Source organism: Carassius carassius, chromosome 5 (assembly GCF_963082965.1).
Source record: "Carassius carassius chromosome 5, fCarCar2.1, whole genome shotgun sequence".
Lineage (NCBI taxonomy): Eukaryota > Metazoa > Chordata > Actinopteri > Cypriniformes > Cyprinidae > Carassius > Carassius carassius.
In genome coordinates this window covers 22,543,911-22,832,268 of record NC_081759.1, presented here as the reverse complement: position 1 = coordinate 22,832,268, position 288,358 = coordinate 22,543,911, and the positions used below count along the sequence as shown (strand labels likewise).

Below are 288,358 nucleotides of genomic sequence, written 5' to 3'. Positions count from 1 at the left end.
ACCTGAATTTGACCTCTTGAAATCAACCAAATAGTCAGGAGTTTGTACAGCTTGTACACCAGTTCTGAATGTCTTAAAGAAAAGTAGTACAACCCGAATTCCGGAAAAGTTGGGACGTTTTTTAAATTTTAATAAAATGAAAACTAAAGGAATTTCAAATCACATGAGCCAATATTTTATTCACAATAGAACATAGATAACATAGCAAATGTTTAAACTGAGAAATTTTACACTTTTATCCACTTAATTAGCTCATTTAAAATTTAATGCCTGCTACAGGTCTCAAAAAAGTTGGCACGGGGGCAACAAATGGCTAAAAAAGCAAGCAGTTTTGAAAAGATTCAGCTGGGAGAACATCTAGTGATTAATTAAGTTAATTGATATCAGGTCTGTAACATGATTAGCTATAAAAGCTTTGTCTTAGAGAAGCAGAGTCTCTCAGAAGTAAAGAGGGGCAGAGGCTCTCCAATCTGTGAAAGACTGCGTAAAAAAATTGTGGAAAACTTTAAAAACAATGTTCCTCAACGTCAAATTGCAAAGGCTTTGCAAATCTCATCATCTACAGTGCATAACATCATCAAAAGATTTAGAGAAACTGGAGAAATCTCTGTGCGTAAGGGACAAGGCCGGACACCTTTATTGGATGCCCGTGGTCTTCGGGCTCTCAGACGACACTGCATCACTCATCGGCATGATTGTGTCAATGACATTACTAAATGGGCCCAGGAATACTTTCAGAAACCACTGTCGGTAAACACAATCCGCCGTGCCATCAGCAGATGCCAACTAAAGCTCTATCATGCAAAAAGGAAGCCATATGTGAACATGGTCCAGAAGTGCCGTCGTGTCCTGTGGGCCAAGGCTCATTTAAAATGGACTATTTCAAAGTGGAATAGTGTTTTATGGTCAGACGAGTCCAAATTTGACATTCTTGTTGGAAATCACGGACGCCGTGTCCTCCGGGCTAAAGAGGAGGGAGACCTTCCAGCATGTTATCAGCGTTCAGTTCAAAAGCCAGCATCTCTGATGGTATGGGGGTGCATAAGTGCATACGGTATGGGCAGCTTGCATGTTTTGGAAGGCTCTGTGAATGCTGAAAGGTATATAAAGGTTTTAGAGCAACATATACTTCCCTCCAAACAACGTCTATTTCAGGGAAGGCCTTGTTTATTTCAGCAGGACAATGCAAAACCACATACTGCAGCTATAACAACAGCATGGCTTCGTCGTAGAAGAGTCCGGGTGCTAACCTGGCCTGCCTGCAGTCCAGATCTTTCACCTATAGAGAACATTTGGCGCATCATTAAACGAAAAATACGTCAAAGACGACCACGAACTCTTCAGCAGCTGGAAATCTATATAAGTCAAGAATGGGACCAAATTCCAACAGCAAAACTCCAGCAACTCATAGCCTCAATGCCCAGACGTCTTCAAACTGTTTTGAAAAGAAAAGGAGATGCTACACCATGGTAAACATGCCCCGTCCCAACTATTTTGAGACCTGTAGCAGAAATCTAAATTGAAATGAGCTCATTTTGTGCATAAAATTGTAAACTTTCTCAGTTTAAACATTTGCTATGTTATCTATGTTCTATTGTGAATAAAATATTGGCTCATGTGATTTGAAAGTCTTTTAGTTTTCATTTTATTAAAATTTAAAAAACGTCCCAACTTTTCCGGAATTCGGGTTGTAAATAAATTACTACTTTTATTTATCAATGATGAATTAAATTGAAATTCAAAATTAGAAGTGACTGAAAAGACATTTATAAAAGATTTCTATTTCAAAAGCACTGTTTTCAAAAGCGATAAGAAATATTTCTGGAGAATCAAATCAGTGTATTGATGACTTAATCAAGTAATCAGATTTGCCATCACACAGTCAGAAATAAAATATACTTTCAAATATTTTAAAAAGAGAAAATTGCTATTTTATTATTATTTTTTAAACAATATTACTGTACTTTTGATCACGAAAAATACAAGACTTTTGTAACACTTTACAATAAGATTCCATTTGTAAATATTAATTAAATCAATGAATACAAAAAATACTTCTAAATAATTTATTAATCTTAGTTCATATTAATTTAACATTTACTAATACATTATTAAAATCAAAAGTTGTATCTATTAGTGTTATTTAATGGACCTGAGCCAACATTAACTAAGAATGAACAGCTGTATGTTTATTAATTAGCATTGGCAAAGATGAATAAAAACTGTAACAATGTATTGCTCATTATTATTTAATGCATTAAATATAGTTAACAAATGGAACCTTATTGTAAACTGTTACAGAGACTTCATTGATTTAAAAATAAATTCAATTAATATAGCTAAATGTTAAATAAATATCATTACACATGCATGCAATACATGTTTAATGAAATGTTAATTGCTCCTTAATGGACTAGAAATTAGTAATTAGAATGCACCAAAGCATGCAATATGATAAGGCTCCTTGTGAAGTTAAATATGCATACTTGTTTTGTGGAATCAGCAGTGTTGTTGTACATTCTTATTCTGGATGATCAATTTGGCTAAACTGTAAAGCTAGAGACACGGATGTGATCAGTTTGAATCGTCATGCCAGGTTTGCTTTCAGTGTGACCGGAAGACAGTGAGAGAGTGTGTGGCCCCTAAATCCACTTTCCCACATGGAGATAATTAGCCACCTTATCAGCATAGGACACCAGAAGACCCCCACTGGAGTGTCAGGTCAGGGAGTCCAAGCAGCTGGGGATTGGGGGAAGATAAGATGAGAAAACGACAGAGAGAGAGAGAGAGAGAGAGAGAGAGAGAGTGAAGGAGGGAAGAAGCCTTGTAAGCCTGAGACTGAGACTGAGACAGCTTCTCTGGCCTATCAGGTCCACCAGGACCCATCAGCCCTCATTAGCATAAATTCAAATGACAAATGTGGCCGACGCTGGCAGAGACTAATTAATTCACAAAGGGGGGAATCGCTGGCATTAAACATCAAATCTTCTACTGCCAGAGGACTGAACAAGTGTTAAAGCTCTAGAGCGAGACTTTGCTTCTCCTTTTTTTGTTCCGTTTTCTCCCATAATACATTTCAGCGTGGTTTTCTGAGAAGGAGAGACTGAGGGGAAAAACAACAGAGAACGAGAGACTGTAAAAGCCAAAGTCTATATATGCGGGTAAGGATCTCGAGAGCTGACATGACTGTTGGCATGTACATTGTGGCACTCATGTGCTGTCATATAGCTGATAAATGTAGTGTGATGACTGAACTGTGCTCAAAACGCACATGACATCTTCACACAATCTTTACTTTCTTACCCTGTCCTTCTGTGTGCATTTATCTACAGCATATGCGAACCTCGCTGCCCTCACAGTGAAAGGATAAGGGCACCCCCTTGTGTTTACCATGCTGAATGCAGACATATAATACACAAATAAACAAACCATAATGGCAAGATATTTCTGTTATATTTGAAAGACAAGAGTTCACAATATTTTGAGTATTAAATGATGCCTGACATACTTGGAAAGGTCAAATGTGCACAAGCAGTAGGCATGAATTAAAAATGTTTACATAAAGGTTTTTATTATTTTTATTTTTAAGGATTATCTGATATAGATAATACATATTAACATGTATACCTAACATGTTAAGAAAAAACAGTCAAATTTTTACATTTCAAGTCTGGATACCAAGACCTTATAGGTGGTTTTTTTTGTTTTTTGTCCCAGAAATGCAGAAGAAAAAAGTTGCAGAAGTTTTCTGTTGTAGAAGTGGGCTTCCAAAATCTATGGGTGTTACATGAAGGATACAAAATCCCAAAATATATTAGATATTTATTGTGAAATTATTTCTTGATTGTAGCATTAAAAAACCTTTATTACATATTAAAACACCAACTCATTTATGTATTTATCATTTATCATGTATGGTTTAATTTTATTACTAATTAATAATACTTATTTATATTATGCATTATATTAGCTTTATTCTTTTATGTTAGAACCTCTCTCTGTGTATATACACATACATATGTACTGGACTGTATTTAAGCAAAATTACTTATTCACAATTTAGTGAATAAGTAATTCACTTTAGTTTTTTTCTTAAGTATAATTTGAAAATAGATTAATTTGCTTTCATGAAAGTTTTGTACTATGTATCAAACAGTGTAAATTAAACTGCCAAGATAAATTTACAGTTGTAGAAGAATACAAATTGTATTAATCTACAAATGTTTTCTTTTATACATTTTGTTTTAGTGCTCATAAAGAGCTTAACTGACAGCAACATCTGGATCAGATCAAATCCAGGTGTTCATGGAAAGACAGCGATTAGCTTGTGCTCACGCTCCCGTTGTGCATTTGAGCGCGAGAGCAAGCGAGATGTATAGAAACTGAACCAGGTGCACTACTTATTCTAAGTCTCATAAAATTCCCCATAATTTCCTAACTGCTGCACAAGAGCTTTGAGTACTTTGAAGTCATTCCATGAAAAGAATTATAACATACCCTTTCCATCCCATTATGTAGGTTTACCACAATAACATATCATAATTTGGTAATAAATACTTCAGTATGTATAACACGCACACTGAATGACAATCCTGGGTGCTAAAGAATGGCAGTGACCCACTAATATGCCGGAACAACACCTGCGAAATATATTGTCCTGAGCGAGGAAGGACAACTGTGATGGACAGTTAAGCCAATTTAAAAGCCTTCACCATACTTGACTTTAAAGGAAGCTTTGAAACAGCACCACAACTATTATGGTCCCAAAGCTTTTTATTTTCATATGAAACCATTACAGTTTCCACATCAAGTATATATGTTACACCCAGTGTTTAATGGTCATAGAATACGCTTTCGTCAGGCCCATCTTTTATTTTTTATGATATTCCATAGTCTAATGGGCACATATATAGATCTTGCCATGAATATTGTCTATATGTTTGCTTCCATGGCAATACTTAGTAGTCTGGCTGGCAAGCTTTTGTATGGTGAATTATCATCAGTTGTTCAGGTAAATTTGCAAATCCCTTTTAATGCTTATACTGGAAAATGATCAAACATGAATTAATCAATGCAACAAATTTACTAAAAACTTCAGAAACTGTACAAATCTTAAGATTTGTGTTTGGCCTATTTAACCAGATAAACGCTGACTTCCCCAGGTAAGAAAATAAATAAAAATACACTTCAATATTGGACTTAAAGTGCTCTATTTGTACGCACTAATTTTGTACTTAACATACTAAAAATTATGCTTTAGTACTTTTTAAGATAAACTTAAGATCAACTAAGTATCCTCAACTATTTTGGGACACCATGAATATGAACAAAAATGCACTTTTAACATACTATCTCTTTATTTAAAAAATGTATTTAGTCACCACTTGAGTGTACTTTTGTATGAAAGATGTGTTCAAGTGGTTGTACTCTTTTCCTCACCAACTGCCTCATCAGTGGTTGTCAATTGGTGGGTGACTACAAACAAACAAACAAAATGTGTCCAATAAAACTAGATATTTTATTAAACAAATTCTGCATTGTTAGATTGCCACTTAATAATGCAAAAAATTGTGTCCTGAAGTAAAACCATTTGGTAACCGAGCTATAGCACTCATGTATCTATTATTATGCACCACAATTTGCAGCAAACGTAATGATAGTTTTTTTTCTAAAGGAATCTATCATCAATAGTAATAATGAGGTAAAAAAAAAAGTACCTAAATTGGTAAATCCGCTTTGTCTTCCCTACAGACTGTAACCCTGTGTGCTTCCTCACCCCGATCCCTCAAGGTTTCTATTGTGGAGTGTTCCACCGCCCTTTGTTTTGAAGATGAGCCCTTGGCTGTCTGAGTGGCAGGGCAGCGAAAGAAGGAAGGAAGAAATGGTTTCATGGCTGAACTGACGGCTTGAATTAACGTGTCTGAAATGTGCATCATCTGCTAACACTTGGACATGGTGTTGCTGTGGCTCTGGGTAAAGCCTCGACTGCCGCCTGCTCTCGCATTACCCATGATCCTGTACCTGGAAGCGCCAGGCCCTGTCACTTTGATGGACATCTGCCTGGGCCTTCCAGGTTTCTGTGAGCCAAAGACATGAGCCATTCTGACAGAATGTAGGGTGTCATGCGCCCATCTGGCAAAGATCTGAAACAAAGCGCCAGTCCTACTGCAGCATCTACCAGTGTAATTAATGAAACAGTCGAATCAGACTGCAGACATTTATAGTAGCTGCATTGATATTCTGTTTTATTAACAGATTTTTTAAGTAATATTCATAACAAGGGTTGGGCGATATTGCCAATATTTGGCTAATATGCAATATATGTGTGGCGAGGTGGGCGTGGTAAGGCGGAAAGCTGCAGTGGGAGAAAGAATGTGGGGACGAGGGGTAATAAGGAGCTCAAATGATTAATGATTAACACCTGTTTGTAATTCCAGTGATTGGGAAGAGAGGAGTTATAAGCACCCAGCAGACCGGGGAAAGGGAAAGATAGCTGGAACGTTGGGAGAGCCAGAGCTGAGCCGAGTCGAGAGTGTTTGTGTGTATATATGTGTGAAGGCAGAGAGCCGAGCCGAAGTTTACTTTTGTTTATCCTGTTTTATTGGATTAATAAAGAGCCTTTTTCGCTACGCCTGACTTCCTTGTCCATTGTCTATCGAACTGTTCTACAATATGGTATATATATAGGCCTTCTCTACATTTGGATTCAAAAAGATATATTTCATTATATACACACACACACACACACACATATATAATATATATATATATATATATTATTATTATTATTATTTCTGTAACATCCTGCCCAATTTTGTCCAATAAACCAATGTTTATATTAATGGCAATGAAAACAGATATAGTTAAACTAGGCTATGCTATCCATTATGTGCAAAGAAGGGGCTAATAATCACATTACATTCTAAGATTGTAACATTACAATTTTAAAACAAAAATAAAGCTTTTTAAGGCTGAAGTTCAATTCACTAAACTAAAAATTAAAGTAAATAAACAAGTGCACAGCTTAATTGCATTTTATTTTTCATTACCCCATTACAGCCATCTGCTATCACTAAATACACTTACTTGTAGGTTTAAAATTCTTCATTTTACACAATTATTGTGCTCCATCTGTTTGGCGTGCATGCGCGCTGCGGTGCTCCTTCACTGAAGTCAGTCACGTTTAGTGGAGAATCGCATGTAAAAAGCTACGGACATCAAAATGGAAATATTTCCATGACTTTCTAACATTCACAGATGGAGAATACCTGTGATACTTGTGAAATTTAAGTTTAGCACTGAGGAAAACAGCACACCTCAAACGCATTAAACAGCACACGTAGCCTATCAAAGCCGCTTTAAACTAAATGTGTTAACTATCTTACCAATTATTTTAGAGCCCTTAATATAAAGCATCTCATGTTAAAAAAATAATAAATAAATTGATTATGCATTTATCCCACAACAGCTCACTCTATGTCCTCTGCTATTATTCAGATGAGCTTGTATCAAACTACTGCATATGGGTTACTATTAGTATATTAATAACTGAGTTTTTAAAAAGGATATTCAGTTTACTATCAGCAAATAATAATTTCATGTTTCTTGCAAATTAAGAATTTTTTTTTATGTCATTTAGTTTATTTTATTCAATTTACTTGCAACCCAGTATTGCCTCATACCATATCGCCTATTAAAAACATACCGATATATTGTTCTAGGGCTGAAACGATTAGTCGACATTATCAACAACGTAGACAAAAAAAAAAAGGTTCACAATTATTTTTGTTGTCGAGTAGTCATTTTATCTCATTTGACTCAATGTCTTGCAATAACGCGGTTTGACCAGTGTAGCGCTGTAGTGCAATACTGTAATTCAGCCCTCCGGGATGCGCTTCAGAGCAAACGCTGAACCTAAGTAAGGCTGCTGAATGGCGTTTGGATGATTATGTAAATATATGCTGCACGTTTTTCATCTCAATATCGAAATAAACGCAACAAAAACTGACCATGGTGTGAAAGCAGCAGTCTAAAACGCATCTGATTACAGCAATGTGGATGTTTGAGGCGCTTTCAGTTAGTCACAACTTGTCAACCTAGTTAATGATAAAATCTTTTTATTGTATTTGTATAAATTTTTGTAAATTAATTGTATAATAATTGTAATTTCATAATATGATTTTCAAAAGCTGAATAACCTTTATTTATTTGTTACGTGTAACCCAATATTTTAACTAATTGCAAAAGCTGAATAATCAAAGTCTACTGATTAATCAGTGAAATAATCGACAATTAGTCGATTAATCGTACTGATAATCATTATATTAATCGATTAACAAAACAATCGTTTGTTGCAGCCCTATATCGTACAAACTCGAAATACCGCCCAACCCAATCATAACACGAGGGGTGTTAATTTGCTCCTTTTTGCACTCTACTGGACATACAGTTGGAGGGCCATATGGGTGGGTTGAGGACAAAATTTCCAGTTAGAAAACAAAATGGAAGGGGCAACTCTGCTGGACTGTCCAGATTTAGATATGAATTAGGGATGCAACGATATTACAATTCTATATTTTGAAAACAATAAAAACACTAAGAACAGTATAGTTTTAAATGCTACAATTGAATTTAGCACCATATAAAATAACATGAACTGTTATGACAAAGCATTATAGAATTTTCAGCAATTTTTACTCCAGCCTTCATTCTAATATGCTGATTTGGTCCTGAAGAAACATATCTTATTATCAATGTTGAAAAAAGTTGTGCTGCTTTTGTACAGAAAGTTCAAACAGCATTTACTGAAAATGGAAATCTTTTATAACAAGTCTTTACTGTCTATTCTCTAAGAGCATCATGCCCATTTGGCCTTTTTGAATCATAACCATTTATCTTCCACATTCTGCACAATGAATGTTCTCGAAGGGCCCTCATCTGCTGAGGCCTTAGTGTAGTGGCAGCGACCCGTTCATCAGCCAGCGGACCACACGTCTACACACCGGCCCCTTTACTGCTTCTTCCATTTGAGTAATGGAAACTGCAGCCCAATGACAGAGGAAGTGAATCTGGGCCTGTGATCCACAATAACTACCATCAGCCTCTTCCAAATACATATAAGAGCAGCAATGAAAACACTCCAGCCTGCAACCCTTCGATAAATGGGAGGAAATCCTGTACATGTCGAGCGTATTAGAGGCGTACTTGAGGTTTCTGTTAAATTTGGATCGCTCCGAGCCAGAGAAATGCGATGCTATTTATTAGAGATGACCAAAGCCATATGGAAGCGATCATCGGCCTCATGCACAGAGGCAATTTGAAAGAAAAACGGCAGTGCTAATGAGGGTCGTACTGATGGTTTTATGTTCTGAATCCCACTGTGCTTGCTCCGTTACCGTATAAATGCCGACTATAATTACGATTGCTTGTATACAACAGAGTGCATCATGCTTTTGTGAAACACACAATAGACTGCATTTCTGTTAGTCTTTACTCACATTTTAGGCATAACAAATAGCAGGTGTACGCTCAGGTGAAAGCACATTGTTCTTGTGCAGTTGGCCAGCTGCTAATACTTAGCACTTACAAGCTTTTCATCCCAGTACCATTTCCACTGACTACTAGTGTGAGAATAAAGACTGTATTATCGTTCAGATATTTGTATTTAGCATAAAGACAAATCATCTCCTCACCTCTGTCTGCTTTGTCTTGTTTTCTAGACACTTTTTAAACAAAGTTTCACCAAGTTAGTATTGCAGTGATGATGTAACGACATTATACTACCTGTAATCCAACGGGTCTCGTCTTTAGACCTGTCAAATTTAGCCGAAAATACCTGTGGCCACGCTGTTAGCTAGAGATACGCCGTTATATTTACCATAGCCAATCAGAGAGCAATAAAGCATCGTTATTTATTGGCATGGCCTATCCTGTTCCACGCATCTTACTGAAAGTGGATTTGAGGGGGTTTGTTTCCTGTTTATCTGCCTGCACCCTGCTGCTATCGGTCAGGTTCAGGAGACGCCTCCATGGTGAACTTGCCATCTTTTTTTCTGCCCATTATATCACGGTATTAATCATTAGCTCTTTGCCCCCTATCAGCTGGCTGCACAGGAATGGATGACACATTGAATTACTCCAAAGACATGGTCTGTGTTATGCAGCTGAGGTGCTGTTAAGGAGAGTGTATGACACGCTAGTCTATCCATTAAGAGCATATTTTTAGGGAAATTCTCAAAAATCTGAAATGTCGACTGAACGCTTGTTCTCACTTTCTGTGTATTTCCTGTCATAGTTCACAGATCTGTTTTAATGAGCAGAATGGGAAGAAGAACAGGTTTAAAGAGAGAGAGAACGAGAAATGAAAACTTTCAGGTTTGTGATCAAGCTCTGGAAGATCTCATATTTGCATGCATGGTTTCTCTGCTGGGCTTTCTGGTCTTCCCTCTCGTGCCCTCTCTCACCCCTGCTTCTCAAGAGAGATGCCAGACTAGTAACTCATTATTTTTACTAGTGAAATGTGTCCGCTCAGGAGAAGACAGTGTCTGGCAGCAGAGGTTGAGCCACAGCCCCATCGTGATTATGTCCAGAGAACATTTGGGCCCTGAACACCTTCACATCATATTATTTACCCACCCAGTGTCTGACATATGGACTACTTATATCATTTTCTTTTTTTCCAAAGTTTTGTTTAATGCACACCATAAACCATAAAACTATTAACTATAAATTAACTATAAATTACCCCTAGTGAATATAGATGTCCAAAAGAGATTCTCCACAGTAGTCTAAAAGGCATAGTTCATGCAAAAATGAGAATTCTGAAAATTACACTCTAAAGCCCCAGATGCTGGGTTCAGCTTGTTGGGTCATTGTATTGGGTTGTTTTTAATATTTTTGCATAGGTGCTGGGTCATTTTAATGCTAGGTTATTTTTTTCTACCTAACCACTGGGTTGACCCTGTCTCCGATGAAACTTTTCAACAACGCAGCTGCTAAAGGCATGAGCTTTTTAAGATCACAGGAGAGAGCATTTCTTAGCGCTGTCGCTGCCTATTTGGTGTACTCTTTTGGTGAATTAAAGGTTTGTATACATTTTATTTCATTTATAAAGTCTTTAATGTGGTGTAAATTATATTATTTTACGCAATGCAACATTAGGGCGAGATGCAGGCAGGCAGCTGCGTCAGCAGTGGCTGTTTCATGCTGGAAACCCCTTTGCCTAGCATAACATAAATTGATTTTATTTGTTATAATACTGAGTATAATTTAATTTGATGTTAAAATATGTTCTCAGTACTGTTTGATTTTTTGCAGGTTTCAGAGTCTCAGGTTTTGCAGGTTTCAGAGTCTCAGCTACGAGTGAATCTTTAGGCCGTGGTCTAAAGTTTGCAGTTCCCTTCACCAGCACAAGAATTAGCACTATTTCTGTAAAAATGTATTACAGAGAACAGCTAAATACACTTAAATTAAAATGCTACTTGTAAATGTGCCTTTTTAATTTCTAAAACGCTTGTTAAACGAGTTTAAATGTTTGTAATATTGTAAACTATGCTGTATTCACCCAAATAATTGCAATTTGTCCTGTATTTTGTCCATGGGTGTTCTTGCTTAATAATAAATGTTCATCTTTTGATTATTGCTGTTGCCTAAAGTAATTCTGTGTGTGATTTTTAATTTTCAACTCATTTTAAGCCAGCAATATTATAATTTTTAAACACTAGATGAATTAAATTAAACAACCTAGCATGGTGGGTAAAACGTTAAAATAACCCAGCATGTGTTCTGTTCAAAATGTACTCAGTGCTTGGTTCACAAATAACCCAAGTTGGGTGTTATCCAACCCAGCATTTATTAGTGTAGTTTTTTTTCCGTTAAAGTTCAACATTGACTTAAAAATGTTATTAAAATAATATTATTAATAATCATCATCATCATCATCATCCCAAACCTGTCATTGTCATTAATTACTCACCCTCATATCATTCCAAACCCATAATACCTTTAAGAACACAAATTAAGATATTTCTTATGAAATCTAAGAGCTTTCGTAACCTCCATAGGGAGCAAGGCAACTACCACGTTCAAGGCCTAGAAAACTAGTAAGGAAATCGTTAAAATAGTCCATATGACATCAGTGGATCAACCCCAACCGTAATGTCAATAAGCTATGATAATACTTCTTGTCTGCAAAGAAAACAAATATAACTACTTTCACATTCATTCAACGCTTTGTTCTCCACGTGTCAGTCTTTGACATGCATTCCCAAGACTACTACGATGCATGCATGCGGTGTTGCTGACGCAGGAGCCAGTGTTCTGACGTAGAATGCCCATCTCTCCCTTAGTTCATTGTCTATATATTCTGGTTCAAATAAGTAAGGCTGGGCAAAAAATTGCAAGTCATCCTCTCTGATGAAATCTTCAGACGTTAAGATGTTTATGAAGACTTCTCGTAGCTTTATAAAATTAAGGTTAAACCACTGATGTCACTGTGACGAGTGGGGCGGGGCCGAGAGACGTGGGAACAGAGCGAGGCCGGTGGAGTGATTGGAAATGAGTGACACCTGCTCGACCCACCGGTCTCGAGTCCCACGGAGGAGATGGAAGGTGTAACGATAACAACTCCATGATCATCGGGAAGAAGGAGGCGGGAACCGGCAGACAATCAAATATAAACTTTAATGACAAAATAAAGATAAAACAGCGCGTCAGCCCCTCATGGACGACTGACTCGCACAAATAAAAACCAAACACAAACTAAAACCCAGGCCTGGTCCTCTCTCGTCCTTCACTGTCGTCGCTCCAGTTTTATATCCTTCCATCTCCTCCGTGGGACTCGAGACCGGTGGGTCGAGCAGGTGTCGCTCATCTCCAATCACTCCACCGGCCTCGCTCTGTTCCCACGTCTCTCGGCCCCGCCCCACTCGTCACATACCCCCATCGCCCCTCGCAGGCTGGGGGGTACCCTCGAGACTGCGCTCTACTCCCCCCCCCCCTCCCTCCGAGGGGGACCGCTCACGGGGACCTTCGGGAACCTGGGGGTAGGACAGACGAGGCGAGAGAAAAGGAGATGGAAGGAGGAGCGACAGAGACGAGAGAGGGGAGAGAGGAGAAAAAAAAAAGTTTTAAAAATTCTGGTTCCCAGACGCACTGCTGCTCAGCCCTCTACCAGCTGGATGATCTCCTCCGCGGTGCCACTGGACGGACGCCCGGTGGACGGCGACGGCTCCTCCGGTTTTGGGCAGCCGGCAGGATACCCCCGTTCCCTGCTCCTCCTGAAACCGTCAAGGATGGCAGCAGGCCCCAGCCCCCTGGCGAATGGCGCCGACTCCTCCGCTCCCTCACGGACGCCAGCCGCCCCTCCACATCTCGGGCGGCCGGCAGCGAGCTCTCCCGTCCCCGGCAACTCACTCCAGCCCACAGCCTCGAGCGTCCATGGCGGCACACCTCCTCGCCTGCTCGATGGCACCGCGGATTCACCACAGCGGCGAGGAATCTTCAGCAGCGCGTCCCTCCTTCTCCCGGGCTTCGGCATCACTGTAACGATAACAACTCCATGATCATCGGGAAGAAGGAGGCGGGAACCGGCAGACAATCAAATATAAACTTTAATGACAAAATAAAGATAAAACAGCGCGTCAGCCCCTCACGGACGACTGACGCGCACAAATAAAAACCAAACACAAACTAAAACCCAGGCCTGGTCCTCTCTCTTCCTTCACTGTCGTCGCTCCAGTTTTATATCCTTCTGTGATGAGTGGGGCGGGGCCGAGAGACGTGGGAACAGAGCGAGGCCGGTGGAGTGATTGGAGATGAGCGACACCTGCTTGACCCACCGGTCTCGAGTCCCATGGAGGAGATGGAAGGATATAAAACTGGAGCGCTCTGTTCCCACACTGTTTTGTGTTTATTTTGATCATTAAAATATCATTTGATTGTCCGCCAGTTCCCGCCTCCTTCTTCCCGATGATTATGAAGGTTTAATTCGTTACAGTCACACAGACTATTTTAACAATGTCCTTACTACCTTGCTGGGCCTTGAACGTGGTAGTTGAAGTGCTGTCTATGGAGGGTCAAAAAGCTCTCGGATTTCATTAAAAATATCTTAATTTGTGTTCTAAAAATGAATGAAGGTCTTTTTTGGAACGACGTGAGAGTGAGTACTTAAGACAGAATTTTCATGTTAGGGTGAACTAATCTTTTAATAATAATACCACCATGTCTACATCAGATATTTCCATCATCATTTTCCATCACAAAAGCTAGAGGCTACACTGGAAGCAACAGAGTAACTGTTGAAAATTATTTGTCCTGTATGTCAGTATGTAATCAATGAAGCATCAGTTTACAGTTGGGGATTAGTCGTGATAAGTTAAAATAAAATGACTTCAGTGATATACATAAATAGTAAATGCTCCTGTTGCTGACAGGTTCCTTGATTAGAGTGTATCTCATATATAATCTATAAAATTCATAATGAACATAATATTCCCATAAAAGCATACTACAGTCATGGCTAATAGTTGTTGCAGTGACATAAATTTTGTGTTTTGTAAATTGGCTGCTTAAGCTCTTACAGTGTTCATTCAAATTGTTTCTAGATTATTGTGTAGAGTGATCAGATGCATTTTAAATAATTGCTAAAAACTTCATTTGCCAAAAAAATGAACTTTTCACACACACACACACAAAAAAGCATTAACTGGCCAATCATATCAGCAGCACATGTGAAGTAGGGATGGACTGGGAGGTAAAAACGGCCCTGGATTTTCTCCCAAACAGGCCCACACAACTACAAGCAGTATCACAATATTACAGCAATCCTATCGCATCTATGGCAAATAACTTCACAAAACCCATGGTGACCCTGCTGACAAAAACAACAGAGACCACCACAGAAATTCAAATGATTTCCACTACAAATACCATTACAAACCATCAACTTTTAACCATTAAAACCATTAAATAATGGGTTCCTGAAGTGTGTTTTGGGACATATTACATTATGATTTAGTGGCTTCAACAAAAGCCACCAACCGAAGGCGACCAATTACCAGTGGAGACCAACAGGCACCATTACAGTTTCCAATAAAATTTTAATTATAACCAGTATAACTAAAAATTTCAGCAGGGGATTAGTGTGGCGTCCCTTTTATTGGCTGTCAATGTCACTTAATCTGACACTTTTTCTTTGATAATGAACCATCCAGGCCAATGGAAAGGCGTTCTGGACTTCTCCAGAACATCCAGATTGCCAGTGTGATTCTATGTGAAAGTGTGAATGAGTGCTAGTCAGGTAAAATTACTATCATACTAATTAGATTATAAGAGCAGACTGATTGCTATAAAATGAGGGAAGAAGTGCTTCCAATCATTGTGTTCTTGTTAGCAATGGTTACTTCCAAAGAAACACGTGCAGCTTTCATCACTATGCATCAAAATGGCCTCACATGCAAGGAAATTGCTACAAAGAATATTGCACCTGAAAGAACCATTTACCAGATCATCATGAACTTCAAGGAGAGAGGTTCAAGTGCCAGGACCATCTCCTCCTGAGGAGCCAGCTACAGATTTGTGTCTCCAGCAGTGCAGTGCTTGCTCAGGAATGGCAGCAGGTTGGTGTGAGAGCATCTGTACGCACAGTGAGGCCAAGACTTTTGGACAGCGGCCTGGTGTCAAGAAGGGCAGCAAAGAAGCCACTTCTCTCTGAGAAAAACGTCAAGGACAGACTGAAATTCTGCAGGAAGTACAAGGATTGGACAGCTAAAGACTGGTGCAAAAGTTATTTTCTCTGATGAAGCTCCCATCCGACTGTTTGGGATATATGGAAAATTGATTGTTCGGAGAAGAAAAGGTGAACGCTACCATGTGTCCATCCATATGTGGGGTTGCTTTTCAACCAAGAGCGTGGGCTCTCTCATAATTCTGCCCCAAAACACTATCATGAATAAAGAATGGTACCAAAATGTCCAGCAAGAGCCCCCATTTCAGTTTTATTGGGACTTCAAAGATAACTCCTGATCACTGAAATAATTACAGCCATGTATGGGACAAAACCATGGTAACATTAATACTATAGTAGTATTACAAATATTAAAAGTACTAAAACAATTAAATAAGGAAAAGATACAGTGATTTTGGAGTGTTACTCTCATTGTAGGTATATTTTTGCAGTTGTAGTAGTTATGAAAGAAAATGTAAACATAATAAATAGTTCCCGGACTCTGCCTGAAACTCAGTGTCACCGGTTCCAGAGACTTTACAAAATAAATATTGTGGTAACTCAATGGAAATAAAACGGAAAATTGTCATTTAGACTCCACAGGGCACTGACCAAAGGCTTTTTTTTTCTCCATGTGATGTCCCAATTTCAGAGCGTTTCCTCATCTTGAGAATAAAATGAGCCATTTGGGCTGCTATGGAGCCAGACTGTACCAGACTCAAAGCCAATATTGTACTTCTCTCCTCTTTTTTTTCTTTTAAGTAATCTTCTAAAGAGAAAAGAGCAAAAACATACTTAAATTAGTAACTTCTAACATTCCCCTGTGGTTTCCAAATGTACAGATCCATCCACAATAAAGCAAAGATTTAATCAGACAGCGAAGAGGGGGAAAAAAAGGTTTTGTACTCCAGAAACAAGATGACGTGATGTCTGATGGCGACAGTAGAAATGGTATCTTGAAAGAAAAATCTCCCCTTATGGAAATCATGTCAGAAAAATCCACAAAATGAAATTGTGGGCAGCTTAAACAAACCATATTTCCCCTTTTCCCTTTGTTCTTCACTCCAAGAGAGAATGACTGTTTAATCCTCTAGTCTCATTGTTCAGCTGTGTCTGGGTGGTTGGTTGAGGGAAATTACTTTTTCACAGTGATGGTATAGAGTGTGATTTGCCAGAGAATGTTTCCGAACTTATTGCTTCTGAATTTATTGTTCATAATAAGGCTTGTCTATTTTCATGCCATTTCACTTTCAGTTAAAATCGTCCCATCAATAAATACACTATAAATTGTAAGACAACACTGATAAATCTGTTCATAAAAGAGGTTTAGAGGGATCAGTTTGATCCGGTAAGAAGCCAAAACTTGGAAGGTCCTTGAGTTTCAGTTCACTGGGTGGTTAAATGGTACTGTTGTGGTCCAAATACATCAATGCCCCTTACCATTTCAATCAAATCACTAGTGTAAAGCATTACATTAGAGACTAATGAAAAGCAAACCATTTCCCATTCCAGGCATTCAAAAACAATATATTTAACCAATTCAGAGCTGAAACAATTTCCAGTAAAGCTGCTTAAATTAATATTTCATCCAAAAAATTGCATTGTTTACTCACCTGTATGACTATGTGGAACGTAAAATAAGATAAATTTGAGATTTTTTTGGTCATCGTTCTTTAAAATATCTTCTTGTGATCTGCAGAAGAAATAATGTCATACAAGTTTGGAAAGACATGAGGGTGTATAAAGGATTTAACAATAATGTGGACTGAAAAACACTTTACAAACAAAACTGAACAAAAGAACAGACGTGATCTGTAGCAAATAGAAATGTCCTAATAAATTGCAGAGGCCTGTTGTTAAGAGATCTACACTGAGAAGAACAAATGGAAGTGCAGCAGCATGAAGGAGGATCCCTTGTACCCTTTTCATGACATGTTCACACTCCTAACTTCTGGAGCGCAGCTAAAGAGAATCCAGGCTAAAACCACCAGACTGGAAGTTTCTTGTCACAAACTGTCAGACTACTCAAGTCTGTTTGACAGAAATCCTTGCGTCACCCAATACCCGACTTTCCAAATCTGATGCCTGATCCCAAAGCTCTGTTCAACCACATCAACAGTTTATGCCTCCCTCACTATAGTCACACAAGAGAAGGAAAACAATTCCATTCCAGGATAGCCAGACTACTGCAGTGACTATGTCTGGCATTGCTCGCTATATAGGTGTCCTGCAGGTTGCGGCTGGAAACTGGGCTTATTGGGCATACTTTCCTTGCATATCCATATGACAGCTCAGTATCTCAATATTAGTGAAGGCAAGTTGAATTTACCAGCTTCCCATTTCATTCACCAAAAGCAACATTTCAAAATCCTCCCTGTCCCAGCTTTCATCTTGACTTTGGAAATAGAAATTGCATTGAGTGGTCTGTTTTTCTCAGTGAATTATTCTGGATAGCTCAGTTCTGACACAACAAACCAATATTCCAAATGGTGCCCAAATCCCATTAAGTTGTCCTTTGACACAATGCCACATAGACTACTGGGTAACAGTCCTGAGCACTTTTAAGGGAGGCCTTTATATTTAGGTTGCATAAAGTCCAACTAACCCATATTATAAAAATAAATAAACTATCCAACGACTCCAGTTCAGAGAATTCTGTATGCTTTTGACTTATTGCTGTTAGACCTACTATAGGTGTGCAACCTATGTGAGTTCTGGCAGGCACTCACCACACCATAGAGCATAAACGTCAAAATTCAGACAAAATACAATCCTGGGCTTCTTTAATCTCCCCACAACAACTCACAAATAGGCTACACTTGTAGTTTCTGACTTTGTCAGACGGTCTTTCAATATATTAAAATACAAAACTTATCTGGGAAAGTTCTCTTACGAGAGTTCTCTCGTACTGCGTCTAAGCTAAGACGCTACGGAAAAAGTCTCTTTTCACGAAATACTGAAGCAAAAAATTTTCCTTAATTTTGAATTTTTGTAAAGCGCATTTGCAGCAGTACACAGCCATAGGCAAGACGGCTCGCTCGCTCATTGGCTGCTCTGCGGCAAGTGCACAGCCTATCGAGCGCAGGCTGATGCAATATTTCAGACCAATAAGGGCGCTTCGCGCCCTTCATGCCACTTCCCGCCGAAACGGGTGTGGCCCAACCCTATAAAAGGAGCTCGAAAAGGCTGACTCACCTGATTTTTCATCTCTTCAGCGAAGCTCACGCATCGCTGGATCACGGAGGAAGCAAGCGCCGTCTGAGAAGCATCTCAGCGGGACGAGCCATTCTGAAGCTGCTGGCCTTCGCCGCCTTCTACTGCCGTTCCTGCTGCGCTGTCCGGCACACATATCCTTTCAATTCTGTTATATCCAGCTGTTCTTTATGCGTGTGTGTGTGTGTTCGCCCTGTGACACACACTTGTAAAAGAGCTTGCGTCTTTTTTAAGATGCCTTCCTGCGGCTCGTCAGAGCCCCACTCAGCGAGGGAGACCGGTACGTCATCTGTGTCTCCTGCCTGGGTGAAGATCATGCAGCGCTCGCGCTCGCTGACGGCGGATGCCCTCACTGCGAGCTGTTGCCATGGTGACTTTGAGGACTCGCTTGGACTTTTCTCTGAGCCTGCATTCTCCGCTGCGCTGAGGCGCCGCACTCTGCTAGCTTCGGGCAGTGAGGGTGGGGCGAGCTCCGAGGATCTCGCGCCTTCTGCTCAGAAGCCCAGCAAACGAGCTGACATCGAGAAGGAGCCGAGGCGAGTGCTCACGCTGACCGCGACGAGTCTCGGCATCGAGTGGTCTGCACCAGCGCCCCCCCTCGTTCCCGGCTGGATGGTAGTTTCCTTTCGGATGAGCGTACTTCTCAAAGCCCGCCTCATTTCTTCCTGAGCTTCACGAAGAGGTGGCAAAGGCTTGGAACGCTCCATATTCAGCGCGAACTCGTTCGTCTGTCTCACTAGCATTCTCCACACTGGATGATGCTAAAAACAGGAACTACCAGTCACTTCCACCGGTGGAACAGGCGATAGCGACGCACCTTTGTCCGCCCTCTGCTGGACGGCGGACGAAAGCGGTGTTGCCATCTAGAGCCTGCTGCATGACGTCACCTCTGCTCGCGCGAATCTTCTGCTGCTGAGCAGGCTGCGTCTTCCGAGTTCCGCTGTGGCCGAGCTCTCACCCAAGCGCGCCGCTGATTCAGTTCCAGGAATTGTGACTGTCTCAGCGTTTTCTGCAACGCGCAAGCCTGCAAAGTTGCCCGCTTGCCTGCACACAAAAGCCGTTATCACAACAGCTTCAGCAACGCAGCTCGAGACCCCCGTTCTCGCTCTACCGGCCGTCGCCCCGCGCCCGTGGGGACCGCGGCAGAGGATTACGGTGAGGCCGGGAGCCCCGAAGTCATCCTAGGAAAGCGCCGGTGTACGAGTCGCCGCGGCCGAACTCTCACCTAAGCGCGCCGCTGTTTCAGTTCCAGGGATTGTGACCGTTTCAGCGTCTTTTGCAATGCGCAAGCCTGTACGGTTGCCCGCTTGCCTGCACACAAAAACCGTTATCACGGCTACCCAGTTATTTCCCGAAAGAGGTGTAATTTCTGGTGTCCCGGCCATGGCCGATGGTGCTATAAATGTAGTGACGATGCCCACTGCTCAGTGCCCATCTCCACATATAAGCACAGCCCTTCACACAGGGCTCGTGCCCATAAAAGCGACTCAAGTCGATCGCGCACTGCATAGTAAACGTGCCCACTCCTCAGTGCCCACAATCACTATGTCACACGCGTCATGTGGTTTCTGTAAAATCGAAACCCATGCACGTTCGTCCGGCCAAGGCCGATGGTGCTATAAATGTAGTGATGATGCCCACTGCTCAGTGCCCATCTCCACATATAAGCACAGCCCTTCACACAGGGCTCGCGCCCATAAAAGCGACTCAAGTCGTATGCGCGCACTGCATAGTAAACGTGCCCACTCCTCAGTGCCCACAATCACTATGTCACACGCGTCATGTGGTTTCTGTAAAAACGAAACCCGTGCACGTTGGTCCGGCCACGGCCGATGGTGCTATAAATGTAGTGACGATGCCCACTCCTCAGTGCCCATCTCCACATGTAAGCACAGCCCTGCACACAGGGCTCGCGCCTATAAGATCGACTCAGATCGGTCACGCGCTCCACATAGTAAACGTGCCCACTCCTCAGTGCCTACAAACACTATGTCACACACGGCGCGTGGTTTTCTGTAAAAACTAAACCTGTGCACGTACGCTCTGCCCAGGCAGACAGCGAGTCGAAAGCAGTAAATGTGCACACTTGCAGCCCACAGTTACTTGCAGACATCACAAATCCCACGGGACCCGCTCAGCCCTCCCTCAATCGGTTAAGCGCCGGGACGGGGTCGAGGAGGAGCGATCTGCCCGCTGTGATCAGCGCACTCCCCGCCTCAAATGCCACAGGCGTAACGCCCATGTTACAGCACATCGAAGCGCCGCCGTTGCTCAGTCAACAGAGCGCGCTTCGCATCCAGCCCTTAGCCATTCATGCAGATGCATGTTCAGCGCTTCCAGGGGTTTCGGATTGGGTGCTAGGCATTATAAGGAGAGGCTACTCGCTACAGTTTTTTCGACGCCCTCCGCGCTTTTTAGCGCGCGTCGAAACCACGGTCAAAACAGAAGTAGCACGCATACTTCGGGCCGAAATATCAAAACTGTTGAGCAGAGGGGCTGTAGAGCCTGTGTCTCAAGCTCAAAGCGAGGGGGGGCTGTACAGCAGATACTTTCTAGTGCCCAAGAGAGACGGGGGTCTCAGGCCCATACTGGATCTAAGATAGCTGAGCAAGGCATTGGTGAAACGCAGTTTCAGAATGCTTACGACCAGGAAGCTCCTCGCGCATATTCGCCGAGGGGACTGGTTCATGTCAATAGATCTGAAGGACGCGTATTTTCAAATACAGATGGCGTCAAGTCACAGGCGATATTTGAGATTCGCCTTCGAGGGCCAGGCATACCAGTTTGCAGTCCTGCCGTGTCTGGTTGACTGCGTCTCAAGGTCAATCAGGGCTGCGTTACAGCCCTGAAACCCTGGACAGCAAACGACTGGTACCAATCAGGTGTAAGCCTGGGGACTTCCTCGAAAGTGAAGATGGTGTCGACGGACGCCTCCACTTCGGTATGGAGAGCGCTGCTCGAGGGCAGACCGTCCTTTGGCCTGTGGTCAGAACGGGAAAGGCTCCAACATATCAACTGTCTGGAAATGCTGGCAGTGGAGAACGCGCTGACGCGCTTTTGTCCCCGAATCAAGGGACACCACGTCTTAGTCCGTTCGGACGACATGTCTGCGGTGTCCTACAGAAATCGCCAGGGCGGTCTCGGGTCCCGAAACCTGTGCAGGTTGGCAGAACGCCTCCTGGTTTGGGCTCAGCGCAACTTGCGCTCGCTGAGGGCAGTTCATGTGCCTGGGCTACAGAATCTGGGTCCAGATTCCCTCAACACGCCGTTTCGGGCTCAGGTTATTGCCCTGTCTGCCCTGTCGGTGTCAGGAGAGGATGGAGACTCGAGTCTTCTTTGCCCTGTTAGGGTTTTAAGAGCTTATGTGTCTCGCTCCGCTGTCTTTCGACAGACTGAGCAGCTGTTTGTCTCGTTCAGTGGACGTTCCAAGGGAATGGCTGTCTCGAGACAGACTCTATGCAGATGGATAGTTGACGCCATAGCGTTGGCTTACGCTTCCAGCACACTCCACAAGGAGCGTCGCCTCGTCGTGGGCGTGGTCTACTGGGATCTCTTTGCAGGATATATGTATGGCGGCAGGTTGGGCCTCGCCGTTTGCATTTATCAGGTTCTATAACCTGGAGGTTCCCGCCTTGCAAGCAAGGCTGCTGTCGGTATAGCCGAATCAGGGCCCTGATGGGAATTCTGAGTTGGTGAGCATTATGCGCTGCCGACTGTTATATGGGCAGTATTGCGTAAGACCCGCATTTCCACATTGGTCAGGCCTTGCCTCGACTGTGTGATGTTATATTGCCGCATCTACGGGTGCTGCTAGATATGGGACGGAGGGCTCCCCCCCTCTCCTGTCCTGGACTCTCTGTGAGTCCCTCGGGTGACTGTGCACTGTAAATCCTGGGCGTTGCTTCAGGTTTATTGGTGTGTGATCCCTGCGCGCACGGCGTTTTACATGGGGTTCCCGTAGCGTCTTAGCTAAGACGCAGTACGAGAGAACTCTCGTAAGAGAATGTACTCGGTTACTAACATAACCTCGGTTCTCTCTAGAAGAGGGAACGAGTACTGCATTCTCTGCCGTACGTACGATTCACTATGGTTCGCTTCGGCGATGAAATAAATCAGGTGAGTCAGCCTTTTCGAGCTCCTTTCATAGGGTTGGGCCACACCCGTTTCGGCGGGAAGCCTGCGCTCGATAGGCTGTGCACTTGCCGCAGAGCAGCCAATGAGCGAGCGAGCCGTCTCGCCTATGGCTGTGTACTGCTGCAAATGCGCTTTACAAAAATTCACAATTAAGGATTATTTTTTGCTTCAGTATTTCGTGAAAAGAGACTTTTTCCGTAGCGACTTTTTCCGTAGTGAATTTTCATTTCATGCAGACTTTAAAATGACAAACAGAACACCTTACGGTCTCGTTGACCTCAACCACATCGCAGATCTGAAAGACTGAAAGTATTTGTGTAGTACTTTGGAGGAAGAGGTCATCATATTGGTGTTGTTGCACCATCAACCATTAACCCACAAAACCTGCAGCAGCCAGGTCAGTTTAAGGCTCCATTACCATCCTTTCGCTCACGATAATCTGGTGGTGATTGGCACTTCCCTATTCCCCCCTCAACTCAGTCCTTCCCACACGTGTCATCTTGGCTCGCCGGAGGGCAGATAGGGGCTGTCAATTAGCAGATAATGTAGGGAGCAGCTGAATGTCAAACAACGCTTCCCCGGTGGCGACCGCGCATCAAATGTCCGTCTGGCTGCCTGCGGGATACAATGTCTTGTTACTGAAGTGGGGTTAGAGGGAAAAACAGCCAGCGGGAGGGGAGAAAAGTTGACGAAATCTGGCACGTTAGTTACAGGCTCTCGATCACATTCACTAATGCAAGATGACATTATAGTTCAATTGTACGTAGGTCCATGAAGAGATGTCTAGAAACAATGCAACATTTGTTTGGTCTTTCCTTTCCATTTTTACGGTTTCAGTTCAGTTGTCAACTTTATGGTCAATAATACTTTTCATTGTTTTCTAGGTCCAGGAATCAACATATGACTCACGCAAAAAGCCTGCTGTGGCTATTCCATACAAAATCAATAACCACACTGAAATATTACAGCAAATCCCCACCATCTTTGATGTAAACCACGCGGAATATCCACAGTATGAGAATTCAAGCCAAAAGGACAAAATCCATTTCTAAGTCAGTCATGTAAGCTTACCAAAATCTAATCAAGCTTGTTTGCGAACAGAGCCTGTTCCGTTTTTCTCATGGAAACTCCATCATTTCATTGGAGCCCTATCACCTTTAAAAATAACAGTAACCACCTCTTGTAGGTCAAGTCAGACAAATACTCCCCTGGATATAATTAGCCATCTGTCAGCAGCCATCAATTCACCCTGACTGAAAGCCGTGTCAAACAGTACTTAGGAATTTCAACCAGATCTGTGACTGCCAAACGTATGTATTTCAAAAGACACAGTGCCAGAACAAAACTTGGCCCAAAAAATATTTCAAGAGATTTGTAAGGAAATTAATGTCACATCCAATCCATCATGACTAGCCTAAGGGGAAAAGGCTTGTGGTTAGTGATATGTGAGAAAAAGTCAAGTTTTTAAAACGAAGGAAGTGCCAACTTCTTTGGGGAATTTTAAAAAGGAGGGACTTTTGCCAAATATCACTGACTTTAGTTTGATGCTCCTCTACTTCAGCTCTGTATTTCCAATGTGACTGGAAACGTGCTGGTATAACAGGGTCAATGTCTCCATCTTGTGGTTGTACTACTTTTGCTCAGAGGGGTATAAACACCAATAGAATAGTGAAATTCTCTCTTGACACATTGCACAACTACAATTTAAATAATATCAACAAACACAGAAAGAGAAGAATAACACAAAGACTCAATGTATACAGAATTGAAAGTGAGTATATTGTTAAACAGGTGCCTGGGCATTACAACAGTTGTTATCAAGGCATTGTGAGGTATTAGTTTGTTTACTCTCCAAGATGCACTAAATATAGTGTTAGCTCTGCTCATTTTGCCTGGATTCAAGGGATCCCTGAGCAGAAACATAGTGCACATATACTGTACATGCTCACTTCAACTGTAGATTCAGAATACATATATTACATCGCTGTCCATCACATTCACACAAACACATTCTACTCTCCAATTCATGATGTGAAAATGACATGTCAGCATTATGAAAATTACATTAAAAAAGTCAAGCAGCATATTTGTAGTTTGGCAACTTAAATGAGTGACTTGATGTTAGCCATTCTCACAGCTCCACCATCATCTCATTTTATACATCATTTAATTTCATACATTCACAAAATATGTTTTGGAGGCCCTTTGAATTATGTCAGATTAAACTAGGGCAGTTAATTATTGAGAGGGAAAAACAACATTTGGCTTTCACGACTACCTACGGTCACCCACGTTGACTTATGTGCTTCAATTTAAAAATTACTAATACAAATTAATCAAAGTCATTGTGCAGTTTGCAAAGAAGCACACAGCAAAGAGAACTACTAGTACGGAGGCAGTGTTATGAAACTAAACCAAACAAAAATCATTGTTCAACATCTTTCAGTAAAGGCTAGTCAGTTTTCCGGACTAATATTACTGCCGCTGAAAGATCATGATTTTTTGTTTGTACTGTAGATAACGCACTTCGATCACACACACACAACACTGTGAGCCTACAGAATAATAGAATAACACTGCATCCATGCTGTGCTACATCAATATCTCATGCAGATACTGCCATAGAGAACAAGTCAACAATTGGCTACTAATTTATCTTGTCTCCCATTTCTTTTTCAACACATCGCTTTCTCTTCAAAGACAATTCATCTGAAACAGATCAGATTACGTTAAGAGGTGACTGGAAGATTATGTCTGCTACAATGTGTCTTACGAGGGATTTTTTTTTTTTTATCTCTAGACATACCAAATCTTTACCTGTGGAAACCTTTGTATGATGATACTCTTTATGAAAGGTGCAGTGTGTAATTTCCACATTATTAGTGACCAAAATGGAATTTAAAAAATAATACTGAGCCAAAATAAGAAGTTTCTCCAAACATTTGATCCTGGAATGTGGAGTCCAAAACCATTTTATATTATTATTTATTTATTTTTTTTTTACCCAAACGAGTTATAGTAAGCACACGGAGTTAAAATAAAAAAAATAATAATAATAATTAAAAAAAAAATAATAATAATAATAATTAAAAATGGTACAATAGTACCTAAAATTAAAATGAAAACGAAAGCAAAAGAAAAAAAAAATCATATAAAACTAATTCAAAACATGAACTATATTAATACTAATATTATTATAATGTATTATCATAATATATTATTAATTAACTTTGTCACAATCTAAATTGCAACAATACATGATCTTTTTATTTTTTTTCTCTCAAAAATGCATCAGTAAAGTCTGTGTGATTGAGTTGACCAATGAAACGGGCCGTGGTGCTGGATTTGCACTTAACTGGTTATGTATTTATTTATTTATTTATTTTAGTCCTTTAGATATCTCTACACATTATTGTTGAAAATTACAAACAGCACCTTTAAAACATGACAATGTCTACTATTCTTCTTGATGCTTTGATGGATATTATGCAGCATTTTTTCATTATTTTAATCCTTGATCACAAATAATATTATCAAATTGTATACTGTATATCATTAGCACGCTGTATTGCTCAGTGTTTTCATATATTGAGGTCTGCAATGACATGTTGTTGCATAGTAGTCCTTTTCATCACTACTAGCAGGCACTTCTCGAGTTGGAGGCTCGAAGTGCCAGGCTGGCTAAGGACTTCACCAAGCAGGTGGAGGCTCTGTGGCAGGCTCCGGCACTAGCGATGTAGTTGGAGGCTAACCGGTGTAGACGCTTGCTCCCAAAAGTGTTATAATGGCCAGGCATGACCTGGTCAATCTCCTCTTTATCGACCATCTTAACCAGCCTTTCGCAGCTACGAATGTAGTCGCTTATCCGGCTGTATGGAAGCCAATCAATCATGGATCCATCATAGACCACGTCTCCACTGAACAGCATTTTGTTCTCCTTGTCATGGAGACAAATGCTGCCTCTGGAATGGCCCGGCATGTGGAGAACAGTAAGCTGTCGGTCTCCAAGGTTGATAACGTCGCCTGGAGAAGGAGGAAAGGAAGGAAATGTGGGAAATGGATATTGTCACTGCATTGCAGCACTGACACAGCAGAAGCTGCATCGACTGATGAACAAGACCAGGATTTGTGAGGTATATTATGCAGAGGTAAGGGTTCATTTATAATTAGTACAGCTGAGATATCCTGGTTCAAGAACAAAAATATTGACGTAAAAGGTTTTAATCATACTTTCAAAAGCAAATATGTGTGTTTGCTGGATATAAGCTGACAATGATTACATCTGTCCAGGCTATGCCTTTAAACATCCACAAAAATGTACAAGAAGGGTTAAAGGCACAGTAATAATTCAGAGTACACACACCTTTTCCACAATAGATTTCCATGACTTTTACAGTCAATTACTGGATAAGAATCCAGATATAATAATTTATTTTGACTGCATTCACAAAGACTACTTTCTTACTGATTAAATGTTTTCAGCTAAGCATCCATTTTTAACTCTATTTAAATTTAACTATATATACTTAAAAAAAAAAATTATAGCCTGAATGCACTGTAAGTCGCTTTGGATAAAAGCGTCTGCTAAATGCATAAATTTAATTTAATTTTTAATTTAAACATGTACAATACAACACAATACACACTATAGACATTCTGTGTGTCACCTTAACATCTGGAGATGCACTGACATGAAAAAAAGGCCTAATGTATGATGTAATCTTATTCTGCTGAGTTTCTGCCAATGGTCCACTATAATGGTGTTTTTACCATCAAGGAAATGAAGCCATATTAGACAGTGGGCTTGCTTTTCACTAACCACTGACATGCCTCTGGTGAGTCAATCATGATCTGATTTGTTTCGATCTTTTTCAAGAGCTCTTCAAATATATTATGCAAGGCTGTCCAGAATGAAGTCATGCAATTCAGTATGCATCGGTATTCTGGAGTAATTTATGCAATAGTGTTTCAATAGTGTACACACACACACACATACTTAGTGTTGTATGCATTAAAATGATATTATAGTCATGCAAACAGTATAATAGCCCACCTTCTTGTAATATATGTGTTGGTGTGACCGCCTTGACTCTGTACTGTCTTGCTCGCCATCCAGGCGATGGATCCTCCACGATCTCGCGGTCAGATAACCATGTCACTGTCTCAAAGTTGTCCCCGTTAGCCAGAGCATCCACCTCCGCCTTGTGCACGCCCACCTGTTGAAACTGATGCAGCCCACCCGAATGATCAAAATGCACATGCGTGCCAATGGCTAAAAGCGGGTTCTTGCGCTTTGAATCGTCCCCTAGCAGCCCTTTACTATTGATGTATTCGGGCAGACTCCGTAAACCCAGTCCGGTATCTATAACCACGTCCTGATGGGACCCGCGTATGAGCCAGATATTCGCCCTGTTCCCCGATTCATAAAACCGCTCCTGGATCCAAAACACGCCATTTTCCAGCGACTTATGCGCGTACCAGTCAGTCGCAGGCATCTCTAACACATTCAAGAGGTTATTATTGCATAAAAGATTAAATACATGGCTGTTAACCTAAAATTTTGGTTTCAAATCCTAGCTGCTGTAGTCGCTGACACCCTGTTCGGCAAGCGCAGCACGTCATCGAGAGTAACGACATGACGTGCTGGAGAGTCGAAATACTATTGGTCAATGCGGCAATAGGCACCACCCAAGTCATGCATATTAATCATCTAAAATCCTATTTAATTCTAATTGCATACAGGTAACGTTACTCATTATATTCGTTCAAAAGCCGTGACAGAACAAGGTAAGCAATTGCACCTTAAATAACTGTTGCTCCAATGCGTCCAGCTGCCTTAATGGTACAGTTTTAAAGAAATATTGGATGTTGCCATTATTTACTCACCCACGTAACGTAACTTACATGTTTTGAACGCAGTGGATCCTCATTTCCAAAAAATAATCCATACGAAATTATTTTGCGTCTTATGAAGCAACATAATAAAGTTGAGATTTTGAAGTAACGTTAATTGTCCAAAGATAATCTTCCTCCAGCGAAGTCTATTACCAAATCAAGATTCAAGATTTTTATTCGTCACATACAAAATTATATATAGCATAAATAACCAGCAGTGAAATGTGAGTCATCGCTAAATATCATTAGCAATGGCATTTAATTAATAAATGGCGCGTTTTAGGTTTAACGAAACGTGACGCCAAAAAAAAAAACACTGGTGCTCGCACGTCACGTGATTTACCACGACACAATGCGTTTACAACGCCACAAGTAATTATGTTCAAAAACAACTTCAATATTTTTATACTTTGGCCAGTTGATATTTTATCAGCAATTGGATCACACAGGAAATATAAGGAATATTTGACTGACCAAAATGGCTGGAAAAGGCAGAGGAATAGCAGCATTCACTTTCAACATCGAGGCCCTGGGTCTCTCCAGAGGGTCCATGCCAGAAACCCAGAGAGGGCCAACTCCACTCTTCCCAGTGAGTTGTCTTCTTCCTAGCCTATGCACCACATCATCTGGGATATAATTCTGCGCTCCTTTTCAGCAAATTGAATATAAACCAGTGCCGTTGAAAGCTGGAGAGGATGAAGATTATATGAGAGCTTTGAAACAAGAGATGAGAGGACGAATGAAAGATCTCCCATTTAACATAAAACCCCATGCAGGAAAGGGAGGTAAGTAGTAGCCTTTATTTAATTTTGGTAACACATAATACCTATTGCTTCATACTTGGGGTGTTAGTATTTCTGAGATAATCATATTGTAAAAGTGGATGACTATGAGTGAGAGCACTGACTGGGCAATGTTGTGTTTTAACAGTGGCCTGAAGACATTAAATCTATTTAACGAAGTTTAAGTGAAATAGTTTAACTGATTAGGGAAAGTATAATCTTGAAAATAGTTGTGACTTTTTGTTATTTGATTGTTTTATTATTTTTTACAATGTTACATATAGTTGGTTGAGTGTACAATCCTATTGTACACTCAACCAACTGTATTTATTAGTGCTGCTGTTCATAATGTACATAAAACCCTACATGCTGCTGTTCATAATGTGTATATATTATTATCCTACATTGCATTCTTATTTATATTCTGTACATACTCTGCTTAATACTGTATATAGCAACTCCACTGTACATTCTGTAAATCATAGCTTCACTTACTCTGCACTACTATGTATATAAAACACTATATTCTTGCACTTCTGGTTAGATGCTAACTGCATTTCATTAGCTCTGTACTTGTACTCTGCATAATGACACTAAAGTTGAACCTAATCTAATCTAAAATAAAATACGAAAAGTCAGATTTAGAAGTGATCTTTTTTTTTTTTTTTTTTTTTTTTAAGTGTTTGCCAATGTGCTCACCAGTATAATTCACAGATGTGGAGAGGTATAAGGAGAAATACACAAGAGAAATTAAAAGAATTGAAGATGATAACTGGACACCAGGTAATACAGGAATAACTTGTGATTTATTATTTAAATTGGCTAATTTCAGACAAATGATAAACTTCCTTTTGTAGATTGGAACCGTCTTCCAAAGGAGCTGAAGCCACAAAAGAAGATTATTAAAAAGAAAAGAGGTCATTTCAAAAATTCAGAAACCCATCACTAAACAAACAGCATTTTTGAAAAACCTGTAAATGATTTAAATATTTACAGATACTACGAAAAATACAAAGATCTCAAGTAAGGACAAGGTGGAAGTGTTGAATAAACTTGATGTACGTTCATGTTGTAGGTCATCACATACTAATCTTAATAAATTAACTGCATTTATACATATTTTTGGATTGTGCTGTTGTCTCATTTGCGCTTGTTTTTCAGGAACTTGAAAAGAAGGGAGATGTAAAATCAGATGAGGAGGATGAAGCAGAGGGAGGGAAGAAGGAAGATGAGGAAGGAGGGGAAGAAGAAGAAATTGAAGGAGAATATGATGACGAGATTGAAGAGGTAAAAGGTTTTTAAGATTTAACCATTCTTCCTCAAATGCATCTGTCACATGTTGTACGTGAAAATTTAACAGAAATGTATATTTTTAATTGAAACTTTAATCTAACTATAACACTTAAAGGGGTCATCGGATGCGACATGCACTTTTACAAGATGCTTGAACTGAAATGTGTGTTTGCATTGTGTGTACACATTCACCCTATAATGCTCAAAATCTAACCAGCGTGTTTTTGTTTTTTGTTTTTTTTTAATCTTGTTAAATTAGGGGTGCACAATATATATCGGCCAATAATTGATGTGCATCTGGTCAGTAGCCAGGTCTCTAATCAGCGGTAAATTCCATCATGTGCGTGATTTACAGAGTAGCCTTTACTACACAGAGCCATTGTTAACTTGACAGTGGCGTTTCAGCAGACTGGACTAGCATCTTACCTTGGACCCGCCCTGAGTGAGCTTTCATCAGTCCGCCATATATACGGGGGTGCACATAAGTGGTCCGCATGCGCGACCAAAATAAAAAATGCGTTATATAAATATGTTCTGACAGCGCATTTGCGTACCGACATGGCTGACAGCTGTTAATAAACAATTACCATTTTAGATCACAAACTGTACTATGTAAGTTTTATTTTCAACCTGAAAGCATAAATCTAGGCTATGCCATGCCGTTTTCAAAGCACAATGCAAAACTGTGACATTCATCCACTGAGCTCTTTAATCAGCAGCAGCGCTAAATCCGGATGTGCGGATACTTACTTGCCGGCAACCTGCCAAAATAAAAGCCTGCTGATTTTAAGTTTAAATCAGCAAATCAAAGCGACTTAAAATGGGGCAATACATAAAGCGATTCTTCTTAAAGAAGCAAACAAAGAAAGTAGTAGTAGTAAATATAAGCATTTTATTTTTAAATTTACTATAAAATGAATGTATTTATTTAATACTAGGACTGCCTTTTATTTTTAATATTATCACACAATTTAGTTTATTTACTATTATTTTATTTAAAAAAATAAAATAAAGTGCAATAATATAACTATTAATTCATTTTTTATATAGTTATATTTAATGGTTCACGCTATATGCAGTGTGAGGACCAAACCAAATCTACAGGTTCTCTTATGAGAACCAGGCTGAAAAAAATCTATATATATATACATTTACTCCCGACATCAGAGCCGCTGAAGCTGCAGTGGATTACATTTGTTTCTGAAGCGAATGCACCCCCGATCTACCTAGATTTGTCTATGTTTGTGTGTAAGGTTTTTTTTATTTTTAATGCATCTTTGCAAATCACTTTTCCTAATAATGTGCGAATTAGGGAGTTTTATGATGACTGCAGCTAAAGTAAACCATCTCTCTGAGAGTGGCGGGGTCAGCAGAGCTCATTTGCATTTAAAGTGGAATGCAATAAAACGGCGTACAGTAGACTGAGCTGTTTATGACTTTATAAATGGTGTTGTTTTACACTACTACTGAGAAATTTTATCCAAACTGTGTTACAGACTTTTCATTAAGACCCTAAAGAATCATATCAGCTTGTGGAAAATGGGCATCCAAGGACCCCTTTAAATAGTGAATGTTTAAAACTAAATGTCTGTGCAAAGCTAAAAGCAACTGATTTGACAGCACAGAGTATTTTAGTACATGACAGTCATGTTTGAATAATCAATAACATATGTACTTAGAATTCATGAGCACTTAAAGCGCTCAATGCATGATAATTTTATTTCTCCCCATAGGAAAATGACTACATAGCAAGCTACTTTGAAGATGGCGATGATTACGGGGGAGGAAGCGATGACAACATGGATGAAGCCACTTACTAGCAAAAAAATACCCTCAATTTAAAAAAAAAACATTAAATCATAGCGTGCAGAAGAATTATGTATCAATAGGTATGTACTATATAAAGGCACTAGATTTATCAGGTATAAAAATAAGATTCAGATTAATTATATAGATTATTTTCTATTATGGTATAATTTAAGATAAATGATTATAATTCAAAGCTTAAAAATGAGGAGATTCTGATACTAAAATATAATTCCTTTATTTTCAACCTGCAACTACAGGATGAAGGCACATACTGTTCAAATGTCATTAGTGTACTCCATGTTTCATAGAAATGCTTACATCTCTGCTACTTCAATGGAATCTAACATGTCTGAGAATCTTTTACAAATCATCCCTGTACTCTTGCTAGAAGAAAAAAAACAGGAATCCATTATGGTTCCATTAAGTTTTTTTTCTTTTTCACAAGCAAAGTAAAAAAAAAAAAAATTTGTATACCATTAGTTGCAATACTGAATCTGGATTCTACATTTTCTAAAATAAATTACCATGTTTATTTCCCTGACAACCAGACAGTGGCAGCAAATATCCTACACAACATATCAGCTGTTTGCCATTGATGCAAACTACGAACTTAATAGAGGAACAGAGATACACTGGCTCATGAGGGACACACACAAAACAAAACCAGCAATCAACTGCAAAATGCATCAAGGACAATTGCTGACAGGACTGGAATCATTTCATGATTACTCGATTCTCTCACGCATTTCAGTTAATTTAACTTAAAATGTGGTTCCGCTTATACTGTCAATTAATGTCTCCAAATCAATTCCTGGTGATTTAAGTGCTCCTTTAGGTTTCCTCTTCATGCTTAACAAAATGTTGCGGTTTAGGAGCAGGCTGTAGGTGAGAGGCAGCACTGGTCCGTGCTAACCCATGAGGCTCAGCAGCAGCTGCCTGTGTTGGTCCGGGCCTGATAGAGTCAATGGTAGTATGGTGGCTAACATCTGCTTTCATCAAAACTTCATAGTATAACAGGTAAAAAACAGGTGTAACTATGCCCACGACCAACATGATGGCAACTGCGGTCCACCATCTCATTCCCCAGTCAGCACCATAGTATGGGTCTTTCTTTTGGGCTGGTCTACGCTCAGGATCTCCCAAAAGCGGATGCTCCAGCAAGGACACAACCTCGTTCAGGCCGCTCCTGGAAGGGTCAGATGACTTGACGAGAAGTTGAATGTCCTTGTCCTTCTCCTGCAGGAAGCACTCCACACTGTCCACAGATGAGGAAGAGGATGTGGAATCTAAGGAAGCTCCAGAAATCAGGATCTCTGAGATTCTACGAGTACAGCCTGGTGAGCTGCTTTTGTGGGGAGTGGTGTTGTGAGTTTCTGTGAATGAGCTGAACTTTCTCACAGGGATCCTTATGGAACGCAGTGCAAAAAAGTCCTGTTCAGTTAGAAGGTTGTTGGCCCGCTTTATGTCTGCAACCTGAGATAACAAGAATGAAAATCAGTACTATCTCTGACGACAACAACCTTACATATTTATATATATATTTGGGGGCAGGACTGCTTTGTTTTTACATGTCAGAGAACAACTAAGAAACATGGAGCAATGGGAAAATACAGAGTGAAGCAGAAGGCAACATAACTTGTGACGTTGATGTAGAATTCAGTTTGTGGTCGGCACAAACAAATGTAAGTCTAACAAACAAGGTGCAGACACAATGTAAATAATGTACAGTGTAGAGCTTTACTGATTACAATGGAACGTTGTGAGGTTCAGAATGAAGTAAAACCAGTGACAACCTTTCTGTGATTATTAGGGGAGAGCAATTTCTAGGCTATAAATACATTGATGTATTAATTCTAAAAACTGCAATGAACGACAGCGATAACCATTAATCCAAGATTGCCACTGTGTAACGTATACCACAGCATTAACTTTTGCTAACTAAGGGAAAATTAAGTACCGTATTTTTCGGACTATAAGTCGCACCTGAGTATAAGTAGTATCAGTCCAAAAATACGTCATGACGAGGACACAAGTCGCTATGCTATGGTAGACTACAGGAGCACTGAGCAGCATAGAGCGCCCTCTCACGGCTGTAGATGGTAATGTTTTCTCGTTCATGTCAAATTAATTTTGATAAATAAGTTGCACCTGACTATAAGTCGCAGGACCAGCCAAACTATGAAAAAAGTATGACTTATAGTCCGGAAAATATGTTAGGTATGTGGAATGGAGATGGAAATATTTTGCATATTTATAGATCCACCTCTCCTCTATGACGTAAAGTTACAATCATTGTCGCGGGGAATGCATTACAAGTAACGAGTATGATGCAAAACTATCAAAAATGAAATGTTAACACCAATATCTTTTATGTATTTAATCCCATTTTATTAACCACTGTCTTTGCTGCTGACCTTGTTTTTTTTATTTATATTGCTAAAGTGTGTTGAAACAACTTCTGCATTCTACAGTACAGACATGGATTTACTTTTCCTCAGGCCGAGGCTTATTCCTTGGACTTTATGGTGTGAAAGGGCTTTCACATTTGCTAAAAATTTAACTTTTTATATTAAAAACAAACAAGCAAGCTTAGCCCATATTCAAAAAGTAACGCAAAAGTCATAACTTTGATTATCGAAGACAAGTTTTAAGGGACAAAATTTGTGACTGCAGGGGGGATTTAAAGGGATAGTTCAACCAAACCTTCATTCATCTTCAGAACATAAATTTAGATTTTTTTTTTCATTTAGTCCAAGAATATGACCCTTCATAGACAGCAACGGTCCTACCACGGTCAAGGCACAGAAACGTAGTAAGGACATTGGTACAATAACCATTCATTCTCTTAACAAGGTTTCATTTGATTTCAAATAGTTTGTTTTAGGACCAGCCGGAATTTGTTAATTTTAATCATTATAGCTGTATAATCTCTTAATACTGAAGTTGCAAATTTCACTAATTCAAGATCATCTGCACTATGCAGAAATTGCCAAAACTCGATACATAAGTGTTTAGTCAGATCATTATTTTTCCAGGTATACATTGTTTGATGACGTAGAACTGACGTAAAACATACGTGCTTGCACCTTGTTTACATTCAGAGGAAACCAAAATATCATCATCTTACTCTCCAAAATGGTGCCAGGGTAACTCGGAGGAAAGTAATTGTTAAATAAAGTCGTTATTTTTGTTTTCTTTGTGCACAAAAAGTATTCTTGTAGCTTCCTAAAATTACAGTTGAACCACTGATGTCACATGGTTTATTATTTAACCGATGTCCTTACTATGGTTCTGTGCCTTGACTGTGGTAGGACCTTTGCTGTCTATGGAGGGTCAGAAAGCTCTTGGATTTTATAAATATCTTAATTTGTGTTCCTAAGATGAATCAGGGTCTTACAGGGTTGGAACGACATGAGGGTGAGCAATGACAAAATTTTCATTTTTGGAATAAACCTGTCCCTTTAAAATGAACATTTTAGATTGAATTAATAAATAAAAGTATTATTCTAGATTTCAAGTATAATGTTATACAACAATAAACTTTACATTCACATAAGATTTCATGGTCATGCCTGTTGCATTTCTATGAACATACTGAAACAGAAAAACAACAAGGGAACTCTGACTTACAGTACAGAAATATTGCAGAGAAATACTGATCAGCGTATCTCCCTCTTTTATGTCCCGTATCAAGTAGACAATATCGTCCTTGCGATCTGTAGATGTGCTCCTGTGATGCCTCTCCCTGCCTCTGGAACGCAGCTCAAAGGTCTCTCCATCCTCCTCGGAGAAGTCAGTCTCTGAGTTGTGTCCAAAAGCAGACATGTGACCACCTGTGGGTGGCTGCACTGTGGTTGCAAACTGGAAACCATTGTGCTGGTTCCTTCCAGTCATTTTTCACTGTAAAAAGAACAAAAGGCAGATGAATGAAGTTTTTGTTGGACATGCGTGTGCTTCACAAACTACTCTGTTTGGTGGTTGTGAGGTTAACGTTACTTGGAAATAGCTGAGGTTAGGAAAAATTGGATTAACACTGGTATCTTAGTTGGCATACTCTGCAGTGTACAACAGCTAGCACTGCTGATAAAACCAAATTCAACCTTGGCCGACGTTGACAGAAGCTATTTTAGGAATTTTTACTAGCTAATTTATGTTGAAACAGCAAAAAAAATTAACCAGTTTTTCCATGTGAACTGGATTTCTTACGTGGCCTGGCACTCGCAGGTAGCGCTGACTAGCAGCTACACATGTATTAGCATGTAAACATGACTTCAAAAGATTAACATACACGTTTTATCTTCAAGAAAACAATCAAGACATCTGACCTAACAGTTTTTAAGCACACGAAGCAAACGCGAAACAGCTAACTTATGAGTACTGAATAAAATCACTTAATAAGGTTTATAAAAAGGCTAAGTAGCTCAGTTAGCATTTTATTTTAGCCAGCGTTACGCAACACAACTTTAATATCTCATCTGAATAAAGAAACGAAATAGTATCTTGGAATGCAGAATAATGCCGCAATTCCTGTAAACATATCACTCTGTTATTAAACAATACTTAACACCCTGAAATCCTCTATAGTAAACAGGGTCAATGATCTCGTGCTAACGTTAATGATGCTAACCAAACTTTAGATCAACAAACGGTGATTTACTATCCATTTCGATTTCAGATAATAAACTAGCGCTCGATAATCCTCTGTTTACCATTTTGGTGCGGTTTACCTGAGAAACGAATGTGGTCCGCTGGCCTTAGTGATTATGGCATTCTCCAGTTTCCGCTATGTGCCTCATTACTTCAGCTGCTGGATTACTGGAGACAGACTGAGAAGCCACGTCAACACAGAGACAGCGTGAGCACGCACTGACATCATCGACATCGTTCTGCGTTTCCCTTACATCATCAACAACTTCGGGTACGTATAAACATGATGATTATTCTTAATCTTGGGTTATTCCTGTTATAAAGTGACTTTTATGTCCCAATGATTTATTTAATCATATTTTCTCTAAAATTAATCGCATATTTATAAGATTTGGCTTAAATTGTATATGTAGGTCTTCTTTAGGCCTATCACTTAAAAAGGGATAATAGAAATTAAAAATACTATTTTGTATTTGACATACCTTTTCATTGATATATGCATTAAATTGTATTATGTCCTCATTGCAAAGTAGTCAACTTCCACAAGAAATATAAACCATAAAATGATTTTTTAAAAATTGTTTTAATTATGTTACTAGGCTAAACTACCTCTAATCATACATATAAATCATTTGAAAATGTTTTTTTTTTTACAATGTTCTTCAATAACCGTGTCCCTGAAATCATTTTCCACCCTGTTAGTACATACTTTCACACCTTCCAAATACCGACTGCAATTTCATTGAGACCATTTTATATAAGTGACATAATTTATTTTTCCCACTGGAATTCATCTGTACAAACTGAGGTAAGCTTCAACTCTCACTCCTAACTTTTTTTTAGTTATTGAAATGTTATCCTGCTTGTCCCACTCTTAAAGTTCCACCCTGTTAGGCTACATTATGGAGAATGTTTGTCCTATCAAAAAAATATAAAAACAAATCTGACATAGTTATAAAACTTCTGTTTATCTGTAGAAGGTTAGCTAGCTAAATGTTGATCACTTAATGAGCTATGGCTAATTAAGCTCAAAATTTTCCACAGGGTGGAATGTGCTAACAGGGTGGAAATTCTAATAACGAACCTGTTAACACTGGTGTTCCACCCTGTTATATGCTCCTTTTCACCCTGTTAGACAAGTCATTTTAAATAATAATTTCATAGCAACATTAAATGTTTGGCATACTTTTGTCTTATTTTGTGAGGTGAGGAGCACTAACAGCATATATATGTTTTTAAGCAATTTTTGTATTATTATTTAGAACCCTATTTGCAAAAATTGGCACAAAAAGTACCCGTTCTTAATTATTAAGACATATTCTATTCATCAATAATTGTTTTGTCATTGTTTTTCAAAAAAAAAATAATTATAAGATGGCATAAGGGACATACTATCCAAGAAAAGCTTATTATTGTGTAACATTTACATTCTTAACATGTTGTGGTAACTATCTATCTATATGTCCCTAACAGGGTGGAATATGTTCATGGCCAGAGTCTGAACAATTTAGGTAGAATGCAAAAAACATAAAAATCATGTAACTTTTTTTCCAACATTTATGAAGCCAAAATGTTACCTTCCTTCTAGGGCATCAGTGAATGTTTGAATCTTTTTTAATAGTTAACAGTGCCTCAGTTGTCCTCAGTGTAAAAAAGATGGATCTTAAAATCATATGAGTCACTGCTGGAAAAGGTTCAAATATGCAAAAGATCCTGGAAAACTAAAGATTCCACAGGACGTGGAGGATTTTTCTGAGGAACAGAGCTCAGTTTAACTGTTCCAAACAAACAAGGGACTTATGAACAACCATCAGAAAAAATAAATAAATAAAAATAAAAATACAAATGTTGTGGATCATCCAGGCAACCACACACAGTATTAAGAAACAAAGGTTCCCATACTATTTTAATAATTTCTGTTTTTTTTCGTTTGTTTTTTTGTCTAGTGGACTACATCATTAATGTAAAATATCTTACTCAGGACAGTACTAAATAAAAAATAACGTGCATTTTGTATTATCTCTCTTATTTTGTTGAAATCATTCACATTTTCACAGATTCTTCAAGGGGTTTCCAAACTTTTGTATGGGGTTAGAATTGTTGCTTTATTCCAAATAAATAGATTATGATCCACAAATAAATGTAACAAGATTCACAAAAATATATCAAATTCACAAATAAATGTACAGAGTTTCACAAAAAAATATAAAACTCACAAATAAATAAAATGAGATTTGCAAATAAAAATATATATATTTACAAATGTGTTTAATGTCACAAACACAACTCTACCTGGTATTTATTTGTGAACCGCTGTCTGTGCATTTATAAATCACTGCACGCATTTGTGGATCGGTTCCTGTGCATTTGTGGATTTGAAACACTTCTAGCGTCGACGTACAGATAAATCCACAAATAAGTGGACTCCACCCACCGTTTACTCAAGCCAATCAAATAACGGCCACATTGAGCTGACCAATCGTAGCACGTTATCGCTTCAACCAATCACGTTTTGGCTTAAATCCAGGGGGGGGGGCGTCTTGCCTGATCGGCCATGTTGTGCGTACTTGTCTGTAACGTTACTTGTGGACTTGTGAAATGTCATCAGTCGCTGCCCAAGTACTGTTTCCCTTTTCAAAGTTCACATCTAGCCAAGTCCAGTTCAAATCCCCGGATGTGTTCTTGCTCCGCTCCTTTTACCGAGGATGCATGGAGAGGTGACTTGTGCGGACTTGATACGGGCCATAACCCAGAATTCAGCTCGAACCAGGTTAGCATCAATGGCGGAGGAGAAAACTCACAACTGTAAGTTATACATTTCGAAATACTATTGTTGTTTTATCACAAAATGTAACGTAGTTCTAAGAGTTTTGATGCCAGAATGTTGTTTAAACTTCAAAGCTACCGTCGAATTTTGAAAATTTGCTCAGACTATTTCGTTACGAGTTGAAAAGTAGCCTAACCCTCGGCAAGTCCTCCTAAAAAGTAGCTAGGCCCTGTAACATTTTGTAAAATATGGGGCTGCCTGTGTTGATTCTGTAGTGGATAAACATTTGATATATTTTGCTTTGGGTATATCTAATGGGCAATTGTTTTGCCTGAGGGAAAAGTTTCCTAACTAACGTTTGCCTAACGATACTTATATCAAATGCAAACCTTATTTTAGAGTGCTCTTGTCATTTTAACCAAATAGTTTGCTTGTCTTTATTTAAATTTTTTTTACAAATTCTTTTATAATTGTATTATTTTTCATCAACTTAAATTAAGCATTATTTTTTATCAAGGGACTGCTGAGGAAACTCGGGCCTTGATAGAGTGGCGGGCGGCCAACGAAAGGCTTTTCACCGGGAGGTGCAATTCCTCCAAAAGTTGATGGGAGTGAGTATTCATTTTGAGTGCTTGTATAATTCCCTGCATGTCTGAAGGTTTGGAGCTAGATTTGGACAGTCTTCATCCATAAAAATGAATACGTTATTGAAGTGGAATCATGTAAATCTTTATGGTTTTGTTTTGCCTATAGGCATTTTGTTCCACTTCTGGTTTGGCCATAACTGCCAAACAGGCAAAGAAAAAATTGAATAACCTAAAAGATAAATACAAGGTAATCTGCCTGTTTCTCTACTTTCTGTTACTGAAAGAGGCTTACCAAGATGTGTGTAAAGACTTTCCGGTCATATTTGAAACCTAACATAGATGCATTGGCCCTTACATTTTATTTTGTAAAATGTAGTTTACTCCGTTTACATTGTTTACTCTGAGACTGTAAAAAGAATAGTTCACCCCAAAATGAACATTCTGCCATTCACCTACAATTTTAAGTTGTTTCACACCTGTATACACTATTTATTTATTCTTTTTTTTTTTTTTTTGCTTTACACAAAGGAAGAATATTTGTAACCTAAGAGTTCTGGGGCACCACTGACATGTGTAATTTTTTGGTGCCTCAAACTGTTAGGTTACAAAAATTCTTAAGAATATCTTCCTCTGTGTAGAGCAAAAATAAAAAATGTCTAAAAGTGTGGAACAACGTGAGGTGAGAACATGACAGCATTTTGCTTTATTTCAGGAGCTTAGGGACCCACCCACAGGAAAAGGGGTAGAGGCCGGTAGTGTGACTGCTGCCACCTGGCAGTGGTACACTGCAATGGATGCTGCACTCCAGGGGCAGCACTCAGTTACTATGCCCGTAGTTGTTGCATCAAACCCACTGCCACTACAGGTGGCTCAGTCAGCACACCAGGTTCAGCCCCTTCTGTGGAAGCCAGGAGTAGCCAGCAGTCAAGAAAGAGGCGACGGGACAGCCAGGCTCTTCTTTAGTTTCTAAAAGAACAGGCAGAGAGGGAAGAGGAGAGGGAGAGAGAAGCATTGGCGAGAGAAGAGGAGAGAGAGAGGGCAGCAACAGCCAGAGCAGAGACATATGTCTCTTTTTGAAAAACTTAATAAATTCTAAATTAATGTTGTTTTTAATGATAAATGATTTTATATAGATTATTTGAATAAAAAAAAAATAAAAATGAATGTTTCAATTTCAACCCTGGCAAATCATTGTTATAGCAACAGTGTATTCTTTATATTTACAACAAAAACACAAATAATATAAAATAATGTAATATCCAATGTCTATAGTGGTATACAATTATTTACAATCATGCAGTTAAATCTCAAGAAGAACATACCAACATTAAGAAAACGTATAAATGTATCTATACCCATCTACTTGCACATTTATTCATACCTATCTTTCTAATTAATGTCATAGCTATTTCAACTGTTTATGTTGCTCTTTTAATGAACATGACAACATCTGGAAAGGTTTACTGTCTAGATGTAGTACTGTTCAGTTAGACACCCAGGCAGTTCCACGGGAGAAGAAAGCTGAGCAGCCAGACGTCCTCGGAGATGGTTCCCTGATAGGTCCCTCTCACCCACTGCTGCATTCTCACCATCCTCGCTGTCTTCTTGTCCTTGGCTTTCCTCCTCCTCCTCCAAGAGATCACCTCCCATCACACAGATGTTGTGGAGGATACAACAGGCACCAATCACCTTTGGGGCGAACAGTGGCCTGATCTCTAGGGCCCGCAAGAAAATTGCACGCCAGTGAGTTTTTAACATCCCAAAAGTGCGCTCGATGATGTTCCGTGCTTGTGCATAATGCCTGTTGTATCGGGCTTCAACTTGGCCTGTTAATCAAAAATCGTGTAGAAAATGTGTAGTGTATTGCAAATTCATAACAGTAAAAATTTGGTTTATCGTGTGTGTGTGTCTGTCTGTCTGACATAAAAAAAGTGTTCTTACTTGCGACAGGCTGGCGGTATGGGGTCATAATTGCAATAGGATGCTGCAAGCAAGGGTATCCCCCATCTCCCAAAAGATAGTATCCAGCTGGTGAATACAGAGCCTCCTGGTACATTGGTGATCTGCGCAGCACAAGGGCATCCTGTACAGAGCCTGGATTGCCAATATACACATCTATAAATATGCCTTTAGCATCACAGGTGCCCTGTAGAATGATGGAAGGGAAGATCTTTCTATTTATGTAGCATCTTTTTTGTGGCATTGCAGGAGGAACAATCCTGATGTGGCACCAGCAGCACAGCGGAATGCCTCATGGCCAGCAAGGTGAGCAAAGCCACCCCCCACCTCATCCATTTCCTCTGCTTTTGGAAAATGAATAATTTTGTGGAGGATGGTCATCATCTCCTCCACAACATTGTGAACAGTCCTACAAACTGTTGAAAGTGGCATGCTGAAGTCATCTGATGTGACCCTGTAGGATGCTCAACAGGCAAGCCAATAAACCGTAACAAGTACTTCAATTTCACGGCTCCATCCATGGGCTTTTTGACGGGGCAGCATCTGTACCAGCATGTTGATGCTGTTCCTGGAGAGCCTGAAAGCTGGCTTTAAATCCTCTCCAGAAAAAAACTTGACCAGGATTGGTACCTGGTCATTGATCTGTGAATACCTGCGAGTGGGACTTTGTTCCTGTTAAAATATATAGATAATATATTAAGAATGTTTTTACTTTTGTTGTATTATGTATTTGTTATATGTATTGCTTTTAAAAAGTTGTTACTATATGTACTGTCGTTGCATTGTATTTATTATATTTTTGGATTTAATATAAGCTATATACTCAGTTGTTTTAAGGATTTTGTCTAAAATTTACTAAAATCTGCCATAATTAAATCTCCCTCTAACATTTGCTCTTTTCGTGAAGTATTTCTTTATACTCTATTTCGGTTTCATTCATTTATTGATAAGCTCTAGCACAACATTCATCCCAGAGTCTAAAAGTTGTAGCCTATATGATTATTATAGATATTAAATTGTCCTGTTTGTGTTAATGCAGTAATATGATGTGCACCTAGCTATATAAAGATGATAAACTATCAACTTATTTGAGCACCACAAAGACAAATAAAAGGTGTGTGAAGTGTAAGCTAGTTAATTTAAATGTTATCAACTGTCAAACCTATTGTACTTGTCAGTTTATTTGGTATACTGAAAAATCTAATGTTGTCTCATTACATCCCTGCAATAGTTTACATAACTTTTTGTGAGATAGTACTTTGTAGTCTGTTGATAGGGTGCCTATATGATACATTATAATAAATTTTTATTATGACTTTTCATTTGGATATACCTAACTAAGTCCACATAAGTATATGGGCAGTTTATGAAGAAAGAATAATTAGAAAAACGTACAATGCTAGAGAGACATGCTAATATGGCACGTCTCTTCGCCATCCTCCGCTGCATCCTGGCTTTTCTTTGAAGGATTCGTCTCCTCCGTTCGGCAGCCTCCTCTTCAGCATCTTGATAAATGATAAATAGCAATTGCAATGGCAATCCTAAGCTGTTCCATTTTGATTTACACTTATTTACAATTGATTTACACTTTTCAACCGTATTATTTAAATTGTAGCTGAGTGGGTTTATTGCTAGATTGTTCTTAATGAAAAGAGGCAGTTGTTTCCACATATTTTATTTATTTTGAACGACGTAAATATAATCACAGTATTAATGTTACCTGAACCACATATTAATGTTTAATAGTTTTTAAAATAAAAAAGAGACAGTCGTTTAATATTATATTCAATTTCATTATAAATATAAAGTGAAAATAATCAGAGTAGGTAAATATTAGTTTTTTAATACTAATATATTTAATATATTGAAAATAAAAAAGAAGTTAATTCAAGTAAAACATGCATGCTGAGTGAAGCTATCAAGTACGCTGCCGTTCCATTTGTAGAATGACTGGACTCGCGTCCTCCCGTCCTCGAGAGTTCGTTCTTCTGAGTCCAACTTGGCATGTCCAAACTCGGAAGGACGGAAGTCCAGACTCTGCGAACTTGGTATTGAGAAATGCCCTGACTGTCTGTTGTTGGTCTCAAGTTCGGTGTCTATTCCCGCAGTTCCCCTGGCTGTAAGCCAAAACGTGATTGGTTGAAGCGATAACGTGCTACGATTGGTCAGCTCAATGTGGCCGTTATTTGATTGGCTTGAGTAAACGGTGGGTGGAGTCCACTTATTTGTGGATTTATCTGCACGTCGACGCTAGAAGTGTTTCAAATCCACAAATGCACAGGAACCGATCCACAAATGCGTGCAGTGATTTACAAATGCACAGACAGCGGTTCACAAATAAATACCAGGTAGAGTTGTGTTTGTGACATTAAACACATTTGTAAATATATTTTTTTTATTTGCAAATCTCATTTTATTTATTTGTGAGTTTTAAATTTTTTTGTGAAACTCTTTATATTCATTTGTGAATTTGATATATTTTTGTGAATCTCGTTACATTTATTTGTGGATCATAATCTATTTATTTGGAATAATGCAACAATTCTAACCCCATACTTTTGCATGCCACTGTAAGTTAACTGTGCATTGGTTTCAATGGGTCTACAATTTACTTTAGTTTACAATGCTTTTGGGAAACGCAGCTCTGATCAGTTTTCATCTCTTCCCCAGTAGCTTGCTGAGGGTCTTACCTGAAGGACTGATTTGCTACTGTCCAAAATCAGGTGGTTTGTCTTCGTCTGGCATCTCAGCTGAGATCTGTCCACTATGAGTGACCCTAGCAGTAGTTGTGAAGTACCAGTGGCGTAGCTCAACATCGCTGATGCACACAAGCCCTCACAGCATGTCAAGCTGCAAACCATGTGACCCTAACCTACCCTAACTTAACTCTTCAAAAGCAACCAAAGTCAACCAACCACTCAAAACACCCTAACATCAATGTAGCAACACACTTAAAACAGAAGAGTACTGCAAAGCAAAACACTAACATCTGATCAGAAACCTTTGTAAATGCATGCCAGGACACACGAAACTACGCAAAATCTCAACAACCATGTTGCAATGTGCTAACAGCTGCATACAACATCTGAAATCAGTGCACTGATAATCACCAAAAACTTCTAAACAACCACATAGCAATGTGCTAAAAACATACAAACTTAAACTCTATAACTATGTACAGTATTTACATACGTACTGTACCGTAGGTCCAGGGGCGTAGCCATCTTTTAAGGAGTGAAGGGGACAGAAATTACACACACACACACACACATAAATATATAAAACATTACGATATAACATTTCTGCAATCTATATAGCCTACCTAGTCAACAGTTTTTTAACAGTAAGATTTTTTATGTTTTGAAAGAAGTCTCTTCTGCTCACGAAGCCTGCCTTTATTTGATCAAAAGTACAGCAAAAGCAGCAATATTGTGAAATATTTTTACTATTTAAAATAACTTATTATTTTATTATATATTATATTATATATTAAAATATATTATATATATTTAAAATGCAATGTATTCCTGATCAAAGGTGTATTTCAGTGTCACATTAATCAGAAATCATTCTAATATGCTGATTATTAATATTTAAAACAGATGAGTAATTTTTTTCAGCATTCTTTGATGAATAGAAGGATCCACAGATCAGCATTTATGTGAAATAAAAAGTTTTTGAGTGATGATAAAGACATCATTTTACAAGAGATTTCTATTTCAGATAAATGCTGCTCTTTTGAACTTTCTATTCATCAAAGAAACCTGAAAAAATTATACGCAGCTGTTTTCAACATTATCATAATACAAGTTTTTTTTTTTTTTAGCAACAAATCAGAATATCAGAATTATTTCTGAAATGTTCTCTAATTTCTAGCTTTTAATTGGCTTAGAAATCTATAACTGCTGGACAATAACAAATAATAATGATTTGTTTATATACTACAAACACTTTTCATCACATAATAAGACAGAATATTTTATATACTGTAATAAATGCTATATCAATTAGCACTGTATTGTTCATACTTTATTTATCACCTGCTGGAGATTTTTTTGGACTTGAAAAAATCTAAACAGAAAACAACTGTTTTCATACAGCGATAGCTGGACGCTGTTGTTGTCCATATTAGGAGTTTCCTGTTATGACTTTCTGCCCTCCGGCTTCGAGTATGAATGAAACGTCCCCCGTGTCCCCCGCGTAATCTATGCCCCTGAGTAGGCCCCACTGTAAAGACTCTGTGTCTGGGCTTCTTTCTTTGAGATTCCTCCGGAAGGGGCTCTTTTCTGGACAAGGCTTTTTCTGCTGGTTGTAGAAAAGCTCTCAGTGATGAGCACACGTCCATCAAGATGTTCTGTCTCCACCAGTTGAGGGTCTCCCAGAGAAGCATGGTTTATGTTGAGTCCACTCCCAGCTCAAGGCATTGATTGTGAATCAATATGAATGACAGCGGAAGGCTGCACGGTTATCAAATAGAGAAATCCAAGGATAAGTAATTATTTTATGTTTCATAATTTGTGTTATAACTGGCACAAATGTCATTCTTACAAACCGTTCAAGTTCAAAACAAAGGGGTGCTCTGTAACGTCTACTATTTTTTCTCATCTCATGAGACCAAGTCAGTCATTTTGTCTCTAACAGGATCTAAAATGTTATGGTGTTTCTAGAGTAGGCTACACTGAGAAGTGCTTGGTTGCCACAGTGAAGTTTAGTAGTAAAGCTCTTATATAGGATAGGGCTGAAGATGTGAGGGAGTTATGCATTATCAATGCTGTTATGAACTCACACACCACTGTGTGATGCAATACAAAAACTTGAAACAGAAGATGCAACTCTCTCCTGATTCCCTGCATTCTTGGGCATTTTTTCAACATGACAATGATGATATGCATTCTCCCAAGGTGAAAATCCTTCAGTGGACGTGTTATGCAACACTTCCCATTAAAGACCAGAGCAGTTAAAGAGGTCATCATCTAGAAGTTAAAGTCAGGGTAGATGTTGTCATGAATTTGTATACTTAGTGCCAAGAAGGGTCAGTGCGTTATACTTAAAAAAACAGAGAACATACTAAGAACTGGAATATTATACATTTGTTGTATTAAAGGGGTCATATGATCCAATTTAAATTTTTCCTTTCTCTTTGGAGTGTTACAAGCTCTTGGTGCATAAAGAAGATCTGTAAAGTTGGAAAGACTAGGCTATGTATCAAATCCAAAGAGATATTCTTTATCAAAGTTAAGACTCTGGCACACCCCCCAAAATGGCTCATTCAAACACCCCCCCCCCCCCCCCCCATGTATACATCACTTTGTGGAAATATTTGCATAATGCCACCAAAATGGTTTCAGTAACCACAGTTAGTGTTGAAGCAGCCATGTCAGGGAAGATGCTGTGTGTAGGTGAAAGCAAGATACATTTATTTGGCCTTCCGAACGTTGATGCATTTAGGAATCTTTAAGATTACTTACAACAGAACAGCAATGCATTTTATGAACCTAGGAGAGGAGGTAATTCTGACTTTGCTACGACAATCTAGCGCTTCTGAATCAGCAACTGTATGTATGTTTTGTTATTAGTTTAAGTATTTAAAATGTTCAAAAGCGTGTGTGTGCGCATGTGTGTGTGTGTGTGTGTGTGTGTGTGAGAGAGAGAGAGAGAGAGAGAGAGAGAGAGAGAGAGAGAGAGAGGGAGAGAAAGAGAGAAAGAGAGAGAGAGAGAGAAATGGTCACACAGTGGAGTCAGCTAACCCGTCTGTGGCTTGTGTACTCCAAACACATATGAGATTCATCACTGTGTCTGTCACACCACTCTGTTCCTCTTTCGGTTTGAACTGATGGTAAAACTAAGAAAATTATTAACGGTCTTTACATTTATATACAGCCCCCGGGAACGCCCCGTCACGTGATGTGAATTTAGCCCGTGGGGGAAAATATTGCGTTGGCGCCAATTGAAATACACGGGACAATCATGCCAAAGTGTTGCTGTGTCGTTTTCTGTACCTCCAATAAACTAACAAATTATGAAATGAAGTTCTACATCCTTCCTAATAAACATACAGAACCGGAAAGGATGACAAAATGGCTACAAGCAATAAAGTTGTGAGGATGAGGAAGTTGTGGAAATCCCAAGACTAAGCATGTGTGTGTGCAGTCGGCATTCATCACAGGCTGGCTACGTTAACATTGTGTTCTATTATTAACGCTATCAAAACTGTAAGGTGGTTTCAGAAAGTGGCATGTATATATAATTAGCCTTATCATTCTACCTTAAGCAAATGTAACGTTAGCCTAGTGTCGAACATAAACCTGTTTACCCAAAGTGTGTGGACACATAACAACTTAGTTTTGTGTCAGAACTTTTACCCTTTCATTGATACATTCACCCCGTCTGTGTTTGCGAAACGATTGAATCGCGGAATCCAGTCAAAAATAGAACTTGCTGTAAGCAGAACGTCACGGAATTTGCCTATTTTTAGAATACATCTATATTAGGGCTGTAAAATGAATCAAATATCGATATGGACTTGTGTATATGAATATTAAAGTTAAAAGAGACTAAAATTGTTCTACGCGTCTCTGGGAATGAGCGCTCAATATGTGCATATTTGACATTCAGATACGATGTTCGCAGTGTTTTCCCCCACGCCGACTCCGCCCTCGCCACGCCTCCAGCTATGACTAGATGCCGACTGTATGTATTTTAAAAGATAATGCTCTCGATTATGGAAAGAGGTGTTGCATTTCCAATGAGTGCTTGCGGTTTTCACCCAATCACAATGCACTGGATCAGTTGGCCAATCAGAGCAGACTGCACTTGTCAGAAGGAGGGACTTTGTAGAAAACTACCATTTGAGAGAGGCGGGGCAGAAATTTGTGCAGTCTGTGCAGTATTTGAAAATATATATATATATATTTTAATATTAAAGCATGTCAGCATAATCTGTTATACCAAATACACAAAATAGTGATCATATGACCCATTAAAATCTAGGGTGTTTCTGCAATCCTTCATTTAAACCAAATCGGCTAATTTATTTATTTTACATAAACTTTATATGTATTTTACATAGATTTTTAACATACATTTCTCTGTTTTTATTAAGTGTATGTTGAATGCATTTGAATTTTGCCATTTTGTCTATGGATTGTGTTAGTGATCATTAAGAAAATACATCTTTAAATATGGGGGTTTGCCATGGTTGCCAGGGTAGCGGTTTTCCCGCACAATTGGGCTATTTTAGAAAAGGAGTTGCGGGAAAAAATACAGAGTTGCGGGTTGCGGTTTTTTGGGCTACTTTCATAATGTTCCGCGGCCGCAAAAAAATAAATAAAAATAAAGTAAAATAATTGTTGACAAAGATAAAAGGGAACCTTTTATTAGTGGGTGTTGATCCCCGGGAATGAATACTTGGCAACAAACGCTGCTTCTCGGGAGATGCGAGTAGGCGCGCGTGCCACATGTGCTTTGACATCACAAATCAAGCATCGTGATCGTCAGTCACATCATGAGAGCGTTGTAGTCAGAAGCGTCGGTTCGGTTGTCTGTGGATGAACAAGCAGCATTCTAAAATGTCAGGTAAATGGGGAAAGTATGGAAAGAAGTATCGCAAAGAATGGGAGACAGAGAAAGGATTAAATGAGTGGATTCGAAGTGATGATATTCCAAATGATGATAGAAAAGCGTTGTGCAAATATTGCAAATGTGAAGTAAGAGCTCACCACAGTGATCTGGTAGCTCATGCTGTGACTGAAAAACATAAAAAAATGCGGCTCCTTTCTTAAATGCGCAGAACATTATTTGACACAGGCAGTTCCTTTCTAAGAAATAATGCACCTGTGAAAGAGGCAGAGTTGACGCTGGCTGCCCATGTTGCTTGTCACTCAAGCACTTCAACTGTTGACCACTTAGGAAGTGTTGTGGAAGAAATTTCGAAGGCATTAGTTTACATGCACAGCACTAATTAATTCAGTGATAGGACCAGTAGTACATGAAGACCTTTTGGAGGATGTAGGAAGTGGACCATACTCTCTAATTGTTGATGAGAGCACTGATGTCACGACCAAAAAACAACTGTGTATAGTCATCAGATATTACAGCAAAAAGCCCTCACGAATCATTAGCACTTTTGCAGGAATGATCAATATAGCTGGTTATTCACTTACCATAGCAAATGCTTTATTCAAATTTCTGGATGAAAACAAATTGTCCATACTGAATTGCATCGGTCTTGCAACTGATGGCTGTAACACAATGTGTGGGCAACATAATTCAGTGCTACAGAAATTCCGTGACCGCAATCCTCATATTGTCTACATAAAGTGTGTGTGCCATTCTCTTCAGCTCTGTGCATCAAAAGCCGTCAGACATGGTTTCTCAGACCTACAGTTGGTTTTCAAATGCCACCCAGCGTCTCCAAAAATATTCGGAACTGTACAAAACCATAAATGTAGGTGAAAGCCCACTGAAGATTCTGCAACAGTCTGACACTAGGTGGCTCGCTATTAGTGAGTGCATCAACCAGATCCTTGCACAGTATGTGGAGCTTAAGTTGCATTTTCAGTTGACAAAAGACAGTGAGAGGAGCTATGCCAAATGTATAGTGACAATATTAACCTGATATACCTGAAATTCCTCCAAACAATTCCACTTCACAAACCTGATCCTGCAAAACTTCTTACGTAACTTCTAACATTTTACCGGTCCCTGCTTGAGCGCATAGGTTTGCCGAAGACATTCCAGAGCTGGCAAGACATCATGGAGTTTAACCTTTCTGATGAGAATCTTTTGCCACTTGATGCCGTAGACTTTGGGGTGCAGTTCTGTCTTGCTTTGTTTGAAGGCAATGGAATAAGTGACCTAGCTGAACAGGACATGAAACGCACGTACAGGGACTACGTGCTAGAGTTATCTAAGGAAATTAGGAAGAGACTTCCAGATAACATTAAACAGTTAGAGGCTCTCAAATTCCTGTCACCGAGTCATACTCTGTCGTAAAGTAACCCAAGGATTGATGATCTTCCCTTTTTCCACCTCTTCAAGGGAGATGTAGGAAAAGCAGAGCAACAGTGGAGAGTAATTCACACTCTGGAATGGAACAATGCAAAAGATGGTAAAACAGAGGACTTCTGGGTAGAAGTTTCTGCATACACAGATACTGCAGGTGATAGAAACTTTGAAGATCTTGGGAATTTTGCATTGAGTCTTCTTGCTCTACCATTCAGCAATGCAGCAGTTGAGTGTTCATTTTCCCAAATGTCACTGATAAAGAACAAGCTACGAAACAGGCTAGAGCAGAAATCTTTGCTAAATATAATGAGGATTCGAGCTTACATGCAAAGAAGAAACATATGCTGCCATGAATTTAAACCATCACCACGGATGCTTTCTCTCTTTACTGCTGAAATCTATTCAGCACCACCTTGAGAAGGGTGGGGAAGAGAGCACCAATGTCTAAAATAAAATTATTTGTAATAATATTGATAAAAGCCAGTGTATGTTAATTTAGTTTAACAGTGTGTTAATTTTAATATTGATGCTTGTGTGTAAACAGAACAGCTGCAGATCTGGAGAGAAAAGCATCGGAGAGAAGTGCTGAGAAGAGAAAAAGTAAGTACAAGTTAGTACTTCTGACTAGGGTCAGAAAATATCAGAGAGGATATGTTCTTATTTGACCTTTATTGTATGAGATTGTGTATTAAAAAAAACACAGTGTGTGATATTAAGAATTTGAGTAAGACAAAAGGCGAATACTTTAAACTTAAACTTATATAAATTTATTTTAAGGCCCTTTGTGGGAATCCAGCCGTTGTCTAATCTGATTGGACACTGAAAAATTGGGCTAGTTTTCATTCCATTTGGGCGGGTTTTGAGTTGTCATTGGGCTGGAAATATTTCTGGGACCTGGCAACCCTGGAGTTTGCTCATTTATACAATGCACTGTAGCCTAAATCAAAAATAGGTAATACTTAAACGTCCGTTTTAAAATACACCAGCCTCTATTAAATCAAGGCTGATATATTAAAGTGGCTAGTGAAAGTCCTGTCTAATCATGGGTGTTTGTGGGAATCATCAGAGAGCTGCAGTGCAGCGGTGAGCCACAGGTTGATTTTAGAAATGGCATTTACCTCCCCAAATAGCCTCTCCGCCTGAGGAAGACAGATCGCTGGGTGGAGCTGTTCCCTCGATCTGTCAAGCCCGGAGGTTAATGAGATTAGCACATCCCTGCTCAGACAAGACAAGGGCTCTACCCAAGTCCACTAGTTGAGACGGGACAAGCGCCTAACGGACTGCATGGCAGCGCATGTCGAGCTGTACGCGCATCCACACTCACACCGCATGGACTGGAGAATCCACGCAGCACCCTGTAAGAAAACCCTCTCTTACCCAAACTGATTGAGCTGTTCAAGAACAACAACTGTCCAGGATCAGTGGAAGCGCAGTACGATGTATTTATCATCACATTGACGGACACAGCGCTGAACGGTTTCATTTACCCCGGACCTTTTGTCGTTTGCCTTGGAGTGTTACAACAAAGTGTTAGGTAAGTAACTTATATATCGCACTGCATGTCCTTATAACTTGTTTTGTGCAACAATTTGGTGAAATAGGGTTCCCCGGTCAGCGCGACACAAGGGCTTCAAAGCGTAACGGTCAGTTTACAACAGTTCATTCTACACGAGATATTTGAATTATACGTTTGCAGGGTTTCTTTCTTATTTTAACCTGATGGACGCTTAATAAGCCGTATCCTACAATGGGCAAAATATTTAATTTGAACTATTTTAAAGGCCTATTTGCTTTGGCTTTATGGTCAGAACGCACTGCTCTTTAAACTCGCGTACACTTTTCTTGCGACTCCTTGAGCCAATTATGACAGATTGGTTTGATAGTCTTTTCCTCCTCCCGTGATAATAAACACATCAGATACAATCGTTTATAAACATGTTAACGTTCAATCAATTCATATCGGTTGCGGATGGGAGGCCATTCTCCTGCGCTTCCATGGTTACTGTGAGGGTCTTCAGCGCGCTTTGTGTCTCTCCTCGCGCTCCCACTGAGATAAAACAACAGTCGGCGGGGCTCCTCCCCACTCAGGGGCTTTGAGATGGGACGCGCTCGCGAAGCCCCCTGTCATCCGAAACTCAAACTGTGATTTCTCTCCTCATCCGTTTTAATGATACGAGGGCTCTTCTCACTTTAGTGTCACTATTTTTATTCCGTTTTATGTAACACTACGTGAATTAGTCATAGTTCTGAAATGTTATCTGGTGCTAATTATCAGTAAAAATCAGTGACGTCATCTTTTATAGGACAATCTGGCTACTTTTGGATTATAATTATTTGTTTATACGCAAGAGTGATCTTATACTGTTTTGACTAAAAAATAAAATTCCGTGGCCACAACTAGTATTGGTTGCTATTGCCTTATAGGCCTAACAATTAATATGCAGTGAAATATATCTGTAGTTTAATTATGCATAAGTCACTTGAAATAATATTACTTGTAGCCTATTTGGACTAAAGATCAAAATGGCGTAGTTTCTTACTACCCACACTGGCCAATATTATAGTTATTGTAAACTAGACACATTCAACATGGTTTTATCCAGTCTTTCTTCTGTTTTAATGCATCAACTGGCATCTTTGGTAGTCTGTTTTATACTGTTTCGTGTTTAATTCATTAGGGGCGCCCTTTATCTACTGAATAGATGCACTGTGGACTCAATGGATTGAATGATCTTCTTGCACCCCCCTTATACAGCTTCAGTTGAGCATCATTCAGTGCATGTGATTCACGGCTGGGTGTAACATTTGCAGTGGTAGCCCCTGTTTTTGTACCTCCCCTTAAATAGGGCCTTACATGTTGAGAAAACAGAGAGGATGTAATATAAACACTAAATCCAGTGAGATGTGCGAAGGCGCTGCTCACAGATGGAGCGCTCTGTGATTGATGCCACAAGGAAACGGACCACACAGGGTCCCGCGTGATGAGACAGGTCCTTAAGACAAAAGAATAAACATTAAAGCTGAAGAAGCTACCTCCCTTACCACACAAGCCTATCCAAGTCTTCTTTTATGGGGAAGGCTGTTGTTAGAATTGTCTGCAATGCTGCGGCAGAGAAACATGTTTTAGTTGTGTTTTTCATTAAACAGCCTTGTTGTCTTAATTGTTTTCCCAATGGCTCTTTCCTAATGCACTCTCCCTTTGTACTTCACCAGCTGAGTCTGTTCATCGACAACAGAAGCCGTCTCTTCCGTATGTCTGAAGCACAATTGTGTTGAGCAGATTTTCTTGAGGCAGTGTTTTATTACAAACCAGTTGGCACGACTTACTTTTTGTGTATGTGTAGGATATAGGACAGGTAGTGTACAAAATATGTACACTTTAGTTACTAAGGGGACATGTAATTCAGTGTAACAATAGTTTGAATACCAAAAACCCTTTTCAGACATATTTAGAACAAGAATCATTAGATGACATTAAAATACTCTGTTTAAGGATCACAGTGTAGCCCCAAAATACTAATTAATTGTCATGTTAAATATTTACCAAATCTTTGCCACTATCCTTCAGACCACTAGGTTTACCAATTTGTCATCAAGAAGTTTTTAATAATTAAAAATACAATATAATTTAGTATGATCCCCTATTCATTTATACTGTATATTTTAATAAGTACAGGTCAGAATAATAAGTCTGTGGTACATAATTATATATGTTACGTCGAATGATCATAGAACATTATTTCACCCATATTTTGTCATTTTGTTTTCACAAGAAAGTTATTTGAAACATTAAATTAGACACTGCATTAAAGCAGACACACTTGCTTGGTTTCTGTGCATATAAATCACCATATGGCAAACATGAAGTTCTCAGTAAGCTTATATTATATTATATTATATTATATTATATTATATTATATTATATTATATTATATTATATTATATTATATTATATTATATTATATTATATTATATTATATTATATTATATTAGAGAATTGTAATTCTTTCTGTTGATCAAAATATGCATTTTCTTAGAATTTGGTATCTCCATATCCAACATAAACTACATTGATATACTGTACTTAATAAAAGTAGCTTTTATTAGTTAAATGGTTGATTCAAAAGTCAGACTTTTAAAATCATAACATACTGATATTGCTGGAGCTGAAACAAAACTACCTGCACATGTTCCAGTATACAGTGTTTGTTTGATATTTTGGAGATTTACAGTTTTGCCAAAGTATGTGCTTAAAATATGGTATAATGATACACATTTTTACATTTCTCTTAAACAGCCTTTTTTTAATAAAAATGTTCACATTTTTTTGATATTGAGATATTGATATTTCTCCATTGTTGTAACATTGAATGCATCCACCTTTTTTTCTTAACATATTTAAATTGATAAATCAAAGTGCTTTTGTAAATGGCTAGTTTCATGTTTGTTTGAAACCTGTCCTGTCTTTTTAATGTCAGTTTAAAAATCCATTTAGAAACAAAAACCGGGTGAATACGATGCATTTTTTCAGGTTTACATCACTTTTAATCAGTTTTATAATTTCACACCTTCTTAGCAGAATTAGCAGGGTTCCCACCAGCCTGTGGCCTCTGCGAAAACAAAATCCCTGCACATGTCACCGAGCATGTGGAGAAACTGAATTCACTTCTGTAAATGCTACACAAAGACCCCAGACCCAAAGCAGTAAAAAACACAGTGGGAGTATGTCACTGGTCTTCGACGAGTGGGTTGGTAGTTCATTCGCAGACAAGGCTAAATTCAATTTCAATTTTGATAAATGTAGACCACTTGACTCGTAACAATCCATCAATGTCATTCACGCAAAATTTTAATATAAAGAATCATACATTGCCTAATGCTGTTCTCAGTGAGAAACCATTCATCTCCTCCAATTTTTTGTCTTTTGTTCTGTTGCTTATTTAAACTCCACCTAACCAAGGGTTTTGTTCAGTATTATGCAGAAAAATGCTAAATCATACAAAGCTCTTTGTTGTTGTTCATACACTGTATATATTAACATTTCATTTGCTAGTTTTCCATTTTGTAAGGTGAAACATAAAAGTTTATGCCATTTTTCAGTCCTGAATAACTGATTTTGCTACATTACATGATTCAGGTCATGTTATATAAAAGGCAGACATTGACCTTTTTTGGTATGCTAATCGGTATGCATCTTCAGCAGTACGCTGACAAATTACGCACAGTATTTCAGTATCTGTTTATTCTGGAGCTGAAAATGGAAGTATGGCAGGATATTCTGAAGCAATGGTCAAATCCAGCGGCAATCCTGAGGTCTCATTATTTGTCATGATCTGCCACAATTGTGCCATGGAGTTTGTCTTTGGTCAATATTCACTTCTCTTTGACCTTTCTGAAATTGATTTTGTTCTTGTACTGGTCTACATATGGCTCAGTCTCTCTTGTTTCTTCTTTCTTTCTCTATATCTTTTTAAATTAAATTCTCTTGATTTGATCTTACTTTGTTTTATTACTTGTGGTATAAGCAAGCTTGTTCTTAAATATTTTTCACCAAAATGTTGCATCACAAGCTTGATTCCTATTCAAATTGAATATAGCGTGAAAACCCTTAAATCGCTCTGTAACTCTTGCATACATTCTCTATTGCACATGGTTCTATAGAACAACTTTAAGCATCAAAAGAAAAGCTTTAAACCTTTTTTTTTCTGTGGGGTATTGAACTTGAACTGTGACCTTCACTGTCGGTCCTTAAAACTGTTTCATGGTGTGGAGTCACGCTGTGCCCTCTTAACGCATGAACACTGTGTTCTCCCCCCGCAGAGCTTGTTTGCTCGCTTCTGTTAAATGTGATTTATTCAACACGGATACATGGGGCATTAATCCATACCACAAGCTATTCTGTAGACCTTTTCCAAGATTTCTGGCTGATGAATGATCTCTTGAGGAATTCGGTCCAATTGTCCTCATAGTAGATAGTGTTACATTTGTTACATAAATGGCTAAAATAAACAGAAAAGATCTGATCCATCCAAGGTTTAATGTTGATTGATTTGTGGTGGTCATATGAGACACTTCGTAGGGTTGAGACCGTTCCAATAAGTCTGATGGTGTAATCAGTCACCATCATTTGGCTTAAAAAGTTCCTGTGCCTTTTTCTTTTTCACTTTTCAAATGAAAATTAAATCTGTACTTCTCCCTGCATAAATGCTTGATGTGCTTAATTGTCAAAGTTCTGCTAATTACACATTAATGTGTGTAATTTCTGTGCCATTTTTGACACCAAACAAAATCACAAATAAAATTTAGTATATACGGTAATAGAAACTAATGCCAACCTGCCAAGTAATGACAAACAGGTAGTTGGTGTGTTTTTTTTTTTTTATGGTCAAAAATTTGAGAACCTTATTGGTTGGAAAAATTAATTATTCTAATTTATTTGAACTTTACATGTCATCATTGACTGTGGTAAACTGTGGTAATCTGTCAAAAACACAATCTTGCTTCTTGGTTTACGAGTTTAATTTAGTGTGTTTTTCAGATTAAAATCAAACAGATCTCTCTCTACATCTTTTAATGGACTAATTATAAATGATCAGAATTGGAATTTAATACTTGTTATAAAGTTTTTATGTCTGTGTAAATCTCTAAGGTATTGTTATGTGTTTCGTATATAATAAACATGTTGTGGTTATGCCTTTTTTTATAATTTTATATAATTCTAGAAAAAAGCATATTTATAAATTGTATTTATTTATTTATTTATTTACTTACAGAAACTACTTCAAGGACCTTACCTTACTCCCTCTTGAGATGTTCATTTATTGATACTTCATCCAGGATTCACTGGCCTGTGGTTGGGGCAATAAGGACCCTCCTCCTGGCTGTTTATCTCCTTAGCGTTTATCCTAATACCCAGGGGGCCACAAATCTATAGAGCCTTGTTTCCCTTCCTTGAGCCTCTTGTCTTATCTTGCTATTGCCTGGTGAAGCAGCTTGCCTGCCACAATGCATGCTGGTCAGGGATCATTTTTATATCCATACTCAGCCCGTAACTCTGAATCCATCATGCATAAATGTTGAGGATTTGTACATAAAGCGGTTTGTTGATTCACAAAAGTGAAAGTAGTTTGAAGGCTGGACGTCTGTTATCTTCAGTGGGCCCTGAGGCGAGATGTTCTGTTGACCCTCATCTGTGTTCCCCTATGCCCCCCTCCAACCCCCTCACTCCAGACTCTCGCCTGCTTTCTGTCCTTTTGCTTGCAAGTATTTACCCCATTTTGGTTCCTCATGGTGAAGGAATTTCAGAAGTGGAGGAATTTAACAAACTGGGACTGTGTCTGTTTCCCACCTCCCACCTGTTGATCAGGATCTATACTAGTGTGGACACAGGATTCCATACCATTGTCTTACTCTTTACTTTGATTATAAATAAACTAAAAATAGTAATTTTGAATTCTTTCTTTCTTTCTTTCTTTCTTTCTTTCTTTCTTTCTTTCTTTCCATCAGTCTATCCAGCCATTCCATAATTATCTTGTTAGTTTTAGCAGGTTATGTCTAGTATCGTTTAGGCTCTTAACTGTCACCCATCCCCTCAGAGGGACTCCTAAGTTGACTTCACTATATTGCAATTAAATCCGACCCTAATCATGACAAACTATATTGTTACAAAAGGTAGAAAAGACTCTATCTAAAGGCATTTTTCATGTTTACCGTTGGTAGGTTGTAAAGATTTCAATAATATACCATGTATGTTAAACAAAAATTTGTTTGTGGCTGCTTTAGTCAGTTTTGTAGATATTATGTTTTTGGTGTCGTTTTTGTTTAAGGTAAGCGTATAATTTATGCATCACTAGTGTCACTAAAGAATAGTGTGAAAATAATGACTGTTGTCAAAAAGGTTTCCTGAACACTCATTGAACTCAGCCATTGAATTTAGGATAGGATCAAGACAAGTATTAACATGAACAGGTGTACATTTTTAAGGATACAGTGGACAATAACGTGGGAACCCAAACTTTACTGAAGACTCAATGGGTCCGCAGCCACTGATTCAGAGTCAGTGAGGGAGCTATGCTTGATCAGGGATTTGCTCTGTCCTCAATCCAGCCATCTGTCCTGCGGCTGCCAAACTCAGCAGATTGAAGAGGCCAGGACAGAAATTTCCCACATCTCTCGCTCGTTAAATGAGTAATGGGAGGGAAAACCGAGGGAGAAAGAGAACTATCTGTCTGAATGGGGGCTTGATTCGGTCTACTGGAAGGCTGAAGTACCAGCGTTTTAAAAAAAGAGTGGGAAAAGAAGAAAAACTAGAGAAAACAATGTTGCAAAAAAAAAAAGAGTACAACACAGTCTCCTAAAATCTTTAGAGTGTGTGTGCGCGTCTGTCTCTGAATCGTGAGTGCCCTGCCTTTCTCAAGCGCACACACCCCCGATTCAGTGTGCGAAGCTGAAAAGAAAGGCAATTAGCATTTCAGCCAAGGTCCGACTGGCTACATGCGATGAAGCAATAAGCTTTATAATTTGCTTTTCTTCTCTTCGCTGCCATTGAGAGGCTTTTCCTTGTTTAATCCCTTGAAAGTGCATTTCTCTTCACTCTCATCCATTGTTTGCTGCTGTAGCCCATCGGTCATGGAGTTCTGCGGCCTCGGGAACATTCACCGTGTGAAATTCAATGAGACCTTTTCTCTAGTCCTCTACCCATATATTGAGCGGGGGAAAAAAGTCATTGTGTTTTTTGGAACAAGGACGCAGGATGCAGTTGGCTCAAGTTGAAAGGGTCAGACGACGGCCTGAGGACAATACCTTTGAGAGATTTGCTTTCTTTCTTTTTACTCTCCGGCCAGCAGACTTGATTGGCATGTAGTCCCTCCACTAGAAGCTAATGTTGGGTTGAGAATAACATATGACAATAAAGAAACACAGCTTTTGGACATTCTTGTTATCCGGAGCAGATATTTTCTTGTCCTCTGCTTTCATTCCTCAGAAAGAATGGTATCTGCTCGTCCTCAACCCTCTCGGCACCCACTCAAATACACACTTTTGTGCACTAATTCTAGGTTCCCTGTATCTTTCAAAATAAACAGAAACATTTTGGGCAACGCTCACCAAATGAGTTTCTCGCCAACGAAAAGCTGTGGTCTTCAGATACTCTCTTCAAATGTAATGATGTATGTTTTAACCAGACTCAGTTATTAAATGTTTTAAGTTTCCCAACCTCGAGATGTTCAGGATATCGGCCCCATCTAAAAATACTTGAGGGGCTACAACACAAGTGGCAATTATTGGCTTTTGAGCTGTCCATATATGGGAGCCCTGAAGGTTCCCAGAACTTTCTGAATGAGGTCGGTTTCTGAGGTAACAGAGCATGTTGTCTCGCTTCTGCTGCTTCATGTGTGTGTTGTGTTGTTACGACATATCAGTGTAATATCACCACACTGAATGTGGTTTACTTCAGTTTATTATTCACATATGAGCCTATGCACCACAATGGAGTCTGGTTATTATTGTGCCTTTTTAAACTGATCAAACACGTAATTCGGCCAGTATCAGGTTCAGTATCCTTCATCAGTTTTTAAAGTATAATGAAGCAGTGACTGAGCTTTCGGTGTTACCGCTACAGGAAAGTCAGCCTGCCAAGTTGCTGAGTCATAATTGATCAGCTTTGTCCAGCATAACCCCAAATGACCTTGAGCCAAGCTTAAGATAGACCTAGCTTAAACCCACACTGTTCATTGCAGTGATGTACAGTAACCTATACATAGTGAAATTAAGTACTGCTAATATTCATAATGGCTCTTTTCCAAAACATAGGTGCATCAATATCTACTACGTAGTTTTCATGCTTGGTGTAAACGGGCCTTCAGAATGTTTGTTAAATGCTTTTTAGTAACAGTTGTCAATCTTGCTAAGATTGGCCATTTGATTTGGTATATATATATAAGAATACCATACATTGACCCAGTTTTTGAGTTGAGAATGTCTAATGTTGCCTTTAAATGCTGCCTGCTTAGTGCTTAGTATGATATGCTTTTGGTATGTTCACAGTATTTATGATATTTTCAAAATGATTCAGCTCAAAGGCTTTGTGTTTATGTGCGGTTTTCTCATTTTTACTTTCTTAATTTATACCATAGTGCACTTGCCAGCCAAACCATCAAGTGAAAGCCTTAAAAAGATGAGAGGCGAATGGTTTGAATCTGTTGATGCATCAGTTGCAGCTTTTCTTGGCTAACTTGAGCTACGTGGGACATGAGTTTACTTCTGCTACCATGTCATGTGCTGTGATAAATGTGACTGCACATTACCAAAGCTTACCACAGTCTCATCAGACAGGGTGTTACAGAAGTAGACAGACCATTAGATTAAGTCAAGCCTGCAATTTGGATTCAGCGCATACTGTTATTATTTTGAGCTCCAAGCAAAAGTGGCTAAAGTATAGGAAACTTTTGAGTATTTCTTCTTGAAAATAGTAATTAGAAATGTTACGAGAGAGTCTGAAAACATTGCATGTAGTACACCACATTGACTTTGCTCGGCTACATGGAGTCAAAGTGTGTGACCTCACCGAAGGCTTAATGTATTGCATAACACACTCACACACACACCACTCTCCTTGTTGCTTAGTACTGGCTGTGAAGTCTTGCTGATTGAATAATTAATGTTAAGATTATGGATCCTGCTGCCGGGCAGGGGTAACACTAGAGGCGGCTGCTGGGCCAGCAGCGTAGACCCGTAACCCTACACTTTATCACATCCTCAGCAGGGTGATCCAGTGTAATTGCTGAAGTCTCAGTTACGTTAAGAGGCATGGCTGCCATGTGAACCCGTTGCATGAGGTGATGGGGTCAAACTGTCCTTGGGCTTCACCTTTCTAAATATCAAATGGATGGTTCACCAAAAAATGAAAGCCTGTGCCACAGTGCCAAACATGAATCAGTCTTCTGTGGAGTACAAAAGAAAATATTTTAATGAATGTTTCATCTGCTTTTGGTCATGTAGTAACAAAAATAAAATAAATAAATGAATATTATCTTGTCGATCCACCAGAAATATAAGCGTTTACCCTGTAACTGCAGTAAACAAAGCAGCACGGCACCTGATTTTGAAACTTGCAGTGCTCATTTTCAATAAATTAAACTATTAATGCCTTTTGAAGCGTAAGCTATATCTCAATTTACATGTTTGTTTTGTTTTTGCTGGAGTACCACCTGGGTTTTCTCCTCCCGTTTATACCAATGATGCTTGTTTCCTTCCCGTGCTACAACCTGCGCAGATATCAACAGCACTTCTTGGTTGTAGGTTGCCAAGTTGAGGTCACAAGTGGGTTGATATTTGTATAATGAGTGTCGATTGTGTGAGAAGGATGAGTTTCATGCAAGATCTGGCAACTGGACAACCTTGGAAAATGTTGACGTGATTATTCATGTTATGAATTATGTATGGGCAAAAACACAAAGATATTCTTCAAAATGTATTTGTTGTGTTCTGCAGATAAAAGAAAGTTTGGGAACGACATAAGGGTGTCTAAATGATGTCAACATTTCCATTTTCATGGGGGGAACTGAAAGTATAATGAATAAATGAATCCTCTAGAGTTACACAGAGTGGGCAAATTTCCCACATGCTAATCTACTAATCTGACTGAATTAAGTAGTTTACTCAGTCAGCATCAATGATAATTTACAGAGTCCATTGTAATCAAGTTTCCTGGCATCGGAAGGCATGCATTTTTATTGTAATGAGTAATTCCAGAATGCTATCGGGGGAAACCACTGAGAAGATATAAATCACCCCAAGCATTTTGTTTTTGAAAGTGGAGTTGAAGTATGCTGAAGGATTTGGTTGACTGAACAGAGATAACCATATCGAGTGAAAAAAGAGACCACCTGAGGCACTGTATTGACTTAACAGCACACTTCCCAAGTGCAGAAAGACGTATGTATCTCCCACTGGAAGCAGCTTTCTACTGAATATTCACCCAAAATTCATGCCCTCTTTCATCTTTTTGACATTTTTTGGGCATTTGGGCCATATCTGATATGCGCTGCATGGCAAAAGGTTTCTGCTGTGGGCCTCCTTTGCGCCTGAGGGAAAAGAGAGAAGCTTGACCTCCTTCACTGTGAAAACCATCTTCATTTTGTCTTTAAAAATGAGACATCCCCACAATAGACTGTCCTGGGGTCAGACTAAGAGCCAAACCACCAGTGTTTTGGCGGCTCAGTGGCCTCCTGGTCATTGATAAATCGGTTGATGTTCCTCAGGCCAGCATGTCCTGTGGTGATCTGGCAAAGGGTGAGTAGTGTCTTGCAGTGTCCGTCTTTATCAATGTCAGGCGATGCGGCCAAAGAGGCTGTGGTAACCTCTGGGTTGCCTGATGGCCTGAACATCTCCTTGAATTGCTTGTGCGTGAACCTCCTGAGGAACAAATAAACAAAGATGCTTTGTAAGTCAGTCAGGCCATGTTAGTCAGGTCAAGTGCATTTATTTATGAGTGCATGAAAATACAATGTGATATTATGGAACTAAAATAAAATTGTTAACTTTTAGGTTGCTCATTTATTCAGTTATTTTTTTCTTTATATTTATAAAGTATAAGTCTCTAAATATTAAAGTCTTCTGTCCATTTTCAACCGATAAAATGGTTGTATTTTTTTATATTTTGTAACATAATTAAAAGTTTAGATTTTCCTGTAAGTTTACTTTTTTTTTAATCTATTAATTTATTCAAAATACATAAACACTCAATAACCAAAATACACCTCTTGTACGTTGAGCATGATTTTAATTTTATATTCTTAGGTGTCATAAAGAAAAAAAAATCTTACTGATATCATAATAAATTGGTAACTGAATACATTTTTGAGGGGATGAAATTCTTGAACAGAAAACGTAAGTTTTGATTATCATTATTATTATAAATCAATATTTTAAATGCAACTGCTTCAGTTCTTATTACTATTTAAAAACCTTTTCTGTCATGTAGGTAGACCAACAATGCTATGTGGTATAGCTCCCCAACAATTATGGCATTTATGAATATCAATCTGTCTGTCTGTCTGTCTGTCTGTCTGTCTGTCTGTCTGTCTGTCTATCTATCTATCTATCTATCTATCTATCTATCTATCTATCTATCTATCTATCTATCTATTTGCTCTCATGTCATTTACCCATAAGCATGAGTCGATAAAGACATGAGCTTATGATGATGATTAACATTGTAAGAGAAGTCAAAATTGATCACAAAAGTGTATCTTTTTTAATATAAAAGCTTTGTATTAACAGAACTTGTAGTACATTATGCATTATTCACATAATCTAGTTTGCATTCATTTCAACTTGTAATTTGGATTTATTTGTAGCATGCTAAACATAATCACGTATAAAGGTTTACTGTAAACAGAGATTAGGTATTATGTAGTCTATTTTATCCAATAATGTAAACTAACAAAAATAAATAAGAAAGAGGTGCTGGTACGGGTGCCGTTGTGTGTCTGTTGTATATTCAGTCTGAACAAGTCAGGAAGTTCCCAGCTCTGGGGGAGAAGCAGAGTTGAATACCAGGCTTTCCCCTCTACTGTCCTGGCTTTGTACCCTCACCCCAGGCCTCAGCCCACCGGCGGTCGCTAATCCAGTTTTGATAGCATTCATGGCCCCCACTCTGTGCCGTCCTGCCTGCCTGCCTGCCCGCCTCTTGTCATCAAGACACAACACACACACACACACACACAGACACACACACAGACACTCGCCAATGATTTAGATGCACACACATGCACACAAACACCATGGTGGGATAAATTGTACCAAAATGCCTATGGCTGCATTTCTGTCTCTCAAAGTTTTTTTTCTGGATTCTCTCTAACTCAATAGAAATTAACCCCTCAGTAATCTGAAATGGCACCTTAATTGATGAAAGCTGTCTGCTCCCAGCAACCTTGTGGCTAAAGAATAACCGCATGATGTAGCAGAAATGGAACATATGAAAAGCTGAATTTAACCAATGTCCAACTTTCCTTGGTAATCGGCTTTTCTAAGAAAAAAAAAATGGGGAAAACAAGATGACTTCATTCAGAGCTTGTGTATTTACCATGTAATTTAGCGCAGATAAAAAAAAGTGTGTATGCTTCAAAGCAGCAAATTATTAAATAGATATCATTTTGAACACATTCATGTTTTCAGTTTTGTTAGCCATGACAACTATCTTTAAAAAGGAGACATTGTCTGAGGTCATAAAACTTAATAGCCTCTTTCCCTTCAAAAGAGATGACCACAATAAATGCTTGTCTGAATATTCTTCATAAGTGACAATAACTTGCATCTGATCTTCAAGGTCAGGAACCTTAACCTCCTAAAGGGATACTCCATGAAAAATGAAAATTTTGTCATTAATAACTTACCCCAATGTAGTTTCAAAGAACCAAAACCCCAATGTAGTTTCAAAGAACCAATTTAAGATATTTTGACACTGTCAAGGTCCAGAAACGTATGAGAGCCAACCAGTGACATTATATTGATTTGAAGACTCATAAAAGGATAATTCACCATTGCAATTAATTATCTCCAAACCTGTATGCTGTTGTTTGTCTGCAAAACATAACAATTCAGAGGAATTTTTGAGGATGTTTCATGCAGTTCTTTTCCAAACAATAACTATGTTTCCATCCAAAGATATGAATTGAACTTGTGCGCAGATCTAGAATATTGGATAACATATTTGCGAATAAAGAAAACAAAAAGACACCAAAATCGTCTCCTCCTGAAAACTGCCACTATATATCACTAAGAAAAGTAAGACAAGCCACTGAATTTAATATTTTTTATATATTACAAATTACTTGCGCCTCAGAGCGTGCAGACTAAACACATTAAATCCGGTCATTGCTTTCGGAGGTGGATGCCTGATCTGGGAATGCAGTCATGTAAGACAGTTATACAGTTATATATAGTCAAGTTACCCGTTCCCATTGTGCAAAGTCACATGACTTTTTCGATCATAGTTAATGCACATTTTTTATTACCGGATAAAAAGTGTATTCTACTCAGTTGAGAAAGTTTGAAAACATTGCATGTTGTACAATGCAATGTTCTTTGCATCAGTTTTTTATGTGATTTTTTTTTTTTATTTATGCGCATCTTGGTTTTTCTATCCAGCGTTTTTAATGCAATATTCCAAAAAGTGCATACAAATTGTTGGGTGGAAACATAGCTAATAACAGCTCAAAAAATAAAAAATAAATAATAAAAAAATAAATAAACGACATCAGGGTAGTCTTACCTATAGGTAAGGCCCTCCCCTAGAATACAGATGAGCCAATGGCAGTCGAGTATCAGCTGCACGGGGAGCGGAACTCGGACATTGGGTTTATGCTTCATAAAAGGAAAAACAATGTGCCTGGGGTACTTATAACAGTGATTCCAGGTATCCTGAGAGCATAGGCAATGGAATTTATTTCATTCCATTTCCCAAACCAAAACAAAACGGAGCAAAATGTCCCAAAGCATTCACCCCCAATCCCAGTGAAGTCAAAAATGTTTGTTTCCTGGTTGTCATACTATCATTAAGTTACAATTTTCATCTGCTCGAGCAGAACGTTAATGTTATCTGCTGCGTTAGGAAGGTATCTCTGGCTAAAACTAGCTAACGTTAAAGTTAATGAGGACTGTTCTTGCGTCTTGTACAGTGTATGGCAAAAACGTATAAAACGTCTCTTCATATTAAACTGGTTAAATGTAAATTAATTTAATCGTACCCTGCGATACATGAACAGTGCTGATCTGGGATCATGACGAACGTAAAATGAGGCTTCTCCCACTTGCATTGAGATCTGTAAACCCTTGCTTCCAAATTAAATCTTTTAAATATCCCTCCATGTCCCACTTGAATGGTGGTCCTTCTGTGTCCAAAATGTATCAAGAAGATATAGGGACAAGGTTTTCACACTGACAGCTGTCATTGTAAGAGAGTTAGCAACAGTGTTTGTTTGTCCGAGTTAGCAACAGTAACTAAGGGTGGCGGGGCTTACCGATTGGTCAATTGTAAATCTCATCTGCCTAATTTATATTTATGCACAGAGAAGTGTTCTCATCCAGACGAATAGTTCCTAAACGGTATATATTGTTTCTCTCTACAGGAATGCCAGCTGTTCTTGCTTTAGCTGGCCTCGTTCTGATGCTGCTCACCACAAGTGTCAGGTCTGAGTCGGCAGTGCTGAGGTTCCAGGGCCAGACTCAGTTTGTTGTAAATGAGAGCAGCAGGGCCATAGTGCGACTTGTGGTGGAACGAGTTGGAGATCCAGTTAATGTCACTGCTCTGGTTCTGGTAAGTTTAGGAAAACACTCTGCATGGATGGTTAATCCTTGTCACTACCAGTTTTGTGTGATTTATTATACTGTATATGTAGCAAAACAGTTTTTATTAAATTTCATTTATTTTTTTTAATTATAGAAAATACTGCTTTATACTCTATGTTATGTTTATATTTTGAAAAGAACCACCAGTAAATCCATATAGTGTGTGTGGTCCTTGTAATGATTGAATGAATGAATGAATGAATGCTCACACAGGGGTAAAATGCAGGGGAAAATAAAAAATAAATAAATACATTTTTAAAATAAAATAAACATTGTTTAGAGAAAAAATATATATATTATGTGTGAAACATTGGCTGACATTTCTGTGAATTAACAGAATAATAAAAAATAAATACTTAAAAACATTTAGTCTGCATTGCATTGAAAATCTGTAAAATCTGTCAGTGTCACCAGTGCTCCTGTTTGCACTGTTCCCTGAAAATATCCCACCTACAAGAGCATGATGAAAAAGAAAATGTCATAGGAAGCAGAGTGAAATATATTTGATGTATTGATGCCCCATAGAGTGCTTAGAGCTAACAGTACTTCTTTACTGCCAGATGTGTTAATGCCTTAACAGCTGCTTGGGTCTCAACACCCAAACATATGTCTGGTAAATCATAGCACAGCACATATGGCCATAATTAGCATAGAAACACAAATATGCCTTCTGTCAAAACAGGCAGTGCCTGTTTAGCACGCATGGTAAGTGGGCAAGTGTTGCCGGTTCATTGAATGCCATGCATGAATTCACAGCAGAAAGAAGGATCTAAGAGCCTGTTTTGTAGTGGCTTACAGTGGGTGGCATCAAAGCATGCGCTGGAGGTGGCAGTTGTCAACCAGATGGTACTGGTTGAGTGTAAGAGAGGTCAGGGATTTCCCATCTCACACTTTGAGATGTTTTATATAGCACTGTTTTGTATAAAACACATCTATGATTTAAAAGAAATGTTCTCAAATCCCCAAAATAAAACCATTGATGACTGCTCTCATTAGGGTGGCCATATGCGCCGTTCATGCGGGACACGTCCCAGCCAGGATTTTAATAATGCCTAAAATATCCAGGTTTTGGCTATTTGCACTGTGCAGGTTGATCGTTGTGTAACATACATGAGGGCTATAAAGAGCAGAGCAGACGGCTCCTTATGCTTTCGAATCGCTTTCACGTGTTTGTTCGTTTGTTTGACTTGAAGCATTGTGGCGCACTTTGTTGTTTTTTTTTTTTTTTGGATTTGTGCGCAGCGACGCTTCAAGTCAATCGAACAAACAAACACGTGCGTGTATTTACATCGCTTTGATCGTTCCCTCTGGATCTCACCTTCTCACACACAGCCCCATGATTGGTTGATTATGTACAATATCTTCATGTTATTGGTCAAACTGCTCTGGATGTTTTAGGAAATATTAAAATCCTGGCCAGGACGTGTCCCATATAAACGGCGCATATGGCCACCCTAGCTCTCATGCTCTTCTTTTCAAATTGATGTCACGTGTTTATCCAGCTTCAGGGAGAGGACACTGGTGACTTTGAGGCCACAACTGCAGCTGCTTTTCTCCTGTCCTCTGAAAGCAGTAAAACCATCTTCATCGCTGTGAGGGATGATGACATACCTGAAGCTGATGAGACCTTTTTGTTCAGCCTCCGCCTGCAGGTAATGCTTAAACCAGGAAACTGTTATAGCCAAAGATTGAAAGGGTTAAATTCAAATCCAGTAAAACATATTTTATTTCAGCTAATTGCAAAAGCAAAATTTTTAACTTAAGTTTAAATGTAGGTTTTATTTAACTTAAAAAGGGGTCATGAACTGCCTGATTTTATTTTGTACTGTTCTTTGAGGTACACTTAGAATGTTATCAAGATTTTTACATCGAAAAACAGAATAATTTAGAAGTTATAAGCAATTTTCTGTCTTGTTTTTGACCCCCTCATCAGAAAGCTTTCCCGATCCTCTTTTTCTCCAAGTCACTTCCTATCAGAGGTCCACTTTCCTATTAACCCTTTAACGCGTACGCTCACACCGGTGTGATTAATTTTTTCAGTGCGTCATGTCACCAACTGCTAAATTTAAATCCGCTTTGACTGGCGCAGAGCCAGATCAGACGCTCTGAGTGTTTGTCATATTATCACAAATATTAAGTGTTTTCAAATATATAATACTTATTTTAAGTTTCAGACATTTAAATACACATAAGTACTAGCAAAACCATACATGGCACAGAAATATTCAATCATTACTGCCGTTTCTATAAACATCAGCATTTATTTTACATTTGTAAAATAAATGCTGATGTTTATAGAAACGGCAGTAATGATCCTTACAAATATAATCAGACTAAATTTTTTTATTGATATCATATACAGATTGTGTAGGTAACTATAAAGTTTACTCTGCTCTTCTCCCAGTTTATCAAAGAGCTACTTTAACATGTTTTGGGAGGAGAGGATGAATGTGCGTGTTGTAAATCCCACAGCTCGGAAACAGCGCAAACTAACATGGTACCCTTCACCTAACACAGTCAATATAAAGTCAATAAAAGTGTTTAAACTACCAAATATATTTTCTTGCACATATTTCAGAATTGGAATATCAGATATTTCATAATACAGTGGGCATGTTTTTTCATATTTTAAATAAAACAGGAAAATTAAATTAAAGCAACCTGTGTGTCATACAGATCTATTGTGGCTGCGTTGTGTTACATGACAAGCATGAATTCTATTGCCAGTCCTCTCAGGATACCTGGAATCAGTGTTACAATTACCACAGGCACATCATTTTACATAAACACCACACAAACACCATCAAACTGATGAAAGTATTGGATCTTCCAATATTTCTCTATGGCGAGATGTCCGAGTCCCGCTCCCCGTGCAACTTATACTCGACTGCCATTGGATCATCTGAGTTTGAGGGGAGGGGCTTACCGATAGGTCAGTTGGAACCTGACGACTTCCGTATCCCGAATGTTCTCTTTCTCAAGCTCTGGTTGATGTGTGTACACGCTCTCCCTGGATAAGTGGTGATATGGGGAATCCCACGCTTTAAAATGTCATACAGGTCCATAACCCTGAAAGAATGTCTTTGGCACAGAAATATTCAATCACACATCCAACTCATTTTCTGAGACTTGTAAGCATTGGCTAAGTGATAAAATTACTACCTTTTATAATACTACAGTATTAACTTTGAATGCACACATTTTCATTGTTTTTCACAGTTTCAGATGTGTCTCTGTATGTATGCGACAGAGACAGAGAGTCTTCTTATACCTTCTATGCTTCCTCAAAGTAATGTCTCAGTAGTGGGAATCCCAGAAGGGTTGAAATTCTTGCTCGAGTGGAACAGCACCGAAATCTTGTCAACTCTTCAGCCACAGCGCAATGGCCCATAAGCCAATGCATTTTCTTTGATGAATTCCACTAACTCTGTACTCTGTAAGGTTAGGTAATGTCCCTGCACTAGCATTCCAATATTACAGTAGAAGTCACCTTCAAGCGAAATAACCAACTATGACAGCCACAACTGGCACTGCCATAAGATTAAAGAGCCATTATGCAAAGCTTATCACTATATGAAAAGCACAGACCTGGAAATAAGCTTCCTATAACACGCAAAGAAGAACAATCTCCTAGGAGCTTGATTTATGCACTACCAACAGCACCAAACAGAATTGCACAAAAAAAAAAATTCTTAAAGGTTTCACAAAGGTTTTATCCCATTAGCTGAGCCAGAAGTTGACACATTAGACTGCTTAACCAAACAGTCACTTGGTCTAATTCCTTAATAATTGCATGCATTATTTGTATGTTTACTCACAGGAAAACTTCTAAAAACAAAAACAACTTGTGTGCAGACATGAATTTGTTCTAAACCTTGTTTTAATGTTATTTAATTGAAATTATTCTAAATGAGAGACTATGTGCCCAAGGCTAGTAATTTGCATAAAACACACCCAAACCATCTTCATGAAATATTTGTGTATAAATCTGTGGTAACACTTTAGGGACCAATTCTCATGATTAACTAGTTGCTAATTAGCTTGCCTATTAACATATTGGCTGTTTATTAGTAGTTATAAAACATACTCAGCATGTCCATATTCTACATCCACAATTTTTCCAAATACCTAAACTTAACAACTACCTTACTAACTATTAATAAGCAGCATATTAGGAGTTTACATAGGCAAAAGTCATAGTTAATGCTTTGTTAATAGTGAGAAGCGGACCTTAAAATAAAGTGTGATCAGTAATTTTATAAGGTGATCAAGAGTATATGATTTTTAAGTATCTGTGGTTTCAATTGTTACTAAATTATTTACATTTTAAAAATCAATTTTAGTATAAAAGTTGATGTATCATGATTTGTTCAAGAAAACATTCATGCACATTACCTGCACAAATCTGTGTGTATGCATGATTGGTAAAAGAGACCCTATGGTTAGAAATTTGAGTGAGGAGAAATCAACCTACAATGGGTTATTTTATCATCTCAATAAAATCAAACTGATATGAAGGAGGTATGACACTCTCATTTCTGTGTTGTCTAAGAAAGTGTTTCTCATAGAAGTTTCTCATTTGAGGGCCTCTTATTACTGTGCTTTCTCAGTCTGTTGACAGTGAGTGATTAATGACAACAGGTCACGACTCCACTGTCTACTTGTCCACTGTTTAACAAATGAACCTCAGGCTGGCAGAATGGGAGAACTTAAGGGTGACAAAAGACCACTGAAACCCAATGAAACCCAATCTGAATGCCCTAAAAGGAAATCTAGACAGTCCTTAAGTGTGATTTACAAAACTCATATGCTAATTATTGATAATAATAGTAATATTAATAATTATGTGGTAAAGAAACATTTTCATTCTGTATTTTTTTTTTAATTATGAAAATCTAATTAAATAAATGCTTGTTACTGAGGGAAAAGGAGGAAGAGTGTTTGTGTGCTGTAATACTGAGTCAGACCTTAGTCACAGTTAGCGTGGGGAATTGTCTGAACGTGTGTATTCCTTGTCTGTTTTCGTACAGCAACAAAAGCAGTGCGGCTGAAAGAAAGCTCTGTTACAGCTGGGAAAAGCTTATTTGAAAGGGTTGCTGAAAAGAGGGAGCATATGGGTTTACGTTCTTACGTGGTCATGCTCTGTTTATCTCTTTCTGTGCTCTGTATCACAGACACTTATACACTCTTTAAAAACTACAATGTTTAATCTGAAATTCAAATTAGTGCATTTATGGTGGCATAAAAAAAGTATGTGAAATGGATTTCTGCATGAATGGTTATAGAATTTGGATTTTGACAGCAGTAGACAAGTTATAATATATTGATAACTCTAACCAAGCAATGCTTCACTTTTTAGAGCTCATCAAATGGTGTGACAGTGGGAACTCCAAATACTGCCACCATCACCATCTTGTCTAATGACAATGCCTTCGGAATAATTTCCTTCAACTCAGTAAGTTTCTTTCTCCATTATTTCTTCAATGAACAGGGTGGAGAATCTGTTCTGAGCGTGCTGAGGAGGGTTGACTGTAAGCCTGAACTGTTTTCACTTTTTTATGGGGATGGGTAATTAAACTCAAGGGAGTGGGAAGGGGGTCAGTGGATGGGAAAGTGAGAGTGAGGGGAGTGTTGTGGGTCAGATGCCTGAGAGGAAAGGTTGCTGGGAGTCCAGGGAAACTACTGAGCTGCTAAGAATTTGAAGAAACAAGGCAGGCAATTTACTGAATGGATTAGCTGGTTAATGATGTATACTTCAGTGTTGTTATGGAAACCAACTGCTCTTTTCTTTTACCATTACAAAAAATGGTCTAATAATATAGCAATAAACAAACAAGTAAATAAATAAATAATAGTCCCTGGTGCTGGCTTGATTTCACTGAAAGCATCACTGATCATATCACATATCACTGATGTGCTGTGAAATATCACCGGTCCCTGGGACAGCAAAAACCAATCAGAAAAAACTCTTCTGCTATTTACTTATTCAGGTTTGCTGAGATCAAATTGGCTGTCATATTTTGGAAAGCAGGGTTTTGGTAAATAAAGTGTTTTTATGGTTGCAAAATAGTGAAAGTTCAGAATTCAGTAACATTTCTTTTAACTTACAGTCATATAATGTTGTTTCCTATTAATGTTTTATAAACTGTCTGAATATTTATGCATTGTTAAATTTCTAAATGAAGTACTTTGACTGTATATATTATTGGGCACTGGTGTCCGTTCCTGCTCGTGGATGGCCACTTTCCTGCAGAGTTTAGCTCTAACCTAACTGCCTAGGGCTGCATCTTAATATGCATACTTCCCTACTATACAGTAGTTTGAAATGACCAGTATGTCTGAATTTATAGTATTTGTGAAACAGTTGACAAAAAGGATGACATAATTACATAATACTTTAAAGTGTGCATTCACACTGTACTATCCCATGAGGAAGCTGTAAGTCACATGGAAATGTAGGATGTCCAGATTACATTCATTCTACACACATTCATACTTTATAAAATAATCTTTGACGCTTATACCTCCGCTTTTATAGACAAGGCTTAAGCCTAGTCCCAGACTAAAATACATGTCTGGGCTATTTCAACTGAAGAAACTTGCACTTGAGTGATCTCAAAATATGTTCAATTTATTGTTTTGCCTCAAGATGTACACCAATAATGTTTTAATCTAAGGCATATTTATCTAAGCTACTTAAATGTCCTAATTGAACTATGACCTAATCCTGGTTTAACCTAAGGCCCCTGGCTTAACCTAAGGTCTGTGAAACTGGGGCAAAAAGTACTATTTCAAAGAAGTACCTACTTGGAAAGGATACCAGAACAGACATAGTCTAAATTTCTAATAATTCTGAAGTCTGAGATTAGTTGGTTCAGAGTGTTTATTTAGGCTTATAGCTAAACTCTGCAGGACTTTGTCACTAGACACTTTGAAACTCCTGCCACATGACATCTATTTTTTAAATCTGTCATTACATATGTAAATCAGTGAATTATTTTTTTCTCTCTCTCTCTCTCTGTTTAGACCTCCCTAATTACTGTGGAGGAGCCAAGAGGTAGAAGCCAGTATGTGCCTCTCACTCTCCTTCGAGAGAAAGGAACCTATGGTACTGTAACTGTCAACTTTGAGGTGAGCATCTATCTATCTGTCTGTCTGTCTGTCTTTCTGTCTGTCTGTCTGTCTGTCTAACCATCCATCCATCCATCCATCCATCTATCTTTAATTATTTATTAATTCACAGATTTTTGGAGGTCCAAACCCTGCAAGTGAGGATCTCAGTCCAGACATGGGGAACATCACTTTTCCTCCTGGTCGTGCTGTTGTAGTTTTCAGCATCATGATACAAGATGACAAGGTACGGTTTCTTTGTTGAATAGACATAAAAGAGATCACATGAATAATGATAGCATTATTATTACATTTCTGGACCGTTGAAGAGGAAGAATTGCAAAATAATATATTATATATATTTCTCAACTTTTGTGTATGCCATAAAATGACTCTAAAAAGATGATTTAAAGTCAAAGAAACCATCATTCTGAGACAAAACAACAACAACTGTTGTCAAGTAGATTCACAATAAGTGAATGACTAACATAGAAGATGTTCTGAATTAATCTATCATAATATGTGTTGTTTTTAATCTCACATGTCCACTAGCTTCCAGAAGATGACGAGATTTTCACAGTGCGGTTGACAGAAGCAGCTGGCGGAGCTTTACTCAATCCTAACAGAAGCAGTGTTCAGATCAAGATCTCCCGTAATGATGCTCCCATCCGCTTCTCCAAACCCACACTGGTTGTCCCGGAGAACATTGGTGTAATTTCTCTTAGCATTACACGTGGTAGAACTGAGGATGGTCTTCTGATCGGTTCTGATGACAGAACGGTGTCCGTGGCCTATACAGTCATTACAGGCAATGGGGCGGCCAGTGCTACTCCACTGGCGGACTTTGTGGATCTACAATCAGAGAGGATAGTTGTTTTCCCTCCAGGTGTCCATGAAACAGAACTCCGCTTCAACATCAAAGATGACAACATTCCGGAGATTGCAGAATCTTTCCAAGTGGTTCTTTTGGAAGAGAACTTATTGGGTGATGCAGTGCTGATTACTCCTAGTATTGCACTCGTGACTATTGAGCCCAATGATAAGCCTTATGGAGTCCTGTCAATCGGTCCTTCCCCCATACAACCCCACATCATCAATGAAGACCTGAACCCAATGTGAGTAGAATACTGTTTAAAGCAGAAATATTCAACCCTCTTTCTGTACACCCACTGTCCTACATAGATTTGCTCCAGCCATGATCAAACACACATGAACCTGCTAATGAAAGTCCTCGGGATCACTTGGAAAATCACAAGCAAGTGTGTTGGAAATGAACTTTGCAGGACAGTGGTTCTCCATGAGCTGGGTTGAAGACCTGGGTTATAGTGTTATAACACTTGCATTAACAGGTCATTATTCAATTAATAGTGGGTTACTTGTCTTGGTTATAAATCATACTCCTTATATATTTTCCAAATGCACATGGCAGATTGGCACTCTTAATGAAATTTTCAGTCCTGTTAGTAGTTACTACTCATTTTTATTTTTATTTTTTTTCAGTTTTACAATATAAATTTTCCAAACAATTGTTTAAAAATGTATAAAATTAATGAATATAATATATGAAGAATTCATTTGCAAAAACAGATAACTAAATTTTCACAAATCATGTTTTTTAATTATGCATTCCAAATAATCTCAGTCAAACCGCAGTTGGGTTATTTTGATTAGGTAAAAAAAAATCATAATAAAAAAAGAATTCAGTTTTTGCCAATAAACTCTTCGTATGCATCTATACAGTACAATTTTTCCAATGTTCTTAATAACAGTATCTTATTCTGACCAAAACTGCATTTATTTGAACAAAAATACAGTAAAACGGTGATATTGTGAAATATTGTTACAGTTTGAAATAGCTGTTTTCTATTTCAATATTGATTTTGGTGGTGGCAAATTTGATTACTTATAATCCTTCAGAAGCATTATGATATGACAATTTGCAACTCAAGAAATATATATATATATATATATATATATATATATATATATATATATATATATAATAATTATATATATTTTTTTATATTATATACATTTTCATTATATAAAACTTTAGTTATAACTTTTAATATCAATAGAGCATTTTTTGTAACATTATAAATGTCTTTACTGTTACTTTTGATCAGTTTAATGCATCGTTGCTGAATAGTATTAATTTACTGACCCCAAGCCTTTTAACTGTAGTGTATGCCATATAAGATTTATAAATATATAATTACTATTGAAATACTGGTATCATTATTCAGTTTTCAGTTTTTTTTTTGTTTTTTTTGTGGTATTTCATTTCAAGTAATGTCAGAAACATTACTTGTACTGGTAACTGGTCATCATAGTCTGGTTTCATGTTGTTATCCACAATATCTGTAATATTGCTAATCTGTGTTTCTGTTTCAGATACGAAGGCATCATCATTGTGAGGAATGGAGGAACTCATGGAGCTGTTTCAGTTAGGTGGAATATAACAAGAAACTCCACGGATTGGACTCCAGTCTTTGCCGACCTTAATCCTGCATCAGGTACCCTAAGGTTTGCTGAGGGCCAGATGAATGCCGTACTGCCTTTAAATATCACTCAGGACAACCTTCCAGAAGAAGCCGAAGCCTTCATCCTCAGACTGATCCCAGGATCTGTACAAGGAGGGGCCGAAGTGGATGAGCCGATGGAAGTGAGTGCTTGGCTTGTGCTTGGTTTTTAGTTAATGCATTTAGAGAATGTGTTTGGATCGCAGATCATAGATCGGTGGTGGCTCAGTTCTGAGGTGGATTTAGTTATGAAAGATGAAAGTGCAAGTTGATGTTGATGACAGCTTGAAGCGCACTCTTTAATTTTTGGAAGGAAAATGTTATTATTCATAATGTGCCCGGGCACTGGTTGTCTTACATGTTGACATGTCACCCACTATGATGATATTCTAGACTTTTATGCTTAGTTTCAGACAGCCGTGGTAGCAGATCCCTTTTGGACCTCACTCGGAGGCTTGTGGTGAGACATCCAGGGAGGTTGTTGTCTTACTCTGGCTCATACCCCTCGTCAAGGAAGGAAGTTCTCAGATCAGAGCTGGTTCTTAGTTACCATCTGGGCAGCACTTAGTCCGTTTAAGGCGGATGTGGCGTAAAATGAGACACATGTGTCTCTCTGACACAGCGGCATCACAGACTGCTGGTTACACTGAGTGTCACTTGGGTGTTCCCTTCATGTGTTCCCAGCACAAAATAGCCCACAGCAGAGCCTGTGGGTGGCTGGCTGTTCTCTTTATAACTTGTCTGTTATAAATGCTGTTGTCTGTTCACACTATGTGTGAAAGGAGAGAATAAATCTGACCCGAGTTTATGTTTAAACCTATCAATTACCCATAAGTGTGATCATAAGTTTATGTTAGCTGAATTGACTCTGCAGGTTGTGACGACTAATTGTGAAGAGCTTATTTATGTCAGCTGTTCCTAAATTCACTGAAAAAAGTAGCTACTACAGATATTTAGAGAGGTCTTGTGCCTTGATCTGATGAGGCTTTGGTAAATGACAGAGTCATAAACTAGCTCATGAATGTTATTTTTACACTCTTGTGAGGTCTAATGAAAGAGAAGGGCTTTCTGCGATTGGTTCACTGTAAGTTTTACACCGATAGTCTAATGTTGCGTTCACTGTAATAAGTGGTGAGATTTGTTTATAGCTATGTGTTACAGGTTTCAACATAGAGAGGAAAAGATCAGGTTATTTTAGAGTTCATCGCAAGAGGAAACAGATTTTTTTTTTCTATTAAAAGCATCTGTAATTTTTTTCCTCAATGTTATGGTTAAAGTTACAAAACAAAAATGATTTTTACAATGTTTTCATTGGAAATTTGGGCAGGACAGTTCATAGGATTTGAAATGTCAGAAATGTGTAAATATTTTGTGTGAGTGAACAGAAATGTGCTTGTAATTTTGTTAAATAGTTTATATTTTCCATTCAAAAACACCTTTATGTGAGCGTAACATAGCCAATACTTGAGCTCTGAAGTTGTCTACAGTAAGTCATCTTTTTTGCAGTGGGATACAGTATTAGGAGAATTAACCTCTAGTTGTGCAATACTAATGTATAATCCTAAAAGGGATAGTTTACGCCAAAAAAAGAGCATTCTGTCATACACCGACCTTTATGTCGTTCCAACCCTGTATGACTCTTTCTGTTTGTTTTGACAATCTAAGTCAATGGTCACCAAAACTGTTTGAATACCAACATTCAATACAAATATCTTCTTTTGTGTACCGCATATTTCCAAAACTTTATGCATGTTAATGCATATTCTGAAGAAATGTCATGCCCCATAAGTGCATTACTGTATGTTTGGTTGCTGAAACAACCTGAAAGATGAGTTTAAATGCTTGAAATGATTGTCTGTAACCTTCCTGAATGGAAACCTGAAGTCAGTATGTTGTTCTTACTTCACAGATGGTGTTCTTCATTCAGGACAGCGATGATGTCTATGGTCTATTTGGCTTTCATCCAAGAGAGAATCAAAGTATTCAGAGTCAACCAGAAGGACGCTTCTTGTCACTTAGCTTCCTGAGAGAAGGGGGGACCATGGGAGAGGTGCGACTTACCCTAACTGTCCTCTACATACCTGCCAGACCACTGGACCCATCACGAGCCAGGGATGGGGTGCTGAATGGAACGAGTGTCAACAGTGTGCTGTTCAGTTCCGGTCAGTCACGAGCCCAACTCATCTTGCCAATACGCAATGATGCTTTCTTGCAGAACGGGGCTCATTTCCTCATTCAGGTAGGATATGTTTGTGAAAAATAACTGAGCCCTGCTATCTAAAAACATAATCAGTTTTTTGTTCATTACTTAGCAATGTTGCGAAGGTTTACACTACACTTTAAAAGTTTGAAGACAGTAAGTTTTTATTATTATTTTTATTATTATGAGGAAATTAGTAATTGTATTTATCAGGGCTGCACTAAATTGATCAAAAGCATTTGTAATGTTCCAAAAGATTTGTATTTCAACTAAATGCTGTTTTTTTTAAGCTTTCTATTCATTAAAGAATCCTGAAAAATATTAGCAAGTAAAACTGTTTTCATCCCTGACAAGAATAAGAAAATGTTTCTTGAGCATCAAGTCAGGGTATTATAATGATTTCTGAAGGATTATGTGGCACTAAATTTATAATATTAAATTTTGTTTGAATATTTCACATTATTACTGTTTTTACTGCATTTTAGATCAAATAAAGCCTGTGAAGTGCTTGTTTGACAGTCAGAGCAGTTCATTGTTTTATGAAATGATTATGTTCTGTTTTATCAAAAGCATGTTTTGACACTTTAAAGGGATAGTTCACCCAAAAATTATGTCATCATTTACTCACCTTTGTGTTGTTACAATGCTTTATGCCCCTCGTTCTTTTTTGGACCACAAAAGGAGATTTAAAATGGATTCATGTCTTTCATTAGTTGGACAGTGTGCAGTTGGTTAACATCTCCCCACAAATCCCATCTGTGAGTCCTCGCTTTGGAGGAGCTTTGAACATCTCCCTGATCATCACACCTGATATTGCTAATGGAGAGATAGGCTTCACCAGTAATCAGACAGTGGTGGCGCTGGAACCAGAAGATTCAAACATCAGCTTGGTATAAAAACACTCTCCTGGACAATTTTTTCTTTACATATTTCAAAAATCTAAATATATTTAATTTGGTGTTGGAAATCAGAAAAAAATATATATAATTTTAATATGTTCTCAGACTTTCGTACCCTATTGTATTCTTGGATGACGAAATTATGTGAAACATGATTCTCTCTGTCTCTAGATAACTCTTCAACTGAGGCGAGATGGGACGGATGGCCAGGCATTGGTCTTCTGGAGTCTGCGACGCGCTGGCGAGAACAGAGAAGATGTCACTGAGGGTGACATTTCACCTTTCACTGGATCGGTCCGGTTCCTCTCAGGACAAAGTGAAGCAGTGATTAACATCACTGTAATGGCGGACAATATCCCAGAGATCAATGAGACCGTCATTCTTGCATTAGACAGGTCTGTTTAACTTGTTATAATGACATTGAGATGTTTTAAAGGGTCATTTCAATCCAAATACTTTATGGATCCATTATATTGTATGGTGGATCAAAGTGTTGGTTGCCTTCTGAAGTTTTACATGATGACCCCTTTCAGTCTTTTCCTTTACTCTGGGAATTATTTTGTAATCATTGTGCTGGGACACTATTTGTCCTCCTTTCACTTTCCCTTCACAGGGTAGAAACCGCTCGCTTTGTAGTGTACTTCGGGTAAGTGCGCACTAGAAAGACTGTGCCTTATTGTGTGCTGTGAATAAACTCTTTTTGTGGAAAGCTCCACTCTGAACTTTCAGGGGCTTTGTTTTAACGTTTCGATGGGGTATGTCCCTTTTATCTGGGTGTGTGAAATGAATAGTAAGAGTGTGTTTGTATATGTTGGGGGTGACCGCACTTGGATGCAGGCAAACGCTGCTTGTACTCATTTAGCACCTCAATTACGGAGTTCCTTTATCCTGTCCTGTAAAAACATCAGTGTTTGTATGCATGCAGCACATCCTCTGAATGCATTTGTTTAGAACACTTCTTCTGCAAGCTCTTTGTCAGCCATTTTACTAATTATCTGGAGCCTTCAGTGATGGCTTAGACTAAGCCAAGCTTGGTTTAAAGTACACAAGACCCCTGGTGAGAAGGAGAGGATAGTGGGTTACTTTAAAACATGACTTGTCAAATCAGCATAACCAAGAGGCCTTAGGCCAAGCAATTTAAGATGCTTTCAGATGCTGGTGTGACCACACTCATACATATCCAAAATATGAATCTGACAAATAATTTGTCATAGAATACTGGTAATCATTGTTCCTTGTGTCAGGCGTTTAGCCCATACTGCTTAAAACAAAATGATTGTGCATTATAATCTACTGTACTGTAATATGTCATAGTACATTTTTTTCTGCTTTCTAATAATATAACTTTACAGTCTCACTATACTGTAGCATATGTTTGTCACCATATTGCTCTACAGGACAAATGTGGACAACCAGATACTTAAACCAGGTTTCACTAGCCGAGAAATTGTTATTCTGGAGAACGATGACCCTGGAGGAGTATTTGAGTTTTCACCTGTCTCTAAAGGACCTTGGTTTATCAATGTAAGACATAGTTCATTCATTTATTATTTCATTCATTCAGATTAAATTTTCTTTATTTTCTTATTTACTATTATTTTGTATTGAATTATTTATATTTTATATAAATGTTTAAATTAAACATCAAATATTAAGTACTATTTTTATGGATATGTGCTTGTATACTTTGTAAATGGTCACCAGTATAATTAGTATAATATAGTCCCTATTTTCATTCATCAAAAGTCAGAAGTCATATAGATTGACAAATTAATTAAATGTTAAATAGAATATTAAACTATAAGACTATGAAATAGACTGCAGTACAACTTACCATTGACACAACTGACAAATTAAAATTGAATTAATAAAATCTTGATGTAAATAAATACAGTATAAATATTATTAATAAAACATTGTTTTAATGTACGTGTAAACAAACAGCAAAATGTAAAATGATTTTAAATGGAGTTTAGCATGCAACTTTCTTTCATGTTTTTCATTGCATTTACTTGAACATGTGACATGTTTGGATGATTTGTTGACTATGCAGGAGGGGGAAACAGTAGAACTGAGGGTGATCAGAGAGCAGGGGCAGCTATTAAACCAGCTCGTAAGATATACAGTGATTCCTTCTGGAAATGCTCAGTTCTATGGGGCCACTGGGATTCTAGAGTTCCAGCCAGGGGAGAGAGAGGTGATGGTGGCCCTGGTAGCCAAGCCTGATGGGATACCAGAGGTAAGTAGTTCAGGACTAACGAACAAGGCTCACTAACATTTATTATGTCCTCTAATTAAATGACCCTGTGTTACTTAAAGGATGATCTGCATAATTCCTTACTTCCTTTAATGTTAGGCTTCCTTTAACACTTCAGAAATGTTTGGAAATTTAAAATGTAAGGAAACCTGGCTTCTAAAAGATTGTCTGATTTTTTGTCTTCAGCTAGATGAGACGTTCTCAGTGGTCCTAAGTAGCCACAGCACGCCAGCTAGTCGCCTTGGGAACCGAAGGCAGGTCAACATTACCGTTCGTAAGAGTGATGACCCATTTGGGGTCATTGAGTTCATTCAGCCTGGCTTAGACTTCACCATCAATGAAAGCAAAGCCATGGATACTCAGTCAGGTACGGAGATCTTTAAGCTACAGCTTCTGGTCACTTAACTTTCTTCTCTTTTAGAATCTGTTTAAAATAACATCATTATGTTTGATAGCATCCTACCCCATTGGGAGAAGCAGGGGTAGGTTTGGGAACGTGTCAGTCTTCTGGATTCTTGAGCCAACCTATTCGGGAGACATCAACCCAGTGCAGGGCGAGATTGTCTTTGCCGAAGGGGAGTATCTAAAGAACCTCACCCTATTTTCTATGCCAGATGAGGTAAGCTTCAGCAGCTCATAATATCATAACTAGATACTTATGTTTAAAGGAGAAGCATATCTGTAGTTCAGATTTTTATTTTATTTGATGCAGATCCCAGAGAAAACTGAAAATTTCACCATCACCCTTCTGAATACAACCGGTGGAGCAAGACTAGGATACATTCTCAGTGCAAGGTTAAGCATTCGTGAGAATGATGATCCAATATATTTTGCCGGTATGTTTGTCATATGTCAGTACAATGTACATATTAATTTGAAGACAAAAGGGGCCTTCGCACCAGAGGAAACTTTTCATAGTTCCTAGAATTATTGGCGGGAAGTTCCCACTTTTTGGCATGTTCGCATCACAGGAACTATAAATGTGTTTAGTATCAGGAACTCCGTTTTGGGAACTAAATTAGCTTCTTCTTCAGAGTAGGGTCTAAAACAGTTATATAGGAACTACCAGTGACGTAAGTGTATGCTGATTGGCCAAATGCATATGAAACACTGGCTACCCAGCATTTTTAAAAAGCAGTGTAAAAATATTTACTCCACGAACATGGAAAACATTTGTAAATTCATAAATGTTGCGAAGAAAAACAATGGTGTTAGCCGCATCAGAGTTCCTGCTGCCGGTGCGAATGTAACCAGGAAAATGATCAGAGGGAGAATTTGGTTCTGTAGTAACCACCATGCTGGCTGTTCTTAGTACTATGCATGTTCTTAAAACTATGAAGTTCAAAAGCCCCTAAAAAGTATACAGTGGTATAGAAGCCCATTTCCAACACTGATTTAAAAAATTTTAAAAAGGTAATTGGCAATTTTTATCTCACAATTCTGATTATTTATTTATTTTTTAAATTTGAATTGAGATATAAACTTGCAATTGGGAGATATAAAGTCAGAATTGTAAGATATAAACTCCCAATTCTGAGAAATGAAGTCAGAATTGCAAGATATAAACTTGCAGTTCAGATTTTTTCAGAAACTCGCAATTGCGAGAAAGAAACCTTTTTCCCCTTAGAACTGAACTTTCTAACTTGTAATTGGGAGTCTATTTCTCACAGTCAGAACGGCAAGAAAAAAAAAGACAGAATTGTGAGATATAAACTCACATTTGTAAAAAAAAAAGTCAGAATTGCGAGTTTATTACTCTTTTTTTTTTTTCAATGGCAGAAATAGGCTTCTATACAATGTCAGCAATAAAGTAATAAAGTTAGGGGTGTCCCCGACTAAGGATTTACATAGTCGAATCGGAATTTTCTGATCTTGCCGATAGTCGACTGATAGTCGAATCATATGTTTGGGAGCGGGGCTTAATACATTACCAAGAGACAGTCATAATAACTGACGTTAACACAGAAAATTTGCAACGAATGCTTCACAGATACATAAAATTATGTTTTATGTTTAAAACATTTATATTAAATGTCAGCGAAACCTTAAGAATTCCTAACATTTTTTACAATAACATTCTCATTATAACATTATGACATTATCACAGACTCTGCTGCCATAAATAATACGATTATATGACCATGCAGTCAATACAGATATTTAATAAAAACATTAAAAACAAGCAGGGCTGTAACATAACCCATTAAAAAATGCACGCCAGGTCTACACCGGACACGAGTGGCGTGATCTGACAAAAGACAACAGAACCCAGTGATGGATACACTGGACACGATCCCCATCAGTGAACTGATGCTAGTTCTGTTTATGACGAAATGTTCTGACACTGTGTTCAGATGATTTGACACTGTACTGTAGACTAGAAAATATATTTCCACTTGCTAATGTCCTCCGTCCATGACACTGACTCACTGCGGAGCTGCCAGTTTGAATCTGAACAGCTCTTAACACTGAGTGGATGGTTAGATGCATGATGGGCTAGTATTAACAAATAAAAAAAATAATAATAATAATAAAATAAAGGTCTTTCCAGCAATAAGGTAATAACATTACAGTTTTTTATCATCTTGTCTCAGTTATAAATTTATAACAAACTTGTTTTTAAAAATTTCTTTGTCATTTGAATATTGATTTTAAAATCGATTTAAATCATAAATCAGATTTTTCTTTTAGGCCATATGCTATCGCCCAGCACTAAAAGCAAGTAAAGAAGGCTCCCTTTAAAATCACTTAAGTTGTCAGTTAATAAATCTCTTTTTTACATTGTGTGCATTTTGTTGATTATAATGAGAGAACTTGAGTTTAATCGTGAGAACGGTTTTTTAATCCGTCCATTCTTTAGAGTTTCAAAGATTTTTTCTTGTTTTAGGCTAATTAGGCATAAATAATGTGAACGAAATTATACAGTGCTTCACGTTTAAACATGCAACAATTTCTTAATCAGTTTACAGACAAATGTCTTTTTCCCAAGAAGTTATCTGTCAAAATAAAAGACATGTAATGAATAACAAAAATGCATGTTGTTTTATTAAAGGAATTTTAAAATATAAATTAAAATATAGGCATAATATATGAAAATATTGACATTGCATATTAATCCATGTAGCCTACCACCCTAAAATAGGCTACCATTTTTAATGCTCCGATGAATAGTAAACCACAATTTCTTTTGAGTAATATAACACATAATTCATATAATATTAATAATACTGCACACCTTTTAAATGTATCAAATCTAAAATATGGTTTAATACCATGTAGCTTAGAGAAAATATAATCACAGGTTCAGGCACAGGCTTGACATTTATCCTGCTTGAATTCATTCTAAGAAATGCACATAACTTCATAAGTACCAAACTTTCATATGTGAATATTACATATTAAATATATTAAATATTTTATCTATTTTTTTTTAACTGTTTTTCTTTCATTTTCCGTAAATGAAGCCGTCAAATGTAACACATCAGCGAGGCAAAACTGACGTCTATTTGGGAAAATGTGCTTTAATGCGCTTGTTTAATAACTTGTGGTTAAAGCGCCACTCAGCGGTCAAAAGCTGCAAATGCAATTTACAAAAGCCGCGGCGGCGGTACGTGCGGCGATAAAAAGGGCCTTTAGGCTGTCCACCTACTGTATATGACAGTAGTTAATGTTCTGCATTTCTGTTTTGAGCTGCATGCGCTGAAGATGACTAGTAGAATGAGGCATTTGATAGCAGGTTTTTAATCAATTGCATTTAACTTATCATTTATCTCATACAGAATATGCTTTGTTATTTATACAACATAACGTTAATATTACGACTTATAGGTCTTCTTACGACTTTATCTGCACAAAATACCTGAATGTATAATTTAATAATATAGTTTAATAATATTTAATAATATAAGTTTGTGCTGCTCACGCTGCACGCTGAAGAGATAATCACCGTAGTACTTACAATGAAGTGCTTTACTGCTGTGCAAATTAACAAAATACAAATTATATGAGATGAATAATATATACAAGATATATATATGTAAGCCCTCTGAAAAGATTTTAAATAACTTGTACCCTACCTGATCTAAAAAATCCAGTCTTTCACTCTTTCTGTGTCAATTTGAGTCTTTAAGATTTAAATCTCTGCCGCCAAGATGCTCTTCTCTGGTCACGGATTATGGAAAGTGGAACTTTAATCTATAGGGGTGGTTGGATTTAATCACGTGCATTAAAATATTTATTTAAAACGTATATCTTTTCAAATTCTTATTTAGAAGGATTATCTTAATAGGCTGTATATTAACCTATTCGTTAGAAAACCCATAGTTCTATGTGAAATCAGACATTTGAGCCACACCCTTATAACCAAAATTGCATGATCATAACACCTCAGCGAATATTCGACTGTGAGATTGGTAGTCCAAGCAGGCTCCTCCTATCGAAGCATCAAATCTTGACTATTCGGGTCACTCTTAAATAAAGTCATAGTGTGACATATAATTTCATATTGTGGGATATAAAACAACAATTTTGAGAAGTAATGTTACAATTATGAGATATCAAGTCATGTTAAAGCCACAATTGTGAGAAACTGGTGAAAAGATTGGGGACTGATATAGCTGCTCACCATAACAATATTAAAATAATTTAGAAATTTGTTCTTTGTTTGTAATGTTTTCTAGAACCTGTGGTTCAGAGGGTGCAAGAAGGGGGCGTGGCCAATTTCACCATTCTACGAGCTGGACCTGCTAACTTTATCACCACAGTGAAGTATCTTTTTGAGTATGGTGACGCATCATTGGGAGACTTCACTCCACTGAGTAACGACTCAGTGTTGGTCTTTGATTTTGGAGAGTGGATGAAGAACATATCGGTTTTGGTGGTAGATGACGACATACCAGAGACAGATGAACCATTCCACATAGTTCTCTTCAATACCACAGGTTTGTCACATCCTCAGCTTTCAATTAACCATAGATTCAGTGCACTTTATGTTACAAAGTTTTGGTCCCTTTCAACATGCATTGACTTTTGCTTTGTGCTGCATTATTTTTGGGTGACTTCTTTTGCTAGCCCCTCGAACCCCCAACTTTTAATTGTCTATGTTGCCCGATTAGCTTCATTAAATTTCCACTTCATGAGACAAATACTGCTCTTCAGCTCTGCTCTGTAGAGGCAATAAATCCACCCTGTTAAACATTTGTTTTGATTTGCACAGTGCTCTGTTGATTGGCCTCAACTTTCAAAAGCCCTCTCTAATCCTTGTATTGTGGAACACGCACACATTCATGAAAAGGGCTGGGTGACTGTAGAAAGTTAATTACAAAACTGTCCTTCTGCAGATCACAAAGCAAACCCACCAAGAGTTTTCTGTCTGGAGGCTTTACCACTTGCCCTGAGGGATTGTGTTTAAATACATGTTGGGTGTTATTATGACATAAAACTAGAGCTTTTGAAAGCATGATATGATTGCCATGGTTAGCTTGTACCAATTACAACAGTGTTTCATCTAGAATGATGTTTAGCATAACAGTTACAATGTGTGAATGTTAAACAAATGTGCTTCCACAGAGAAATTTGAAAAGGATTCTGCACAAAATGTTTGTTTTCTTCATTATAAATCTTTCTGGATTCATGCATTAATGAATTTTTATCATGATAAATAAGAAGCATATAAAAAGTATATATAAAAAGGTTGGTACCAATGAATAGCCCAATGATGAATAATTGTTTTAAATAAAAGTAACATTTCACTTTTATATATTGAAGTAACATGTATGTTGTTATTGAATTAAATGAATGCAGCAATAGTAAGCATAAAATTATAAAAAAAAAAAAAAACATGAGAGTGATGCTATACTTATGTGTGGTTGTATATGGGTCTTGTCAGGTGATGCAGTGGTATATGGTCGAGACACTGCTACAGTGGTGATTGAGGCCAATGACGATGCTAATGGGATATTCTCTCTGGATTCCTCTCAGAAACCAGTAGAGGAGGGACGAACCAATAACTTTTAGTGAGTCTCCAATTCTCTAATCTCTAATATACATTTGAACCAGATGTAAATTTTACAGCACAGATTGATTTTGATTCAAATCATACAACACTTTCTTTTAGCTTTTGAAAAAGAAGTATTTATGTTTTACTCTTTGTGAAATAATGTTTCCTTCTGTGTCTCCAGTGTTCTTCGAGACAGAGGGCACTTTGGAAATGTCACAGTATATTGGCAGCTGTTTGCCAAAAACACCCCCCTTGAACCTCACCAAGAATTTCTGAACACATCTGGTTCTATAGTATTTTATACAGGGGACAAGACAAAACCTATTGTTCTTGAAGCCATCTCAGACAAGCTCCCAGAGTTCAATGAGTTTTATGAGCTCAGACTTACGAATGTCTCAGGTAAAGTCAATATCAGAAGTCAATGTTTTAGTTTTTAGGACCCAACATTTTGATACATGCACTACACAATTTGTTGTCCAATCAAGTACCCCAGAATGCCCCTTCCCATTTTATCACCTGTAATCAACTAAATATCACATCAGTTGTTTAAAAAAAATTGGGATAATCCCTTTGAAAAATCCTGCACAATGTTCCATGAGACCTTTAATTTTTATAGTAATTTCATATGTGCAAATATATTACATCTACTACATTTCAAATGTTGTCTTTAGGTGGCTATCCTGGTAAAGGAGGAAAGTTGGCAGAGAAAGACCTCAATGCATCAGTTCTCATTCCCTTCAATGACGACCCATTTGGAGTTTTCGCTATTGCCCCTGAGAGTCTGGAGCGTGAGGTAGCCGAGGACGTCTTGTCAGTCAACGATATGTTTGATGTCACATCCTTCACCATACTTCGTCAGCAAGGAACCTTTGGAGATGTGCGTGTGGCCTGGGAAATCCTGTCAGGAGCTTTCCCACATGGTCTTCCGCACATGGAAGACCTGATATTGATTGCTTCTTTTCCTCAGGCTGTAGAGCTCCGACCACATGCCAGGAGACGCCATGCAGGCACCGATGCATTCTTCTTCTCTGGACATCCAGGAGCTTATGGATCCATCAGTGAAGAAACCCATCTGCAGGTTCCACAGAACCTGGCTAACTTTACCCTGTCAGTCTGGCTGATGCCCAGTCCTGATACAGATGGATTTATTGTCTCTAAAGGCAATGGGAATGGAACTATCTATTATGGAGTTCACTTACAGACTAATGAATCCCACGTTACTGTTATGCTTCATTACACAACTGTAGGATCTAACAGCACACAGGTGGCACGAGCTACTGCAACTAAATTTGTAGAGGATAATACATGGGTTCATGTGGTCATCGCTGTGGAAGATGGAATAATTGAGTTTTATCTGGATGGGAGCCCAATCCCTGGGGGGATAAAGAGTCTAAAAGGAGAAGCCATTGTAAATGGTGAGTAAAACTGTTTCCGACACTGATTATAAATCAGCATATTAGAACGATTTCTAAAAAAATCATGTGACACTGAATACTGGACTAATGATGCTGAGAATTCCGCTTTATATTATATTTTAAATTATATCAAAATAGAAAGCTGTTATTTTAAATAGCAATAATATTTCACAAAATTAAAAAAAAAAATCTGCATTTATAAGCATATGAAACTTTCTTTTAAAATCATAAAAAAAAAAAAAACTTACTGATCCTAACCTTTTGAATGGCAGTGTATTGACTCATATAAATGAATAAATAACTAATTTATTTTTTATAAAATGTATATAAAGTAAATAATATACCTGTTTCTGAGTATATCCTACTGATGCCACCCTCATTTTACGTCTTTATCAAAATCATTCTCATCATTTGACATCATTTGCATCAAAGGCTTTTTTTATTTGATTTTAGCACCACACATTTTAGCCTTTTAACAACTGCATTACAAATTAGGAAACCACCACTGCTATAATTCTTCATTTGGAGTTCTGCTTAAAAACAAATCCCTCATGCTTGTGTTGGTCAAGAAATGACATGTGGTTCCTCACCTATTCTTGTGGCCCATATCTAGTCTAATGAGAGCCCTATGCCATTGTTTAGCTTTTCACAGGAATACTGTATGCTTGACCAAACATTGAGCCGCTGGACATTGTTAGCAGCATATAAAGGCAGCTGGCATACTCTCTCTCTCTCTCACTGGAAAAACAATAGAGCCCCTGCTAAGACTTTTTTTATACCATCTTGAGTGAAGTGAATGTACACATGAACTGTATGGATATCTGAGATGGTCTCTCACTTGTTAGCATTGTTGGTGATTACAGCCTTTGTTAAATGTTCTTGTTTGGGCTCCATGAAGCGTATTTCCTCAATTTATACAGTTGTGTGCCTTTGAATGTCTCTCTGGTGGTCAGGAGGTTACTGCTTTAAGCTGGTGTATCCAACGAGGATGAACTCTTCCAATTTTCTTATTCCAATTTCACCGCTATCACATTTCTCTTGTTTCTCATCATATAATGAGTTATCAGAGCCCACTAGTACGAAGGCTATGTCTATGGTGATTGGAAGGGAAACAGATATGTCCCTAAATGTATTCCTCCAAAGACATTTCACTGTGTGGTTTTAGCTGGGTCAGACAGGGCTAGCTTGAAAATGCTGGTTTGAGCACAGTACTGTTTCTTAGCCTCAGTGTGTGTTCTTTTTCAGTGCTGCATGATAGATTATGCACATTTATGATGCAGCTTGATTTATTTTGGTTCATAAATCCTTAGTGAGTTTTATTGCTCATTCTAACCCTTTATTATTAAACTTTGGCAGATAACTCATCCAACACTAGTTGTGTTAGAGATATAAGTGATTCCTCAAATTGCAGGTCTTATTGAGGTGTGCTTGTTTTCTAAATAAAGGAAAAGTGAGATTGACCTTTGACCACTAATGCCGCGTTTCCACCGAAATTACCTGGAACATTTGTACCAGGAACTTTTTTTCCCAGGAACTTTTTTCCCCCCAGACCTGTTGCTTTCTGCGTTTCCACCGCGGTGTAAAGTACTGGGAAGATTAGGCAAATAGACTGGTGACGTAGGTCTGCACGTGTTTCTCAATACAAAGTGCGCTGATTTTGGACGTGCATTCACGGTAGTTCAGACTTTGTGCATTCGACTCGGGAGTGTGATGTCCGCGACGACACAAATCCGGTAAATCTGCAAACAGCAGCGTACTTGATAACTTCAGTCAGCTTGCTTTGGCTACTGCTATTTTCCTCTCTGTATATTTACAATAAAACGAAATAGGATATCAAATACCACTGCCTCCTTTCGTTTTCATTTAAGCATAATAACAGCTGCAGAAATGTACTTAGTTCAGGGATATGTGTATATATACAGCCATTACAATGAAACAAAATATTATATAGATTTGCCTTTTTTATTTTATTTTAACATATAGATAAATTGAATACAGACCAAAGATAACCTGTTAGATTTACCACGCAGCTGAATTATATTTTATGTTTAACCACTAAAGAGATATCAGAGCCAGCGGCACATATCAGAAGGTCTAGCCGAGGTAAGGCTGCTTCTCGGCGGATACATGATCACTGAGCTCCTGCTGATCGTGTGGAGCTCACCGTCTCTGAGATCGGCGAAACAAATTTTTAAATAGGCGCTGTCTTTATAAATAAACCACAGATTTGAGTTTTAAACAACTACATTCTCGCCTGAAATACTTTTAAAATTACATTTCATGACACAATAGCAGTAATATTTTGAAAATGTTGATCCGAATAAATGGTGGTTGAACTCAACCAATGCAGCGTGAACTCAACCAATCAGCATGTTTAGCGCCCAAGTCCCGCCCCCGAAAGTTCCGGAACTTTTTAAAAAGTAACACCTCGCCAGCAGGGACTTTCTGAAGGGCATTTTTTTACCCGGAACTTTATTTAGTTGCTGGTTCCTGTGGTGGAAACACACCGAGTACCTGCCCAAAGTCCCTAGATCCTGGGTAAAGTTCCTGCGGTGGAAACGCGGCTTAAGCAACCATCTAGTAAAATACTCTAGCCTTGCATAGAAAAACCCTCAAACCCCTCAGAAGAACACATTAGCTACCTCATATTAACCGTGTGCCAACCACCTAAAACCCTTTAGCATGGTTTGCTACAGACACTATAGGCTCCTAATGTAATGTGATGCAACAAACCCAAACATTTTTGAGATTTCAGGAAATATGCATTTTATTTTATTACACATTTGTATAAATAAGACTGTTATTTACTTATATAATTATCTTATATAATTCATCACGTCTTATTGAGGAGAGTTGTGCTATTACTTTTCGAACTTCTTACTTTCACCTGGTTATAAGGAAGAGAAAAAAATCCTTTAGACTAACACTGAAAGACCAACCTGAGCTAAATTTAGGGACAAAGATTTTTTGACATTGACCAGTAAGCATTCACTCATAAACCACTCAGAATACCCTAGCTTTGCTTAGAAAAACTGTAAAAACGAAACGCCTTCGCTACCACACATTAACCTACTGTACAATGCTTTAGTGTCAAATACCTCTCACATTATCTCCAGGAATCCATTCATCTGAAGCACTCTCAGGTAACATTCTATCACAAGATCTTCTGGGGTGTAAACATGCAGCCAATGGGGTTGCAAGCCAAGATGTTTACCCAAAAAGCCACACCATCCATCCATCCATCCTTATGCCTTGTGTTGAATTCTTCCATACAGATGCTGCACCTATTAGGATCGGTTCCAAACCAGATGGTGAACAGCGCTTCACTGGTCTTCTACAAGACCTCCGGCTGTACTCCAGCTGGCTCAACCGCTCCGAGATTCATGAGCTCCACAACCAACCAGCCAAGAACGACCTTCACAATGTGTCAGGGTACCTGACATACAGGCAGGAGGAGAAACTGAAGTCGTTTTTAGTCCAAGTACGGGACGATCAAGAAGAGGAGGGTGAGGAGGTTTTCTACCTACAACTGGTGGCTGTTCAAGGTGGAGCCCGTCTGCCAATGCCCGGACCTACTGCCATCCTCAGGGTCATGAAGAGTGATAATGCCAATGGACTTTTTGGCTTTACTGGTTCTTGTATACCAGATGTAGGTGCAAAAAAAAAATCTTATATCTTCATATAATTACATTATGCTTGTCAGCTTTTTATTTTATTTTAAAACCAAAGATAAAGCAATGTCACTGTATGGCATGAACACATAACAACTTTGCAAATGTCAGTGCAAATGCAAATGCAAAAACTATAAGACTCATAACAAGAACTAGTTCTTACTATGCAAAACATATATCCAGTGGTGACATCCAGTGAGAAATTTGTAATGTTGTCTTACAGATAGCCTTCTGACCAGCACAATTAAGGTCTAATGAGTTAACATCTAACCGTATTATTTAATTAAGTACCCAAGTTGCTTCTTTGTCAGTGTTTGGTTAACCTTCCCTCCGAAAGCACGTAATGTGACCTCTAGTTGTGAGACCATGTCTTCATGTATATTTAATATGTCTTCACGCCTGGATGGATGGAGCATGCATTCTTCTCTTCAAGGAGATTGGATGCATGGCATCTCCAATGACTTGTTCGATAAACAAGACAGATGGTCAGTGAATTCCTTTAGAGGAGGACCTCTCAACTACTGACAGAAAAGACACAGCAGCATGTGCTTTCTCATATGCTCTAAGCAAATAGAAACAAGACTAGGCAGGAAAAAGGAAAGCGGACATTTATTAACTAATTTCCTTTCTATTTAACCAGTAACATGAAATGTAAAGACTGTAAACTGTGTTCAATGATCATGTATCTCAAAATCGGCAAAAATACATCTGTTTTTCTTAGTTAGAGTTTATAACATTTCAGCCTAACAACATCTAAACTCTTAATGGTTTAAAATGATTTTGTCCTGAAATTATTATTTGTGTGTGTGTGTGCTATTGTTGGTTTACAATGACCTTTATCCTGTCTTTATCAGATATCTGAGGAAGGCTCGATGATCTCCTGTGTAGTGGAGCGCACACGTGGCGCTCTGGATCATGTCTATGTAAACTACACCGTCACTCAGGTTGATTCACCCGCAGACTCGTCAAATGCCTCGGACTTTGCCAATGTTACAGGCTCCATCCATTTCCTGCCAGGCCAGCGCTCTGAGGTAACAGGATTAACCTCTCAAGCAGTTATTATTAATGACCACAGGACCACCAATTAAGGGGGAACATTATAATATTCCCATTAATTTGTAATGGCTGGACAACTGCAATTACATGCCATTGCATTACATCTGTTCACATGATGATTGTATATTTAAACACAGAAATAAGTTAAAAAATTAATTTGAACTTGTTTTAAATAGCAAAAAAGTTTGCATTGATGAATTTAGTTGAGTCTTAATTTTATTTGTATTTCTTTAACAGCCAAACTGTAAATGTATATGGCTCCATCTAGTGGTGGTTTTAACCACTTTGATTAATTGACAGTGTAAATCCGCTAAGTAATGGCAAAGCCTCACTCATAAATGCCTTTATATTTGATTTCTCTTGTCTCCTAGGTTTTAAACCTGCTGGTTCTAAATGATGACCTGCCTGAGGTTGATGAGCACTTCCGGGTTAGGCTGGTGTCAGCTGAATCAGGTGATGGGAAACCAGGTTCCACTCCTACCAGTGGAGCCAGCATCGACCCAAACAATGCCATTAACAATATTACAGTCAAAGCCAGTGATCATCCATATGGTAAATTGTTATATTTGCCCTTTTAGATTCATTCTTTCATTTATGCTGCCAGATTGTCATAGTTGACTAGTTATTAATGCAATTTCAGGCCTTCTGCAATTTCAAACTAGCCCAGTGCCTGCTGGTATGATCAGACCCGCACTAGAGGAGGCCCATGTGACTGTTCGAGAGGAGGCTGGTGTGGTCAGTCTGCTGGTGGCCAGAGCACAAGGACTGCTGGGAAGGGTGATGGTGGGCTATCGTACGTCTCCATTCACAGCTGCTGGTTCAGAGGACTATGAGGTACCAACAATTCCTATAAGACTATGAGACAGTTGAACACTTTTTTTGGGGTTTTAAACATTTTAAGTAAAATTTAGGGTCGGTTTATTTGTTTACTCAGTCTTTCATTTATTTTTTATTTTATTAAGCAATATTGCAATAAATCGAAGATGACATTCCTAATGTTTAAAAAAACAACTTCAATTGAAACAAGTGATTCTTGAGCACCAAATCAGCACATTTAATGATTTCTTAAGGATCATATGATACTAAAAACTGGAGTAATGTCTTGCCATCACAGGAAACAATTCAAATTAAATTGAAAAATATACTAAAATTACAAATCTGTTGTTTTAAATTGTAATAATATTTCACCATATTAATGTCATTGACCTCAAGGTTTTGAACAGTGTATATGTTTTTGGTCTTTGCTCTCTTATACAGTACAGCAATAAGAGTCATTTTTCATTAACCAAGATCCCCTAATAAAATTCCTTTGTATATTAAAATGGCACAATTCCTTTCCGTCTTCTGACAGGACACAGAGGGATTTCTAGACTTCTTGCCTGGCGAGAGATTTAAGTTCATCAATGTGACTATTATAGACAACTCGGTCCCAGAGTTGGACAAAGTCTTTAGAGTGGAGCTTTATAATCCAAATGGAGGAGGTAAGAAAATTGGTCAGTTCAGATTGATTCTGTGTCCTCTCTTTTACTTTCTTGATTTTTCTTTCACTGTTTCCGCATGCACTGTCTCCTGTGGGCTCCATTCATGCTGTTTGTGCATGATAATGGAACATTCTGTGTGATTTCAATGTGTACTATGTGTGATCCCTGTCTGGCTCCTGTGTGCTCCTTAAGTGGATCCATTATTTGCAAGCGAAGCCAGTGGAAGTGGCGAGAGTGACATTGACTTCTTTCTTCCGTCCTTTCACTATCATCATGGTAAGATTCTTTTTCACACAGATCTTTCTCTCATAGTTTTTCCTCATTTCCATTATTTGCTGTTATACCAGACTGGATTCTGTTTGGAAAAAAAAAAAAAATATATATATATATATATATACACTGGTTTGACTGTATATTAAACTAAAGTGGCGCTTCATATTAACAAAGTAAAAAGTGGTTTTACTTATATTTGTTTATTATTTCCCAACTGCTTGAATTGCTCCTGCTTTGGCATTTCTGTGGCACTTTATGCCCCATTATCTATCATTTGGTCCTTGGCAGATCTTTTCAACAGAACTTCTTTAACCAATGCTTATTCGCTGCTTACTCTTTGTTTTTCTTTCTTTTGTTGATTTATTGCATAATTGAGGTCGCCCCTTACACAAGCTTTATTTTGTAAGTGCTAGATTAAAAGTTGTAAAGTTTAAGAGCTGCCCATAACAGTCAAATCCCCAGACTCTGGATTGTAGAGTTCTGCCAAGCTGTTTACATAGTACTAAGGCCTGCGAGCAATACCAGGAAAAACGTGGGAAAAGCAAATAGCCTTTATGTTTAAGGGAGGCCAATAGGGGTAAATGATGTTTTGAAAATGTCACTGTTCACCTCTGTGACGCTTCTTAGTGCCCTTCTTTAGGGAGTCTTTAAAAGTAGTAGTAGCTGTAAAAATGGGTCTACTTATTTTCTTCTCTTATATTATGGCTTAAATACTGATAAATGTATTTTCTGAAGCTAACCTGGGCACTGCTGCTCGTATCATCGTGACCATTGCTGCTTCCGATGAGGCTCACGGCGTCTTCCAGTTCAGTGCCGACTCTCTGACTGTGAATGGCACAGAGCCTGAGGAGGGCAGGAGTACTGTTGTACTGCAGGTCAGTCCCAGTTATAATCATCACTGTGTCATGATGACCACTGTTTCTTTTGTCCTGTCTATGAATTTATTCAAAAAGTTATTTTTTTATTATTTTTTATACTGTATGTTACATGCATAGAGAATTATAATTATTTATCAGAAAAAAATATATATATAACAATATTTGAAAAAACGAAATGATTCATGTGGTGCAATAAACAAGCAGAAATTATATCATAGACAAGATCTTGAAAAAAAAGTTCACTGCCTTTGGGTTTTGTAAGAGGCCTCTTATTCTCATCAAGGTGATCAAAAATACATTAAAGGGTTAGTTCACCCAAAAGTGAAAATTCAGTCATTAATTACTCACTCTTTTGTTGTTCCAAACCTGTAAGAACTTTGTTCATCTTCAGAACACGAATACAATTTTTTTATGAAATCTGAGAGCTTTCTGATCCTGCATAGACAGCAACAAAACTGAAATGTTCCCAGACCCAGAAGCGTAGTAAGGACATTGGTAAATAGTCCATGTGACATCAGTGGTCTCGATTAATGGGGAGCACATGATTTGGAGGAGAAGAATTATTGAATAAAGTTGTTAATATTTCAGTGTATTTAAACATTTATTTTGTTCCAGTGATGGCAAAGTATTCATTACTCCAGTCTCCAGTGTCACATGACCTTTCACAAATATACATTTTTAGAGTCATTAAAATAAATAAATAAAAGTAAAAAATGATTTTCATTGAAAACAAATTGTACAGATGAGAGAAAAAGTTAATGTTTAATATAAGTAAGTTTCCTGTTTTTCTCAGGTGATTCGTACCTTTGGCGCTCTGTCCAGTGTGACAGTGTACTGGGAGGCAGATGCTAATTCAGAGGGAGAACTTGTATATAGATCTGGCAATGTGACCTTTGAGGTGGGCCAGACTGTTGGAAGCATCTACTTACTGATTTCCCAAGATGACATTCCAGAATTTGACAAGAGCTTCAGAGTCCGCCTCTCTAATGTTTCTCATGGTCGACTCGGGAAGGAAACTACTGCCACACTGACTGTATTGGCCAGCGACGACCCTTATGGACTTTTTGTTTTCTCTGACAGCAGTAGACTGATCCGTGTGCCAGAAGCAAATGCTGTCATCACCCTGAACATACAGAGGAGAAAAGGCTTAATGGGAAGGGTGCGAGTGACATATCGAACATTGAGGGACACTGATGCAGCTCCATATAGCACACTGGGAGTAGGTCGGGCCAGTGCAGGGAATGACTTTGTGCCTGTTGTGGAGTCTGTGATATTCTCTGTTAATCAGAGTGAAGTAAATGTGACCCTGAGGGTACTGGATGATGAGGAACCGGAGAGAGCAGAGTCTGTGTTTTTGGAACTTGTCAGCGTCACTTTAGTTGAAGGGCTGCAACCCAGACCAGGTAAAAGTTACTTGTAAGGTGTCTTGAATTATAAACTATGAAATGTGCAAAGCATTACTGCTTTAAACAAAAAGCAAGGATGTGTACTGAATGTAACTTTTGGTTTTTCAGTTGCCCTTTCCCCTCGACTTGGCCCACGGAATGCCACAGTTGCCCAGATCATTATAGAGGCCAGCGATGATGCTTTTGGGGTGCTACAACTGTCTTCCCCAGCAGTGAGTGTGCACGAGTACTACGTCGGACCTATAATCAATGTAACGCGTATTGGAGGGATTTTTGCTGACGTGTCTGTCAAATTCAGAGCAGTTCCATTGACCGCTAGAGTGGGTGAGTTTTAATGACAAATGTAATTCTGTTGTCATGGACGTTGTGGAATGTTATTTTCTCGAATATTCTAGGAATTAATTTTTAAGAAAAATAATTTTCTGTTTTAACATGGTTTAAATTCTAATGTATAAATGTGTTTTAAATTGTAGTATTTAACTATATAACTATTTTACTTGTGTGTTTCTACATATTAAATTGAATGAAATATTAATGGAATTAACTGAATATCTATTTTATATCAGTATATTTCTAAATCATATCATATGATTTTGAATGGCATATGTAGGTGAAGACTACAGTGTGGCCTCTTCTGATGTGGTTTTGCTGGAGGGAGAGAGTAGCAAGCCCATCCCTATCCTCATCATCAATGATGTGTTGCCTGAACTGGAAGAGACCTTTCGAATTGAGCTTCTCAACCAGACCACAGGTGGCGCTCTCCTGGGGGACCTTACACAGGCCATCATTACCATCCTACCCTCAGATGATCCATATGGATCTTTTGGTTAGTTTTTATGAATGGCCTGCTTGTCATGGAAGTTCAGTAATGGAACATGTTCAGTGTTTTACATGTTTTTTTGACGGTTAGTTTTTCAGGCTGCACCCATCACAGTCGAGGAGCCAGCAGTGAATGCTTTTGAGGTGTCCCTACCCATAGTGAGGAATGCTGGAACTATAGGTGATGTGGATGTCCAATGGAGAGCCACAGTCAATGGAAGACCTGCCACTGGTGATCTGCGACCTTTGTCTGGTGAGGTCAGGTTTGCTCCTGGAGAAACCTTAAAGACATTGAAAGTTGAGGTTTTGGCTGATGATGTTCCTGAAATTGAAGAGGTGAGTGTTGGTTTTTAAGCTTTGTAAGGATGTATGAAAACTCTACATTACTTGAGCGTTTCTGTTTAATTTAGGTAATAAAGGTTGAGCTCATAGGTGCCACCAATGGTGGTAACATTGGGGCTGAAAAAGTAGTCGATATCATTGTTCCTGCCAATGACAACCCTCACGGAACCATATACTTTGAGCAAGCAGTATACCGCATCCAGGAGCCACTGGAAGGGATCTATATTGCTAACATTACAGTTCGAAGGAGGTAATGTGCCTGTTTTTCCTATGTCTTTAATTTTGCTTTGAATGGTATGTTATGTTTCTTCTTTGTGTGGTTTTCACTGCAGTGGTGGTAACTTTGGGATGCTGGAGATCATTTATAGCACCTCTGAAGTTGATATCGTAAGCAATGCTCTCAGGGAAGGCAGAAATTTCCTGGTTTACTTTGATTCTCCACTGGCTGGAGCGCCATCCAATGCCCTCCGCAGACCCATCAACATCACCACAGACACAAACGTCCTGAATTTCTGTGCTGCGTTCTGCCTTAGAGAGCGAGCTTGCCAAGCTTTCAGCTTCACCAACACCCCAAGAGCGAGTTGCCTCTGGGTAACGTCTGGGGCCAGACAACTGAGTCCCTCCCCACAAACCTTCACCTATTTAAAAAACACCACAGCAGCCTCTTCGCTGTTTAGCTCGCAGGCTGTTGCTGGGAGCGACTACATAACCATGACGGCTCAGACCGCAACCATGCTAGACAGATCGCAAGTCGCTAACCTTACTGTACCCATCTTGACTGACTCTTTGCCAGAGGTGGATGAGAGTTTTGTGATTAAAATCCTGAGTGTTAGCTTGGCCAACATGACCGCAACTACAAAGAACTTGCCAACAATACAGCAGCCGGACACAGCTTTGGTGACTATAGCAATGAATGGAGATGCGTTTGGAATATTTCTACTCTATAGCATTAACCCCAATGCCACACAAGATGGTCTGTATCTCGAAGTGAGAGAGGAACCAAAAACAACAGTGCTGCTGGTCATTGAGAGGAGAGGAGGCAGTATGGGACAGGTAACAGTGGAGTGGAAGTATGTTGGCGGCAGTGCCACACCCAACGCTGACTTCAATGGAACGGGGGATACCCTCATCTTTGCAGAGGGTAAGTCTGCTTTGTGCTTTTGGTGGTACTGAAAACACTTGTCACAATAAGTCAGGAGATTGACTTTATTTACTTTAGATTAAGTTTTACCGAGTTTTTAACCTTTTTTTTTTCAATATTCATACTTTACTCTGGTGGAATTATTTACATAATGCACCTTTGGCAGCTTAAATCAGGGATATCGCTGCTTTGGTCTTTTTAACGCAGGGTTAAAAGTGTTGATAATACCGTTTTTGTAAAACTGTCTGTGAATAAGGGAAATGCATTTCTATAATTTGAAAAAATAATATCAATCAAACATCTATCTTGGTTAATTCAATAAAATAAAGGATAAATTGATATAAATCATTCTAAATAAATGAATTCTAAAAAAACTGAAGTCCATTTTCAACATTGAAATTGCCCCCTGTCTGTGCCTTAAAGGTGATGTAAAGAAGACCCTTGAGTTTGTCATCATGGATGACATGGAACCTGAAGACAATGAGACTTTACAGCTTGGGTTAGTGAGCACTGAAGGTGGCAGCCGTATCCTTCCCAGTTCGGACACAGTCACCATCCTCATCCTGGCCAATGACAATGCAGCTGGTGTGGTGGGCTTTCACACAGCTTCAAGATCTGTCATCGTCAGAGAGGGTCTGTGTTTTTCTTGTTTTTGTTCCACTTTTACAGTTAAGGCTTGTTCACACCACAAATGATGTCCATAACACTGCGATGTGACAGAAGGCAATATAAGAGTTTCTATTTAAATGTTCAAACTCTTTAAAGCGGTGGATTTTTGATTGTCCAAGAATGGTTTTCATCATTCATCAGTTGGAAATAATGTAATAAAATGAAAATAATTCTGATTCCAACAACTTATGGTTATAGTCATCCCTGGTGTGAATGGGCTTTTAATTAAAGAAGTCATCATAATGTATTTATTCATGTTATTTCTCAACAGGCAGAGGTGGTTTTAAGAGTAACATAATTGATTTAACTTCTGTTACGGGTATGTGCCCAAGTGTAGAGGCATTTTAAACATGTTGTAATTGGATAATTATAGGCATCAGGTTGTGCTCCATAGTAACTAGTAACATAGTACCAAGATGTGATGAGAGAAGTGGGATCTGCAACAGCTGCAACATTGGGAAAGATGGTTCGTGTCACCTTGCATGCATGACAGCACACGTGAATTCTATATCCCTATATAAGGAAAAGGAACTCACATCTCATAAAAATTAGCTTCTAAATCAACTGAGGTTGTATTACTTGAAGTTTGTTGAGGTTTTATTAAATCCAGTAAACCCAATGCAAAATCCACGTCTTATTATACCAGATAATGGTTAATAAGTAAGGCTAGATGTTCTTTGTATTCAACAGGTGAGAGTTTGTCTCTGCTGGTGGAGAGAACAGCTCCCGCGGTTGGAAATGTCACAGTGGAATGGAGGATCGAAGGCCCTCGAGTCTCAGTAACTTTTACAGACACCTCTGGAACTCTGTTCTTCTCTGAGGTAATGAATAAAAAAATGTTGCTTTACCAGATCATTTGATCATTTCTTTTAAACTTGTGAATTCAAAGGACAATGAACGATTAATGTTCTACCTCAACTACTATTTCAGGGAATGTTAAATAATACTATAGTGTTGAGGCTACTTGAGGATACCATACCAGAAGAAAGAGAGGAGTACAGAGTTATCCTAACAAATATACAAACCAAAGGTATTTATCAGAAACACACACAGGAACTTGTTTTCCTTGAAAGTTTAATGCACTGTATATTGCAAGTTCATCTTATGTTTAGCAAGGCCACTAAGATTTATTATATGCAAGTTCATCTTATGTTTAGCAAGGCCACTAAGATTTACTATTAACATTTATGAATGTAGAATTTTCACAGTTTTGCTTCTCAGGTAAATGATCTTGTTTTAAGGATGTTTACATATTTCTGTTTAAAGAATTTTTACTATGTTAGCATTAACTGTTATGTTATTGTCTTGTTAATTTGGTAATTACTCACAATCTGCACTTCAGCTTTAGTGTGCACTCACATTTCACTTTAAGAACACTTTAGAATGTGTTTAAGTTGTGCTTATTCTGGACACGATATATATATATATATATATATATATATATATATATATATATACATATATATCTTTTTTTTATAATCATGTATAATATATAATTCTCTCAGGGGTTACCCAGACAGGCATGGCAGCTCTGCATGCTCAGGGTCGTGAAGCAGTGGTAAGCGTGGAAGCTAGTGACGAGCCGTTTGGTTTGCTCAGCATTGCCCCCTCATCCTTAAAAGTGACCACAGATGAGAAAGACACCACCATCAGGATTTTCCTAAACCGAGAGTTTGGTGCAACAGGTTAGCTACGCTTGCAAAATCATTCAAACAAAGTGTTGTCCTGGATTATGGGGATGTAAATATTGCTACTTTCCCCTACAGGTGCTGTAAATATCAGCTATGAGACTGTGCAGGGCTCCTTGCAGGACCTCAGACAGACTGAGGGAGCTCTAGCCCAGCCAGGCCTGGACTTCAGACACATCTCCAGTTCTGTGATCATGCAGGATGGACAGACATCTGTGTCCATCCCTATCACCATCTTAGATGTATGATGCTGCTGATCTAACATTGACTACATTCTTACAGTTTTCATTTTAATGTTAATGAATTATTATTTAGATGCTTATTAATTCTCAGGCATATTGTATTAACCATAATTAAATTAACATATTTGTATTTGTTGTTAACAGGATGACATCCCTGAGCTGCAAGAGTTTTTCTTAGTCAATATAACATCAGCTGTCCTCATAACCACCCTCCCAACCACCCCTAAACTAAGTAAGATGATTAGATAATTAAGCAAATTGATTTTGTTTTACATAATTTTTCACTTTTCTGTGTTAAATGAGTCCCATTTAATTAGGTTTTAGGTTCTTCTTTCAATTATAATTTCTTCTTGAATCCTGTTGCATTCTTTCATAGAGATTTTCTTTACATTGAAAGGTAATGGTACTCAAACATGTACTTGATATGCTCTAGTGCTTTGTGCTTATTGTCATATTGTCAGTGGCATTTTGTAACTAGAATCTGTGTTTGTAAGGTGTGAGCTCGCAGCAGTGTGAACTCTGTCATTCCCAAATACAGTCCCCACTCCTCGCTTATAATCAATGATTTGTGAAGACTCTTGGTAGAAGCCTTTTTTTTTTTGTACATGACTATTGGTGTAGTAATAGTTGATGATTAATAATGTTGCAAGTTACCTGTTTTTTTTTTATTGTGCTTTTCCTGAAACCCCAAAGCATGCTGCCATTGCCTATTATCCTTACCCTTAAACTATTTTATTTTATTTTATTTTTCTGATGTATTCCTGTCTTTCCAGGTACTGAAGGCCTTGTAGCAGAGATCATTATTAATGCTAATGATGGAATCCAAGGGATCATTGGCTGGCAAAACATAGAGTACGAGCACCCTTTTGTCTTTTTTTTTTTCAACTTATGTGAACCATGGTATCTTTAACTTTTATGGTGAGTAAAAATCTCTAGGTAATGTATGTATTTTCTCCTCAGCTATGTGATTAATGAGACAATTGGCGTGTTAACTCTGGTGGCGTACCGTGATGCCGGGATGTATGGAAATGTGTCCCTGTTCTTCTATGCCCAGAATCTCGAGGCTCAGTTGGGTCTGGATTTCAATGCTACCCCATCAGTGAGTCACAAACACTCTTTCTAGTTTTTAAATCCAATGAACTATTCAGCATTTATTGTTAATAATTATTGACGATATATACCTACACAGATGATCCATTTTGTGGATGGAGAACGGCACAAGTTTATCGAAGTTCAGATTTTAAATGATGCCATTCCTGAAGGGGATGAGACCTTTCAGTTAATTCTGGCAAATCCATCAGCAGGGCTGCAGCTGGGAGAAAACACTACAGGTCTGGTATGCTGGGAGACACTGAACATTCATGATCGTCCATGATCAGTACCATATAATTTTTCTCTAATGTGTTTTCACAGCTACCGTGACTATTCTGGCCAATGACGATGGCCATGGAATCATATCCTTCAATAACAGTGAACATTTCCTGCTGAGGGAGCCCACTTCATTGTCAGGTCTGGGGCAGAGTGTGGCCACCCTCTACATCATACGAGACCCTCCTCAGGGTGTATTTGGTACTGTATCGGTCCAGTTCACAATCACTGATGTCAATGGATCCCTGTACACTGATGATCTCACACCTTCCTCTGGCTTTGTGGTACTTGAGGACGGAGTCAGATTCAAGGTACAGTATAAAAAGATCTTACAGAGCAATGAAAATTTTATGAAATAGTTAACCAAGCATAATGAAGGAACCATTTTTTTTTAAGTTGAGAAAATACATGTAAGAACCAGTGTTTTGTCAAAGAAAATAGTCTTCATATTTGTTTTCTAGACTTTGGAGATCTGGGCTGTTCTGGATGCTGAGCCAGAAATGAATGAGACATTCACAGTGACTCTGTCCAACCCTGCCGGAGGTGCTCGACTGGGAAACTCAATGCAGACTTTCATCACCGTACTGCAGAATCAGGCTCCTCTAGGACTCTTCAGAATATCACCATCTTTTAACAGGTACATTCACAGCCTGTTTTAAACAAGCTTGTTGGACTCATACAACCCCTGCTTCTACTGTATTTTTTGTATTTTCCAGGACTCTAGACACCATGACCGTGGAGGAGAATGACGGTACGGTGTACCTGACAATATCTCGCAGTAATGGCTTGGAGTCAGCCGTCAGTGTGGAATGGGAGACCCGGTCAGGAACAGCATTTGGCATGAGTAAGAAATTGCACTAGTAGGCTTATTTTGGTGTTTTTCAAAAGCTGTTTGACCACTGATTGTTTAATGTATTTGTAGGAGGTGAACAGCCAGTGTTGGCTGTATATCAGTCTGTCAAGGATAACTTGGCGTCAGTCTGGTGTGCAGTGCCCAATGAAGACTCTGCTGTGGTCCTGAGGCTGCTCAGAGGTCCAGCTCAGAACCAGGCTGTGCTCTACAAATGGCAGGGTGTCTTGGTACCTGTGGAGGTATGCTTTAAATTCAGTTAAAACATGTTGCATGCAAACTCTTTGGCCTGTTCTGTTCCCCTCTGTCCTCCCAGTCATTTCACATTTCAGATACATTGTCCTATCTAAAAAAAAAATGCATACAGAACAAAAAAAAGCTCAATGCTCTGTGTTTTGGTAGAAGAAAATGCACTCAAAATTGTAATGCTTGTTCAGTTTCCTAAATATAGCAGCTAATGCTAATAATCACTCTCACGGACATTTTCCTGGACTGTGCCCAGCTGGTGGAATGACCTCCCAATCTCAATTCGTACAGCTCTTTTTTCAAGAAAAAACAACTCATTTTCAAGAAACATCTAAAGACTCATCTTTTTTGCCTGCACTTAACCAACTAATACTAGCACTTTTCCTTTTCTTGTCTTTTCATTTATTAAAAAAAAAAAAAAAAAACCTGGCTATGCGTTCTATACTAGACTAACTGAGACTCGTCATGGCACTTGTATACTGTTGTTGTTCTCTTGTTGACCTGACTGCTTCTATTGTTCTCATTTTTAAGTCGCTTTGGATAAAAGCGTCTGCTAAATGATTAAATGTAAATGTAAATGTATTCATATAATCATACAATGTAAATTTGGTTCATTTCTGTGTTTGGGTCAAATTAAATGTTAAGAAAATACATTTGCAGTCTGTGCAACCAATATCATATGAAGTTCAGGCAAAAATTGATTGATTGATTGATTGATTTGAACTCACTTTAAAATCCTTTTTTTAATTTTAATGCATGTATTTATTTTTTATTTTGTAATTTATTTATAGTTTTTTTAAGATTGTAATCATACCTTGTCAATGCAAGACAATAAGTATTTCTTTTATTTGTTTGTTTCTGTTTTGTATTTCTTTTCTCTCTTTCACTCTGTTTCTCATAGTTTGTCAGCATCCAGAATCCCAGCTCTTGTGTGGGTTTTACAGTCAATGGCTCCAGCTATGTGGCAGTTTCCCATGCACACAGCAATGTGTCATTAACTGCCACAATCAGTTTATTTCGCCTTCAGGCAGACCTCAACCTAACTCAAGTGAGTATGCTGCCAGTTTATCTTTTTATTTATTTGCCATCGACAAAGCTACATGTGTGCTTATCCTGTAATAGACTTGTGATTCATCTCACTTTAGTCAGATTTGTATTTTCTGATGCGATATATTTATATTGTTCAATGTTGTCCCCTTTTGTAGGAGCAGACTCTTACTGTGAACAGTTTCAGCGTTAAACACTTCTCCACTGAACTCCAGCAATATTTGATTGCTTCTAGTGAGGTATACTCAGTCTGACATGTAAAATACAAACTTGGAGTTCTAATTGGAAGCATTCAAATAGCAATCATAAGAAATACTTTACTGAGATCATTCCTCTCTGTCTTAAGATTTTTGTGTGGGATGGAGGCTCATTCTCCCTTCGTCAAAGTCTTGACTTGCAAGACATTACCACAGCCATACCCTTCAGACGAGGCAGCAGCAACGTACAGCACCTGGCTGTGTGCATGAACAGAACGACATCACCGTGTTTGGTTTACCAGTGGAGTAATGGACGTTTCCAAAACCCTCAAACCTTAGAAGTCAGTGCTCGAGTCAATCAAGTGGAATCATTTCAGATGGGAGGAGATACGTTCCTCCTCATCATTACTGAAGGTATCATATGTAGTGTTACAGTTCAAGAGTATTTTAAATTTGAAGATGTTTCGACACTGTATGAGCATTGCTGCCCTGTATCAGAATCTAACATTCACATTGTCTTTATTGTTCACCATGAAAAGGTCCAAGCTCAAAATGTGAAGTGTTTATGTGGGGTTCTCAGCAAAACTTCTTCCAGCAGACACAGTCCATCTCATTTCCCGGCCTCTTTTCAGTCCACCCCTTTACCCCTCCTTCTGGAATATGTGAGTTGCCAGACAAATTTTGTGCAGTCTGTTTAAATAATATCACATTTAGTGTGTTTCCACTGTTAAGCGTATTTTTACCTATATTTTGTCTTTACCAAAATTATATGCCTTAGTTTACTGGTATTTCAATTTACATGTCATAATAATAGCACTTGCTAAACAGAATTGCATTGATATTCCTCAAAAATGGTTGGGTTATGGCTAATATACAGACTATTTCTTGCACCAACATTCATACAAAATAATTTTTTGCACTGCTTCAAGTACCAGTTATTTATGTATTTATTTAGTTTTTCTTAAAAATCATTTCATTCCTCAAGGATGCATTAAATTAAAAGTGATATTAAATACTTTTACATTGATAATATTTTTTGTTTTTGTTTTTTGTTATGTTCTGCTTTATTCTTTTGAACTTTCTTTTTGATTCCTTAAAAAAGTAGTACATGCACAAAATAAAACGGCACAATCATTTTGTTTGCATAAATTTTGATTTGTCTTGTCTCACTTGTATATTTAACTATTTGTTTGCCTTGCAAGCATATCTGTTGTTTAGGCTTTGTGTCATTTACAGTATACAGCAAAACTATCTGTACTGAGAAATTAGATTAACAAGTTTCTTTTTGTCGTAGCTCACCTGTTGCTTGCGGGTCTAAGAGGTTCAGTACTGTACTCATGGAGGTCAGATCTGAGGCAGTTTGCTGAAGTACTGCAGTCTCTGTCTGCACAACAATTCCTGTACCTGCTTGTTCCTTCTCTCAATTCTACTAAAAGTCTTATCGTAGCCACTGGAGAATCAAGTTCTGTTGTATATGAGCTGACCTCAGTTTCCAACCAATCTGACTTCATCCCCAAGTATGTTACCATTCCTAAGTAAACAGTTTGATTTCTATATTTAAATGTTTGTCTAATGCTGATGGTCATTGATATTTCCATCTCTTATCCTCAGTTCAGGAGAGCTTTTTTTCCAACCTGGTGTCCGTGAGCTAGAAATAGCAGTGAATGTAATTGATGATGATGTTCCTGAGGAGGAAGAACATTTTCGTGTCAGCCTCAAGAACCCCAAAGGAGGGGCAGAAATTGGCTTTCGTGGTCAAGTGACCTTGTTCATTCCAGCTAATGATGATGCTTATGGAATTATAGGCTTTGCACAGGTATAAAGATCAGAATACATTGTGTGCTTCACAGATGCTGTTATCTGAATATGCAGTACAACTCACAAAACCCAATGTCATGGCGTGATCTTTAATAGTGTAAAAGTATTGCCAGATTTAAATCCAAGACATTGGTGCACTGTTGATGATACCAGGAATATATTTGTATACAGAACTCTTTAATGCGAGAGGTGGATGAGTTGGAGGATAATAACCCTGTTTCTCTGAGCATTGAGAGGAGGAGAGGCAGGTTTGGCAGACTAACAGTACACTGGAGTGCCTATGGTAGTCTGGAGGACATTTTCCCCACTTCAGGAGTGGTAAGAGCTGCTGCTTTCTGTTTTTAATTGTTTTAGTTATAACATTTGACTGAACTGCATGTTTTAAATAGTACATTTGTATCGCAGACTGTTGTTCTAGTCCAAAATCACAATTCTAACTATAAGCTGCCATTTGTAGCAGCAGTTACATATGTAATTAAAAGGTTCAAGCATCTGTTTACAAAAACATTGTACTATTTAAAGCACCTGTTATTCATACTTATTATAAAAACCTCCCAATTGGGACAACAAAATGTCCACATATGGTATAACCACAATGTACTATGAATTACAGACCTCTTTACATCCTCTCTGTCTGTTTTTCATGTAGGTGACATTTTCTGAGAGCCAGGCTGTTGCTACCATCTCACTGAGTGTATTAGCTGATGATATTCCAGAGTTAGCAGAAAAAGTCACCCTTGTCCTGACCAAGGTCATAACGATTGGGATAATTCAGCTGTCCAGAGGAGCCATGATCGACCCTCAGCGTACCCAAGCAAACCTGACTATTAGAGCGAATGGTTCACCCTACGGAGTCATTGGCTGGCATCTCGATTCCCAGTACTTCATTACGCCAGAACCTCCAAGTAATCCATTTGTGTTTAACTTTGTCTCAGTTCAACGTAGCACAATAATATAATCAACAGCGTATGAATGGCTAAGACAGCCAAAAACATTGCTGTGGTGTGCCAACACAATATTTAAGTCAACATGTCATCATTTCCTGCAATCCAAATTACTGATAATAAATATATACAAATGTCTTAGTCCTATACTTAGTCTTGGAAGTAGTTTAGAAATGTAGTGGGGTTTTTTTTTATACATAATTGCTCAATTCATTATAATATGAAATATATTGAAATACACTGATGTAATTATTTACATTTTTTTATTGCTTTCACTTCAGAGAGCCCAAGCAACATTACACTAAGTATTGTGAGAGATCAAGGAGCATCAAGGGATGTATTAGTTTACTACACCACCAAAGCGGCCCTCCACCTGCCACCTGTTAATCAGGCTAGTGAGGGAACTGACTATGTAGCCAAAGAAGCCACAGTCATCATGAAAGAAAATGCTACTGTTGTCTTGGTATCTATTACCATCTTGCCGGTGAGTATTAAAACCCAATTAATCTGACTGCTTCACTGAGATGCCATCTAATAAAGAAGATTTCACAATATTACTGTTTTCACTGTCATTTTAATTAAGTAAATGCAGCCTGAATATATGAATGAATACATGGATCTTCTTGCAAAAACATTCCCAGTTAGTCTCAGGTCACTCATTCTGAGGACACACTATGCTGAGGCTGAACTACTCATACAGCACAAGCCAACAGTCAGTTACTATAACCACCACAGAAACCCCACTTTATTTTATTTTTTCAGTTTGTTCCTGGAATAGCTTGTGCCTTGTAAATTGCAGTGGTCGTTAGATATTTTTTGCATATTGTCCAGCCCCAAAAACCACATGTTGAATTTGTTTGGGCTGAAAGTTTATGACTCAGACTACTGACATAAATCAACATGTTCTTAGAATGAATTGTACATAGGCTTTTTGGATGCTTCTTAGAATCTGCTAAAGAAATTATTCCTTATATTAAGATGTATGAGGTCTCTTAGGGGTTTTAACTTATGCAGTATGTGATATGCATGCAGATAATGATTAAAATTGGATTAATCCTTGGATGGTATACGGTTTATGTGTTTGCTTTTAGGATGATGTTCCTGAACTGGCTGAGGCATTCCTTGTAAACATCACTAGAGTTGAACTGTTGGGTGGAGACACAGGAGCAGCTCAGCCCAGTGTGAGGAGACCTGGTCTGGAGATAGCTGAGGTCACCATCCAAGAGAACGATGATCCAAGAGGAGTCCTAAGTTTTAATGTCTCAAAGGTTGATTCACAATTAATTCTAATTGTGTTTTTTGTACCAGTTTTATTCTGAATGAAGAATGAACATGCTTCTGCAATCCCTTGTCTTTTAGGATGTTTCTGGGGCAGTGCTGGCATTTGAGGTACCATCACCTAGAAACATCCTTCGCTTGGCTGTCATGCGATTGGCTGGTAGATCTGGTAGACTGGTGCTTTACTGGGAGGCACAAACGGTCACAGCCAACACTGAAGATTTTAGTCCTTCCTCTGGAAACCTTACCTTTCAAGATGGACAGGTAAAGATTAAAATCAGAAATATATATACTGTATAATTTAATATGTTACTGCTGTATGTATTTTTAAGTTCTATTTTATCTATTATCTATTTTTAACAGACAGTGGCTTATATTGAGATCACCATTATTGATGACACAGTTGTGGAGTCCACAGAGACGTTTATGGTGAAACTGGTTCGAGTCATTGGAGGTGCGAGGTTGGGGGACGAGACAGCTGTGGTAATCAGCATCCCGGCCAATGATTCACCTTTTGGTCGGTTCGGGTTTGAAGAGCTAATGGTAAATAATATTTATCATATTAGTTCTTTTATATTACCATTTTGCTGCCTAGCCTATGTGCTTTAATTGTTGTACTTGTGATTTTTTTTGTGAGTGGTCCACTCTGGATATCTGAGGCATTTCTGTATTAACTCTAAAGTAACTTTTTGCTTGAACTTCTTCATGGCAACTTTTTTTGGGAAGATGTAAGCCTGTGATTAACTACTGCCATTAGATTAGAATGCCTTGTGGTTACTTTATAAAAGCCTTAAATTGCTCGACTGAAAAGATGGACCTTAGTAACATGCTTTATCTTGCCTCAGGTGTCTGTGTCTGAGCCACGGTTCCTAAATGACCCAGCTTCTTTAGCTACACTGACCGTAGTGCGTAGCTCAGGAGGTGAAGGAGTGGTGCATTTGATATGGCTTCTGCAGGAAGAGGGCAGAGATGACCTAAGCCCTCGTAATGGAACTCTCATTTTTAATGGAGTAAGTATGGGTGGTGAATATGAATATGACAATTGTCTAAGGGATAGTTTAACGAAAAATGAAAATTATGTCATTAATAACTCACCCTCATGTCGTTCCAAACCTGTAAGAACACAAATTAAGATGTTTTTGATGAAATCTTTGATGAGAACTTTCTGACCCTACACAGAATGCAAGGGTACTACCGGGGTCTTAGTATACTAAACCACCACCACGACTTCATATAACAGATTCTTCTCTTATGGGACAGTCTGCCTCCATTCACAAGAATACCACGACGCATGTAATTGCATCAGCAGCAACACACGCATTCACCGTGGTACTCTAGTGGAGGGGCAGAAAGCTCTTGGATTTCATCTAAAATATCTTATTTTGTGTTCTGAAGATGAACGAAGGTCTTACGGGTTTAGAACAACATGAGGGTGAGTAATGCATGACAGAAGTTTCCTTTTTTGGTGAACTATCACTTTAAATTAATTGAACAGCACTTTTACCTATGCCGCAGTGAGATAATCACAGTTGTTAAATTATCTTATTGTTTGTAGACTGAGTCAAAGAAAACTCTGGTGGTTCAGGCTTTGGCCGATGCTGTTCTGGAGGGAGAGGAAAGATTCACTATCCAGCTGCTCTCTCCAAAGAATGAGCCTGTCATTGATCCAGTTAGAGGTTTGTCAGCATATTATCACTACTGATAACATCTGGGAAACAGTTATTGTTTCTTGTCTTCAAAAATGTCTGAACGTTAATGTTTCCCTTTTTCATAGAGCAGGATATTTCAGTATATATCGTATTGTCTATATTCTTGGAGGTCATATTTTTACATCAGTTACTTTTTTTTTTCATCAGGTATTGCTACGGTTGTAATTCAAGCTGATATGGGTGCCCTGGGAACTGTAGGAATAGCTGATTCTAGCAGGAATGTGTTGATTGGCGAGCCAAGAAACAATTACAATGGAACAGCTCTGGTCAGGTAAACTTCTCACCTTCTCCAACCAACAGAGGTTACTGTATCTTTAATTTTTCACCAAACAGAATTCACAAACAAAAATGCCAAAACGGATTTCCTTAACAATGCCCTAATCTGAAGATGAAGTGTGTCCTATCAATTGCAGTCTTGTAAGAGGTCCAGGAATCTTTGGTGAAATTCAGATCTTCTGGAACATCACCACAGCTTCAGATACAGAGTTTGAGGAGACCTCTGGGAAAGTTGTCATGAAAGACCGCCAGTCTGCAGCTACAATTCAGCTGACGGTAAAACAGCTAAGAAATACACATGGTCACTCTAAAGTTTGGGGTTGGGGTTGTAAAAATGAAACTCTCTTACGCTGACTATGACTATGACTATGATGCATTCATTTGATTAAAAATACAGTAATACTGTGAAAACAGTAATATTGTGAAATATTTACATTTACATTTTTTTTTAAATGAAAAGACAAGAAAAGGAAAAGTGCTAGTATTAGTTTGTTAAGTGCAGGTGAAAAAGATGAGTCTTTAGATGTTTCTTGAAAATGAGTAAAGACTCGTACGAATTGAGATTGGGAGGTCATTCCACCAGCTGGGCACAGTCCAGGAAAGGTCCGTGAGAGTGATTTTGAACTTCTTTGGGATGGCACCACAAGGCATCGTTCACCTGGAGAGCGCAAACTTCTGGAGGGCACATAAGATTTAACAAGTGAGTTTAGGTATGTTGGTGCCGTGCCAGTGGTCGTCTTGTAGGCAAGCATCAGTACCTTGAATTTGATGCGGGCAGCTACTGGTAGCCAGTGTAACCTGATGAGGAGAGGAGTAACGTGAGCTTTTTTTGGCTCATTGAAGACAACCCTTGCTGCTGCTGCATTCTGGATCAATTGCAGAGACTTGACAGTACATGCAGGAAGGCCCGCCAGGAGAGCATTACAATAGTCCAGTCTGGAGAGAACAAGAGCTTGGACAAGAAGTTGGGTGGCTTGCTCTGACAGGATGGGTCTAATTTTCCTAATGTTGTATAAGGCAAACCTGCAGGACCAGGTCGTTGTAGCAATGTGGTCTGTGAAGCTTAACTGATGATCCATCACAACTCCTAGGTTTCTGGCTGTCCTCGAAGGAGTAATGGTTGACGAACCCAGCTGTATAGAGAAGTTGTGATGAAGCAATGGGTTAGCTGGAATCACCAGGAGTTCTGTCTTCGTAAGGTTAAGCTGAAGGTGATGGTCATTCATCCAGCTAGAAATGTCACTCAGGCTGAAATGCGAGCAGCTACCGTCGGGTCATCTGGTTGGATTGAGAAGTAGAGTTGGGTGTCATCAGCTTAGCAGTGATAAGAAAAGCCATGCTTCTGAATGACAGATCCTAATGACGTCATGTAGATGGAGAAGAGAAGTGGTCCAAGTACTGAGCCTTGAGGAACCCCAGTAGCAAGGTGTTGTGACTTAGAAACATCACCCTTCCAAGACACACTGAAGGATCTGTCAGAGAGGTAGGACTTAACCCACAGGAGTGCGGTTCCAGAGATGCCCATCTTGCTGAGGGTGGACAGGAGAATCTGGTGATTAACGGTGTCAAAAGCAGCAGACCAGGTCCAGTAAGATGAGTACTGAGGATTTTGAAGCTGCTCTTGCCAGTCGCAGGGCTTCAGTAACCGAGAGCAGAGCAGTCTCAGTTGAGTGGCAACTTTTGAAGCCAGATAGGTTGCTGTCCAGGAGGTTGTTCTGTACAAGGAACATAGAAAGCTGGTTGAACACCCTTGCTAAATAAAAGTATTAATTTTTTTAAAAACTAAAATGGTACTAACCCCCAAACTTCTCCCATGTAAACTATAAAAAATTGTTAGACTGCTAAAATTCAAAGGAAAATTTATTCTCTCTCCCTGTTACCTGCAGGCACTAGATGATGAGATCCCAGAAGAAAGACGTGTCTATCAGCTAAGACTGAGCTCTCTAACACCAGGCTCAGAAATCAACCCTGACAGACAACTTGCCACAATCACTATGGCTGCCAGTGACCTTCCCCATGGGCTCTTCTCCTTCTCCCAAGCCTCTTTGCGTGCCACTGAGGAGGACAGAGCTGTGAGCATGACATTAGCACTGATGAGACACAAACCACAACCCAGAGGACCTGTTCCTCTTGACTGGGAAAGTCATTGAAACTTTTTTAAAAATCCATAAAGCTATAGCCTAGCAACCATTGATACAATGACAAAAAACACTGGAAAGTTTTCTTTATGAAAGTCTTTGTGTCACAATTAATGAACCCAAGGTTGAGTTTAATGGAGTAGTTCAGAGGTAATAAGACTATATTGAATTTAAAAATGAACACACAGGGTAAGCTCTGGCTATGCAAAGTTAGCTTTGATCATTACAGTTTTACTAGAATCAGTTGTAGGAGATGGGAATGGTGATATCTTTGAACTCGTACTCAAAGGTAGTTGTTTCTTCAGCATTGTCTTGTCTCTTACCAGGTAAACGTAACCATTGTTCGCTCCATGGGCCTGTTTGGCAGCGTGTGGGTCAGTTTCCACACAGAAGGCAGAAATGCGATCAGTGGACAGGATTTTGGACAGTCCTCTGGTCGGCTGCTCTTCAGGCCTGGGGAGAGCTCAAGGGTCATTACGCTGACTATTCTCGATGATGACCTTCCAGAAGGACCAGAGGAGTTTTTCCTCAACATTACACTAGTAGAGCTTCTGAATGCCAGGTAGAATTTAGCCTACGCTCTAAAACCCAAGTCATGCGGTAGCTTGAAATAGCATTAGCTAGCTGCTTTTATGCATACTGCAAATTTATTTATTTCCTTTTTGTTTTCAGTTCAATGGATTTTACAGTGAGAGAGTACAGCCTACAGATTGACCAGCCTCCGGCTATTGGCAATCTCTCCTCCCTTATGGTGATTATCCAGAAAAATGACAATGCTGAGGGCATCCTGGAGTTTGACCCCAAATATGTCAACATCACTGGTACTTTTATGCATTCCTTATTTATTTCTTTTAATATTTTTTTTTGAAGAGTCATTAAAGTCTTAACTTAAACATGTATAGTTAAACTTCTGGCCAATAATTATTTTCATTTTATGGATGTCAACCGATAAATGGCCAATTTTAAAGATCAATTTATTTTTTATTTATTTATTATTATTAGTTTATTTATTTTTTTGGTTTTAATACTGTTGTTAGTTTTAAATGTTACAAGTAATTTTAGACATCACAACTTTATCATGAACAATATGATAAACAGACATTCATTTTGAGACTTTACGTTTAATCGTTTTCTCTGAATGTTTAGATTTAAAAAGTAGAAATTATTTTAATATCTAAAGAAAATCACACTAAAATTTCTATTGAATTAAATAGAAATTAAAATTAGAAATATATTTTAAAAAGGTAACAGTGACAGAAGCATATTGCAAAATGAAACTTGAAACTTAAAAATGTTTTTAAATATTATACTAGTATACAGATAAAATAACACTGGTATGTAAAAGTGCATGGTGCATACAAATATTCGTTGTCAGTCTCTCCAATTATTTTTATGTCTCAGTTGAGGAGGATGTAGGAGTTCTGTCCATCCCTGTACTGAGGCGGGTTGGATCCTATGGCCAGGTCACAGCAGAGTTTATCTCCAAAGGTCTGACTGCTCAACCTTATTCAGATTACATCCTGCTCAATGGCTCCGTCACCTTTGAGCATGGCCAAATCCTCCGCTATATCAATGTTTCCATAGTGGATGACACAGAGAGGTAAGGATTGGGTTATTAACTTGCTATATACTGTATGCTCTTATTTGATGTTGGTTAACTGATTTAATATTGTACTGTTGATAAGTTTTGTGAACTTGTAGCATATTTCATTGAATAATTTCTTGTCTTCCACCCAGTGAAATGAATGAGATATTTGAGATGCAACTCACTGGTGCCACAGGAGGTGCCATACTTGGAGCTCAGCTAATTGCACGAATTACAATTGCCAAGAGTGACTCGCCAAATGGTGTTGTACGATTCATCAACCAAAGCGCCATCACTGTTCCAAACCCAAACAGCACCCTCAGACTGACCCTGTTTGTAGAGAGAGCGGATGGGCTGCTGGGAAACGCCACGGTGAGCCCCGTCTAGACTATGACCTCACACTTCCAGAACCATGAAATATCATTATTATTATGTGAGGAAGCATTTGGAGGACAGACAGACCCTAAACTGGATGTTTCCATCGATCTGTCTGTAATTAAAAATGTGCTAAATGATGATTGTAAAATATTTTGATGCATCAGAACATGAACAGTACAGACCTTCATGTTTCTTGTACATTTCATTTAGGAAAATAAACAAAATGAAGAGTTGATTCGACAGTGATGATGTTGATCATTTTATAGAACTTTTTTATAATATTTACAAATTTTTGATGCCATTTTAGGGGACTTGCTGTGCAGTCTGAAAGCAGTCACCATGGTTTCAATGTGTCTGCTTTTGTCGTATCCTCTTCCTCTGTTGTCTCCCTCAGGTAATATGGCAGATTCTAGGTCCAAACTCAGATGAGGTTTTACCATCAGTAAACACAGACATTGGTGAACCAGTGAACGGGACGTTTAGTTTCAGAGACGGGGAAGGGGGTGTACGCAGCATTGAGTTGAAGATCCTTCCTCATGGTGAGGTGGAAGTCCTGGAGAAATTCATTGTCACGCTCAGTATCCTCTCTGGAGAGATGAGTGTTGATCCCAGAGCTGGATCTGTCACACTCACGGTACGTCCTCGTCCTGCTCAGCACAGAAAGTGATGACCTCTAAAAAGCAAAGAATAAAACTGTAAATACAGCAATGTATCATTTTAGCAACGGTGTACAATGTGTGCGTTCTCTAGATTGAGAAGTTTGGAGACCCCAATGGCATAGTGCAGTTCACCGAACAGGACCTGAAAGAGCGCATTTACAGTGAGCCTTCTGACAGCGAAGGACCCCTCAAAATATCCCTCCTTATTACACGCAGAGAGGGTGTCATGGGTAACATCACGGTAGGAAAACAACTGCTAATTTAATATTCAGTATTTTGTTCAAACGTTTGGTGTCAGTTAGGCTTTAAGAATTTTTTTTTTTCACAACAGCAATAAATTACATTTTAAAAGCTGTTTTAAGTTGTAATATTTCACAATATTACTGATTTGATGTATTTTCAAGCAAATAAATGCAGCTTCGGTGAGAAAAAAAACTTATCAACCTTATACTTTTCAGCGGTACTTATAGTATGTATATTTGGTGTTTTTATGTAATAACATTTGATGTAATGTTCTTTCATAATGTTCATAAATTGGTTTCAATTGGCCCAATAATTGTTTGTTTTTATTATCCCCCAGGTATTCTGGGAAATCCTCAGTGATGCAGACACATCAGGAGACTTTGCTGCCCTGAAGGGTTCTGTCATTATCCTGGCAGGACAGCGTGTGGCAGAGATAGTCCTCACCCTGCTCCCCGACTCTGTGCCTGAGTTGGAGGAGACATACATCCTCCGTCTAATCTCTGTGGAGGGCGGCGCAGAGCTGGATGCAAACCGCAGCAGTACCCGTTTGAAGGTCCGGGCCAATGACGAACCCCACGGGGTGTTTGTCCTTTATTCTCAAAACCAGTCAGTGGTTGTTAACGTTGCCAACCGAAGTAGACACCTCATTATCAGTGTGAACAGGCTGGCAGGGGCGTTTGGCAATGCCAGTGTGGGGTACAGAATCGGTTTTACCACCCCTGGTCAGAGTTTTACAGAGGACACAATCACTGGGAACATACTGGTGAAGGACGGAGAACGTGAGGCCAACGTTAGAGTGCCATTTAGTAGCCAGGTGTGTGATTTGTTGTATTTTGAATTAAATATGGGACTGTAAGAAGCCAGTTCATTTTATTAAGGCCCGTATTGATATTTTGTATGTTTCCACTACAGGTGTTCTTTGCGACGGGCTCTAACTTTAGCATTGAGTTGACGGATGTGACTCTGATTGGACCCTTGCTTAGTTCCCCTCCCAGAATTCAGCTGGAAGCAAAGCTGGCCATCGTTTCTGTTCCTGAAGTGGCAGCTAATGCTGAGGTGATATTGCATTCAACACCATTCTGATATCACCACCAGATGGCGCACAATTAATAGATTAATACTGGTTTGTCAATATTGTGTTGTCCAAAAGTCTTATAAAAGTTGTGATTTAATCAGTATTTATTTATTTAATTGATATAATATTTATAAAAAAAAAAAAAAAAAAAACAATGCTTGAAGTGTTGTTAAATAGATATTACGCCATCTCACAAAAAAATGGTCCAGGATGCATTTCATTGCAAAAAAGACATATACAAAATAAAATAAAACGTATGTTATGCTTATGACTTTTTGTTAGTATTTATTCATTTATTTATGCATTTTATTAAAACATGGCTAAAATGTCAAATGGGTATTATGGAATCTCACTAAATATGGTCACATTGCACTCCAAAAATCAAAAGACAGTATAAAACCTGTTTGAATATGTTATGTTGAACATAAAAGATGATATTTTTTAAGAATGCTGGTAATCAAACAACTGATCGTCCCCATTGACTTTCATGCTATTTCTTTCAGTAATTTGCTATAAGTTTGATTGCATCATATAGTAATTTCTGTTAATAGTGTTCATCGTCTGTTTGATTGCATCTTCAAATGGTTTTTCCGTACATTTCTGTCATATGTACATTAACTGACAGTCACCACTCATGAGCAACTACTAAAAAATATATATATTGTACAAACTTAATTTTCTGTAAAGTTGAAAAGCACCATTGAAATAAACTTGAATTGAATATGGAAGTCAATGGGTACCAACAACTTGTTGCTTTTTCAAAATTCTTCAAAATATCTTCTTTGGTATTCAACATAAGACATAAACTTACACATGTTTGGAATGACAAACATGTGTACCGTATTTTCCGCACTATAAGGCGCACTTAAAAGCCTTTAATTTTCTCAAAAACCGACAGTGCGCCTTATAATCCAGGGCGCCTTATATATGGATCAAGACGCTCTGTCAAAATGTTGACATTCCCTTTAGCACAGCTCCATCTAGTGGACGCATAACGCAAACCCAATCAACATTTGACTGCAGTATCTTCTATTCTATGCACCTTATAATCCGGTGCACCCTATATATGAAAACAGTTCTAAAATAGGCCATTCATTGAAGGTGCTCCTTATAATCCGGTGCGCCTTGTAGTGTGGAAAATACGGTAAATTGGAGTAAATTATGACAAAATTTTCATTTTATGGTAAACTTTTCCTTTAATTATAATGAAAATAATGTCACAATGCAAACAAACAAATCAATCAATTATTCCTTTAATGAATCATTTTAATGAATCAATAATAGTCCTAATTTACTATACATGGTTTCTCATGGTACTATAGGTTGGATTTGCCTCTTTGGCCCTGCGTGTCTCAGATATAGAGAGTGGCCAGTGTGAGGTGCTGGTGACACGGACAGGCCTGTATGGAAACGTAACTGTCCGATGGAGCTCTGGGTTTCCTCCTGGCCAAACTCCACCAGGCTACCAGCCAGGGGACATCTCGCCAACATCAGGTTAGAGAGAAATGACTCCATATGTATGAGAAAGATCCAGAAATAATCAACTGACTCATCATTAGTCTGATTTTTATTTTTCTCTTGACCTGAAGGTACAGTAATGCTTGCCCACGGTCAGAGGAGTGAGGTGATCTCTCTCAGTGCTGTTAATAACATGTCAGTTGTCACAGCACACGCTGTTTACCTGACCTCTGTAGAGTCAGATTCACCTGGTGGAGCCCGTTTCAGGTAACACTGCCTGCTTTCAAAAACAATATCCCCATTTTCATTAGCATATCTATAAGGTTTGATGTATGTGTTGTATGTGCAGGACTGGTTATACAGTAGCTGAGGTGGAGCCTTTAGGATTATATCAGTTTCGTCCTGTTTCTCGGCAGCTGGTCATTGAGGAGGACGTGCAGACCATCACCCTCTATGTCCAGCGCCTTTATGGCTTCCGCAGCAATCGTTCCAGCATCTCCTACAAGACGTGGCCTGGCACTGCTCAACCTGACAAGGACTTTGCATCGGTAACAGACGGACAGCTTCTGTTCGATTCTTGGCAAACATCTGCTGCCATTCGCTTGTCTATTCTTGACGATTCCCTAACTGAACCAGACGAGGATTTTTACGTGAACTTAACCAGCGTGCGTGTTCTCAGCGCCAGTTTGCCTTCAGTCGAAGCTCAGCCTCGCATTGTGTCTCAAAATAGCATCGCTAGAATTACCATCCGTGCTAACGATGTGGTTAGTGGATTTTTAAGTATAGGGCCAGCAATAATACAGATTTCTGAAGACAGTCAGGAGGGTGCCCCGCAACAGAAGCTTGCCTTAAGAGTACGCAGGTCGGCAGGGCTCACAGGAGTGGTGAGTGCCAAAATCAGAGCCTATGCAGGACTCAGAACCCCAGAGGTGGATGCAGCCCAGTTTCATCGGGAGCATAATGGCACATGGGCCCTGGAAGGAGAAGACTTTACCTTGGAGACCCAAACTGTCACGCTGTTGGAGGGACAGAATGAGGTGGAGGTCAGTGTCCTCATACTGAATGATCAGGAACCGGAGGGGCAAGAGGCTTTCTTAATCTACCTCAGCGAAGCAACAGGTGGAGCACAGATTGTCAGCGTGCCAGATGAACTGGGGTTCACTTCATTTGCCAAAATCATTATTCTGGGTAAGAATCTTCAGGATCTATCGACTGTCTGTCTGCTGTCTGAATGAATATCCGAATATATATCCATTCACATTAAATTGAATATTTTCTAAAAAATAAATAAATATATACAAATTTAAACATGTGTTTTCTAAAAGTTGAAAACAAATGTGCTGTCTAAAACTTTTGAGGGAATTGTGATATATATATTTTTTCAGGGATTTTTGATGAATAGAATGATCAAAAGAACAAAAAATTTTGAAACTAATATTTTGTTACATTGTCTTTATTGTCACATATAGATTTTATGCATCCTTGTAGGGGTGAGTGATACATGGCCAAACACGACTAAGCGGTAGAAATTTGTCAGCCGGTAGAGATTTTGGACTATCGTCCCTATCACTTTTGTAACTTTCAATAAGAAGAAATATACATTTAATTTATACATATGCATTGTTTTTGCACATTTAATTTACACATATGCATTGTTTTTGCACATTTGATTATTTTATACAATTTATGTAACATTTCTTATTTGTTCTACTGTAGTTCTTTTTTTTGTCCTATTGCTTGTAATTAGTTTATTATTCTTATTTAATCGCTGACTTTATTTGTCTTCAGTGAGCTTGAAGTTTTTTTAATTTAGGCTAGTTTTTGTGATATTGACACTGGTGACAAGAATTATGAAATTTCTATGGCATCAAAAATTCATAAAGCTCAAAAATCATAAAGACCTGATTTAAAGCAAAAATATCTATATTGTGATATATATTGTTACCATGAAACAAAATGACTATCTTTTTTATTGTCTATCTATGATATCTTTATATAAGATTTTGATCAAATCACCGACCCCTACATCCTTGCTGAAAAATTTATTCATTTCTGGAAGTAAAAGAAAGAATGAAAGAGAAATCGTATTGACTCCAAACTTTTAAGTGACAGTATATATTTTTGCTCAGCTACTAATGTGTCTCTGTGACAGGGAGTGATCTTCAGAATGGTATAGTTGGCTTCAGACTGAGCTCTCAGTCTGGTCAGATCCTGGATGAGGACTCAGAGAACAGGACAGCAACACTCTTTCTGGAAAGACAGGAAAACAGGTATAATACTGTACATGTTAAAGATGATGTTGTGCTTTCACTACTGCAAATTAATGTTACTCAGTTTTATATATGCATGCTAAAAAACACTTTTCTACATGTTTCCAGAGCATTTGAAGATGTACTGGTGTTTTGGCGGGTCACATTTAGCGCTACAGTTCACTCGGTGGTGAGTCATGGGGTGAATCTGACCAGAGAGCTGCAACAGACCTCAGGCACATCTATCTGCAGAAAAGGAGAAGTACTCTGTGCCCTCAGGTTGGAGGTCCGGCCAGACAAGGTATATTTAAAGCAGATTTTACTTTTTAAAACATATTAGTTTAAAACATTTTAGTTTTGTTTGATTTATTTTGTTTTTTGTTTCTTTTTTTGCTCATTTCTTTCTCTGCTTTTGGTTGTTGGTTTTGTTTTGTGCTCTTTTCTTTTCAGTCTCATTCAGTACTTTCTGTCTGTTTTGATAATGCATGCTTTTATGTAGTGCTTAAGAGGAATCCACTTTTACAGCTTCTCTGGCCATCTTACTCATTGTTTTTTGGTCGGTGTACTGCAGGACCCAGAGTATGAGGTGTGGTTCCTGGTGGAGGTCTATAAAGTGGGCGAGGGTGCCACCATAAACCAGACTGCCCGTTTTGCCAATGTCACCATGGTGGAGAGTGATGACCCACGGGGGCTGGTGTATTTCGCCCAGGGCTCCAGACTACCTGTGGTCACCCTCAAAGCCACAAGCGTCAGTCTTCAGGTCTACAGGGATGCCAGTACAGCATCAACTATCTCTGTGAAGTACCGCATGCAGGTGAGATTTATTTGGAAAAGGAAGCATCTCCAAAGATAACAAAAGATATTCAATAAGCACAATAATATACTGGATTTCGAATCAAAGAGGCACAGAGAATACATATACAGTACAAACTCAGCAAACTCAGAAAGAACATATGCTTTATTGCTTAGTTTATTGCAGAAAATTCAGTTATTCTTATGGATTGCTCATTGGCTGTAATCAAAGAGCAACTGCATGTCCATCTACCAGTACCCAGCCTACACCCCTCTCTGACCTCTTTACATAATGTGATCTCATTAGTGATTAGAGGACTGAGATGATGTCAAATTCATGAGCTAAGATGATGAATGTAGAGAAGATAAGAGCTATGAGCAATTAGGCCGCTGAGTTCCCAGCAGATACATCAAAGGCAATATATATATGGTTGCATAGTGGAACTGGAAAAATAGGATTTGACATGTCGAATGTGGTTTAATGCCCAAAATACATCAGTCTGTGGGAATGGTTTCTCATGGAATTTTTTTTTTCTCTGGCACACCCTTTCCTTTCCTTTAAGGGGTCATATGACATTGCTAAAAAGAACATTATCTTTTCTATTTGGGGTGATGTGATGAATGTGTTTATGGGGTTTAAGATTAAAGATGCCTCTCTGCAAACATGTGAAAACTTTCGTAATCACTTTATTGAGAAGATCGCCAATTAGGGCTGGGATAAACGATTATTTTTTAAACGATTAATCTAGCGATTATTTTTTCGATGCATCGATTAATCTAGCGATTAATTTTTCAGACCGATTCGATTTCGATTATCTCCCCATTAATTGACTACTAACAATTTATACATGTTGATTTACATATCTGAATGAAAAAAAAACATGATATTCCTTAACATTGCAATATATGTTTATTGCTCTTAAAATTACAAAATAAAAGACTGACTAAGAATGCGTTACTTTGCACTTGTATAGAGATAGCATTCAATAAAACCTTGAAACCTTGAAAACACAGCTTACTGAAACAAGCTTACTGAACACATAGGGCCTAGCTTACTGAAAAAAAGTTCTTCTTTCAGATGAAAATAACAACAACTTGATGTCTAGTATTCAATAAAAAAGTTCACCCAAAATACTTGTTTAGAGCAATTGAAAGAATACAGTAACCAATGTAAACTTGAGGGCTTTAAGCTAATACAGAGTGCTTTTCCAAAAAAAAAAAAAAAAATTAACAGTGGGAGCCAGCAGCCTGTCATGGAGAAAACAAAAACCCCTGAATGCTCCACGTGAAACTTTGGCGTTCCGCCCTTTTTCTATCGTGTCTAATGATTTTGGTTAATATGCACGAGGGAGGGAGAGAGAGAGAGAGCAAGACAGCGCTCGTGTAGTTTGAAGACTGTGAGTGCGCGAGCGCGTGAAACTTTGGAGTTTTTCTATCGTGTTTAATGATTTTGATTAATATGCACGAGGGAGAGAGAGAGAGCAAGAAGCGCTCGTGTTGTTTAAAGACTGCGCGCGTGCAGCCGGGGCTCTCTCTCGTATGCGCCCTGTCAGGCGCAGCACAGTCATTCTATTCTAAATCACTCACCGATCAAATAAGGCTTTGACAGCCGCCAAAAAAAAGATCAATGCAGAAAAACCCCTGGATTGGTTATATAACGTTGGACAGAATGTAGATCCGGCCATCGCGTATATTCAGCGCACATAAAGTAAACGTTTTGCAAATGTTTTTTAGAGAAATAAAAACAGGTCGACGCATATTTTGCGTCTACATATTTTTTGCGTCAACGTCATCGATGACCTCGACGCGTTGTCCCAGCCCTATCGCCAATACTAGATCTTGCATTCAGGTACATGTTTATGATCCATCGGTCTCAACTGTTTCATGCTTTGCTCTTTTTTTATCAGTTTGAACCTGTGTCTCTCACAATTTTAGCTGAGATTGTTAAAAATTTGAAGTCTACTAAAGCCCCTTTCACACTGCCATTCCGGCAAATACACGGGTAAAGTGTTCCGGCAATTGTTCCCGGGTCACTAGATTTTGCACTTTCACACTGCCAGTGATTACCCGGGATATGTGCGTGCTTTCACACACAACCCGTAAAGATCCTGTAACGACACGTGACATCAGGGCGTGATGTGTAATGTACGAGTCGAAAGCGTTAGGCACGTTATACTTTCACTGAAGCAAGCAAACGATCTCAGCTTCAGCGCGGATAGTGAGGAACTAACTGATCTCTGCTTTATTACAGTTTGCACATATTTTTACGTCGCGAACTTTGATCTTCCTTCAAAACAGCCGGTAAAAGAGTCGCGCAATAACTCGCGTCATCACTTCGGCACGGCATTAGATCTGGCTTTTGTTCACACAGCGCTCGTCCGGGGTTGAACCAGGCAATGTTACTAGGTCCCCGACCCGGGTTCAATGCCGGAATCAATCCCAGGACGTGTTTGCTTTCACACAGAAGGCGACCCGGCAATGTTTCGGCAATTTGCCGGGTCCGACGTGCAGTGTGAAAGGGGCTTAACAGTCCCCAAGACATTATTCCTACACGCATTTTTAAACAGGTTTTTAATGTTATTGGCCCAAGGATTTGGGCTATAATAATAATTTTGGCTATAATAATCAAAACAGGCTGCACTATAGCATGTTTAAAAGAAAATGGTACATAGGCCATAGACAGGGAACAATTCCGCAATTCCGCAAATTTATCTGCCAATGCAACAAAATAATAAGAGTGCTTTAACTCCCCTCCTAGCCTGTCTGAATGACATAAAAAGCTGGATGTCCCTTCATTTTTTAAAACTTAATGATAAAAAAAACAGATATCATCAGGTTTGGGCCATCCGATATTTTTGTGCCTCCTAACCTCAGTCTTGGTCCACTGGCCCCATATAATAAGCCAGTTATGAGGAATTTGGGTGTATTATTTGACAAAACTTTTAAATTTGATAAAAAAATAAATGCTGTTGTCAAATCCAGTTTTTTTAATCTGAGATTTTTGGCGAAAGTAAAGACTTTTCTTTCTATCAATTATCTTGAGAAAGTCATTCATGCCTTAATTTTTTCACAGCTTGACTATTGTAACTCTCTTTATGAAGGACTCAGTCAGACAGCACTGCAGCATTTGCAGGCAGTCCAGAACGCGGCTGCTAGACTACTGACAACTACATGCAAGCATGAACATATTACACCAATTTTATTGTCGCTTGAGTGGTTGCCGGTACGTTTCAGAATTTAATACGAACTTTTATTGTTTGTTTTTAAATCATTAAATGGCCAGGCTCCAAAATACCTTGCTGGCTTATTAAAATGGCACACATCTGCTAGATCTCTTAGGTCCTCTGATCAACTGCTCTTAACAATTCCCAGATCAAGACTGAAACTTAGGGATGATCGGGTTTTCTCAGTTGCTGCATCTAAACTGTAGAAAATATTACCTCTGCATATCAGAATGGCCCAATCAATAGCTATTTTTAAAGCTCACTTAAAATCTAATTTATTATCCCGTGCTTTTAACCTTGATTAGGTCCGGAGGCATGTTTTGGACTAATTGTGTATGCATGATATTTTTGTATTGTTTGTTTTATGTATAATTGGTTTTAGATTAAAGTCTGCTGTACAACACTTTGGGCAAATGTTGTTGTATTAAATTGTGCTTTATAAATAAAATAAACAAAAAACAAGCATAATGTACATTATTGTTGCTCCTATATGCCCTGCCTTTCTGAAACACGTCTATTTTTACAAAGCTCATCATTCTGAAAAGCGAGGTGTACACTGATTGGCCAGCTATCCAGTGCATAGTGAATGTCTGAATACCTCAAGCGTGTGACGGAAATGTTACGCCCCTTAACATACAGTGATGCTGTAAACCAATAAAACCCATTACAAACGAGGCATTTGTTGCATCCAGTGGGGACATAGTTACTGATTATAATGACTTATACTGTGTTTTTATGCATTGCATTGTGTATCATACCACGTAAACATAAAATCATTTCTGAATTTGTGATCGGAGAAACAACAAACCAACAAGTGCTACTCTACACTGCTCAAAGAATCGTCAGTGGCAAATTCTTTAAATATGAAAATGTACTTACAATCTGTGAGTCAGAAGCACCAGACTGTCCTTGCAAAGTTGGAATTGACCCGCTTTATGTAACAGCCTTTGAGAACAGACAGGAAACAGTCCTCTATAAATGCATCACACAGCATCACATACTACAGACTTGAGTGAGGAACGGGCGGCAGATTGAACATTTGAGAGGTGTTCTGAAAATCTTCCCACACAGTGACGTAGACATGTGGGGGCATGTTTAAACGAGGCATTTCAGGAGGGCATGGACAATTCTTAACTTTGATAAAGAATATCTCTTTGGATTTGTGACTTTAGTCTTTGCAACTTTACAGATCTTCTTCATGCACAAAGAGCTTGTAACACTCCAAAGAGAAAGCAAAACTTGAATTCGCATCATATGACCCTTTTCATTTTTTCCGTTTTCCTTGCCTACTGTTTTACTTTTAGACATAAGGAAATAACTTTTTATTTCTGGTATGTTACATATACTTCAAAGGAAAAAAAACTGAACTTTTATCTGCATGTTTATAATATCTGAATTTGAAAGTTTTAACTGTCCACCTCCATCAACCTCTTTCTGTGTGTACAGTTACTGTAAAGGTTGTCAGAAATAGATTTTTTTGGGTGTAAATATCCAATTATTAACTGTGTTATCTGCTCTCACAGGAGCTTCAGAAAGCTGAGTCTATTGGACCCACTCTGATCTGGCCTGCTGTTGCAGGGCAGGACTTTTTCCTGGCGGAGGGCACCCTGACTTTTGATATTGGACAGAGAAGTGCCGGGCTGGACGTGGCTCTCACGCCGAACATTGGTTCTTCCAACCCATCACCCAAACGTTTCCGTGTGGCTCTCTCTGATGCCACTGGTGGTGCAAGGGTTCACCCAGAATTCGGGGTGTCTAACATCACCCTGGTTTCAGACTCAGAGGCTCAGGCAGTATGGGCCCTGCTGGACCAGTTACATCAGCCTCTGGATGAGACCATCATCAATCGGGTCCTTCAGGGGCTTATCAATAAAGTCAGTAAGGAAATCACTCCAGAGCAGCTAACTGCAGTGTTAGATGCACTAAGCAAGGTAAGCCAATGTGGAAAGTGTTTGACATTAACTTTAAGTGTCAACATTTTTTTAAGTCTCCTAAAGTTAGCTCAGTCTGAAGAAAATCCTTTTGAGGATGATGTAATGTCTTCATTCCATTTTAGGATTAAATACTTTGAGCTTTTTTTTTAATTATTTTATTATTTACTTTTATTCAACTAGAGTACATTAAGTTGATTAAAGTGACAGTAAAAACATTTATAATGTGTTTAACATTTATAATGTTTTTGTTTTTTTACAAAAATGCTGTTCTTTTAAACTTTCCATTCATCAAAGAATACTGGAAAATGTAGCAGTAGCTTTGCTTATAATGTGAAATGTTTCTCAAGGTAGCACCACACACATTTTCTAAATGTGATTTTAAAATTGATGTAGCTGTAATGGAGTTTCCAGACTTTTTAAAATTACCCTCACTTCACAGATTCTGAAAGACGCTGAGCAGACTCCACTTAAAGACAGCAGCCGTGGCCTGACCTATGACCTCTTGTGTGCCATGGCGAACCCCAGCAGAGTGGACACTCGAGGCCTGAGCCAGCTGGCTGAGGTGGCAGAACGTTTTGCCTTCAGCCTGCTTACAGACGTCGAGTGTGGGGCGGAAGGAAAGAGGTAAGATCTATCTATTGTCATTATTCCATGTTTTTATTCTGTTTTGTTTTTACCTGAGCTCATTCTTATATGCATTGATTTTGTTTATTCTTCAGAGGCACAACCATACTGGATACCTGCCCGTATTTCACCATAGCTGCTCACCTCTGGTACCCCACTCAGATCAACGGCCACACATTTACAGGGAAAAACTCAGACACATTCACCCTGCCTGTGAACCTGCTGGAGGTACCAGCCCTTCCAGCAGGCAGCATGGCCCCGTCTGCTTGCCGTAAAGTGCACTTCACCGAGTACAGTACTGAGCACTGGTTCCTCACCAACACAAAACCCAGTGCATTTAACAACAAGGTGAAAGAGTGTTTCTCTGTGTCCCTCAGTGCTGAACACTGTATTGTTGTGTTTGTTGTAGACAGTTTCACAAAGGGAATGTAGCTTTTGTCCCCCATGTGTCCAGCAGATGGCACTGTTGAGTTGGAAATTTTAAGTTGTCTCTCTTTCTTTCTCAGTTTAATTGTGACGTATGTGATGTATGTAGTGGCTTCACAAATCATGTATGTGTACTTATTAAAGTAATAATTTTATTTGCACTTGGAATTGGGAAACTGACTACAACTGTCAGTGTTTTTTTTATTGTTTAATCCATTCTGAATAATCTGTGTGTGTTTGTGCAGGTTTTCTCAGTCAGTCTTCATGGCAGAGGCTCTAAGCCTCTTGCTGACAGTCAAGAGGTTGTTTACCGCATACACACTCCTGACCGACGTGGAAAACCTCGCCAATCTCTCTGCCTCCTGTGGAATCAGGCTGCCGAGAGGTAATTACAAAACACATGCATATAGCTGCATGGCAAAATTTTAGATGTGTACAAGGATTGGAGCTCCTTTAGTATTTAGAAACTTACTATACATATCACATTCTCATACTCTTCATTCATACTTGAAAACACATTTGTGTGTACATGCCTGTTTACTAAAAAAAACACTCATCCAAATGAACTTGACCAGCCATCTGGTGGTAAAGCTTGCCTTGTCCATGTATTTCACACTCATTGGTGAGAGTTTACGGGGAAGGGCCCGTGACCTGCCATGACGAAGTCGTTTAAGGCCTGTCTCACACATTCTGTAGGACACACATGTGTTTGTGTGTATTTGACCAAGAAAGTTCAGTACGTTCTACAGGGTGTGTTCTTGGCCAGGAAGCCTTTCTAGAGGACATTTCACAGCTTTTAGCCTAGAATATTAGCCATACAGTTTGTCCCTGAATTATCTCCAGGTTGGAGTTGATGTAGAACAGATCCCTCTCAGAATTATGCTTTAGACAACAGATTCTCTCTCTCTCTCTCTCTCTCTCTCTCGCTCTCTCTCTCTCTCTCTCTCTCTCTCTCTCTCTTAATGTTTGGACGTTTTTTTCTCAAATTCATAGCCATTTATTATGCAGCTGTGATTTCTTGTAATGTAAATGACATCCTAGAATGACTAAATGATTTCCTCAGCAGACTTAGCTCAGTGGCAGCTTAATAGCTGGAATTCAGAGTAATGAGAGTTCATTTGGAATGATAAATTGGTGTGTTGCATAAGTTTAATTTAGACAAACAGATAGTCAAGTCCAATTTTACAATTTTCTGTGTTTCTCCATTGGGTGAAATTTGTTGCTCTGAACTTAATCTTAAAATATCCTGAAAAATTCTGTGTCGCAACCTGGACCAACGGCTAACTGAGCCTTCATATTCAGTAACATTATTTCCCAAAGTACTAGGAATAATTATGAATTAGAGAGGCACAGTGCATCTGTCCAACAACGGCACACAATAATGACAAATTTGAGTTTTTAATGTTTTATTTCAAATTTATCTGGACAAATAGTATGAAATTACATACTTTAAACTTGCATCAAACAGAGACAATTTTTTTTCTTTTAGTGTGAATTTTGTGCTCTTTTTTTTTTTTTTTTTTTTTTTTTTTTTTTTTTTAGTTTTGTTCTTTGTTTTACATATTTGTGTCCCTGGACCACAAAACCAGTCGTAAGTGTCAATTTGAAATAAAATGAGAAATCAAAACTTTCCAGTGATATATGGTTTGTTTTTGGTAGGACAATATTTGGCTGAGATACAGCTATTTGAAAATCTGAAATCTGAGGGTGAAAAAGAATCAAAATATTGAGAAAATTGCCTTTAAAGTTTATCAAAGAGCAATGCATATTATTAAACAAAAATTAGGTTTTAATTTATTTACATTAGGAAATTCGCAAAATATCTTCATGGAAAATGATCTTCACTTGAAATCCTTATGTTTTTTACGTAAAAGACAACGTATTGTTGGCTCTTGCTTCATATATAACCCGTGCAACCAATGACTGGTTTTGTGGTCGATGGTACCTGTTTTTTTTTTTTATTTGACATTATCCGTGGCATGTCATGATCACCCTGATATTATTTCTCCTGTCCAGCTGGCTATCTGATGGTCAGTTCTGTCGTGTGGTGGACGACAGTCAGAATTTTGTGGAGTGCGCCTGTACCCATCTGTCCGTCTACACAGCATATGCAGAGACCACAAGTTTGGCTTCATTCAATGAGGCCTTCTATGCTGCTGGCTTCATTTGTATCTCAGGTAATTCATTACAGTCTACATGATTGTGAGGGTACAAATCCCACCAAGAAATCATGCATTGCTCAAGCTTCTGTCTTTCACCCGCAGGATTTGCTTTGGCCGTTGTGACTCATGTGCTGTGCTCTAGATTCCTAATGTTCGCTGCCAAACTCCTCACACACATGATGGTGGCCTGCTTAGGGACTCAGGTAAGACCTAACGTAACCAGTAATGTGGTCAGCCAGTTAAATTTCGAAGGCAAACTGCATGCATATTATAATAAATCAGCTACACCAACACTGAAACTGCATGTAAATTCATGCTGGTTTAAGATGGTCTCATTTTTTACCAGTACTCCCATTGTTCCTGCAATGTATAAATAAACTTGTCTAGTGTTTGTTACCTAGGGTTGGGTATCGATTGGGTTTTTAACGATACTGGTGCCATTTCGATAATTTTAAAATGGTACCGGTGCCTAAACGGTGCCTGAACCGATACTTGGATAACATTGGATAACATTAAAGAACATTAAACATATTTAAAATAAATCCATAGCTTTCTCACGCTCATTGAATCCTCTCATTTCCCAAGCTTCCCTTACTCGAAGGCTAATAAAAGTATTTCATGATCTGGATCATTGTTTAATACAAGACCACTCTGATATTTCGTTTAAATGAGTGCTGTCTGTCACTCTCTTTAATCAGTTCTGTGAATGACTGGATGGTCATTCTTTATAACTTAGCAACAATGTTGTTTGTAAAGTACAGTCTTAGGCACATTAGTATTTGCACCCCAAAAAAGGGTTTTAAGCCAGTTATTTCTATCTTTTGCTGTAGTGTGGCAGTAGGAAATATCAGTTTACATTTCCAAACATTAATTTTGCCATTCATTTTAATTATAATCTAGTGAGATTTTTGAATGCACAAGCAGTCTGACAACAGCCAGTTCTCCACATGGAGATCTGATCTCACCATCATTGAATCTGTCTGTGATTTACACAAAGAAACTGATGAAACTGACGAACTAAATTTAAACTGATATTTTCTACTGACACACTACAGCAAAAGATATAAATAACTGGCCGAACACCATTCTTTTGGCTGAAAATACTAACGCACAGTAAGACTTTTGCACAGTAGTGTATGTATAAAGTAAGTATAATAAAATTAAGTATATTTAAATTAAATTAAATTAAAGTATAATTAAAGTATGTGTTAAGGGCTAGTTTTTCGCTGGAGGAAACAACTGACGAGGAGGAGACAGGTCTGTCGCCGTTTTCATATGAAATTTAAGTGGACCGACTATGAGGTGATTGTGTGTACAGTTTATGGAGCTAAATGCTATAGCTCCGCTAAAAAAGCCAAGCGACACCCATGCTTCTTGCATACATTTCGGAGAATCAGGACCAATTTCAATCGATCACTCAGGCATTTAAGAGGCACTGAAATCTGCGTTCTGATTCGGTTCGGTTCATAACGGTTCCATCGGTACCGGTCCCAGGTTTCGGTACCCAAAAGTAGTGTTACGTCAGTATCGTCCAGTAACTGATAATGTGATAGTGAGGCTGAAATCCACTTGCAATCTGTGCTTGGGAATCAGCATCAGGATCTAGGACGCTGCTCCAAAGAAAAGTGATACAGCTATTACATCAACATGACGCTTTTTGCTGCGTAATGTGGCCTAGTTTACCGGGAGGATGTTTGGTTTGCCGGTGAGCAAAGTAAAGGTACACTGTAATGTAGCTGAGTCCCAGGAGTTGTGTTAAATTTAGTAAAGGCTGGAAGTAAATGTTTTGTGCGTACTTTGAATGACTTGTCGAGGCGGTCATGAAATGTATTATGAATTACAGTGCTTTCTTCTGCCTATGCGTCAATGACATTGTACTGTAACCTGAATACACAAACACGGTATCAGGAACTACTGCAAGAGTCACATCTGTTGAAAACAGGGATTAAAAGTAGATAACTCAGGTTCAGTTTAGTTTTGCGTGAATGGACAGGTGTCGGTCCTTGATCTTTTTCAGACCAAGCATATTGGGAAACCCAAGAACTTCAGCAAGCCTGTAATTTCAAATGCACACGGGTGTACCCAGTCAGATTCGGTTGGGGGAGCGGGCAGATAACATTTTCGAAGAAATATGTCATTGCAGCTTGGGCGAACGCATTCAAATGGCCTCGTGTGTTAAACCCTGACAACCGAATTATCCCTGTGCACCCATCCCTCTACAAAGAATGGGGGGTCATTTAGTCAGTGGTCTGATACTTGAGGACCGGAGTGGGAATTTTCCACTGGTCCTGCTCACTTATAGAAAAAGAAAAAAACAAACATGGCTCTATTTAACAGGGCTCAGAAAAACCCGGTCGCATTCTGTCATCCGCTAATTGTTTCGCTTTTCTTTACCTCGATGGTGCTGAATGGAAAATTCCAGTCTGGCCATCCCAAGAAGTTTATGCGTCATACAGGTTCGGTACCAACAACAGCTGGGCTCATGTTTTGTCAAAGGATGTTGAATGGTTATGAAATAAATATCCTCTAGACTTGGAAAAGTAAATTCCGGACTTCCCAGTAAGCACATGAGCATCACTAAGATCTCTGTGAAAGAGTGCATCATTTGGACATTAATGTGTGCTATTTAAGGCATTATTTATATACGAACATCTGATAAACAGCTTTAAAAGAGTATTTTGAAATGCAACAAAAACATCTTCAATATGTCAGTATAACATTTGAAAGGTTTTTGCAGCATGTTGGAAATACTTGAAACAAACACTTTAAAAAATACATCTTCTAGATGAAAACTGGAGGACCTCACACAAAATGAAAAGTCTGTCACTAACTTCCTGTCTTCTGTGGACATAAAAGAATATTTCTATTCTGTTCTATTCTATTCTCTATACTGGAAGTCTGTGGCTCCAGTGTTTTTTGGCTCCCACTTTCTGTTCTTCAAAATATCTTTTATGTTTAATACAGTTTTGGAACAAACCTCTGAATCCACTAGTAAAAATGCTTCTGTTTTTCATTTTTAGATTCATTGCAAATTATATCATCACCATAACAATTTAAGTAAGATGATTGTCATGATGACAATATAATTTGCTATAAATCTAAAAATTATAAAAAAAAGAAAAAAAGAAAAACGGAAGCATTTTTACTAGCGGATTCAGAGATTCATTGTAAATTATATCGTAGCCATAACAATTTGAGTAAGAAGATGATAATGATTTAATGTAATTTCCAAATTGAATTTATTTTCTGAAATCTGAAATTATTGTACCAAAGGCATATTGTTGCTGTATTTCTTAGACATTTCAGTCTATAGTCTTTCTATAGTTTTTATAATCAGATTGACATTTGACATTTTGATCTACGATGCAAAAAATACAGAAGAAGAAAATGTATTGTTATCCACTCTTGAACCATTTAATACATTCAGATATTTTGTTTTTCTCTTCAGTGGCCTTTCTCTTCTTGACTACCTGCGTGACAGTATGTAGGTGAGACAGGTCGACAACTCAAGACTGTAGTTAGTGGAAATTTACCCAGACTAGCTCACCTGGCCCAAAATGTCAGTGCAGATAGGGCTGTTCTTATGAGCAGCAGTAACACACATTTAGCGAGGGTAATCAGATAGCGAGCCGCGGCAATAAAAAGCTTTTCGGGAATGTGGCCTTTAGATTCATATGCATGCAGCTCATGTGTGAGATGGACACAAACACATATGGAGATGCTAACACACATGGCCACCCATACAGTGGAAGCACACGAAGGCGACATAGAAGATATAATGAATGTAGTTTTCCATATGAAATTAAATACCCATCCCCTTAATTATTTGCTGAACTGAATGTCCCAGAATAAACTGATGTTTTTTTTTTATCCGAAAATCAGTTTTGAGAACTTAGACCCACCAGTATCTTATTTATCTGAAGGTTAGAATTTTATGTTCACTTAACATACCCAGCATCATGTGTATCATACAGTCTCTTTCTAAATGTGTTTCTTGTCAACTCTGTGTGTCATTTGTGTGTCACTGGGATTTGACTGGGATTGTTCTAGTTTCTAGTTTGCAGTACTGAGTGATGCAATTAAAGGGTTAGTTCACCCCAAAATGAAAATTATGTAATTAATTACTCACCCTCATGTCGTTCTAAACCCGTAAGACCTTCGTTTTCATCTTTGGAACACAAATTAAGATAATTTTGATGAAATTGGAAAGCTATCTGACCCTCCATAGACAGCAACTCAACTGAAATGTTCCCAGGTCCAGAAACTTAGTAAATACATCGGTAAAACAGTCCATGTGACATCAGTGGCTCAACTTCAGTTTTGCGATGCTACGAGAATGCTTTTTTTTGCACTAAGAAAACAAAAATAACATAATTTACTCAAATATTTTCCTCCCTCGAGTAACATCTTTCGACATTTTAGACAGTATTACAATGCATACGGACGCTTTCCCATAAGTGTAAACAACGATTATTATGCAAATTATGTTCATGCATGTGCTTTCCCCCCGAACGTAAACAACACTGATTACGTCCAATATGTTCTTGGGTACTCTCCAAAATGGTGGAAGACTTAACTCGGGGGAGAAGAATGGTAAATTGTTATTTTTGTTTTCTTTGCGCTAAAAAAAGTATTCTCGTAGCATCGCAAAACTGAAGTTGAGCCACTGGTATCACATGGACTGTTTTACCGATTTATTTACAACGTTTCTGGACCCGGGAACATTTCAGTTTGCATGGGTGTCAAATATATAACCAGTGTAATTTTTTTATTTTATATTTTTCCTTTTTCTCTCTGACTCTCTGTCTGAATAAACTAGCTGCAGACTTTCATGTAAAGGCCTTCTTTGCTAGTACAATAAAAAAAATTCTGGTTGTACGCACATAGTGATACTTCATAGCTCAAAATAAATTGTTACTGTGATATTCTGGAGGTTTATTTCCATAAAAGGAACATACATTTTTCCTTTTGACATTTGTTGTGATCACATTTGTTTGGAGATGGAGATGGAAAAAGTTGAGTGTGTCCCGAGTTACGTATGTGATGAGGCTGCACTAGAGATTGTTGGAGATGCATTAATGTCTGCAGGATAGCAGCCTAAAATTCCTGGGAAGTCTTTTCAGAGCAATTTGATTTGGTGGACAAAATTGGATTATTATCATTATTTATTTATTTTTATCAATGGAAGTTGTGGTTCTCTCTCATGAGAGATTAGACAACTAAACAAAATCACTTGTAATTTATGAATTAATTATTAAATGACTCACTCACTATGTACTTGTTTCATTACTGGATGAATCAGCATTCTTGAATGAATCTCTTGTATGATTCAAAGTCAAATACACTTTAACAGCCCCTTTTCGCCACCTACTGGAGTAACTATGTAATCAATAAATCTTCATCTGAAGTGTCAAATTACTTTCAATAGGTGATTTACTCGATTTTAATCACTACCATACACATTGTACACACACTTTATATCTGAATCATAAACTTTTATCCAAGTACGTCTGTGGTTTGAATGTTTGTAATAGAAATAATGATACTGTGTGGCTGACAAGACTGTGAAGCTGTTTCATTCATGACAGCTGCTCTCTTTAGGTCAATAACAGCGTGAACACAGATTTAAATGTTCAAATCACGCTGCTGTGATTGTACGCTGCATGGATGAACCAAGTGATCATGACATTGATCGCACACGTCAAAGGTTGAGATGGAAAAGAAAGAGATGAATCATTGTAGTTTAGGAATAGGATCACTTGGTGTTTGAATCGTGTTCACGATCTTTAGCGCTCTATTAAATTAAATTGCTTTGTCATGTTGGTTGTGACGCTTTATTTGGCTTCTGATTGCAAATGTAGCCAAACTTTGGAGCATGTCGATTAGCGAGCACATTCCTGGCAGATCGCTAGGTCCGGTCCTCACAGATGAAGAAAAAAAAGCCATAGGAATCTCTAGGAGGAATCAAAATTATTATTTGACAACAAGTATCCGATTCCTGACCTTAACCATCCGATTCTGGAATCAGAAAAGATTTCCGATTCCAAACTATAGTTAGACTCGGTGTAAATAATAATAATAAGCCTCTTAATGAATACAGTGAATTTTGGTAATGTTTTAAGTCTTCAAGTGTTTACTCTCAGCTGGTCGTGGGAGCTGCATTTGAGAAAGGGAATGTCCATTCAGCGTGAATCAATAAGCGGGAAAGTGATGCTCATGGTCTGACTGATGTCAAGAAGTCTGGGAGAGAAATTTGCTTCCTTTAGCTGGACTTTCTCACAGGCATTGTTCTGTGAGAAAGTCCAGCTAAAGGAAGCAAATTTCTGAACCTCTTAAAACTCCCCTCTGCCCTCTTCCTGTAATGATTTAGGTGTGTGTGTGTGTGTTTGGTACTACTTACAACACTGAAATACACACAGAATTATAAATACACACATACAAACTTGTACTGCTTAGTGAATCTAAACAGTTTGATGCTCCCACGGTGCAAACAGATTACAAAAGAAGGCAAAAGGAGGTGTTCAAGAGGTTAGAATCTCCTCCCTAATTAAATTGTACCCATGTCTGATTATTTGAAGGACAAGGAAGGACATGCTTATTACTCATAACGTTTGCATGTTCTGTAGTACAGTAATTTCCACACAGACCAGCTGTTAATAATCTGTCCGTAACAGTAACATGACTTCGCCACTTTCTGTGGATTTGTTTCCTTGCAACTATTAAAATTTTGATTGACCAAGCCTCTTCTCGTCAATTAATAGTTAGTTGGCTATTGAGGGGCAGCCCTACTATTTTTGTTGATGAAATACAGCAAAAACAGCAACTTGTGACTAAAATAAATTGATCAATTAAGTCAATATAAGCTTCTTGTTTATTGGACTGTTTTATAAAATCATTATATTTTATAAAATCATTATAGCAATCATACTGATCTATACTTATCTAGGCGTAGTAAAAATAACCTACTCTGTCATTCAAAAGTTTGGGGTCACATTTATAATGTTACAAAAATGTAAAATGAATGCTGTTCTCTTGAACTTTCTATTCATAAATTTTTTTTTGGGGGGGGGGGGGGGGGGTTGGGTTAATCATGGTTTCCATCAAAATATGAGCAACATTTTTTCAAAGCTCACATCAAGTTTCTTGAGCACCAAATGGTCGTATTTTAATGATTTCTGAAGGATCACGTGACACTTAAAAATGGGGTAATGGCTGCTGACAATTGAGCAGTAAATTCAGCTTCCCCATCAGAAGAATAAATGACATTTTAAATGATAATAAAATAGAAAATTGTAGCAATATTTTACAGTATTACTGTTTTTACTGTGTTTGTTATTAAACAAATTCATTTATATACATAAAACAAAAAACAACAACAAAAACAACACACACACACACACACACATTACAAATCCCAAACATTTGAATGGTTGAGTGCATAAAAGGGGCTGGTACATAAAAGGACACAACATGACCCTTTAACTGTTAATAGTGTGTCTCTTTGAAATGCACATTTAAGGTTTCTATTTGAAACTGTTCCTTTAATGAGTGTACTATAAGGAACTTTGGATAAAAACGATTTATTCTTCATGCTGTAACACCATTGGTTTTAATGGTGATCTTAGCACGAACACAGTTTTATTCTTGTAGTGTATGCTCTTGTGTCTGCTTTCCATATTGTTTTTACTTGAGAGCATTTGTTTGAGAGCAAATACTGCATGCTTCGAGATGTCATCATCTGGTGTGTAGTTTGATTAGTGTGTGTGCTTAGACTATGTCCTCCTGGAAACTTCGGCCAATGACTCTTTTCTTTTTCCTAGCACTTATTTCCTTCCAAAAAAAGCACTGTAAACGGATGCAGAGAGTTGGACTGACCTTTAGCACAGTTCTCAACAGCATAGACAGCACACTAATGTTGCCTTTTCAGCCCACATATAACAAATTATATTATCAAAAAAAAAAAGGTACACATCAGTCATTTATTAACATGTTATATCGAAGAGCCATGTTATTCCGTCTAATAGTCTGATACTATTAATGTCCTGTGGTACTCCTTTTTTACTTGGTTTGTTTTTAAAGACACTCTTACATAAATCAGCATCATTGCAGGACCTTAAAAGTGTCACACTTATATGTGAGCAGAAAAAAACTGTTCATTATCATTGTGGCTGCATACCACTTTTTGCATAACACTTTTTATTTATTTAAATACGCTTTAAAAGTTTGATTCCAGTTAAACAAAAGCAACCATCACTCACTAATTCACCCACTCATAATATGTCTTTTAAAAAAGCATGTAAATGCTTTAGTCGGTCTGGAATTGTACTTGTCAAAATCAGACTAACAGACCTTAGTTTATACGACTGTAGCTCAGCTTTACATTGAACTACTTTTGACCTTAATGTTATGTGTTTGCTCTAAAAGACAGAGGTGACACTTGACGTTTTTTGAAAAGACAAATGAAAACTGTACAGTAGCCGCGCAAAACCTCCAGTTTTGTACTTAGAGTGACTAATTTGACTAATTTGTATGTTCTTACCTAGCAGCTTTATCTATTGTTCATAGGCTCCACTTCTTTATTAGTGTTTAAGTCCTGCCCCGTCAGACTAGCTCTTAATGCAGTTTAGATTTGGCGGCTGACCAGGACAGTCCCATCAGCACAGGTCTGTCAGCACGGTTCCTGGATAACCTCTGGACTCAGGGAGCCTGCTTGCTCTATTTTTAGATACCTGGGAAGCACATAGTTTATTTGACCTGGACTTTGGAGGGTGAGACAGGGCAACGCTTCGCCTGATGAGCTGCCTTTTTGTTTGTTTATTGACTTAAAGAATGAGGCTAAGAGCTGGCACATCTAATCACTCGTGCCCATGTGAAAATGCACTGTATTGCTTTCTAGGTATTAATTTAAAAAGCTCAGTTTGAGAATTACTTGTTCAGCCTTGAAGGGATCGACACATAAGATGTGTTACAGCCAAACTGGAAGTTGAGTGGTCTAGTTTCGCATTTCCACACAGTAAAATGTGTGTACACAATACAAGGACAGAGCCCAGAGCACCGAAAGAAACAGGCAAAGCCATTGTGCATGTTCCAGAATAGATAAAGGGACCAGGCTTCTATCAGATTTCCAAGAAGCTCCTGAAGTTCCTGAGCTTTCCAAATGGTCTCTGACAATTATTGACATCCTTCACAAGGAGTGTAAGTCACAAAAATGAGTAGCCAATAATCTGGCTGTTCACAGAGTGCTGTATCCAAGCATGTTAATAGAAAGTTGAATGGAATGAAATAGTGTGGAAGAAAAAGATGCACAACCAACCGAGAGAACCGCAGCCTTATGAGGATTGTCAAGCAAACTGGATTCAAGAATTTTAGAGAACTTCACAAGGAATAAACTGAGGCTGGGGTCAAGGCATCAAGAGCCACCACACATAGAAGTGTCAAGGAATTTTGCTACAGTTGTCGTATCCCTCTTGTTAAGCCACTCCTGTACCACAGACAACATCAGAGGCATCTTACCTGGGCTAAGGAAAAGAAGAACTGGACTGTTGCTATTGGTCTAAAGTCTTTTTTTTCAGATGAGAGCAAGTTTTGTATTTCATCTGGATGTGCTGTAAGATAAGTGAGGAAGGAAACCATCAACAGCCATTTCATTAAACTTCAGGCCTATTTTAGCTTATTTTGTTAGTTCTCTTTGACTGTGTGCAGTCTGCATGGTGATGTGGCCAAAACAAACTGTCAACACTAATTATCCTTATGATAAACTGTCTAAATATGAATGTTTACTCTTAGTTATCAGTGTAGGAACTGTAAACCACTGATCTTCCTATAAGCTGTGTTGATGCATTGTGGCTGTAGGAGTCACTGTAGCTCCTTTCACAAAAAAAAAAGTGATCCACTGTATTGTAAAAGAAAACATGGTAATAAATTCCCCCTTCTTAACCCTGGGGTCATGTATCATATGTGTAATCTAATAGAAATGCACATAAATATGTATTAAGAGTTCTCCTTTTCACATAAATGTAAATTAATTAGGATATGTGCAAGGAAAAGCTGGAAAAACACAAAGCACATTGTAAAACTGTTCTGATATGATGAACGGCCTTCTGTTGTTGAGCACCAAATGATATTGTGATGGCACAAAGCTGCAAATCCAGCTTTTTTCGTGACACCAGGCAGCACTGTACTGTGGACCAAATATATATATATGTGTGTCTGTGTCTATATATATATATATATATATATATATATATATATACAGGTGCTTCTCAATAAATTAGAATGTCGAGGAAAAGTTCATTTATTTCAGTAATTCAACTCCAACTGTATTAAATAAATTCAGTGTACACAGACTGAAGTAGTCTTAAGTCTTTGGTTCTTTTAATTGTGATGATTTTGGCTCACATTTAACAAAAACCCACCAATTCACGATCTCAACAAACTAGAATATGATGACATGCCAATCAGCTAATCAACTCAAAACACTTGCAAAGGTTTCCTGAGCTTTCCAAATGGTCTCTGACAATTATTGACATCCTTCACAAGGAGTGTAAGTCACAAAAATGAGTAGCCAATAATCTGGCTGTTCACAGAGTGCTGTATCCAAGCATGTTAATAGAAAGTTGAATGGAATGAAATAGTGTGGAAGAAAAAGATGCACAACCAACCGAGAGAACCGCAGCCTTATGAGGATTGTCAAGCAAACTGGATTCAAGAATTTTAGAGAACTTCACAAGGAATAAACTGAGGCTGGGGTCAAGGCATCAAGAGCCACCACACATAGAAGTGTCAAGGAATTTTGCTACAGTTGTCGTATCCCTCTTGTTAAGCCACTCCTGTACCACAGACAACATCAGAGGCATCTTACCTGGGCTAAGGAAAAGAAGAACTGGACTGTTGCTATTGGTCTAAAGTCTTTTTTTTCAGATGAGAGCAAGTTTTGTATTTCATTTGGAAACTAAGGTCCAAAGTCTGGAGCAAGGGTGGAGAAGCTCATAGCCCAAGTTGCTTGTAGTCCAGTGTTAAGTTTCCACAGTCTGTGATTATTTGAGGTGCAATGTCATCTGCTGGTGTTGGTCCATTGACTTTTTTGAAAACCAAAGTCACTGCACCCATTTACCAAGAAATCTGGGAGCACTTCATGCTTCCTTTTGCTGACCAGATTTTTGAAGATGCTGATTTCATTTTCCAGCAGGATTTGGCACCTGCCCACACTGCCAAAAGCACCAAAAGTTGGTTAAATGACCATAGTGTTGGTGTGCTTGACTGGCCAGCAAACTCACCAGACCTGAACCCCATAGATAATCTATGGGCTATTGTCAAGAGGAAGATGAGAAACAAGAGACCAAACAATGCAGATGAGCTGAAGGCCACTGTCAAAGAAACCTGGGCTTCCATATCACCTCAGCAGTGCCACAAACTGATCACCTCCATGCCACGCCGAATTGAGGCAGTAACTAAAGCAAAAGGAGCCCCTACCAAGTATTGAGTACATGTACAGTAAATTAACATACTTTCCAGAAGGCCAACAATTCACTAAATGTTTTTTATTGGTTTTATGAAGTATTCTAATTTGTTGAGATCGTGAATTGGTGGGTTTTTGTTAAATGTGAGCCAAAATCATCACAATTAATAGAACCAAAGTCTTAAACTACTTAATTCTGTGTGCATTGAATTTATTTAATACATGAGTTTCACAATTTGAGTTGAATCACTGAAATAAATGAACTTTTCCTCAACATTCTAATTTATTGAGAAGCACCTGTACATAAGATTTTTCCCACGTTCTTAATTAATAAAATTAAAACCATCAGTGCACCATTTTCCACAACACATTCTGTCAAGCACAATTTACCAGTAAACAGGCATTCATTCACATCCTTCTCTTCACTATCTGAGGCAGAACTAAACTTATCCTTTCTAATCATCCTAATACCCTATTCCATTTCCTTCAAGCCATTTCTCTTGCAGTTGTACCTGCTCTCACTCACATCATCAAACCATACCTTCACACTGGTGGTTTTCCCTCAGCACTTAGACGGGCTCGTATAACCCCACTACTCAAGAAACCCATCCTTAACCCATGTCTTTCATGGCACTTTTCCTCTGCGTGGTACGACTCGGCTCGGCATGGTTTGCGTTTCCACTGCAGTTTAGTATCGCTTTAGACTGGGCGGGATTAATCACATGTCGTTTAAGTTGCACCGCCCCTACTGCCACATCTCCTAAAATAACTTTTTCATTCCGCATTGCCCCATCAAGCTCTCATCTGGATCTGCTCCTCTGCTATCAAAGAGAGGAATGTCTATACTCCCGCAACAGACAACAAAACTTTTTGGTTGTTAAAAAAAGGTGTGCTCATTCAAAACAGTTGCATTCGATCCTTAGCGGGCTGTACTGATTTAAATCTAGTGGTTCTTTTGTGTTTGTGTCGCAAGTTCAGTGACGCAGGTAGCGACGATTCTCTCCTACCAATCCGTGATCAGCAGAGTTTACACATCACATTTTGGTAATGGTACGGTTCTGGATGAACAACTCTTGGCAGGTCTTCCAGCTAGTTCTATCAAACCTTTACAATTAATCCAAAACATGGCAGCAAGATTAATTTCTAATGAGACAAAAGAATGCACGTCACACCTCTGTTTATCAATTTGCACTGGCTACCAATAGCTGCTCACATAAAATTCAAGGCATTGATGTTTGCCTACAAAACCACCACTGGTCATTACTTTAGACTTGCAGTATGTGTCCCCTAGAAGCTTGCGTTCTGCAAGTAAACGTCGCTTTATTGTGCCATCCCAAAGAGGCAGAAAATCACTTTCACAGACTTTTAAATTAAATGTTCCCTCCTGGTAGAATGTCCTTAGCCATCCTCAAGAATCGGCTAAAAACACATCTCTTCCATCTCTTCTCTTCCTTTTTGATCCTCTACCTCTAGCACTCTCTAATCTAATTCTATTCTTTAAAAAAAAGTTTCCCTTTTAGACTTGCACTGTATTTATTTACTGCTTGTTTTCTTTATAAAAAAAACTCTGTGATGTTTTTAGAAAAGGACGGATAAACATTTTATTCAACATTTTATGTCTACATGCATAAATGATAATATGATGTGGATCTCGACATGACAGGAGCTGATAAACCTGAAGGGCATCTCAAAGTGAGATTACCATGAGCTATGATTTAATGTGTGTTTGTGTGCTGTGTTATTGCACATTGTGCATTATTGTACATTATTGTAGGTCCTCTGTGCCTGCCTCTCTCAAACACGTAGTGTACTACAAAGTCCCTTCTTCTGATGAGCGCAGTCTGCACCGATTGGCCAACCATCAGTTCAAGCCTGAAAGGGGAACAGAGTTGCATGACAGACACAGTGATGAAGCTTGTTTGTGTTTGCAGTACACAAGTCACAGACGGTTAAGACCGCTGTCTCCACTGTGTGACCCTTTCTCTCTCTCTCTCTCTCTCTCTCTCTCTCTCTCTCTCTCCCTCTCTCTCTTCAACACTAACTGCGATTACTGAAACCACACCGTCTTTCTTTGCGTGACTTTAGTCTTTACAACTTTACATATCTTCTTCATGCACCAAGAGCTTGTAACACTCCCAAGAGAAAGGAAAAATTTTAATTGCATCATGTCACCTGTTTAAGTCACTGTTTGTTTCAAGGTGAGTTATATAACCATTAAATTAAGTGCTTCTCAATTAATCTCCTGGTTGAAGATTATTAGCATTGTGAAATCATTCATTAGTATCCTGCTTTCTAACTTTTACAGAGTTACTTTCAATCAGTATTCATTTTTTTAATGATGCGTCAATCGTTATTCTTCAATAATAGTTACTTTAGGGGATTTGGGTCGCATATACACAGTACTGAATGTACTGAATGATTTTTTTTTTTTTTGTATGCCATTATTGTTATTCTGAAGGTCTGTTTATGACTGTGTTCCCATGGTCACTTTTATTTTGGCTGGATGGTGTGTCCGCTTTGACCCGAAACGTGTCAGCGTGATAGCCAACACTGAGGCCAGCTCTTCTGTTTACTGCAGTCTGGCATGAGATGAACGACAGCATGTGTTGTTTTGAGGAGGAGACCAGTAACATTACCAGGTAGCTAGGAGATTTGTGACAACAGCAACACAGTGTCTATGAGCTTAGAAGTGAAGGACTAAAGCTTGTTTGGTTTTATCATGCTCAGACACTTCAAGGAGATTTGACTAAGAATGATAAAGTAGGCTTTGAAGTCACTGCTGCTGTGTTATTCAGCTAAAGCTGGCTTGAAGAGGATGATTGAAGTTCCTGTCACCACTTTTCAAAGTCATTTAAACATGTAGGTCTTTAGTAACCGTTCAGTGTTGTATTATTATTTCTTTGTTGCATGCCTTTATTAAATATACAGCGGAGCCAAAGATGTTAGGACTATTAAGGCATCTTTAAAAAAGTCTGAAATTCATTGCATTAAATACAAAATATCAAACCAAATAGCATCTGTAAACTAAATTATGATAGAGCTTTTCTGTGACTTTTAACCACCTGGTACAAATATTATTTTAAGTGTTGAAGTTTACACCATTGTCCTAGCAGAGATTCCAGTTATTACAGTTTTTGTCTTACCTGGTTTCATAGACAGGGCTTATGTTAAGCCAAAATTAAGCCATAGTTCAATAAGGAAATTTAAGTAGCTTTTATAATTATGCCTTAGATAAAAACACTACTGGCGTGCAACAACAATTAAACTTAAACTATTTTAAGATCAGTCAGTGCAAGTTTCTTTCAGCTAACACAGTGCAGACTTGCATTTTAGTCCGGGACTAGGTTAAGCCTTGGCTTTGAAACTGGAGGTATATGTAATGTAATGACCATTAAAAAGTGAAAAGTGTACTTGGGCTATCTTTAAAATAAACTCCACTTAGTTCGATATTTTGTTAAACAATGCAGTGATGTTTACAAAGTGTGCCTTGTGTCTGCCAATACACTATTGGGATCAGTAAGATATATTTTTACAGAAAATTAATACTTTTTCAGCAAGGTGACAACAGTTATTTAAAGTTGTAATTATATATATTTTTTCTGTATTTTTGATCAAATAAATGCAGCCTGGGTTAGAATAAGAAAATTCTTTTAAAAAGCATTACAAAAATCTTACCAACCCCAAACTTTTCAACAGTAGTGTAACCATATTCTCTGTTACTGTGTTCTTATATACATGTGTTGTGAGGTATCGACAGTGACATGCTCTTTAAATGTGTCTTCTGGAGTGTCTTTTGTTATAGTAGCAGTGCAATGCAAATTCAAATTTGTTTTTATGCCATTCTTCGATTAAAAAAATTAACTGTCAAACTGTCTGCGTATGTCATCAAAAAACAATAGACTTCCAAGTCCCTGCGGAAAGCAAGCTTGCATAAGGGGTTGAAATGTACAATCATGAACAAAAGAAAAAAGGGGCCAGGTCATCCGGACTAGTGCCAAGGGTGCAATTATGTCCCACTGAATGTCAATGGTCAGTGTGTATGTGTGTATTTGTTAGTCTGCGCACTCAAAGAGTGTTTGTAAGTCAAACATCTAGTGGGAGTTATATGTTTCATAACTAAATAATGGTGCATAAACATGAGCTGATGATGTTAAATGTTAGAGCGTATATATGTTGTGATTGTGTAATATCATTTGACACTAGTTGTCTTTTTCAATTAACACAAATGTTTAATTAGCTTAACTTTACTAATTATAATATTTGAACTTCACTGAGAATATTTTATGTTTCATCATTTATAGTGCTTCCTTCAGGTTCAGCGAGGATCTGAGATCTAAATCTGCTGTAATAATTAAACATTTAAAAGGATTTTTCATCATCTCACATAAACAACTTTTTCTTCCGTCTGAAACCAGATTGCGAAAATGAATTAAGAAGGATATAGAAGGTAAAGACTTCTTTATGAACAGCCGCCCGCACATCTAACATTCAATATTTTTTCATGAGTCACACACAGGTGTGGCCTTCCCACACAAACCCACTAATCACGTCCCACAGCTATTTCACCTTTTCTTGAGGAGTCCCATATTCACGTAAGTGTGTGCCTGAGGCACTCATCCGCAACCACTTTGGTTGATGAAAGTCTGTCTAAAAAAAAAAAATCCCAATCAGTCCTGACAGTTTGGGGAAAGCCCTGTCATGAGCAACAAGGGATTTTTTCCAGATGAGAAGGAAGGCAGAAAGAAGAAATTATAGCAGAGATAAAGGTGGATATTTGTGAGAAATTTGTGCCTTTGGCTCCCACTGAACAAAAGTAGCTGAGGAAACACCCACGATTCTGCGATTCCACCAGTCTGGAACCAGCTAGTTCAGACCGGTAGCTGTTAGAGGAGGGGGGTGGGACAGGAAGTGGGGGGAGAAAAAGAAAGAAAAAGGGCAATTGAGAACCAGAATGGTGTTATGAATGACACATTGAAGATTCGGACCGTCTGGTTGACGTGAATCATCTCTCACGCTCTGCTGGTGATGTAATCTTTTTGGCCAGGGCTATTATTAGCGCCTAGTCAACATCAGCAGCAGATCTCTGAGAGGAGCATATTGACCCTCTGAGGTGTTCTTTGATGATGATTTACATTGCCACATTCTCTTTTTGGATATCCAGATTAGGGTAATAGTATGCTTATAATTTTTGTAAAATTTCCAAAAATGTTAAAAAGAAAATGAGACATATGTAAAAAAAAAAAAAAAAAGTTTGTTCATTATTAATTATTTCATTAATTTGTTCATTTATTCATTTATTAATTTTCAGTTTAAATTCACAGAAAATACTGTAAGTGTAAAAATAAAAATAATTACATACACTACAATGAAAAAATCTGAATGCCAATTTATATATATATATATATATATATATATATACACACATATACATGAATAAAAAAATTCTGAATGAATTCAATCAATTGGGATGACAGTTGACAGCATTAACTTGAAATATACATTTACCCTAAATACAAATGTAAAAAATACACCCTAATAATTGTTTAAACTTTATATAAAATGTTTTGTTTTGTTATGTTTTCAAATGATTATTATTCTGGTGATGTTGCTCCAGTTTAAAACAGTGTAATTCAGGTTGAGCTTAAACAGTGATGCAACTTTTTGTTGTTCTACTTGTTAAAAAATAGGAATGAATCATGCTAATTGCATTATCATGCTTGCCATTTCAAAAACGAAAAAAACAGTAACAAAATGTTTCTTTTTTGTTAGTGCAGTCATAACAATTTAACTCACACTAGTATAGTATATGGAAACAGTCCTCAGAGAAGATGCAGAAAAGCATCATCTATCATGCAGTGGAGCTGAGATTGATTTATTCTTCAAAACTAATACCACACCTTGAGCCAAATATATATCTTGCTTATTGCTTGATGACTAACACATATGCATCCTCCCGACAGGAAACAGCCTAGCCGGCTCTCCTTTCTAAAGGGGGAAGGCAGATGGATTCCTGCAATTTTTCCATTCACAGTAAACAGCACTACATGTGCAAATTTCCATCAGCTGGCGATGATAGCTGTTTGAGTGTTTTGTTCACAGATAATATATATATCATTGAGCTGTTGAGCTAGATTATTTTCACACGTGATTGTTTTACACAGTACATATGCCCACAGGACTGGTACTGAGGTTTACCTGTCTGACTGATGTGTGTGGAAATTAGCCCGAGGCCACAGACTGCTTGACTCCTTTATAATCAGCTCTGGAAAAGGGGGGAGGTGCATCTGTGACTAACACAGTATCTATATATAGTTACACTCAAACATACACCAATGGAGTACAGAACTGGAGTGGCTCAGACTGCAGCAGACTGCACAAAAACACAATAATTATATATATATATATATATATATATATATATATATATATATATAAAAAAGAGACATTTGTGCTCATTGGAAATATGGAGTTCAAAATAACTTTGTAGTCTACATAATCCACTTACACATATTATATGTTTTAGTAAAGGTTTTTGTGTGTGTCTGTGTGTCTGCGTGTCTGCGTGTGTGTGTGTGTGTGTTAATGATCATGGAAGCACAGAAGCACATCTAATATTACTTACATCGAGATTAGATAAGCTGTTTCTAAGTTCAATATGTACTGCTGCAAGAGTGAATTTGTTTTTACTTAGATCAGGTACTCGCTCCAGATATTATGGCTAACAAATCAACATCTGACACTTGAGAACGAGTCAACAAGTTTATCGTCATTCACACTGTAGTGACATGTGGTCAGTTCACTGCCAACTTGTGTGATGGGACTCTGCATGGTTATAGAGTGATGTTTGACAGATCCGATTAAAGTCAAGACATAATGTTTTCAATGCATGGTGTGTGACTGTTTTAAGCTCAGTGTCTTCCTCCAGGTAGAGTCAGCTGTGAATTAGCTGCAAAAATGTTATTTAGCTTTGCATTCCCAGCTGCTTTGTAACCATAGCAACTTTAATGTTTAATGTTTTAATGTTTGAATATTTAGTTTCAATTATTTAAACCGGTAGCATAATGAAACAAGTGCAAAAACAAATTTATATAATTTATATAACTTTTTAAAAATAAAATAAAAAATAAAAATATTTAAAAACCCATTAAAAATTATAAAATTTTACACGTATTTTACATCCATCATAAAACCAAAGTAGGAACCAAACCAAACCAACCACAATAGAGAATGTCTGTCTTCTTGGGCATTAATTCAGATAAGACAGTGGCCTTGTAGAGCTGTCTGGCACTAATCCAGCATTGTCATTAGAAAGCTGATAAAGCTGTGAGCGACTCATCAGTCTCCATAATGACAGCCCTGACACACGTTTCTTTGTCTTATCAGGAACCAACTAGCCTTAGAGAGAAAAAAAATATTCCTCCTGACATAGCACTAAATATTATAATCTGCTTTCTTCATGTCATAAAACATGTTTATACTGTATATAATTTGTTGTAGGCTAATAATGTATTTAATAATTAAATATTTTAATCTTTATTGTTATTTTTATTATTATTATGTGGCTGTATTTATTTATTTCTAATAGCCATTTTACTTTATAATGCTATAAAATGTGTTAGATTGTGTTTTGTTACATTGGCAGATTTTACACTTATGTACTGCGCACATGTACTGTTTACACCCGTATTGTTTATGGGACAGCGCGGTTCAGTACATCCGGCCTATAATCACAACGCATATCAGATTGGATGGTCTATTTTCTGCCACTCCCTGTTATGGGTTTAAGTGATTGCACTGAAAGGATAAGCAGATCCACATTATCAAGTGCATCTGGTCTTGGGGGCTGTCTCTAGGCCAGACAGATCCCAGACACAGGGTCCTCTGATCTCTACTGTGGCTCTCTATCACCCTTCTCCAATCTCAAGCCCCTTAATGAACTGCTGTCCCCCAACCAGCTTTGGTTATGTCATCGGAGGCCCGCCCGTTTCACATGACAGAGGTGCTGATGTCTTATTACTCAGGAACTATTAAGCTGGAGCCATGTTGCCTTTATTTATACACATTTCAGCAGGATAAACAGTCGACTAGGGGCTAGTGGTGGAATGATATATGAACTGAACGGGTCGTTCGTGATGAACTGAGTTAGCTGCTACTTTTAGCTTCAGAAGTCTTTCTGCATGTCCCTTTTGTTACAAAAGGCAGCTGGATCAATTGTGGAGCAGAGAATCGTCCAGAAAGGTTATTAGAGGAGGGGGATGGTGCCCCTGCCATCAGCAGCTAATGTTACTGATGTGATCGTCTGAGTGTGTGTGTGTCAGCAGATCATATTGAATGGGAACCCGATCGCATCTCCTCCCTGTTTACTCACCCGGGTCTGAAGAGCCTGTAATGAGTTTATAGTTTGAACGTGATTAAGTTTTGTTTTACTGTGACCAGTGTTGGGGAAAGTTACTTTTAAAAGTAATGCCTTACAATATTGCGTTACTCCCTAAAAAAGTAACTAAATACGTTACTTCGTTACTTTTTATGGAAAGTAATGTGTTACATTTATGTGTTACGTTACTTTCACATTACTTTTTAAATATGAGCAGGGCTTGATTGTTTTTAATATAAGAAGTTCTATTTATAGCAAATGTAAAAGCCCTTTCACACCAAAAAGTGTAATGAATAAACCTCAGGCTGAAGGAAAAGTAAATTCACGTCTGTACTGTAGAACACAGGAGAAGAAGGTTCAACACTCTTCAGCAATAAAAAAAACAATGAAGCACAATTGTTAGTTTATCTAAAGTCATTTTTTAATTATTAGTATGGTTGAACTGGATCATTAAAGGTCAGCAGCAAAGACACTGTTAATAAAATGGGAATAGATACATTTGTGTTATTTAATATATTTAGTTATTGCAGGTTTGCGTCATATTCTGAGTTTGCATTTCACGGTTTTGATTAATTTTGATGAATACTAAATCTGTTTTGTTTTTTGTTTTTTGTGAGTGGGATGAATTAATGCACATTCACATTTATTCTAGAACTACAGTAACACACAGCGCACACAACGCCTCCATACTTCCAATTTCTCCCAATATGGGAACAGGAGGCTTGTCAGTCAAAAAATGGGAATACAAAGTAACTGGCGTTACTTTTTTGAAAAAGTAACTCAGATATTTTCTTGTAAATTAAAAAGTAATGCGTTACTTTACTAGTTACTTGAAAAAAGTAATCTGATTACGTAACTCGCGTTACTTGTAATGCATTACCCCCAACACTGACTGTGACACAGAAGAAGTTTCCAAACATACATTTTTCAAGGCCATAAAGTATTTGTGTTTTCTGAATAGAGAAATTCTTTTGAATTAGTTAAAAATGGGTCACATAAAATTAATATATATATATATATATCAATTTAATGTGTCCTTGCTGAATAAAAGTATTATTTCTTTCAAAAAATAGAAAAGCATACTAACCTCAAATATTTGATATTTGCACAGGCTCATTTTCTTATGAAAATCTTGTTAGTCCTGTTCAGTAGCAAGTGTAAATATCACACAGGCCCCAAAAGGATTTGTAATAATTTCAAAAATATCCCTTAATATTGTAAAATGTAAAATTTAAATCATGACAGACTATTAATGAATATGTTTGAGCGAACAAGGCTTTATTTGAGTTTTGTTTATGAGATTATTCCATGAACCTGCTAATTTACACACATACAGTACTGAGTTTTAGATTTTTTTTGGCAGCATTACCACATTTCCATGCCAGAATCACTCTTCCCAGCATGCACCTGATGGACACTGCTCATTGTGGACGTCCCTGCCCTTTTTTCCTTCCTGCACTGACACCTCCCTCTCACACCACGCTGTCCTCTTGACTTTTATCCCAACAGTACCTCGTTTAATGCCATCCCGTACGTAATGACCCCACATTTCCCTTCACTCAGCAGCCAGGATGGGTTTTCCACAGGCACGGTTTCCCCTTAATTTGGGTTTTCCAACAGGGACTCTCACCACTTTAAAAAAAACACTGCGTTGTTTGCATTGAAAGGGTTTCAGTATTCATGGACTGGACCGTTAGCTCCACATTGAGAGTCGTCTGCCAATTTGTATTTTTTTTGTATTTGTCTGGAAGATTGTCCACAAATACAGTCCAGAGAGGTCACAGACAAGGTGAAATCACTTAGTTGTTTTTGTTTGAAAGATTTTGCGCTGTTCCTGAAGTGTACTTTGGGCCATAGACTTGGATTATACTGTATCTTGTCACCTTTCAGAATCTATAATCATGTATAATATATACTATACATCCTGTTTCCAAATGTCTTCATTTCTGAAATATAAAAGTTTTGGAAAAAAGCTAGATTTAAAGGAAATATAATGTAAATGTATGTAAAATTGTTATTTTTTTTTAATTAAAATGTTACAATTTACAATGAAAGCTATATTCTTAAACACTCAGTAGACACACACACACACACACACACGTTTGTTTTTGTGAAAAGTGGGTTCATCCCATAGGCGTAATGGTTTTTATACTGTACAAACTGTATATTCTATGGCCCTACCTACACCAACCCTACACCTAACCCTAACCCTCACAGGAAACTTTGTGCATTTTTACTTTCTCAAAAAAACTCTTTCTGTATGATTTATAAGCGTTTTGAAAAATGGGGACATGGGTTATGTCCTCATAAGTCACCCTCTCCTTGTAGTACCTGTGTCATACCCATGTCATTATACAGAGTTGAGTCCTGATATGTCACAAAAACAAGAGCACAATGATTTGTCAACTGTTGGTCTTTTGGCTGTCCATCCTGAAGTGTGATGTAACAGTCCTCTAGACACCCGGTCAAGACCTGACAGTGTCAGCTCTTCAAATTTTTATCAAAAATATTTTAAGTTTAAATGATTTAGAAACAGTCGTGGACATTTGAGATGCTCTTCTGGGACTGATAGATCTGAATGCCGAGAGTCATCTAAATGTGTGATTTCTGCTGAGTGTATGAGGACACCAGGGCCTCTGCTGATGTATCTGTCACTCTGTGTTTCTCAGATTTGTTTCCTGGTGTCTGCATTCCGTGGACGCATGTTCTCAGAGGACAGTTGTGCTGCTCTTGGCCTCTTCTTCCATTACTTTCACCTCAGTCAGTTCAGCTGGATGCTCATACAGGTAAAACTTTATTTTTTCACCTACTGTGTTTAGTGTAGTGGGTTTTTGCACTGACAACACTAAATACATAATCCCACTATGTTAATGAAATTTATTTGAGATAGGGTCCTTAATTCATGATTATCTGTAGATAATCCTTACCTTCTTAAAGACAGTTCTCACAAAAATGAAGACATGTTAAAATGCTATTTCATACCTACCTCTTTTGGAGCACAAAAGAAGATATTTTGAATAATGTTGGTCACCAGACAGTTGCTGGTAATCATTGACCACCAAAGTATGGAAATAAATACTGTGGTCAATGGATACCGGCAACTGTTTGGTTATTCACATTCTTCAAAATAAATTATTTCATGTTCAACAGAAGAAATCAATTCATACATGTTTGGAACAATATGAGGGTGAGTAAATAATGACCAAAATGTTATTTTGGGGTAAGCTCTCCCTTTAAGCAATTGAAAGTGAGATCAGGAATTTTTCAGAAGAAAGGTTTTGCTACAGGGCAGTTGAAGGTGTGGCATAAACTTTCCTTTGAACAATAGCTTACTTACGCAGAAGGTAAAAAATAAATTTCACAATATTTCGTCAGTCACACTCCTTCACTGTCACTGTTTAGTACATAGTGTTTGGTATATCTTACCTTCAAGACTGTCTGAAAAAGTTTTACCCTCATGAAATTCCAGAAGTTATCTGAAACCTAGTTTCTTGGTTTTACTTTTTTCTCTAATTTGTATCTGTAAATTTGATTAAATCATAATCTCAAAAGAGCTTTTGAGAATTCAACAAATATCAAAGGCCTTTGGTTTTTACTTGTTGCTGAAGATGATGTTTGCACATAAATATCACACCATAAACAGGAAGCTTGTATCAGAAGGTTGCCTTACTAAGACAAGTATCTTTTTGTAGTGTGCATGTGTGTGTGTGGTCCAGGTATTCCCGGGGATCATATGTATGTCCACACAAGGATAGCAATACCTGAAATCTTGACATTTATTTATTTTGTATTTATTAATGCAAACACGCATAATGTTTTGTGTGAGGGTTAGGTTTAGGAGTAGGGTACAGTAAACAAATTATTTCTGTAGAGAGTCTACACAAAACAATCAAAAACTGTATAAAAAAATAGTAAATTATGTTTATCTGAAAATGTAACAATGCAAACAAGTTTTCTGTAAGGGTTATGTTTAGGGTTAGGGGATAGAAAATATTGTTCGGTCTACGGGAAGTCCCCAGAATTCACAGAAACAAACGTGTGTGTGTGTATGTGTGTGTGTGTGCGCGCGCATGTGTGCATGTGTATCTTTTCATTGTCGGCTTAGGAATGGGCATGATTCATACGCTTAGTTCAATCCATTAGAAAACACATGATTTATCTTACGTGCAGCTTGACATGTTCCAGCTACGTGTGATTCTTCTGGTGGAGATTTTTCAGGCAGTTGTGCTAGCACGACTATAGTAGCTGATCAGAGACCTTTTAAAAATCCATTTCATAAATCTTGCTGGACCCTTTCGCCTTCTCCTTTTCTTTCTACGGTAATCCCTTCTAAGCACAGAAACCTGTCTCTGGAACTCAACTCACTCTGGCTATGAAGGTTGTCTTGTTCTCCGAAAGCAAAAACAGGATTTGGCCCTAACATGCTTAATGAAATGAAAAAAGAACATGGCCTTTAATCCCTCAAAAACTCACACAGAACGCAAACATCTGGGTTCATGTTGCATTAAATTTCTCCCTTTAGTTGAAAAAAGACATAGAACTGAGCACTGACCCTGGAGGAACCTCTCACCTAAATTGAACTTCTTGAAATCAAAGGTGTTTTTTTCTCACATAGTGGGATTATCTTGTTTTTCTCAATGATGCCGAAAAACACCAGGGGCTTAGCTGTTTACATAGAGAATGTAATCTCTGTTAGCACTTGATACACTGGTGTTGCAAGATTATGCAAGAGAACATGAAATAAACTAACTGGCTAATTACAAAAATAGGTTTTAGGATTATGGTGCCAAGAGTTGTGGAAGGACCAAAGTGTAAAGGCCAGTATGTTTATGTATTGTAAGTGTGTTGATGTGCAGAAGTGGGTGTGAGTTTATGAAAACACACATGGAATAAATCAAACAAAAGTTGTGTTTGGTGGAAAAGGTAAATCATGATTCAGACTGGAAAGTATTTGCATCCAGCAGAGAATGATTTGAACATTTGCTTGCCTTTATTTCAAAACAGCTGGCAAATGAGCCTGTAATAAACCTCTGCAGAACTTATGTGATGTGATAATTACATGTGACATAATTGTTTTGTTTGCACTTTTCTCATATATCAATAACTTTCAGCCAAATTTCATAATAAAAAGCTGAATCTCATTCAGTAAGCACACGATCCAGTTTAATTAGAAGGTAAATGCAAATTTTCCAGATGATGATAGTCTCCATCCTCTACAATCTAGAACTCGGAACCGACCTGCATGATGTGAAATAGAATAGTACAAATTGCATTCATCATAGATCTCAGTAGTGCGCTGATACCTGATTTGCACAATTCCTTGAGACAATCTGGAGCTAAAGCCATGTGAGTTAAGTCTTTGTTTGTTCTAGACTGGAATACACTATCAGTCACACTAACAAATTTTAAAACAGTAGACATCAGAAGGCAAATGCTGTCATGTCCTTCAGACTATAAATCTGGGCAAATGTCATGTATTGTATTCTAGCCTTCAATGGAAATAGTACAGATGTTCTACGCCTACTTTAAAGGAGTACTGAAAGAAATACAATTTCTCAATGAAAACTATTGATCTAAGAGTTCTTTCCTATGCACTGGGACTCATGTTTCAGTCTGTGCTAAAATAGCCTTTCAATAGATCCCAGAGATACTCCCTATACTGGCACTGTTAAAGCGCCAGATCAATGGAAGTTGCGAGATGGGGCAATCTCAATGGCGGAGTGCCAACTTCTTCCATAATTGCAAAGAGGCTGGAGAGGAATCGCAAAGAGTTTCGACACCCAAATACTACATCCTAATACTAATACTACATCCTGCCAGCTTCTCTCTTCTCTTCATCTCTTATTCAAGTTCCCAGCACAGCAAAACAGAGTTGCTGCAGTTCCTATCCATTTATGGAGCTAATACTGATTGAAGTAGGTGCTACATCAGGACTTGATTTTGATGTTGATTTTAAACTTCCACTTGTAGTACCTCATCCCAAAATGTGAAACAGGCTAACTTAACACATAGACCAAGGAAGTATTAGTTCTTGATAGCAGTAATATATGAGGTAAAATAACCAACAGATGTCTATTTGGTAGTTGGTTCTTGGTGTCTAGTCTCGTCAAAACATTAATCAGCTATCCTTTTTTATGAAGCTGGTTTGTTTATAAACCGGTAATGTTTCCATTTCTTTATTTAGTATTACTTGTGTTTTCCTTCCTAGGCCATAAACTTCTGGCAGATATTGGTGATGAATGATGAGCACACAGAGAGACGCTATCTTCTCTACTTCCTGCTCAGCTGGGGACTTCCTGCTCTGGTCATCATCATTCTGGTTGTAGTCCTGCTGGGAGGCTTTGGATGGAGCATTTATAGTGTGTTTGGCCTGGTGCAAGGAGATCTGTGAGTTCATGAATATGTGTCTCTCTCTCACGCACACACACACACAAACATGCTACATTTGCATAACCAAATGGGGACATAATGGACAATTAAATGTTCACATATAAATGCTCACAATTTGGTGCTGTTTTTTTTTTTTTTTTGCTCGTTACTCGTTTCCTGTGTTAATGCGCTGTAAGCAATTTTCTTTCTCATATACACTCTCTTCTTTGCCCCATTTACATTGATTGTGTGCGGTCGGGGTCTGTTATTGGTAAGTCGGGAAGAGCTGCTATTTTTAGCTCTTCTGTGTTTATGAGGTTACAAGCTGTGACTGTGCATAGGTTCAGTTTTGCCTCAGTCAAGCCTGCAGTGATAACAGAGGACTATGGACACTCCTCTCCACCCTTTCTCAAAGCAGCTCTTAGCACGTAAACTCCCAGCCGACTCATGAAAGCCAAACATCTCTTTCTCCAAGAACAAAAAAATGATGTCACCTCACCTCACAAGCCAACACAGTTCTCGCCTTTTCCAGCACCATAAGGCTTCAGCCGCCTGGGAGGAGTCAAATGCTTGTAGACATGCTTGTAGAAGCACATTAGTTTAAAGGTCAGATTTTAATTAACACACGTAATGTAGCATTACAAGGTTTCTTAAAAGAGTCATGTTATGAAGAATCAACTTTTCTATTTCCTTTTTAGAAATAAAATAATTTGTTGTTCTATAAAAATAACTTTTCATGGTTTTACTTCCACAGATCAACATTTCTAACGTTTATTTATTTATTTATATATTTTTTTATTTAGGCTATATTTCAGTTAGTTAAACCTTTAATACTTAAAAAAACAAAAAAAAAAAACAAACGTACACAAAGTAATATTTGTACGGCCCTGTTCAAACATAATGTTTTTGCATTCTGTGCACTGTTTTTTTCCTGTGTAAATCTGAACTGGATAGACGTGTTTGACTTGTGTTTGTGTCTCTAGTCTTTTACAGCATTTATCGTATGACTTGTTCTAAGTCTCTAGATAAAGTTCCTGATAATCCTTTAACTAAGAACTGAAAAGCTGTTTAATTGAAGAGGAAGGCCCATGTTGGTAGCTCTAGTTACTTTGCAGGTATCACAACTAGAAAAGTGATTTGTGCATACAGACTGAGCTACTTGTTTATTTTTTGTTTAAAAAATGTGTTTTTGTGTGGCATCTATGTGAAGATATACAGTATGTTATGCTAAACCAGGCAGTGTTTCAAAATTATGATCAGATTAAGTCTAGTGAAGAATGAGCTGTTTATTTTCCTACAGGCATTTTACACGCTTTAAACTATATTATAGCTACACTGTGCCATTTCTGCTCTATAAAATGAGTACGGGCTGTGTTTGTCCATTCTCTTTGTCTGGCCAGAGAGATGCCAGGCCTGTGAGCAGAATACAACTGCTGCTTATTTTGATACAGATCACGTCATAACAAGATTACTATGGATTGAGTTTCCCAAAGCTTTTCTTTTCCGAATACCAGACAGAGACTCTATAACTGCATACAGGACAAAAACAAATGCCGACTGGAAGAAATTCCTCAGATAGAAGGAGAAGAGTCAGAGAAAGACAAAAAGAAAGAATCTCAGTAGAAATAAAATTAAAGAATACAGAAAAACAATCACCAGACTTTGTAAGGATGTCCATCATGTCGTTTCAAACCCATTTTAATCAATTTCTTTCTTCCACGGAATACTAAATACATAAACATCCAACCATAAACCTTGGTACCAATCCTCTTTGTGTATTCACAATATTATTTTTTGTCTTTTTTTGTAGATGCTTCATTCCCAACGTATATGCTGCACTTTGTACGGCCGTCCTGGTTCCTCTGATTTGTTTGGTAGGGGTGCTGGTGATCTTCATCCATGCGTATCAAGTCACTCAGCAGTGGAAGGCTTATGATGATGTCTACCGAGGCCGAACAAACAGCTCAGGTTTGTATGCTTTTGTTATTACAAGTTTTGTCAAATTAATTAGCCTCAAGGTTTCCTGCCGTTTTATTGCGTGAATAACCTGGCACTGCAATGAACATGTTACTGGAAAACGGTGCTTTAGAAGTAAAGAGCTGCCGATAATATCAGAGAAACTGAAAGCAAAATATGGGAAGGTGCTTTCCCTTGGAAAGTTTGTTGATCTCAATCGTCAGATTGCTCAGGGCTGTGCTTTCAGGAATATTGCACAGCCTTCCGAATAATTACACACCTTCCAAATAATGTTTTTTTTTTTTTCTGTTGTGGTATGTTAGTCTTTTTTTAAAATGCCCACAGCTGTTTTGAGTAGATTGGATTAAATCTATATTGTAACTTGCTGCTCAGTCCCTGAGTAAATACATGTTGTCAGTATTGTTTTAAAACTTAAAATCTTAACTGGCTGATTATATCTTTAGTGTTCGCAGCCTCCACCTTACTGCTTAGCCTCAAATCTACCTATATCAGCAGCACCTTTCAACTAACATTTGGACAATTAACATGTAAAACCCTGGCTTTCTTTACTTGTTAATCCACCGTGATGGTTTCATTGTTTACCCGTAACTGCTGTTCTGAGTTTTAAATGGTGGTATTGTACAGTTTGCGTGTGGGTGGTCAGCCAGGGTTGCCATGTGCAATATTAGCTTTCCTCTTTGTGCACAGCGGGCTAATCCTAAACCACTCAACTTTATTACAGAGGGATGCACCATCAGCCCACCATTTGCTCACAAACACAATGACCTCACTGCAGCACTCCCACACTTGCTGTTTCATATTGCAGGACACACAGGCGTAAGCGAATACATTATGCAGCAAATTTGCTTCTTCATGCCGGATGTGTTTAATGACTTTCAAAGAAGCACAGTCAAATAAATATGCATTTAGAAAACCAGATCTTTCCGGTTAACTCTTAGATGTTGATTCTGTCTGGGTTGTTGCTGTTTGATGACATGTCAAACAAAACATTCGGCTTGGGACAGGGATGAAATGGACACAATGAGTAAAATAAAATTTCCTGGTTGACTTATGGGAAATACAGAAGTGAAAAAAAGTTCACCCAAGAGATGGGATGCAAGTTCAGTTCTGTAAAGGTCAACTTAACCATATAAATCAAGTAATTATTAACTAAAAGACAAAATGTTATCAAACTGTGTCTTCGTCTGTGTCTGTGTCTTCAGTTTCTGGTTTGCTGCCAATTTAATTTATTATGCATGGTTTGAACATGGGTTCTGTGATCAAGCTGTGAAAACCAGTATAAATCTATTTGATGACCATTTGCTTCTCTAAATGCATTACAGCAATTGTTCCCGAAACCAGCTTCTGTTTTGTTAGAAGCTCATGGATCATTCTGACTGTGACTTGCCTTTGAGATATTCTGATGTGCTCCATAAAATGTCAGGATATTTTTCAGCCTCTGAAGAACCACATTATAGAGCCAAGATATTAAGAAATCAACCTTTAGCCGCTAGGCAGAGGTGTTCTTTCCAAGGCCTGTGGGGAGATAATTACCACAGCCCTATTTAAAGATTTAATTCGGCTTTTGCAGTTGTTCAGTATGGTCTTAAAGGAAGTAGTGCTTTTTGACAATGCAGTCATTTTCTTGGAATAGCTTTATTGGCTCAGGATTAATCCTTCAGCTCTCTTAATGAGGCATGTTTATGTGGCAGAGTATGACTGCAACAGCTCACTGTTTGGGGGGATTGATATATACATTATGAATAAAATGTATTTATATTATTTAGAATTTTTGGTAAAACTTTTCAATAAGCTAACATTAACATTAGCTAACTTTAGCATTTATTAATCTTAATTAATGAATACGTTTCCTACCATTAACAAAGATGAATAAAAACTGTAACAAATATTTTGCTCAATGTTAGTAAATGCATGAACTAACCTTAAAATATAAAAACTAAAGTGGCATCGCTTTATGCCATTCCTGGACCTAAATATGGTCTGTTTAAAAAGTAAGTTATTTTCCTCATTCATTAGACATAACTGCAAAGTCCAGCCAAAAACATCTTGCATAACTTGAAATTTTATTATTATTATTATTATTATTATTATTATTTTAATCAAATGCAAATAAACTGTATTTGCTGTGTAGCCCAGTCTGTAAACAGACTAGTAAACTCAGTATCTAAGGCTAAGAAAATTAAGACTGTTTAAGAATGATAAGATGTCCTAAATCAAATGAATACTGCTGTGAGTGATGGCCATACTAGATGTGCTTTGCAATCAAGGAGGTTTTGACAGTAAACAAAGGGACAGAACTCACAGATGTTATTGTACTTGGAACCAAATTTAATCTGGGTCTTACAGTACTTTTTTTTAATCTAGTGAACAATACAGTCAGTATGGATGTCTATCACTTTGCTTCCAGTGTTCAGACTATGTTTTCTCTGTATTTGCTTAGGAATGACTTGCAATGCAGACACTTAATCCTTAGGTCATGCATAATATCCATGATTGCATAAAATGTTTACAGCCTGTACAGTCATAGAAACAGGGTATAAGAGTCTAAATCACTGTTTATCACTATCCTTTTTCACCCTTCTATATCTCATATCTTTATGACCTTGCTTAACTGCTTATATCACTAACACTATACTACTGTTACATAATGTTCCCACGATTTGACCCAAAGTCTAGATTCTGGATCCATTGCTTTTGTTGAAAACAATCATCATAAATTACCCTGTTAAGTTAAATGACATGGAAACTAAGCTGAGCTGATTTGAAAATGGCAGCAATGGCCTTTTAGTCAGTACATGCATTTTGTTGAAAAATACTTCAGAAAATCTATAGATTTATAAAATTCATTAGTGTAATGCATAGCATCTTATTGCTTTATTTATTGAAATTATTGTGTATCTAGAATTTTCTTTAATACAGGCAAATCCCAATTTTTTTATTTGATTTGATTGTGATCCCACCTCTGTTTTAATAGTGGATGGAACTGATTTAGATTCAGGCCAAACCTCTTTTTTTATGCCAAACACTGTTAGTTTTCCCTAGAGAGGTCTCAGTTCTCCGAGAACATACTGTATGGAACGTCTGGTCAGAGCGCTGGCGTGAGGCCAGACACGCTTCCCACACCCACAGTTCAGAGGAAGGAGCAGGATGTCCACATGTCACCCACAAGCACACGTACACACACACACACACACACACACACACACACAAAAGAATATCAAGTGTTTGATTCCAAAGAGCATGTTGATCTAGTATGTGCTTCCATGTTAAGCCTTTGTTTGTTTCTTCTCACAAAACTGTTGGACACCTCTAGTGTTCCAACAGATTTACTGGAAGATTTCAGCTCTTCCCGCGCTCTCATTCTTTCATCTCTTTACCACAATCCTCTTCTTCAGCCACCCATAACTCTTTGAGTTGGAACACTTTTTTCTTATCATTGAAGCTGTTGGCCGGGCAGATGTTAGCTCACTCAAGAGGGAGACAAAGGAAGGTCTTTCATCCTCGGAGTTGAACCACAGCTGAATGTTGTGACAGCTGCTATGGCATCTTAAACAGGAGCCAGAGTGCTGTCTCACATTTAGGCCCTGCTGTTTTTCCCCAGTGGTCCTCAGTGCTTGCTTTCTTACGCTGAGTGTCTTCTCCTCCTAAGAGAACTATAGTTGTCTGTTGTATATGCCATTATATATTATTAACTGATACCATGACTTCACTCTAAATTGTCATATATTTATCTCTTGGACAGTTCGCATATTTAACATCACCACTTCAAAAATTGGTCGACAGGTTCTTTTTTATTTTAATGTTTTTCCTGTACTTGCACAGGAAGTAGTTTCTGAATTGTTTACTATAGAACATAAACAGTTTTTAACACTTTGCCACATATGTTTATGAAATTATTACATTTATTAAGCATGGATGCATTCAACTGATTAAAAATTATATTAAAGACATTTTTAATGTTGCAAAAGACAGTAGAAAATGTTGAAAGTTGAAAATGAAAATGACTGTTGAAAATTCAGCTTTGCCATCACAGGAAAAATTTAATTTTACGATATGCTAAAAAAGAAAAACAGTTATTGTAATCGGTTATATTATTTCACAAGATGATTGTTCTTACTGTATTTTTTAACACTAGTGTATAAATGTAGGTAGTGAAAAAAAAACTTTTTAAGAACCAAATGCAACATTTAAATGCATTTTTATGTTCATTCAAGTTAAACTGATTTTATGGCTCACTTTAGTTGTGATATATGAGTGGAAACATTAGAGGTATTTTACAGCACTTTATGCTTAAGACATGGATTAATGAGAGCCTGGTTTTCATTGAGAGAGGAAGTGATCTAGCCAGTTCCTTTCCAATAGAGAGATGGTTCCTCAAGGTTTAGGAACCTGCTGCTTCAGAGGCCCAGACCACAGCCTGGAATGTGCTTACACAGATGGAAAGCCAAGGCAGTCAGGGAGAGGAGGGAGGGAAAGACTTGTACAAAGTGGAGACTGATATGCAGAACAATAACCGGGGGAAGAACAGAGAAATACAATAAAATTTGGATGTTTTTGATTTGTGGAAGAACTGGGAATGGGAGTAATACTTCTTTAAAAAAAACCCGCATGTAATAGTGTTATGTACATGACATGTAAATATAATGAATTACACTAATAATAATACAAGGTGCATTTTGATCATTAGCATGAAATAGATTGACATGTCCTTTGGTAAGAAATGCTATACACATTCTAAAACAATTTTAAATTGTCCTTGTAACGAATTAAAACTCCATGATCATGGGAAGAAGGAGGCGGGAACCGGCGGACAATCAAATCAAACTTCACGTCCTTCACTGTCGTCGCTCCAGTTTTATATCCCTCCATCTCCTCCGTGGGACTCGAGACCGGTGGGTCAAGCAGGTGTCGCTCATCTCCAAGCACTCCACCGGCCTTGCTCTGTTCCCACATCTCTCGGCCCCGCCCCACTCGTCACAGTCCTTTTTTTAGATGTATGCTTTCACTACTTCATTGATATAGATATTGCATCTATTAGTGCTTTTGTAACATATACACTGAAAAGTGTTACCAAATGTTCATGGCAACAGCATCAGTAAAAGTAAATAGCAACCAAAACATCATGAAAGTAAATGTAAGATAGTTGAGACAAACACAAACAGCAGGTAAAGTTAGACAGGTGGAAGCAATGACCGTGGAATTTTTGTGCTAACCTGGTGTTAAACTTCGGCTCTGTGCCATGTGTTGTCTATCAGATGAGGAATGTGTGGCCTATTTTTCATTGCCAAGTCTTTCATAATGTTTGCCTGCTTCTGCTGGCAGGTCTTCCACTGAATAGCCCCAGAGATGTGTCAGTCATGCATGGCCTGACTCTGCTTGTCTTTGCACTTCTGGTGTCATCAGAGCCATATTAACATCAAAGCAGCAGCAGAACAGATGTTAATGCCGTGTGCATTAGTTCTGCTGGTGAAATGCTCTGGGACGGCACAGGACGCTGTGTTCTCAAACAGCAAGTCATGTCCCTAAAGGAAGCCTCATTTTGGATTGAACTGATTCTCATCACCCTCATTCACTCTAATGAAAGCCAGTTATAATCTCATTTGCTGTTTTTGTCATGCATGCATGCATTTCAGCAATGACGCTTGGAGAATTTGAGGATTATTTAAATTCTCTTGAACTTGCAGGGTGTTTGTTTGTGTTAATTTGATTAGATGCCGGCATGCACAAACAAGGCTGCAGGTGCATGCATGATTGTTTTCCATCATAAGGGATGCAGCACAGGGAAGCGCCAGGTTGTGGAGGTTAAACTGATGAATATTCTTTTTCCCTAGATGTGTGTTCTGCACATCTGCTGGTGCATCTAACACGCTTCAAACATGTGCTAGAACAAATAGAGCAAATGTGTTGTCTAATTTCAGCCTCTAATTGGCCAATAGTGGCCATCAAAGAAAGATGCTGATATTTGAATATTCTATTTGTTTCAATCAATTTACTAAGTTGCACGAATTGTAAATCAAATAAGCGCTGAATGCATTTTCTGAAAATAAAAAGAGAATACAGGTCTTCTGCCATTGTTTGGAGCCCTCGAAGTGCCGGGCTGAGCTCATGTCCATGTTTATATTGTGAATAGAGAGCATGATGGATGAGTCAGCCTGTTCTCCATTCTGGAGCTGTACTTGTTTGTTCCCTCATTAAATGTATGAATTAAAAATCAGGGTTCTCACGAGGTCGAGGAGGTGAGTAGATGCAAATAAGCCCTGCTGAAAGAAACAATGCCACAGTCTGCCTCTTCCTCGCTAATTATCAGCTACAGTTTTGCCTGGTTGTGTACTTTGGCCAACTTAGAAATTATAAATGCATTGCTGGTGAAGGACAGGTGTTAGTAGAGCAAAAAAGGTAATATATGAGAACTATAAAGGATCATTAGGGAATGGGTGGCAATAAAGATTTGTCATGAAAACACAAAACTGCATTTCAAAATCTCTTAAATTTGTTTTAAACTGATTGAGATATTTGTGATTTTTGGTTTCTTTATTTATAAGAACCAATTCTCACTTTAAACAAACCATTAACTATGACTTTTGCCTCAATAAACTGCTAGTTTGCTGCTAATTAATAGTTAGTAATGTTGTTAAGTTTATGTATTTGGTAGGTTTAGTGATATTGAATATTGTCATGCAGAATATGTGCTTTATAAGTACTAATAAACAGCCAATATGTTAAAAATAGGTATGCTAATAAGCAACTAGTTAATAGTGAGAATTGGTCCATGTTTGGCATAGGTCACCAACCATATTTAATGTTGGTTACATAATTTCTAGTGGTAGTTGCGGTATTGTGTCATTGCTTATTTGCATAAATGGGTTTATAAGTACTTTATCTGTTGAGTATTCAAATCCACAAAACATGAAAATTCTAAACTCTTGTGCTTGTGTTCATAATGTCATGACTTTGAGTAAATGATTACTTTATGTTGATGCTAGAATGTCAGGTTTTGAACTAGCATGTTTGCAACACATATTTTTCTTCCCTCCCTCTGAGTGAATGTTTCAGCAATTAAACTAACAATCATTTTTAAAGTAAAACACTCAGTCTGGTTAAAGTCTTTGTGCCAATATGCTTGAGTCAGTCTTGGCAATGAGAGGCATTGTTTGCCCACATGAAGAGCACTCGTGGGCAAAGTACTTTGTACCCATGGCTGCCCTCATTTACCCCAGAACGGTCTCTGGACTGTGACCTGCTTAATGAGACAACTCATTTTATTCTCCTTCCTTTGTTGTTTTGCTTTGTTTGTTTTCCCTGGGAGCCATCTTGGAATCCTGCCTCAGGTCAATTAACGTGCCCACATGGCTCTTATGCCAGAGCGAGCACAGTTCAAAGAGCTCTTGCTGCATGTGAAAAGCTTGTCTGAACTATGGAAAAACTGAAGCATGCCTGGCCAGCTCGCTCTGTAACTGAAAACAGCACCCATGGCTGCTGGCATTGCTGCATGCAGCACAGATAAAACAGCACAGTCAGCATCCATACATCTGAAAAATGATGATGAGCAAAGCTCTTGTGATTTTTCTAGAAATATATTAACTTCAAATGATGCCATCTTGCATTTTGGGAAACATTTATTTATTTTCCAAATGAGCTTATTTGATCTTACAAACCCAAAATGAAGTGTCTTTCTGTTTGTTCTTCAGAGGTGCCCATGATGTTGTATCTGTTTGCTCTGGTGACTCTGGTCTGTCTTTGGGCTGGATTGCACATGGCCTACAGATATCTGTGGATGCTGATCCTGCTTGTTATCTTCAACATCTTTCTGGTAAGAACATACACACAAAATGCCCTCTCATGCATACATTTAGAATAGAGTTTATACTAGCCATCTAAAGACAATAAATTATAATAAATATCAATAAACTGTCTTATCAAGGCCAAATAGTAATTGCTTGAATGTTTTTCTCTCTTTTTTTATACCGTTCTTTCTTTCTTTGTCGAAATTGATCAAAAGTGAAAGTAAAGACATTTATAATGTTTTAAATATTATAATGAATTTTGTTCAACAAAGAATCATCGAGAAAATATGTAACGTTTGTTCATGAAAACAGAAGCATATCATACTAAATATTAAAATAGAAAATAGATATTGTAAATGGTTAGTATATTTCACAATATTACTGTTTTACCTCTTCTTCTTTTTTTTTTAAATGCAGCGTTGGAAAACGCAAGCAGCTTTTTTAAAAAATGTTAACAATACCTTTTCGAATGGTAGTTTAGTTCGAATGGAAATGCCGTTATTGTTGATGCTTTTCACAAAACAGAGAAAGTTTTGACTCTTAAATCATCAACGTGTGCAACCTAATCTTATCTCTAAAGTGTTTTATCATTGAACTCAGTGTGAAAGTGATGAAGTTGTGACCCATGGTCAGTTCTGACCCTCAGAATCACATTCAGTTATACTTAATTGTTCACATCTTAAAAGCATTAGATAAGTCCTAATCCTGAAGATAGATTAATACAGGTAATCTTCACATTTGAGGGCCCAGTGGGCTCTTCGCCTTTAGTTTAAGACCTGCAAACAGCTGTCTTATCTCTGAATACAAATGCATTACTCTCACAACCACCTCACTATCTGCTCAGTCTGCCAATGTATTGTATAGTTTTTTCCTGTACTATATAAATAAAATAGACAGATACAGTAGTCCACTGATTTCTAGTTCTCCACCTCTTGCATGACATGATCTTAAGATACTGGCCAGGCTCATTTACGTGGAGGTGGACTATTCAGAGTCATTGTATGATGATGATGAGAGTCTGTTTATCTGTTGACTAGATGAGTGAAGTCCACCGTGGTTGATAAAGCTGGATAGAGTTATCACCTGATAAACCTCAAAGGATGTTTCTCTTTAACACCAGGGTTGTGTTGTAAGGGGGAAAAGAAGGTTTGAACTCCAAATTGTATAAGTTCAAATGTTACATAACTGTGAAGATACAGTCACATAAGCAACATTTTGCAGCTAACCACAGGCTGTGTAATGTAGCGATGTTTAAAGCACCGCACACAAAGGAGCCACTTTCAAACCAAGCAGCTTTCTCTTGGTCCTAGTTTTTATCTTTATTTTAAAAAAGAAAACTGCATCAATTAGAAGTGCAATGGATATAGTTAATTGATATAGTAAAACGTAGAAAGCTAAATATGGTTTGCAACATCAAATTTTACATGCCGTGTTAGATGGCCTTCCCTGATGCAAGTCTGAGTAACAAGTAACATTTTAACAGAAAAGATAAATACTTCCTCCAGTATTTTTTCTTCTTCAATATTTCCTCACTGTTACAGTTAGTGTAAAGAACAACCAAACATACAGTTGAGCATATTTGTTCTACTTGTTCTACATTACAGACTGACTGACAGCCGGTCAGAGAAGCTGTTAATGTTTCTGACAAAGCCAAAACATGACTGGGTTGGACATGATGCCCTTCACCTAGAAAGAACATAAATAGCACAAAATTTTGTTTTGACTCCCTTTGAGTCAAACTCTAAACGCCCACATAAAAATGTCAGCAGTCCCTACAACAAAAACATGACCTCCTTCTGTGGAAAATCTTCACAAACATGTGGGAGGCCCATGCAGACATCCATAGATGTGTTGCTATTTGGCTGACAGAACCTTTTCAGTTCTCAAAGGAATTCTTCAGCAATCATTTATAGGATGTGTTTGTAATGTTTTAGTTTTAACTCTTCGCTGCACATTCCCTGTTATTTCCTGCAGTCTGTTTTTAATAATCAAGCCCTGAGCATCTGTTTTCATGGGTGCTGTTTTTCCTGTGATGCTAATTTTCCATGCCCGTCCTCTTATTTTCTCAGTGGCTGTTGCCATAAATGTATCATTTAAACTCTGTTAGTTCCTGTCTGATTGGGAAGCCTGTAAACAGCTTCATATTAACCTCAGCTGATTTCAGGATGTGACGATCTATAATAAAGAGGGTGAAAAGGGTATCAAGACATATGCAATAAGAAACCCTGCCAAGTGTTAATAAAAAAGGAATGGAGATGTTGTTGATCACCAGCAGTGCACTGAGTCAGATTAATGATTACATCAGATCAGATTAATCATTTAATCACTGCATGATTCATTCTTTAGTAGTCAGCAGCATTACTATTATTTATATTGCTAAACTACTATTCAGAAGTTTGCAGGTTTCATGAAAAAAGAAAAAAAGGTATCACAAAAATATTAAGCAGCACAACTGTTAATAATGTTACTTGAGCAACAAATCTGAATATTAAAAAGATTTCTGAAGAATCGTGAAAAATCATGCAACACTGGAATCGGAGGTATAAATTACATTGTAAAATATATACATTTTAAAATACATCATAATAGAAACATTAGAGGTGAGCATTACAGTCTTCTTTTAGATACATAAAAAAAAATGTATTGACTACAAACTCTTGGTAGTATTCTTGTCTTTCTATTGCAGATGTGTGACTCGGCATATAGCCAACGAGGTAGTTTTCCAACTTCTATTAGTACTTTCCATTTGTTTTAAAGAAATATGAGAAGGAACAAAAGAGAGAATCAGCACTTTCTTATTATCTTATAGAAAATACTGGAAAAGAACAACAAAATTACTATTCACTCAATAATATCACACCCTCATGTTGTTTTAAACCTTTATGACTTTTATTTTTATTTTGAGTCCAAATCTTAAGAATTCTGTTATTTTCATCCAGTATCTGTAAATAATGACTTAAATGTTAGTGTGTTCTTCACACAAGACTTAGAATATGACATACTGATCATATAGATGACTTTTATTATACTTCTGCATTATTTTGATGGTTCTGTTATGTAACGCTTGAATGAATGCAGATGCAGTTGAGTACATTTAGATGGACTATTCCATCTAAATATCCAGTGGTCTCTGTCTGTTTCTTCCACACCGTTTTTAACAATGTGCATTGTGTTAACTCATTTCCATTATATCGTAGGTAAAAACCAGACCTCTCTGTTCTGACCTGAGAACAGTTATATGACTAGCAGAAGTAATTGAGCATGCCGCTCTGGCCTCTGGACATTTGCGTGTCTTTCAGGTAGCAGTGATAAAGCCTCATAGCGAAGCACAGGCTGCCCACTTATAGTCTCTAAATAAGGCCTGAAATCGATACTCTATTTTTGTGAGTGGTATGTGTGTGTGTGCTTATATCCAGTTTACTTTACCTGTCAATGATGCTGAGCCACAGTGGTTTCAGTGAGGGCTGGATAATGCTTATTTTTCAGTTCAGCTTCAAATAAATGTTAAGTTCACAGGAAGTAAGTCGAGTCCCTAATATGTGTGTGTGTGTGTGTGTGTGTGTGTGTGTGTGTGTGTGTGTGTGTGTGTGTGTGTGTGTGTGTTATTCTCTTCTCTCTTCACATTTTCCACATTATATAAATCATTAATAGAATGCATCAACTCATATCACATAATTCACTTTCTCTATTCCTCAGAAACTTTCTGTATATTTCTCTGTATTTCCAAAAGCTCAGCACTTTCCCCCTATTATTTTAGTTTCACCTGCAGTCTGTCACCCACATGTCCCATTTGTTTTGACATTTCTGGTGTTCATGTGATATTTGGCACAAGTGTGTGTACAGCGATATTTGGTTTGGTGCTGCTACCCAATAAAAATCGTGGTTGGCCAGACCCTCATTGACAATGATGTCAGAAGGAGGGAAATTATGTCTGTTGCAAAATCTGGAATTTAAGACCAAATGATTAATTGATGATGTTCGTTCTTTTTGTTGAGTTTGCACAAACACATTTGGAATGTCAAACAAATTGTCACTTTAGATGTGATAATCAACTTTTTGTGATATAGAAAAAATTTTATATATATTTTGCTTTTAAATAAATTGTATTTGTAGATATATAAATATATATGTATGTATTTGTATAAATATATATGTGTATTGTCTATATTTATTATGTGTATATAAATACACACACAGTATGGATTTTGAAAATATTTACGTTTATACATTTAGATATTCATATTCTTATATTTTATAATACATTTAAAATATTTTTATTAATATATATACAATTATTTCTTAAATATATACAGTACAGACCAAAAGTTTGGACACACCTTCTCATTCAAAGAGTTTTCTTTATTTTCATGACTATGAAAATTGTAGATTCACACTGAAGGCATCAAAATTATGAATTAACACATGTGGAATTATATATGGACTTATATACATAACAAAAAAGTGTGAAACAACTGAAAATATGTCATATTCTAGGTTTTCAAAGTAGCCCCTTTTGCTTTGATTACCGCTTTGCACACTCTTGGCATTCTCTTGATGAGCTTCAAGAGGTAGTCACCTGAAATGGTCTTCCAACAGTCTTGAAGGAGTTCCCGGAGAGATGCTTAGCACTTGTTGGCCCTTTTGCCTTCTGTCTGCGGTCCAGCTCACCCCTAAACCATCTCGATTGGGTTCAGGTCCGGTGACTGTGGAGGCCAGGTCATCTGGCGCAGCACCCCATCACTCTCCTTCTTGGTCAAATAGCCCTTGATGCCTTCAGTGCGACTCTACAATTTTAATAGTCATGAAAATAAAGAAAACTCTTTGAATGAGAAGGTGTGTCCAAACTTTTGGTCTGTACTGTACATGTGTTTGTATTTATATACACATAATATACACAGTATACACACATATAAAATTCTTTATTTTGGATGTGATTAATCGTGATTAATCATTTGACAGCACTAATATAAATTCTATATATATAGATATAGGGCTAGAAGGTGTGCTAAATTGTAAATATATATTTGTACCTTTGATTATATTCACAATATCACATGACTTACTACTTACTGCTTAAGTAACAAATCTATTGATTAGGATCTCATGGAGATTCTGCACCACTTCCCTCTATAGAATAGAGGAAATAACTTTATTCATCTGATGTGGCAGTGCGTTGAGCTCATCTAACTTGTGATTTCATCTTTTTCAGGGTCTGTACATCTTTTCCGTCTACTTTATCATGCATAATCAGTTCTTCTGGCCAGCTAAGGCAACCTACACCGTGGAAATGAATGGACACGGCAGCCCAGACTCCATATACCAAAGCACTGGTGCTGCTACCGTGGGTGGAGGAGAAATCAGCAAGTCCACACAGAACCTCATCAGTGCCATGGAAGAGGTGCGTCTGTTACTGTGGGTTTTGATAAACATTTCTAATGAATAGTTGTTGCGCTTGCTTTATTTGGCAGTGACATCTGACAGCATTTCATACCACACATGTACTTTTGAGATTACATTGGTAGGCTTTAGATTTATGTGTGTTTGCATAACCACCTATTTATCATCCTCAAGCTGAGGTAGAGGACTCACAGACCTGTGTTTGTTCACCGAGTCAGCTCATGCACACACAAACTGTAAGAAGAGTGTTATGTAATAAAGAGGCCTGGTGTAGAAGCTCACATTCCACTGAGCCGTCAATGTAAACTATTCACAGATCCGGGAATGAGGGTGCAGGGAGGTTAAGAGGGGAGACGTAGGACTGTAAAGAGCGCACAGGCTGCCTGGGAAGGATGGGCAGTGATCAAGAAAGGCTTTTAGAGGAGATGTTTAAAAAGAAGATATTTCCGTTTCCTTCAGTCTGCAACTTTAATGTTGAGCTGTTTTTGAGACTCTACAATTTATTAGTGAGTCTTCACTAATTGAAACTATTAAATTCAATAGAATATATATATATATATATATATATATATATATATATATATATATGCATTCCAAAATAAAAGTTTTTGTTTACATGTGTGTTTATTGTGTATATTATGTATATACAAATACACACACATACAACATATATTTAGAAATTATGTACATGTATATATTTATATTAATATAATTAATATAATTTATTTAATATATAAATGTAACATATTTTTCTTAAATATACGCATGCCCTACTTTATTTGAAAAATAAATAAATAAATAAATAATACAGTTCAAATAAAAAATTGTGCCTAATTGTGATTAAAGGTCTATAATTAACATTATATTAAGTATCAATTCTCCAATGCATTTCAATTTTTAAAACAGTTCTGAGTCAATTCTGTTACTTTTCCTGATAATTAGTACTTATAATTAAATTCATTAATTTCTAAGAAAAACAAATGAAAGAGTCATTTTTGAATGTGTTCGGGTTTGCCAAAGAATCATGAAATGTCTAAAGATTCCCACCCGAAATATTTAAATATTAATTTGGGTTGCAGTATTATAATAAAACTTCAAGGGGAAGTCGTGGCCTAATGGTTAGAGAGTCGGACTCCCAATCGAAAGGTTGTGAGTTTGAGTCCTGGGCCGGCAGGAATTGTGGGTGGGGGGAGTGCATGTACAGTTCTCTCTCCACCTTCAATACCACGACTTAGGTGCTCTTGAGCAAGGCATCGAACCCCCAACTGCTCCCCGGGCGCCGCAGCATAAATGGCTGCCCACTGCTCCGGGTGTGTGCTCACAGTGTGTGTGTGTTCACTGCTCTGTGTGTGTGCATTTCGGATGGGTTAAATGCAGAGCACAAATTCTGAGTATGGGTCACCATACTTGGCTGAATGTCACTTCACTCACAGGATGACAGTAAAAAGCTTTTAGCAGTGCTTCACTCCACTTTTACATAGTTCACCCTACTTTTTGTACTTTTTGTCTGTGCCACCAGTGTTAAAAGTTTTCAGTATGTAGGTGCTGATGATGAGACTTATGTTAAGTTTAAGCTCCAGAAAAGTAGATAAATATCTAGATAAAGCTTATACAAAAGGAGAAAAATCCAAAATGGCTTGTAAAATGTTTGCTTAAGCCAATTTATAAGAGAACAAATCAATAAGATTGTGGTAGGACTGTAATTTTAGGGACATTGACCTCTAAGTGCAGACTTGAGAGAACTGAATTAATCCGGTTTTGTTCATGAAAGCACTGACTCCTAGCTTAAAGCGGCTCTTAGTGTCACATGTGGCCTCGAGACAACAGGCAGTTGGATTGGGAGGAGGTGACTGGTTGAGGGAGGAGAGGAAACAGCGCTCTGGAGGGGTGGCCGTCTCCTCAGGCTCTTCAAACAGACATGACTAGGTGCCTGGCGGTGCTCAGTTCACTCGGTGTACATTCTGTTCTGATTAAAGGACTGTCCATGGGCTATTGTACCAAAATGAGGTGCCTGGGACATGGAGGACAGGAGTGGCCTCTCCCTTCGTCCTCCTGGGAAAAAGCACCCAGCCAAAGGAAAGGAAGCCATTGCCATTAGGAAGCACATTAAGGGGAGGGAAAGTCAGATGTACTGTTTCACAATGTTATGTTTAATGGGGCTATTTGTTCTTTACTTTGATGATTGAAATGAGAGAAAAAAATAGATTTATGTCACAGGATGTAGTCAGAAGGTTATTGTGATCATCTCTTCATGCCAAAAGTGAGCAGTTTCTACAGTATTTAGTTTTGTGTGTGAGAACATTAGAAATTAGTTAACTGGTAGACAGTTTGTTATACCAATTATATTACGATACTTCATCATCAGTTTGCTGTATTAAACTGATCCGAGTGTGCATTTTAGATGCTTTACTGTAACGTTAGATGTTGCTGAGGTGTTAATGTGAGAATTATCATTCATCGATTAGGAATAATTATTGTTTTGTCTATCAGGTTTTTGTGACAACTTTAGAAAAAGGATTTATTTTTTATTTTTATAAAACTTTAAAATTATATATATATGTGTGTGTGTGTGTGTGTGTGTGTGTGTGTGTGTGTGTGTGTGTTTTAACCCATGCGATCAGAGTCATCGGACTCTGAGAACACCCGGCCGTGATCAGACAGATGTTTTTTGTAACTTGCAACTTGTAAAATTAGGAAAAGAAAAGTGTGAGCCAAAAAAAAAAGCGATCTCTCTCTCTGCCGTTAGAAGCAGAGCGCGCAGACTGAGAGTTAATGCAAGTGCACGCACGTTGGAATAACAAGAGGAATAACTTTCTTGTTGGAGGATTGTAATGCATCACAGGCAGTCAGGTACACGGAAGAGAGACAACGGCTCCTTAAATTAGGTAAGACAAAAAGTTGTATTTTTTGCAACAGGTTTATTGACTTGTAATAGCAATTTAAGGTGGAATATGTGACAATCGGGTCCAGTCGGGTCTGTGTCTTCGCGGCGGGTTCGGGTCCAGCTTTCAAATAATAGGTGGGTCCAGGTCGGGTCCGGGTAGGCATTTCTCGGATCTACACTGGTCGGGGTCCGGGTCCGGATCCGGATCCAGCTTTTGAAATAATAGACGGGTCCGGGTCGGTTCACTGTAGTAAATTACGGGTCTCTTTCGGGTTTGGGCATACCACACCTGTGATGTGGATGGATTATCTCGGCAAAGGAGAAGTGCTCACAAACACAGGTTTAGACGGATTTGTCAACAATATTTGAGAGAAATAGGCCTTTTGTGTACATAGAAAAAAGTCTTCGTATGTATTTATATATATATAGAGAGAGAGAGAGAGATCAATATAGGCTATTTACACTAAGCGCAAATAGCCATAGATTCTATTTACACTATTAAAATAGCAGAATTTTCTGCTATTTATACTTCTTGTTGCAAAAAGGTGGCAATTATCTGCACTTCAGTATTGTAGTTCAAACAGTATGCGATAATAATGTTTTGAATTGTATCATTTTAATTCCAATTATTAAATGGATGCCACCTTATTGGTGCAATAAAGCCCTCCCTACACCTACCCAATACTTTATTTTCAACTTCTTGATTATTTCCTTAATTTGTATTGAAAAGAAAAGCCTTTAAGAAGTGCTACAAGATTTGAAAATGGAGAAAAAAAAGTTTGGCAAAATGCGGGTTCGAATTCGTGTTGATCGCTTCAAAAATAATTATTATACAGTTTCCTCACCTATAAAGCTCCAGCTATACCAGAATTAATTACGAAACATCTGAATGCTTGTGAATGCTGACTTATCCTGGTAAAACTCTATAGACATTCCTCGTAACCTCTGAATGACCCCTGCACCAGACACACCGGTGAATGGCTGATTTTTGTGGCTCCTTTAAGCTTAGACTGTGTGCAGAAACTAACTCAACTGCAAAACGCATTTTAATGTGGTGAAGCTTTGACAAAAAAAAAAAAAATTATTATATTTTTCAGATCTCTGCAGATTGGGAGAGAGCTTCACTGAGGCCCAGCAGTCAGCCCAGCAGTGTTTTCAAACAGAGTCCTCAGGACGAGACCTACATCACAGAAGGAGGGTTCATCAACACTAATCTGGTGCAGGACGAGGAGTCACAGGAGTTTGATGACCTCATATTTGCCTTAAAAACTGGTAAGCCCCTTTATTCCAAAAATATACCTAAATCCCTACAGATCTTTAGCAATTATAATAATACCTATTAATTTTTTATTGCTGAGTACTAGTTATGTGTTTTTTGTTTGTTTTGTTTTTTTATTTGGGAACAATGTTTTACCTACAAACAGGTTCTGGCCTTAATGTAAGTGACAGCGAGTCAGTCCACGGCAGTCATGATGGAGGTAGTGTGGCTAACTCTCAAATCGTAGAGCTGCGGCGGATTCCTATCGCAGACACACATCTCTAACCTCACTATTTTTTTGTACTGAAAATAGTAAAATAAAAACAATAGTTGTTTTTGTTTTTCACTGTTTATGCCTTTGCACTACATCTTGTTAGTTTTTAAGATGTCTTTTTATACGTGAATTTTTATATATATATATATACATACAGTGCCATAAAAATGTTTTTGCTCCCTTACAATATTTTGTTTTTGTTGTTGTTGCATTTGTCACACTTAAAAGATTCAGGTCATCAAAAAATTTTTTATAAAATATTACACAAAGGTGACCTGAGTAAATATAAAATGCAGTTTTGAAATATTTATTTCATTTATTGTGGGGTTGGGGGGGATGTCCAAACCTTCCCGGACCCTACGTGAAAAAGTAATTGCCCCCTAAATCTAATAACTGGTTGTGCCACTCTTGGCAGCAACAACTACAATCAAGCGTTTGCGAAAACTGGCAATGAGTCTTTCACATCGACATTGACTTGCCCACTCCAAAACCTTAATTTAGTTTTTCTTAAGCCATTTAGAGGTGGACTTTCTATTGTGTTTTGGATCATTGTCTTGCTGCATAACCCAAGTGCGCTTGAGCTTGAGGTCACAAACTGATGGCCAGTCATTCTTCTTCAGGATTTTCTGATAGAGTGCAGAATTCAAGTCATCCAGGTCCTGAAGCTGCAAAGCAGCCCCAGACTATCACACTACCTCCACCATGTTTGACTGTTAGTATGATGTTCTTTTTTGAAGTGCTGTGTTGGTTTTACGCCAGATGTAACGGGACACACCTTCCAAAAAATTCAACTTTTGTCTCATCAGTCCACAGAATATTTGCCCCAAATTCTTGGGGATGATCAAGATATTTTTTTGGCAAATGTAAGAAGAGCTTTTGTGTTCTTTTTGGTCAGCAGTGGCCTTTGGCTTGGAACTCTCCCTTGGATGTCATTTTTGTCCAGTCTCTTTCTAATTGTTGAATCATGAACGCTGACCTTAATTGAGGCAAGTGAGGCCTGCAGTTCTTTAGATGTTGTTCTGGGTTCTTTTTTGACCTCCTGGATGAGTTGTCGTTGCACTCTTGGAGTAATCTTGGTAGGCCGGCCACTCCTGGGAAGGTTCACCACTGTTCCAAGTTTTCTTTATTTTTGGTTAATGGCTCTGACCGTGGTTCACTGGAGTCCTTAGAAATGGCTTTAAAACCCTTTCAAGACTGATGCATGTCAACTATTTTGTTTCTCATCTGTTCTTGAATTTCTTTAGATCTTGGCATGATGTGTTGCTCTTTAAGCATGCTTCACTTTGTCAGAAGTGATTTCTTGATTCACAGGTCTGGCAGTAATCAGACCTGGGTGTGGCAACTTTCTAAAATAATGAGTTTAATCACAGTTATTTCATGATTTAGCAGGAGGGGGCAATTCATTTTTCACGTAGGTCAAGGTAGGTTTGGACAGTTTTTTTCCCTTAATAAATGAAATCATAATTTAAAAACTGCATTTTGTGTTTACTTGCATTATCTTAGTGTGATATTAAAATTAGTTTGATGATCTGTATCTGTATGACAAATATGCAAAAAAAATCAGGAAGGGGACAAAAAACTTTTCATGGCACTATATGTGAATATAATTATCACTAAATTAATTTGTGAAGGTTTTAATATTGTTTTGAATGGAAATGTCATGTAGACTGAGTGGCAGTCTGATCAGTGAGCCCATTATTCTGCTGCTTGGTTTGTGTAATACCAATAATAAATATTCATTATGTATTTTTCTTTGACTGGATCTTTATCCCACATATGTACTTCATAGTGAACAATGAAAATATCTTCTGGCATTAAAATAATAGTGCTTTTTCAGAACTGATTACATTATTTAAACCGAGAAAAAAACAAACAGGGTCTGTGTGTGTGGACTTACCGTATGAGTATGGAGCTTAACAAACCAGTTCTACATACTTTGCAAGGAGAAACAGAAACTTGTTTGTGTCTTTAGGATAACTGATAAAAATGATAAGGTTTATCAAACCAGGCATTCATATCTCTTTTTTCTTTTTTTTAAGAAATAAATGTCATGAATGTGAATTTATAAACAAATTTATTTGTTTAAATGAATTGAAAATGAATAATAAAAACAGTAATATTTAAATACATCTCCAAAATAACATTCCATGCTTTGTTTCAATTGCTCATCTAAATTTTTCACAAAGCAAATTTCACTTTTGATTTCTGTACTATTTTTACAGACTTGTTTTTATTTCCAGACAAACAACCCACAAAACAGTAGACATGTGACTCATCTGCTTATCTGAACAGATGGGCCAAATGTGTAAAACGAGTGACCATTTTTAAGATCAACGTTGTTTGTTGGTGATGTATTCTGGCTAATCAGTCAACACTATGGAGATTCTTTTACTTTGTCTTCCTTTCTCCCTTTGTGTGTTTTTTTCTTCTTCACAGTTTAATTAACACTCCAGTAATATGCGATCATGTCCCTGAGTAAAGATCTGTTAACTTTTTTTGTGTGAAAAATAACCTTTTTCGATGATGAATGGAAGCACACGAGCTGCACATTTGAACAGACCAGCAAATGTTTTCTGTTCAGTCACAGTGTGGTATATTCTGTCATTCTGACTGATCAGTTTCATTTCCTTCAGCAAGTTTCTCCCTTCCCTGAGGGGACTGGAGGAAAAACTGAATAGATGACCTTCTGAATATATTGCTCTTACATTTCTGGAGAAAGTTCAGACATGTCGAAGACTTTTATGTGTGTGTGTGTGTGTGTGTGTGTGTGTGTGTGTGTGTGTGGGTGTGGGTGTGGGTGTGTGTGTGTGTGTGTGTGTGTGTGTGTGTGTGTGTGTGTGTGTGTGTGTGTGTGACTGAAATGGGCAGCAAGGGAAACCACTGTGGACCAGAGAGGTTTGCGGTCTGACCTTCTTGGATGATATAAGCATGGCTGCCATCAGCTACATGAACCCACAACTCTGTAAGAGCTAAAGCAGCCACTATGTCCTCCCAATAATTAAACAGTTTTTGCAATTCCTCAATCACCAGAATGAGGCATAACTCACGGCATATTATCGTTTGTTCTTTGCACCGTTTAATTTATTTTGCCTTCTGTCACACTCTCTAATGGGTGACTGTACAATTTTTTTTTTTGCATCTTGTGCATAATAAGAATAGCTTATGGTATCCTATAAGTACTTACAGTTATTTCCTCTCCATCTGAAGCCATAATTTGTACCTGGAACACTTCAAGGCAAATCTGTATTTTCAGATATTCAGTATTTTGTAATTATGTGGACCACAAAACAATCTGGAACTAAAAAGGTTTATTCTGAGCTAGATGGTTGTATTTGGTTTAGTTGAGACTAGAGTATCAGAAAATCACAAAAAGCAAATTGTGCCCATATAACACTTGCAAGAGTCTCCATACTCCCTCAAAAATTTTGTATATACTGTGTATGCATATTGCAAAAACATCAAATATATAGTTTCTACTTACAGACATCATTTTTAAATAAAAAATTATATATTTATCTGTCATTTTAAATTAAAAAAAAAATTTCACTTGTTCCTTGGTGGTACAGTATTCTTTTCCTTGTTATAGACATTAGATTCAATTCTTTTTGTCTGATTTTCTTTTATATTTGTACTTTTCTGCATCAAAACAGATACGTTTGTAATGTTGTGATTCACTTTGTATCTGGTTGGTTTGGTTCATTGCTTTTAATGCTTTAACAAAGACTTTCTAGAAACCCTATCAGAAAAAATAATGGGAAAACATGCTGCTGAAAAAGTAGATGGGCACTGCTGCACTTTATACTTAAAAAAAAAACTATTGAAACTATTTGAATGATGTTTTTGTAGTACTGAAGTGAAAAGAATATTTCTAATCGTTTCTCTCATCTCATCCTCCATCTTGGGTTTTTTTTTTCTCTGAGGTTGTCACAGTGCATTCTGGGATTTTTCTTTTTCTCCACAAAAATATATGTGATGCTGGCATATAATTTGTCCAAAAGAAGGGATCTTAGAAAGCAGTGTAATTATGCTGCTTTTGTGTAGGAGTTTTCTATGATGCTTTTAAAAATGTGGCCAACGTAGGAAGCACACAGAGCAAATAAACAGCTCTTCCCGTTTCTTCCATTCAAAGATGTCTGCTCTCTGTAAATCAAGCAGCCCCTTTATGAACCCACATCGTCCCTCTATCTCACCCAGCTAAAGAAAACACATTCCCATGGCCCAGGCCTGCTGGAACACCCCAAAAACAAACAGATCATCTTTAAGGTCAGGGGGCTGTAACCTCTTAGATTATGCGCGGTTGGATTCGGATCAGTTCCAGATGATTGTACTCCAGTCAGCAGGGAGACGGATAAACTTCAGCATATGGCCTGTTTAACCATCTGATTTGCATCTGCTGTGACACAGTGTGAGTAGCTCGGCACAAGCGTTAGTGTGCACTGCTGGAATGTGGAGTGCACTTGAGTGAGCCACGGGCCAAAAGCAGCACCTGAGGTTTAGATGCTGTTTTCAAGTTCTTATTACCAAAATTTCCACTCATATATTGGGTTTGGAATCATGTTGTATTGATAGGGATGAAAGAGAAAAGGTAGTTCACAAAACATGAAAATCATTTACTATCATGTTGATCCAAAACTGTAGTAAGGGCTGCTGAAAATTCAGCTTTGCCATCACAGGAATGAATTACATTTTAAAATATATTAAAATAGATAACAGCTTTCAGTAAATTTTCACAATATTAATGTACTGTATTTTGATCAAATAAATGCAGCCTCTGTGAGCATAAGAGACTTGTTTTTATGTTTTTTTTTTTTAATCCTAATTATTATTTTGAATCACAGTGTACAAAATCAATAGGGACATAAATAATGGATTCCAATTACTTTCATTGTCTGGACAAAAAAAAACACTCTTCTGTGCTCCACATGCGATTACTTTTACAGTGTGTTTGTGTAGAGTGTTCTCACTACTTTGATATTCTCATTGAGTTTATTGCATTTAAGGCCTTCTAAATAAACTGTGTGTTATTAAACACAGGGACGCACAGCAGCACACAAACATGCCAAATATTATAAATTAAAGGATTGCAATTCATAAAGTTTTTTTAGTTTTTTTTTTGTAGGCTATATATATATATATATATATATATATACAAAAAACTTCATTTCATTACTGTGATATATCGCATAACCGAATACTGGCACAGGTAATAGTCTCCTCAAATAGACCTTTACTATTATAAAGACGAGCAAGATGACACATCATGGGCCAGTCTGTTATGTAATCATGTCTCTGTAATGCTACATGATGCCCCAGTCAAGAACCTTAACCTTTCAGTTCTAGTGATCGTTTTGATACCAAGAAGGAAACTGATACTGTCTTCAGGTCGGGTTTGCCAAGATGTCCAGACACTTGCTCTGCTCTGGATTTCCAGACCTTTGGCACTTGGACCAAGGTAAGATCGTTTCCAACAACATCAGACGTCATTGTGGTGGGCTAATATGTTGTCTTGGCCTTGAGAAATTTGGCCTTAGTGCGAGTCTGAAAACTTATTGGAACACTATTTAGCTCCATTGCAATACATATGATATTTACATCAACTGCAGGTTGGTATAGTATACTCTTCATTATATGGACTTCTCTGGAATTCCATAACAGCATCTTATGACTCAGAACCATTGTATAAATTAGGAATACATTCAGAATGTTCTGAGTTTAGTTCATTATAGCGAACAGCTAAATCTGGGTCTTGAGCTGTCAAGTCTTGGTCTGGATCTTTGGGTGTCTGGTCTTAACTCTGGCATGCAGAAATCATGTTAACACTGTACAGATCTGAAACTGTATGTCAGATGGTCTTGATAGTTGATGTGTTATGCACTGAGGTCAAGAACGTTGGTGTCCTGTTTATACTTTTAACACCTCTTCAAAGATCAAGGATTGGAGTCAGTCTTCCTGTTTTGTTCCAGATATTGACCTCAATTAGTGAAAGTCAGTCAGTCATTGAGACTAAATCTGCTGTAGCATTCTGTTCTGCACTCTCTGGAATCTCCTCTATATTTAGAGTAGCCGGTACAAAGCACTATAAATCTCAAACTACTTTTTGCACAGTTGGCACATTGATATTGCTAAATCTGCAATGCAACAACAGGCTGCAAAAGCAGTTAAGTAGGCTAAGTCATGGTAAATATTGTCAAAGTTATAAAGTATGTTCTGCATGATAATGTATTATACTTTATTGCTGTAATGAAATCCCCCGAATTTGCAAAGCTTGCTAATTTCTCAGCTCTGCCCGTCTTTACATTTAAGAAGCTGTCTATATGATGGCAGAGGATGAGAAGCAACAGTTCTGACAAGGCATTTGAGCTCCAGTTTAGGTGTGAAGACAACAGGCCTTCAAAGATATCTTCTGCATGCCCAGTTGTTCAGCATATTTAAAAAATAACACAACCCAAGTTACAAAAAGAGGTTGTTTCTATCATTTCCCCTCTCCTTTTCAAATCTTATTCAACTCATATAAAATCAGAATCAACTCTGTTCAACTCTTGTACAGGTTAAAAGAGACCTAAATTGTTTTATGACTGCATCAGGTCACCATGAATGACCTGTGACAATAGATTTACCCAGCTTGATTCGATGCATCATGGGTTCACAAACTTGCCAGATATATTTAATCTTGAATCCAAATGTTATGAGTAAGTGTAGAATGATATAAGGTTACAAAGAGAATGGCTTTCTTAGTGGCACTTTAATTCAATTGAATTGATGATTCGTTGGCAGAATGACGTTAAAACCTGATTTGGTTCGTCAAAAGAACCGACTCATTTGTTCATGAATAGGAGTTCTCTGCGTACAGCGTGAGAAAAAAGCACTATTTAATTTGCGACATGCTTGTGGTGCGTCATGTGAAATGTGCAAATACTAGAAAATGCCCACCAAAAAAATGTATTAATTTAATCTGAGAATTTAATTTTTCATAATAGTGCGCGACCCACAAGACCCATGTTGAAAGTCTCTGCTGTGAAGGCAGAAGATTGTCATTAACCTACATGATGACTGGAAAGAACTGCAGTTAAGGAGAGGTATGGAGATCAGGGAAGCCTGACATTAATTGAAATCTTTGGCAAAGTTCCTCACGTACACAGCATAATTTATCAGTCAAGCAAAGAGCGTTGGCTAATGTGTGATTACACGGTTTGTACGAGCTGTCCTTTGCTCTCTTTTCTTCAGCCACTTATAAAGTAGGTCAGATTTTTAAGTGAGTAAAAATAAGACACTGGTAGAGGATGCTGTTCCTGTATTGTCGGATGCTGCAGGTAATAAGTGGTCTTCAGTGGACGAGACCCTGTTTGCAATGATGGTAAAATACGATTGACCATCAGCAGAAAAATTACCTACTTCACAAAAACAACAAGTGTTCGAAGGTCAATGATTAAACCATATTATAACCAAATGTTAGTTATTTTCTTTGCATGGCTGGTAATTATTTCAACATCCGACATTATATTGCTTATTTCCAATAATGGCTTACCAATCAATGCTTTACAATGTGGTGCTAAACGAAACATTTGGTGAGTGTGTCTGAGTGTTACAGGAAGACAGAAAGACTTCCAGTAAAGTCTGTCCCTGGAACTGTTTGTTGCTTTCTGCTTTACACTGTGGCATCTTTCAATAAACCTCATACCAAGCGGGTCAGACCATTCATGCACCTGTTGTCTCACTGTACAGCACTTCACAGCAGAGAGTGAGCAGTGTACACTACACCATGAGGAAATAAATGAAACATGACTCTGTATTTGTAAGTCAATGCATATCCTTTCAAAGTACTTGAACACATTTAGACATGCTTAAAGACACTATACAGCTGAATAAGTTCACATATTCTTTATGTGCTATATTTCTTTAAAATAAATCTCTCTTGGCTGTTTTATAAATATGTTATATAAGGTAATGTTAAAATGTCCAAATACTGTATGTATGTGTGAGATTCTGCACTTTTCTCAGTTATGCAATACTGTGTTTTTTTTCCTCCTACCCCGCTTTAACATTTATTCATCTCATGTGTCTATCACTTCAAAACTACATTGACCTCACATTACTGGGTTGCGTGTAGTTGTTGTAAAATCATAAAATGTCCTTCTCTTAACCTTCAGCAGTACTCTGAAATCTACATTCCTTGAATATGAATGTGTCACGAACTACCGCCCACAACAGACAAACGCCAGCTGAAACCAGGCTGCTGTTTCAAATTGCTTTTAGTGGTAAAACGCAATTGTTGGTGGTTGAAGCGTGTTCTGCTGTGTGTTGAATCTAATATCTAATGGATATTTTGTGACATGTTCATGATGATGTGCTGGAAATACCACTGTGAAGCTTTGATTGTGTTTTAAATTCATTTTATTTTATGACTTTGTTTTATATCTTTAGTTGCTGTTTATTGTTACTGTTGTACAGTACATGGCCAAGAATATGTGGACACTCGTACTTGTCAAACATTTAATTTTGAAACCTTGATTAGCTCTTTATCAAAGCAGGGTTGTTTTTGTACTTTTGTATTTTATTCTGGATTTTTTAACGTTCAAAAGAAAAACATTTATTTGAAAGCAAAATCATTTTTAACATCATAAATGTGTTTACTGTGACTTTTGATCATTTAATTCATGCTGAATAAAAGGAGTAAAAAATGTACTCCTATCTTTTGAATGACAGTGTATCATATTTTCCATAAAAATATCAAACAGCACGAATTTCAAGAAATATTCAAATTACAGTAAAATTAGTACAAATGTGTCTACATACTTTTGGACATGCTCTTTAAAAATAGATCTATTTGGACATATCCATTAAGTATAGGACAAATCTGACCAATTCTATACTTCATTCAAAACCTACAACAACTCAGAAATTGAGAATTTTGTAGTAAAGAAATAGTTCTGTAATTTCCAACTGGAAAGGATGAGGAATTCTGTGTGCTTTCAAACTGTTGGGAAAGTCTATAACTGAGAGTAACAGTCATGTGTAATACATTCCTTTCACACAACTCTGTGCTGCTGACTCAACCTATCACAATCACTCTCTGACTCGCAGGATGTGAGAGATTGAGCTTTATGCTGGGAAACGAAGGGCCTTTTTCATTTGGCAACACTTGCAGAGGCTGATTTTAAAGAAATGAGTCAGTGAATCACTGCTCTCGTCCATAAATAACCCTGAATGATGTCCAAACGAGAAGAAACACCTTAAAGCAGGGGTGTCAAACTCAATTCCTGGAGGGCGGAGCCCTGCAGAGTTTAGATTCAACCTTAGTTAAACACACCTGATCCAACTAATCAAGTTCTTCAGGCTTATTCGAAAACTACATAGTATGAGTGTCGAAACAGGGTTTGAACAAAACTCTGCGGATTCAGGCCCTTCAGGAAATGAGCGTGACACCCCTGCCTTAAAGCAACAGAGGAGGAAGAAGAACACAGAACACTTTACAAAACATGAGAAGAAGAATAGAGAAGGGCCAGTCAATACTATTTCTGAAAGAAATATGAGATATGATAAAAAGTTATTGTTTAAAAAGTATGGTTTAAAAAAAACATGCTGGAATCAAATAAATATGATTTTAGAAATCTATTATTTTAACATCATTGATATACTATCATAACTTTTGTTAATATTTGAAATCAGATTTTATTTTCCAATTTTTATTTAGTTATAGTTTTAAGCATAGTTTTAGAGGTTTATTGTATTTAATTTTAATTATTTAAGTACTTAAACTAAGCAGTAATCAGAAATGTTGGTGAAATATGTGAAATAATATCCATTTTTATTTTAATTAAAAAAAAAAAAAATTCTGATGACAGAAAGATGATGAACACATGGATTTCTGGGTTGAGATGGACAGGAAGTGATTGTTTTCTCAGAGACTAGAAGGGGACCAGTGGGCAAGGTGTGGCATCATGTAGGTGTGTCCACTGACCTGGCTTCTTATTGGTCGGATCTGGGGGCATAGTATTATTACGTAGAAGTGACTCCTGGATTCAGTGCTTAATCATGTTACAGCCAGGAGAGAAAAAATGAAGAAGGAGAAGGAGCTGGAAAGAAAAGGGTGGGGGATGAGCAGACAAATCATTTGAAGCTGGAGTATGGTTACATTGTATTAAGATTCAGAGCTTCCTGTTTGTTCAGCATGTTTATAAGCTACAAACAGTAATCACATGAACCTAAAAGCTCCTACTTTCAAAACAATACTTTGCTATATTTTCAGAGCACATGTTCAGTTTAGAACAGGTGTAAATGTATACTGGGACGTTATGCATGCAATTCAGGGATGTTACGCAGAGACATTCCACTATTTTCACACTTACAGGGCTTCATTTCAGCATTCGTGATGTGGATATTGAGTGTGCTGTTACTATCTGGCTTTTGTACAGCTGTTATATCATTAGAGCCCTGGAGGATTGTGGGAGATATGTTGGCAGCATAGCAACTACTAAATTTGCACATTTAACTAATGATTTAAGGGGGTCGGATAATGAGGAATCAAATTTACCTTGATTTTTTTAGATCCTTGTGCAATAAAAATATGCGGTATCTTACAAAATTAAAAACAACCTTATCAGTGAAAAGAAAAAAAAAGGGTTATTAAAACTAAGATGCATCAGCTCATTTTACAACTGTATGGTTTATATGAGGTTGTTTACACCGGGCAACTGCGAAAAACACATTGTTTCATTTTAATGGTCAGAGGAAAAGTGTAAATTGTCTTTAAGTTATTATTGATAAAAAAAATAATAATAATAATATATTACGTTAATAAAATTTAATGTAAAATTAAATGTACAATTTGAATAATAACAAAATTAATGATAAATTATCATAAATATAAACTATACTTTTTAATAATAAACAGTATTATACATAAATTGTAAGGTAAATAAATAATAATTATTATTATTATTATTACTATTATTAAATCATTATGAAAATGTATTATATGACCCCTTTAGGTTAAAAATGAATTGTCACATTCACTGGGATAAGAAGATGCTAGTCTCAGTGGGTGGTCCTCTCTGGGGCAAAAATAAATCTGACTCTAAAGAACCTCCATTTCTGGGAAGCTAGGGCATGGATTTATTGAGCTGTCCACAGCTGTAGCTCAATCAAGGGAGGTGGAGGTGGACGAATGCAGCTTTGGGACACAAATGCACCCCACCCCCTCATTACATAACTACTAATTGTTATTATATGAATCGCCCCAGATTGTCTGTACCATTACTCAAGTGTATCTTCATCAGCATTTAATATGATGGTAATAATAATTAATTTGATAGTACCTTTGCGAGCTAAACCCTGGCAGTTAATCAGCTAATATCCACCAATGAGAGTATGAGTAACTGGGATAATTTTCAGTTTTAGGTCATATCAGGAGTCATTTGAGGTTGTTGGGCAGAGATGTTTGTTGGACCCAATGCCTCATTGTGTAAGTAGACGCTTACTCAGATGTCATGGAAAATTAATCAAGCGAAAATGTGTTAATCAGTTAATCAGAACAGAAAATGGATACTTGAGCATGTGTGCATAGGTGTCAAAAGAAGGTCAATGCAGTGATGTTATAACTAAAACTATTTTGTCATTAACTGAAATAAAACTAACAATATATACTGTATATGTCAGTGTGGCGAGTGGGGCGGGGCCGAGGGACGTGGGAACAAGGAGGGAGGCCGGCGATGATTGGGCAAATCAGTGGCACCTGCGGCCCACCGCCGGTCTCGAGTCCCACGTAGGAGATGGAAGGATATAAAACTGGAGCGACGACAGTGAAGGACGAGAGAGGACCAGGCCTGGGCTTTTAGTTGTGTTGTGATTTTTATTTGAGCGCACCAGTCGTCCGTGAGGGGCTGGTGCGCTGTTTTGTGTTTATTTTGTAATTAAAGTCTTTGTTTGATTGTCCGCCGGTTCCCGCCTCCTTCTTCCGGATGAATACGAAGGTTTAATCATTACAGTCAGGTTGTGCTTCTCCTGATGTTATATTTACATTGCATGATAAAGGTGATAAAGGATATGAATCTCCCAATTATTTGTTCATTTTCCATAAACAATGTGTAGATGATACAAGGTATTAGTGCAGTATATAGAGGGCTTAAAATATGAATTGATTAAGATTCAGCAGTAAAGCTGTACAGAAAGCATATTTCCTTGAAAAATATCCCATTCCCATCAATTGCTCCACAAGTGCTTGGGTGCAAAAAGAAAAGAGCACAAGGGAATTATTTAAAGGTGTGGAGAGTATTTTCTGTGCCACTATCAGCACCAAACGGAATTGCAAAAATAACACATTCACACTGTGTGCAAAAGCAGCATAACTGCAGCAGCACACAATGTGCTTTTACATTGAATACTTTCTTAAATAACAACCATACACTGTAATATGTTAATTAGAGCTGTGCCTCTGAGAATTATTATAAACGTGGTCATGATGTTTTTTAAACTAGAAGAGTTCATGAATCAACGCAAAAAAGAAACCAAACTTTGGAATGTAGAATATAAACCTATATGTTGCTACATTAAAAAAAACTCTCTTCCAACATGTCTACCAGATGCTTCTCTAATCTGCCACTTACGAACATAAAGACGCCCCTAAAACTCATATAGGCCTAATAGTTGTTAAATGCTAAGCACAGTAGCAAATGATGGCATGTAATACCTTTCACTAGGACAGAAATATCCAGCGGGTTGGACAAAAAGAACTGGGTTAGTAGTTCACGTGAGTCATTTTTCCCTGGCAGCAATGACCTCACTCTTGCCTTTTCTACACTGCAGGTAACAAATCAACCCTTTTTAGCACATGCATTCAGAATACAAAATACTGCAGATTTGTAACTTTTACCTCCAGCCTGCAAAAGTAGATTAATGGACATGTAAATGAGTCTCAGGCATTAAAATGTGAGTGTTTGTACGTGCTTGTGTTGAGATGGTAGTGGGGGAATTCTCAGAGCTGTTGGCTCCTGCTTTGAAGGAGGGGTCAGGGCTCATCATGACTCAGGAACAGAGGAGAAATGGAGGGTGTGTGAGTCAGCCTGGTGCCTAAAAAAGGAAACTGGCTGGTTCTGGAAGGACAAGGGTGAAAATATCACTCCTTCCACCTGCAGAGAGAGAGGGGACTCACTTCCCTTAATAAAAGAGCGGCCCAGGCCCTATTTGGTGTGATGTATTTTTAGAGATTAATTAAAATGTTACGTAACACAAAGCAGATTCCTGCTATAATTGAAAACATTCAGTGGCATGAACTATTGATGCGTTAGGTCATTTTGTGATTTATGCTCCACTAAGTGACAAAATTGCAGAAATACTGACTCCTTCTGAACAATTTTTCCAAAGATTTCTCCTATTCTTCTATTGCTTGAGCCACTGAGCTAGTTGAAGAGACACAGAGTTTTTACTTTACAGTAGAAATCAGTAGAAATATAAACATCTATTACTGAGCGGGGATAGAAAAAATGACATCACCTTAAACATAAGATCATGTAATAGACTATGCATAGACTAAAGCTGCACTGTTCTTCTTCCATCACTCCATCCACAAACATGTGCAGTCACATACTCTATTTAGTGTCCTATTAATCATCCAATGACATAATAGCTGTATATGTGCCACAGTGTGAATTGTCAGCCCTTAGCACAGTGTATGTTCAGTCTTATATCATGAATAATGCATGACACATCATTGCCCCTGAGTTTTCCATACTGATACTCTGCAGGAGTTCAAAGGACTTTTCAAAGCAGTGAATGGAAAGTAAGATTGTAAAGTTAATCCTTCTTCCTTTAAAAAAAAAAAAAGACAAGCTTGATGCTGTCTGTAAATAACAAAACAAACAACCAAAAAAAGAGGCATTGTGAAAAGAGGCATCTGTTTGCATGTGTGCCTTCACTGAAATGATAATGCTGCATATCCTGACACTAATTCAAGTAAAGACACTGAACTTAACAGTCAGGAACTTGAACCTTCGCCCCCCATAGTTAAAATGTGGACAAGCCCAAAGTTATGCAGTCTATCCCGGGAGTCGTAAACTCAGGGACCTCAGCTAGCTTGAGAAATCTCATACTATCAAGTTCCCTCCTTCTTATCCACAGCCATGCAGCAAAACAAGATGAAGCAACTGGCCTCTGCATGTCAATAGCTCAAAGTGCTCTCGCAGCTGTTCCCTTCACTAGTTGTGTTTGCGTTGTTGCCATGGTCACAGATGGGTGTGAATGTTTGGGTTTTTATGGTAGACTTTATGTTATATTATGATGGAAACATTTCGATTGAAAACTGAGCAGCTTTGTGTAGATCGACTAAGTGACCATATTGTTAGGTTTATATGCCATATTAGTAATATAAATGTAGTATACACAGCAAACCGTAAAGTGAGCTGAGTGTGAGAAGTTGTAAACAATTAAAAAAGAGGAACATGAAAATCAAAAGGTGAAATGGTGTTTTAAATGTAGCCGAAAATCCCTTCAGACTTCTTGGCCATCTTTGCAGTTTTCAGCAATAAAAACCATACATCTTTTTTTTTTTTTTACGTTCACTTGGATATTAAATTATTAGATTTTTAAATAGCAAAAATGTCATATTTAGCTGTGTAATGTTTTTACACATTTTTAGAATTATTTACATATAAATAAATATCTACAAAAATATTTAGTTTTTTTTTTTTTTTTTGGAGTTTATCTCTTTTTTTGTTTATTTACAGTATTTAATTTGTATGTTCAGTTAATATGCATTGCTAGAGAAAATCAATTTGTCCTATTGTGTACTATTTGTATTACTATATAAAGTAATTTTATATTATATAAAAGAACCAAAGGCTTAAACTACTTCTGTGTGCATTGAGTTTATTTCATACACGAGTTTCACAATTTGAGTTGAAATACTGAAATAAATGAACTTTTCCATAACATTCTAATTTATTGAGAAGCACTTGTATGGTATATTTATATATTCATACATGTAAATTGTATATATACAATTTACAAGTGTACAATATATTTTATTTTAGTAGACAAATAGTCTGCTCTATCAAGATAATGTTTTATTTTTATTATTATTATTATTTATTTTTTTCAAATGGTCTCCAAGTCAGTGTGCTCCTCTCTTGTTCTCGTTCTCTAGCACAGTTAATTATGAAAAATCATCAAGGATGCCACAGGCGAAAGAAAAACAGATCGAACATCTCTATATTATACTGTGCATATACTGTATATAAAACTGCGAGATATTAAACGTCCTAAAAACACAATATTAAAGTTACAAGCACAAGTGATCTCCTTCTAGAAGCTTAATCTGAATATTCCATTTTGAGCGTGAGGCAGTAGGATTATGTCAGTAGGATTTGTCAGTTACTGGAAAAACCTGAGACCTGTGTACTGTCAGCATGGACTAAATCAGCAGCTGCCATTGCTATAGTAATCCCACCTCTCTTTTTGTTTGGGCCCAGGGTCAGCACCGTACAAAGGGCCTGACCTGCAACAGTCAATGGAGTAGGGGCCTAGCAGGACAGAATAAAGTGCTGGGTCAAAGCTGACTCATCATAGATCCTGGAAGCAGTCCTCAGCTGCCTGCAGAGAAGACAATACTGTTGTAGAGTTATGTAATACACGCGCTAGCTGTGAGGATGTACTCAGGCATTTCACATTTCAGTGCCTCCTGTTATCTCTTCCTTACTTTCAGTTGGCGAAACAGCAACCCTCAGGTTAAAAAATAAGATAAGATCTTTGAGCATGATAGCACAAAGCACAATAGCAAAACAACTATGCAGTGGTTGACAGGGAGGAATATGAATGTTCTTGAGAAGCCTTATCACTACACTGACCTGAATCCAACTTTAAAACTTAAACTCTTTGAACAACTTATATCTAAATTTAGAAATAAGATAATTCAAGTATATGCTATAACGAGATATAATACTTATTCCAAAATAAATGGAAATGAACTACAGTAATATGTTAATTTAATTAGTAGTCACTATAGTTCGTTTGAATGTATTTGTAAACGCTGTCTGTGAAATCCAGGCTTAAGTCTCAAAACCTAATTTTGAGATAACAAGCATCAAATTTTGATTTCAGCCATTAACTTTTACTATGATTTCAATCTTTGACATGGCCTTACTCAGTCAGTATTAAAGATATCAAGGTTTTGTTTTCACAGTATGCTCTTTACATTATGAGGGATCATTTTATGAACAGTAAATCACAAAAAAAAAAAGAAAAAGAAAAAAGACTTTAGCTGACAAGAAACTAGACTAGAGCTTATTTTATTTTTTCTGCACACTTACATATAGCAAGAAGCATTTTGAAAATAAAACCAGACCTGTGGGCTTTAAAGCAACATAAATTCCAATAAAAACTCAAGTGATAAATGTAGTGGAAGAGAAGAGGTGGAGAGACGTTCTCCTGACCCCTCAGGCTCTGTCCTGTGCGTGCAAGTCTACATCCTAAAATCCAATCAATAAACTCATGAATGACGCAAATGCTAATGATTTTCTAAATATGTCACAACTGAGTTGCAAATCAATAATCAGTTTGTGGTCAAAATGAATATGTAACCTCACACTTCACCTCAGCCAATGAAAATACCAATTTAAAAATGGCCATAGATTAATAATATATTGTACACTAAATAGTTTTATTTTATATTTATTGTATTTTTTATTTTATTTTATTTATTTTGTAACATGCATGGTGTACAATTCCCCTTATATATATATGTGTGTGTGTGTGTGTGTGTGTGTGTGTGTGTGTGTGTGTGTGTTTTGGCATAAACCTCAGTTGATGTGTTAGTTTTTTTTTAAGTAACTCTGCTGGGTAAAGTTTATTACCTCACCTGACCCCAAGGTCACTTCTTGACCTTAGTGCCACCTGATAAGCTGAGGTCAGAAGGTTAGCCTCTCTAAACCAAGCTGGCGTCTTGAAGTCGAACACCTTGAGGTTTCAACCTTATCTTGAAATGATCTGCATCTCAAAGCAACAAGGATGGAAAGTACTAAATGTGAAAAAAAGAAAGTTTCTTATAGAGAATGGTCTAAATTAGATTTGTATGTGCACACTAAATTAACGTGTTTAGTATATGCATATGGAGAAATTTCACTTAAAACTGTTTTCATCGACTCCATGTGTGTAACTGCTAGAATGGCCTGAGGGGGCGCTGTTGTTAGTGAGGGACCAGTACAGAAGTTGTCCATATTTCAGGTCTTGCTGACTTTTTACATTGTGAGCAGCAGACTGTTTGCTTTGATGCACTTTATATCAGCATAGTAAAGATTGATGGAATTATTATAGTGCTGCTTTGTTATGAATGAAACCGAAGTACAACAGAAATTATGTTTTTTAGACATTTATTTATTTATTTATTTCCAAGGAAGAACTAAGACAAACGTTAAAACCATTATGAACATACATTTCATTCATCATCTAATGTTCATAATGATTTCTGAAATGAAATCACAATGAAATAAGACAAAATATACCACTGAGAAAAAATACACTCAAGAAATATTGCACTTAATTTCTAAAACATACCATATTTCCACTAAAGGTGCTTCTTGACAAAGTCAAGAGATTAGCTTTAACAATGGACTACATGAAAGGCCAAGCATTAGACTATAGTATTGACCAATCACAAAAAGAAGCACTTATCTCTTTGTGTTAAGCTTATTCTTTCATTAGTGGCCAATTTTAAACTATAAAACACAACAGAGAAGCAGATCATTCTCTTCTTCTTATAATCATCTCTTCAGTTGTGAAATGGGTCATTCATTTCTCGGAGGTGTGCTACAGCTATTGTTCCCATAATAACCGAGACAAGAGGATCTGTATACTGGCGTTTGTCTGGAAAACAAACACTGAATGCCGACAGTAATAATCAGAACTCATAACTTAAAAATCAATTCCAAAACCCATTCAACTCAAAAGTGGCATGATCAATGCACGCTCTGAAGGACTTTTTGGTTTTCCCTTTTTGTCCTTTTAAACGAAACAGTAATTTCTAGGACTGAAAGAAACCAGGATGATGATAATTGAGGATAGCTTAAATGATAAAGTATGTTAAGATCAGTTCATCAAGGCAACTATGTTAAGACCACTTTGCTGTCGAATCATAAACCCCCTAACATTACAGATGAACATATAACAAACATGCTGTGTATGCAGTCAAGACTAATTCTATACATTCAAACACTACTTTAACGATCTACATTGGTAATTGTTTAAATTTTTTCTCCAGACCTCAACCAGACATGAGCAGTTTTATTTCAGTAAAAAAAAGTGCTTAATGAAGGCTGAGCCTAAACTACTTCTGCAGTTGAATGAGTTTTAAAAACAAATGTACAACTCATTTCAACTGTATTCGGATGTCTCCGGAAATGATCCGGAGTCCTTGTTTTGCTTCCCAGCTTGGCTTTCGAAGCATTTGTGCCATCCTTTGGGTCACATCTGGCTTCACCGATCTGAAGAAACATTGTGGCTGCTGGTGCAGCAGGACAAAAAGGGAATGTCAGAAGTCTTTGAAAGCTGCCTTGCATCTTTATGCATATCTCCTCTCTTTTTTGAATCTGTTTTTTAAAATTGAATCTGAAATTCTGTCTTTAGTCTCCTACCTAGAACTGAAACCGTGCAATCAAAACAAAATCTACACCATTTTTGTTTTCATCATTTGGCAAGTGAGAAGATCACCTGAGACTGAGTGCTTTTTTTCAAGCAGTGCAATCCTGAAGCCTGCACTGCTGCACACTACAAACAGAAAGGCAACAAACTCTTCAGGCTGCCTGCCTGGGCCCCCACCCTGTGTTATCTCTCCTCCCATCACGCACATGAGCGGCAAGAGGTGGACTGTTGCTCCTTGATCAAACAACATGTGCAACAACTTTAACACCAAGCAAACCACGTTTGGCTTAAAGGCATTCTACACTTAGAAAAAACAAAACAAAAAAAGTCCATGTGAACAGGAGAAAATAAAACAAAAGCCACTCTCGAGTTACGAGTCGGCGAGGCAATGTCGCAAGAGCGTCAAGACAGCATTTATTGACTGAGGAAACACAATCAATAAACACTACAGACCTCGAAAGAACTTAAACAAGATCAGTGCATTAAGTGAAGTGAAGTGAAGTGAAGTGACATTCGGCCAAGTATGGTGACCCATACTCAGAATTTGTGCTCTGCATTTAACCCATCCGAAATGCACACACACAGAGCAGTGAACACACACACAAACTGTGAGCACACACCCGGAGCAGTGGGCAGCCATTTTATGCTGCGGCGCCCGGGGAGCAGTTGGGGGTTAGGTGCCTTGCTCAAGGGCACCTCAGTCGTGGTATTGAGGGTGGTGAGAGAACTGTACATGCACTCCCCCCACCCACAATTCCTGCCGGCCCGGGACTCGAACCCACAACCCTTCGATTGGGAGTCCGATTCTCTAACCACCAGGCCACGACTTCCCCCCAGTCAGTCCGTTCAGTCTGTTATTCCTCGGAATCTTCTCTGCGTTGTTTGCGGCTCATGCAACAGCCTGCAACCGCTTAGTCTAAAAGGTTAAAAACTGAAATAAACAATCATTGAGAAAAACAAAAAAGTCTAAATCAAAAATCGTGTTTCTCTCTGCGGTCCTAGTGTTTTCTTGCATTTCTCTTCAGATCTCGGACAAGGTCTGCATGTTCTTTGTCAAACTTTACCGAAAACCATGAGAAAAGTGACTACTTTGATAGAGCTCTGCAGGCTAAGTCCGACGGGGCGTGTCCCATCACGAGGGCCGAATATCTGGGTCAGGTAATTTGCCAGTGACTCTGTGCCCTTACTTCTGGGTTTTCCCATAAAGGGTTGTTTTCTCTTGGTGGTGACAGCAAAGCAACCAATCACTGTCATCGGGAGATAAACAAAAGTGAAAGCTCCTAAAGCCCAATCGCTTTGGGCTCATGCCATGCATTTCTCAGCGTGACGGGCAGGTTTCGAGTCTGTGCTCTGCAGCTGATGTGGCTTGATCTGGATGTGGATCAATCTGATGGAGAGGGGAACAGAGAAACAGCCGTGAGATGAATGCATTTAAACATGGCTGCAAGCTTCACACCTTCCACCAAAACTAAATTAAAAGCTTACCTCGGAGTAGGGTGGAGGGGGTCGGAAGCGGAACTCCTGGATATAAGCGAATAGCGGGCCATCATAGTTCTCCCGCCCTGACGACACTTCCAGACAGCTCTGCCTCTGTTGTTCTGTGACCACCTCTGCATAGGCTGGAGGAGCTGCATACAGCAAAAGCAAATGTTAATACTGTTACCATGCCAAACACACTATACCTGTAGGTTTCACCTTTGCACACAATGTGGTCTACATGTCCTCTTTTGGTGTCTTATTCAAAGAAAGGTTAAGGAGCAAGTTATAAGACTTCTACAGACTTTCCTATCTCTGCAATCTAAATTCAAATCACAGGACTTCCGTCTTCATATATTGCAAACATCCCTTAAAACAAGTGGTACTAATTGACAACCTAGGAAACATTCCTTACCTTCAGGTCTCTCAGGGAGGGCCAAGCCTAACCAGCTCATGGTCATGCTGCACTGGCTGCTCACAGAAGATGTACGGCTACCGAAAGGGTGGAGAGGAATGGTGCCAATCACCAGGGGCAGGTTTAAAGACAGGTTCATGGCTCCTGGGATGTCTACATACACCTGATAATAAAAATATTGGGACATAAAAATAATCATTTCACAAACAGTGCACCTTTGTGAAAAAAACAAACAAACAAACAAAAAAAGTTCCAGATCCTCAAAGCAAACGAATGGTTCTAATATTCAAGCACAGTGTGCTGTCCTAACCTTTACCTCAATGCCAAAATCTCAGTTGGCCAGGCAGTAATTCATCTTTCCTTAACCATTAAAATATTTGTGTCCAGAAATGCTGCGAGTTTAGAGACTATAGTGTATACTGTGGTTTTTAGAGTGCTAGACATGAATAGTGCTCATAAACAGCTGTTGAAATATTATTCTCTCTTATAACAGAGTAGAGTATTTTAAAGGTCATAATTTATTAAGTGGATTCATTTATTTGAGAATACAAGGAGCCTGCTTAAAACAAGTAGGGATGACCCATTCATTGTGCCAGAGTACTTTCAGTCGCACAAAAAGGCAAGAAAATAACATTTATGTATTCACAGCCTTTTCAACATTTTGTGTACAATATATTATTAATCAACATTTTTTCCTCATTCCTTAGAGCTGAGTGAATTAAAATAGTAAACGTAGATCCTGTGTCCTGACTATTACACAGTTACAGACTGGTTTGAGGGGATAATAAGCTATTAACACTCAATGGCCTGAATTTCATCAGATATTTTAGGCTGATCTTCTTTGTGCTGGAAAGAATTTGACATAATCTTATTATCATTCATAGTGCTGCATGTGTGGAAGTGCAAAGAGGCGCTGTCAAGGAAATGATCCGTCAGCTGGTTGAAATCGACATGGAAAACATTCAAATAACTGAATCATTAGCATTTTTAAGCTACTGCTTATGTCCGTCCCATAAAACTTCAAAATCAATACAAACTATAAAAGCACATGACTTACCATGAGTGAGTATTCCACTCGAATGATACTGCAGTCAAGGATGGAGGGAGATACAGGGGGAATCTTCAGCATCTTTCCATTCCATGTCTCCGTCTTGCCAGAAGAAAGCGACTCCCCTCGGATGTTGGCCACCAACTGCTTGATCTCCTTCATCTTCCCTTTGGCAAAGAAGGTCTGTGTTTGGTAAATGGCGGCCTTTGGCACAACCATACGCGAGGAGCAGTTTTCAATTTCAGCAAAGATTTGAATGGACTCCCCTGTGTGAAGACATTACATATGGTTAATTGTACAAAATAGTATCAAAGGGAATTATGTAGGGCTGCAACAATTTATTAAATTGACCATAATTGATAATTAAAACAAATATGAAATATATTTGATTATTACAGTCACAGCAATTTACAGTAGCAAGAAATGCGTTTCTATAAGCTGCTGCAGCAAAAGTATACAACCCAAGCTGTCCAAAGCATGAGAATGCGTCACATTTTATCGATTTATTCACCCTCATGTTGTTACAAACATGTATGAGTTTATTTCAGAAGAAGATATTTTATTCAGCAGAAGAAAGAAACTCATGAAGGTTTGGAACAATTTGAAGGTGAGTAAATGATGACAGAATTTTCATTTCCAGGTAAACTACACCCTTAAAAGCATTTTTAAAAAAAATTATGATTTAATGTGGCTTTCCCTGTCACATGCTTTTTTTCCAATTTGATTAATAAAAATAATAATAAATAAAAAATCTAAAGATTAAACAACAATCAAAATAATTATTATTTGCACCTCTAGTATCATGTAAAAGTAAAGTGGGGTTCAAATGTATCCTGAAAATGTTAACTGCCAGAAGATTTACCTGGAGTATAACCCTTCCGTTCAATTTTGGCACTTAAAGAGATTGGACCTGAGGTGCAAAACCAGCAGCATAGCGTCTTTTCTTTAGTTCCTGCCTGGGGAGACTGTGCAAAGTAGAATAACAACACTTTTAATGCAAGAAACTTGACTGGTCATTTGTCAACACTGCATTGATGAATCAGTGATAAATCGAGGGATACGGATGATGCAAACGCTCACCAGCAGAAGAGGAGTGTTAATGTCAATGTGTTCAAAGACAGTGAACTCTTTCTTGGTCTTCATGGGCAGAAGCCATGGCCTGTGCAGCTCAGCCTTGACCCAATAGCGCACACTGCCATGCTTTCCTTCGAACGAGGTAGCCAGAGGTCTGCATGCGCGTAACACAGAGAACACTTGAATAAGAATTACAATATACATTTCAAGTGAATCATTTTATCTGGGGCCATATTTGACCAACACTCACGTTTGTGGAAGCTCAAAGCTGAATGCATACTCATGTCTTCCTGAATGAATAGTGGTGAGTCCTTCCTCAGAGTTATCATCCTCTGAAACAGAAGAGAATAATATTCCAAATATACCTTACCTGCCAAAGCATTGATCATCTTCTTGTTTATTACATTATCTAATTTATTCGAACACATGTAACTTCTTAATGCATAAATGTAAACACTTTGATAATACAACAGTTGATTGATTCTCATACACCCCAGCAAATCATGATATGCATCAATATTATGTTGTACCCATGAATTATGAGTGTTTCATCACAAGTATAACGATTGCACTTTATGCACAGGTGTATTCAGTTACAATATTCATTTTGAATGGGAGAGAGAATTACTCATAAGATCCACTGCAGTTCACGTGAAACCTAAGGTCAATGTGAAACGAAATTCCAATGTTAAATCATTTGTTTGTGTAACACTAAAAAACACCGGCGGCTTTCGCTTTGCCAGCTAAGCACTCAGCTTAGCGGAGCCATGGTAAACAAGCACGGAGCTGTCAATCAAGGGCAGACTCCAGCAAGAGAAGACCGGTCTAAACCGGAGCTGACTGCTTCCCGGAGCCGGCGCGCTCGTTAACGTTCATTGTGCTGCAGCCTCCCATTGAATCTACGCGTGTGCTGCGGCGTGGATCTCAAGAGTATTCTCCCATTCATCAAAACACGTGAGAGAAATATGCCAAAAAACACACCAGAAATCACAAACGACAGAAAACCGACCAGTTTCAATAACAAATCGACTTTTATTGTAACCAATCACTCATACAGAAGCAGCAAAGACAGTTAGATATGACTTAGATTAGAATTTTACATGGGAATGAAATACAACACGCATGCAACTAACAAGGTCATAACATGCACTATTTGAATTGTACGTTATACAAAGAGTTTCAACATTAGGAAAATATTGACTAGCTTTCCTGTACTAGAAGCCACCTCAGGTTAAAAAAAACTTCTCAACAAAAAAGCGACTGAATAAGTCAGATGTATTATACAATGTGGATGTATTAATGCCACGTTTAGGGGTTAAGCAACCGTTCACACTTGTAATTTTTAACACTGTGTTTTGATCATAGATTGTATAAAAATCTTTTTGTGCTAGCTAACGTTCCAGCAAGTTGTTTAGCAACAGACGACAAATAAACTGCCTCGATGCTTAGTTCATTAAATATTCATGAGCCCCGTGCAGCTGCAGAAACTGGAACAGAACGCGCTGTACGAGAAAATAAAAAATGTCAAAAACTGCGGTAACTGGGGATCTTTTTTTTTTTTGTGTGTGTGCTATAAAAAGTGAATTAAACAGTCAGATCGGACAAATTATATAAACTTATAACGAAGGACCAGCAGTTATCAAAACAGCTCGTGAGAAATTTTCGTCATAAATATGCAAAGGGTTTATAAATGTTCAGTGCGAAACGAGATAACCCACGAATTTTAGAAAGGCCATGAGTTAACAATTTCAAGTGTGAAGAGCCATTGCAACCAAAAATAATAAAAAGCAAAGAGGTTGTCAGTCAATCTTAACAACTGAATATTGGACACTGAATGCATTTAAATTTAGCTACAATAATATGTGCATACTACAGCTATGGTGCAAAGTTGCTGCTGTTTTTCTCACTTTCCAAAAAAGCATGTCATAGAAGACACGTTGACGCTTCCACCAATCAGAGACAAGAACGGCTAGACACTGCATCAAAACAGGATTGAACCGCTTCGAACAATAGGTTGAAACTTAAGACATTATGCCAAAAGATCTGTCAATACTGTTTGTAATATGTGATCTTATATAGAATTTATGGACGTAGTTTTCCCGAGAGAAATCAATAGATTGAACACCGAAACTACTCTTGATTTAAGGCTGTAGCTGCGATAAGCAAACTGTGTGGTCACAATTCATTCAAGCTACTTCACTGACACCTGAAATAATCCTTAAGTGTAGTCAGAATATAAAAGAATGTGCTGAATATCACGCATTTATGTGATTTAAACAGTGAAAATGCGGCATTCACGTCCATTACCAATTAATTATTTCGAATAAATGATGAGCCTGTCACGTAATAATGTTCCATGTGTATATATGGTGTAATTTTAGGGGGTTTGATTAAGACAATCGATTTTAACAAATGAATACATAAATACAATAGAAAAGGAAAAGAAAAGAAAGATATATAATACAATAGTGTCTACAGGTCCACCGGTCAACAAGTACTGTGCAGCATCCGAGGTATGTTATGTCATCCTGGACCACTGAGCATCCCACCAGTACATTCAGCTGCTCTTTTCTGAACAAATCTACACTGAGAGCAAGTTTGATCTGTATGCTTACCTCTTTCATGGCCAATAAGGATGTCTCTATGATTCAGATATTCCACTTCTTCTGTATAATTTTGAGTGTAGGCAGTGTTGGATCCAGCATTTCGTGATTCTGTCCAACGAACTTTTGCGAATCCTTTTGCGTGTATTTTCAGTGACTTCGCACGAATCTCCCCGGTGACTTCAATAATAACTCTTCCTGAGACGGAGTCCCCGCTGGAGAAAACAGGGACATTGCTGTCATTTAGACAGTCGTAGCTTACAATGAAGCTCTTCACCTTTCCTAGCACCATGGTGGAAAGAAAATAAAATGTACAAAGTTCTGTTGACAAAACAAAACCAAAAGGCAAAGTCTACGAAAATAATCTCTTATGAAAAAAAGCGAGAGTTAACACTGGACAGTGTCATTGAGATGCGAGAGCTGAATAACAGCAGCAGATGCTGTTATCGCTTCTCGGTGAAGGCTTGATGGTCTGCAATGAAAGACGGTGAGATTTCGCCACCGGCTCACTTTAAGCGCTGCTCTTGTGAAAAACAAGTTAGTGCGCATGCGCGCGGCTGCTAGCCGTCCCCCTTCTTCCGCTTTTTGTGCAGTTCTTTGACCGGGACTCAGGAGACAAATAACAGAGAACAGCTGAGCAGTGTATTAAAAGAATACGTGGAAGTCTAGACATTTTTTCACACGGTTAGTTAGAGCCCCACATTAATATTTGAACAGTTTGGTTATAGAGTAACATGTTATAGATTGTTAAATAGATTGAATGTGGGCTCTGGTTACTCAGTGGGTATGCACAACAGGAACAACATATAGCTTAGACAATTTATTGTAACCCCCCAAACATATTAGGACTTAAACAACACAATTGATTTTAGTCAAATTATGAATGCATTCATGGTTTAGATGCAGATAAAGAGATCAATGTTGCTCACGTCATGCTGCCTTGTTACATTTTGATAAAGATGGTAATTTGATGCCAATTGCAACAGTTTTCATATAACATTTCTCACTTGAACTGAGTATTTGTAGGAACCTCTTTTTTAGTGTGTGTATATATATATATATATATATATACAGTACAGACCAAAAGTTTGGAAACATTACTATTTTTAATGTTTTTGAAAGAAGTTTCTTCTGCTCATCAAGCCTGCATTTTTTTGATCAAAAATACAGAAAAAACAGTAATATTGTGAAATATTATTACAACTTAAAATAATAGTTTTCTATTTGAATATACTTAAAAAAAAGAATTTATTCCTGTGATGCAAAGCTGAATTTTCAGCATCATTACTCCAGCCTTCAGTGTCACATGTAACATCCAGTCTATCACATGATCATTTAGAAATCATTCTAATATTCTGATTTATCATGAGTGTTGGAAACAGTTCTGCTGTCTAATATATTTGAGGAATAAAAGGTTAAAAAGAACTGCATTTATTCAAAATAAAAAAATATATATTCTAATAATATATTTTCTTTACTATCACTTTTTATCAATTTAACACATCCTTGCTGAATAAAAGTATTGATTTTATTTAAAAAAAAGAAAGAAAAAAAATTACTGACCCCAAATTACTGACCAGTAGTGTATATTGTTATTACAAAATATTTATATTTTAAAAACATAGCTTTTTTTTTTTTTTTTTTTTTTTTTTACTTTTTATTCGTCAAAGTATCCTAAAAAAGTATCACAAGTTCTGAAAAAATATTAAGCAGCAGAACTGTTTCCAACTTTGATAATGAATCATCATATTAGAATGATTTCTAAAAATTCAGCTTTGCATCACAGAACTAAATGATAATTTAAAGTATAATCAATTTAAAAACAATTGATCAAATAAATGCAGGCTTGATGAGCAGAAGAAACTTCTTTCAAAAACATTAAAAATAGTAATGTTTCCAAACCTTTGGTCTGTACTGTATATATATATATATATATATTAGGCCAACTCACCCATTATCATTTATCTGCTATAGATCTACAGTACTGCTTCAGTTCGGAAGACTTCTGCGCCACCCAGCGGCTGCACAATCTCTCGCGTCCCTCCGTGTCTTCCTTCAGTCGCGGGTGTGTGAACCATGAGTTACGCTGGTTTCTGCTGCTCTCTAGGGGTTTGTTGGAGAACAGTACCTTAAAATTTTCCTTTGTGTGCAAAGGAGTTGAAGGTGGAGATATTTGTTCAAATTCTCATTTACATTTACCTTAAGCGAAACAGACACATCCCCACCTAGTAAAAAATGCAAGGCATTTTGATATTAAGTATCTGAGAGTTTCAAGTTTAGTTTAGTTTAAAACGTGGACTTAACATGTGAGACAAAGATTTAAGCAGGGGGTTAAGGTATTTGGTGTCTGGTGATTTGTGATGTAGTAGTTTCTCTAGGGATTATTTGTGAGAATCTTAATCCATTACTGTAGCACAGTGCAGCAATCCTCTTTTATTTTCATAGATATTTGTTCAGACTTGTTACAAGTCTGTACAAAGCACAAACAGATAAACTGCAATATGTTCTGAAAAGAACACAGTATCAATAAAACTGCAGTAATATCATAAAGAGAGTGATAGAGTTTACAAGGCACAATGTAATAGGCACCTGAGGTGAAATCATGCAGATAAATCCATGACGTTTTCATTGACACAGCACAAGTTTGGCTAGTAAAAGACACTAATAAGGCACTTTTGGAGATGAATCTTTGGTGCTTTGGATCATAAACTGGTGCAGAAGGATCCGGATGGAAACCAGGCTGGATGGCATGTGGATTTGGATAGACCCCTGCAGCAGCTCCTGGATAGGGCAGCACTGTAGGGTCATACAGATTGGGGTAAAGTCCTGCAGGTGGAGGAGGTAGTACACCAGGATAAGGCACAAGGTTAGGCTGAGGTGGAGGATATGGCTGGAACCCTCCAGGTGGGCCTTGCCAGGAAGGACACTGTTGTTCAGCTGGAAGAATGACCACAGGAAATCTGACTTCTGGATCTGAGGCAAAAGACACATCCAGATACACCTGTCATGTTATCTATGAATTTAGACTTTTCTTCAGACGGGACGTGATCTCTAGTATCTTAGACTATGTATTTTAATCCTCTTTTAGTTCTTTTGCCAGCGATGAACATCTGTAGCTCCTTCTGGCTGTATTTTAGCTTGACGTCACGAGATGAAGAGTTGTTCAATGTCGACAATCTGCATCAATAATAAGAAAATAGAGATAAAATACATCAATAATACAATTGCTTCTTTGACATTGCAGGCTAGTGTTTTTAGTTTAGGTTGCTTTGACAGATGCACTTAAAGAGCTATGACGACATCCCCTTGCATATAGCCAGTTTTGTCTGTTGATTCAGTGAGTGACAAAAGTTTCATCCTTTTGTCTTGTGTCCCAGCTTGTGGTTGCATTATGAAACAAACAAACAAACATATTTAAATAACTAAACATCACATTCAAATTCGTCTACAGGTCACAAGCAAATCTCATTACTTGTGGTCTGGTGACAGTATGAAGTTACATCATTCATTTATGTGAATCAATAGATAAGTGCCTAAGAATCAAATAATAATTAATTAATGTAATATTATGGAATTATAATTCATACCAGCAAATGATCATTTCTGGGCACAAAAGATAATTACAGATGTTTAAAAGATGTTGGCTTCAGTGGCCTCTTTAGTTTTACCATCAAGACATACTTCACCCATCCATGAATGTATGTAAAAGATGGAGGCTTAAAAGTGCTGTAGTGCATTATGTGTTCATGTATGCATTACATATGTATTAGAAAATAAATCCATTATTGTCACATGCATAATAATAGGTTTTAAATTTATTTAGAATAACAGTTTCTATTTATGTATTTATTTAAAAAATAATAATCTACAATGATACACAAATCATTTGTTAAATAAATTTGTTTTTTAATAAAATAAATTTGAAGATGTATGTTGAAAGACATGGAATAAAGAATTCTTCAATAGTATAAATTTTTTATCTTAAAAATCTATTTTATACACCATTTTCATTTCTATAACGTGAATATATCCTCTATCGTATTCTACAACAAAAACAATCAGAGTGCCTTGTTATCACTAGTTGCTATTTAGCTTATAGCCCGTTACCATCGCCAGCGTGGTTGCCACAAATCCCTCTTGCATTGCTAATACTCTATTCACACACATTACCATTGCTTTACTCACTGTTACTTGCTTTAATGGCAGATATATGTGTACTTTTGAGTGCAGGTGAGAACACAAGGTGGAGGTGAGGTGAGGTGAGGCAGGCCCAGCTGAGAGCGGAGAGCTGGAAACCTCCCGGGCTGATGCTCAAAAGTCCAGGGTAAGTGTACAGTGTGCTGCTAAAAGTCCCACCACTTCTACTGCGTGTGTTTCTCTACACAGGTCCGGTGCACCCGATGCGATCTTCCCAGATGTCCTTCACTCCAGCGCCAGGACACCACGGACCATGGGTGCATCCACAGCGGAGGACGCGAGCCAGGCTCTGGGTGACGACTTCTCCCCCTCTGGTCTTCGAGATCTCCACCAGGAACCGTTTCGCTCCCCTCCGCGAGACGGAACGTGACGCTGTGATTGTCGGAGACTCCATCGTTTGACACGTCAAAGCTACGTTAGCTGAAGGTAAAGTGCACACTCACTGTTTCCCTGGTGCTCGTGTTCTCGATGTTTCTTTGCAGATACCCTTGATCCTGAATACTTACGAGAGCCCCAGAGTGAGCCCCGTCAGACTGGTCGTGGGGGAGGTGTTGCAACAATATATAGTGATATTCTCAATGTTACCCAGAAAACAGGATACAGGTTTAACTCATTTGAAATACTTCTGCTTAATGTTACACTGTCAGATATGCAAAAGAAATCTATTGTATCCAAGCGGCAACCTCCCGTTCTCTCTCATGAAGCCAACAAGGAAGTGACTAAAACTAAAACTGGCCGCTTGAGGCTGGCTGCAAAAGGGATTCAGTCCCATAAACTCCCCATGTTAAAATGCCCAACTTTACAACAGAGACAAAACATGTCTACAGCCTGGTTCAAAGAATTATTTTGGTCTACATAACAAATTTTGCCCTTCTTGACAATTGTGAAGGGGGTGAATTTATTTATAACTCATCCGTTTAATTTATATTAAGCCTTAAAGTATTGCATAATTAAGGGCGTGGTCACTTAAGTGACAGGTGGATTGCTGCTGCTGTCATCGAGGTAGGTGGGCATGCCTTCAGAAAGCAGCTCCCACCTTTTTGCCCATTTTCAATTATCCAGGAGAGTAGCGCGGTGACGCGCTACCAAGATGGCTTCGGCCCGCTCTGCACACTTTGAGCTTCAAAAAAGCTCTTCAGGAGTCTACGGGTGACGTCACGGACACTACGTCCATATTTTTATACAGTCTATGATTGTATCTCTTGCTCTGGCTACTGTGTATGGACCACCAGGGCCGTATACAGAATTCCTAAAAAGAATTTGCAGATATCCTCTCAGACCTTTTGGTTACAGTTGAAATATCGCTAATTGTCCAAAATTTTTATATTCACACTGATAATACAAATTATGCATTAGGACTTGCATTTATTGACCTAATAAACTATTTTGGAACCAAGCAAAATGTCACCAGGCCCACTCATTGTTTTAATCATACACTAGATTTAATTATCGCATTTAATCGATCTTACTGATATAGATATCGTACCTCAAATGATGATGTTACCATTTCCTTGTATCGTGCAAGCTGCGTATAACTGATATTAACTATATGTCTCAGCGTTACCGTCTGGGCAAAACTATTGTTCCAGCCACCAAAGACAGATTCGTAAATAACCAGCCTGATTTATCTCAACTGCTATTTGTACCCAAAAATACACATGAACTAGACAAAATGACTGGCAACATGGGCACTAGAAGCTGTTGCCCCATCAAATTTTAAAAGGTTAAATAAAAACGTACTGTGCCATGGTATAACAGTAATACCCACTCTCTCAAGAAAGAAACTCGTAGTCTTGAATGCAAATGGAGAAAAACTAACTTGGAAGTTTTTAGAATTGCATGGAAAAACAGTATGTCCAGCCATAGACAGGCTCTAAAAACTGCCAGGGCTGAGCATAGCCACACACTCATTGAAAATAACCAAAACAGTCCAAGGTATTTATTTTATTTTAGTGGCTAGATTAACAAATGACATTTAATAGTGATGATTTTATGAATTTCTACACTGATAAAATAGATAACATCAGAAATACAATAGCAAATGGTTTCATCCAATGCACCCAAAGATAAACTGCAGTGCTTTACAACTATAGGACAGGAAGAGCTAAATAAACTTATCACTGCATCTTAATCAACAATATGTTTATTAGATCCTGTACCCACTAAATTACTGAAAGAGTTCTTACCTGTAGCCGAAGAACCGCTTCTCAACATTATTATCTCGTCATTATCTTTAGCTCACGTCTCAAAACCATTCAAGCTGGTGGTTATTAAGCCTCTTACTATGAAACCACAACTAGATCCTAGTGAATTGGCAAATTATAGGCCTATTTCAAATCTTCCATTTACGTCTACAATTTTTGAAAAAGTTGTGTCTGCTCAATTTTGCTCCTTACTGCAAATAAATTATCTGTATGAAGAACTTCAGTCAGGTTTCAGGCCCCACCATAGCACAGAAGCTGCACTTGTTAATATTACAAATGACTTGCTTCTTGCGTCAGATCAAGGCTGCATCTCATTGCTAGTTTCACTTGATCTTAGTGCTGCATTAGACACCATAGATCATGACATACTCATAGATCGATTTTTAAAACTATACAGGTATTCAAGGGCAGGTTCTAAGATGGTTTAGATTCTACCTGTCTACCAAAATATTGCCAAGCTACGAAACATGTTACCTGTTTCTGATGCAGAAAGCTAGTTCATTCATTTATGACCTCTAGACTGGACTATTGTAATGCAATTCTAGGTGACTGTCCTGCATCCTCAATAAACAAGCTACAGGTAGTCCAAAATGCAGTGCCTAGAGTCCTTACCAGGTCAAGAAAATATGATCATATTACCCCAATTTTACAGTTTCTGCACTGGCTACCTATTAAGTTCTGTATAAGTTACAAATTGTTATTACTAACCTATAAGGCCCTAAATGGTTTAGCTCCTGTGTACCTAACTAGCCTTATACCATGCTATAATCCATCACGCTCCCTAAGGTCACAAAATGCTGGACTTTTGGTAGTTCTTAGGATAGCAAAGTCCACTAAAGGAGGTAGAGCTTATTCTCTGGAATAGCCTTCCTGCTTCCTGATAATGTTCGGGGTTCAGACACACTCACTCTGTTTAAATCTAGATTAAAAACACATCTCTTTCACCATGCATTTAAATAATGCATCTCATAAATTGTGGCTGCAGTTGTATCTGATCAAATGTGCATTATTATTCTTTATCTTCGGTTAAACTAATTTATTTTACTTTTGTTGGAACAGCAGCTATGCTAATTATGTTTCTATTTGTTTCTCTGTTTTAACACCTGAGAAGAGATGATGCCAACCCCTCAGAGGACCTCAAATGATGCTAACCCTGAAACAACATACAGAACTACAAAATATTGCTACAAGTGTTATTGCATCATATAATAATTGCTGTTAATAGTGTTCATCATCTGGCTAGTCTAGCATAAATTTTTCTGAAACATTTTGTCATATGCACATAAACTGACAGTCACCACTGATAAGCTACTACTAAATATTCTAGAAATTATGTTCTGTAAAGTTGCTTTTCAATGATTTGTATTGTAAAAAGCGCTATACAAATAAAAAGTCAAAAGTGCTACTGCAGTACAGTACTAAGAAAAAGCTTATTAATATTTTCAAAACAACAAAGTATCAATATAAGTGCAGTACTATCAATATGTTTCACTAGGAGTGTTTAGAGGCGGTAACTAGGAGTGTTTAGAGGCGGTATATTTTTCATTATCAAGAACAGCTGCTTATAGACCTTATGCTCCATAGAAACAAGCAATCATAAGCAGCGATCTTTAGAACATTGTTTAAACTTGTGTTTTGCAGTAGCTCTGTATGCCAAAGAGTATTTAACTGGTGAAGTGGACTCGTAAAGTCACCAAAAAATGATCATGACCACTAAAATATTTGAAACAGGTTTCATAAATGTCAGTAGTGGTTCACACATACATTGCCCTCTATAAGTATTTGAACAGTAAAGACAAAATTGTTCTGTTTACCGTGGAGTCAAGAAATCTGTAAATATGATTAAAATATGAATATGAGAATTGGTTGATTCAACACAAAGATGTTTTACCAGCTAAGAAGATCAGCACTTTCAGAGTTTCATCTCCCTATCTAATGTGAGCATAAGTATTGGAACAGTTGCCGAAGTGTTCAGCTGTGTCCTGTTGCATTCATTCTTCGGATATTAAAAGCAGGGAATGTGTCTTATCAGTTATATCTGCTTCTGCTTTTGAAAGTGAAAGTGAAAGTGAAAGTGACGTGACATTCAGCCAAGTATGGTGACCCATACTCAGAATTTGTGCTCTGCATTTAACCCATCCGTAATGCACACACACACAGAGCAGTGAACACACACACACACTGTGAGCACACACCCGGAGCAGTGGGCAGCCATTTATGCTGCGGCGCCCAGGGAGCAGTTGGGGGTTCGATGCCTTGCTCAAGGGCACCTAAGTCGTGGTATTGAGGGTGGAGAGAGAACTGTACATGCACTCCCCCCACCCACAATTCCTGCCGGCCTGGGACTCGAACTCACAACCTTTCAATTGGGAGTCCAACTCTCTAACCATTAGGCCACGACTTCCCCACATGCCCTTTTGTCTTGCATTTGCATTTGATGATGACACACACAAACCAGGATTAAGATTAGGAAGCTGACTCTGAAAGAAGAGCAAGCAATTTGGATGCTTAAAGAAAAAAGGAAGTCAATTAGAACTATATGAAAAACAAAGGGCATGGAGAAATCAAGAGTTTGGAAACTACTGGCGACATCAGCAACCAACGACAACCTGATCGGATGAGAAAAACAACAGTAGTTTATGACAGACATATCATAAAAGCTGTGAAAATAAACCCTAAAATACATGTCTGTAAAATCACAACTTCCAGAAAACTGAGCTGATGCTCTGTCAATCATTGGATCATAAATCCAATTTGTTTAAAATGCATAAGAAGCATGTTAATTTATTTTTAGGTAATAAACCTAATGTATTTAAAATGCATAACATGTACATACTTTTTATCAATAAACCCAAAGTAATTCATATTTAATCCCACCCCACCCAATCACACTGTTACAACAAAATCTAACTACAACACACACAAAAAGAACAGCAATACCACTTTGTTACATTACATCAATTTATTAATGCTTCAAAGCATTTGGCTATACAGTATATGAGCTAGCAAGACATGCTACACCGTGTTCATACACTTGTGTGCAACCACAAAAAAATAAAATAAATAAAAGTCCCATGTAAGGAAATCTTAGCTCATTTATTTTGAAGAATTAAATCTAAAGATTCGAATTGCTTTACTTGAACTGATTCCAAATTTAATTAGTTTATACTTCATCAACGGTTTGTCCAGCGAACTATAAAAATCAGTATATCTTTACAATTCTGTTTATATTACTTCATGGACAATGAGAATACAAACAGAATGATAATTTAAAAGCTACGAGCTAGGTAGCCAGGATCTGGGCAAAGTTTAATCTTAAAATACACCACACAAGACCATACTTTATAAATGAAACAAGAATTTATTGAGCTACTCTATGACATGGATCTAAAACCTAATGAACACTCACATGTTTGTTTTTGTGAAATGTGGGGGTATCCCATAGGCGTAATGGTTTTTATACTGTACAAACTGTATATTCTATGGCCCTACACCAACCCTACACCTAACCCTAGCCCTCACAAGAAACTTTGCATTTGCATTTTTACTTTCTCAAACAAAAAAAACTCATTCTGTATGGTTTATAAACGTTTTGAAAAATGGGGACATGGGTTATGTCCTCATAAGTCACCCTCTCCTTGTAATACCTGTGTCATACCCATGCCATTATACAAAGTTGTGTCCTGATATGTCACAAAAACATGCACACACACACACACACAGTTACTGAAGAGGATGATAACGGAATTTAAATGAAGTCGGGAGTAAAGTTATTCGTTAGATCGCACCAGGAAAATCACAAAAGCAGAGATGTGTCTTATCTTTACTGCTTAAGTTCAATTTGCACTTATTTCAACAAGAAATGAAGTTTGTTTGTTTTACTTGCATTTGCGCTGAACAGAAGGGTTGGAGTTCGCTTGTTGCCTCGTCTCAGGGAATCCCCGCGCCTCGGATTGGTTTGCCGATCTGACGTCTGGATGACGTCTTTTGGGAAAACCCTCCTGGTGATTGGTTGGTTGCTCACGTGACATCTACGTCATCAAGCACAGTTTGAGAGTCTGCGCAGTACGCTCGACCCCGAGGAAGTGCGTGCTTCTAATTGACTTCACTTCTTTTACTGTTCTATGGTTTTAATTATATAGTTGTATTGAGGATTGAGGAAGTGGCATATCTCTTATAAATTGTCTCTGGTTTTATCCAAGCGGTTTTGGTCCATCCCACCATGCAATCTTCAAATGGGAGGCTGTTGCAGAGTTTAGACACTATTAAACATCACGTGACATCGTCATGTGAGATTAACTCCATTGTGGAACTTTGGTTAATACCTTATAAAGTGTCATAATATGCACACAATACAAAATCTGAACATTTAATTCGCTCCAAGTTTAAGGGAATAATGTGAGCTTTTGTACAAACCCATTATGCCACGCACTTATAAACGGAAGAACGACAGGGCTTCAACTGCTTTTGTGGAGTTGGACAGAGCAGTGAAAGAGATGCAACAGGGAAAAATCATACGTCAGGTGGCAAGGGAGATGAATATCTGCAGGATGACCTTGAAAAGATTCAGGGAGAAGAAAAAGGGTTGCCATGATTTTGTCAAGTAAGACATGTTCATGGATCAACATCTTCTGATGATCCTGGATCAACATTATTGTCCAAAAATATAGACTTAACCCAATCCCTAAACCTAACCCTAATTTAGTCCTAAAATCAGAGGGAAATTATAGCTGATTAACAATGGTGTAGAAGCTCCTAATCCTGATTGTAAGCCTAAAACAGATATTTCCTGAAAAGTTATATCTCACTTCTGATTGGTTTATTGGAATGTTGTACTTGGTGAAATCATGCTCGCCAAGAAAAAGATAGAAGTAACAAAGAAAGGGTATAAGAGAACATCTCTAAAGCGATGGACAGGTAATCATCAATCATAGGATATATTCTCTCTCTCTCTCTCTCTCACACACACACACACACACATTTAAAGAAAATAATGACGGGGTTATCCCTGAAGGTGATGTGCTTAAGAAACTACCCACACCCCAGTTTATATATTACCCTGAAGCATTGACAAGTGGGATGTTAAGTAGTATGCCAAATCCAGACCACCTAGACCTACATAGTACCGACGGGATAATCTGGAGAAGCGAGGAGATGGCCTCATCAGTGATTGACTTACCTGCCATTTGTTTAATTTAGCTAACAATGATTTCAGTTTTGAGTTTGAACAGAGAAGTTTTATTCAGTTTTTGCCCAACAGCTTTCCATGCATGTCAGGCATATATTACCAAAGCCTTTTTGCCTGAAATGATTCACAAATATCATATATTGTGCATTTAAGTTTGTGTTTTCCCAAAAAACTACAAAATATGTCTTATTCCAACAGTTTAATAGGGTGACAATTTCTGAATAAACCTTAAATTTGTAATGTTGTATTGAATTTGTCTTGTTTTCATATAGCATTAGTTCATAACATTAAAATGTTCTGTTTTACTTCAGAAATCACTGGCACAATTTACCCCAACGTATTCTCCCAAAAGGCACAACTTACCCCACACCAGGGGCAAGTTGTGCCACGAGACCACTTTTTTTTCCCAAAAGCTATATTTCTGAAACAATTTATTTCTGATCCAAAGTTATTGTTCTCAGGGATGCACCACATCCTGAAATATATGTACATTCTAAAGTGAAAGATATTACTGTCATGGCCTCACTTTAAAGTCACTTTGAGTAAAAACTGGCACAACTCACCCCACTTTCCCCTATCTTACACACATTTAATAGCACTACCTGCTAAAGTTATAAAAGCCATATATAAAAAATTGGTTAAAGTTGCACTGATTACCTTGAACACATCAAACATATTTGTTAATATATGTATCTTGTGAAAATAGTTAATGTCGTCAACTTTTTTTAATTGGAAAACAACACTGCTGACAGGAAACCAACTCAGGATGTCGATGTCACATGATTAGCTCATGATTAGTTTTTCGGATAAGCGAGACAGACGTCCTCTGTTGTGGAATCACGTTATCAACTCAGCATTGTTCCCCCTTCAGCTAATCATTAAATGTGTTCAGATCGCAGATGGGAGGAAGTAGGCTCTTTTAATTCCTTTGGCAGAAGTAGCAGATTATGCAACAGTTAATGGCATGACTGTTCACTGAGGTACACCCATAATATTTACATGCACATTAAGGTTAAATCCTATTTTCCAAAACCATTCTGCAGAAATAAATGCAAGAAAACAACAACAACAATTTAAAAAAAGAAAAACAAATTATAAATTAAACTCTGTTAAAACATTTATAAGAACAATGTCCTCAAGAACTGTGTAAATTTGAGGTAGAGTGATACATGAGGTAAATCGATGATAACAGTACTGCATACGTTTCACTAACATTTAAAACAAATCTGTGACATGCAATAATTTAGAACAATAGGACAATGATTAGAAAAAATGCCATAAGGCTCAGGGGTTGAGTCACTGCACCACACTTTTCATGCATATTTTATTACATGTTAGGAGTACATGAGTATGAAAGGGTCATTCTGCATTTTAAACTTTTAACACTTTAATTGACTCAAGTACAAAAATATGACATCTCAAAAATGACATCTCAATTGTCATTACTTAAAGAGTTATTTGGTTATAGCAGTGGTTCTCAAACTGGGGGTCGCGACCCCTCGGGGGGCCACGGAATGATTTCAAGGGGTCGTGATTTGGTTTAAAAAATTCTGTATTTTCTGATTACAAAAAATATTTTTCAATACTAAAAAATTAAGATTACAAATAAATCTTTTTTGATTTCTAAAGACAGAACTTATTAGAAGTTTTAAAAAAAAATTAAATAATATTTCGAGACTCCAAGATATGATGTCACCATGCGTCGACTGATCTAGCTAGTTATCAATACTGCACGCAACTGCACGTGGAAACTGCAACTGCAAGTATGGATAAATTTGTAATTCGCAAGGTTAAAAATGTTGAGGAAATTGTGGGCCGTCTGCCTGAATCATCTGAACCGTGTACCTCTAAAAAAAACAAGAGCAAGCCCCTTCTGACCAATGTAGGAAATGTCGGAAATATCAAGTGGAATTCATAAAGTATGGATTCACTTGCTCTACTGTCAACGATGTGGACCATCCTGAGTGTGTAATCTGTTCAGAAGTGCTTGCCCATGAAAGTATGAAGCCTGGAAAAATACAGAGACATTTGGAGACAAGACACCCTGCTTGTGTTGAAAAACCTATAGACTTTTTTCGCAGAAAAGAGAAGGAATTACAGATTCAAAAACGCACACTCGCATAACAAACCCAAATTACTGCTAATGCTCTAAAGGGCATCTTATGAGGTGGCATACATGATAGCACAGTCCAAAAAGCCACACACGATCGGGGAAACCTTGATTAAGCCCGCAGCTGTGGCTATGTGTCGGGCCATGCATGGTGAGAAAATTGCAAATGAGCTTATGACTGTCCCATTGTCAAATGACATGATAGCTCGCCGTATTCATGATATTTCAAAAGACATTAAGAGTCAATTGATTAATAGGTTAAATGGAAAGAAATATGCGTTACAGGTCGACGAATCTACTGATGTGTCTAATTCTTCTCAGTTGCTGGCATTCATCAGATACACATTTGATGGAAAAATGCATGAGGAAATGCTCTTCTGCTCAGTGCTGGAGGGGACTTGTACCAGCAGTGACATTTTCAACAAGCTGGACACCAGACTAAAAGAGATGTGACTTTCATGGGATAACTGTGTTGGCGTATGTACTGATGTTGCAGGTGCAATGGTAGGTAAAAACAAGGGACTCAAGGCAAAGGTTTTAGAAGTGGGTCCTCGTGTTAAGTTTACGCACTGCATAATTCACCGCGAGTCTCTTGCTAGCAAAGCACTTGATTGTGAGCTTAACAGTGTTCTCAAAGGTGCAATCAAAATTGTAAATCACATAAAATCACGTCCAGTAACCAGTAGACTGCTAGCCACCCTTTGCAACGAGATGGGCTCGCAGCACGAAGCGCTGCTGTTTCATACCAAAGTCTGGTGGTTATCTCGCGGGAAGGCACTCGGCCGGCTTTACGAACTGTGTGAGGAAGTGCACTCATTGTTGAAAGAATCTAAATCTGAGTTTGCGCACCACCTGACAGATCCAGATTGGTTATCAAAACTTGCTTATTTGGCCCTTTATATTCGAAAGGCTTAACATGCTTAATCTTTCATTACAAGGTCCAAACACAAACATCTTGACAATGAATGAGAAAATTGATGCACTTGTGAAAAAGCTGAAAAGATGGGCTGAATGAGTTGAACAAGGTAATGTGGAGATGTTTCCTGAGCTGGATGAACATCTGGAGGAGAATGGACTGAGTCTCGGCAACCTGAAAACACACATTACTGGTCATCTCCATGGCCTTTTGGAACAATTCCATAAGTATTTTCCAAAAGAGACGCAACCAGAACTGTATGAATGGATACAGCAACCATTTACTGAAACTAAGACTAATCTCCCCACAAAACTCGAAGATGCTTTGCTGGAGCTGTCCAGTGATCGGACATTAAAAAATGTATTTTCCAGTTCCACACTACCTGAATTTTGGATCGCAGTAGCAGAGGAATACAGAGAGTTATCCGGTGCGGCAATGGATGTACTGCTTCCGTTTGGCTCTACTTATTTGTGCGAGCAGACTTTTTTTTTTACATGAAAAATAAATACAGATCACATCTTGATGTTGAGGATGATCTGCGAGTAGCCGTATCCAACATCAGGCCACAGATTACGCTTTTGTGCACCGAAAAACAAGTGCACCCATCCCACTGAAAGGTAAGCCTAAATACAGTAAATATTATGGAAGTTTGTTTCCGCCACGTAAGAAAATATTTGAAAAGATAATTGTTATAAAGTTATAAATTATATAAAGTCGCAATTACCTTTTTATTTTTTAATCTGTGGTGCAAACAAGCTTCCATAAGAAGTGGATTTGGATTTATAACAACCTTTTTTTTTGTTTATTGTTTGTGTATTCTGTGGTAGTGGGTCGCGGGTTCTCGTCGATGTTAGTTTAGGGGTCGCTGGCTAAAAAGTTTGAGAACCACTATAGCTTGGTTGTATCCAGGATTTTCTTCAAATGTGCACTTGAGCTTCATTGTGTAGCTTAAACACCCAACACCCAAGAGTGACACTGCAGAACTTCCACATCAACATCCATAGGTTGGTCTCCAGGACCAACACCAGCATCCTCTGAACGAAAGATGGACATGCCATCTTTTCAGCACTGCATCATCTAAGTGCACATATTTAGCAAAATGACACTTTTTATTTATTTTTTTCTAGTTAAGTAACAAGTTTAGAGTTTATACTCACTCAATGGCTTTTCAGGGACATTGTTTGAAACTAAAAGATGACTTGAGATGTGATTCTGTTTCTCTCAACACCTCCGATGATCATTCATATTTATTTGCTGTGGTATCTAGAAGTAGAGAAAGAGATGATGATTCATGTGAGTTCTTCACTGCTGCTTGTACTGAGGTGCTAAAATCATCTTTCACCTTACATTAAACACCAAACATGTATTTATGGTTCATCTTTAGTGATACAATTGGCAGAATCATAAATTTGACACTTTGTTTCATATCACAAGTAACAAAACGTGATTTATTATGTTTCATTAAGTTTTGTTCATGCATCAAGTGAAAACAGCATCTAGTGATTCTTAGGATTTACACTGAGATCACTGTAACAATGAGAAACGATTAAAATCGAAAAACAGATTTCAACCCAGCCCTAATTAGTACCATCAGTTAGCTAGTGAAATAAATAAACAGTCCTTGCATTTGATATTAGCAACTGCACTAATAATACATGTATATACAATGAAATCTATCAAATAATATACACTAAGTAAATAGAAGATATATAGTACCTTGTAAATAGTTTATGATCCAGGCTGCTCCAAATCAAAATAGTAAGGAGAATTAAACAAACGCTTCTTCTGGCGCTGCCTTTTTTGAAATTGCCCGTTCATTACCAAAGCCGCTTTACACAGCTCACTGTGCAATACCACCAACAGTATGGTAAACGATTCCATTTGTATGTAAACCAATCTCATACAATTTAACTAATTGGATCTGACTTGTTTCAGAGCCAGATGTATTTAAATCCTATTCATAATGTTTAACTGATTAAATCTAATAGTTTTGACAGTTAACAGATTTATATTGATTCTATGTAATCGGAGCACATAATTTTTTAAAAAACGATTCTTTAAATAAAATCAAATAGATGCAAATGCTTAATAAACAATTAATCAAGAATAATTTTTTTTTTGAGTCCAGCAAACCTCTGATCATTACCAAAAATAGAAAGACAAGATTCTTCATATATGTGAGCCAGTAGAGTTTTGGAGTTTTAGAGTTTGGAGTTGACATTCTGTTTTGTCGCATATTCATCTTTTAATCATATTTGCAAATGTCTCGACTCCACAGCAGAGAAAGCAATTTTGTCTTTACCGTTCCAATACTTATGGAGGGCACTGTAAATCCATAAGATCTTAGCCTTATGCTGTATAAATTTAAACTGAAGACATAAAACAATGAGTGCAGTGCTGAAAAGGGGCAGGGCTACATAAGTTATATACATTCCCTGTGAAATTAAAAATGTGTTAAGCTTAAAAGGCACAATGATAGGAACTGAGCTTTCTGATAGTAGGCATGTAGACATTAAGTACTCAATGACAGCATAAATGGTGCTCAGAGGTTTGGCTGGTAAAGGAGACTAATAAGGCACGTTAGTAGAGGATTCTTTAGTGCCTTGATTTGGATCATAAACTGGTGCAGAAGGAGCCAGAAGGAAACCAGGCTGGATGGCATGTGGATTTGGATAGACCCCTGCAGCAGCTCCTGGATAGGGCAGCACTGTAGGGTCATACAGATTGGGGTAAAGTCCTGCAGGTGGAGGAGGTAGTACACCAGGATAAGGCACAAGGTTAGGCTGAGGTGGAGGATATGGCTGGAACCCTCCAGGTGGGCCTTGCCAGGAAGGACACTGTTGTTCAGCTGGAAGAATGACCACAGGAAATCTGACTTCTGGATCTGAGGCAAAAGACACATCCAGATACACCTGAAAGACAATCATGTGTTTGCTTTACTTTTCAACAGAAAGTCTTGTTAAGCTATAAAACTAACATTGTTTTAGACTAGTTTACCATAAATTATTATTAAATTACAGGGAGTTTATTTAAAAATCAATAACACACTGCTTGTTTCTTTTGTATTCTGTCATTTTTCGTTGTATAAAGTCATTTTTTTGTTTTCTGCAGAAGAATTAATGCCATACAGGTTTTAAATGAAATGAGGGCAAAGGGCAAATTTTCATTTTGGGGTGAACTATTGCTTTAAAAATGGCAAAACTGCACCTTGAGTTCATACTGCACTTTTAGAATTCTGCAATTTTCAAAGGTGATGGTCAGGTCATGTGGAAGCTTCATATCCACTATGAATTTTGACTTTTCTCCAGAAGGGATGCGATCTCTAGTCTCTTTGACTATATACTTGAATCCTCTATTAGTGCTCTTGCCAGCGATGCACATCTGTAGCTGCTTGAGGCTGTACTTTAGCCTGACGTTACGAGATGAAGAGTTGTCAATGTCGACAAAAACTCTGATTGTTTCACCTGCAAAAAAAAATATTACAATTAGAGACAACTTACAACAATGAAAAAAAGAAAGGAAGACCATAGTCAGTTTCTATTCAAGTAGCAAATTTAAATTATGTTAAAATTATTTACAGATGACAGATATCCAGTGTGTTTAGAACACAGTAGCTGAATATCAATGGAAAGTACGTCAACTAATTTTGATCAGTCTTTCACTTGATAATGACTAGAGTTTAAGATGCTATACGAAGACATTTCTCTGCTTTTATTTTTGTCCCTGAGCAAATTATTAGTCCCATGACTTATTTTAATGCAAATTAATCAGTCTTCTCAGCAATTTATTTTCTATCGTAGTTTATGATCATGTCTTTATATCTAATTAAAAAAATGTATGCACTTCAAGTGAGCATATATTTTTTATAAAAATTTGGAAAATTTTATTTGCATGTTCCTTGGTAACTCCCAGAATTTGTATTATGTAAATTTTTAGTTTTGCTAACCTTGCATTGATTGCAATAATCTCATTTAAGTATCTTTTTAACATACAATCAACACAGTAGTATATATAGTCCATAGGGACACTGAGATGTTTGTGTAAACCGTGCACGTAACTGCTTTAGGCTGAAAAACAACTTCTAAAGAGGAACCATGTACTAGGAACAATTAGTTCTGAGATCAGTTCCGTATCAGGGAGAGGTGCATGAGATGTACATGAGTTATGAGGTGATGTGCACTGAGCAACATGATTGGCTCAAAGGTCCTAGTTTGTCCTTCAATGTATCATTTTACATACTATAAAAAGTGGTCTGTGAGTCTGTGTGTTATCTCTTTGCACACAGACTCAGAAGCTGTGTGTAAACCAGATCATTCTCTGCAGAGAATTAAAGCAATACAAAGACAAAACTCTGTTTGGTTTTTCATTCTCAGTCTCTACAAATTGTTATTGAATTAGAATTTCCAAGACAGTATGCAATATCTCAAAATGGAAACACAATAATTGACATTGCAAGCTAGTGTCTTCAGTTTAAGCAGCTTTGACAGAAACGCTTCAGAGCTAAATATGTGACATGATCACCTTGCATATAGCCAGTTTTTTCTGCTTTTACAGTCAGTGACATTTTTCCTGAGCCAAAAAGTTTTATCTTCTTGTCCTCTGTGCCAGATTGTGGTTGCTGTATGACACAAACAACAACATATTGAATTGAGTGAAATAACATTACATTTACTATAATTTCTAAATCACAGAAACATACTTTAAGTCACATTACTGGAGTTCTGATGATAGTTTATAAACCAGATAGATCAAGTCCTTGATTGAGCTGTGTTCAGAGCCATTGTAAATTACTCTGGAAACACATACCTGTGACCTCTTTACATCATTATTACTGTGCCTCAGCATCTAAGTGTTGCCTGGAAAACATTCTGCTATCAGAATTGCATTACTTGGTAGTCGAATAAAATTTATTATATTTATTAAAATTAATAATATTAATAATAATACTGTACATGGCTGCTGTGTTTACTACAAAATAGAGGTGAATTTTAATAAATTAGAATGTCATGGAAAAGTTAATTTAAGTAATTCAACTCAAATTGTGAAACTTGTTATTTATTGTTAAATAAATTCAATGCACAAAGACTGAAGTCTTTGGTTCTTTTGATTGTGATGATTTTGGCTCACATTCAACAAAAACCCACCAATTCAACAAATCTAAACAAATTAGAATACTTCATAAGACCAATAAACAATTTTTTCAGTGAATTGTTGGCCTTCTGGAAAGTATGTTCATTTACTGTACATGTACTCAATACTTGGTACGGGCTCCTTTTGTTTTAGTTACTGCCTCAATTCGGCGTGGTATGGAGGTGATCAGTTTGTGGCACTGCTGAGGTGGTATGGAAGCCCATGTTTCTTTGACAGTGGCTTTCAGCCTTTTGATCTCTTGTTTCTCATTTGTCTCATTTGGAAAATGAAATCAGCAGGTCAGCTAAAGGAAGCATGAAGTGCTCCAAAATTTCTTGATAAATGGGTGCAGTGACTTTGGTTTTCAAAAAACACAATGGACCAACACCAGCAGATGATATTGCACCCCAAATGTGTCTGTGGTTCAGCAAATTCCTTGACACGTCTGTGTGTGGGGGCTCTTGATGCCTTGACCCCAGCCTCAGTTCATTTCTTGTGAAGTTCACTCAAATTCTTGAATCGATTTTGCTTGACAATCCTCATAAAGCTGTGGTTCTCTCGGTTGGTTGTGCATCTTTTTCTTCCACACTTTTTCCTTCCACTCAACTTTCTGTGAACATATCTAAATGCTTAGATACAGCACTCTGTGTACAGCCAGCTTCTTTGGCAATTAATGTTTGTGGCTTACCCTCCTTGTGAAGGGTGTCAATGATTGTCTTCTGGACAGTCTTCCCCATGATTGTGTAGCCTAGTGAAGCAAACTGAGAGACCATTTTGAAAGCTCAGGAAACGTTTGCAGGTGTTTTGAGTTGATTAGCTGATTGGCATGTCACTATATTCAATTTTTTGAGATTGTATTTGGATTTGGATCTGTGTGCACTGAATTTATTTAACCCTTAAACAGGCAAGAGTGGAAAATGATAAGCAAAAATATTTTCATGTCATTTTTTACATCATCTGAGCTTAAGTAAAACATATCCAAAATAATTTTTGAAATATTTTATATATTTTGGATTTTATGAGTTGTGACTCCCAGGTCACGTTGCCTGATTAGGGGATAAAAAAAGGACCAAGTCATTAATCTGTTAACTGTTACTGGCCTACTTGCCACTGCATGTTTAAAACGATTATATCCTATACTTTACCTGATGTAATGTTGACAAATTATATATCATTCAAAAGCTTACGAACTCAAGATTCAGCCTGTGAAAACCATTTTGAAATCGGACCATAAAAACCATATAAAAACCATTACCATAAAAATGGTACTCCGTTACCCCCCATTTTTTAAAAGGCATTAAAGTGCACTATCCAAATTTAAATTGCTGTAATTTATGAACTCTTTGGAATATAAAGCTATGGTTGGTCTCTTTTTAAGAAAATTAGCAGATTCTGGCAAAAGTGGAATTTCTTCAAGAAATTGAAGTATCAAAAAGTTATAGAAGTTTAAATGTACTGTAAATAATATGCGCTATATTAATTTTATTATATTTTATTTATTATAAATATTTTACATAACAGGTTTTACTCTAAAATTGGTATAAAATTAAAGCCTTGTGTCTAAATAAGTTATGTTACAAATTTGAAGTTGATATGAAAAAAATTGAGGTTCATGTGAGATTTTATTTGGGGCGTCATACCACACACATCCACTGGGAGTCATCAAAACTATTTTGAATTTTGCTTAATGATTTTTTCTCTAGATTTCTCTGTGAATTTCACCACCAAATATGAAATCCTTAGACTCAGACCTTTCCAATGATATGTTTGTTGCCAAGATTATAAAAAGTTTTGGTTCTAGAAGACCGTAATGCATAATGTTTTATGACACTTGACCCTGCCCACTAAGGGGGAGGTTACCGCCATTAGATTTTAAAGTACCATTTCCATGGTAAAGCAATGTCCGACTCCAAAATGGTTTTCACGGGATTCTTGGGCTTCTAAGCTTTCAAATGATATATGATTTATGATGATTACTACAAGATTTAGTAAAAGACAACAGAGAAAAAGACAACAACAAAAAAGAGTGCCAAGCGTCCCACAGGTGGGACAGTGACAGTTATGGGGTTCATTTCGTTTACCAAGCTCCTCACCTAGTGGGTGGTGTCAGGTTCCTCTTCAGGAACTCGAGCTGCGTCGAGAACGTTTGGGGAATGCGTCCAGCGTGACGTCTCGGAATAATGTGTATAATCAGTCCAAAGGAAGGGCGAGACGTCATAGGCGGGTGACGTCAGAGACCAGGAAGCATAAAGCATGAGCGGCAAAGCCGGAAATCAGCCTTGTGTCTTCAGCAAGCGCTCTGTGTGTGTGTCAGTCACTATCTGTTTGTGAGTCTTATTTATTGTCGTTTGTCCACTGATAAACCCCCGTTGTCAAAGCTTCAATCAAGATAAGTTTTGGGCGAGAGCAGGCAGGGTTCAGGCTGTGTATTTTCCCTGCCAAAAAAAAAAAAAAAAGGTAGGGACACACGCAGCCCCTTGTGTTGTCTGCTTGAGAGTGAAGCGCGCAGTGTCAGCTCTCGAGGGAGTTGACGGCTGCGATGCGAGCCTTTGCTTCACTCTCAGAAGGCTCTCTTTGAGGAGAGAGCTTTCACTGGCATTTCTCGCGGTGCCAGCCCCGCTTTTGTCAAGGAAAAAACGGAGCGGTGGTTGTGCTCGCGGGATTCGCTTTCGGATCTGCTGGAAGGAATGTAAGATGGGTCTTTTCAAGTCCCTATCTTCTTTCTTAGCCACCAGATCCGGCGCCCGCTCTCGGGGGTTCGGAAGCCCGCGTTTGCGGTACTTTCTCCCCGATGAGAGGGCGCGACGCACTGCCTGTCTTTCTCAGAGGAGATTGATATGGAATGGCGTCGATGAGCTCGCCAGTTGTTCAAGCACCAGTCACACAAGCACCAGTTACACACGCATATTATGCCTAATATTATAATAAGCAGCATTAATGAGGAGTGGAGCTCACGCAGTCGGCTCTCGGGGGGCTGATTGTGCTTTTCTCGCTGTTAAGCGCTCCGCTCTCGCCGGGCACGCTCCGAGGAGTGTGTCCATGCATGCGATCTTGAAGTTGCGGTCGCGCTGGGGCTGATGCACAGCGGGGACCGCGATGGCGGGAATCACACATGATCTGGTGAACGGGTTGGAGACGGCTCGTCCTATCTCCACCCGTGTTCACTAGATCTAGAGCTCGGTCTCGAGGCTTGAAAACCCGTGCTGTGGATTCTTCGTCCTCGGAGGCAGAGCTCGCTGCAGCATTCGTCTTTCTCTGAGGAGATTGATGCTGTCTGTGTGACTGAGTAGCATATATATATATAAAAAAAATAAAAAAATAGAACATGCACGCTGCTGAGGCAACGCGTGTATTACATTGTTTCATCTTTATGTGAGTTTTTTTTTTCTACACCAGACAGAGTTGACTCGTCTGGTTGTTGACTACTATATATTAATATTTATCTGACTATGTGAAGTTAGATGTGCAGGGGCTCTAGGGATGTAATTTCTTATGTGAGAACACGTGTGTACTGCTCTTCCTCTGAGGAGGTTGAGGCGGTCAGGGGCTGCTGGGCGGAGCAGTCCCAACCATGTTCCAGCCCCTCGTGCCGGGGGTGTCACTTTTGTACTCCGCAGACGCTAGAGTCAGAGTGGCGCTCCCAGGCCGAAGGCTTCTAGTGGAAAGCAGTTCTACGGACCGTTGTTTTCGCTGGATAGCCTTCATCATAACGTCCTGACGCGTAAGGCCTAGGACGTTTTGAGGGCCAGCTCCCTCTGGGGAAGAGTGGTGTACACCGCATTACACTGTGCCCATCTCTCCTCAGTGCCCTCAGGAGATCGATCTGCCAACCCTGCCGGTGTTCCAGGGCACAGCGGTCTCCAACAAGCGCTTCTCTCAGTTACCGCCCGGAAACGTAGCGGTGCTGAGAGGCTCACTACCTCTACGGAGGTCTCTAGAGCAGCTAGTATGGTCGTCCCCTGTTGGTGCGCTGCTTCAGGACACCGAGCTAGTGACTCTAGGCACACCAGAGGCCAGTCTCGCAAGACTGGTTCCCTTAGGAGCTCACATGGCAGTGTGGGAGCCCCTGCCAAGTGTACTTCACGGGGTCCTGCCCCGAGCAGGCTCTGGTCTAGTCTTCCTAGCAGACGACGTGGGTCTGAGGCACGTCGTTTTTAGGAGACTTCAGCTACGAGAGTCCTGAGGCTGCGGCTCAGGACCTCGGAGGGCAGGCCCCTCTGGGGAAGAGCGGTAAACACCGCATTACACGGTGCCCGTCTCTCATCAGTGCCCTCAGGAGATTGATCTGCCAACCCTGCCGGTGTTCCAGGGCACAGCGGTCTCCAGCGAGCGCTTCTCTCAGTTACCGCCCGGAAATGTAGCGGTGACTTCCTGGGAGGTTTCCAGAGCAGCTAGTTTGGCTGTCTCAGTGGGTCCTGCACACTGTAGTGAGAGGCCACAGAATCCAGTTCTGGTGGGCCCCAAGCAGGCTCTGGTAATGGAACAGAAGTAGACTCTCTCTTAGGACGGAGACCATCGATGTGGTCCCTCCTTGGGCTGCAGAGTCCGGTCCTACAGCCGGTACTTCACTGTTCCAAGGAAGGATGAGGTGTTGTGTCCTTTTCTAGATCTGTGCTTTTTGAACCTCTCAGTCAGGGGACTGAAGTTTAGCACGCCTGCACAGGCCAAGTCCAAGGACTGGTGTGTCACGATCTATCAAAAGATGCACTTATCTCCATCCTTCTTCATCGGAAGTTCCTGAGGTTTGCTTTTGGGGGCAAAAGCCTACCAATACGGATCTTCCTCTGGCCTTGCACTCTCACCCCACACTTTCACGACTCAACCACATTGATGATTGGTTGATATCAGCTCAATCTGAGCAGATGACGGTTCTGCACCGAGATGTCGTTCTCGCTCACATGAAAGAGCTGGGGTTAAGACTTAACGCCAAGAAAAGTGTGCTTTCTCCAGTTCAGAGAACCACTTATCTGGGCATGGTGTGGGATTCGACCACGATGCAGGCACGTATGTCACCTGCTCGGATCGAGTCGATCCTCACTGCAGTCGCGAGAGTGAGAGAAGGCCGGTCACTCACTGTCAAGCAGTCACGGAGATTGCTGGGTCTGATGGCAGCTGCGTCCAACGTGAATACTATTGGCCTGCTGTACATGAGACCCCTACAGTGGTGGCTCGAGACCAAGGGGTTCTCCCTGAAGGGAAACCCACTTCGCATGCTAAAGGTCACGCGGCGCTGCCTACGTGCCTTGGATATGTGGAGGAAGCCTTGGTTCTTGTCTCAGGGCCCGGTGCTGGGAGCTCCTTGTCGCCGCGGGATGCTAGCGACAGACGCGTCCCTCACCGGCTGGAGTGCGGTCATGAGTGGCCACCCTGCCCGCGGTCTGTGGAGTGGTCGCCATCTGACATGGCACATGCTGGCCGTGCTTCGTGCACTTCGTTATTTTCTCCCAGACCTAAGAGGTCGCCATGTGTTGGTGCGCACCGACAACACAGCGGTGGTCTCTTACATCAACCACCAAGGAGGTCTGCACTCACGCCGTTTATACAAATAGCGTACCAGATCCTTGTGTGGGCCCAGGACGAATTCCTCTCGCTCAGAGGAGTTCACATTCCTGGGCATCTTAATATGGGAGCAGACATCCTGTTGAAGCAGGGGCCAAGGCCCGGGGAATGGCGGCTTCACACCAAGGTGATGAAGCAGAGTTGGAGAGTTGGGCCAGAATCGGGTGGATCTGTTTGCGACTCGAGACACATCGCACTGTCCCCTCTGGCTTCCTCTGACTCATCCAGCTCCACTGGGGCTGGACGCCATGGTACTGACGTGGCCGAGGCTTCATCTGTAAATTTTTTCCACCGATTGCTCTGCTCTCTAAAGTTCTGGAGAGAGTGCGCCGGGACGGAGCCGGCTGCTGTTAGTAGCCCCGTTCTGGCGGGGCCGGGAATGGTTCCTGGGCCTGATTTCTCTTTTTGACGGCACTCCATGGGAGGTTCCCGTCAGGAGAGATCTCCTCTCGCAGGCGGAGGGTGTGCCCCCGCATGGAGCTTAGAGACTGTAGGTGTGGTCTCTGAAGAGGCACAACTCTTAGCTTCCCGTCTCTCAACCGAGGTTGTAAGACCGTTCTCCAGTCCAGAGCTCCCTCAATGTGTAAACTGTATGCCTTGAAGTCGAAGCTTTTCACTTCTTGGTGCGGAGACCGCCAGGTCGACCCGGTTAACTGCCCGTATGGTACAGTGCTGGAGTTCCTGCAGGCTCTTCGCAGGGTTGACCCACTCCACCATGAAGGTCCATGTGGCGGCCATGGTGGCCTACCGCGCCCCTCTCGGTGGCCAGTCAGTGGGCAGAAACCCTCTGGTTACATGTTTCCTCCATGGTGCGCTGAGGCCTCCGGCCAGAAGAAGCTTATGCTAAGCGGTGATCAGGATGTTGTCCTAAGCCTCGAGTCCTCTGATCTCCCCTCTCCTGGGGGTCAAGACTCACTCCTTCTGAAGTTTGGCCATTGGACGGATTGTCCCCGAATTCTGTCAGGCTCCTTCTCTTGCTTTAGCTGTGCTCTTCCACACTAGGCAGAGATTTGAAAGTCTGGCGGCGTGGGCATTCTCGTTCCCCAAACGTTCTCGATGCAGCTCGAGTTCCTGAAGAGGAACGTCTAAGGTTACATATGTAACCCTGGTTCCTCGAAGGAACGAGACGCTGCGTCGCAGTGCCACACTTCCGGCATCTCTGGCTGGCGCTTGCTTCATCCTTTGAGGCTGATTTCCGGCTTTGCCGCTCATGCTTTATGCTTCCTGGTCTCTGACGTCACCCGCCTATGACGTCTCGCCCTTCCTTTGGACTGATTATACACATTATTCAGAGACGTCACGCTGGACGTGTTCCCCAAACGTTCTCGACGCAGCGTCTCGTTCCTACGAGGAACCAGGGTTACATACGTAACCTTAGACGTTTTGTATTACACAATTTATTTGAACTACTTTATATATATATAAAAACTTTTCTAATCTTGACAAAACACATTTCATCAGAAAGTTCTGAGTCTTACGGTCCCATCTGCCAACTGTTTTTTGATATTGAGACCGAAATGTATAAATTTGATAAAGGAGAATGCATAAAAAAACACCCAGTGGCTATTTTTGGTACAACGCCTAAAAATCTCATGGGAAGTTACATTTTGTGATATCAAATTAAAATTTAGAACACAAATTGGTTAGACATATGACTTTGATTTGATAGTAATTTTAGATTAAAAATTATTTTGTAAAATATATATTTTATATAAAATATTTAGAGTACATTTGATTTACAGTAAATGTAATCATTTTTGAAGTTACTTTTTCTTTTTAAAAAAAAAAACAAGACCAAACTTATGTCTATATTCCAAAACATTCTTAAATTACAACCATTTAAATTTAGTGTAATGTTACGTATATTCTCAATATACTCAATACTCTCTTTTTTATACCCTAAACAGGCAATGTGACTCAGGAGTCACATACATTTCAAAACGTGCTAAATAACAACATAAACAACATATGACTAAATAATTTTCTTCAGCACCCTAAGACAATGTTCAGAATTAATGTTAGCAGTAATATAATTTTTTTTCCAAAAGAAAAGTAAGTTTAATATATAATTAACTACCTGAAAATCTGAATGTTCTCCACCACTGGCAGCCATGTTGGATTTAGATCAGGCTGACTAATATACCACTGAAAACTTGAAGCAAATCATGTGACCAGCATACTTGAGACAGACCAGGCATTGATAAATGATAAAAGGATTTAATTAAAAAAAATGTTCTTATTCCCCAAAAAAGACAATAAAAACTATGTGACTCGTGGGTCACGTTGCCTGATTTAGGGTTAATGAACGAGTTTCACAATTTGAGTTGAATTACTAAAATACATGAAATTTTCCATGACATTCTAATTTAATGAGATGCACCTGTGCCTGATGTAACAAACATTTTATAAAAGCAATTAGCCACTCATTAGCTATGCCCCTTAGCTATTCTTAATTCACTATATCCTACAGCTTATTGGAAGTAATTGCTTTAATAAGCAGTTACATCATCTCTTTATTAATGTGAATCAATAGATGAGTCAAACGTGGAATTGTAATTCATACCAGTAAATGATCATTGGTCCCATAATTTCTCAGCACAAAGTTTAATTCTGTCTGTGCAGCAGATGTTGACTTCCAGGGCCTGCTCAGCTTTACTGTCAAGACATACTTAACCCAGCCACGCAATCCTTTAAAAGATGGAGGCATATTTCTGAAATTATGGAAATATAAAACAATTTAGTTTCTGACAAGCATTACAGTGTTTAATGTGTCACACACACTTTCAGTCAAAAGATGGGACACCACTTCTGTCACAATCTGTGCTGGGAGGAGCACGGAACAGGGAATGTGGAGTACATAAAATTTAATCCTTGGAATGACTGGGTAATTTCACAACATTCAACAAGTAGAACTGACCAAGGAAGACTGAACAAACAGGGATGGAAGAGGTTCTGGGGGAGGATGGACACCCGGGAGGGGGCCAGCAGACAGAGCCTCTGGGCATTCAGGAAGGAGACAGGAGGAGCCCAGCTGGACCCAGGCCACAGCCATAATGTCGACCCACATGGAGTCAATGGAGTGAGGAGCCAGAGGTGGAGATGGAGAGCTGATGAGCCTGTGCAACGGGGAGGATCCGGAGGTTCTATGCGGAGCAAATGGTGCCAGCAAACGACCGGAAGATATGGATCCTGGAGGCTGCGGTGAAGCCGGAGCAACCAAGGACTGATGAGGAGCTGAGGGGATGAAGGACTGGAGTGGAGTCCTGAGGTGCAGGATGGTCGACGACAGACCAAGGCAGAGCCAGAGGTAAGAGGGAACCTGGCAAAGCTAGTCGACTGCCGGGCCACGGTGGAGAGGAGTGAGCTGGGAGCCATGGTGGAGCCTACAGGTCCATGGGCCAAGGTGGAGTCTGAGGCTTAGAGGTTGAGTAAAGTGAAACAGCCTTGGAGTTGGGCGACGCTGGAGGATAGCAGTCCCGCGGAGCTCGCACTGCATAGATAGCAGAGGAGGAGGCAGGAGTGAGTGGGAGCACAGGCATTTCTGAGCCTCTGGACATTCAGGGTTAAACTCTGGATCAGGAGCTCCCTCTTGGCTGAACATGGGAACAGGATGGCGCTCTGGAGGAGCGGACACTTGGGGCCAATTTGAAGAGCTGGCACTGGAGATAATATCAGTAGAAATTTTTACATGATAAAAAAGTATTATCTCACGATATCAGTAATATAGCAACACGATGATGTATGGTGGATATATGTTCCCTAGTACGCACAACAACAACTCCACAAACCCAATAGGTGTGTTCAAGCAGCGCTGCGCAGACTAATCGGTGTATGACAACAAAGTATCGCAAGAGGGGTTCTCTTGCCTTCAAAAATAGGCGAGGAGCATATCTTTAGTATGGAGAGAGGGGAGGGGGCCGAACTAAACCGAGCTCTTCTTCTATTCCACCTGTGCCTGAACGAACTAATACCCACACAAGTTTATACATAGAAGCAAAAAAAGACATAAAAAGCTTAATTCAGCATCCGCACGCTGTTCGGTGCGTACAGTATGCATGCAGAGAGCAGCGTCTACAGCCCTTAAACACCAAATTGAGTTTTGTGTCTTCTTGCTCTTGAAACAACAATTACATGCAAAATTGTCACCTCGGATGTATCCTCGAAAAAATGGTTGGTTAGGTCTTCAGTGAAAGTAAACAGTTGCAGAAGAAATGGAATGTGTATCATATTGGATGTATTATCTCTTAAAGTGACCGGCCCTAATTTACTTGCTGTTGTCAGTGTCCTTAATATTTAATCCAAGAAATTAAATAGGAAAAAATCACTCTCTGCTCTTTACTGAATTACTTTGTAGTTTTAACAAGAATTAATCTATATTTAATTTATACAGGAAAGACTATTCAATGCTATTTACATTCGATTATTCAGTCTCTGTACATGGACACCTACAAACTTGAAAATGTAAAGTTTGTATATTTGTGCTATTTACATAATTTCAAACAGAGCCCACCGGTAAAGCCTGCACTGGAGCCCCGCAAACCCCAGCTACAGCCCTGTACACCAATGGGTCTGCACACCCATCAGTTTAACACACAGATGCTGCTGCCACCTTATGACAATAGATCGACAGTAGCTCATTGAAAAAAGGATTGAAAATGCCCTTCATTTTATTTGCACTAATAAATGCTGATGACTGTCAGCTGCAATCACCAATAAAACGTTGGTCCATGTTTTTTTTATTTTATTTATTTTTTGACATTTTTGATTTTCAAAATATTTTTGAGTTTCAATTCTTCAAATTAACCACCTTTTGCTTTGATGACAGCTTTGCACACTCTTGGCATTCTCTCAGTCAGCCTCTTAAATTTCACTAGCCAAGCACCCATATATGGGATTATAATCCCGCCAAATGTATTGCAGTCACAGAGCGAAAAATAACAAGCAAAGATCAAATAAAACACGTGTAAAATAATAACTTTCAAAACCGAAAAACAAATGCAGTTTTTTTTAAATAACAAAAAGCGCATTCATGGGTCGAAAAATAATAAGCGTAAATCAAAAATGTAAACGCATTTAAAATTAGATTGCACAAAACTGAAACATGAATTCAAAATTTTCCAAATCTCAAACAAAATCAGGTTTCCTGCTCATATGTAATTTTTTTGTGTGCTTGTGGTTTTTTTCCCCTTTGCTCGTTTCCACGTTCTGCGCTTCTAAAATTTGCAGTTTGAGTTTCATGTAAATCAGGGTAGGCTTCAGCGTCACTATTGGCCCACAAGTTCTAGATTGACAGTTGCGCCTCTAGCCAATCGGTCCAAGAGGGAGTTGACGTCACTCCAATGCGACTCGTGGCTGCTGTGGCAGGTGTGTGTGTGTGAAGTAGAGGGTGATGGTGACACAGGAGTGGATTTTCAAATCTCTCCCGTCCCCCTCCCACAAAAAAAAGATCCCTTCCCGTTCCAATCCCACGAAAAAAACTGGGGGAAAATCCCGTCCCATTTTCCGGAATGACTCACGATCTCTCCCATGTTGTATTTATTTATTTTTTTCAGCCGGAATCTGTCAGTTACAATGAAAAAATACAGCACATATTACAGCATGCCCGCTTTAGTTAAATATTTTTTTTGTTATTTTATTGAACTGAAAGCAATCTTAAGCAATGTGCATTGTGCATTTCACACACATTTTCTATTTTATTATTTTTAATTTGAGTATAGACATTGCACTCTGAGAGTGGCACTCTCTATAGATTTATTTTTCATACTGTTCAGTTTCCACACACACTTCAATCATAGGCGCCGATTTATGTTTTTCTCCGTGGGTGCTCAAGGGCGCACGCCATTTAAAAAATTAAAAAATAGACTAGGCTATTCAAAAAATATTGCATTTCAGAACCTTAGGCTAATGGACAGCGGCCGATACAAACAAACACAACAGCGTCACTTCTCAAAAATACAAACAGGATTGGAGATGAAAAGTTTAACTGACACGTAACCGCTAATGCGTTCAGCTTCTTGGGAAATTAATGTTTTGTAAATATTGATTAAAAAACTATTGTGAAAGGACAGCGTTTCCATTAACCGATTGTTGCGACTAAAATAATGAGTTTCTGGGAATGTCTACCTCATTTATGTTTCGAGGTTTCTTTTGATAGTGGCATGGCTTTTCTTTGAGGTTTCGAATCCATTATTCATATAGGCTAAAAAAATATTTTTTTATTTTATGTATTTAACAAAGAACTCGTATTCTGTCCAAAAGTAGGCTACTTTTGTGTCCATTAGTTTTTCCTCTTTTAAACCATATATGGGCCTATACTTGAGCAGAAAAATGTTCCCATTTAAACCCTGTTACGAACTTTAAGGAGTCTAGGGAATGTACCGTAACATTTACATATTAACGTACTGCTGGGTATGAAATGAGGTGGAAGAACATGACAGACAAAACTTTGAAAGAGAAAAAATACTGGACGTTTATTCACAAAAAGCCAAAGCCACTAGATCCAGTAAAATAACAATAATAATTTGCGCTATGTACAAGGTGAAAATGTAAACAAACAAACAATAAAATGGGAAAAGAACGAAAGCGGCGCCAAAGGAAAGAACAAAATATAAGAAAACAATCCTTAATCTAAACCTAATCTAACCAAAGCAAAATGTAGAAAATAAACCGAAATCTTCAGTGCAGTGTTTTTATAACAAATCTGTCCATTTTAGTCTGATTAATGATTAGTGATTACGGAAAGCAGTAAATGATTACATACTCGCACGGCACTGCATAGTGGGGGATGGGACGTTTTCAGAAACGCTGTGATTGGTGGATAGGATATGGAACATGCATGCGACTGGTTATGTCACTGTCACTGACAACAACATAACCAATCACAGTGTGGCAGACGCTTCATAGCGCCAACTGCAATGTTTAATTTTAAATAAATGTAGCCTACTGGCAGTCTGGCACTGGCACACGTGGGTGCTCATTTTCCGTCGGTGCTCGGTATTTTCCGTGGGTGCTCGAGCCCCGGAGCACCCACGGTATCGGCGCCTATGACTTCAATAGCGCACATTTCTGTAGGTCAACATTAGATTGAGCGGCCATATAAAGTTATTACTACATAAATCTTTTCGATGAAAAGCTATATTTGAGGTCTATGAATGATAGGTGGCCTTTTGGATGTACTGCCCGATGTAGGCTACTGTATTACCACATAGACCAGCCGTTACCGATCTGTCCTTTACCAGCCACACCAAAGCAAACAGGAGGAGAGCATAAAGACACAGGGCGAGTACAATTGAGTTCAAAATTAAAATATAAGTGCTTACAGAAAATATCATAATACACAAAGGGAATGTTTCTGTCACCCACTAACAAAATATTTATGGCTTATTACCTGAGATCATCTGGGATTTGTCTGTCGACGCTGGTTATCCATCTTCACACACCTGCCACAGCAGCCACGAGTCGCACTGGAGTGACGTCAACTCCCCATTGAACTGATTGGCTAGAGGCGCAGCTGTCAATCTAGAACTAGCGGCCAGTAGTGACGCTGAAGCCTACTCTGATTTACATGAAACTCAAACTGCAACTTTTAGAAACGCAAGCACAGAACGTGGAAACAAGGGCAAAGGGGAAAAGACCACAAGCACACAAAAAAATAACATATGAGCAGGAAACCTGATTTTGTTTGCGATTTGGAAAATGTTGAATTCATGTTTCGGTTTTGTGTAATCCATGACTGCGCTGTTTGTTATTTAAAAAAATTGCATTTGTTTTTCGGTTCTGTGCATTATTATTTTACACGTGTTTTTAAATATTTTATTTATGCTTATTATTTTTCGATCTGTGACTGCAATACATTTGGCGGGATTCTAATCCCATACCCATACACCATCACACCTCCACCTGAATGCTTCACGGTGGGATCCACAAATTCAGGGACTATTCGATCACCCTCTTAGAACCAATCTCACATTTCCACTCATCAGACCAAAGGACAGTTTTCCACTAATGAAATGTCTTTTTTGTGGTTCCTGGCCCACACAGCTCTCTTCTGCTTTTTGTTCTTCTGCAATAGTTAGTGGTTTCTTTGCCACAGTTTGACTATGAAAGCCTGACTCACACAGTCTCCTCTGAACAGTTGTATCATAGTGTTTGATGGTTTTGTCAACTGCACTTGGGGATATATTCAAAGTTCTTGAGATTTTTCCAACCTAGTCTCACTGGAAATATTTGCCTCTATATGTGCCTACATTTCTGCAACACCGTAATTACGTACCTATATTTACGAATCACAGTTTCCAATCAAAATGAACAATAGAGGCAGTAAAACTGTGAATACTTTTATTCCTTTTCACAAAAAAGATTTACAGGTACAGAGTTTTGACTAATAAAGGCTAAGTATCACACAATTACTTGCAGAATATTACGTTATGACTTCAAAACAATTTTAACATCCTGTACACTTTGAAAACTGATACTTTCGAACACTGTCATCACAGCTTCATATGCATGAGATTTCTAATTCAGTAAATGGTTACTCCATAGCTCACGCTATACAGCATTGCACTTGAATTATGAGCTCTGGTACGAACCCTGTGAAAATACGGTTTGACAAAAAAGCTCAGGTCCGAATAGGGAAGTTTAAATAGCACAGCTGCATCAACAAATGCATTTTTATATCACTTTTATATCACTGGATATTTAAATTCTGAACAGCCGCAATACATACCTCATGCAGCGTAATAAAAACACATCAATATGTGCCTGTACCAATGTAATAAAAATGTGCAACGGTCACGTATTGAACATGTGTTTTAATGTCACTCTCTGAAAATTTCATTTTGAAACTGCTGCGAAACATGCATTAAGGTGCCTGATTACGGTGTATTTTCATGAGCCTGGTTGGATTTTTCAGATTGACTAACCTTCATTTCTTAAAGGAATGATAAGAGGAAAGTTTACCAATGTGTCACAACAACTTTCCTTTTAATTACAATGTTTAATCATTTGGGAATTGTTAAAATTATTATTATTATTATTAAATAATTTGGGAAATCCCAATATCTCCTCATACAAGACTTCAACTGCTCATCAGTCCATAGTCAACGTTGTCTTACTCTTCTTTTCATGACTGATCATACATTCATGAAAAGAATTGTCTTGATCTATTAACCATGGACTTTCCATGAAAGACAACTTGATGGCATTATATGTCTCTGTACAATCCCAACATATAGCTCCACCTCAACGGTACCTTCATACATATGCAATTTACCCATGCCGTTTGCACTGATGCATCCCCATACCATGTCTTTGACTTCGACAATATGACTATCTGTGATGAATTTAGACCTTGAAAACTCTCTAGCATCTAGATTTCTTCTTTTGTAAATAAAGATTCAAGTTGCATTTCTTGATCCAACAGCAGAATGTGTCAAGTGACAGAGGTACTCCTGAGCTTATGCGGTTATATTTAACATTGCAGCATGACTGTTTTTCATGCAATGCCATCTCAGGACTCGAAGCTCACAATTATTCAACTGAGATGTCCCTCCTTACCCTATGCGTACTAATTTTTCTCTGGGTTCCCTGAATCTTGCAATATTTTCACAATATTATGCATGGTAGTTTGCCTCAATTCTTTGCAATTTTGTATTGAGAAATGCGATTTTCTTTTTATTTGTCTTACAATTCTCTTATGAAATTTGGCACAAAGTGATGAGACATGATCTAGCTTTCCTGGTAAAGACTGAGGTGCCTCTTTTACACCCAATGATGATCCCCTCACATATTATCAATTCACCAGCTTATTGTGGACAATTTTAAAACAGTTTATAATGGATATAGTATGATCTTTTCACTTTTATGCATCTGTGCCATCATTGTTTTAATTATATATTTACAAAATACATTTAAGTTGGTCAGTGAATCATTGGATATCTATTCTTTGTCTATTCACTGTGCACATATTTACACAATGAGGAACTAAAACAATTGAAGATGTATTTTGAAAAGCACATCAGTAGTATCACTCACTGTTGAGGCAGCTGAAATCTGAATGGAAAAACATGACTTCCTGGGCAAATCACTGGTCCATCTGATGAATAAAAAAGGCATATTAATACTGTATGGGTTATTATTACTATATTAATAATTTAGTTTTTAAAAAAGAATATTTAGATTACTATCAGTAAATAATAAATAATTTATTTATTTTATGCAGTTTACTAGCAAGTTATATATGAAATTCATTTAATTACAAGTATCTCCATATAAAAGAGTTGTATTTCTTTCACCATTTCCCATAGACATTACAGGAAGTCAGTTATTAGTACTTCTATTTTTTATAAAAAAACATATTTTCTTTTTTTGAGGTTGTACATTTAATGAGCATTTATTTTGCATCTGTCCTGTATATGAATGTACGCATAGATTTTATTTATAAAGTAATTTAATACTACTAATATTATTACTACTAATAATAATTTGATACTTTTATATATTTAAAGTTTTCTATATCGTGCAACCTCACCTTTCTTCGAGCTCTCTTGAATGAAGTATTGCTTTAGTTTGAAGTATCTCTCATGGTCGCTGTAGGTTGTTTCGTCGTCACCTGAGCCTTCAGTCCAGCTCACATGTGCGTCCCCCGTCAGCTTCACAAAAAAACTTTTCACCTTTATTTCTTTGATAACCTCCAAAACAACTCGTCCCTCCACAATATCCCCACTAGAAAAAGTATTGCTTTCATTAATCTGGTTGTATTGAAGACTGAGCAATTTGATGGATTTTGACATTTTAGTTTCTACGTCTGTACCAAGCAGCAACCTCCTGCTCTCTGTCGTGACGTGAAGCCAACAAGAAAGTGACTAAAACTGCTATTCATTGACTGGCCGCTTGAGGCTGGCTGAAATAGGGAGTCAGTCCCATAGACTTCCCACGTTAAAATGCCCAAATTTACCGACAGACCCTTCTCAAATTTACAGCAGAAAAAAACGTTAACATCCTGGTGCAGAAAATGAGTTTGGTCTATATAGCTAACTGTGAGGGGGGTGAATTTTTTTATAACTCATCCGTTTAAATTATTTTAAGCCTTAAAGTTCTGCATAAATAAGGGCGTGGTCACTTGAGTGACAGGTGGATTGCCGCTGCTTAAACTGCCGTCGCGCTAAGTGGGCGTGGCTTCAGCAACCAGCTCCCGCCTTTTTGCCCATTTTCGATTATCCTGTAGAAGTCTTGTTGCGCTGCCAAGTTGACGACGTTTTTATACAATCTATGGTCTGTATACTAAAGATTAATATACAGCGCAGCTGGGAGGCTCCTCTAGTTTGCCTGGCTAAAGCAGGATTGGCATTTCTGTGAAATAAAGATTTGTTGTGGGTGTGACGCTTCCTGTTAGCAAACTTTGTACATTTCATAACTTTGGATATTCCACAGGGTTTTGTTATGTCATTTTTACTCTAATGGTTAGCATCCGGTGTGTGTGTGTGTGTGTGTAAGTTTTTTCAGTGACTCAATTCCAATGCCATCTGTTGGTTTTGATGAAACGCACGGAAATTGTGTCCTCATTTGTTTTTTGTTTTTGGTGAAATAATGTACAAAAACTGCTTATTTGCTTATATTTTATTAAAAATATCCAGAATAAAATATAAATATAATAAAAATCACCTAAAAAAATACAAAAACGTACTTATACAGTACAGACCAAAAGTTTGGAAACATTACTATTTTTAATGTTTTTGAAAGAAGTTTCTTCTGCTCATCAAGCCTGCATTTATTTGATCAAAAATACAGAAAATGTAATACAAAAAAAATGTAATATTGTGATATATTATTACAATTTAAAATAATTGTTTTTAAATTTATTATACTTTAAATTATCATTTATTTCTGTGATGCAAAGCTGAATTTTTAGGATCATTATCACATGATCCTTTAGAAATGATTATAATATGATGATTAATTATCAAAGTTGGAAACAGTTCTGCTGCTTAATATTTTTTCAGAACATGTGATACTTTTTTAGGATACTTTGATGAATAAAAAGTAAAAAAAAAAAAAAAAAAAAAAGAAGCTATGTTTTTAAAATCTAAATATTTTGTAATAACAATATACACTACTGGTCAGTAATTTCGGGTCAGTAATTTTTTTTTCTTTTTGTTTAAAAATAAAATCAATACTTTTATTCAGCAAGGATGTGTTAAATTGATAAAAAGTGATAGTAAAGAAAATATATTATTAGAATATATATTATTAGAATTTTTTATTTTATTTTGAATAAATGCAGTTCTTTTTAACCTTTTATTCATCAAATATATTAGACAGCAGAACTGTTTCCAACACTCACAATAAATCAGAATATTAGAATGATTTCTAAATGATCATGTGATAGACTGGATGTTACATGTGACACTGAAGGCTGGAGTAATGATGCTGAAAATTCAGCTTTGCATCACAGGAATAAATTATTTTTTTTAAGTATATTCAAATAGAAAACTATTATTTTAAGTTGTAATAATATTTCACAATATTAATGTTTTTTCTGTATTTTTGATCAAATAAATGCAGGCTTGATGAACAGAAGAAACTTCTTTCAAAAACATAAAAAATAGTAATGTTTCCAAACTTTTGGTCTGTACTGTATATATACACACACACACACACACACGTACAGAATGGGAAAGGTGATTTAAGCAATTTTGAGCGTGGCATGGTTGTTGGTGCCAGACAGGCCGGTCTAAGTATTTCACAATCTGCAGTTACTGGTATATTCACGCACAACCATTTCTAGGGTTTAAAAAGAATGGTGTGAAAAGGGAAAAAACATCCAGTATGCGGCAGTCCTGTGGGCGAAAATGCCTTGTTGATGCTAGAGGTCAGAGGAGAATGGGCCGACTGATTCAAGCAGATAGAAGAGCAACTTTGACTGAAATAACCACTCATTACAACCAAGGTATGCAGCAAAGCATTTGTGAAGCCACAAAACGCACAACCTTGAGGCGGATGGGCTACAACAGCAGAAGACCCCACCGGGTACCACTCATCTCCTCTACAAATAGGAAGAAGAGGCTACAATTTGCACGAGCTCACCAAAATTGGACAGTTGAAGACTGGAAAAATGTTGCCTGGTCTGCTGAGTCTCGATTTCTGTTGAGACATTCAGATGGTATAGTCAGAATTTGGCGTAAACAGAATGAGAACATGGATCCGTCATGCCTTGTTACCACTGTGCAGGCTGCTGCTGCTGGTGGTGGTGTAATGGTGTGGGGGATGTTTTCTTGGCACACTTTAGGCCCCTTAGTGCCAATTGGGCATATATTTATAGTTTTTCAAATTTTTAGGTGATTTTTATTATATTTACATTTTATGCTGGATATTTTTAAGAAAATATAAGCAAATAAGCAGTTTTTGTACATTATTTCGCCAAAATAAAAAAAACTAATAGACACAATTTCCGTACATTACATCAAAACCAACAGATGGCATTGGAATTGAGTCACTGAGTCTCTGCTGCCATCTGGTGGAGAAAAATGACATAAAATTGCATTTTATGGTTACAGCCACTAGAGGGGCCTAATAGTATCCTATGGAGATTTTTAATTGAGCAAAACAAGTGAAACATGAGAAATCAGATATCTTGAAAAAATGTCAATCTTGAGGCTTCTATTTGGTTGTTTATGGATTCAAATATATATATATTGAAACATTACCACATCCAAATTTTGTAAAAAATAAAATAAAAATACATTTTATATATAAATATATATATTAATTATAAATATGATGTAAATTCATTGGTCTGTCCAGCAAATTGAAACATAATGTGTTCTATGGGAATGTGTGTAACATTCGTATGTTTGTGAATGTGTGTGTGTGAGTTTTTGCACTGGGGATAGTTCTGCATTGGGGATATTCTGTAGTCTCAGCCCTTCGTTTGGGTTAAATCTTCTGGATTGTCTCAGATTTTGTATGTATGTATATATATATATATATATATAACACATGATAGGTAAAAATTGATAGCCTGAATGCACTGTAAGTCGATTTGGATAAAAGCGTCTGCTAAATGCATAAATGTATTTAATTATTTTATTTTACATATATATATATACATACAAATTTTGAGTAAAAAAGGAATGGAATAATTTACAAATCTCATAAACTTATATTTTATTCACAATAGAATATAGATAACATATCAAATGTTGAAAGTGAGACATTTTGAAATGTCATGCCAAATATTGGCTCTTTTTGGATTTCATGAGAGCTACACATTCCAAAAAAGTTGGGATAGGTAGCAATAAGAGGCCGGAAAAGTTAAATCTCTGTGCGTAAAGGTCAAGGCCGGAAAACCATACTGGATGTCCATGATCTTCGGGTCATTAGACGGCACTGCATCACATAATGCTACTGTAATGGAAATCACAACATGGGCTCAGGAAAACTTCCAGAAAACATTGTCGGTGAACACAGTCCACCGTGCCATTTGCCGTTGCCGGCTAAAACTCTATAGGTCAAAAAAGAAGCCATACCTATAAACATGATCCAGACGCGCAGGCCTTTTCTCTGGGCCAAGGCTCAAAATGGACTGTGGCAAAGTGGAAAACTGTTCTGTGGTCAGACGAATCAAAATTTGAAGTTTCTTTTGGAAAACTGGGACGCCATGTCATCCGGACTAAAGAAGACAAGGACAACCCAAGCTGTTATCAGCGCTCAGTTCAGAAGCCTGCATCTCTGATGGTATGGGGTTGCATGAGTGCATGTGGCATTGACAGCTTACACATCTGGAAAAGCCCCATCAATGCTGAACGTTATATCCAAGTTGTAGAACAACATGTGCTCCCATCCAGACATCGTCCCTTTCAGGGAAGACCTTGCATTTTCCAACACGACAATGCCAGACCATATACTGCTTCAATTACAACATCATGGCTGCGTAGAAGAAGGATCCGGGTACTGAAATGACCAGCCTGCAGTCCAGATCTTTCACCCATAGAAAATATATGGCGCATCACAAAGAGGAAGATGTGACAACGAAGACCTAGGACAGTTGAGCAACTAGAAGCCTATATTAGACAAAAATGGGACAACATTTATAAAAAGTTATAAAAAGAAGAGGGGATGCCACACAGTGGTAAACATGGCCTTTTCCCAACTTTTTTGAGATGAGTTGATGCCATGAAATTTCAAATCAACTTACTTTTCCCTTAAAATGAAACATTTTCTCAGTTTAAACATTTGATATGTCATCTATGTTGTATTCTGAAAAAATATTGAAATTTGAAACTTCCACATCATTGCATTCTGTATTTATTCACAATTTGTACAGTGTCCCAACTTTTTGTATCTATTTGTAGGTTTGTACAACAATAGTTATAATATATAAAAAGTTAAATAAAAATAATAAATCATCAGTGAATGGGCTTAAGGACTGCCGTGGACACCTAAAGTTTTTAATATTCTACATATTCTGTGTGGTGGTCCACACTGATAGAAATTAATCTTTTCCAATAAGTTTAAACTGATTTTTACATTAATGAGCATTTTTTACCTTTATAAAGCCCTTTATAAAAATACCTTTTTTTATATAGTCCATTATCTTTTGAGTCAAATTCTAAGATTTAATCAATGGATTGGAATAAGACATTTGCATTTACACATTTTTTAATGCAAGACATGAATGCATTTAACCTGTAATTAGAAATGCATAAATAATGTGTTGATATATAAAACATAAAACGTTGAATACTGATATTTGAAATTATTTAAATTATAAGATACTTTAAATGTGAAACTAAATTGCCAGTAGGTGCCAGCAAGTCCCTGTTAATAAGTGAGTCATTGCCACTGAACCGAACCATTTAAACGGTTGATTCATTCAGGAACTAAACACCTTCATGTTGCCAGACGCAAAACAGATCTGTGGCTGTATTTGGAATCATTTTTTATGTAAAATAGGGGGGGGGGGGGGGGGGGGTGGTATAGTGTTTAAAATGTGTTTATTATGTGTCTGTTATTTAACTTCTTGAACTATTATAAATACTTTGTAAAACTTTGTGTGAAATGGTATAAAAATAAACGTTTTCTGCCATCATGTCTTGAATTTGTCATTTTAAATACATTTTAATTTGTTTTTTTAATTTTTTGCTAAAATAACTAAATAAAATAAATAAATAGCTACTGTTTCAATATAGACTACATAGGCGCTTCTTCTTCTTCTTATTATTATTATAAGTTGTATATATAGTGATTGTGTATTTTAGATGTCTAAAATTTTAAATATCCTAAAGATCATGTGGATGAAAACACTAACGTTAAGCTCCTTTAGCAAGTCAATCTCTGGCTCACTACAAAAACCTGATCAGAGCTCTATAAAAAAAAGGTACGTTAAAGACTTGCCGAGTCACAGGGCTCAAGTCCAAATCAAGATATTGTTGTCAAAGTCTAAGTCTAAGTCAAGTCTCAAGTTTACTTTGATTATATCGAGTCAAGTCATAAGTCTTCAAATGGACTCGAGTCCATTTTTATGGTTATGATGTGAAAATGTATTATTATTAATATGCGTTTTTTATAGTATGAAAAAAAGCTAAAGGGTACCTTTCTTCGTGTTCTGCCAAAAAGAAAGAATAGTCGTTCTATTATTTTTTAAGTCGCTATAGCCTGGGACTGTCGTCCACACTGTAAGTTTTTTTTTTTAATAGCTGTCACGCTCAAGGCAGGCTCTGGCTCAAGGGTTAGGATTAAGTCACGTGGTGTGTGAGTGAGTGTGATGTGTGTCACAGTCCCGCCCACAGCTGGTGCCGGAAGTAAAAATTCAATGCAATTTCTGCATTGACATTTGGGGTATAAGCCATAAAAACGTAACCATACATGGTAGACTTAAAACCAGCTACGGCTGTACTAAGCGATAGTATATGCTCATATAAATGCTAAAGGATCATGGGGCACTAACCTTGTTTTGATATAAATGCCTTTTATTCGCGATGTCTTGGCTAAGTACTTCATTACCCACAATCCTGAACAATCCCACAATCCCACAGTGATGCATCTGATTGGTGAAGCTCGTGTAACCGTCTGGTTAAACCCCGCGAAGGTCCGTGAAGACTGAAGATCATTAATAAAAAAAATAACATAAAATAAAAACCAGTGTTGCGCTTTTGCACGGTAGACTTATCAGTGCAATCATGATCTCCTTGGCTGCCATGAGAGTTTTGCAGGGAGGTTGGTAACTTAGCTAGGCTACTGTAGGCTTCATATGGTATGAGTCATATCAAGCATTTTATAATGCCACTGTCAAAACAATATTTAGCCTAGGCATACCTTTTTGTGCATTTACTGAACATTTGTGTAATGGCAACGACATGTGTTGACGACTGAGCGGTGATTGCAGTCAGGTACAAAGCACTGCACCATGTTGCTGACGTTATTGTTAACAACTTCCACACACGCACACAATATATAAAATACACGATGATAAATATAAAAATCAATACACAATACCTATATAAAACACTTTATTTACACTTGATTGTAAATTCACTACATACACAGGGGTGATAGTAGAAAAAAATCCTGAGCCTGAACTTTTTTTTCAATTATAATACTCCAAAGTAACCAGGAACTGTAGGTAAAATAGGTAAAACTAGTAAACTAGGAATTGATTAGTAGCGTAAACATTGACTTAAGGGCATGAAAAAGGAGATATTCATTTTTCTGCAAAATATGCATTATTTATTTTAAATATTTTTTTGAAACTAACTGTGCCAAAAAAACAAAACAAATTTTAATACAATACAACACAAAATTTGTTTATTCAAAACCATTTGCTATTAAGAGAACAATAATTGGCAATAATTTAAAGTGCTTCAAGAACTGAAAAACAGTGAGAAATAAATAAAAATAAGCAAATACAGTTTACTACAGAAAACATTTTCCCCTTCCTTCATTTCTTCCTTTTTGAACAGGTTTTTGGGTTAGCAGAACCTTTCCTTTTCAACATGTTTGATGGCAGTGCAGATGATGCTTTGGATTGGCCATGAAAGAGGGGAAATAACGTGTTGGTAAAGAGGATGTGGTAGCTGATGCTGAGGATGTGGTGGCTGATTCAGAGGAGGTTTTAGCTGGTGCTGGGGTTGGGGAAGCTGGTGCAAAAAGATATTGTCTGTCTAGTGAAGAGGAGGCTGTGGCAAATGGAGAACATCTGGCTTGTCCAGAGGTGGTAGCTGGAGAAGATGGTTTGTCTGGTGTTCTGGCCTGTTGACCAGAGGAGGTGGTGGCTTGTGCAGAGAAGGAAGAGACTGGCACATAGGATTTTTTTGGTGGCCATTTCTTTTTCAGGGCCTGTTGACCAGAGGAGGTGGTGGCTTGTGCAGAGGAGGAAGAGATTGGCACAGAGGATGTTTTTGGTGGCCTTTTGATTTTTCTGGCCTGTTGAACCAGTTTGTTTGCCTCCTTTGAGGACTGCATCCTTGCTGCCTCACTCAGCCTTTTCTGCTTTAATGCCTCTTCAGTCTCTTTCTTCTACAGGAGTAAGGACAATGGGCCTCATTCACCAACCGTTCTTATGAAGAAATTTGTTCTTAAAACCCACTTACGCAGTTTTTACGAAGTGTTCTTTGGTAAAAACAGAAACTACGAACACTCTCGAGCACTCTTGCGCACATTTGAGACTTGTTTTGTGCAAAAATAAATGGTTATTGCATTTTCATCATATCTGCAGGTGTAAAATATAATAGAATTTAAATTACAACTATATATTTGATCATTTTGGATATTTTTGAATAAAAATGTTATAATTATTTTTTAATAAAATAAATTCCACTGTATTACAAAGCATTAATGTATTTTAGAATAAACAACAAATAACACTTTTTAAATTTTTATACTAGCTACTAAATATAATGACCCATTTACAGTTCAATTCCTGCAGCAGTGCAGAAATGGGATTCAGCATGATCAGAACAAAACATTGAACGATTCTGAGGTTTAAGAACACCTTTGTGAATCTGCCTAAGAGTTTTCGTAGGACCTTCTTAAGAACACAGTTAAGAACATTCTTAGAAAGTAAATGAGGTAATTGGTAAATGAGGCCCATTGTTACCTTGTTAACACAGTTCTTCACAGTAATACAGTACTCCACAGTTGATGATATTCTCATTAATTTGGTTATTGTTGCTGTAGAAAGGACCTGTCTGTTTAATTTGTATCATGTTTAAAATGACTTAGGTCATAGCCAGATATGCCAGTGGACTGCAACCACTTATTAACTTAAAATGTTACTTTTACTCTTACATTTAAGTTGCAATGAGTTTGCCTAGTCATAAAATACCTGTGAATAAGTCGACCACAGAGATTCGTGCCTTTCTATCTTGGTTTGTTCCTGTTCGGGATGCCACTGCCTGCTCTTGCTGAAGTACTTGTATCCTGGCCTTTTCCTCAACTGAGAGCTCATGTCTCTCAAACACTTGATACAGAAGCCTTCTGTAGCACGCACACACACACACACACACACACACACACACACACACACACACGCCTATGTAAATAAATGTATACATAACATTCCTTAATATGCGGCTAATTTACTACTTTCTGAATACCAACTAACCATTCTAAACTAATAAAAGATGGTGCATCATTAGGCCTACATCCCACAAGGGCTAAAACTAAAAAAAACAAGACACTAAATTTGTTATTAAAATGATTTGCATTACCTGTATTTGTGTTCTTCTTTCCGATCCAGCACATGATAGTAGTGCACCACGAACACATCCAGGAGCTCATTCATCCTCTTGCATACCTCGAGCATTTGAATGAATCTGTTACTGATGGGCCTTATCAAGCTCTTCGGGGGGAGGTTGAGTAAACTTTGAAACTGTGCAAAAATCTCCTTCTGTTTAGGTGATTTCTCTATATCATAATAAATATCAGAGCAAAAATCTTCCACATCTGAGCCAAACGGTCTCATGAGGGCCCTAGCAGTATTGGACACCATGTGAACAGTGTCTCCTGATATATCCAGGAGATTAGGGTTCTCCTTCCTTGCTAACGTTTCAAGCCCAGATTTCTTTCCCCTCATCACAGCACAATTGTCCAGAAGAATGCTAGTGACTTGTCTCCACTCCAGCCCATATGATTGCATCTTTTAGTTGCAGCATCAGTGCTGAGGGATTTGCAACATTAACCTTTTTGCTGGCAAGATGCTGTGTTTTCACACTGCCTGCATCCTCGTCATAAAATCGGACCAGTACATTTAAATGTACAGCTTTTATCCGTGGCTTCATCAATGTTAAGTGAAAACATGTTGTTCTTGAGCTTGTCGGACAGATTTCTTTTAAATTCTGGCGAGATGCCGTGTGTAATTAGATAGCCCGCATGCTGCATCGAGACAGACAGATGCGTAAGGGCGAGTTTATCCTCCGCTAATTTCTTACACAAAGTGACGAGTGGATGAGCGATCGTAAACGACAGATCAAACTCGGCAATGAAGGAGCACAAGCGAATTTTTAAATCAGCCACGCGATCGGTCATTGTCGGTCGGATATCTGCTGTGGCTGTTGCCCCCGGCAAACGTGAGGTGTGTGGAATTGCTCGGACAGCTGCTTTATTACTAGGGTCTAACTCGTGCCGTGGCAACACTTTTTTCCCGCTAGTTCCATATAGTATTTTCTTTGCGCACAAAGTGCAGAAACATGCGCCTGCTTGTCGGAGTTTTTGACACCAGCTTCCAACGGGCTTTTCATCTCTACCCACCTCCTCTATCCAAGACCAGCGCCATTTATTCTTAATGCCTTTGTCAATATGTTTGGTGTCTTCCCCTGGCTTCATAAAGTTGCTTTGCATGATGACTCTACTATATTTCGCGCGGCCAGTGTTGGTATGGAAACACAAAACAAATTTGCACGTGGAGTGACTGCTGAATCAATCTGATTGGCCAAAACCCAAGACCAGCCCCTACCCTATTACCGATTGGCTGAAGTAGGCTTACTAGTGTGGTTTAGTGAAAGCGCCACTCAGATCTTGGGAACTGTCAGATCACGCGAACCGGATTTTTTTTTTTTCGCAGACAAGTCTGTACGCCGGAAATCCGGCGTGGCGCCGGAGTGCTATCAGGCATGCATTCACTATATAAAATAAAATTCACTGGAAGAAAAAGTTCGCGCGAGCGGCCATCATCAGATTTGGAAGTCGCTCAAAAGGCTCGTTCGCGGTTGTGGTTTCAGTCGAATTCATTGAGGCGCGGTGGTTTATGGTCTGAATAGTTCCTGCGCTCGAAATGAAAATATGTACACAGCCTCGTACATTTGACTTTTTTTTGATTTTCTCTTAATTTTTTCACTCGAAATGATATGTTATATGCTTATGAGTTCAGCCGTAGCTGGTTATCCTCACACATGCTCTAAAACTCTTTAGATACGGACTTTTCCGAAAGTCAATGGGAGAAATCAATGGGACATTTCATGTTTTTTCCATCCAAGTCTTCGAGCCGGTCACATGACTGAAAGCTATGACTTGTATGAGGTGCAGTGTTGCCAAGTCCATGGATTTCCTGTCGAATTTGGCTACTTTAACACTGTTGCCGCGGGTTGTTTTTTTATGTTCGCGCGTTGAAGCGACCCCAATAGCGTGATATTTAGCCCCTGTTATGGGAATTTTACTGAAGGATCCCCGCCGAAAAACGCGATTGTGCTACCCTTGGGCTAGTTTTTTGTAGCAATTGGGCGGGTTTTGTTGCTAAAACCTGGCAACCCTGTCGTCACGCCCTCAACCAGTGTTTATTTCACAGTCAGTCCGGCTTTAGCCAGGCAAACCAAAGGATCTTTCATTTGTGCTGGATTTTAATGTTTAGAGTACAGACATACAAACATGTCAAAATCCATCAAAGAGCTCAGTCTTCACTACGACCCCATTAATGAAAGCAATACTTTTACTAGTGGGGATATTGTGGAGGGACGAGTTGTTTTGGAGGTTATCAAAGAAATAAAGGTGGACAGTTTTTTTGTGAAGCTGACGGGGGACGCACATGTGAGCTGGACTGAAGGCTCAGGTGACGACGAAACAACCTACAGCGACCATGAGAGATACTTCAAACTAAAGCAATACTTCATTCAAGAGAGCTCGAAGAAAGGTGAGGTTGAACATTTCCAATATATAAGAGTATCACATTTTTATTCCAAATTGTGTAATACTTCTATTTCTTACTGTAACGTGTACAGGAGAAGGTGAAAAGAATACAACTCTTATAGATGGAGAGACTTGTAAGTAAATGGGCTTCATAGCCTATACCTTGCAAGTAAATTGAATAAAATTAAATAAATGACATAAATTCTTCATTTGCATGAAACCTGAAATGATTATTTGCTGATACTAAACTGAATATCCCTTTTAAAAACTCAATTATTAATATACTAATAGTAACCCATATTAACATGTCTTTTTTGTTCATCAGATGGACCAGTGATTAGACCAGGAAGTCATGTTTTTCCATTCAGATTCCAGCTGCCTAAACAGTGAGTGATACTACTGATGTGCTTTTCATAATACATCTTCAGTTGTTGTTGTTCCTTATTGTGTAAATATGTGCACAGTGAAATAATATTCAGCAGGTGTAATTCACAGCCTATGAACACAATATACAGAACGAGTCAATCAGCAAGAGAGTGTTCCCACAGTTTACTTTCTTTCAAATCAGTTACATACAATATTAACACAAATTATCATCCTCGAAAAAAACATCAATCATATTAACATATGCAGTATCTCACAAAAGTGAGTACACCCCTCACATTTCAGCAACCATAGTAGTATATATTCTCAAGGGACAATACTATAGAAATTAAACTTGGATATATTTTAGAGTAGTCAATGTGCTGCTTGTGTAGCAGTATAGATTTACTGTCTTCTGAAAATAACTTAACTGGCTTAATAGCTGGCAACAAAAGTGGGTACACCCTAAGTGACAACAAAGCCGCATGTACTATTCATCATGTTCATGTTTTTTTCTGCTTGACAGGACCATACAAATGTGTGTATCTTGTATTAGAGCAGTTAAGATTTGGTGCTTTGAGTACAATTCTCTCATACTCTTTTCACTTTACATGCTGCCTCTCTGGTCCATTATAGCCAGGCATATAGCTTTTTACTGCTATGATTTACAAATTGATTTGCCTATGAGACCAAAAATGCAGATTGCATTTATTGAAGAAAAGACTTATTTGGAGAGTCTGTAACTTCCGACTTTGATGTGCTCACTTCAGAGCTTAGACCAACTGTCAGAAATCTCGGTGTGACACTTGATAGTAGCCTAAAATTTGTTAAACAAATTGACAGCATGGTTAAAGATGTTTTTTTTAGCTACATCTTTTGGCCTAGGTCAAACCATTTTTTAATCGCTCTGACCTTTGAAAAGCCATTCATGCTTTTATCAGTTCAAGAATAGATTATTGTAATGCACTTTGGTATCTCAAAGTCGTCCCTCAGATGCCTTCAGCTGGTGCAGAATGCTGAAGCCCATCTTTTAACAAAACACATATAAACATGAGCACATAACCCCAATTCTTTATTCACTCCACTGGCTTTCAGTTTCTTTTAGAGTTGAATTTAAAATGTTATTGTTTGTTTTTAAAGCTCTCAATGGCCTTGCCCCACCCGATTTAACTGAGATGCTGGCTTTTCATCAGCCAAACAGAGCTCTTAGTACAACAACTCAACTTTTGCTGGAAGTCCCGATGTCATGATACAAACACTGGGATGACCGGGCTTTTTCTGTAGCTGGGCCCAGACTCTGGAACAAGCTTCCCACCGAAATACTCACCATTTCTGACCTGGGCCTTTTTAAAGCTAAGCTTAAAACATATTTATTTAGACTAGCTTTGATATCTAACAATTGTTGTGACATCTTTGTGTATTTTATGTTTTTTTTGTTGTTGTTGGCTTTTAATTTGTGGTTTTATTGCTCTGTTTTTATTGGAAAGCACTTTGGTTCACCTTGAGTGTTGTAAAGGGATGTATAAATAAATGTTGATTGATTGATACTGATCACTGGATGTTCAATATGGCACCTCATGGCAAAGAACTCTCTTGAGGATTTGAGAATTAGAATTGTTGCTCTCCACAAAGATGGCCTAGGCTATAGGAAGTTCGGTAACATCCTGAAACTGAATTACAGTACCAATGGCCAGGGTCATACAGAGGTTTTCCAAGATGGGTTCCACTTGGAACAGGCCTCGCAAGGATCGATCAAAGAAGTCATGTTGTGGATAAGGTGCAGAAACGGCCTTCAAAAAAAAGATGCACAAGTACTGCCAGCATGGCTTTAGAGGTTGCAGAAGTGGAAGGTCAGCTTGTCAGTGGGCCACACTCTGCAACAAGTCAGTTTGCATGGCCGTCATCCCAGAAGGAAGTCTCTTCTGAAGCTGGCTCATAAGAAAGCCTGCAAACAGTTTGCTGAAGACAACCTGTCCAAGAGCAAGAATTACTGGAACCATGTCCTGTGGTCTGATGAGACTAAGATAAACTTGTTTGGCTCAGATGGTGTCCAGCATGTGTGGCGATACCCTGGCTAGGAGTACCAAGAAAATTGTGTCTTGCCCACAGTCAAACATGGCTGTGGTAGCATCATGATCTGGGGCTGCATGAGAGCAATTGGTGCCAGGGAGCTGCGCTTCATTGAAGGAAACATGGATTGCACCATCTACTGTGACATTCTTAAGTAGAACATGATGCCTTCCCTTTAGACAGTGGGCAGAACAGCAGTTTTCCAACATGATTTTCCAACGACCCCAAACACTGCCAAGATGACAACTGCCTAGCAGAGGAAGCTGAAGTTGATGGCATGGCCATGTCTCCAGACCTGAACCCTATTGAGCATAAGGTGGAGAAGCACCATGTGTCTAACATCCAGCAGCTCTGTGATGTCATTATGGAGGAGTGGAAGAGGATCCCAGCAACAACCTATGCAGCTCTGGTGAATTCCATGCCCAGGAGGATTAAGGCAGTACTAAATAACAATGGTGCTCACATAAAATATTGTCACATAAAGTTTTGACATGTTCACTTAGGGTATACTCACTTTGTTTTGCCAGCTATTTTGACAATTATGGCTGTACATTAAGTTATTTTCAGAGGACAGTTAATCTATACTGCTATACAAGCAGCACATTGACTACTCTAAAATATATCCAAGTATTGTCCCTTGTAGGGCTGGGATAAACGATTATTTTTTAAACGATTAATCTAGCGATTATTTTTTCGATGCATCGATTAATCTAACGATTAATTTTTTCAGACCGATTCGATTTCGATTATCTCCCCATTAATTGACTACTAACAATTTATACATGTTGATTTACATATCTGAATGAAAAAATCATGAATTCCTTAACATTGCAATATATGTTTATTGCTCTTAAAATTACAAAATAAAAGACTGACTAAGAATGCATTACTTTGCACTTGTATAGAGATAGCATTCAATAAAACCTTGAAGCCTTGAAAACAAATAGAGAAATAAAAACATGTCGACGAATCGATGCGCATATTTTGCGTCGACGTATTTTTTGCGTCGATGTCATCGATGACCTCGACGCGTTGTCCCAGCCCTAGTCCCTTGAGAAGATATACTAATATGGTTGCTGAAGTGTGAAGGGTGTACTCGCTTTTGTGAGATACTGTACATACTTTTTGCTAATGCATAATGCACATCTATGCATAAGATATACTTTTTATATGACATTATGAACTGTAATGCTTGTCAGAAACCTAAGAGTTTTATTTTTTCCTAATTTCAGAAACATGCCTCCATCTTTTAAAGGATTTCATGGCTGGGTTAAGTATGTCTTGACAGTAAAGCTGAGCAGGCCTTGGAAGTCAACATCTACACATACAGAATTAAACTTTGTGCTGAGAAATGATGGGACCAATGATCATTTACTGGTATGAATTATAATACCATATTTCACTTTTTAGCACTCATCTATCAATTCGCATGAATAGAGAGATGATGTAGCCACTTATTAAAGCATTAAGCCCCAAGAAGCCATGCATTTACAATGCATTTAGAAAAGCTAATGGCTATAACGGAAACCGGTCAATTTAGCTCAAAGGGAATCATTTAAGATTTTAAAGGGAATTTGGACTAAATTACTGTCTTACAGCTGATCACTGAGTCGGCCAGCGATTTACTGAGTGAGCTGTACAACGTCAACACTGCAATGGATATTAAAATCCAAAATATAGTGAAAACACTATTAATTAGCACAGTAACAAGATCGGTGGTTTAAGACATTAACTTCACAAAACACAAGATACTTCTCTTTTCAAATATAAGTATTTAGTGGATAAATCTAAGACATATAAACTAATTTAACAGATGAACATGCCCATTCACACAAGTTGCAGAAAGGTAGAAAAGTAAGGAAAGAATGAGTTTAAGAGAATGAAAATGTGAAATCCCAAGTTTATTGCAATATGTGCAATTGCATAGACCTGAACAGCCGTCAATCACTTAATTAACCCTCGAATTGAGTTCCTCAATAATGTTAAAAGTTATATTAAATGCACCAGTTCAGAATCTGAAGGTACTTAAGTTACTTGTTTAGTGGGTTCCCTTTAGTTGTCATCATTGCCGAAAACAGGGTTTCCCGAGGTTGCTGATTGGCTGGAAGTTCAGTAGTTGTTGAAGTGATTCCTTGGGAAGCTAGTTGTTGGGAGTTGGCTGAAGATGCAGAGTTGTGAGCTGGTTGAAGTTTTAAACAGGCACAGTTTAAAAAACTTTTAACTGTCATGAGAACTCAAGTAATGTGATTTTAAATCAATGTTTGTGATTTAGAGCTTAGATGAAATATAGTGTGATTTTTGGTTCACTCGATTTAGAATGTTGTTTTTTTTTTCATTCAGCAACCACAATCTGGCACACAAGACAAGAAGATGAAACTTTTTGGCTCAGGGAAAATGTCAGTGACTGTAACAACTGAAAAAACTGGCTATATGCAAGGTGATCATGTCATGTGTAGCTCGCATCCCTCTGTCAAAGCTGATTTAACTGAAGACACTATCCTGCAGTGTCTTTTGTGCCTGCAGTGTCCGTTTGTTTCTTTGTTTTTGTAATTACTGATTTATGTTGTCTCTAATTGTAATAATTTTTGCAGGTGAAACAATTAGAGTTTTTGTCGACATTGACAACTCTTCATCTCGTGATGTCAAGCTAAAGTACAGCCTCAAGCAGCAACAGACGTTCATCGCTGGCAAGCGCACTAATAGAGGATATAAAGATATAGTCAAAGAGACTAGAGATCGCATCCCTTCAGGAGAAAAGTCTAAATTTATAGTGGACATGACCCTTCCACATGACCTGACTGTCACCTTGGAAAACTGCAGAATTTTAAATGTGCAGTATGAACTCAAGGTGCTATTTTGTGTTTTGTAATATTGCCTTAATAAATATATATATATATATATATATATATATACAGTCGTGACCAAAAGTTTTGAGAATTACATAAATATTAGTTTTCAAAAAGTTTGCTGTTAAACTGCTTTTAGATCTTTGTTTCAGTTGTTTCTGAGATGTACTGAAATATAATTACAAGCACTTCATACGTTTCAAAGGATTTTATCGACAATTACATGACATTTATGCAAAGAGTCAGTATTTGCAGTGTTGGCCCTTATTTTTCAGGACCTCTGCAATTCGACTGGGCATGCTCTCAATCAACTTCTGGGCCAAATCCTGACTGATAGCAACCCATTCTTTCATAATCACTTCTTGGAGTTTGTCAGAATTAGTGGGTTTTTGTTTGTCCACTCGCCTCTTGAGGATTGACCACAAGTTCTCAATGGGATTAAGATCTGGGGAGTTTCCAGGCCATGGACCCAAAATTTCAACATTCTGGTCCCCGAGCCACTTAGTTATCCCTTTTGCCTTATGGCACGGTGCTCCATCGTGCTGGAAAATGCATTGTTCTTCACCAAACTGTTGTTGGATTGTTGGAAGAAGTTGCTGTTGGAGGGTGTTTGGTACCATTCTTTATTCATGGCTGTGTTTTTGGGCAAAATTGTGAGTGAGCCCACTCCCTTGGATGAGAAGCAACCCCACACATGAATGGTGTCAGGATGCTTTACTGTTGGCATGACACAGGAATGATGGTAGCGCTCACCTTTTCTTCTCCAGACAAGCCTTTTTCCAGATGCCCCAAACAATCGGAAAGGGGCTTCATCTAAGAATATGACTTTGCCCCAGTCCTCAGCAGTCCATTCACTATACTTTCTGCAGAAGATCAATCTGTCCCTGAGGTTTTTTTGGAGAGAGGGCCTTCTTGACACCAGGCCATCTTCCAAAAGTCTTCGCCTCACTGTGCGTGCAGATGCGCTCACACCTGCCTGCTGCCATTCCTGAGCAAGCTCTGCACTGGTGGCACTCCAATCCCGCAGCTGAATCCTCTTTAGGAGACGATCCTGGCGCTTGCTGGACTTTCTTGGATGCCCTGAAGCCTTCTTTACAAGAATTGAACCTCTTTCCTTGAAGTTCTTGATGATCCTATAAATTGTTGATTTAGGTGCAATCTTAGTAGCCATATTCTTGCCTGTGAAGCCATTTTTATGCAACGCAATGATGGCTGCACGCGTTTCTTTGCAGGTCACCATGGTTAACAATGGAAGAACAATGATTTCAAGCATCACCCTCCTTTTAACATGTCAAGTCTGCCATTCTAACCCAATCAGCCTGACATAATGATCTCCAGCCTTGTGCTCGTCAACATTCTCACCTGAGTTAACAAGACGATTACTGAAATGATCTCAGAAGGTCCTTTAATGACAGCAATGAAATGCAGTGGAAAGGTTTTTTTGGGATTAAGTTAATTTTCATGGCAAAGAAGGACTATGCAATTCATCTGATCACTCTTCATAACATTCTAGAGTATATGCAAATTGCTATTATAAAAACTTAAGCAGCAACTTCCAATATTTATGTAATTCTCAAAACTTTTGGCCACGACTGTATATTAGCTTAACAAGACTTTTTATTGAAGAGTAAAGCAAACACATGATTGTCTTTCAGGTGTATCTGGATGTGTCTTTTGCCTCAGATCCAGAAGTCAGATTTCCTGTGGTCATTCTTCCAGCTGAACAACAGTGTCCTCCCTGGCAAGGCCCACCTGGAGGGTTCCAGCCATATCCTCCACCTCAGCCTAACCTTGTGCCTTATCCTGGTGTACTACCTCCTCCACCTGCAGGACTTTACCCCAATCTATATGACCCTACAGTGCTGCCCTATCCAGGAGCTGCTGCAGGGGTCTATCCAAATCCACATGCCATCCAGCCTGGTTTCCATCCGGATCCTTCTGCACCAGTTTATGATCCAAATCAAGGCACTAAAGAATCCTCTACTAATATGCCTTCTTAGTCTTCTTTACCAGCCTTGTCTGCATGCCTTGTATCTACAAGCTCAGTGCCTATTATTGTGCCTTTTAAGCTTAGCAATTTTTTTACTATACAGCAAATGTATACAGACCTTATGTAGCCTCGTCCCTTTTCAGCACTGCAGTCATTGTCTTCTGTTTTCAGTTTATATTTTCACAACATGGAGGTAAAATGTTATGGATTTTTGTATGAACCTGTAGTTTTAAAATCTTTCAGAACGATTGTTTTGACATTGTTTTCAAAGATTTTAGTGCTTATGATAACATTTGTTAACACTGCAGTAAGTACTGTAAGTCAAATTCACTTGCTAAAACTCTTCGACAGCAATGTTGTAAATATATACAGAGCTTCTGCAAAACGTAAGTTCAAAATAACATTCTAAGATGACTCTTTGCTTCTTTCTCTGGAGCATAAGGCCTACAAGCAGCTTGATAGTATAAAAGCCCTTTATCTCTAACCACTCCTACTGAAACATGTTTTGCTGATTGTACTGCAGTTGTATTGATACTGTACTGCATTTGGACTTGTGACCTCCATCCATGATGAAATTATCTATAAACTGTATCTATAACTGCAAAAAATGTTGCATGTTTATACACGTTTCTTTACTCAAATGTGACTAAAAGTAACAACAGACCCTTTGAATTATGCTAAAATAATTGTGGTGACATGGAAGAATTAAAACATCTCAGTCTTGCTTTCAAGCTTGATTATTTTACAAAACATTAATTTTTATTAAAGCTACAAAAGTTATTGGAAGAACAGTGAGTGCATCTCAAGTTATTTTGTTAGATTAACATTAATGACAAGGACAACAGCAATTCTATTAGGCAGCTGCAACTTTAGGTCGTAATCAATCATATTAACGCACAAGCGATTTCTTTCCCAAATCTCAAAAACTGCTAATCTTGTGGGGGTTTCCAGGGGCCCGTACTTAGTACATCGCTGAATAAATCTGAGATGATTTGAAAGATTCCAGATCTTCCAGTTGTGATAACTGGGGCCTGTTTCACAAAGGAGGTTAAGTGAAAACTCTGAGTACGTTAACTCTGAAATGAGGGAAGCTCTAGGTTTTCTGTTTCAGAAGGTTTGTCAAAGGGTAAGTCAAGCCCATTTCTGAAATAGAGCTAACTTATACTCAAGAGTCAGTCACCGTAGTAACTTACTCTGAACCTAACCTGGTCAGGAGCAGGTTTTCTGCGATAAACCCAGAGTTTCTTTCGGTCTCCTCCCACTTTTTAAATACTTCATTGATGCACTCTGGGAAATGCTCTTCTTACTAAGTGTTTTTTTTCCCCCAAGTACAAATATAATTTTTTTTTTATTATTAAATAAAGATAGATTTTCTATATAAGAAAATGATATAAGATACTTAGTCTTGTTTCCTGGGGAGGATCTAAATTAAGTGCATTTTACTTAAGTAAAATAATATTCCAGTGTGGTAATGAAATAATCTTAATGCAAATGGAAAACAAGATTATTCGGAGTGTCCATTACTTAGAGCAAATCTACTGTAGCTCCGCCCTCCATCGACACATAAGGTTAAATTGAACACGTTAATAACGGCTTCAGTGAGAACTGCTACTTTTACATGGTAAATAGAATGTATCATGATTTTCACTGTACATATCTTTCTGTAAATAGCATCTAGAGCTACAACTTTCTTGGCGATAGATCCTACAGTAGGCTAAGTGTTAATTCCACTTAGTGTAAATAGCCACTGCCGTATTTTTCTTACTCTATTGGCAGATCATTTGTAAAATAAGAAAAATGCACTTAAAATATTATCATTAATATGATTATTTTATTTTATTTGTTTTGCCTATGAGATACCATAAAATGATAAGCTATTAGTTCAATAATCTAACGTTCTGCCAGTTTTCACCTGTGATATTATAACACTGAGAAGAATTACATTTGTATCGAGTAAATTTGGGCCTGTTTACACCTGGTAATTTCATGCGTTTTCACTGATCGGATATCTATCTGATTTGTTAAAATGTTTCCATTTACACTTGGCCACATAAATGTGTCTTCGCAAAATAGATATAAATCCGATCTTAACTTCCCACGCTATACATTCAACGGAGTTCACGTCAACGAAATCTAATTATAAACGCTGCATTTTATTAATTTTCAGCTCATCGCAACATCAAAGCCCACAATAAGAGAGCGTGCTGCATCAGCACTGGAAAAATAGCTTATTCACACTACTTTTAATGAAGTTTATTGTGGCGTTGAGCGTCTTTTAGTTGTGGCAGTTTGCGCATCGTGTTATAAACGCTCTCACTTTTATTATTTTAACGTTTTGGGAGGAGTAAAATATGCATATGTGATTTCAACAACGAGATGCATTTACACTTGTCCAGTTTCGTCTGGAATGCGTCCCAGACTACCTGGTTTGACCGATCAGATTTATATCCATCTCGAATGCATTTACACAAGGTCTTTTCACTATCGGATAGCTATCCGATCCCATAAAATGCGTTCAGTGACCAGGTCTTCAATTTGGGGACTAGCTAGGGCTCTGCCCTCCCTGCTGAGAAAAAAAAACAACAACCGTAGAAACCATTACAGAAATTCTAATGGTTTCCATTACAAACCATCATCCATTAACAATTAAAACCATTACCAAATGGTCTCCATTACGTAGGCTAGTGTGTTTTGGGCATATTCCGTTAGGATTTATTGGTTTGTATAGGTTTCCATTACAAATTTGTATTGGTCACGATTTGCACCTAATGGTTTCCGTCGCAGTTTTGTATTAGCCTAGTTCTGATGGTTCCATTACAAGTTTCTATTGGTTTTCTATTTGCACATATTTAATGGTTTCCATCGCAGTTTTGAATTGGTTCTGATGGTTCCATTACTAGTTTTTATTGGTTTTTATTTGCACATATTTAATGGTATTTATATTGGTTCTGAATTGAATGTTTAACTGATAGCTGGTAATTAGGCTATTGATTAATTAATTAAATTATTTAAATTATTAATACAACTATACACTGGTTTTGTCAAGAATATCATTTTTATTTATTTAAACTGCACCAACCAATTTCAATAGCTAACAGTTCAGGTTGTTTTGTAAAGAATTAAGAATATGCACCTAAAATCAAATTATTCACAGAATACTCAACATAGCTGGAATTAACACAACACCTTAACATGACATTTTGTATCATTATTATTATTAATTAATGCATTATAGAAATACAGGAACTATGAACTGCATTTGTGGCTTAATTGTAACTGGCTTAGACCTGCAAAAGAGAAGGAAAATTCATTAGGACAATGTACCACTTAAACCACATTACCAGTATGTGAGATTATCCAAACATCATATATTTATATGGCAATCTCAAAAAAATTGCAAAAACTTAGTTGTTGACAAAACATCATCATGCTTAAATTCATACAACACTTTGGGGGCACTTTGAGCAGATTCAAGTTCTATGTTCATGAGTAAAACAACCACAGTTCGTTTTGTTCAGTGTTATGTTTAGGAGGATGGAAATGTAAAGCCAATGTTCCTAATAGACCAAAGAGAAACACTCTTGAACATATTTTAAAACAATTACACTTTAGAATAAGGTTCCATTTTGGTAATGTTAGTTATTCCATGGTCTGTTGGTTCTTTTACGCCAAAAATCATTAGGATATTAAGTAAAGATCATGTTTCATGAATATATTTTGTAAAATATTTACCATAAACAAATCAAAGGTTTTTTTTTTTTTTTTTTTTTTTTTTTTTTTGATTAACATGCTTTGCTTTGGACCTTAAACTTTGGACAACTTTAAAGGTGATTTTTTTTGCACCCTCAGATTCCAGATTTTCAAATAGTATCTCGGCCAGATACTGTCCTATCATAACAAACCACACATCAATGGCAAGCTTATTTATTATTATTATTGATATAAAAATCTCAATTTCAAAACATTTACCTTTATGACTGGTTTTGTGGACCAGGGTCACAAGTTGGCTTGAATAATTACGTTGTCTACTTTTTATGGTACATAGTCTCTATTCACTTCAAGTCATTATTTGATGAGAGGTTGTAACAATTAGATTCAGATATGGATATGTAAATACTTACCACTGACAGTTTTATCTGGTTTATGTCACTGACTTCTCATCCAGATATTTCTGTACACTTAGGAGGCGCTTATTTCCTCTGAGTTGTGGCCTCTTTTCTTCAGCTTCTGAGACAGACACTCTTGTTTGGAACACACACACACATTTGTTTTTGTGAAAAGTGGGGACATCCCATAGGCGTAATGGTTTTTATACTGTGCAAACTGTATATTCTATGGCCCTACACTAACCCTACACCTAACCCTAACCCTCACAGGAAACTTTGTGCATTTTTACTTTCTCAAAAATACTAATTCTGTATGGTTTATAAGCGGTTTGAAAAATGGGGACATGGGTTATGTCCTCATAAGTCACCCTCTCCTTGTAATACCTGTGTTATACCCATGTCATTATACAGAGTTGTGTCCTGATATGTCACAAAAACATGCACACACACACACACACACACACACACACATTTAAACAAAAAGTGAAATTCAAGAACCGATGGACAAATCTCAGACTTTAAATCTGACCACTATCAAGTAGAAATTAAGTAGCACATGTGACCTGTGCTGTTCAATAAGAGCAGTATATATTTATCAGGATCGCATTATGCTCGCTTTATGCAGAAAAAAGGCACTCGCATTCCCTCTCAGAAAAATACAAATAAAGATAATGTTGGATGTTTAATTAATATTTCGATCACTAGACGAGGGCTTACTGAACTAATTTTTGTGAAAACCTCAAATTGGAGTAATATCCTGTGATATAAAATATCGGGTCTATATTTTAAATGATCAGCCTGGTCTGGGTCTGGTCCAAATCTATTACTTCGGGTCCCAGGTCTGTTTAACATTGTATGTAATACCGGTGCGATGGGAGTCATCGGACTCTGAAAACACCCGGCCGTGATCAGACACTGCAAGCAGTGGGAAGTACGTAACATACCTGAGAAGTAAATGCTTGCAGACTTGACACACTCATATTTAATATATTTCAAATCAGCAACAAAATCTGAGGTGAACTGTCACATGAATGTTTTCTATGATGCTCAAATTGCGTTAAAAAGCATATTCTAGGTTGACCCGGCTAGCACGCATGTGCAGTCTCGAGTGCGTGTCATGTTTCTATGGCAACCAGTAAAGGACAAACCACGCTTTACATTTTCTCCCATTTTTATAACAATATAAATTAACCGTTTAATCTTAAAGTTTGGTCAGATTCAGACTCGATGCAGAGCAGAGAGCACAGAGATGATAGCAAATAAATAACGTCAGCGGCCATGGCACTGAACGAGCAATCCTTATAATAGTTCAAGGGCAAACAGTAGAAGTTATTGTGCGAGTTAACTCAAGTCAGAATGTCCATGTGCACGGTTGCATTTGTCATCCGTCACCGTGACATCAAGAGGACTTTTGAAGCTGGAATGATGAGTGGATTAAGCTTGGACTTGGAATAATGAGAGGAATAACATGGATAACTTTCATGTCAGAGGATTGTGATGCATCACAGGCAGTCAGGTACAAGAAAGAGAGACTATGGCTATTAGGTAAGACCAAATGCTTTATTTTTCACAACAGGTTTATTGACTTGTAATAACAATTTAAGGTGGAATAAAAATCGGGTCTAGTTGGGTCTGTGTCTTCCCAGCAGGTTTGGGTCCAGCTTTCAAATAATAGATTCAATTCAAGTTTATTGTATAGCACTTTTTACAGTACAAATCATTACAAAGCAACTTTACAGAAAATTACGTTTGTATAATATTTAGTAGTAGCTTATAAGTGGTGACTGTCAGTGTGTGTGCATATGACAGGGTTTTTCTGAAAAATTAATATAAGACGTAGTCAGCCAGACGATGAACATTATTAACAGCAGTTATTATATGATGCAGCCACACTTGTAGCAATATTTGTTAGTTCTGTTTGTTGATTCAGGGTTAACATCTGTCAGGGTTCTAGGAAGGAGGACCCAATTGCAGTGAGATAACAAGGTTTTATTGACAAGACAGACTGATACAAGAGGTAGTGAAGTGCACAAAAGATACCACAACAGGAACAGCTAGGGAAGGCCACTGCGAAGGCGTCAGGAAACAACTGGCAGAATACTTTGGCAACAGAGGGGGCAGCAAGAGCTGGTTGATAGAGAAGACCACACAAGGCAGACACAAGAGCAGAGCTCAGGAACTTGTTGACCACAGACTCTGAGACAGACCAAATGCAAGGCAGGTAGAACCAGGGCAGGACACATGTGGACAGGTCAGGAACTCGAAGACTAGACAGGACAAAAGCTCCACAAAAACAAATTAAACTCAAGACAAGGAAAAATATAAGACAGTGAACAAATAAAAAGGTTAAGTAGCAAAATAAGAAATTACCAATTTAACCAACTCAGAATAAACAAAACCAAGAATCAAGACTAGAAAAACTAAATAAATAAATATTACAAATAAAAGCAAAAGGCAAGAACAAACAAATTACTAAAACAGCGAGCAAGACAAGAACATGAAACTACAAGGATTAGACAAAAAAAGGGCACAAGACCAACCAGACACGGACACATATTCAGACAGAGACAGAGGGGGTGAGAATGACCACGGACCAGCAAACACAAAAGGGAAAGGTGCACTATAAATAGGAAGGAAAATACATGAGGGACAGGTGAGCACAATTACACCAACTAGGCTAACAAGAGGGTGTGGTAAAGAGGAACAAGGAGGAGGGGCTAAGCACATGGACAAAGGAAACAAGGCCATGTGCTGAAACAATAGACATAGACACAGGAAAGAGAAACAAAAGACAAACAGTGTCAGTGAAAAACCATGACAAACATCATCTGGGGTCCTCTGAGGGGTCAGCATCATCTCTTCTCAGGTGTTCTGGATCCAGACTGAAGCTTGTGTAAATCCTAGTTACCACGGGATTGTTACAAACACGCCAGGTTCCACCTCCACACAATCACAGCGCACACCCTCACCTGAATATTAGTCATCACCACCTGCTCCTCATCACCCACTCATCAGCGCTGCACCATAAAAGCCACACACACGCACTCAGTCATCGTCCGGTCACGTTCGCGACAAGATCATTCCTGTTTGCTTACTATTAGGATGAACTCCTCTTCTACCCTCTCTCTAAGGATTGCCTTCGAAGATACCGATTCCCCTAAAGTGCGTGTGTGTGGTTTACCTACCCTTCCAGAAGTCACTACCTTCCCGGCACGGATCCCAAAGCCCATCCACTCCTCACTTCCTGCTCCTCTGCTTGTGTCTTTAATAAATCCCTTCATCTGTTACTCCTCTGTCTCCAGTGTGATCCCTAACAGATGACCGGACCAGCACCGAGAGACACAAGCATGAGCCTCACGGATCCCTTCCAAGACCTTGTGGATGCACTCCGTCGGACACTCATGTCAACACCTGCATCCCCACCACCAGCGAGGACTTCCGCCGATCCCGTCATCCCTCCTTCACCTGCCGTGCACGCCAGTCCCATGGCCAGGCCGGCGCCCTACTCTGGTTCGGCGGAGGAATGCAGCGGTTTCCTGCTTCAGTGTTCACTGGTCCTGGAGATGCAACCGCTCTCGTATCCAACGGACCACTCTAAGGTAGCATTCATCATTTCCCAATTGCAAGGCAAAGCATTACTGTGGGCAGATTCGCTCTGGACCCAACATAACCCAGTGATTCAGTCATATTCTAGCTTCATTGTACACTTCCGCGAAGTTTTCGGCAGACCTGCCTGGGATTCCTCAATAGGTGAGAGGCTGTACAATTTAAAACAAGGGAAAATGTCTGTCAATGAATATGCCTTGCAGTTCAGAACCCTGGCGGCCTCCAGTGGATGGAACGAACAAGCCTTGCTAACGACCTACCGCCAAGGACTGGAACACCGCTCCACACCGCTTTGCCGACCAGAGAACGTCAGCTCCCCAGAACCAGCCCACGAACCCATGATAGTGGACTCTTACCACCTCACTATGGCGGAGCGTCAGAGACGGCTGGCCCAGAACCTGTTTCTGTACTGTGCAGCTCCGGGGCATACCATTGCTGTGTGCCCCGTCCGTCCTCCTCGTCCTATGGTGAGTGCCATTCTCCCTTCACGATACCAAATGAAACCACTCACCACTGTTGTGACACTTACTGCCGCTGATGTATCTCTTCCAGTTTCCGCTCAGACAGGCCCACTGGGCATTATTCTTCACCCGCTTCCAATTTTCCATCTCCTACCGCCCAGGGGCAAAGAACGTAAAGGCTGATGCTCTATCCAGATGTTACGCACCCGAAGAAAGGTCTGAAACCCGGAACCCATCCTCCAGGACAAGGTCATAGTAGCCCCTATCACCTGGTCAGTTGAGACTCTTCCTCCTGCCGAACCTCCTAACAACACCCCGCCGGGTTGCCCACCAGGACACCAGTATATCCCCAGGACACGGCGCACTCCACTTATCCACTCCACCCATACATCACTTGGCACTGGTCACCCGGGGGTCAATGAAACCCTCTCATTGCTACGGGAACGCTTCTGGTGGCCCAACATGGCCTCGGATGTCAGAAGGTACGTGAGTGGATGTACCAGCTGCGCCATGTCCAAGAGTCCTCGCCATCTACCATCTGGCAAACTTCATCCTCTGCCCGTTCCCAATCGTCCGTAGTCACACCTAGGGGTGGATTTTATCACGGACCTTCCACCCTCTGACAATAACACATTTATACTAGTAATTGTGGATCGATTTTCCAAAGCTTGTCGTCTTCTTCCTCTGAAGGGCCTACCCACTGCCATGGAAATGGCAGAACTGATGTTTAACCAAGTCTTCAGGTACTTCGGCATCCCAGAAGACATCGTGTCAGATCGGGGCCCCCAGTTGATCTCCCGGGTATGCGTTTCACTCCCTCCTAGGTGTGGCCATCAGCCTGTCCTCCGGCTACCATCCGCAATCGAACGGGCAGACGGAGAAGCAGTCCAGGAGATCGGACACTTCCTCCGTACCTTCTGTCACGGCCACCAGAACTCCTGGAACCAGTTCCTGGGGTGGGCCGAGTACGCACAGAACTCCCTCCGTCAACCCACCACCGGACTCACACCCTTCCAGTCCGTACTAGGCTACCAGCCACCTCTATTCCCCTGGTCTGGAGAGCCCTCGGATGTTCCCGCAGTCGACTACTGGTTCCGGGAGAGCGAGACGGTCTGGGACGGGGCTCATCACCAGCTTCAACGGGCGCTTCGCAGACGCAGGACGACAGCCGACCAATACCAACCCGGTCAGAAGGTTTGGCTGTCTACCCGGGACATCCGCCTGCGTCTACCCTGCGGCAAGCTTAGTCCCAGATTCATTGGCCCGTTCACCATCACCCAACAGATAAATCCGGTCACTTATAAACTCCAGCTTCCCCCTGAGTATCGTATTCACCCTACATTTCATGTATCACTCCTGAAACCTCACCATCCCTCTGTTTCTCCCTCCACAGAACCTGGCGAGACGGAAGCCCCCCCTCCTCTCATCCTAGATGACGGCGCAGCTTATTCAGTCAAGGACATCCTAGACTCCCGGCGGTGTGGTGGGCAGCTGGAATACCTTGTGGACTGGGAAGGATACGGTCCAGAGGAACGTTCCTGGGTCCCACGCAACGACATCTTGGATCCCGCCTTACTGGAAACCTTCCATGCCAGTCACCCCAACCGACCAGCTCCCAGGGGAAGAGGACGCCCACCACGTCGTTGGGGTCCCCGGCCCTCAGGAGCGGACCCTGGGCAGGGGGGTACTGTTACAAACACGCCAGGTTCCACCTCCACACAATCACAGTGCACACCCTCACCTAAATATTAGTCATCACCACCTGCTCCTCATCACCCACTCATCAGCGCTGCACCATAAAAGCCACACACACGCACTCAGTCATCGTCCGGTCACGTTCGCGACAAGATCATTCCTGTTTGCTTACTATTAGGACTAACTCCTCTTCTACCCTCTCTCTAAGGATTGCCTTCGAAGATACCGATTCCCCTAAAGTGCGTGTGTGTGGTTCCCCTACCCTTCCAGAAGTCACTACCTTTCCGGCACGGATCCCAACGCCCATCCACTCCTCACTTTCTGCTCCTCTGCTTGTGTCTTTAATAAATCACTTCATCTGTTACTCCTCTGTCTCCAGTGTGATCCGTAACAGGGATGTAAATAATAGATGGGTCCGGGTGAGGTCCGGGTAGGCATTTCTTGGATCTACATGGGTCCGGATCCAGCTTTTGAAATAATAGATGGGTCCGGGTCAGTACATTACGGGTCTCATTCGGGTTCGGGCACTAATTTTTGGACCTGTGAAGACCTCTAGCTTGAGGCCCTGAATCAGTTACCCTACCCTCAAAATTCCCAGACTGTCAAATTCAATATCCTCTTCCTCTGGTTATGGCTTCTCTGGAACAACTGCGTGGAACTCGTTTATTCACCAAGATGGACCTGAAGCCTACAACCTCATTCGGATACGTGAGGGAACTAAACACTGCTTTGAGGTCATCACCGATCACAGAAACCTTATTCTTCACCCGGTTTAAATTTACAGTCACATACCCAAGACATGGACACCCAAGCAGTCAGCAAACCATCTCACTACCATCTTAGTAGTGGTGGAACGCATCTCTAAGGCATGTAAACTCGTACCTCTAAAGCCACTTCAGTATACCCAGAAGACATTGTGCCAGATATACAGTTAGGCACATTTATATTTGGACACTGGCACAATTTTAGATTTTTTCAAGTATTTCCTAAAATAAATGAATGTTATAATTAAATAATGCATATGGGCTGAAAGTGCACACTCCCAGGTTCAATGTAAGGGCATTTACATCCATATCGGAGGAAGGTTTATGAATTACAGTTCTTGAGAGTAGTCACCCCACCTTATTCAAAGGAACCTAAAGTAATTGGACAGTCGAATCAAACGCTTTCGTGGACAGGCGTGGGATATTCCTTCATTAATTCATCATCAATTAAGCAGGTTGATTCTAAGTGTGGCATTTGCAATTGGAATCTATTGCAGTGAAGCTACATCATGCAATGAGATCTCCATGCAACTCGAACAAATCCATCAGAGAGATAGCAGGCACATTAGGAATGGCCACATCAACAGTTTGGTACATTCTGATGAAAGAAAACCGCAGTGGTGAGCTCAGCAGCATAAAGATTAAGCAGAGAGAGTAAAGAAAAACCCATTCACAACATCCATCCAATGAAGGACACTCTCCAGTGTTTCACACAGTAATCCCAGTAAATTTCTGTAAAATTACCAGAACGACTTCTGGTAAATTCACAAATGTGCTGTTCACACAAGCAATGGTGTTCCGTCTTTTTACCGGTAAGACACCATTCACAGATCAAAATACTAGTAAAACTCAGTGATGTCAATCATCCACCTGTGGAAAAGCGCTTTAGTTGCACTCTGGTTTCAACAGAGTGAGAGGGTTTAGGACTCAGCACATGTCCATCTTCAGCAGGCAGTTTGGACACTTAAGAGCCAGGCCGATGCTAGAAGTTCTGTGACTCCACCCGGGGTAGAAGGTCTGGCTCTCCACCAGGGATATCTGCCTTCAACTGCCCAGTCAATGTCCTTCACGGTCATATAAAGCTGCCCGTGGGGGAGGGGGGGACTGTCACAGAGTCAGTCGCCTCCACAGCACCAGACCCATCAGCTCTGCCTACAACCAGCTGGCAGCTTTGTCTGTGTTGTCTTTGTTTAATGTTTCTTTGTTTGTCTTGTATCTCCACACATTATTTTGTCTTTGTTTATTCCTGCCATGTGTTTCTGTGGTCCCACCTCCTTGTTTTCCTTGGTCAAGACCTCTTGTTTAGGCCTTGTCTTGTCCTCGATTCTGTAATTTTGTTCACCTGATCCTTGTTTACTTTCCTCCCTTCATATTGTACTGGTTTTCCTCTTGCTGCTCTATATTCCAGTCTTGCCCTGTTACTGTGTAACCTGTTGTAGTTTTTGCTTTTGATTTTCTATTTTATGATTTTGCTTAAGCTCTTTAGTAATCTTGATTATTTTTAATTGTAATATCATATTTAGTTATTCATCAGTCTTGTTTCTACTCTTGAACTATTTAATGTATACTTTAGATATTTTTCATTCTAAACTTGGATATTTCCATTTTATTTGTTTTTGTTTAGTTTTGCTTTTATTTTTATATGTCTACCAAACGCTCCACCTGCTGGCAGAGAATGAATTTTCAATAAAACTGTTGTTTTGTTCAGAGTTCAGACCAATGCGAATATCGACCCATCTTTTCTATGGGTGAAAGATCTGGACTGCACGCTGGCCATTTCAGTACACAGATCCTTCTTCTATGCAGCCATGATGTTGTAACTGATGCAGTATGTGGTCTGACATTGTCATGTTGGAAAATGCAAGGTCTTCCCTGAAAGGGACGATGTCTGGATGGGAGCACATGTTGTTCTAGAACTTGGATATAACGTTCAGCATTGATGGGGCTTTTCCAGATGTGTAAGTTGCCCATGCCACACACACTCATGCAACCCCATACCATCAGAGATGCAGGCTTCTGAACTGAGCGCTGATAACAGCTTGGGTTGTCCTTGTCTTCTTTAGTCCGGATGACATGGCGTCCCAGTTTTCCAAAAGAAACTTCCAATTTTGATTCGTCTGACCACAGAACAGTTTTCCACTTTGCCACAACCCATTTTAAATGAGCCTTGGCCCAGAGAAAAGGCCTGCGCGTCTGGATCATGTTTAGATATGGCTTCTTTTTTGACCTATAGAGTTTTAGCCGGCAACAGCAAATGGCACGGTGGATTGTGTTCACCGACAATGTTTTCTAGAAGTATTCCTGAGCCCATGTTGTGATTTCCATTACAGTTGTATTCCTGTAAAGAATTGTCTTCTACTCAACAAGCCTTCGTTTATTTTAAAATAGTAGTAGCAAAAACAGTAAAAAAATAAAATAAAAATAAAATAAATAAGTAAATAACTGCTTTCTATTTCAATATTTTTTTTAAATGTAATTTATTTCTGTAATCAAAGCTGAATTATCTGCATCATTTCACTCCAGTCCATTCCAGTCTTCAGTACATGATCCAGAAATCATTCTAAAATGCAGATTTGCTGATTATCAATATTTAAAACAATTGTGTAATTTGAATTTGTCTGTCCTAATTTATTCAACTATCAAACAGTGTTGCATTCTTTCAATGCAACCAATAAGACTCTCTTATGAGCTGCGTTTGTAAGAAAGATTTAGTTTGAACTATCAGCCTTGAGATGGTGCCATTTATGCCGTTTTAGACATTATTTTGTTTGTTATTTTAGTCAGGTACAATTTAGCATTTGTGACCCTTTTGTTGGATTGTTTTCCTTAGCATGCTATTTTAAATAATTTGTCAAGAAAAACTTTGTGAAAAGGATGTGAATTTGGGTCTGATAGTGATAGAGGTCTACTAGATCATTTGCCATCAAGTTCAAGCCTTGTTAGCCTGTTACTGGTTGTATTTGAGTGTCATTTCTGCTTTCTGTCACCAGAGGTCTCTATTTACACACATACATGCTCATCAAATGTTTTTAATCTGTTAACAACGAAACGGAGTTTGAGTGGGTTTTAGTCGTGATTAAAGCTGAAGAATATAAAAGCAGCAATATATTACATAACTCTTTTCTTTCCCCTAACAAATTATACAATTTCATATTAACAATAGACACTCCTTTTTAAACTTCTAGGTTCCATGTGACTATTGTTTGTGTTCTCTATAGTATCATATGATACTGGAGTAATGACTCTTGAAATAAAAACAATAATGATCCACAATATCATTATATTTTTCAATAATATGTTACATTGTGTATTTATTGTTTTTACTGTATTTCTGATCAGATATGCAGCTTTTGTAAGCATAAGAAACTTCTTTCAAAAACATAAAAATAATTCTTACTGACCCCAAACTTTTGTACTGTAGTATACTGTATGTAATTCAGACAAGTTTAGCTTATGACCAAGTTACAGGTGGTAATAGTTTTGCTCCTGGATCCCAGGTAACTGTTGTGTATAATGTTTGTTCTTCTACATGAATTGCATCCTTGCCCAGAGCAAAGAGAGTCAGCTCTAGGTCCTGAGCAGTCTTTATTAAGATTAATGAACAGTTTGGCATTTTTAGTCCTCTTCATGTAATCAATGAATGTAATACTCAGCGAGCCAATGGGGAGCAAACACACATACTAGGATTTGCCAGAGGGTGCATGTTAAATGTCCAAGCAGTAATCAATGCGAAGAAATTAGCTATTGATTGTGTATAGTTTTGTAATAGGTTACCTATGGGTTTGCTCTTTTAGACTCCAATATTCCTTTCCCTGGGAATAAAGGCATAATAACTTTGTCTAGCCTTGACTGAGAGTGTGAAGGAAGAAGCGAGTCGGCTTTTCAGGGTCAAACTCTAATTAGTATAAAGGTCAAACTGGAAATAAACAGGGTGCTAAAAATAATGATGAACTTGACATCAGAAGCAAAGTTTATTAAGAGCTGTGAGGGAATGGTACTTCTGTATTGGCTTTTCCATGAATATGACATTGGATTCTCTCTTGTAAAACTCAACATTTTCTCTCTTGTGTCTGTGATGTAGAAGACAAAAAGATATTGTAATGCGATTTTATCGTAGGTACAGATTGTGATGTTTAACTGGAAGAATTTATCACATGCATACATAAAATATAAGATATAAGGAAATTTGTATTATTATTATTATTATTATTATTATTATTATTATTATTATTTTATGGTTACATCCCATACCATTTTCATTGACTCATGTTTCCTGCTAGTTTGTTTTTTCAAAAGTATTTTCCAATTGAGAAAATAAAAATCAAAACTGCTTTTTTTTCAAACAAATAGGCCCGAGTCGGAGATGGAAGTAAGGAGTGGCATTTCCATTTGGCCTAAAGGAATAACTCCATAACTTACTGGTCCATTTGATAGAAATGCTGTTCCTCTGGAAGACTGAGTCCCCAGTACAAAGTCTATGGCTTGCCGTAAATCAAATGATAGATAAGTCTCTCCACATCCTCTTAATGCTGGGTCCCTATACCATAAGATCATAATAGTAAAAAAGTGACAAATTTGATTGATTAAAATGGCACCAGGCGACTTCGGCTAAACCACGCTAAGTGATGTGACACTGCAGTTTCCCCAACATATTTCTGTCAAGACAATGATGGTAAAAAGCGTTGTTGGCGTGTGATATCTGACAACACAAGCCATCTGCCTGGATATGAGGCTAGATTTATGACAAGGTTTTAGTGGGCTGTGAAGGAGTATTGAGAGAAAAGTAGACGTTTTTGTGCATTGTCACTTTTCAAATGACCGTAAATTCTGTTAAGGGGACACTTAAGCAGCTTGACAAACTGCCAGTCGTAAAGGAATGTACCATGCTAGTTAGCTCTGGTCCTCACATCTGACATGGTCTCTTAAATGTTTATGCTCTGCGCAGTTAAATGATGCACTAGATTTTCCGTATGTTAATATGGAATACATTGACTTTATTTTCTGTTTATTACAACCAAAATAAAGAGTGATCCACAACCAGCAGCGACCAAATCAAATTCTCCCTATTGATCAAGACTGCTGAAACAATAAAATACTTCAGGTCATGTAATGAAAATGAAAACTGAGTCTTGTGCATTTTTTATTATTATTTGATATTGTATTTGTTATTTTATTTTACATTTGATAAAAATGTAGTGAGTCACTCTAGCTGTACAACAACAACAATAATAATAGTTATTATTATTTATTAATAATTATGGTTATTATTTACTTCAGCTTCTGCAGTTTCATAGTTAATTCAGTATTATTGTTTTACTTAATTTATTTATGAAATTACTGAAGATTTCACAGATGAAACCACCATGGCTGTATTGTAGCATAGCTTTTGCTATTATTCTTTGATTCTTATTCATTCATTTGATTGAGTGCGAGCAACAACTGCGTCTGATTGTCTAGCAAGCAAATCCCCATATTCACAGGAGCACAGAGGACTGAGTACACTTACAGAAAAGCCATTAGCCTAGTTTCTCAGATTCATAGTGGAAAAAAAAAATCAAGCCAATCATCAAGCACAGACCACACATGTCCACAAGAAATGTCTTTTGCCACTCACATCACCATCAGAAGGATAATGATTCTCAATCCATCATTAAAATTTGCCGGAGGGCTTTTGTCGCATCAGTCTCACACTTGTCTCTTGAGGCAGGTTGAGTCTTGCTTGACACATTATTGTTTACCCACTAAACCACAGTCATACGCTTTACACATAAAAGTGTGTGTGTCTGTGTGTGTGTGTGTGTGTGTGTGTGTGTGTGTTTGTAGGCCTGAATCTGTATAATCAGCCATTTTGACTGATGTATGTATGACTTCATTAAAACGTAAAATGGATCACACTCACGACTCAAGTTGAAAGACATTGATAATAAGTCCGTCTGGTTTAAATTAACTGTACCTTTTTTATAAAATAATGCTGGAAATGATTTTTGTGGATTCAAATTAACTTGTTTAGTGCTTTTCACAATATAATGTTTCAGAACAGGTTTACAGAAAATATATAACAGATTAGAGCTAATATAGTAATTTTTTTTTTTTACAATCATTAAAAAACTCAACCAGTGAACAAAATGGAAGAAACTATTTTCAATCAGAAAAGAAAAAAGAAAAAGCAAGTAACACACTGAACTTCACTGAAACTCTGAAGTAAAGACTAAATAGTATTTTCTTGTAAAATGTACGTAATCTTTACCCTCTCTCTCTATAATCCCCCCCTCTCTGTCTATTTATCTGTTTACTTACAGTGTATATATATAGCATATATGTCCCCTCTATAAAGAATGCTGGGTTAAATACAAACCAGCGCTAAGCCCAACAATTGGTTTGTTTTCAGTCAATCAGTAGTTGGGTTAAATGTTTAAGCCAACCTTCTGGGTAACCCAGCAGTTTTTAGTAATATAGTAATAATCAATGTGACAACTAGTCACGCTAGCCAATGTACAGTCGTGGCCAAAAGTTTTGAGAATTACATAAATATTGGAAATTGGAAAAGTTGCTGCTTAAGTTTTTATAATAGCAATTTGCATATACTCTAGAATGTTATGAAGAGTGATCAGATGAATTGCATAGTCCTTCTTTGCCATGAAAATTAACTTAATCCCAAAAAAACCTTTCCACTGCATTTCATTGCTGTCATTAAAGGACCTGCTGAGATCATTTCAGTAATCGTCTTGTTAACTCAGGTGAGAATGTTGACGAGCACAAGGCTGGAGATCATTATGTCAGGCTGATTGGGTTAGAATGGCAGACTTGACATGTTAAAAGGAGGGTGATGCTTGAAATCATTGTTCTTCCATTGTTAACCATGGTGACCTGCAAAGAAACGCGTGCAGCCATCATTGCGTTGCATAGAAATGGCTTCACAGGCAAGAATATGGCTACTAAGATTGCACCTAAATCAACAATTTATAGGATCATCAAGAACTTCAAGGAAAGAGGTTCAATTCTTGTAAAGAAGGCTTCAGGGCGTCCAAGAAAGTCCAGCAAGCGCCAGGATCGTCTCCTAAAGAGGATTCAGCTGCAGGATTGGAGTGCCACCAGTGCAGAGCTTGCTCAGGAATGGCAGCAGGCAGGTGTGAGCGCATCTGCACGCACAGTGAGGCCAAGACTTTTGGAAGATGGCCTGGTGTCAAGAAGGGCAGCAAAGAAGCCACTTCTCTCCAAAAAAAACCATCAGGGACAGATTGATCTTCTGCAGAATGTATAGTGAATGGACTGCTGAGGACTGGGGCAAAGTCATATTCTCCGATGAAGCCCCTTTCAGATTGTTTGGGGCATCTGGAAAAAGGCTTGTCCGGAGAAGAAAAGGTGAGCGCTACCATCAGTCCTGTGTCATGCCAACAGTAAAGCATCCTGACACCATTCATGTGTGGGGTTGCTTCTCATCCAAGGGAGTGGGCTCACTCACAATTCTGCCCAAAAACACAGCCATGAATAAAGAATGGTACCAAACACCCTCCAACAGCAACTTCTTCCAACAATCCAACAACAGTTTGGTGAAGAACAATGCATTTTCCAGCACGATGGAGTGCCATAAGGCAAAAGTCATAACTAAGTGGCTCGGGGACCAGAATGTTGAAATTTTGGGTCCATGGCCTGGAAACTCCCCAGATCTTAATCCCATTGAGAACTTGTGGTCAATCCTCAAGAGGCGGGTGGACAAACAAAAACCCACTAATTCTGACAAACTCCAAGAAGTGATTATGAAAGAATGGGTTGCTATCAGTCAGGATTTGGCCCAGAAGTTGATTGAGAGCATGCCCAGTCGAATTGCAGAGGTCCTGAAAAAGAAGGACCAACACTGCAAATACTGACTCTTTGCATAAATGTCATGCAATTGTCGACAAAAGCCTTTGAAACGTATGAAGTGCTTGTAATTATATTTCAGTTAATCACAGAAACAACTGAAACAAAGATCTAACAGCAGTTTAGCAGCAAACTTTTTGAAAACTAATATTTATGTAATTATCAAAACTTTTGGCCACGACTGTAGAATATCGGTCTCTTATGTCATGCAGCGACATTTATAACTCTAAACACTAGATGGCACTGTTTGACCAGCAATGCTATGGTTTCGGCCAGTGTTTTTCGATCAACTCCTCTTTCCTCGCAGTGGAGACGGAGTTATCATTTACTAGTGGAGTGGGATCTGCCATTGCTGTTATCTTTTAATAGATTTGTACGGAGAGAATAGCAGGTGCCTCTTGTTAATGTGTCCAATTGCCCAAGTTGCCTACTGAATGTGGTGCATTCATCATTGGACACCCTGTCATCCGCCCTCAGTGGCATAAACCAGGCAGACGCGCCGTAACAGATGAGCTTCCTCGTGCACGCTCAAGACAATCGGCACAAACACACACACACACACACCCTACACTTCTCCTAAACTCTACTCTGGTTATTCTGCCTTCATCAACAAAGTTGTCTAAAACACAATGGTCTAAACCAGTGACTACCAACCAGGGGGTTTCAAATCTTTTTTTCGTTTTGCTTTGACATTCATTAATATTATAATAGGGCTTTTATTATGACAAAATATTATAATAACAAATTATTTTATTTTATTAATGCTTGACACATTCATTTTCCTTTTAAAAATATAGTTTGTGTTACTTGGTTCACCTGGTGATATGTCATATTTGTTAAACTTTGAATTAAGTTATTATATAGATAAAACTCAATCTAGTTTTCATTGACAAATTTGGAGGTTAAACAGGTCTGTTTGCAATTGACACTTTTTACATTTTACTTTTTTTTCATCCACAGTATCATGTTTTTAATTTAAAATGAATTATTAATCAACTTGATCACCATTGTATTTATATTTTAGTGATAATACTGTAAATGTGTGTGTGTGTGGTCATATTTCAACTCTTTGTGAAATGTAAAAATTACATTATAAGTATGATATATAAAATTGTCATTTATGAAGAATTCATTTGCAAAAATAGATAACACTGTTTTTAACAAATTTCAAAAATCATGTTTTTTCATTGTGCATTCCAATTAATCTCAATCAAACTGCAGTCTGCATTTTGATTAGAAAAAAAACGCTACATAACATAAAAAAAACTACAATAAAAACATGATAACATAATACAAAACATGATAAAAAAACAGAGTTATCTGTTTTTGCAAATAAACTCTTCAGTAGGCTATATGTATACAGAATGTGTGTGTGTGTGTGTAAATTATATATAAAATAGAAACTGTGATGCTTGTGGTGCTTGAGCCATATGAATGTGGGCAAGATGTAAAAAGGAGTGGTAAATGGATAGTGTATATGTAAAATCATGATGTAAAGATAATATAGACATATTTATTGTTTTATCTAGATAGATAGATGCCATTTCTACAAAATGCTACTTTCAGTGCAACCTGTAATGATTTATCCTGTTCTTCATTGATGTAGCCACAGATGAACTGTTTGAAGAAAGCTTGCGGTGCCTCAAGGTATGGTATGATTTGTTGTGTAGCTTTGCATTAATAGAGTAAAGACGCACAGCGCAAATGCATGTCTTGAACCCGAGGCAAACTTTATTAATATACTTCACATTATGAGCATGTATGCTTCCATATGGCCCATGTAAGTGGCGAGGCAATTTACGATTAGCTACGCTTTGAGCTTGATTCTGTAGTAAACACTACATGTGCAAATATGTTCATGGTTTGTGGCCTTATAGTAGATGTGGACAGGCATTTGAGGCCTGAAAGTCTTTGGGGCAGAGTACCTATTGCAGCTGCACCTACTTTGTGGGAAGCATTACCATGTTAATACCTTGTTAGGGCTTTTGTGATGGCCGGGTCTTACAGAGGTCGATGTCAGTACCACTTTAGCAAAAACCTGTGATGTAGAGGGCCAGAAATTTAGACATGTGCAACCTCCACATTCCCATCGTCCCCAAGAGTCCTTCCAGTTTACCTCGCTCCCTTTCCAGAGCTTAAAAAGCATATAGATGTGTCATAAATATGGTTCTGGTCACAACTAGTACTTTTTAATAGAAGAGGGCAACATGGCTTATTTTTTGTCCTTTGGTTTCATTTTTTACTTTGGTTTTTATTTCTTTTTCTCATCCTGAGGCTTAAGTTTTCTCTCCTTTTTTTTTTTTTTTGTTGTTGTTGGAAAGCAGTAAAGACCACAAGGTTAAAGTTTCTGACCTCAGTTTTCACGGCATGCAGGTAATTATAACCACAGTTTCTCGTTTTCAGGCTTCAGCTCAAAAATAATTGCCTTGTTATCGTTAAAATCTGCTCAATTCATTTGTATAGCACCCTTGCAAAACATAATTTGAGTCTATGTTGCAATCCAGCTACTGATTAAAATGAATTAGATAATTTAGTTCTTCTACAATTATTTGTATTGACAGGCATATGTCGATTTTGGTTTGAGGTCCACTTATAGTCAAATTTTGATAAAAACAGCCTGATTTAACTTTTTCATGACCATTGGCATTTGATTAAATTAAAATCTTTATAGTGTCCTTTTAAAACGTCTCCTTTGCTGTGCAGAGCAGTAGGTGCTACACACAGGCAGGAACAGCACAAGGTGTGACGAAATTTCCATAAATTTATATGTTACGCTGTAAGAAATAAAGGTTCAGAAATGGGATTTTCACAATGATGCCACAGAAGAACCATTTTTGGTTTACCATGGAATTCTTCATGTAACAATCCATGCCAATAAGAGCCTTTATTTGTAAGAATTCTATTGGAATAACAAATTACCCTATTATTATTATTGTCTTTATCATCAAAATATCCATCAGAATTCAAAATCTGTGTAACTTTGAAAATAGAGAATAACCAAATATTGCAAAGATTTTTTTGTTAGATTAAATGTAACCATGAAAAATCAGTTCTAATCAAATTTGTTTTGAAGGCAAAAATGTAAATTTCAGATGATAAGATAAACGTACTAGACTAACCACAATCTAATCACATGGTGAGACTTTATTCAACGTTTAGCCATTTTGAAATGTCTCCTTAGGCTGCTTTGAGTGGTAACCAGGCCAATGTATGCAACAGATTCAATGGGGCATTGCAGCCTGCAGTAAAGTTCAAATGGAAACTGTAAGAGTGGTACACCATTTGGCTTTGTTATTGTTTTCTTTAGTATTAACCGGTTGGGAAAAGTCAATGGCAGAGTGGAGAGGTCCTCTTTTCCATCTCTAGAGCTAAATTGGTTGTGCAGTTTGAGTGCTCAATTTTGCACTCGGTCGCTTTCTAAGGTTAATTGTGGGACAGCAGTGTTTATGTTGCAGTAATATGGGCCCAACTCCCCTGCTAAATCTTGTAGGCTCAGAAATATTCATCCTCCACCCCCATCTGCCCCCTGTTCAGTGGAGGAAAAAAAGAAGACAAATGTGACGTTGAACAAAAGACAGAGGAAAGTCGTTCCAATTAGCTGCTAATGAGACAAGCTCATGAGGATTTCCAACTCCGCAACGTGTTAGCATTTACCGCGCCCCTCATCGTAGCCCCGCACAGCGCGACAAGGGAAATGCGGCAAGAGAACATATCTGTCATGATTGCCTACACATGGCTGCGGGGCTCGCTCTTTAAGATGTGAGCAGGAAGGAACGCCTCACTTGTGGTCAATGTAAAAACACCAAACTGACGTGCTGAGACCATTTTTCTGTGTTTATCTATCCAGCTACAGCGCCCAGCCCTTTACCCCTCTCCCAAAATGGACCCTCAAAGAGCGAGGAACAAAGTTGCACACCATACGTTCTCAATTTTCTCAATGTGATGAAAGGAGGAAAATACATATAATAACTGAAAAAGAATATGTCAAGAGAATAACCAGCACTCCCTCTAGCCTCTGAGATACTTTTATCAGAAATGTCTGGCTGAAAACGGAAAAAGAAATATGTTTTTGTAATGTGCCTCCACTGAAAGCCTGGGGTGATCTTTTCTAGCTGCTAAAATGGCCACGTGTTTGGCTAGGCAAGATAATCTTGTTTCGTAATGTGTTGCTACATCATTTAGGAACCAGTATTAGCATTAACGTCAAGTGTTTTGTTTGGTACTGTATGCGTCAAATGCTGACGCAAAGGTTGGCGACCACTTCTTTGAACCACAATAGCTGTAGACAGGTTTGTTTATCCCTGAAACTATAAAGATGGAGCTGAATTGAACTGGACAGGAAACACACAGTAATTTTATTTGGTGTCGGGGAACTGTGCGTGTGTGCATGCTAATTATCAGCACCACCGGACCCGCCAGAGCTGCCAGCGTCTCGCACCAGGATTTCTAGCATTAATTCTGTCTGAACACATCCATAAATAAATAATGAACGAAATAATGAAAATAATATTACGCTTGGAAGCAGGCTTGTTTCACATTTTCTCTTAGCCCACGTACCGTGCTAGCTAATTAGCTTTCTAAGGAGTTGTCCTCCTTTCTGTAAATTGAGTTCCTGAGTGAAAGAGGCTCTCCAAAAGCTGTTTTCTGATGAAAGACAAAAAACATCAGGAAAGACAAAAGAAACACTTGAAGACGTGTAAAAGTCTCAGGAAAGCTATTGAAAATTGTGTATTTCTTAAGAATAACTCATAACAAAATGTTCTAAGAATATTTTGCTAAAGTTCCCAAAGCATTATTACTGAATGTTTTCTGAATGTTTGAAACATCCACAGATAAAATTAATTTAAGAAAATATTAAAGGTCCCGTTCTTCGTGATCCCATTTTTTAAACTTTAGTTAGTGTGTAATGTTGTTGTTAGAGTATAAATAATATCTGTAAAATTCTAAAGCTCAAAGTTCAATGCCAAGCGGAAACAGAATTCACCTACAAAAAACGACCCGTTTGGATTACATCCCCCTAGTTCCTGCAGTAATGACGTCACTAAAACAGTTTTTTGACTAACCTCCACCCACATGAATACACAAACAGGGGGCGTGGTCTTGTTGCGCTCTGACGGAGAAGAGGAAGAGCTGCGTTTGTGTTTGTCGCCATATCGTCGAAACGCTGTTATTTTCATCTCTGAGTCCAATCATCTTTGTTTGGCCTTCCCAGGGATGCTGTACTTGGAGATTAATGGTTACAATTTATGTTTAACTTGGTTCCCGAAAATTATAATCCACATGTAAAACTATGTGCAGCACATTTTGCTGAGGACTGCTTCCTCAATTTTAATCAGTTTAATGCCGGATTCGCACAAAGATTATTCTTGAAAGATGGAGAAGTTCCCTCTTTGTCTGGAGAAGGCGTTGTTTTTGGACCAAACTGGTAAGTGTATTTTATTATTTAAGTTGGTGCGTTTAACAGGTTCTGTAACTTTATTACACAAAGGGCAACAAACAAAGGGCTGTTTAGCTTTGTTAACTAGATGTTAGGGCTGTGCAAAAAAATCGAATGCGATTTTCATGCACATCTCGTCAGTAAAAACATTCCTGTGATTATAAGTACATCTCCAGCACATGCTCCTGCCCACTTGCTTCTCAAAACTAGCCCAATCGCGTTTCCAGGAGGGTGGCGTGCGCTAAGCTGGTGTCGAATCACAACACAGGAACCGCTGGCCCAATCAGAACTCGTTACATATTTCTGAAGGAGGGACTTTATAGAACAAGGAAGTCATCAGCCCGTTTTTATGACAGTGAAAACAGCGGTATACAGATAGGTGAATAGTGTGAAAAATACTGTGTTTTTTTACACGCAAAACATGTTATATTGCACACTGTAAACACAATCAAAGCTTCAAAAAAGCACGAAAAACGGGACCTTTAAGGGAACATTCTATTTTGTCATTTTGAAAAACGTTACTCGTGTAGGAGAATTGAAGAATGAAGAATGTCAAAATCCATTAAAGATGCATAAGTAAGGTTTTTATAAACATTTTGAGAGCATAAGACCTGATAACTTTCATTAAACGTTCTATTAACGTTGCTGGAAGGACGTTTCTGAGATTGTTCCATTTTAGTAATGCTAAAAGAAGACTGTAGAAGCCAATCCTCATCAGCTTCTGCTTATATTTCAGGCTTCTCATTGACCTTGCAGTTGCTAAAACAGCATTCAGGTCTTTAACCTCCCCCCTGCACACTCTTAACACTCCCACTTTAGGATCTTACCCGCTCCACCTTGTGCCCTCCAAAACTGCTCATAAAAAGCTTATGTGCAGGGACAGAAGCTGTGGCTCAAGGTAGCCTCTACTTTTTATTTGAGTCTTTAAAGAAGACTGTAAACCTTGAGCTCCAGGAACAACCTCCGGCTCCCAGAGCACCCGCGTGCTCTCTTTCCTCATTAGACCCCAGTCAAACAAAAAAGAGAAAAAAAAACACGTTCAAACGACTTCTTCCTCGCAGTGCGTTTACTGCTAATTAGTTTGCTTTGTAAGGTTAGATGTGCGGACGGAGCAACTTTGAAAGCGTTTGGCGGCCATCTGTGTGAGCACAGCGATAACTATGTACAGATGGCCTGCACCCGAGACAGGTTGCTTCAGAGACGAAAAAAGCGAGACATTTTTAGTTTATGTTAATAAGATTTATGGCCACACTCACAGGTAACCTATTTGGCAGTAATGATGACTGTTAGTCATTCGAGAGAAAAAAAAATAAAAGGATAAAAAGTTTTGAAGAAGAAATGTAATTGAAGTGAATGAATATAGACCAAATAAAATCTTGTTGCAGTTTTAACCATTTTTCTGTGATCTAATAACTTGGATCAGGTGGAGTTAAATAGCGTTTCCTTTCATTTTTCTAATAATATGTTTGTAGTTTCTTCTGTTTAACTGTTTCTACTTGGCCACATATTGAATCAATTGGTTGTCAGGTACTTGAGAAAAATACTTAATTTAACCAAGTTAAATTGCCATTACTTACTCAGTGAACCAGGTAACTTAAGAAAAAGGTAATATTGCCAGGTAATTGTTGGACACGGTCACAAAATTCACAAACATAATCAAATAAGTGAAGTGACATTTGTAATTTATGCCATTACCTCTGATGCAGGTGTTTACATGCTGTTGTTTTTCAGTCATATTTCATGTAAAAAAAATATATATATATATATATATATATTCCTTAGAGGTTATTGTTTAAGGCGTTTTTCATTTTAGCCTGCAAGTCTATATTTTGTCCCAGTCAATTCACTGATTTAGTTTCCTTTTTGGACAATAAATTAACTCTTCTTTCTATCTTAAACTGAATTAATGCTTGCCCGTAACCAGGTTCCTCCTCTGGTAGAACAAGAGAGATTCTGAACCCACAGCAGGATGGGATGGCCATCAAAGTTTGGTTGCGTAGAATTAGCCATGTCTTCATGCTAGCCTGATTTTAAGAAACATATCATGCAGCTTCTTAATTAACCAACTTCTTTGAGGAGCAAGTAAGAGGTTTTGCACTAATACAGTGTTTACTTTACTGATAGAGTAAACTAAACTTCATTTTGTTGCCTTTGAGCGGCTAACTCTGCTAATTTCTTCCACAAGTAAACACTTAGTTAGCATGGCCCATCACAACACACATCAGCTTGGCTGTAATGGAGTCTGAAGATTTTGGGAGGTTAAAAGTGTTTTTATAACTTAAGGGGACTTGATAAGAGAAAGCTATATTTACAGTGGATCAGTCTGACAGCTTTTCAAAGAGCGCTATCTATAAGTGGCTATTTTTGAGCCAGAGAGAGACTGTCCTCTTACCTGAAATCCTCATTAGGGAAGGAAAGAGAGGAAACTGAGAACAGAAAGAAAGAGGGAGATAGATAGAAATATGTTCAAATAGTATCTTTGTAATGTCGGTCTGCACAGTTCTCCTTCTATGCTTGCATGCATCTTCATACTGTAAATTTAATTTTATTATTTGTACTGTGTCTGCTAGCAGTGTCTTTAACTGTTGTCTTTGTCAGTCATCTGTCTTTTTTTTTTCAGTACCACAACCATTTTTATCCTTTTTTTAAATGCTTGCATTATGGATATAATAAGGTAACATTTAACAAAGTAGTTTGTTTTCTTCCATTTTGACATGAAACGATTCATCAAAAAAAAAAAAAAAAATATATATATATATATATATAAAATATAAAATATATATAATATATATTCCTAATCAAATTATATCTCATCCTGTGCCATCTGTTTTTGTTAAACATCTATTCCTCATCTGGTTCATAAGATGAACCAATCAAGAGTACAAGCTCTTGAAAAGCACATTTTACTCATGTGCTCTGTTCCCTCCTCTCCCTCTTCTTCTTTTTTTCGAGGTTTTATTAGGAAATGGATCCCAGGTGTTCGATAAGCCTGTAGTGGACATGACAGCAGTGCAATCAAGTGTATAAATTTAATTGCAGGCTCATTTGGGGCCGTTTATTAGCCGGTTAGGGGCACCCTGCTCCACTTGAACCCTGTTATTGTGAGGCAGAACATCTGTTTGACTCTTTTTAACTATTTGTTTCATTGCATAGTTTCACAAATGCACAGTTTTAATGGCTACAGGATTATGGTAAACTGGCATTGTGGGCTTGAATGTTGTAGTTGTGTTTTCTGAAGCAATTTATGTTGTTAAAGGATCAATTTGTAGTCTGTGGTCTAAATTATATAACTAAACTGAACCCTTGGGAAATTAGTTAATCGTCGGATCATCGATTTGACTTTTTTGAGGGCCAAACAAAAAACTTTTTTTATTTTAATACTATCAAATATATTTATTTTGATTTCTTAATTTGTTAATGATTAAAGCTAAAGCTCCAAAACGAATGCAGCCTTTGCATTTTTGAGGCATTAAATGTCCCATTCTGATTTTATTATTATTTAATGAAATAACTGATTATTTTTCTTTAAACGTTTTTCTGTCTAAAGTCCTTTCGCCACCGAGTCTAATGTGAGTAAACTTTTCAATTTTTAGGCACCAAATTACAGATTAAGTCCAATGCTGAAATTTTAATACAAAAAACCAAACCAACTTATATTACTTATGAAACTTGAACAACTGAATAATTTGTTTGTTATCCAAACCATTAAAAATTGACCTTGCTTTTGAATGAAGGACTGACAAATCATTGCACTATAATATACTGATCTCTGTGTGACGCTTATAGAGACAAAACATAATTTTTGTGCCAAAAATTTGAACTGAAGGTCTAATTGGCACTATTGAACACTGCAACACTGGTAACTCCAAGCCTATATCCTTTTCTCTATCATTTTTATATACTTTTTAAGGTATTACAAGTTGTTTACCTAAGAGTAACATTTTTGAGCTGGCAACAGCAGTTTGTATCTTGTCAACAACTTTTATATCATAATTTAACCACATCCAACAGTTTTGTTTTCTTCCATTTTGACATGAAACAAATAATGCAGAATTCTTTATTTTTCACAATCTTATTATATATTATATTGTACCATCGGTTTCTGTTAAACATTTTTTCCGCATCTGATTCATAAGAATAAGATGAACCAATCAAGAGTACAAACCCTTGAAAAGTGCATTTTACTCCCTGCCCTTCTTTTTTTCTGTGGGTTTTATGAAACGTAGAAAACACAGATTCATGACATCACATCAAACATCCCATCACTGATCATATTAACTGATCCCGGTAACAAGGCCTAAAAAGTCTATTAATCGACCAGCCCAATGCAGAAATTGTGTCATGAAATGATTTCAAGTCAATAAAAATTCACCACCAATGTAAGGCAGAACAGATAAAGCCATCTCCTCATCCTCCATATGAATTTCTCATGGTTAATTGGTAGATTAATCAACCGTATTGTGTATCAGAGCTGGGGATATTATGATCACTGCATGTCTTTGAGCTAAAATTGAATGCGCATTTGTTTTGTAGAATACTGTTCTCATGTCGTGCATTCTTATATCCACATGACATCTTCTGTAATTTGAATATTTGGATGTTAGTCAAGCATGACAACAAAACAAACAAATACATGCACTTGCTCCGGTGGCACCTAACAGCATTTTCCTCGAGTGTGCAACAAGGGCTAAATATGTCTTAGCAAAGGTCAGGCTATGATTTGTTATGAGAGCACTGGTGGGGAATTCTGATGCGCGTTGATCAATCCCACACCCCTTGACACACACATAAATCAATGCTGTATCAAGAAAAGCCCTCCCACTGTACAAGACCAGAGCAGGGCGACGTGATAAATCCCGTACTCGCCATTTTCTGCCCCCTCCTCCACCTCTTAGATCCCGGCCTGCTGATAGATCGCAATACGCCGGCCTTGCTATTCTGTTTGGTGGCGTGAAAAAAAGAAAATCCCCTATGCGCTAACACTCTTTGGCGTTGATGGCTTATTACCAGGCACTGTGATTTGACGGGATGTGTTCAAGGATCTCCTGTGCGGAGGAAAAGGTCAGCAGCTTTTAGCTGCAGCTCTGCTGGAATACTAATACTGTCCTTATTCAAATGATCTGCTACAGCGCTTATTAAATGGGCTCCGGTGCTTTAATTTAATAGTGCAGGAGCCAGGGCGAATGAGAAGCCTGTGCCAGGTCTGAATGAGATGCTTCTAAAGGCAGCGGATGTTAGTGTGGATGTTAGTGAGCACACAAGAACATCTCGTTTTGCACATGATAGACAAGGATACTGTTACGTACATTTGCTTTACAACTCATCATAGGAGAGCATCCTTTCTCACTTTCAATCCTCCTCTTCTTCTGTTCCTCCTTTTACATTTGGTTCTATGCAAACAGAAAGGATTGATCCATTAAGTGCTTGGCTAGGCTATTAATGCTGTTTAATGTATGTGTTCTCGTTAAACCTGTTCTGTGGATTTGAACCTCAGTGGTCGGACAGTGGTGTGCTGGTTTCTCATAAAGGTTGTTTATTGGTTGGTCCAGTCTTGAAAGTCTCTTTTGATCAATCTGCGAGATGGGTCGCTTGTCTAGACAGATATCGAAATAGTCTTAAAGGGATAGTTCACCTAAAAAGGAAAACTTTGTCACTGTTGTTTACTCACAGTATTGTCTTTTAGAACTTTAGTTCTTCTGTGGAACACAAAAGAAGGTATTTTGAAGAATGTTTTTGTCAGATAGAAACTTTTAAAACAGCAACTGACCCCTTTGACTTCATTTGAAAACAACTAGGCTGCAACAACAACACA

General features: G+C 38.2%; 7 protein-coding genes and 1 pseudogene across 8 annotated transcripts; 3 read left to right on the top strand and 5 right to left on the bottom strand.

The window, feature by feature from the left end:
- Positions 1-26,334: 26,334 nt before the first annotated feature.
- On the bottom strand, positions 26,335-28,771 carry mblac2 (metallo-beta-lactamase domain containing 2). Its single transcript, XM_059550163.1, has 2 exons — positions 28,125-28,771; positions 26,335-27,094 (listed from the first exon to the last, which is right to left on the bottom strand). Exons 1-2 carry the CDS (start codon positions 28,564-28,566, stop codon positions 26,709-26,711), a joined length of 828 nt encoding a protein of 275 aa, XP_059406146.1. The 5' UTR covers positions 28,567-28,771; the 3' UTR covers positions 26,335-26,708.
- Positions 28,772-29,296: 525 nt separating this feature from the next.
- polr3g (polymerase (RNA) III (DNA directed) polypeptide G) lies at positions 29,297-32,889 on the top strand. Its single transcript, XM_059549140.1, has 7 exons — positions 29,297-29,555; positions 29,622-29,751; positions 30,463-30,531; positions 30,606-30,665; positions 30,745-30,806; positions 30,910-31,035; positions 32,775-32,889. The coding sequence occupies exons 1-7, from the start codon at positions 29,445-29,447 to the stop codon at positions 32,859-32,861; spliced, it is 645 nt and encodes a 214-aa protein (XP_059405123.1). The 5' UTR covers positions 29,297-29,444; the 3' UTR covers positions 32,862-32,889.
- A 183-nt stretch (positions 32,890-33,072) lies between these two features.
- Positions 33,073-37,768, bottom strand: lysmd3 (LysM, putative peptidoglycan-binding, domain containing 3). Its single transcript, XM_059550161.1, has 3 exons — positions 37,578-37,768; positions 36,481-36,750; positions 33,073-34,323 (listed from the first exon to the last, which is right to left on the bottom strand). Exons 2-3 carry the CDS (start codon positions 36,742-36,744, stop codon positions 33,682-33,684), a joined length of 906 nt encoding a protein of 301 aa, XP_059406144.1. The 5' UTR covers positions 36,745-36,750; positions 37,578-37,768; the 3' UTR covers positions 33,073-33,681.
- A 15,311-nt stretch (positions 37,769-53,079) lies between these two features.
- adgrv1 (adhesion G protein-coupled receptor V1) lies at positions 53,080-178,919 on the top strand. Its single transcript, XM_059550160.1, has 90 exons — positions 53,080-53,350; positions 67,947-68,134; positions 69,669-69,818; positions 73,526-73,621; positions 75,193-75,297; positions 75,410-75,523; positions 75,829-76,391; positions 77,671-77,941; positions 79,708-80,037; positions 80,712-80,888; positions 81,069-81,292; positions 82,295-82,421; positions 82,951-83,136; positions 83,341-83,521; positions 83,610-83,773; positions 83,867-83,990; positions 87,834-88,094; positions 89,042-89,168; positions 89,334-89,551; positions 89,824-90,567; positions 93,843-94,216; positions 95,093-95,269; positions 95,666-95,846; positions 95,935-96,128; positions 96,646-96,775; positions 96,968-97,051; positions 97,784-97,923; positions 98,720-99,329; positions 99,441-99,656; positions 99,943-100,158; positions 100,243-100,487; positions 100,562-100,743; positions 100,826-101,634; positions 102,058-102,267; positions 102,994-103,124; positions 103,234-103,333; positions 103,809-103,988; positions 104,070-104,233; positions 104,378-104,465; positions 105,007-105,085; positions 105,194-105,332; positions 105,423-105,564; positions 105,647-105,912; positions 106,063-106,238; positions 106,318-106,445; positions 106,524-106,693; positions 107,599-107,745; positions 107,903-107,983; positions 108,091-108,355; positions 108,481-108,603; positions 109,236-109,458; positions 109,553-109,757; positions 109,931-110,077; positions 110,409-110,664; positions 110,985-111,187; positions 111,795-111,971; positions 112,063-112,245; positions 112,345-112,524; positions 112,827-112,991; positions 113,537-113,657; positions 113,838-113,961; positions 114,104-114,242; positions 115,853-116,038; positions 116,431-116,666; positions 116,777-116,925; positions 117,506-117,704; positions 117,842-118,061; positions 118,462-118,701; positions 118,818-118,967; positions 119,307-119,783; positions 119,882-120,025; positions 121,367-121,538; positions 121,634-121,769; positions 121,852-122,690; positions 123,655-123,772; positions 123,881-124,052; positions 124,323-124,565; positions 129,291-129,698; positions 130,141-130,325; positions 130,421-130,673; positions 130,997-131,136; positions 132,768-132,928; positions 133,016-133,116; positions 155,415-155,531; positions 158,954-159,132; positions 160,925-161,082; positions 168,780-168,901; positions 174,085-174,273; positions 178,254-178,428; positions 178,581-178,919. Exons 2-90 carry the CDS (start codon positions 67,949-67,951, stop codon positions 178,697-178,699), a joined length of 18,606 nt encoding a protein of 6,201 aa, XP_059406143.1. The 5' UTR covers positions 53,080-53,350; positions 67,947-67,948; the 3' UTR covers positions 178,700-178,919.
- A 19,234-nt stretch (positions 178,920-198,153) lies between these two features.
- On the bottom strand, positions 198,154-204,426 carry arrdc3a (arrestin domain containing 3a). Its single transcript, XM_059550158.1, has 8 exons — positions 203,941-204,426; positions 201,576-201,657; positions 201,332-201,479; positions 201,114-201,216; positions 200,261-200,517; positions 199,204-199,366; positions 198,798-198,940; positions 198,154-198,699 (listed from the first exon to the last, which is right to left on the bottom strand). The coding sequence occupies exons 1-8, from the start codon at positions 204,218-204,220 to the stop codon at positions 198,631-198,633; spliced, it is 1,245 nt and encodes a 414-aa protein (XP_059406141.1). The 5' UTR covers positions 204,221-204,426; the 3' UTR covers positions 198,154-198,630.
- Positions 204,427-206,410: 1,984 nt separating this feature from the next.
- On the bottom strand, positions 206,411-207,230 carry LOC132140490 (cleavage and polyadenylation specificity factor subunit 6-like; annotated as a pseudogene).
- A 13,775-nt stretch (positions 207,231-221,005) lies between these two features.
- LOC132141020 (arrestin domain-containing protein 3-like) lies at positions 221,006-240,180 on the bottom strand. The gene is made up of 6 exons (XM_059550159.1): positions 239,761-240,180; positions 239,265-239,325; positions 231,796-231,943; positions 223,065-223,161; positions 221,751-222,007; positions 221,006-221,455 (listed from the first exon to the last, which is right to left on the bottom strand). The coding sequence occupies exons 1-6, from the start codon at positions 240,020-240,022 to the stop codon at positions 221,111-221,113; spliced, it is 1,170 nt and encodes a 389-aa protein (XP_059406142.1). The 5' UTR covers positions 240,023-240,180; the 3' UTR covers positions 221,006-221,110.
- A 10,609-nt stretch (positions 240,181-250,789) lies between these two features.
- On the top strand, positions 250,790-258,777 carry LOC132141017 (arrestin domain-containing protein 3-like). Of its 2 annotated transcripts, XM_059550156.1 has the most exons (7): positions 250,790-251,352; positions 251,441-251,482; positions 251,674-251,734; positions 255,014-255,158; positions 256,122-256,218; positions 256,373-256,629; positions 258,283-258,777. In XM_059550156.1, exons 1-7 carry the CDS (start codon positions 251,091-251,093, stop codon positions 258,625-258,627), a joined length of 1,209 nt encoding a protein of 402 aa, XP_059406139.1. In that variant the 5' UTR covers positions 250,790-251,090; the 3' UTR covers positions 258,628-258,777. The 2 variants fall into 2 exon arrangements, with proteins under 2 accessions (XP_059406139.1, XP_059406140.1); XM_059550157.1 differs by lacking the exon at positions 251,441-251,482.
- The last annotated feature ends 29,581 nt before the right edge of the window (positions 258,778-288,358 follow it).

What these genes read in the sequence shown, in the direction of transcription:
- mblac2 (XM_059550163.1), bottom strand. Translation starts at nt 28,566, where the DNA reads ATGCCTGCGACTGACTGGTACGCGCATAAGTCGCTGGAAAATGGCGTG. An exon ending in AACACATATATTACAAGAAG is followed by an intron (nt 27,095 to 28,124) that starts GTGGGCTATTAT and finishes CTCCTTCTCCAG; the next exon opens with GCGACGTTATCAACCTTGGA.
- polr3g (XM_059549140.1), top strand. Translation starts at nt 29,445, where the DNA reads ATGGCTGGAAAAGGCAGAGGAATAGCAGCATTCACTTTCAACATCGAG. An exon ending in AGATGATAACTGGACACCAG is followed by an intron (nt 30,532 to 30,605) that starts GTAATACAGGAA and finishes TTCCTTTTGTAG; the next exon opens with ATTGGAACCGTCTTCCAAAG. An exon ending in AAGTGTTGAATAAACTTGAT is followed by an intron (nt 30,807 to 30,909) that starts GTACGTTCATGT and finishes CTTGTTTTTCAG; the next exon opens with GAACTTGAAAAGAAGGGAGA.
- lysmd3 (XM_059550161.1), bottom strand. Translation starts at nt 36,744, where the DNA reads ATGACTGGAAGGAACCAGCACAATGGTTTCCAGTTTGCAACCACAGTG. An exon ending in CTCTGCAATATTTCTGTACT is followed by an intron (nt 34,324 to 36,480) that starts GTAAGTCAGAGT and finishes TTGTTATCTCAG; the next exon opens with GTTGCAGACATAAAGCGGGC.
- adgrv1 (XM_059550160.1), top strand. Translation starts at nt 67,949, where the DNA reads ATGCCAGCTGTTCTTGCTTTAGCTGGCCTCGTTCTGATGCTGCTCACC. An exon ending in ATGTCACTGCTCTGGTTCTG is followed by an intron (nt 68,135 to 69,668) that starts GTAAGTTTAGGA and finishes GTGTTTATCCAG; the next exon opens with CTTCAGGGAGAGGACACTGG. An exon ending in AATGAAGACCTGAACCCAAT is followed by an intron (nt 76,392 to 77,670) that starts GTGAGTAGAATA and finishes TTTCTGTTTCAG; the next exon opens with ATACGAAGGCATCATCATTG.
- arrdc3a (XM_059550158.1), bottom strand. Translation starts at nt 204,220, where the DNA reads ATGGTGCTAGGAAAGGTGAAGAGCTTCATTGTAAGCTACGACTGTCTA. An exon ending in AGCTTTGAGCTTCCACAAAC is followed by an intron (nt 201,480 to 201,575) that starts GTGAGTGTTGGT and finishes ACGCGCATGCAG; the next exon opens with ACCTCTGGCTACCTCGTTCG. An exon ending in GAGTGGAATACTCACTCATG is followed by an intron (nt 199,367 to 200,260) that starts GTAAGTCATGTG and finishes TTTTATTATCAG; the next exon opens with GTGTATGTAGACATCCCAGG.
- LOC132141020 (XM_059550159.1), bottom strand. Translation starts at nt 240,022, where the DNA reads ATGTCAAAATCCATCAAATTGCTCAGTCTTCAATACAACCAGATTAAT. An exon ending in TCAAGAGAGCTCGAAGAAAG is followed by an intron (nt 239,326 to 239,760) that starts GTGAGGTTGCAC and finishes TTTATTCATCAG; the next exon opens with ATGGACCAGTGATTTGCCCA. An exon ending in AAAAACTGGCTATATGCAAG is followed by an intron (nt 222,008 to 223,064) that starts GTGATCATGTCA and finishes TTTTTTTTGCAG; the next exon opens with GTGAAACAATCAGAGTTTTT.
- LOC132141017 (XM_059550156.1), top strand. Translation starts at nt 251,091, where the DNA reads ATGTCAAAATCCATCAAAGAGCTCAGTCTTCACTACGACCCCATTAAT. An exon ending in TCTTATAGATGGAGAGACTT is followed by an intron (nt 251,483 to 251,673) that starts GTAAGTAAATGG and finishes TTTGTTCATCAG; the next exon opens with ATGGACCAGTGATTAGACCA. An exon ending in AGATTCCAGCTGCCTAAACA is followed by an intron (nt 251,735 to 255,013) that starts GTGAGTGATACT and finishes TCCTAATTTCAG; the next exon opens with AAACATGCCTCCATCTTTTA.